General features: G+C 43.4%; 2 protein-coding genes across 4 annotated transcripts; one reads left to right on the forward strand and one right to left on the reverse strand.

The window, feature by feature from the left end:
- Positions 1 to 23,268: 23,268 nt before the first annotated feature.
- Positions 23,269 to 140,504, reverse strand: ZNF475 (zinc finger protein 475). Of its 2 annotated transcripts, XM_060236420.1 has the most exons (4): positions 140,257 to 140,504; positions 43,158 to 44,077; positions 28,139 to 28,319; positions 23,269 to 23,515 (listed from the first exon to the last, which is right to left on the reverse strand). In XM_060236420.1, exons 2-4 carry the CDS (start codon positions 43,812 to 43,814, stop codon positions 23,364 to 23,366), a joined length of 990 nt encoding a protein of 329 aa, XP_060092403.1. In that variant the 5' UTR covers positions 43,815 to 44,077; positions 140,257 to 140,504; the 3' UTR covers positions 23,269 to 23,363. The 2 variants fall into 2 exon arrangements, with proteins under 2 accessions (XP_060092403.1, XP_060092404.1); XM_060236421.1 differs by lacking the exons at positions 43,158 to 44,077; positions 140,257 to 140,504 and adding an exon at positions 86,731 to 86,840.
- A 74,771-nt stretch (positions 140,505 to 215,275) lies between these two features.
- LOX (lysyl oxidase) lies at positions 215,276 to 232,910 on the forward strand. 2 transcript variants are annotated; one of them, XM_060235548.1, is made up of 7 exons: positions 215,276 to 216,020; positions 217,440 to 217,548; positions 223,439 to 223,576; positions 224,994 to 225,150; positions 227,660 to 227,755; positions 227,833 to 227,948; positions 229,947 to 232,910. In XM_060235548.1, exons 1-7 carry the CDS (start codon positions 215,336 to 215,338, stop codon positions 229,951 to 229,953), a joined length of 1,308 nt encoding a protein of 435 aa, XP_060091531.1. In that variant the 5' UTR covers positions 215,276 to 215,335; the 3' UTR covers positions 229,954 to 232,910. The 2 variants fall into 2 exon arrangements, with proteins under 2 accessions (XP_060091531.1, XP_060091532.1); XM_060235549.1 differs by lacking the exon at positions 229,947 to 232,910 and having other exon boundaries at positions 227,833 to 227,952.
- The last annotated feature ends 19,354 nt before the right edge of the window (positions 232,911 to 252,264 follow it).

The following is a 252,264-nucleotide window of genomic DNA, read 5'->3' on the forward strand; positions in this document are numbered from 1 at the left end:
GTAGAAATCTTTCAGGCATTAGATGATAATTAATTTTCAGTTGTCTGAAGCACTTACATGGCTCCCAGAGTTCTGATATAAGCCCCAAACTATCCGTTTTCTAATGATAAAGAAAACAGTAAAACAGTAATTGACTGGTATAAGCTACTGGGGCTGTGATCACACATACTAAATAACGCACTTTCAATCCACTTTCAATGCACTTTCCAACTGGATCTTACCAGTTCACACAGAAAAATCCAGTCGTAAAGTGCATAGAAAGTGGATTGAAAGTGCATTATTTAGTGTGTGTGATAGCAGCCTAGTAGAATCAAATTTACTAAAATGGCACTAGTAGCTGAGGAGGAGAAAGAGGCTATTATTGTATTATGTAGCACTTCTAGGCCTGGTCAGCCAAAGGATGTAGGCCAGTATTGTAAAGAAAAATGAAACAAAATAGAGAATAATAGCTGATAACTCACTAGAAATATCTCCCAGTGTAATAGTCCTTGATTTTCTTGAAAGCTTGCTGCAGCAGGGTCATGGATCCAGTCTTTAGTATTATCTTCACTATTTTCTTTATTCTGTTTATCCCTTCCCCACCAGATGCACCAACAAGGTGTCCCCTATACATGCTGCTCATCCTGGAATCTGCTGACAGCCATTTTTGTGTCCAGGTGGAATCATTTCCAGGAATTCCTGATCTTCTTACCTGGGTCATGGTTAGGGATTGCAGCCCCCAGTTGGGACTTGAGGATCACCCAGAATTACAGTTCATCTCCTGACTACAGAGATCAGTTCCCCTGGAGAAAATGGCTGCTTTGGAGGGTGGACTCTATGACATTGTACACCACTGAGGTCTCTGTACTTTCCAGACTTCATCCCCAAATCTCCAGGAGTTTCAATACCTGGATCTGGCAGTCTTACCCATCCATCTCCTGCAGGTGGCCAGAGGGGATCTGGCAAACCCAGATGGTAGGCATGTCTCAGTGTTGCCCATTACTCACCTCTCCTTCTGCTAGGCTATCAGAAGAGTTCATAGTATTTTGTAACAGAATTATGCCTTGATATACTGGAGTTGTAACCCTTAAAATTCATGAAATGACTTTCATGAAAATTCACCCTAGCAAAACACACAGTTGTAAGATATAAAGCAGCATAACAATTCTTTTGATTAATGACTGCACACAATAAGGCTCCTCCAGTCTTTCCCCATATGAATCCCAAGCCTTCTTTCCAGGCAAAAACAGCATTAAGGCAACTTTTATAGCTTAACAAAACATTTAAAAAACCAACCTAAAACTATCAATAGAAGCCAGTATAGCTTTAAAACCAGTAAAAGTAGATATGGCATCTTTTAAAAGACAATCAGAATAAGCAATTGAAGAAGTAGTCAAGGACAAAACCCGGGGGGGGGGGGCGGGGCGGGGGGGGGCAAAAAGCCTGGTCAAAAAAGGGAAGTCTTAGCTCAGTGCTACAGACAGACAAACCAGTCACTAATGGGGAAATTTAGAACTGAGGAATATATTGAAAGGCCTCTTTCTCTAATAGCCAAAACATATGAGCAACGAGAGGAGAGCTATGGTGTCTAAGGTACTAGGCACCATACTGGAGATGCCCATATGACAAGAATTGTGTTAACAAAACATCCATAGTGGCTCAAGCTGTAAAAAACAACAGAAGGAAATCCCTTGACATAACCCTTAATTTGACCATGAGGAATGTGTTTTTCTTATCGCAAGTGCAGAAACAATCATTAATGGATGTTCACTCATTTATATTCTTTACCTGATGTTTCATCACTCAGTGACTCAAAGCTTAAATGAGTGACCTGCCCTTGCTCCAAAGGAATATCTAAAGCAATACAAAAGCTCTATCTATGGGATGTGATTGGTGATGTCGTTTCCACTTTACTTGCTGTGTAATCATGAAGAAAGAAATATTCATGGTTGGGCTCACCCATGATCACACAGTTCATCAGCTCTGATGAATTTTTTTTTCAATCCATGTTAATCCTACTATTTTATTATTTCCAGTTGAGGCTATTTGGTGTGGAATAAAATATTCCAAAATGCCAGTTGTTTTTTCTATCTCAAGTAGACTACTTTTGAAACTAATCCTGAAAGCATTTTAAAGCTGCTGATTTGCTTATCTAATGTTTAAAAGTCTTATGATCTTCAGTTAAGTTTATAAATCTATTAATAAACATATTCATTTGATATGAATGTGGTTTTCCCTAGAACCAAATAATTCCACTTTCACCACTGCAATTACCCTTCCAATTTGTTCAGTTTCATGTGTATCAAATAATGGAAGAATTCTAGGCTTTCACATCTGGCCTTTGCATTATTTCAGTGATATCAGAATCACCTATATGGAACAGGTTTTTCACATCAGTTAGTGCCATAAATGATGTGTGTGAGAGAGAATGTCAAAGCACTGAGAGTTTTTAACTTTAGAAACTAGAAGTTCCTCTATTGCCACCTGCTGGGCTTTTTAAAAATTATTCATGAATAAGCCCATTTAAGAGGCCTGTTTGATTCCTTTTCAAATATGGAATTCGGGTTGTTGTTGTCTGGAATGTTCCCTGTACAAACAAGCTGCTCTAGAAGCTATTTTCAAGTTAGGCAGGGCTGTGAAAGAAATAGGAGCATCAGCTTTTGGTGTTAATTTATATCTTGCAAATATATGAAGCACATGTCAGCTCACCCAGCTGAGAATTTCTTACCCCAACTTACAATTCATGTGGAAAAATTTTCTCAACTGATCAATCATGCTTCCACACAATTATGAAGGGATTTTATTTGGGTTGCCCATGTGTATAGTATTATTAGCATTGAGCTCCTAGATAGGCCAGAAAGAATGTTGGAAGTCTGTGAATGAAATGTGTGCTGATTTTCTTCTGTATTCAGTGTTTTTCATAGTAAGTATATTTAGGATTCCCACTTCAGGCAGAGTACTATATCAGAAAAAACTCTGAAACAAGATTTATAGAGATACAATATGCATAGATTTCCAGCATTATGGGGTAAACAGAGCTGGTAATAGCTTTTGAGATACTAGTCTTAGAATATGATCAGTTCTCAAAAGTAGTTCTAGTCATATGGTGTATGATAGCAAATGAAAATATTAGTGTATGTGTGTGTATGGGGGGCACTTTAATACCTATAGATATTATACCTCTGCTATTAGGATTGCCAGGGAGCCCTGTGGTGCAGAGTGGTAAACTGCAGTACTGCAGTCCAAGTTCTACTCACAATCTGAGTTCGATCCCAGCGGAAGCTGGGTTCAGGTAGCCAGCTCAAGGTTGACTCAGCCTTCCATTGTTCCAAGGTTGGTAAAATGAGTACCCAGCTCGCTGAGGGTAGAGCGCAGATGAGTGGAAAAGGCAATGGAAAACCACCCCATAAAAACTCTGCCAAGAAAACGTTGTGATGTAATGTCACCCCATTGGTTGGAAAAGACTTGGTGCTTGCACAGGGGACTACTTTTACCTTTTACCTTTATTACCTTTATCAGGATTGCCACTTCGAGGATGTTTCTGCAATTTTTAAAATGGAAAATTTCCATTTCCATAGATGTAAGTGAACAATTTAATTACATTACAGCTTGTCATGTATTTCAACAAAGTATCTTCCTTGGTGTTGCTATAAATATCAACTAAAACATACAATCAACATGAGAGTTACTCCATCTAATTCATAATAATGTCATAAAACATATTTCATATAGGGCTGTGCAGTTACAACTTTGACCAGAGCTATAAGCAGTTGATAAACCAGATCTGAACAGGATTATTTTCAGCATTTGAAAGTGATCAGAAACCTTTTGATCTGTTTATTTTGACACTTCCAGGGAAGTAGGAAGGGCAGGGAGGGGAGGGAGTAATGCTTCCATACTCTGGGAGGTAAATAAGGCTACAAAGATTGAAGGCAATAGAGACATAGGTCAAGCCTTGCCCGGTATATAATAAGCACAAAACTGAGGAGAGAAAACTGAGGCAGAGATGTACATACAACCACAGGTTGAGGACAAATATATACAGAAAACAAGATAATGAGGTAATTGTTCTGTTTGAGAGAGAACTGCTGATTCAAGATCTTTGTCAGACATCTTTATTGTATTTAAAAGACTGATGTGTACAAGTCTGACTCTTTATATGCAGGGTAAGGTGGTGTGGTCTATTGAACAAAATGAATATTATATGGGTGAAGGCTGTTACACCTGCTTCTTCCTCATCGTTACCTTGCTGGGTTGTGTGAACCATACTTATTCCTGGTCAGTAGGGATGTGCAAAAAAAAAAATTCGGTAGTACACAGATTCGGAAATATACGGGGGAGGGGGGAATATGGAATCCCGTATATTTCTGAATTCCATAGTCAGAATAGCCGCATATACGGAAGATGTGCAACTAACTCTGAATATACAGCCCCATTATACCCTATGGGCCATTGAAATCAATGGCAAATAGGGTATATTTGAAGCTGCCTGGAGGGAAGGGGGTTTGAGGGAGAGCCCCCAAATTTGCAAGGGACCTACAGGGGACTCTCCCCTACAAACCCCCAAAGTCCCAAAAAGATTGGGCCAGGGGATCCAATTCCTGGGGCACCCAAAGCTAAACCAAACTTCACACCAGAGAATCTCTATAGGACCCAAATGCACTATATACATCTATCTACTCTATGAACCCTGCCACACAAAACACAATCTGCTCAAGGTCTGCTCTGCAGAACTGGCTGCAGCAAACCCAGATGCCAGCTCTCCAGCCCTGCCCCAAAGAACGCAGGGAGAGCTGGCCAAGCACAACAAGCATGCTGGCTCTGGGTCTCTCACCCAGGTGCCAGCTTCCCTGCCACAGAACACACAATCTACAGATGCCAGCTCTCCAGCCCTGCCCCAAACAACATGGGGAGAGCTGGCCAAGCACAACAAGCCTGCTGGTCCTGGGTCCCTCACCCAGGTGCCAGCTTCCCCCCCCTCAAAACCAGAACCAGGAAAAGGGACAACAGAAGAAGGCCAAGAAACTCAACTGTTAAAAAAGTGGCCTTTTAAACAATGAAAATTAGGCCAAACAGCCCCCCCCCCCCAAGAACCAGAAGAGAAAAGGAACAACAGCAGCACAACAAAGCAGCAACAAATCAAATATAGAATCCTTTTAAAACAGTAAAAAACAACTTTTAACAATACAGGAACTTTACCAACCCCTCCCCCCCCCCAAAAAAAAACCTTTCACCCTAACCCCAAGAAATCCAAGCCACCCAAATCAGGAAAAGTAAAAGGACACGGCACTTTTAAAAGTCCTCTCACTAAAGTAAGATATGGGCAAATTGGCAAAAAACCCTGCACCCCAGGCCCCTCCCCCAGCAGAACCCCCTAACCCTAACCCCAAATAAACTACCTACCACCCAAATTTGGATAAGTAAAGGGACTCTGAGTCGTAAAAAGTCCTTTTACTAACTAAAATAAAAACAAGAACCCAAAGAATGTCTTACCTTAGATGTCTTCTCTACTCCAGGCAAGTCTGGTAATGCTAAGAGAGAGCAGCAGCAGCTGAGGCCAAGGGCCAGCACAGCACAGTCTCTCTCTCACACCAACACACACCAACACAGCAGCAATGGAGGAGTCCAGCCAGGCAGACTCCTTAAAAAGGTTCTCTGGCCCTACAGAGAGCTGTTTCAAAAAATAGCACTGCTCTGTGATTGACCAGACAACAGTGCTTACTTGGATACCCAAGTAAGCAAAAGAACAACAATGTTGCTGACGGCTGGGGGATCAGCTACACAACCGCCCTGCAAAGCATGCATTTGCAATGCATTTTGCAAATGCATGCTTTGGATTGGCTGCTGGGGCTCCTCTTCCCTCTCTCCCCCTCCCTGTTCCCAGGGAGGCTATGGGAGAGGTGGGAAAAGGCTACCAAAGGCGGGAAAGGAGGCAAGCAGCTCCCCTGAGGCTGCAGAAGCCCCTTTCCCGCCTTTTGCATTGAATTCCGTATACTTCCGAATATCTATACGGAAGTATACGGGGAGCCATACTCGGCTCCCACATAATGGGCCCCAATTGGATTCGGCTGTATGCGATTCTGTATACAGTCGAATCAGGGGTGATTCGGCGGTTGATTCGGTTCGGCCGAACCGAATGCACACCCCTACTGGTCAGGCTGTGAGAAAAGTGTTAGCATATTTGCTCCAAAGTGCTTAATAATTTTATTTTAATATTTTTATCATTCTTTCATCCACTAATTTTCCAAGAACAAACATTAGCTTAATTTGTCTGTAATTTTCTGAAACTGTCAATATATCAAATATCAAGCTGATAAATAAAATCTTGTTTAGGACAGAATTATTACAAGCTGGTAGAATTTCAAAGGACAATCCATGGCACATGATGTTTACATGTGAACAAGAGTGTCACTTTCCATTTGAATAAATAAAAGCAATTATATGGTGTTCACATTTCTAGTAGATAAACTTTTGCCATATATTATGCAATTTTCTCTCTGTTAAGGAATCAGGGCACGTAGTGAAAATGGTTTGATCTTCTTTGAAATGTGCCCTGCCTTTTAAGTCAGTTTTTTAAAAGTGTCTGAATTACATATTCTGTCTTCTATAATGCCATTTCTTAGTTTTAACTGTTTTAGTATTTGTGCTTCATAGCAATCGCTATTTGCAGCTGGATCATGATTCCCTTGTACAATTGTCACCAGTAAACAAATTCCGGGCAGCATAAAAACAGGGAAATCTGTATAATTACTTCTGAATTATATTTTGACTTTAAAACTTGGATTTAAATCACTTGATCATGTCTTTCTGCCACTTTAAAATAATTTGTTTTTTAAAAATAAGGATGTGCTTTCTTCTTAGAGCATTCTATAGCATGCTTTCTTATTGGACTAGTTTGTGCTTTTTATACTATTTTGGGGAGCAGGATGCAAAGATACTTGTACAAGCTGAATTGTTTTTAGCACACGTGCTAAGGTTTAGAAAGTTTCTTCTTCCCCAGGCAATTCTTTGTGCTCTTCCCAAATTCGTTTTTTTTTTTTAAAGTCACACATCAATTACAACAATGAAAGTACATCATATTCATTTCAACCGGCTTCCTCAATTCTTATGTTTATACTCTACCTTCCTTCTGCCGTGAAACTCAAGACTGGGTAAATAAGGTTCTTAGGTAGTCTACCATCCAAGCAGTGACCACATGAATACCTTCTTAGCTTCAGCATTTTTGCTGCATCATGCACCTTCCAAGCATATCCTGACTGAAAATAATATAGTTTATTACAGCTCAGCCCTGAGGAGATCTTTCTGGGAGCAAGACCATTAAATAGGCTTCAGTAGAATTCTGAGTAGACTTGCTTAGCATTGCTCTCACAATTGCTGGTTTTTTTTTTATTATTCCAATAAGACATAAGTAAAATTCAGCTTTGAAGAAGTGGTTAGTCCTTTTGTCTTTCATCCCTTAACTGAATAACAGTGCAGTCTAAGTAAAATTACAGCCTTAGTCAATGGGCTTAGAAGAGCATTATTTTGCTTAGGATTGTACTGCAAGACTAGGTAGAGGTGTGTGCAGTGTCCCAACCCTGTAATGCCTATCCAGGAGGGATATGAGAGTGGGCTTTTTTCTCCTATTCCCAGTGTTAAGCAACAGACATTCTCACATATGAGTACCAACAAACAGTACAATTTCCACCATCCACTTGACAGAATAGGTGACCAAAGAGTAACCAGTAGCAACTTTTTAGGTGCGGCACTGTTTGTGGTTTGTTCCATGGAGACAGAAATTGGTTCCAAGTTTCCAAGATGAAGTGTGTGTGGCGGGGGGCGGGGGGAAACAAAGACAAACCAAGAAAATGGTGGCACACTTTCCATATAACTCTTTGGATGTCATCTTGTGTCTTTAATTGACATCAGCAACTAGAATTTTTTTTACACCTTGTCTTCTACCAACTGCAGGTTTGTTTGTTTTTTTAAAAAAGGTTCAGAAGTAACATCCATCAAAATGAGACTCAGATCAATTGCTCACATAAGGATCACAAAACCTGGGATAAACATAAAAGAAAACTATGGGTCAAAATACAGTCAACACCTCTGAAAAGAAAATTATTTTGTGGGTTTTTTTGCTTATCTGTAAAAGAGGTAAAATGTATACCAAGATAAGTGGAAATGGCAATGGTCAGTCCAAACTGAAACTGTGGCTGTTGAAGAGGAAACAGGTTATGATAAAAGAACTTTGGTGTCAGTGTGTTCTCAACTGGCAGTATTAAAAATTACTGCATCATCAGGAAAACTACTATTGAAACAGACACAGAAGTGTTTCTTCTATATCCGTTTTATATTCCTGTCCTGAACTTTGGCATTCTGTTGCTGGAGTGCTTGGGATCATTGTTCCAGTGCTATAACAATTCAACACAGATACAATTTACTGCCACAAAGGGTGTGTTTTGCAACTGGATTTTAACTGTGTAAGAATCAGCACCATAGCTCTCAAGGGGCCAGAGGGGAAGTGGCCTCCTTGCATTTTTTACAGGCCCCCTCACACAGCCTTTTCAGTAATTTTCCTTTTGGTGTGTGTTTTCAATGCAGACTAATGTCAGCCATTTTAACTGGTGTTTTAACTCTGGGTTAGTGAAATTTGAGATTCCCAATTCCAGCTGCAGATCATGTCTCCCTGAAATTAGCATTTGTTGACACCTTCAGAGTCATAAATGCAATCATTTGCCAGATCAATTGCTTGTTTTGTTCTCTGGCCTCTGTTGTGGAGGAGGAAGATAAAGGAGATTGTGAGCAGCTCTGAGACTTTGAGGTTCAGAGTATAGGGCAAGATATCCAATATCTTCTTCTTCTACTGAATCAGACAGGAATTGTTGGCATTAAACAGCATATACAATGTTGAAGATATGCATGTGAACAAGCATATCTTGGTATGTCCAGTGATTGATTTGTCTTGGTTTTGGGAATCTGAGGTTTCAACTGTCAAAGCTTGTCTGTTCAGACAGAATCTGAATGGAAATCTTTGTTATATCCACATAAAAGGATTCCAGGACTATTTAAAAGAAAGAAGTCAGGATGAAAAGTTGCAATGTGCTTTCAATGTACTTGTGAATGAATTCAAATTCAGGAAACTGTTTGGTATAAGGAACTGAAGCATTTCTGAAGAGTGTTAATCCTCATTTAGCAATGAAATGTAATATTTGAGGAAATCTGTTTCAATGTATGTGAAGAAGTGTGTACATACATGTACCCTGGGATGACTTTCGTTTGGCTTGGGGGTTCTGCAGGACCCTGTTTTCATTCTCACATCCCTCTTACCTATTGCATTTATGTGCTAATTTGCTGCCATTCATTGATCTTATAGGCCTATTTCAGCTCAATGCATCTTGGCTCTGCTTGGCCGTTTGTAACGGCTGCCCCCAGGCTCTTTTCTCCTTATAAGTAGGACTTGAGGATATTTTATTTGATTGTTTGTATCTGAGGAAGTGTGTTTGCACACAAAAGTTTCTACTTTGAATAATACTTTGTTGGTCTTAAAGGTGCCAGAGCATAGTGATGTTCTGTTTCTGCCTGTGTGATTGTCCTGGGGGCACTTGGTTTTTGAGCAACAGGCACAAGAACTGCTCTTTGAAAAAGGACCCAACACATGTTCCCTAGAAGGAGAGAATCCCTTGAATGTGGGGGGATATGATATATCAGGGATAGCCAACATAACAGCCACATGCAATAAACATCATATGTTTGAGAGCCACGAGACATGAATGTCAGATATTTGAGAGCCTCAGGGAGGGAGGGAGAGAAGGGAGGGAGGCAAATAGACTGGGGGAGGGAGAGGTGGAAAGAAAGCAACTTTAAATGCATTCTCCAAGCTGCCAGCTTGGTTGGCTTGGGGAAGTGTTTTAAAGAGAGAAATGCCTTCTCCAAGGAGGAGTGAGGGTTTTGAGAGCCACACAATATGTGTGAAAGAGCTATATGTGGCTCCCGAGCCACAGTTTGGCCACCCCTGTGATATATGGTGGTCCAGACCTTACTTGGGAGTTGACTATTACTGTAATAAATTATAACAAATCTGAAATATTATTGTGCAATAAACCACTTTTATTTGTAACAATAATAATAACCCTGAAACATTTTTATGCAGTAAACCACTTGTATTTATTAATTTATTTATTGGTTATTTATAAGTATAAGCATGGTGTGACAGTTCCACACAGTCATATAAAAGCAGGCCCCACTTCGCCCCCTGAGCAAAAGGTTGCTAGCTACGGGGCTGGTAAGAATAGCAAAAAATCCACTTGCAAAATGCATTAATTAGTGTAGTGTGAATGCACCCACAGTGTGAATTAATCCTGCCCCCCACAGGCACAGGGGAGATATGAACATTCCATTCGGAAGCTATGTAGAAGCCTGGAGTCAGGAAGCACATGGTTGCACTTTGTGTCCCGCTTAAACTCTTGTCATATCTAAAGCTGTTTTCAGTTCTAGGAAAGAGAAATAAAATAGCTCCTTAGCTGAGGTTTCATCTATGCCGTCACCATGATCAAAGAGCTTAGCTTGGGTTTATGCAATGTAGAATAACTTCAGAACAGGAACTGACCTGTTGACTTAATAAATTGAACATGCTTCCTCTTTGTGCAACCTAAAGAGGCTACTGAAGTGTCATTGATTGATCTGGAAAGTATTTTCTTCATAGAATATGGATATCAACTGCAATTGGAATAAATTTTCTTCTGAGTCTGGGGTTTTTGACTTTTTTCATTTAATTACTAGTGAGATTGTTTCTTGTTTTCATTACAAGGAAAATTGTGAAACATAATAGCTTGGCTATGAGAAGCCATTGAATCTCATTTAATTTCAGCTTGTACGGAGACCTCCAGCACACTTAATCTGCAAGCAGGGATGCTGGTGACAATCCTTTCAGAATAGTCAAATTTATCATAAAACACTCATATTCAACTTCATGGCATTAAGATGAAAACTCAGAGAAGATCTAGTTTCTTCCAACAGTTCAAGAATTTCACCATATTGTTTAATAACAGCGATAGGATTTCATCACATGTTTCTGAATAACTTCACTGATCACTTAATAAAACACTTTCTGAAAGTATAAACACAAATTTTCTTCTCCCCCTTTCAATCTGTTAAATTGTAGCTAGTTTCTTCATATGTTTAAGGATTCCATTCACTGGATTTGAGCTGTTCCAAAGGCAATAGCACCTTTAAAATACTAAATAGAAATGGTATTTCAGTGCTTCCTTTTCAACAGGTATTTATATTGGCACGTCAGCTTGATCCTAATGGCACTGGCAGAACTGCTGCAAAGACTGTGTGTTTTCAGAATCAATAGATTCAAATTCTGTGTTCCAAACTGAATAAGGTTTCCTGGTCCAGACGTTTGTTAGCAAAGTGTTTGTTTTTGCATATCTCCTACAACTAGAAAAGTATTCTAAAAGTCAGGATTTGGTAAAGCGAATGTTTAAAAAAGGCAAATTGAGCACATTTGTTTCTACGTGTCTAATTTAAATAATGTATTATGCTTTTAAGACAGAATCTGGCAAATAGCCAAAAGGAACAGAAAACATCCTGTCCTCTGGTTGCTGAGGTTTAGCTTCCATAGTTTCTTGTGGATGTCCAACTAGAAATTAACTAGTTAAGATTCGACTAAAACTACAATAATTTGTAAATATAATTAATGCTTCAGTCAGAACTGAATCATTTTCAAGATCCAGGAGCAGCTGGCAAACTCTCAGTTCAACAATTATTCTGGCAACTGTGTGTGTGGTTTCATTTGCCTGGGCAAAGGGAGGCAGGAGGGACGAGAAGAGCAGCAAGTACCTGGCAGGGATGTCTACAGATATATTTGTGTGAAAAACACCATCCAACCAGAACAGTTAATCTGTGTTGCCATCAATTAGATACATCCTGTCATTTCACTTTTCACTAATAACTGAACCTTATAATTGGGTTTCTATATAAGTACAAGTTTTGCATTTATTTGAGCTGTACTGAGGAGCTGTACCCTTCGGAGGCCACTCGACTGCCCACATTAAAGTCATTCCTCTGACTCTGCACATTCCACCATCCTCCCCCCTTCATTGGTGTACAAGCTCCACTATTGCTTAGGTTTTCCATCTTTTAAAATTTTTGGTTTGTTTAACAAGTGGGTTGAGTCTAGCAATAACAGTTTATCACTAATCTTGGATAGCTGTAGAGAAAAAATCATTGGCAAGGAATGCTTTAAAAGTTTGGGTAGAGGTTGTGTGTGTGTGCGCAGTTTAAAGTTTTAAAAGATGTGTGCCCTCAGGAGGAGATGCTAAACATATGGCCAGAGAGGTAGTGATGGGTGCACCATGAAAGTAGGGAGCAAGCAGCCAGGCATGCATTACACTGGTGGTACCCCCTGCCCAGCATGCAAATTACTGTCCAAGCCTGTCCCCCACACCAGCCCCATGGCAGGACTCTGGTGACTTGGTAGCCTCCCACCTTTGGGCCAGGCTTCTGCTTGGTGCTGGTGGCTGAGTGGGGAGCTCTGAGTGGGCAGGCAAATTCCATAGTGAATTAGGAGGAGGTTTGGGGCTGGGATGCAGAGGATGGTTACAGCCCATGCTAAACTCCTGTGGTCAAATGAGATATGAGCTTATTCCAGACAGATGATTTTTTTCCCTCCCTAACTTCCTTATTACAACACTGTTTTCAAGAGCATCCTACACAATGTTGTCCTCTTTTCTCCTGAGTCTGTGTTTCCTCCCACCTTGTTGCAAGCTTCTCTGAACCTGGTTTGGAACAATATTTTGGAAGAGCTCACAGTAAAAGTGTCTTTGCACACCTTTACCAGTCTTTTCCAAAAAGCCCTCTGGTGGCATTGGGATGGGAAAAATGGCAGCATCAGGGAACTGGAGCAATGTAAGAAAATACCCCTAATATTCAGAACATCGTAGTCACCCGCCTGGTTGCCAGGGTGCCTGGAGACTGAACTAACACACATCTGCTAGGAGAATGTGGGTTTGTCTACCAGACTGGAAAGGACTCATGAGTACTACCAGCCACAACACTACAGCAGCACTCCATATTTCTGGAGGAGTGCTAGCCAGGAGAACGGATGGTTTCCAGTTGCTTCATGCGAACACCATCTCTATCGTTGGAACAAAAGAAGGTGCGCCACTAGGAGCTATGTGGTTTTCAGCCTTGACCATAGAATTCACTTTGGGAGGCTAACACCAGCTATCTTCCTGCAGTGCCAGACTCCATTTCAGCAAAGCGGGAGGCTCATGTACTCAACAGATGTCACCCATCCATGAGGCCATCAAGCTTATCTAGGCGTGGATCCTGCAGGACCACTAAGCCTTTGTCCAAACGGAACTTAGGACAAAGACTGGTGCCAAGAAGAAGACTGAAGAAGAGGAAGACCATCTTCAGTGAGCCAAGTTCCTTTGTGTGAACCGGGTGTTACCTTAGGTAGCAATTTGGCCATCTATTGTCATCTTTCTAGATAAGTTTAATAGTCTTAAACACACCTCCACCCACCCAGTGATTTCCCCCATTCTTTTCCCCAACGGTCATCCTGGAGCTTCCCCACCCTGGCTCATTGTTACCTGGAAGTCCAGTCAGGTAACCAGGGCCCAAGCTTGTTCATTGGTCAGTTATGGGCATCCAATTGGGTGCCACCAATTAACTTGCTATTGGCTACTGCAGAAGTCCAGCCCTTATGGTCACTGCAGAGCCTCCCCTTTTTCCACCCCTGTACCTCCCATTCCCTGAGGGCTCAAGGTAGTCCTTATAACCTGTGACCCAGCTCCTCACAGGTGTGCATCTAGCAGTACCCCAGTTCCCCGATTCTTGGCCAGTTGAGGGTCCCATTTACCCCGTCCTCTGTCGTCACCATTGGAGCCTTCCTTGAAGACTACGATCGGTAATTATCACCCTGTTTGTCTATCCATGTGTTGTCTCTCTCTCTCTCTCTATTTTTCTTAGAACTGTATGTACGTTTCATGAGCACATTGCCTTGTATGTATGCCTAAATTTTTCTGGAATAAATTTTAATTGTTTTACTTAATTAGAGTCCTTGGTAAATTTAAGCATTAATTTCTGGACGTGTATCCTGTATACATAGGTAAAAAGATCCTGATCAAGCCAGGTGCCCACCTGACAATTCCCCAACCTCGTTTTGAGGGCATTTTGGCTTACAGCAAGGGAAGTGCAAGGGAAACTCTGCATTCACAACAGCAGTGGAAGGAACCTGGAAGAGTGTCACAGTGTGTAAGCACCAAGTATAGGCAGACATATTCGTTGTCTATATCCCTGCCTCATTTCCATACAAAGAAGTTGTATCTAAGTGGTACAACGAAAGATGTTGGGTCTAAATTCTTCCCTTCTCTCATTTTCTGTAAATTATTTTTGCCACTTGTTTCCACAGCACAGCCTACTCCTGAAATGAGGAGAAATTGACTGATTCCCCACTAGGCTTGTTCCAGTGTTGCTGCTCTTTACCCCCTGATGCTTCCATCCAATTTCTCACAAGCTGCTGCAAGGCTGCAACTTGCCCAGCCTCTTTCCACGTGGCAAGCAAGATCCTCTGAAAACCGGTTCCTGCTTGCCGTGGGAAAGAGGTGAGGCAAGTCGTAGCCCCGCAGCAGCTTGTGTGAAATTGGACGGAAGTGCTGGGGGAAAAGGTCTCCGACACCAGAACAAGCCTAGTGGGGAATCTGTCATTGTTTACACAGCAATAGAAGATAAGAAAGGGCAATAAAGCTCTTCTTAAGTCACATCCTCCATGTCCTGGCCCCAATACTCCTTCTGCTCTGCTAGTGAATCCACTTGTCCACAGTAGCTCTGTAAAGCCCTCCCCCCCGCCACCTGGCCACCAATGCCAAGTGGGAGCCTAGCCCCAGGGTGGGTGCCTGCCAAGCCACCAGAGACTCACTGTAGGGCTAGCAAGGGGGTCAGACTCAGGTGGTTATTTGCATGCTGGGGGGGGGGGCACTGCCAGCATAACACTTGCTTGGCTGCCTGCTCACTCCTTCCCTCCCTCCCTTCCTTCATAGCACACCCACTGCTTCCTTCAGCATCCCCTTCTGAAGGCATTGATCTTTTAAAACTTTTAACTGCACACACATATGCCACCTCTAGCCAAACTTTTAAAGCATTCCCTGCCAATGATATTTTTTCTCCAGTGATTCAAGATTAGCGATAAATTCATATTGCTAGGCTCAGTTCACTTTCACTTGCTATTGGCTTCAAATTGCATGAGAATATACTTTCCTTGGACAAAGAGAGAAAAACACAAAATTGAAGACACAAGCATATGACCATGGCAGAAAGTATTTGAAATGAGGAGTCTGTATATCATCCCTGCCTTGAGTCATTGAGATTTCTTATAAAATAATTTTAATTGGTCCTATTTTAATATTTATTGTATTAGTTTGAGCTAATGTACAATATGTATATTTGATCACTCAGGAAGGCCAAATTGGCCAAAATGTCTTGGTCACATATGCTTTGTGTTTGATACCTATGTACGATTTTGTTCTGTTCTGAGGCTACTGCTGGGCCTATATCTGTTTTTATCTAATTTATAATAAATACAGGTATTTTCATACATCTGATAATATTTATGTTATATATTTTAAATTGATAACATTTGGCCCTTCAATTTGTGATAATTAACTTCTTGGTTTCTTAATTCAACTTGCTGGAATTAAGTTTTTCTTCCCTTCTTTCTGTCCCCACTTTCTTTCCTACACCCCTACAATCTATGGACAATACTTTGTCTTTTCTCTACAACTGTATATTAGAAATGTGTTTTCTTCAGAATGAGAGCTAAGGGTTTTTTTGTGTGAGAGTGTGCATGGGAGCATGTGCAAGGAACAGGATTCCAGACATATGGAATGCAGTAACAGAATCCATAATTCCTTTATATTGTGATGTGTCTGTTGTATAGTCAAGTATGAATTAGTGGCAACAGCATGTTCCAAAATAATGAGACTATATGTTCTCATTTGAAATTGGCAGTCTAGTAATGTGCTCTTTGGCATGTACACTTTCCTGCATTCCCTGAGAGCTACATTTGCATGTGCAAAGGAAGCAGATGCATATTGTCAAGTAGCCTATTATCTTTCAGGCCTGGTGCAAGCATCCAAGAAGCCTAAGCAGCTGTTGAGTCTTGTCCTCTACTTCCTCTGCCTTTAGTACCTCCTACTTTCCCTTGAGAAACTTGCTGGCTAGTCTAGTAGGAAAGAGGATCAACTGCAGCCTAATTCACCCAAAAATCAGATAAGTGGGGTTGTACACTTTTTTGTTTCAAAACCATTAATCCTTTCATTTTTTTGTTATTCCCCATTCATTTTACAATAAAAATCACAATTTATTTGTTATTTTCTACCTTCTTCTCTTCCTACCACTTACTATGAGGTCTAGACTGGAGTTTCTGTTACTGCTATTGATAAGGCTGGGGCTAGTGCTATGCCCAGAAGCGTCCATGTGTGTAGAGGTGCAGACTGACAATTTCCTTCACCAAATCTCTGGCACTGTGTGTGCTCTTTCTGACACATCTGAGGCACCATGTATGGTTCATTCTGATAAATGTAGTTCCCAAAGTGTCTGACATTGTTAAAGTCCAGGATGTATCAGCAGCTGCAGTAGTATTCCTAGCCTTAGAACAGGGGAATCTGGCAGGGAAGCAAGCATATACTCCCTGTATCTTTTCTCTGTTTCAATTACTTTGAAGAATTCTAAGCCCAGAGAGGAACCAGAATAAGAAAGATATGTCAATACTAAGGTTAACAGAGGTTATTAACCGTTTTCTTTAAATCAAATTACTGATAATAAAGCTATTAAGGAAAATGACTTTTTCATTATTCAACTAGTCAGTGTCCAATTGCACAACCCTATAGCTCAGGGGTGTCAAACTAATTTGTTATGAGGGCTGGATCTGACATAAATGAGATCCTGTTGGGCCAGGCCATGACGGATTGGGCAGTGCCATGTTGGGCTGGGCCATGTGTGTACCTATAAACTTTATAAAGAACACAAATACAATTATATATATATAAAAACTTATATATATATTAAAACATATATATATTAATATATATATATATATATATATATATATATATATATATATATATATATATATATATATATTAAAAACTTATAATATATATATTAAAAACTTAAAACATGCTTAAAACGTTAGCACTTGTTGGTTATAAAGGTGCTTTCTTTGTATTTCTCCCATGGGGTCCAGGGAACTGGACAAAGGAAGCTCCGGCTCTTTCTGTCCTTCCCTAGGGGACCATGAGGGGGAGGAGCCTAAGCCATCAGAAGGAAGAGAAGTTTGTCTTAGTAGCTCTGCTGTGTGATTGAGAGAGCCTGGAAAAACAAGCTCTGCCTCCCCCCCCCTTCCTTCCCAAGGGAGAAACCTCAGCTAATGCAGAAAATAGAGGTTTTGTTCTGTAGCTCCTTGTGCAATTGAGCAAGCCTTGCAAAGCAAGCTATGATGCAGAAGGAAGCAAGAAAGAGGGGAAAGGAAGCAGATGACAGCCAGTTGCTCAAGGGTCTGATAGGAGCCCTCCAGGGGCCTGATTTGGCCCCCGGGCTGCATGTTTGACACCCCTGCTATAGCTGGTACATCTGTGTGGATAGTATCTTCTCATATTATAGGAGGCAACATCATTAAGGAAGGAAACATCAGTTTTTGTAAACTACTACTTGTAGTGTATCCAGATAACGATACAACGCAATAACACAATAACATAAAACCAGCCAGCGCGACCCTGCGCGGAGCGACCGGGCTGTCCCTGGGCTGCTCAGCGCAGGGCGCGAACTCCCAGCCAATCACCAGCTGTGGCGGGAAGTTCAACAGGCCAGGATTGGGCTGGCCTGTCTGGAGGGAGGTTCCCGGAGTTGTACATAAGCGGGACCCGGCCCGCGTGTTCTCTCTCTTGTAACGTGCCTCCATTAAAGCAGGTTGCCCTACCAACGTCTCCTGTCCCAGTACGTTACAGTGGCGATGAAGGTGGGATTCTAGCCATGTCGGCTACATCGGAGACAGGGCAACCCACAGGCCACGACCGCCGCCGCCATCAGCATGGCTCACCAAAGCGGTACCACCGGTCACATCGAGACATTCAACCCCGTGAATCCCGAGGCCTGGGAGTCCTACTCGGAACGGGTTGAATGCTACTTGAGGGCCAACCGGATCACAGGGGACAGCATGAAGAGGGACGTTCTCCTGAGCGTCTGCGGGGCGGCCACCTTCGAGATCGCTAAAGGTCTCTCGGCCCCCGCCCGACTCACAGAGAAGTCCTACGAGGAGGTCGTCAGGCTCCTCATGGGCCATTTCTTGCCCCAACCTTTGCGGGTGGCCCGCCAGTTCCTCTTCCACAGGAGGGACCAAGCCACGGGAGAATCGGCCGCCGATTACCTGGCAGCCCTACGCCAGATCGCAGGCAACTGCAACTTCCCCCACCTGGAGGAGACCCTGGCCGACGAAAGGCTCCAGCAGCGGCTCTTCGCGAAGGACGACCTCACCCTCCAGAGCGCCTTCAGCAAAGCCGTGGCGTTCGAGAGAACCGCGAGGACCTTCCCCAAGGCGAGGGCCGACGCGGTCCACCACGAGGAGCTGGACCCCGACCGTCTGGACGAGGGAGAAGCATTCCAGCTGCGCCGCCCGGCAGGGGCAACCAACCGCGCGCCACAACGACCCCGAGCAGCCGAACGATCCCCAGCGGCGGAGAGACCGCCGGCCCCCAAGTGCGCCAGCTGCGGCGACCCCCACGACAGAAGGGACTGCCAGTACCGGACTTGGGACTGCCAGAGCTGCGGAAAGACCGGCCACATTGCAAGGGCTTGCTGAGCCAAGCCCAACCGCCGGAGGCCGTCCACGCACCACGAGTCGGCGGAGTTCCACTCCACAGCCTCCACAACCCTACAGGTACTGAACTTGCCCCTCGCCACCCCCGACAAGATCAAAATGGCGGTCCTCATCGAAGGGAATCCCTGCCAAACGGAGGTGGACTCAGGTTCCTCCATTTCCATTATAGCAGAGGAGACCCTGAGGAAACTGTGCCCCCGCCAGCGGCTTCAATTAAGGCCGGCGGACTTCATACTCCGGGACTTTCAGAAGAACCCGGTGCAAATCGTGGGGTGGGCCCGGGTGCAAGTCGAGCGGGGGTCCTTCTATGGCCCGCTGGACATCCTGGTGGTAAAGCGCCAGCTTACCACCCTGCTAGGACTGGCGTGGTTCAAGCCCTTGGGGATCCGCTTGGAGGGGGTGGGGCAAACCCTAACACCCAGGGGGTTCGGGGAGATATGCCATGAGTTCCCAGACGTGTTCGACGGCTCACTGGGGAGCTACAAAGGGCCGGCCATCTCCCTACCACTAGACCCGACGGTCAGGCCGATCCGGCTCAAGGCGAGGCGGGTCCCGTTCGCCTTCAAACCAAAAATAGAGGCCGAACTAGACCGCCTCACTGCCCAAAGGGTCCTGGAGCCGGTGGATTACGCCACCTGGGAGACGCCCATCGTAACCCCGATTAAGCCGAACGGGGAGGTGCGGATCTGTGCCGACTACAAGTGCACAATAAATAAGGCACTGCAGGACAACCCCTACCCAGTGCCGGTGGTGAGCCACGTCTTGGCTGCCCTAGCGGGGTCTAAGATCTTCGGGAAGCTGGACCTGGCACAGGCCTACCAACAGCTCCTGGTAGATACTAAGACGGTGGAGGCCCAAACTATTGTGACACACAGGGGGGCCTTCTGAGTGCGGAGGCTACAGTTTGGGGTTAGCGTTGCTCCGGGGATTTTCCAAAGTATAATGGACGCTCTCCTTAAAGGGATCCCCGGAGTCCAACCGTTCTTCGATGACGTTTTAATCGCTGCCCCGGACTCCGAAGAATTCGGCAACCGCCTAAGAGAGGTGCTCCACCGATTCCAGGCAGCGGGTCTCAAGGTCAAGAGGGAGAAATGCTTGCTGGGGGTACCACGGGTGGAGTTCCTGGGTTTCGCCGTAGACGCAGCGGGAATCCACCCAACGGAGGAAAAGACCCGAGCCATCGTGCAAGCCCCGGCCCCCACCTGCAAAGCGGAGCTACAAAGCTTCTTGGGGGTGCTTAATTTTTACCATTCATTCCTCCCCCACAAGGCAGCCCTAGCAGAACCCCTACACCGGTTGCTGGACAAAAAAGCCCCTTGGGTTTGGGGCAAACAACAAGCCGCCGCGTTTCAGGCGGTCAAGGACGTCCTGATGTCCAATGCGGTGCTCCACCATTTTGACGAGGGCCTCCCCGTCATCCTGGCTTGCGATGCGTCGCCTTATGGGTTGGGAGCAGTCCTGGGGCACCAACTCCCGGACGGGAGGGAGGTACCGGTAGCGTACTACTCCCGCACACTCACACCGGCCGAGCGCAATTACGCACAGATAGACAAGGAGGCTCTGGCAATCGTGGCGGGGGTCCGCAAGTTCCATGATTATCTGTATGGGCGGAGGTTCACAATAGCTACGGACCATAAGCCACTCTTAGGTCTGTTGGCCCCAGACCGCCAAACCCCCCAAATACTCTCACAGCGCGTGTTGAGGTGGAACCAATTCCTCAACTCATACACATACACACTGGTCCACCGGGCCGGCAAGGCGATGGGCCACACAGACGCGCTCAGCCGTTTGCCTCTACCCGTCACAGAACCTGACCCAGCCCCTGCACACCTGGTCATGTTGGTTGAATCCCTCCTGGAACAGCCCCTCCACGCTGCAGAGATCGCAAAGGCTACAGGGAGGAACAAAACACTGGCAAGGGTTCTCGACTGGGTGGTGAGGGGGTGGCCAGAAGGGAACATGGGGGAAGAGTTTAAGCCCTACAAAATGAGGAGAGAGGAGCTAGCAGCCCACAAAGGGTGCATCTTATGGGGAAGCAGGGTGGTGGTTCCCCCCCCCCCCGCTGCAGAAGCGAGTTCTGGAGTCACTCCACGAGACCCACCCTGGCATAGTCAGGATGAAGGCTCTAGCCAGGAGCTACGTCTGGTGGCCGGGGATGGATGAGGAGATCGAGAACTGGGTGCGGAGGTTCAGCGCATGTCAGGAGTCACGCCCCGAGACACCGAGCGCCCCGGTCACACGGTGGGAAACCACTAGGAAACCCTGGTCCAGGCTCCACTTAGACTTTGCGGGGCCCTTCCAGGGACAGATCTTTCTGATCATGGTGGACGCCTATACCAAATGGCTGGAGGTCATTCCAGTAGCATCCACTTCATCAGCAGCCACAATACGGGCACTGCGCCGGGCCCTTAGCACCCATCGTATTCCGGACACTATAGTCACAGACAACGGGGCGGCTTTCACCTCTGGGGACTTTCAGGCATCCCTGCAGAGGTACCTGATTAGACACAGAAGGTCTGCCCCGTTCCACCCGGCCACCAACGGACAGGCGGAGCGAATGGTCCGAACGACCAAGGAAGCCCTGGGCCGGATAGTGCAGGGTGACTGGGACCACAGACTAGCCGCCTTCCTGTTCGACAACTGGGTAACCCCCAACCCGGTCACGGGGGTGAGCCCGGCAGAACTTCTCATGGGGCGCAAACTCATCACGAGGCTCGACAGGCTACACCCCGACCAAGCCTCGGACATCCGAGGGTCCCCGGAGGTCCGGGAGGCAGCCTGAGGGTTCTTCGTGGGGGACCCCGTGTTCGCACGAAACTATGCCCAGGGACCCATGTGGGTGGCGGGTCAGGTGAGGCAGGTAATTGGGACCCGTCATTACGAGGTATCCACAGAGGGGGGCCAGACTCTTCGGTGGCACATCGACCAGCTGCGCCGCCGCACACTACCGGAAGGGCCGATCGACATGGAGGAGGAAGTACCAGGGGGAGAGCTGGCTAGGGGCCTGCCAGAGGCCACAGCGCCAGCACCGACCCTGCCTGCCAGCGAACTCCCTGGACCAGCAGAGGCCGAGCGACCCACAGAGATCGACCAGCAACCCACAGCAGCCTCGGCCCCCGGAGAGACTCCCGCGGCCAAAGCAGCGCCGACACCACAGGCAGCTCCTAGACGATCCACCCGGGAGCGCCGACCTCCCGCCTACCTAAGAGACTATGTACAGCAACTAGGGGGGGGAGGGGTGTAGTGTATCCAGATAACGATACAACGCAATAACACAATAACATAAAACCAGCCAGCGCGACCCTGCGCGGAGCGACCAGGCTGTCCCCGGGTTGCTCAGCGCAGGGCGCGAACTCCCAGCCAATCACCAGCTGTGGCGGGAAGTTCAACAGGCCAGGATTGGGCTGGCCTGTCTGGAGGGAGGTTCCCGGAGTTGTACATAAGCGGGACCCGGCCCGCGTGTTCTCTCTCTTGTAACGTGCCTCCATTAAAGCATGTTGCCCTACCAACGTCTCCTGTCCCAGTACGTTACACTACTACTACTGCTATTACTACTAAAATAATCTTGCACATAGACAGTTAGATTTCAGGAAACAGGACTTTTGAAAGCCACCAGACAAAGATTCCACCTGGGCCTCCCAATAAGTCCCTGATCCAAACCTTGTTTTGGTTATTGTAAATTTTGTTTTTAATATTTTATGTTGTTTTTATTTGTTGTTAGCCGCCTTGAACCCATCAGGGGAGGGCGGGATATAAATCTGATTAAATAAATAAATAAATTTGTCTAATTTTGTAATTTTATATTTCTACATACATATCTGTACCAATACAGGACACACTTCTTACATCTGATGAAGTAGACTGTAGTTCAGAAAAACTTTACATCATAATAAATCCTTACTAAGTAAATCAGTAAGAAACTGCAATTGTTTACTGGAGTATCTTATTGTAAAATGAGTTCAAATAACAGATTAGGGCTTTTTGTGGAGAGGGAAGTAACCGTAACCTTCAGAACCTGTATACAAGGCTGACAATTGGATGAAGATATTTGTAAAGCCTAAAATATATATTCAAGACACGTCATGTAAGAAGGTTGCTGAAACTTTTATTGCCCTTTCCCCCCAAAAAGGCATTTTAACTAAAAATTAAAAATTAAAAATAAGTGGAAGGGGGAGAAATAATGACTGAATTTTACACATGATTAACTGAATTATAAGCACTTTGTAATGGAGTGTGGTATGTAGAACAGTGGTATTCATTACATAATCTCTAGGCTACAATCTGCCCCATGGGCTGCAGTCTGGTGGTGGGGCTTGGACTCCTATTATAATGAAACACATGATCAGTATCATTGTTGCAAAACACCAGTAGAATAACAATGTTTCACCTATGTAATAATTGCATGATAATTATTAACAGGGCATGTTTATATTATTATGATTGCTCAATGTTGAAACCTATGTTCAATATTTTGTGATGGCAATTTTGTTCTTTAAAGTTTTGGCTAGAAAGCGGGAACTTTTTATTTTGGGATCTTCAGTTTACATGACCGCTGGTGGACGATCAGTCTGTCTGGCAGGAAGGTACGACCACAAATATCACATGGAACTAACTGGCTCTGGGCGCTGTTCCAGGCAGACTCATTTAAAGCATCAAGATCATAGTAACCTTTGGCTGGAAAATTAAAGAGAGAAAATATCGTTTTCATTCTACAGAACCACATTCAACTTTGCATGGAAAATATTTTCAGGAAATACCTGTTGACTGAGCCTTTCAGTTTTAACTAAATCATACAGCTGGGGTTGGGAGTGGGAAAGGCCTACAAAACACAGTTCATTGTCTCTGGGGTCAAACAAAGTTAACTACAAGCTGAAGCATCTTGTATATATGGATAAAACATTTTACCATGTGTTATGTTACACATTCTTTACTAATTGTTAACATATTTGCCTATACTTCAATATCAGCCAATTTCACCACTTGGCTGTTTTACAAATCTGGCTTAATGAACCAGTGTTATCTGACCAAAGTAATGGAAGAAAAAGCACACAATGTTCTCTGCATTGCTATGTCCTCCGCTTTCTCTCCTCCCCTGTTGTTCTTGAGGTAAAGGATCCAATTTAGGCTAATGTTTTTTGTTTTTGTATTTTTGCTGTCAGTGTGACTTAGAGCAGGTTTACTTGAAGACCAGCTGGCCCAATGAGCAAACTTTAAAGTCCACCATCTCACCCTCCGTGCTATGTAGGGTTGCCGATCCCCAGGTGGAGCCAGAGGATGCCGATTTGGAGCCCCTTCAGGGTTATCAGAAAGTGGGGGGGAGGGAAATGTCTGCTGGGCACTCCGCTATACCCTATGGAGACCGATTCCCATAGGGTATAATGGAGAATCAATTTGTGGCTTTTTGGGACTCTGGGGGGAGGGCTCTTTTTTAAAGGTAGTGGCACCAAATTTTCAGCATAGCATCTGGTGCCTCTCCTCAAAACACCTCTCATGTTTCAGAAAGTTTGGACCAGGGGTTCAATTCTATGAGCCACAAAAGAAGGTGCACCTACCCTTCAATATATCCAATGAAGGGAAGGGATTTAAAAGGCATGCGTTCACTTTAAATGTGATGGCCAAAACTCCTTTCAGAGATCAATCATGCTTGTCACACCCTTGCTCCTGGCTCCACCCCCAAAGTCCACAGATATTTCTTGAGTCAGACTTGGCAACCCTACTGCTATGTCCCTGCAATAAAGACTAGAAACTGAGATTGATTGAATGCATTTGAAATAATATGATTTGTATCAAAACCCTTTGCTTTCTATGTGTCTTCAAATGTGTATCAAAGCTCATTTCCCTTCTACATTTAGCTGAGAGTGTTTAACAGCTGTATAAGCTTGTACCAATGGCATCTATACCTTCTAATCCTCTTTGGCAGTGCCTGGCAAGAAAACTGTATAGCTTTATTTGAAACAGGAAGTAGCTTGCCTTTGCCAAAGGGTATGGTATTTTAGGCAATAACTGTAGTGCATTGCCTGGATTTTGTGCACACAGGGCCCAGATATGTCTAAAACTTTTAAAAAGTTCTTAGTTGATTATATAACAGACAAAAAAAATGGATCTTTCCATAAGGCCCCATGTAGTTGTAATATGATTTATATCAGATGCTTCATATGCAAACAGTAAGTCTTAGATCTTTTAAAGTGCCTGTTCCTAATATTCATTTTCACTGGATGAGTTAACAACGGGTGTTTCTTTTTTGACTGAAGCATGTATCCTTTTCATTGGCAGGAAATGAATGTGTATTTTTTGTGCCTTGGAAAATTCTGGGGCAGACAGCACATTGCAGTGCAGCTGTGATAGGACAATAGTCTTCTCTCTGTTGCATGCTGCCTTGGGGAAGGGGTGCTGTGCAGCAGAGACAGCAAGGAAGGAAACAGTCCTGCTAGCCATTTCCTCCTGAAAATATAATTTTAAAGACCTTTATAGTATAGGGCCCTCATACTTACTGAATCAAATCTACTGATATACCCTCATGTACCATCTATGGTCCAAGACAGCTTTCTCCTTGGGGAGCCTTCTCTTAGAATTATCTGTCAAGTAACAGGCTACAAGTTTTCTCTGTGGAAGGCCCATGCTCTAGAATGGCTTACCAGAGTGATTGCAGAGAACACCTTCATTAGCTGCATTCAGAAAGACATGTAAGGCAGTTCTGTTTCAAAGGATGTTTGGAGAATAAACTGTTTGGACTAGGGTTGCTAGGTCTGACTCAAGAAATATCTGGGGACTTTGAGGATGGAGCCTGGAGCAAGGGTGTGACAAGCATGATTGAACTCTGGCCATCACATTTAAAGGGACTATGTTTCTTTTAAGCCTTCCTTCCATTTGGAAATGATGAAGGATAGAGGCACCTTCTTTTGTGGCTCATAGAATTGGATCCACTGATCCAATCTTTTTGAAATGTAGTGGGTGTTTTGAGGAGAGGCACTAGATGCTATGCTGAAAATTTGGTGCCTCTACCTCAAAAAACACCCCCCAGAGCCCCAGATACTCACAAATCTGGGGGCCAGTGGGTTATGCAACATCATAATATATGGTATGTAAAGTGCTGATTAGATTCTGAGCTCAGTGCTGTAACTGATTTTATTATGATTTTAGCTGTTCTTGTTTGCTTTATTACTGCATATTTGATATACTCTGCCCTGAGCGGGTATGGGGAGAAGGGTGGCCACAGCAGCATATGTTGCCAGAGTCTGCCTTTCAAAGCAGCCATGTTCTCTAAGGGAACTGATCTCTCTTTTCTGGCGATCAGATGTCATTTCAGGAAATCTCAAGGCCACGGCTTGAGATTGGCAACCATAGCATGAGAACTCCTGCTCTTATTCCCACTGCCACTCAGTTGGGCTGCAGGAGAAAAATGGGAGGGGGAAGCAGCATTGCTGGCTACATGATATACTAACTTATGGCACAGCATAACTGAAAAGTAATGTCATTGTGTTACCAGCAAGACTCTAGCATTTGCAGCTAGGGCAGTTCTGGCAAGTGACTGGAAAACTTACTCTCTTTAACTGGCTCCTGAAGGTACAGGAGTACAGTATTAGGGATAAATTGTCAGATTGTCTGACCCAAGGTGAAACAGACCCTTATACCTCAACATTTGTGTCCAGTTGGTTTCCATTCCTTGAATTTCTAGCTCATAAACCAGAATTTGCATCAATCCTGGAAGCTATCAACATTATTTACTAACTTTCTTATGTTTTTAAAATCCTATAGGTGAAGTTTTGAATTTGCCAGGTATTTTCTTTTATTTTTCCCAAATATTTTGATCCTATCTCTATGTATTTGTCTTCAATCCCTGGTTATTTCTAATTGTATTTGACTTATCTATGTATGTATATATGTATTCATATTTCTTTCAATTTGGTTTATTTAAAAAAAGACTCTAGCATTTGACCTAAACTTTATGTTTTGCTGAATGTTAGAGTTTCACCAATGCAATACAGTGATGTTACTTCCTGTCACATTGGAAGTGATGTCATTGTGTCACTGGCAATATCCTTATGCTGCTGGCAAGGTCCCCCACCCAATTGATAAGTCTCTCACTGTTTGCCAGTGGCTGGAAACCCTATCAACTATGTGTTATTTTTGTCGTTAAAGGACTGTTGCGTTGCCTTCTGTGCCCTTGCAACTTCTTGGTTTGTTTTGTTTTTAAGGGGCCTTGAGACAAAGAAGATAAGGCAGAACATAAATATTTTAGATAATTTAACAGACTAGCACATTTTGCATGTGCAGGCCAGCTTCTCAACCCTATGGCACTGGAACAAGCTGGCCCAAAGTTTTGCTAGGGTTGCCAACCTCCAGGTGGAACCTGGAGATTTCCCAGAATTACAACTACTCTCTCGACTACAAAGTTCAGTTTCCCTGGAGAACATGGCTGCTTTGAAGGGTAGCCTCTATGATATTATACCCTACTGATCTCCCTTCCCTCCCTAAACTCAGCCTTCCTCAGGCTCTATCCTAGAGGTACCAGATCTCCAGGAATTTCTGCACCTGGAGTTGGCAACTGTAAGTATTGTACAAGCCTCTAATTATGTCTTCATTGCTCTGAGATCCACTCACATGCACATATACTGAGCCTGCTTGCAGGGAGGGTGGAAATCGAGTAATAAAATAAATAAGAAGTGTACATCATGTACTTGCTCTTCTAATTGCAGAACCAGGAAGAAGATAGGAAGCAATTAAGTTCTTAACTTCCAAAGTGGCAAAAATACCAGAACTGCAGGATGAAGAGTAAACTACTGATATGTGCTACAGAGATTTTCCTTGAATTCAGAAGCATATCTTGATCCAGTGTAAACCCGCTCCATAGAGTAGGAATCTGGCAAACCCCTCTTGTTAGTGCAGCATTTGTGCTGGCTCTCCATATGCCATGAAGGTTGAGTTGGTGATCCTGGGCCAACCACTCTGTATCTAATTAACCTACTTTACTGGACAACAAAATGCGGAATGGAGAGCGATGTTGTTAGCTGCTTTAGGCCCCCATTCGGAAGTAAAACCAAGTTTTAAAAAGCTAAATAAATAAATGCTACAGAATTTGTTAGATTCACTTGTCCATTTATTTTATGGTAAGGAGTTTATGAAAGTGACTAATACACGTGTTCATAAATACAAAAACCACATTGAGTTTGTAAGATAAAATAAACTAAATTCCAACACAGTCAAAAACTAAAATGACATCAGCACTTAATGGATATGAAGCTGCCTCATCACCCCTTCACTTCCTACATTAAACATTTTAGATGAGATGGAATTTACCTCCTATGGATCTGATCTCTGGCTTCTTGGGTTCAGGTCTTCGTAAATGTTTTGGCAGTTGGTCATTCTCAATGTGCCATTTTTTCAGACACTGTGGTTCATGGATGCTTATTGATTTAGTTCCATACTCACGCCCACAAATGTAACAAATGACAGTTGGAGGTCGCCTTATTACTGCAGACTGTGGGCAACAAGTAAAATGAAAAGCCAATTAATTTGAGAAAATAACATAAATTTTAGAACAATCTTATTGAAAGGAATACTATTGTCACAGTGAGGGGAGAGGAACCAGACAGGTTCAATATGCTTTATGCCACATTTTAATTCCTAGAAATATATCACGAACCATGGAAATTAAAATAAATTAAAAATTAAAAAAAACATGGAAATTAAAAGAAAATAAAAAATAAAACATACTATGCCATGTGATGCAAATAAACAATATTGTTATAATAAACACTTATCCAAAATGTTAGTGTCCAGTATTATTGTTTCTATATAAATACTTACACAACCTCTATCTAATCAGAAAATTCACATGTCCTGATCCACTATTCCAAAACAAACATTTCTAAAAATAGTGGGAGAAAAATATTCATTAATCCATATATGAACCCAACAGATCAAATTCACTATATATAGTCTGTTTCAAACTTGAGTTCTTTTTAGGGGTTAAGTGGGTGCTCTTTTGTAATGCAAAAGTATTGAAGAAGAAAAAATACGGCCTTCCATGGTGAAAGTTTTGATGAATTCTCCAGCACTGGAATAGTCAAAGTCACGTTTTTCTTTCTCTCCCCAAGAAGGTCAGAGCGCCTGCTCCGGCTGCAACGCCACTGAGGATGTTCTCTGCAGCTGAGAATGAAACGTCTGGAAGGAAAACTTTCTCCAGTAGAACACGGCATTTGAGCCCGAAAGATTCTACAAACCCTAATTATTTGAATCCATCTATTAATCTGCCACCAGGCCTTGGCAAGGTCAGATTTTCCCTGAGAATCATGGGGAATGGCATAGTTGCCATGATTTCAAAGTTTGTGTAGTTACAAAATGACCACTGAATATTCCCAAAAATTCCTAAGGAAAGTGTCCCAATATTGCTGAACAATACACATCAAATCATAACAAGATTATTACATTCATAGAACCCAATAAATGGAAAATCTCCACAATTTTAGTTTTCACAATCAAATAATATATATATATATTATATAATTCCATCAGTGTCAAATGATGAATGACTGAACCATCATCCAAAACACAACAGGGCGCTATCAGGGAAGGGGGTGGGGGGTGGGATGAAGAAACAACAGAAGCATGAGGTGGCATCACCTACGCACAAAAAACATAAATCATGAAAGGAAAGGAACGTCATGGATTGGCAATCACAACGAGAAGGCTACATTAAACCTCACTGCCTGTTTCCCCTAACATTATAACATTTCTACATTATTATGAAAAAAATTAGCTTTGTAATGTGATCAAAACTATGTTAAAAATTAGCAGATTGCTCAGGGGACAACCTGAGGGAGGTGGAGGGTGGGAGGTGGAATGAACACATGATGCTGATGACACAAAAGGACAGTGGTAACAAAATTCAAATTTGGGAAATCCTTAATGGAAAAAGACAGGTTGCTTACCTGTAACTGTAGATCTTCGAGTGGTCATCTGTTCATTCACACTCATGGGATAGAGTGCCTGCGCCGATCCCTGAATCGGTATCTGAAAAGCCCAGGATTTTTCCACGCTCGGCGCCAATGGGCATGCGCAGGCGTCCCAGTACGCACGCTCACCGGCGCCAGCGCGGTGATCCCGCCAGTTCCTTCTTGACCGCTGGAAGCCCCTACTGGAGGGAGACCATCAGCAGTGGGGAAGGAGGGCGGATAGTGTGAATGCACAGATGACCACTCAAAGATTTACAGTTACAGGTAAGCAACCTGTCTATCTTCTTTGTGGTCTCTGTGCTTCACACTCATGGGAGATTAGCAAGCAAGACATACCTGGAGGCGGGAAGATGGTCAACCAGAAGAAACAGCTTGCAACACTGCAGTTCCCAACTGAGTCCTCTGCTGAGCATGCACATCCAGCACGTAGTGCTTCATAAAGGCATGCAGGGAAGACCAGGTGGCAGCCTTGCAAACATCAGTCAGAGACACGCCTTTCAGGAACGCCACTGAGGTCGCCATCACTCTTGTAGAGTGTCCACGAATAGGCCCAGGTAATGGCTTTTTTGCCAACAAATAACAGAGTTTAATAGTCTCAGTGAGCCATTTTGAGAGTCTCTGAGACAAAATCCTGGAACCTAACTTAGGGGCAGCATATGAAACAAAAAGCTGCTTGTCCTTACGAAAACTTAAATAAAACGACAAAGCACGCTTTACATCCAAAGCATGCAACCTACATTCCTCATCCGAGGAAGGCATAGGGTAAAAAGTGGGCAACCAAACTTCTAAGTTGAGGTGGAACTGAGAGACCACCTTAGGAAGAAAAGCAATGTCCGGAGCTGAGGAAACTCCAGCCTCCCAAAAAACAAGGTAGGGATAATCACAACGCATCGCCGTGAGCTCTCCTACACAACGTGCTGATGTGATAGCAACCAAAAATGCAGTTTTCCATGAGAGGAGTTGCAAAGAGCACGTGGCCATCGGCTCAAAAGGGCGACAAGTTAGTTTGTCCAGCACCAATGTTAAGTCCCACAACTGCGGGGGCGATCTTGATGGTGGATGCAGCATAAACAAACCCCTCAAAAACTTCTTAGAATGAGGGTATGCAAAAACAGAATATCCCTCCACTGGATTATGAAATGCAGATATTGCTGCCAAATAAACCTTAATGGAGGAGAAAACAAGGCCAGCATCCACTAGGGATAACAAAAAGTCAAAAATTACTGACAATCCCACCCTGCTAGGTGAAACTGAAGGGTCAGCTAAGGACTGAAGGAACTAATGCCACTTCCTGTCATAGGAAGCGTGGGTGGAAGGTTTCCTACTATTCATGAGGACTTGCTGGACTCTGTTAGAGAACTGCAAGGGTCGATGAGCCACGCTGTCAACTTCAGGTGGGGCACGTTGTGATGGAGTACGTGACCACCCTGGGCTGACAGGAGGTTCGGTTCTGCCGGAAACTGGTAAAAGACCCCCCCCCCCCCCCTCGACAGTTGGAGCAGGATCGAGAACCAGTTCTGGCGAGGCCACCAGGGAGTCACCAGGATGCAGCATGGTCTCTCTCTTGCTATCTTGTTGACCACCTTCGTCAACAACGGCAGAGGTGGAAACAGAAGGAACTGAGCTTCCCAAGGAAGCAGAAGACCGTCTCCCAGTGACTCTGGATCCGCTCCCCCTCTGGAATAGAACAGAGGACACTTCTTGTTCTCGGCCGTGGCAAAGACATCCAGCTGCAGGTACCCCCAAAGCTGGAATACAGGCTTGAGAAAGTGCCACTGCAGTTCCCACTCGTGTGGAGAAGCCGCACCCCTGCTGAGGGAGTCTGCCTGCATATTGAGGACCCCTGGAAGATGCGCAGCCTTCACAAAGATGTCGTATTGTAGACACTCCGACCAGAGATCCATCGCCAATGCACAGAGCCGATGAGAGACTGTCCCTCCCTGCCTGTTGATGTAGCACAGGGCAGTGGTATTATCTGTTAGTAGTGCTACAATCTTCCCTGCCACCAAGGGGCGTAAAGAGCGCAGGGCAAAATGAACCACCAGCAACTCTAGGTAATTTATGTGGCATTGAGTCAGTTTTGGCGGCCAAGGGCCCCCCACACACAGACCTTCCATGTGGGCCCCCCCACCCAATAAAGAAGCATCTGTTGTGATAGTCACAGTGGGAGTTGGGAGATGGAAGGGAGCTCCCTGACAGATGTTGCTCTCTGACTCCCACCATTGTAGCGTCTGAAGAATCACGGATGGGATGACAAACCTCTTTCGAGGTGAGTCTCTTTTTTTTTTTTAATGAACCAAAGTTTATTTCAGTCAACAAACATAATTTCCCAAAAAAAGAAAAAAACATATATCCACTGCGGTTCGAATATGGATAGGTTTAAACAACAAAGAATCAAAACTATAAACAAACCACCTCGATAGTATAACCTATCCCCAATCTTCCATATGGGGCTGAGTGCAGTATCAGACCAGTATCAAACATTTTATCTCCTCAACAAACTATCTTGCACCTAATGTCAGCAATATTACCTTTACCTCTAATATTACCTTTATATTTCATCTTCTCAACAATCTTTCTTATACACAATATCAACAATATTACCTTTACCTCTAATCATTTCTACCTTAGTTCCTTTTTAACCATATATAAAATTTTTCCCATTTTTTTATTGCTTCGGCTTTGGATATCCCTTTTAAGACATTTGAAAGAATATCCATCTCCGCAACTTGCAGTATTTTATCTACCACCTCCTCAAGTTTTGGATACTCTTTTTGTCTCCAATGCTTGGCGTATACTATTCTTGCCGCTGTTAGGACATATATTAAGTATTCATCCTCCTGAGGGACTTCCTTCCTCACTAATGAAAGTAACATCGCTTCAGGTTTGAGCTGCCAATTTATGTTTAGCATCGTCTTCAGCATCTCAAAAATTTTAATCCAAAATTTCTTTGCCAATTTGCATGTCCACCAAAGGTGGAAAAATGAACCAGTCTTTGACCCACATTTCCAACATGTAGGTGGGGTGGAGGTATTAATCTTGTTTAATTGCAGTGGGGTGATGTGCTACCTGTGAAATAACTTAAAGAAGTTTTCTCTAAGATTAATTGGCTTAATCACTTTATAATTCATTTTCCAAAAACGTGACCATGTTTCTAAATCTATATTTTTCGTCAGGTTTTTGGACCATTTCAACATTACTTCCTTAACGACTTCATCCTCTAATTTCATCTGCATTATATAGTTATAAGTTTTTTTAATCACTTTATCCAGCTTGTTTGTTAAAATTTTATCGAAATCAAATTTGGAGCTAGTAAACCCAATCATTTTATCCTTATTGAATTTAGCCATTACCAGAGTCATGGTCCACCAGTCTAAGTTTATACCTTTCGCCTCTAATTCCTCTTTCCCCTTTATTTTATCATTTCCGTCTAGAAGGTCTTGGTATCTGACAATCTTAGAGTAGTCTCTTAACTGTGGCTGAATTGCGGCTTCAATAGGCGATATCCATCTCGGGACCTTACTGTATATATATTTTTTAAGTTTTTGCCAAACATTATGTAACCCTTTACGAATCAAATGATTGACAAAATACTTCTGTGTTTTATCCGCGTACCATAAATTAAAGTGCCAACCATTTTGGAGATCAAAGCCTTCCAAGGTTAGTATTCTTTTATTTTCAAGAGCTATCCAGTCACGCAACCAAACCACGCCACATGCTAAGTGATAGTTTTCCCAGTCTGGCAGACCTAAACCTCCATTTTCCTTGGTATCCGTTAAAATTTTCCATTTAATTCTCGGTTTCTTGTCTAACCAGATAAAGGATCTAATCATCTGTTCTAACTTGACCATAAAGATTTTTCTAGTTGCAAAATTAACCAGTTGAAATAAAAACAGCACCTTTGGTAGAATATACATCTTAATCAATGCTATTCTGCCCATAAAAGACAATTGCAAAGTACGCCATTTCTTTAACTTACATTCAAGTTGTTTTAACAGAGGTTCATAATTAAGTTCATAAATGTTACTACATTTACTACTCAACATTATCCCCAGATATCTTACTTTCGTTTCTCTCTGAAAACCTGTTCTCCTTTCAATCGTCTGGATATCTTGGGTAGAGATATTTTTTGTTAAGATCTTAGACTTTTTGTAGTTAATCTTTAATCCTGCAACTTGCCCGTAATCATTTAACTCTTTCAACACTTCATCGGTTGATTCTAATGGATCTTGTATAATTAAAACCAGATCATCAGCATATGCTAACACTTTATATACTTCATCTTTAATCTTTAAACCTTTTATTTCATTATTATTTCTTAAGGACTCCAATAAAATTTCTAAAGATAACACAAAAAGTAACGGAGAGAGTGGACAGCCTTGTCTGGTGCCTTTTCTTAAGTTAATTTCTTCTGTCAGGTCTCCGTTCACAATTATTTTAGCTCTTTGATCTTTATAAATGGCTTTCACATTTTGGATAAAGTCTACACCAAAATCCATCATCTTTAATTGACAAAACATAAAGTTCCAATCTAAGTTATCAAATGCCTTCTCCGCATCTAAAAAAAATAAAATAAAGCCAATTGTTTCTTTCCAGTAATTTCATAGTATTCTAATACATTTAATATAGTTCTTAGATTGGAGCTCATATGCCGTTTTGGTAGGAACCCTGTTTGATCTATGTGGATTAAATTACTTAATACCTTCTTTAGCCTGTTGGCCAAAATAGCTGAATATATTTTGTAATCCACGTTCAGTAGTGAGATTGGCCTATAGTTCCTAACCTCGTCTAATCCTTGAGTTGTTTTCGGGATAAGTGTTATATTCGCCAGTTTCCAGGAATCCAGTATGGAATGACAAACCTCTTTCGAGGTGAGTCTCTGAGTGGTCGAAACTGGCGAAGAAACCACAGTTGTAGGCCTCTCATCCTCAGTTTCACAAAAAGTAGCACGCTTGTCATTGCTGCCATCAGCCCCAGAATCTGCTGCAGCTGCTGCGCTGTGCTCCACTTTTGCCTCTGTAGAAGTCGCACCAGGCTGATAATGTCCCTTGCCCTCTGCGGAGGCAGGTACGCGCAATGCAGGTTCGTATCCAGCAAGGCCCTTATAAACTGCACTGTCCTTGATGGAGTAAGGTAAGATTTCTCCAAATTGACCTGCAACCCCAAGGTGTCGAGAAGACGTAGAGTGATGGCAATGTGGGTTGACAAACTTTCCTTCGACTCCGCCACAAGGAGCCAGTCGTCGATGTATGGGAAAATGACAACTCCTTGAAGACGGAGATGGGCAGCCACAACGCTCATCATCTTCGTAAACACCCGAGGTGCAGTGGACAGGCCAAATGGAAGAGCCTTGAACTGGAAGTGTTGAGAACCCACTGCAAACTGAAGGAAACGTCTGAACACCGGATGGATGCTGACATGGAAGTAGGCATTCTTGAGGTCCAGGGTCGCCATCCAGTCCCCTTGGTTGATGAGGGCAGGATAGTTTGCAGAGTGGACATTCTGAACTTCTGGTACAGAATAAATTTGTTCAGATTCCAAAGATCCATAATTGGTCTTAAATCCCGTCCCGCTTGGGGACCAGGAAGTACCGAGAGTAAAAACCTCCTGTCTTGGCCTCCATTGGAACTCTCTCTATGGCTTGTTTCTGTAGGAGGTTGTTCACCTCTGCCAGCAGAGGTGGGGAAGAGGGAGTGGTAATTACCATGGATTGGTTTGGAATCTGAACAAACTCTATTTTGTAGCCCTCCTATATGATGGACAGTGCCCACCTGTCTGTAGAGATCAACTCCCAGGCAGGTAGGAAAGGGTGGAGGCGGATAGACATAGAACCAGTGGGGACGATGACGCATGCCACGAGAAAGTCAAAGGCCCTGCTTTTGAGGACGAGTGCCCTTTATTTGCCAATGGCCTGGGAGCCATAACGGTTCCTGTTATTCCCCGAATATGGGGGCCTGCTGTCAGGTTGGGCAGAGCAAGGCCTCTGTTGTTGTTCGAGTGAGAACTTCTGATAGGTCTTTTTGGCCCAGGGTTTGTGCCACTGTTTTGCCTTGGAAGCTCTGGAGGTGGCCTGAATGCCCAAGTTCCTTGAAGTCTTCAGGCTTTTATCTATCTCCTGCAGTGCACTATCTGTGGTGGTGCTGAAGAGGCCGTCTCCCTCAAAGGGCAAGTCCTCCACAAACGCCCTAGTGTCTTGCTGAAGGGCTGTTGACCTTAGCCAGGAATGACGACGGAGGCACACAGCTGACGTGATGGTCTTCGCGGATGCATCCACCATGTGCTTTGCTGCAGCCAATTGTTGCTTGGCCACAGCAAAGCCTTCTTTTTGCAGCTTCCTTGCAGCAGTTTTCTTATCTTCACTCAGGGAAGAGAGGAGGGGGTAAGCCGAGTATTGTTATCTAGCCATGCATGCAGCATAGTTAGATACCTTTACTCCTAGGGCCCCTGCAGAGTAAACCTTTGTTCCCATGTTGTCCAGCTTCTTCCCCTCCTTGTCAGGTGGGGAGGAGTGGACCTTACCCGCCTCGGAGGAGGACGAGACGACTACTGAGTTCGGCTTCGGGTGAGCGAAAAGGAACTCGGCACCCGCCTCTTGGGCCCTATACATGTGGTCCAGCCTCCTAGATGACACCGGCGTTGAAGATGGTGTCTTCCAGGGCTCCTTGACTGCCTGAAGAATTACTTTGGTGACCGGTAGAGCGATTGCCATGGATGTATCCCGCTGCATAATGTCAAAGACATTGTCATCCACAATGGGTTGTGGCTGCATCACAGGAAGAGAGAGAGAGGTTGCCATCCTCTTCACCAGCTCGCCATACGACTTCAGATGGCGAGATGGGAAGATCCTCGGCCGTATGGGACACTGGGAAAGGTTCCAAGGCTCTTTCTGGAATGTCGGTACCGCTCTCAGAGTCTGACGAAGAAGACTCTCTCTGTATTGAATGCTCGGAGAGGATCGGTGTCGATTCCCGGATGGGTGAACAGGTCGATGCCGATGTACGCCGATGAGGCTCTGCTGCCAGCGTGGTATGCCTCTCCGGTGGGATCGATGCCGATGGCCTTCTAGAATGATGAGAGAGCCTCAACATGTAGGATGCCTCCGATTGCTGATCCCACTCCGCAAACTCCTTCGGTGGAAACCACTGATATGGTGGATAAGGGTACGGATAGGTGGGCAGCCACTGACACTGCTCCCGCGGTGGTAATGGTGGGAAACGACGTGGTACCATGGAAGGCTCCAGGTCTCGTCTGCCTCTAGGCTCCATCGGGGTCGACAGTTCCATCGGCGCCGATGCCTCTGTTTTGGAGATCGAACCACTCCCACTACATTGCCTCGACCCCAAAGAGGAGGATCATTGAGTGAGGTCGATCTCATGTTTGGACGTCGAGAGATGGGATTGATGAGTCCTGCCTCTCGATGCCGATGGACTGTGACATGGGGATGCCAGGATCTTCCTTGGCGGAGTAGAAGTCATCGGTGCTGAAGCGTCGCGTGAGGGTGAAGGAGTGTGGGACCTCTTCCGCTTCTCCTTGGACTTCACCTTCTTCGGTACGGATGCTTGGGTCCCTGAGTCATCCCGACGCTTCTTGGCGGGTGTATCCACTGATCCTTCATGGGATCGTTTTGTGGAGGAGCCTCGCTCGACTGGCATCTCAGTCATGACTGGCGCCACATTGGCCTATGTGACCGTTGGGGCCGCAGTGTCTGCCATCATCGATACCAATGGGCCCGATGCCGATTTTTGAGATCAAAGTGCCGACTCAGTCAAAGCAGCCAAGAGCCACGCTGCCCGATTCTTCCTGGGTTGCCTGGAGAAGCGGAGGCAATGCGAGCATGACTCTACGTGATGCGCTTCACCCAAGCAGAGAAGGCACAGGGAATGGCCGTCTGGAGGGGCAATCTTCTTCCCACAAGAGCGGCAGCGTTTGAAAAACCCCCAACGTCTTTCCATAGACGCCAAACACAAAAAAACCCACTCAGAGTCCTCCGAGGGGAAAAAATTGGGGGAGAAAAACGGGGGGAAGGCCCCGAGGGGCAAGTCCAACAACAACAATTTTTTTTAACTAACTACTATCTAATAACTATCTACACTAAGAAAAACAACAAACAGGCTATTTACAACAATATGGTAATCCACCAACTACCTTACCAACCGGGGACACGAAAGGGAAACCTCTCCGCGCAGAGGTCAGAAAGGAACTGGTGGGATCCCCGCGCTGGCACCGGTGAGCATGCGTACTGGAATGCCTGTGCATGCCCATTGGCGCCGAGCGCGGGAAAATCCCAGGCTTTTCAGATACCGATTCGGGGATCAGCGCAGGCACTCTATCCCATGAGTGTGAAGCACAGAGACCACGAAGAAGATCTCTGAGTTCAGATCCAAAGGGCAAAAAATTGCAGAAGGGGAAAAAAATTGCAGGAAAAAATTATTGTGAAGTAACAGGGTACTAAATTTGTATCTACTATGGGGGAAGCCAGAAGTTGTGTGGAAACTTTTACAAACTTTGATTATTTAAGAACACCGATCCAGGGGTATGCACTTTGAAATGGTCAAAGTTTTCCCACTAGTTCTTCCAAACTAATTCTCTTTTCCTCCCTGCTTCAATATAAAACGTGCTACACTAATTCATAGCAATGTTTTAACTTGACATCAGAATCTCACTCCCTGAATTTACGCGTGTTCTTTGATTCTCTCGTCTTTATATAAATCTTGTTCAATTCATATGTTACACTGAACAGACTGAACTTCCCCTTAAAATTAGATTTATGTTGAGGACACATTTTATGGAAACATCATAAAAGCTGTAATTCATGGGAACTGCTGGTCAAAAATGTTACAGTAAAATCCAGTGCTGGAATTAAAATATAGAAGTCAGAGCAGGATGCAAAAAATGCCTCTAATAATCATCCTATTTTAATGGTAATGAGTCCACTGATTCAACTTCCAATGATACAGTACTGCAAGTTATGGGCCTTATTTCTGTCCTTGCATGTGGAGTGATAGGGGAAATAGGAGAGGATAACATGTATTTCATTCTGTAAGCAGATCTACAATAGAAATAACAACACAGCAGATAGCAGCACTGGGTGGTCAAGATACAATGGACAAAATTTCAGAATTGAGCCAATTCCAATTGTGGAAAAGGAGGATATTGAAAAAGTGATAGCACAGACTACATAAACGATAGGAAAGAGGGGGTTTCCTGTAGAAATACAGTGTCCTCTTACTTTACAATGTGGTATTTGATTTTGAGAATACTACTTCACAGATTGCTCATAACATTTCTCATGCCATGATGTATGCCAGAGCAGGATCAAAAAGGGATACCAACACTGACTTACACTGCCGAACTTTTAGACATGCATTCTGTTACCTGAATTGCCTGATTCCCTGTTAGGTGGCGAAATTAGCGTGGAGACTAGTCTGGCAAAGGGATGCAACAGGTGGGACCTATACCTTTGAATACCAAGGTCAGTTCCAGAAGGGTGCTTAAAATAAACCAGACCAAATTAAAAGGAAATTATTTTATTGAAAAATCACTGATAAAAATAAAAACACGCATACCAAAACAATCAAACATGCACACATACAAGACTACAGAGAAGCTTAGAGGCATAAAAGGAGAGGTGATATTTACCATCCAGATGTGCAGAAGTCCATGAAAAGGAATGTGAACGACCAGAGTATCATGACCCAGAATCCAAATTGTAAGTGTGGGGGAGTGACTCTAGGCATCCTAAAGTGACACACAGCACTAGAGCTGGGTGTTTTTTTATAGATTCTAAAAGGTATCCTAAGGGTTGACCAATGATTTGATGGATCTCTCAGCCATAAAACAATAGGTGGGATGGCACCTGTTATGTATGAGAGTAAATGCTGTTATCAATGGTATTCCTGCCTGGCTCACTGGAGCCTGAAGGACTAAGCTTGGGGACTTAGGAACAATGGGCAGTAGGATCCAAATTCAAACTGCCCTGCTCCAATCACAGGCCCCTTGCTGGTTTGAATGACCCAATAATGTGCTAGCGCGGGAACCCAGTGTTGTATATAGTTGGCCCAGCGGGCCCCGTTCGCCAGTCTTATTAGTGTAGCTACCTACCATGCTGTACATAATAAAGAGCTTGTTATCACTTCCACCTCGCCTCTTCAATACCTAAGAACCCACTATATTATAGCACCTTAATGGTGCATCCTGATTTATGAATCTAGAGCTGATGGCCGAAAATGGATGCATCTGTAACTAACATCAAAAGTTAATGATTCCTTGGTAACCCAGAGAATGGTTAGGAAGAGGGCCATCAATGTAAACATTGATGATAAACAGAACATAGAGTCCAATGACACTTTCAAGACCAAAGAAGTTTTATTCAGGGTGTGAGCTTTTGTATGCAGGCACACTTCCTCAGACAAACAGGAAAGAAACTTACCATTCCATACATATAAGACAGAGGTGTTTTGAACAGCAAATTAGCATACAAACATACAATATGATGAAATGTTTTAACAGATGCCTAAGTTTATAAAGTCATTAAATTTAATTCCAGAGGAAAACAATGAGGCAAATAAAGATGTCAGGATTGGTGATAGATGTGCAAATATATCCATCTTAATTATATAGTGTTAAGAACAATAATCTAACTCAGCTGTCATGCTATCACCTGACAGGATTTGTCACAAGGACATAAATATGTTAGAACTGGAGACTGATGTGTCCTTGATTGTGACAGTCTTTCATTAGGTTTCTTAATTGTAAAAGAGCAATAAATTTAAGAGTCTGTTGTCATGCTCCACTGGTCTTCTCTCAAACATGGGTTAAACACCAACTTTTTTCTTAGAGATGTTCTGTTCTAACAGATAGATCTCTAATATGCTGCATAGTATTACAATGCTTGTTTCAAGTGTTTTAATGATTTGTAATTCAGCAACGTTTATAATAACACTTGGAACTAGCACCTTCCCCAGGACTCAACAGGGATATTGTTTTTTTATCTCATTACATATCCTAAACACATTCTCACAAAATAGAACTAGACATCCACTGTATTCTAATATATTTCTTTTGCGTGTGTTTAATGCAGCATGGTACTATGCAACATATTAGAGTAGAGACCTTTCTGACAGAACATCATCAAAGTTGGACCAGCTGGAATGCTAAGAATGTTCCTGTTGCATATAATTACCCCAAGGTGGGAAAAGAGTTGTTGCTATATGAAGACAGCTGCCCTTTTCCTGTATTATGATATCTTCCAGAGTCTGGGCTTCTGCAAGTTAGTCTGACCCTTTGGCCGGCACCTAGAAATGTGCCATGTATAAACCAGAGTGCAAGGCCTTGCAACTTCTGGAGAATATTCCCAGGCTTTGGGGGTACCTTTTGGCAGGTCATCTGAGGCTAGAGAGCAGAGGGTTGGGTTACAATTCCATTAATAAATGGATTATAATACAACAACTTTCATCATAAAAACTCACAACAAAGTAGCTAGTTTGTTCTAGAGTCCAAGACATTTTTATTAAAGGCAAAAAAAGAAAATAATGTGAAGCATTTAAAAAAAAACCCAACACTGGAGTCACCAAGGCAGCAAGTCCCCCTGTCTGCCCACTGAACAGGGAATCCCCATGATTGCCTGCTGAGTGGGCAGACAGGTGGGCTTGCCGTCTTGGTGGAGGGAGTGGCAAGGACACCTCTAGGACCCAGACTTGCGGCTCGCCACGCTCCTGGTCTGCTTCCACCCTCCCCTTCTCTGATTTCACCTCAGAGGCGGAGCAGAGCGGGCGACGCTGCTGCGCTGCTGCCGCCGCACTGCTGCCGCCTCTTCTCCGGTTCACCTTAGCTGCTCCTCCAAGATGGGGCGGCTCGCCACGCTCCTTGGCGCCGTTTCCCCCCTTCACCCAGGGAGGAGCCAGTTTGGTGTAGTGGTTAAGTGCGTGGACTCTTATCTGGGAGAACCGGGTTTGATTCCCCACTCCTCCACTTGCACCTGCTGGAATGGCCTTGGGTCAGCCATAGCTCTGGCAGAGGTTGTCCTTGAAAGGGCAGCTGCTGTGAGAGCCCTCTCAGCCCCACCCACCTCACAGGGTGCCTGTTGTGGGGGGAAAAGATAAAGGAGATTGTAAGCCGCTCTGAGTCTCTGATTCAGAGAGAAGGGCGGGGTATAAATCTGCAATTCTTCTTCTTCTTCACCCCCAAAGTCTCCTGGCTCCACCCCCAAAGTCCCCAGAGATTTCTTGACTTGGACTTGGCAACCCTAATTGCATAGGGGCTCTTAACCTGACAGTTCAGGGCCTCATGTGTCATAAACTAGCATTGTGAAGGGAACAGATACTTTTGTCAAAAAGGGATATCAAGTCCTTGTCACGAACTGTTCAGGAACAAATAACCAGAGTCTTTGGTTCCCTACAGAAAGAATAACTATTTCTTCACTAGAAATAAAAGCATAAAAGAATATCTGAGATACAGTTACTTGAATTCACTTTGCAGGATGGAAGGAGGAAAATCTTGTACAGAAAACATGCAAATAGTGCAAATTTAAAGCAAGCTCTGGACAAGCTCTACAAAAGCAAATTTTTGGACAAGCTCTACAAAAGCATCTAATGCTGTTCAATGCAGTATGCGAAAAGATCCTAATGTCAACTGTAATGAAACAAATCTTGCTGTAAATGGATGGTTTATTGAGTTGAACAGCTCCCCCCTGCCCCCCGGTCCATTTGAGATATATATGGTATTAGAGATATATTTTATCTCCAGAATTTCCTTTAATCCCACTTAAATTGAAATGAAAGATTTTGTTGCAGTCCCTGCAGGAGAAAAAGAATGATGAGCATCTATTCAGCTTCACAATACATCCATTAGCAGAGGGTACAATATCATCACAGTCACATGAGACAGTCATCACTGTCACAAACAGAAATCACATGTTCAGGAAGCCCTTGTGTTTTTCATTAATTCAAATTCTTCCACAAAAGCTGAAAATCCATGCCATCTGTTTATTTATATTTATCATCATGGCCTTAAACTGACACATTATTCCATGGTCAGCATAGCTATGTAAAGTTCAAAATCTCTAACATGTTTTGAAATAGTATTGAGGTTTATTTATTACCACTAATGCAAAACAACTATCCTATGTTTTTTTAAATGTTAGATAGTGTATCATTTTCTAATACACCTCTAATGATACTTTATACACAAGAGCATAAAAATTAGTTTTGAAATCTCACTCATTTTTTTTTTAATCTCTGGAATGAAAACCTAGCTTGACTGAAATCAGCAGTGGACATTTACCATTAACTTCAATGGGAGCACAATGTCATCTTGGAGTTTGCTCACAGAAACAATTGTACCTCTTGTGCATTCTTTTTTACCTTGTCTGGTGCAGCTGAATTAGACCCAGAGGATCTAGAAGATTTAGTGCAACCCAAGTTTGAAGGCCCTGGGATAGTCTTTGGTTTACAGCTCCGTTGGTGAACAAACAGACGATCTGGAAGAAAAGTACGACCACAGTTTTCACAGGGCAGAAAATGGGCTTGATTACTTTGATCAGACAATCCACTTCCAGCCTTGATATTATCAGAACCTCCTGAAAGACTCTGAGGTTTAATAGGCTCTGGTCTTCTTAGATGCTTTGGTAACTTGTCATTTTCAGTATGCCACTTATCCAGGCATTTTGGCTCATGAATAGGAAGAGATCGTGACCCAAACTCTTTGCCACAGATAAAGCACACCCTGAAGCCAGGTCTTCTTGGTGGAATGACAGGCCGATCCCACTGATCCTGAGACATGGCTCCAATGCTTGACCGTTTTGATATTAGGACAGTCCCTGGCCTTTTTTTCACAGAGCTTATTTTAATAGTAGAATTTAAACCTACTATTTCTGGTGAAAGTTCAAGAGGATCTGACACAATGGATGTTGCAGCCTGTTTTGAACATGAGATGGTAGACATATTAGCAGGGGCTTTTTTAACATCTGGCAGATTTTTATGATGTTTGCACAAAGTTTTTTTCATTAGAGCAGTTTCCATAAAGAATGCATTCCATTAACAGACTGTCTGGTTTAATTTAGCAGGGCTTGTTTGGGCCTTGTTGCTGTGATGGTTTTATTGTTGACCTTATTGCTATTGAAATGACTGAAGTATCATGGATAAAGCAATCAGATCCTATAATAGAAGGTAGCTGTGGAAGATATAAGCACATCTGCAGCAATCTAATTGTGTTCACAAAGCCACCACCTTTTTTTTGGTGATAAATTTTCTGTTTTTCTTTTTCTTTTTTTTGAATTTTAATCCTGAAAAAAAGACAGATATATGAAAAAATTACTAAATAGTTGATACATTTCTAAATATTTAAAAATCATTCTTAAAAGAAAATAGAGGGACTGGTGTAAAAGTCTTATCTTAATCATTTTTGCATCTTAATTGTTTTTGCATATCCATTAATATAAGGTCTGTGGCCTAATATGTGAAGGAGTTCCTGCTACAAAAAATGCCCTGGTTACATTCTTCTAAGCTCATTAACTTCAGTGTGCACTATTCACTGCCATCCTTCTAAGCATTTTAAAACTCAGTATTCAGAAGATAACACTGCATGTAACTATATTTTGCAACTGTTTATGTAAAAAAACCCTTGACAATCTAGAAAGTATTCTGCCACAATATGTTGATTATAATTAAGTCAAAAGTTACAAAAAAGTTGCCAAAAGGACAACGAAGAACAAGTCATTACTAGTACTAATAGCCAAACTAGAAGTGATGCTAATGAATAGTGCTTTTTATCATTTTTTTAAAAAAAGATGTTAATAGGTTCAGTTGGGGTTAGGACAGAACTAGTGGGGCTACGTCTTTTTCTCCACATCATTTTCCTCCCACATCAACTTTCAAACCCAAAAAATCTCCACAGAGCTAGTATTTGCCCCATTGTGGAAACATACAGAGATTGATAAGAGTACCCATATATTTGCTCAATAGCAGCTCCACAAGGCCATTTAAATTCAGAGCAATGTTGCAAGGAGAATTGTTACCTTCCCTTGCATCTCGTCCTGATATGAATCAAGAGTCCATCCATTCATGAAATTCCCAGCATCACATTTGGTTTGACCCTGAGTAGAGATTAGCATGAACCAGGAAAAAAAGAGGTTCATCCTGATTTGTGGTTCATGAGGTCACACAAACCTCCTTGTTTATAGAATCGGCTCAGTTTGTGAGGTTCAGAAGAAGATCTGAGATCTTCCCTCCTTCCTTTCTGCTAGCGACAGCTCCCTGAGACCAGCAGAATGGAAATGGAGTTGGTGGAGAACTTGCAAAAGGGAATGTTCCCTTTAAATGGCTTTTGCAAACAGGTGCTTCACAAGACTTCACTCTCAGCACTTGGACATCACTCATGTATGGCACCTGCTTGCAAATGCCATTGAAGGGAACCACTTCTGTATGAACTTACCACTTGGACTTCATTCATTTGTGGTTTGCAAATGCCATTTAAAGGGAACACTTGGAAGTGGGGGGATCACTAAACAGCTTGCATCTATTTCAGCCTAACAGCTGACAAGTGCACCAGCCCCACTGTTAGGTTGAAATGGATGCAAGCCATTTCAGCAATCCCTACTGCTCCCCCTGCTTCCCACCATGAATTTCTGAAACCACGTGCAGGGTTGTGGGAGGGCAGCAGATATGGATGGCCATGTGATACCCAGGAAGGCACCCCTGTACTTATTCCCAAACCATGCACCCCTGGAATGTGATATTGCAATGTAACCCTAGAATATACGACACAGCAATGCCCATTTGAATTGGAATGGTCTTTCTTGCACATAAGGGAGAAAAATCCAGTTCCTTCTTGGCCCAAGCTAGGCTGTGGTGTGATTCTGGTTCACAAGCCGGAACAATAGGACAGCTGGCTGAAAGGTTGAGAAGCGTCTATCTTTCTGCTCCTGGGAATGAAGGGTTCCAGGCCCAGAAAGACTAGTGGGCAGAGCTATAAAAATTCCTTCACTCTTTTGGCAGCCTTTAAAGTCCTGTTATCAAAGCATAAAGAAATAAGAATTACCAAGAAACCTCCAACACAAATAAATGGCTTGTCTGTTACTCTTCAGGGCAAGACAGCAGAAACACAAAGGTTAAAGGCTAAGTGCTCATCTTGTTGTGAATGTGTGGTATAACTGCAAATTGATCTCACAATTTTTGACTCTTAACAAAGTTTCTGTTCTTCTTTAATTAACTGCTAAGGCCATCAAAGTCAACCAGTCTCCTGACTACCTGATGGATGCCCATCCATGTTTGACACTAAGGGAGAAATCTATCACTTTTGGGGAGCTTCAAAGGAACCAGTTTTGGGAAAACAAGGCCATAAAGTCATGTGGCCAGTGTAATTAAAATTCCTCCATGGGGTATGGATCTATGATACAAATGGTCTCTGATTGGATATTATACATATGACACTCTGATTTTCTATTGGTGTGACACCCTGGCCCCTCATTGGGTAGTTTAATTGCTTGATGTGACGTAATTTACCCTAGAAAACACACAACCCCACCTGTCAGGTTTAGGGTCCAGGAGGGTCCAGAGAGCAAAGGGTCGAGAGAGAAAAAGAAGGAAAAAGGGAATCCCTTCATCCTCTCCTTCCTCCACCCCCTTCCTACCCTCAACCCCCCCCCCTCTTCTCAAGAGAAATCTCCCTCCAGAGGCCTTGCATTTCCTCTGACTGAGCCTACCCTGCAAGATATAGGTATTGTATCACCTTCCCCCATCCATGCTTAATCAGCTAAACTCTTGTATTCCTCTTGTATGCTTGAAATTGTTTGATTGAGATGTAACTATTTGAAACCCTATGCCATAATAAAATCTATTATTAACCAAAGGATTTTCAGTGGTCTATCTCCGTAGACAAAGACAGAGATCCTGTACACCTCACCTCTCGTAGGCCTACCATATTGAGCTAAGAAATATTAATATTCCCCAATAAAAGGTTGTTTGAGGTGTAATACATGAACCTCTGGTTCTCAAACGGCAAACCGGCAATGTTAATCAGTAAAACAGTGTGGCACTTTCAGTAACTGTTGTTCATCAAGCTGTCCTTGTACAGCCACACATGGGTATTGCACAAGCGCAGGCCAGCCTTCAGAAAACTTTTCTTCGCCTAGTAACAGAGTGATCCTCCCTGCTGGAGCCAATGAGACTGTTTCCCACCTAAATGGTGACATACTCCAATGGAGGGGCTCCACCCCCCCCCCCCAGTTCTCCAGAGCCACCAAACGGAGAAAGGATATGCAGGACTGGATAAAAAGAAAGAACAATATATGCCTCAATGGCAATATGTTAATAATAGGGAACAATCCTGCAAACATAAAACTTTTATTCACATGGGGCAGGAGGGAAGGATGAGTGTCTGCACAAGGACAACTTGATGAACAGCAGTTACTAAAAGTGCAACTTGATGAACAAAAGTTACTAAAAGTTTTCATCACTGTTTCCTTGTGCAGTCTCACATGGGAGACTACCAAGCATTCAGCAAGCTGGAGGTGGAGTGAGTAAAAATTACAAACTGGCAGACTGTAACACTGCCTTGCCCACCAAAGTCTCCCAGTCACATGGCATCTACTAATAATGTCTAACAAAAGTGTCTGATGAAGACCATGTAGCTGCTTTGCAGACGTCTTGTATGGAAACTCCATAACACAGAGCGGTAGAAGTAGATACTGGTGCTCTCAATTGCAGAGGACACGGTGATGCCGCAGCATCATAGGCTTTGCGAATAGTTATTACTATCCAATGTGAAATCGTCTGTGAAGAGGCAGGAATCCCCTTTTTTGAGCCCAAATAACATAAAAACAGTCAATTAGAACATATCAAGCATTGTGTACAATGTAAATAAAAGAGAATACCTTTCTTGAAATCTAATGTATGGAGTCTGGTTTCTTCCTGTGAAACAGGATTGGAAAAAAATACAGGTAACACTAGCTGCTGTGTTGAATGAAATTTAGAAACCACTTTCGGTAGGAATTTGATGCTAGGTTGCAAAGTAACCCTGCCTGGAAAAATTTGCATAAAGGGAGCGTCAGCTCTCAAAGCTGCCAATTCTCCTACATGTTGTGCTGATGTAATTGCAACAAGAAAAACAGTCTTCAACGTCAACCATAGAAACAGAACCATGGGGCTCAAAAGGAGAACCAGTAATCTGATTTAAAACCACAATCAAGGACCATTGTGGAGTAACAGAAATGGTTGGAGGGTATATAGGGTTGCCAATCCCCAGGTGGGGGCAGGGGATCCCCCGGTTTGGAGTTCCTCCCCCCGCTTCAGGGTTGTCAGAAAGCGGGGGGGGGGGGGAGGGGAGGGAAATGTCTGCTGGGAACTCTATTATTCCCTATGGATATTTATTCCCATAGAAAATCATGGAGAATTGATCTGTGGGTATCTGGGGCTCTGGAGGGGCTGTTATTTGGGGTAGAGGCACCAAATTTTCAGTATAGCATCTAGTGCCTCTCCCCAAAATACCCCCCCCCCAAAGTTTCAAAAAGATTGGACCAGGGGGTCCAATTCTATGAGCCCCAAAAGAAGGTGCCCTATCCTTCATTATTTCCTATGGAAGGAAGGAATTGAAAAGGTGTGCTGTCCCTTTAAATGTGATGGTCAGAACTCCCTTTGGAGTTCAATTATGCTTGTCACAGCCTTGATCTTGGCTCCACCCCTAATGTCTCCTGGCTCCACCCCCAAAGTTTCCTGGCTCCACCCCCAAAGTCCCCAGATATTTCTTGAATTGGACTTGGCAACCCTAAGGGTATAGCTTATTAGACCCTTTAAAAATGTCTTAGAAAGCAGATGCAAAAACAATGAATAACCATCGACAGGCTGGTGATACGAAGAAATGACTGCTAAGTAAACTTTTATTGAGGAATTCACCAAGTTCTTTTTTAAGGATAGGAGAAAATCCAGAAGTATAAACAATGGATATGTTACAGCATCAGTCCCAGAACTATACAACCAGTGAGAAAAAATCCTCCACTTCAATGCATAAGAAGCTCTAGTTGAAGGTTTACAGGAACTACGTAGAACCTGATTCACTGCTCTAGAAATGGTTGGCTGCTCAAAGAAACCAAGCTGTCAGATTCAAATATCTCCAATCTGGGAAAGTTCTAGTGGGAATGTGTAGGAGGGTTGGAGACTGTGGTAAATGTTTGAAAACTTCCCTGGGTCTTTGTATTAGAGTCAGAAAACAAATTTGTCTCCTCCAGCACAGGGCTATCAAGATACAATGACTGTCTTCCACCAATAGTTGTGCTATTACCCTCCTCAACAAGGGGCTTGGAGGAAATACATAATGGAATTTGCATTCCATGGTATCTGAAATGCATCCCCTATCAATTGAGGGTCCCATCCAGCCCTTCTGCAGATCCTGGCCATCTTGGTATTGTCCCTGGTTGTGAATAAGTTGACCATAGGGAAACCCCAATAGTCGCATATTGTGGTCAGCACTACGGTATCCAGAGATCAAAGATACTTGCCATTGGCAAGATAGCTCAATTGATCTGCTATTGTGTTGCGTTCCCCCACAATGTGCATGGCTTGTAAAGCTACATGACTGCAAATGGCCCATTCCCAAATTCTTATCGTGTGAGCACAGAGTGACAGAGAAGCTGTGCCCCCTTGTTTGTTCAACTAGAACATGGCTGGAGTGTTGTCTATCTGAACCAGGACAGAATGACTGCATAGGATATCTGTGAAATAGTTAAGGCCATTTAAAATAGCTTTCAACTCTAAAACATACATAGACATAATAACCTGGTAATTGGCTATTTTCAGGCTTAAAGCAGCTGTGGCATATGATTTCGCATCATCATGTCCAGTTTACAACCCTCTTTATTACATGGTGTTGATTGTGCCCCAGGGTGATATTTTCCCTACATTTCTTCAGCAATGAGGAGATGGGTATTGGATGGGTATAAAGGAAGGAACAATTCTCAGGGTGAACCCTATATTGATTTTCTCCTCTTCTGGAAGTAGCAAGTAAAGAAGATGGTTTCTTCCATAATTTCTGTGACATCTCTATTATCTCATCAATAAGAGGCAGAGCCATGGCTTGAGGTGCACCAGGATATAGTCTCCCTATAATCTTACCATTAGGCTTAGGCTCTAAAGTAATGGCTGGCAAATCAAGGGCTTGGGCAATGCTGGTCATCTGATCCAGAGATAAATGAAGCTCTTCTAAAGGGGAGTCAGGATCCTGATTGCCCACAGTAAGATCAGGTGCAGGATCATCTGGAGCACTTACTACAGAAGCTCTCTCATCCAGTGGTTTCGGCAGGAAACATTCTCCAGCGGGGAGGGCTCCTCTGTTACTAGGCTAAGAAAAGTTTTCTGAAGGCTAGCCTGTGCTTATGCAGTACCCATATGGGACTGCACAAGGAAATTATGATGAAATTAGGTTTGTGACAAGGTTCATGCCCATCCCTAGTCCTGAGAGGAGATATATAAAATGTTGATCTTTTGTGCATGCACAGTTTCATATATGGTGGTATGAATCTGTGACATATATGTTTGTATAAATCACTCTGCACTTCATTAAAACACGCAACCCCAAAATGGACAAGTGTTAAATTTTCCCCTTTCTTTCCTCCATCCCCCATAAGAATGGTTAAATATCTGAGTATGAATAGCTTTTCAAAAACATTTATTTAACCTTGTACTTCCAGAATATTTGTAACTTTGTCTCAGTCCACAGAGTTTGCAAAACAGAATATTTGTGAACAATAGATCATGGAAACATGCAACACAGACATAGGCATAAAATATTGCAAACACCACAACTTTATTTGAAACTGATGCATTACGTAACAAGTTCATATTAACTGTAAACACATGTAGTGTGTAATAGCATAACTAACTTGAATTCTCTTGTCAGTGGAAACCCATCTGACATGCTGCATTGTATTTTTGTTGTGCTAAACAGAACTCCCGAAAGAATATTTTAATTTGCTTGTGGAAATCTTCTGAAGAAACTCAAGGGGATCCTAGAGGGGCCTGCCTACCCAATCACTGCTTCCTTGTATAAATGAGTAACGTGGAGTCCATACAAATGAATTCTATGTGGGACACACAATCTTAGGATGCCAGGGAGGCACTCAGCCCACAGGAAAATGGCAGGGAACAGTGGCCTTGGCTAAGGGACCAGAGCAGGCTACCAGAGGCCCAAAGCAGCAAAGCACAGCAGACCAGGAAGGGTTACCCCCCCCCCCAAAACCCAGCCACAAGCACAACAACCAGACCAGGGAGGCACTCAGCCCACAGGAAAATGGCAGGGAACAATGGCCTTGGCCAAGGGACCAGAGCAGGCTACCCGAGGCCCAAAGCAGCAGAGCACTTCAAACCAGGAAGTGTTACCAGGCCCCCCAACCCAGTCACAAGCACAACAACCAGACCAAAGAGGCACTCAGCCCACAGGAAAATGGCCTGCGCCACCAAGGAACCAAAGCAGACCATAGGCCCAAAACAGGAGAGCAGAGCAAAAATAACTTTTAACGAAGTAGACAATGTAATAAAATTATAAAGTGATTAAAACAAACAATCCTAGCCAGGTCAGGCCAGAGCCGCCCCCAATCCCCCCCCAGCAACCCCCCCCAAACACAAAACCACCCAGACACCTACCCAAAGCAGAACAGAAGGTTTTCTAAAATATAGAAACAAAAACCTACTTATAAAAATTCCCCAATCCCCTTCCCCACAATAAGGAAAAAAATGAAGGACCTCACCCAGTCAGATCCTGAAGTCCAGGTCCAGGATCAGGATCCACACCAGGCCACAGAGAGCAGAGCAGCAGAGCACTGTGCCAAAGCAGCAGTGGCTCAACACCAGCTCACAGTCTCTCTATGACAGCAGGAACAGCAATGGAGTCCAGGGGGCAAGAGATGGTAAATAAATACCCTCTCTCTGCCCATGGCAGAACAGAACAGTTTGGAAATAAACTGTTTTGTTCTCTGATTGGCTTGAGGGGGGAAACATGCAATTCCATTGGAGAATTGCAGTTTCTCCCTTCCCCCTACTTTGCACAACAAAAAAAAGCCCTGCAGGGTCCTGCAAAGCCATGCATTTCCAATTTGCAGAAATGCATGCCTCTGATTGGTCAGAGGTCTCTTCCCCTCTCACCCTTCCCCCTCACCCCTCCCCCTCACTCCAGCCAGAGGTGGGAAAAGGCCAGGGAAAGGCAATCACAGACTGCCGTTTGCCTTTCCCCATTGTTTTCTATGGGAGGAATAGCTTTACCGAATATTTCCGAATGATACCATAATTATTCGGAATTCAAAAGTAGGCTCAGATGTTTATTCAGAATACCTATTTCCGAATATTTACCGAAAAGGCTATATTCGGTAAATATTTGGTAAATCCTTTACTGAACTGATAGCCCTACTAGAAAGGCAAACTTGAGTTGGGGTGGGGTGGGGGATATCTCAAGGCAGAGACCATCTACTTGTCCTCACAACTCAAAAGGTATTAAGTGATTCAGGGAAAGTGCCAGTGTCAGGTAGGACATAGTTTTATAGTGTCTAGCAGAATTTGCAAGTATTGGGACTAGAGCATTGGCTTCAGGTCATGATTTAGCAACTTTCTGGGAATCTGGAATTAAGTTCTGTGACAGCCAACTGAGTTGTCAGACTAACCTTATCTCCTTTTATGAGAAAGTTACTACCTTGATGGATCAGGGGAATGCTGTGGATATACTTTATCTTGATCTTACTGAGACTTTTGATAATATTCTACATTACATTCTTGTTGACAAGTTGGTAAAATGGGTTTTGAATCCTATTAGTGTTATGTGGATTTGTAACTGGTTGACAGATCACACCCAAAGCGTGTTTGTTAATGGTTCCTCATTCTCTTGGAGAGTATTGAGAAATGGAGTACCTCAGGGATCTGTCCTGGGCCCAGTGTTGTTCAACATCCTTATAAACAATTTGGCTAAAGGAACAGAGGAAGCTCACTAAATCTGCAGATGATACTAAACTGGGAAGAGGAGAAAATACAGTTGAAGACACAGTCAAGATACAGGATGATCTTGACAGGCTGGAAAACTGGGCTAAAACAACTAAAATGAATTTCAATGGGGATAAATGTGAAGTTTTGCATTTAGGTAGGAAATTCAAGAGGGAGCCCCATGGTGCAGAGTGGTAAGCTGCAGTACTGCAGTCCAAGCTCTGTTCACAACCTGAGTTTGATCCTGGCAGAAGCTGGGTTCATGTAGTCGGCTCAAGGTTGACTCAGCCTTGCATTGGTAAAATGGTCGGTAAAATGAGTACCCAGCTTGCTGGGGGTAAAGTGTAGATGACTGGGGAAGACAATGGCAAGCCACCCCATAAGAAAGTCTGCCAAGAAAATGTGATGTTACCCCATGGGTCGGTAACGACTTGGTGCTTGCACAGGGGACTACCTTTATCTTTAGGAAAAAGCAAATGCATAATTATAGGATGGAGTAGTCTTGTCTTTGTAGTAGTACTTGTGAAAAGAATCTAGGGGTCTTAGTAGACCATACACTGAACATGAGTCAGCAGTGTGATGCAGGAGCTAAAAAGGCAAATGTGATTTTGGACTGTGACATCACACAAAATAATGGTATCACTTTACTCTGCTCTGGTTAGACCTCATTTGAAGTACTGTGTTCAGTTTTGGACACCACAGTTTAAGAAGGATATTGACAAGCTGGAACATAGCTTGTCTTAAATAGCATGAAAAATATTTTTACAATTTTTTCTCTCTTTTATATTACAGAAATTTCCTTGTGGTCCAGCATTGTTCTATTGTTTTATTCTCTTCTGTATTATGAACCAATGTGTGTACTTACCTTTCTGACCTCTGAAGGTCTAAACGCGTCAGGTCAAGTTGAGTGGGTTCCCATTGAGGTTTTATGATTTTACATAGCATAGAGGCTTATGATGGGTCCTTAAATGGTTTTAGCTTTCAACAATAAATACATGTATGTTGATTTATAATTTTTTTACACTTTGTTTTTAATGTCCAGCCCTTTAATTGCATATTAACCTTTTAGGTTTCTTACTCCAGTTTTTGGGTTAGGTTTCTTTCCCTTCTTTGTTTTTCTTTAAATATTTGGAAGACCTGCCTGACAGAGCAGTTCTTCAGTGAGATGGACTTTCTCAGGAGGTGGTGAGCACTCCTTCTTCTGAGTTTTTAAAGCTGGGGCTAGATAGCCACCTTAAAAAAATTGTACAAATTTAATCCATCACTAACATAATCCTTTTTGGCACCTTTCTTAAAGTTCTCTTGTATCATCTAAGGTAGTTTTGTTAAATGTTGTTGTATTTTTCTGGGAAAATATTGTGTGATTATTACATAGATCTGAAACAGGAATTTGGCAAAAATTATATTGTTCCATTTGCTCTAAGGTAATTATGTGGTCCATAACAGTCTTTTATTCTTCCAAAAATGCAGGAATACTCCCCCCAAATGGCCATGTGATCAAAGATTGGTTGTATTATCTTCTTTACTGTCCCTTCTATGTAGACCCAAGAATTTATCCATAAATTTACAAAGGTCTAGAAAATTGCAGGATCTAAGAAACAGTGTCTGAAAGACTTTTTTATGTTCGGTGTTGGAGAACCTCTTGATGTAATTATTTTGGTACATCAGTGATTTTGTAATTGTTCTTAATTAAGCAGCTGTCCAATTTTTTTAAAAAATATTTTTCATTGTGACCTATGGCTGACACAAATAAATGAACTTAAGTTAAAATACAAAATGTTGTTAAAAGCATTTTTATTTCTAAAACTTTACAAGGCAACCAAGTTTTAGAATCCAATGAATCTATAATTTTTTTCTTTCTGCCTCATGGAGATCACTTGCTCCAGTAACTATTTTTTACATGTCCCAGTTGTTAAGTTGTTATTGAAAAATATCACAGGCTAATGCGGAGAGATGCAAATATCATAACTAAAAGCTCTGATACACTTTACTAATAAATACTATATGAGAAGTTAGAGTGTTTGCAGCATTTTCCTTTCATGTTAGGAAAATATTTTCTTTCTGTTAGTTGAACTTCATTTAAACACATGTAAAAATGAAGTTGCTTTATGCTACAAGCCAAAACCCCCCGAAAACATTGCAATCAAATTTTATTTTTAATTTTTCAGCAAACTGAGGTCCCAAGATTTTTTTACTGACCCACATGTACAGTTTAACTTAATTGTGACAATTTATACTACATCTGTACATATCATTATGGGTAGTAAAAATCTATCTGTTTGGCAGATTATTCTCAAAGATTCCATGAACTGCTTGCTGATTGTATGCTAAAATGTCAAGTGCAAGTAGATCCTGGCATGGTTGCCATTAGCAGTATTGTTAGGTAACAAATAACATATTTGAAGCTGTGGCGGAACCGGCCCGATTCTGCCTTCAGACCCGGTCCCGTCAGCTCCCTATTGAGTCGCCAACTCCTGGAGGGAGCTATTTCTCCTCCTGCCCCTTGGGCGCGCTGCCACCACCTGCTCAGTCCCGGGGTTCAGATTGAGAGGAACAGGACTCCCAATCCCCCTTTCCAGCTATGAGGCCCGGCCTCAAGGTCCTCTGCCACCCTGTACTTGGGTTTCACAGAGACCTCAGCACTTCTTTGGGGCACCCCTGGAGGATTGGCACCTTATCCAACTGCATGCCTTCCCCCTTCCCTGGGGCCCCCTTCTTAAAAACAGCGTGGTCTAAAGCGGTCTGGGGATCTAGGTGGTACAGAGATTGACTGCCAGCATTTAAACAGTAAAAATATATTGATTTAAAAAGAGAAAAAGATAGGAAAATAAAAATAAAACAAAAACAGTTGCGTTTAAAAGGTTAGCACAGCACAGCACACGCACAGCAAACAGCCTGACAAACAAAATGTGTTATAAACGCGTCCTGCTGGCCCTGATCTAAACTTGCCCTGTCTTGTGAATTACTTACTTAGTCTGCCTGCCTGGGGGCCTCCCAGGCAGGAGCCTCCATTGCTCACCACATGCTCGCTCGAGCCCTGGCTTCCAACTGCCCTTCTCTTCCTGCTAACACACATGCCAAGAACAAAAGCACTTCCTGCCTCTCTAGGAGATTTTCCCCCTAGCGTTGTTGGTTTGGCTCTGGAAGGGAGGGGGGGAGTGAGGGGAAGGCTACAAAGCCTGCTGAGGGATTTACTGACCCCTGCCAAATGAAGCACCACCACTGACTAAAATGGCGTTTCTCCACAGAAGCATTCCCACATTAATAGTTGCCCATGCTTCTTTGCCACAGGCAACAGCTTAGTAGTACTAACAATAATTCACATCTGTATAGCACTTTCAAATGTACAAATGTTTCACAGACAATCTTGTTGTAGTCCCTTGTAAAGCAAATGAATATTTTTATCTACATTTGCAGTAGGAAGTGGGGAATAGAGAAAGGTGGCTTATCAAGAGCTACCTAGTAAGCTGATGGCAGAGGTGAAATTCATACCGTAGCCCTTCTGAGCTGTAATATGAACATATGAAGCTGCCTTATACTGAATCAGACCTTTGGTCCATCAAAGTCAGTATTGTCTTCTCAGACTGGCAGCGGCTCTCCAGGGTCTCAAGCTGAGGTTTTTCACACCTATTTGCCTGGACCCTTTTTTGGAGATGCCAGGGATTGAGCCTGGGACCTTCTGCTTCCCAAGTAGATGCTCTACCACTGAGCCACCGTCCCTCCCCAAATCAGGGAGTAATCCTAAACAAGTCTAATTAGAAGTAATTCTCATATTTTTCAATGACATTTACTCAGAGGGAAGTATTCTTGGGACAACAACCTCAATCTCTAATCCACTACCTTACATCAATGACCCCAGGATGCTAGTTATGATAATGATACAAGAAAAAAATACTGGACATAGTTCAGTGTTGTCTTTCAAATACTGCAAATTAATGTGTACTCACAGACTTTTAAAAAGTGGTCCTCTGAAAACTGTCAGCAAATGAAATATTTTCACATTATGGTAAGAGAACAGCCACAAGTCTCTACAGAGTCATGGGGAAGAATGATCAGAAAGGATGCCCATAACCTGCCAGTGACTCTGTTTTACACCTAATTATGTATATATCAAGAATGCTCAAACTGTTACCCCTTAGAGAAATATCAGGCAGAATAACAAACTCTAGGGCAAAGACTTTTGAATGAGTAAAGATATTTTACCAGGAATTAATCAGTCAAGAAGAGAAACCATAAAGAACCCACTAACAATGTAGCCTATTGTTGGACTTCCAAAATCTCTGCTGGATTTATACTTTATTTGGTGGGTTACACCATTTGGTCTATTTCTTATCCACCAGGCTGGGAATGGCCTGCAAGTTCACATCCATAAATTTATACTTGATTTTCAAAACTAAATCAACATCTCTCTATAAAAGGGAAGATAAGTGTGGTTTCCTTTTGAAATGTCAGGATAAAAGTGAGTGGAAGCAAAATAGGGGTCATTGTTCTCCCTTGAGACAATATTTGATCCACAAGCAATCCTAACTAATGGTCTTAATTCATAAACCATACACACGTAATGAATGTAAATCTAGATGTAACGGACTATCTGGATTCAAATTAGACAATTTGAAGGAATACAGAAGCTAATTCAGATGCTGCCAGATGCTGCTGCTTTATGTATGTTAGATCACAATCAGAAGCTGACTAATCCAAATTTTCATTCTTCTCTATGAAGAAGAGACCTGCAGTGAAACAAAGTTCACATTACTTTTTCAAATCCTGTAATATATTTATCATCACTAATATTTACAAGTGGTATTTTCTCTAAGCACTAGACCTAATGGTTGAGTCCAGTCCTCATTTTAAAAAAGATGTCAGTGTGGTGTTTTCCAATCTCTCACTGTGTTATTTTTATGTTTTAATTTGGAGTTTTAAATGTATGTAATGCTGTGATTTAAAATGTAGGCCTGTAGAGTTAAGAAAGAGGGGATCTGGATGGGTGAGTGGCTGCATGGTAGCTTTATCCCAGGGGGTGGAATTGACTATTTTGTTCAGAGAGAGTGTAAGAATTAGGCTGAGCAATGTGTGTGTGCAGAAGAGAGTCTGAGTGAGGTGTTGTGGAGGGCAAACAAATGTTATGAACCTAAGTGGCAAGTAAAGACAATAAGTCTGTGCAGAAGTTATTAGCCTGGATGCCAACCTGGTAAATTGTTCTGTGTGGAAGTTACAAGTCTGGGTGGCAAGCTGTGAAATTAAGCTTTGTGCAAATCATTAGCTTAAGTGGCAAGTGAATTAATACACATTTGTGTTTAGGTCTGCTTAAGGAAATTTAGAAAACTATCAGGAACCATTGCACTTCTGAATCTATTGAAACCATTATGCTTATTAACCATACAAAAAACTGTTATGCTGCTATAAATAAACTGTATTTACCGTATGTTTTAGAAAAACAACTGTTTATTTTAGAACAACGTTCAAGTTCAGTGGCACTAGGGGTGTGTATTCAGTTTACCTGAACAATAACAGACCCTGAAAAAATACTTCACTGGTTTTTTGAGGATTTTTTTAAAGCCCAAAAGAAATTAAGAGTTTCTTTCTAGCTACCAATATAGCTGAGCCAAAATAAAAGCCAATGTTATTCCAGTTTTGTTCAGGTGTGGCTATGATAAGGCATTTAAGGAGATGGATGTCTTTTTAAATACCTTTCACTTGCTCAGTTGTGCCATGGTGGCATAACTTGGTGAGTGAACTCAGAAGGCATTTAAAGAGACACTATCTTTAAAAGCCTTCTGAGTTCACTTGCTGGGTTGCACCATGGCAGTTGCGCAGCTTGGAGAAGGCATTTAAAGAGACCCTATTTAAATGCCTTCTCAAAGCCATGCTTCCACTACCACTACAGCAGTGCAACTAAGAGAGTGGACTCAGAAGGCATTTAAAGAAACAGCAGTCTCTTTAAATGGCTTTTTTCTTCCATTAAAAGTAATGCAGGATGGGGGCATCTTCTTTGATGAGGTCATAGCATTGGACCCCATAGTCCAATCTTTTTTAAAACTTGTGAGCTTTTTTTGAGGAGGGCAACAGCAGCTATGCTGCAAATCTGGTGCCTCTAAAAAAAACAAAACCTTCCCCAGAACCCCATAGGGTATAATTGGGATACTGGTATTGGGATTTGGAAATATTGGAAAACACTGATTTTTTAAAAATTAAATTTTATTGAAATTTAACTTTATAACAACAACAAACACAAACATTTGTCAGCAGCAGTGATACCAATGTAAATGAAAAACATAATAATAACAATAAGATCCAATACTTCCTAGATTACAAAGTTAAATTATTTAAAAGTAATTTAAAAGTTATAAAAGTATATAAACTATCATCAAAATAACATACCTTACATAAAATTAATAACACTGTATAGTCGGGATGGTATACAGGATCGAGTAGCAGGTGTTTGAGAAAAAGATGACTCAAGGAAAGGTAGCCATTTGAGCAATAAGTTCTTAGGAGTATTAGATCTATCTAAAGGGGTTATAGAGTCTAGGATTTTGCCCATCGAATAAAATTCCCATATTGCTGAGTACCAAAATTTAATATATAACGGACCAGAGGTCTTCCAATTCTTAGCTATGACCATTTTGGCAGCCATAAGTAAAGTTGAAATTAACGATTTGCTAAACTGTGAAATTATTAAGTCAGGCCACAGGTCTAATAATATCACTTCAGGAGTAAATGGGATAGTGTAACCAGTGATAGTTTTGATACAACAGTCCAGAATTCTTTAACAAATTTACAGTGCCACCAGCAATGTAAGAAGTCTGCCTCCCTCCCACAACCTTTCCAACAATAAGAAGGAAGTTCTGATGATATATGGTGTAATTTTTTGGGTGTTATATACAACCTCAATAGTATTTTATAACTCAGTTTTTGAATATTTAGGGAGGAAGAGGTGTATGAGTAAGAAGACCAGATATGCCACTGGTAATTGGTAAATTGTGTTTTACAGTCTAAGTGCCATGGGTGCTGATAAGAGGGAGGGTGTGTGCAGTCTACAAGAATTAAGCCTTTGTATAAGAAGGAGACTAAGCCTTTGAATGTAGCAGGTAAACTAGGAATTGTTCAAAAAAGTAGGAGGCCTAGCCAAATTATGAGATTTTGATACCTGATCGATAAGGTGTTTTACCTGTAGATATTCAAACCAGTTAAAGGGGGTGAATTTTGTCTTCTAACTGGCTTTTTCCCAGGAGCTTACCATCTGAGAGAATGTCAGGAAAACTTACTAGGTTGAAAGATTTCCAGATATGAAAGGAGTTTGTAGAAAAACCAGGTTGAAACCATGATTGGGTGAGAAAGTGTGAGATAGGTGAAACCTTAGGTGCAAGGTGACGCTTTAGTTTGTCTCAAATGGATAGGGAGGCTTTTAGAAAAGGATTGTTTAAGGAATTGGATGGTCTCTTACTTGGTTTTCCCCAAAGAATACTTTGAAAAGATCTATTATCTAAATAGTCATGCTCAATCAGTTTCCATTCTGATTTAAAATTTGAATTGCATTGTTTAAGAAGGCCAGATAAAATAGCTGCTTCGTAGTAAAGTTTGAGATCCAGAAGGGCGAGTCCTCCTTGATCTGAAAGATGAATCAAGGTGCTGTAACTAATTCTAGGTGATTTCTTATTCCAGATGTAGGAAATAAAAGAATGCTTCCAGGTTGTAAAGAGATCTGCTGGGATAAGGATTGGAAGGGCTCTACATAAAAATAAAAATTTAGGAAAAATGAAGGATTTTAATATTTGAATTTTTTCTATCCATGGGGTAAAGTTAGAAGATTTGTTTTGCAGGAGTGACATTATGGATTTGTTTAGAAAATGATGTTTGTATTTAAATAGTTCACCAAGATTTACAGGGATGTTCACCCCTAGATAGGTCCAATATTTAACCAGCCACTTATAGTAAAAATGCAAACGAATGTATTCCTGGTGCTGTTTAGAGAGTATGATAGGGTATAAGACACATTTGGATGGATTAACTTTAAGGCCAGAAACTAAAGAGAAATGGTGTAGCTCAGGGGTGGACAATGGTAGCTCTCCAGATGTTTTTTGCCTACAACTCCCATCAGCCCCAGCCAGCATAGCCAATGGCTGGGGTTGATGGGAGTTGTAGGCAGAAAACATCCGGAGAGCTACCGTTGGCCACCCCTGGTGTAGCTGATTTTAAATTGCCTGAAGGTCATGTTCTGGGTGGTAAAAATAACTAGGTCATCTGCAAATAATGAAAGGTTTGTAGAATGATCTTTAAAAGAGATTCCAGGAATAAGGGGATCATGATGTATAGGGAAATACTGATATTTTTCAGGTTCGATATATCTGAACTTGAAAAATACCGTTATTTTTTTGCACACCTATAAGTGGCACCTTTAAGACCAACAAAGTTTTATTCAAAGTATAAGCTTTTGTGAGCACACACATTTCTTCAGATACATTGAAATGGAAGTTACCAGTCCATACATATAGGCAGAGGGTGACCAAATTAGTATACAGCAGGGGTGGCCAACAGTAGCTCTCCAGATGTTTTTTGCCTACAACTCCCATCAGCCCCAGCCAGCATGGCCAATGGCTGGGGTTGATGGGAGCTGTAGGCAAAAAACATCTGGAGAGCTACCATTGGCCATCCCTGGCATACAGAATAATAAAGGGGCTTAAAAGATGCAAGGAACCCCTTTTACCTCAGGGCCATCCTCACATGCTGACTGTTCTGTCATTCTACCATATACAACTAAGCCATCGTGCTCTTTGGGTCAAACGAAGAATTCTAAGGCAGCAGCTTTTGATGGCAGCGAAAATAAGAAAGGCAAGGAGGCAGCATAACACACATCATCGCAGAACATCACAGAGAGGTGCCTTTACACAGGTTATACATAAGGTGCCCCATAGGAAAGAGCAAAAATGTTACAGTCAACAGTCCAGAATTTATGGCTCCTGTGAGGTTTTCAGAGAGGTTTTAATTTTCTTTGCTTCATGGTTGTCTTTAAAATGAAGCTAGTGCACATACCCACAAGGACCCTATTGCCTCCATCAATTTATCAGACTCTTCTCTTAAACACTAGGTCTCTCTTCTCATACTTCTTGGGATTCCCATATGCAGACATCCTACAAAACCCATCTTGTAATGCTGGATGCTGCAAGGAACATTTCTGTGCTGACTAGGGAATTAGATGAGCCATGATACAGTTAAAATCTTTTCAGTTTTTCTTTATTGAGAATGCTACATGGGAAACCCTCTGAAAAAGCATATTTACCTGCTGGAAGTACTATAATAAAACAATCAAATACTTCACACATATTTTAGGAATTTTATTATCTATTAATGTGCAAAGAGATTCCTTAAGATTTTACTATGATAAAATAATCATGAAATTAAAGGGGACTTTTCCTGTACATAAACTGATGAAGTAGTTATTGGGATATTTGGTTAATATAGCAATAGGGTTACAGGACAAGGCTGAATGTTAAGCAGGATTTTTTTCTTATTTGTTTGTGTTTGCTTGAACGATTGCAAGGCTTCACTGCTTGCTGACAAGAACAAATTCAGAGAGTGAATATAAATGGGCAATTTTCGCAGTGGAGGATGGTAAGCCCTGCAGGGCTCAGTACTGGGTCTAATGCTTTTTAACTTGTTCATTAATGATTTGGAGTTGGGAGTAAGCAGTAAAGTGGCTAAGTTTGCAGATTACATTAAATTGTTCAGGGTGGTAAGAACCAGAGAAGATTGATCCATTTTTACTTGCTCATATCAATAGGTATGAACATTTTGGATTAGGCAATCCCTCTTATTTGTCAAAACTATATGTGAGGAAATGATTCAACTCATGGCAAAAAAAAAAAGTTAAGGATGCAATTCTGAGCCTGCTTCGGCGGGGAGGGCAGGATATAAATAAAATTTTTATTATTATTATTATTATTATTATTATTATTATTATTATTATTATTATTATTATTATTATTATTATTATTATTATTATTAATTCTGGCTGATGTGAGAAAGGCTGGATATTTCAGCTTTTCAGTAGATTCTGCTCCTAACATTTCACATACTGATCAGTTGACTGTAATTATCAGATATGTATTACCTGAAGATGGTTTGCCAACTGATAGATTTTTAACTTTCCTTGAGCTAAAAGACCACTCAGGAGAAAGCATGACTGATTTAGTGTTCAACTATTTCACTGCTGAGCTTGAACTTGACTTTAGAAAATGCCGGGAGCAGTCTTATGACAACACTGCCAACATGGCTGGTAAGTACAACGATATGCAGCAAAAAATCATGATTTTTTTTTTTTTTGCAAGATAGACAGGTTGCTTATCTGTAACTGTAGATCTTCGAGTGGTCATCTGTGCATTCACACTCATGGGATAGAGCGCCTGCGCCAATCCCCAAATTGGTATCTAAAAAGCCCAGGATTTTTCCGCGCTCGGCGCCAATGGGCATGCGCAGGCATCCCATTGCGCATGCTCACCAGCGCAAGTGCGAGGATCCCGCCAGTTCCTTCCTGACTGCTGGAAGCCCCTACTGGAGGGAGACCATCAGCAGTGGGGAAGGAGGGCGGGTAGTGTGAATGCACAGATGACCACTCGAAGATCTACAGTTACAGGTAAGAAACCTGTCTATCTTCTTCGTGGTCTCTGTGCTTCACACTCATGGGAGATAAGCAAGCAAGACATACCTGGAAGCGGGAAGACGGTCAACCGGAAGAAACAGCTTGCAACACCACAGTTCCCAACCGAGTCCTCTGCTGAGCATGCACATCCAACGCGTAGTGCTTCATAAAGGCATGCAGAGAAGACCAAGTGGCAGCCTTGCAAACATCAGTCAGGGACACGCCTTTCAGGAACGCCACTGAGGTCGCCATCGCTCTTGTAGAGTGTCCACGAATAGGCCCAGGTAACGGCTTCTTTGCCAACAAATAACACAGTTTAATAGTCTCAATGAGCCATTTTGAAAGCCTCTGAGACGAAATCCTGGTACCTAGCTTAGGGGCAGCGTATGAAACAAAAAGCTGCTTGTCCTTACGAAAACTCTTGGAACGACTTAAAACAATAAAGCACGTTTTACATCCAAAGCATGCAACCTACGTTCCTCATCCGAGGAAGGTGTAGGGTAAAAAGTGGGCAACCAAACTTCTAAGTTGAGGTGGAACTGAGAGACCACCTTGGGGAGAAAAGCAATGTCAGGAGCTAAGGAAACCTGAGCCTCCTGAAACACAAGGTACGGATAATCACGACGCATCGCCGTGAGCTCCCCTGCACAACGTGCTGATGTGATAGCAACCAAAAATGCAGTTTTCCATGAGAGGAGCTGCAAAGAGCACATGGCCATCGGCTTAAAAGGGCGATGAGTTAGTCTATCCAGCACCAAAGTTAAGTCCCACAACTGTGGGGGCAATCTCGATGGTGGATGAAGCCTAAGCAAACCCCTCAAAAACATCTTAGAATGAGGGTGTGCAAAAACGAAATTTTCCTCCACTGGATCATGAAAGGCAGATATTGCTGCCAAATAAACCTTGATGGAGGAGAAAACAAGGCCAGAATCCACTAGAGATAACAAAAAGTCAAAAATTACCAACAATCCCACCCTGTTAGGTAAAATTGAAGGATTAACTAAGAACTGAAGGAACCTCCGCCACTTCCTATCATAGGAAGCACGGGTGGAAGGTTTCCTACTATTCATGAGGACTTCTGGACTCTGTTAGAAAACCCCAAGGGTCGATGAGCCACGCTGTCAGCTTCAGGTGGGGCACGTTGTGATGGAGTACATGACCACCCTGAGATGATAGGAGGTCCGGTTCTGCTGGAAACTGGTAGAAGACCCCCCTCGACAGTTGGAGCAGGATCGAGAACCAGTTCTGGCGAGACCACCAGGGAGTCACCAGGATGCAGCATGGTCTCTCTCTTGCTATCTTGTTGACCACCTTCATCAACAACGGCAGAGGTGGAAACAGAAGGAACCAACCTTCCCAAGAAAGCAGAAGACCGTCTCCCAATGACTCTGGATCCACTCCCCCTCTGGAACAGAACAGAGGACACTTCTTGTTCTCGGCCGTGGCAAAGACATCCAGCTGCGGGTACGCCCAAAGCTGGAATACAGGCTTGAGAAAACGCCACTGAAGTTCCCACTCGTGTGGAGAAGCCGCACCCCTGCTGAGGGAGTCTGCCTGCATGTTGAGGACCCCTGGAAGATGCGCAGCCTTCACAAAGATGTCGTATTGCAGACACTCTGACCAGAGATCCATTGCTAATGCACAGAGCCGACGAGAGACTGTCCCTCCCTGCCTGTTGATGTAGCACAGAGCAGTGGTATTGTCCATTAGTAGTGCGACTATCTTCTCTGCCACCAAGGAGTGGAAAGAGCGCAGGGCAAAATGGACTGCCAGCAGTTCTAGATAAATTATGTGGCAGTGAGTCAATTTCGGAGGCCAAGGGCCCCCCACACACAGACACTCCATGTGGGCCCCCCAACCCCACAAAGAAGCATCTGTTGTGGTAGTCACAGTAGGTGTTGGGGGATGGAAAGGAGCTCCCTGACAGATGTTGTTCTCTGACTCCCACCATTGTAGCGTCTGAAGAGTCACAGATGGAATGACAAACCTCTTTCGAGGTGAGTCTCTTAGTGGTCGAAACTGGCGAAGAAACCAAAGTTGTAGACCTCTCATCCTCAGCTTCGCAAAAAGTAGCACGCTTGTCGTCGCTGCTGCAGCTGCTGCATTGTGCCCCACTTTCGCCTTTGTAGAAGTTGCACAAGGCTGATGATGTCCCTCGCTCTCTGCTGAGGCAGGTATGCGCGATGCAGGTTCGTATCCAGCAAGGCTCCTATGAACTGCACTGTCCTTGACGGAGTAAGGTGTGATTTCTCCAAATTGACCTGCAACCCCAAGGTGTTGAGAAGACATAGAGTGATGGCAATGTGGGTTGACAAACTTTCCTTCGACTCTGCCACGAGGAACCAGTCGTCGATGTATGGGAAAACGACTACTCCTTGAAGGCGGAGATGGGCAGCCACAATGCTCATCATCTTCGTAAACACCCAAGGTGCAGTGGACAGGCCGAACAGAAGAGCCTTGAACTGGAAGTTTTGAGAACCCACTGCAAACCGAAGGAAACGCCTGAACGCCGGATGGATGCTGACATGGAAGTAGGCATCCTTGAGGTCCAAGGTCACCATCCAGTCCCCTTGGTTGATGAGGGGCAGGATTGTTTGCAGAGTGGACATTCTGAACTTCTGGTACAGAATAAATTTGTTCAGATTCCGAAGATCCATAAACCCACTTGGGGACCAGGAAGTAGCAAGAGTAGAAACCTCCCGTCCTGGCCTCCATCGGAACTCTCTCTATGGCTTGTTTCTGTAGGAGGTTGTTCACCCAGCAGAGGTGGGGAAGGGGGAGTGGTGATTACCACGGACTGGTTTGGAATCTGAACAAACTCTATATTTGTAGCCCTCCTCTATGATGGACAGCGCCCACCTGTCTGTAGAGATCAACTCCCAGGCAGGTAGGAAAAAGCTGAGGTGGGTAAACACAGAGCAAGTGGGGACGATGACGCATGCTGCGAGAAAGTCAAAGGCCCTGCTTTTGAGGACGAGTGCCCTTGGGCTTGCTAGTGGTCTGGGAGCCATAACGGTTCCTGTTATTCCCTGAATATGGGGACCTACTGTCGGGTTGGGCAGAGCGAGGCCTCCATTGTTGCTCAGATGAGAACGTCTGGTAAGCCTTTTTGGCCCAAGGTTTGTGCCACTGTTTTGCCTTGGGAGCTCTAGAGGTGGCCTGAATGCCCAAGTTTCTCGAAGTCTTTATGCTTTTATCTATCTCCTGCAGAGCACTATCTGTAGTGGTGCTGAAGAGGCCATCTCCCTCAAAGGGCAAGTCCTCCACAAAAGCTCTAGTGTCCTGTTGAAGAGCTGTTGACCTAAGCCAAGAATGACGACGAAGGCACACGGCTGACGTGATTGTCTTTGCGGACACATCCACCATATGCTTTGCTGCAGCCAATTGTTGCTTGGCCACAGCAAAGCCTTCTTTTTGCAGCTTCCTTGCAGCAGCTTTCTTATCTTCACTCAGGGAAGAGAGGAGAGGGGTAAGCTGTTCCCATACCGAGTATTGGTATCTAGCCATGCATGCAGCATAGTTAGATACCTTTATTCCCAGAGCCCCTGCAGAGTAAACCTTTCTTCCCATGTTGTCCAGTTTCTTCCCCTCCTTGTCAGGTGGAGAAGAATGGACCTTACGCGCCTTGGAGGAGGATGAGACGACCATGGAGTTCGGCTTCGGATGAGTGAAGAGGAACTCGGCACCCGCCTCTTGGACCCTATACATATGATCCAGCCTCCTTGATGACACCGGCATCGATGATGGCTTCTTCCAGGGTTCCTTAACTGCCTGAAGAATCACTTTGGTAACAGGCAGGGCGACCGCAGTAGATGTATCCTGCTGCATAATGTCAAAAACATTATCATCCACAACGGGTTGTGGCTGCGTCACAGGAAGAGAGAGGTTGCCATCCTCTTCACCAGTTCACCATACGACTTCAGATCTTCCGATGGCGAGATGGGAAGATCCTCAGCCGTATGGGACATTGGGAAGGTTCCAAGGCTCTTTCTTGATTGTCGGTACCGCTTTCAGAGTCCGACGAGGAAGGTTCTCTATGTATCGAATGCTCAGAAAGTATCGGTGTCGATTCCTGGATGGGTGAGCAGGTCGATGCCGATGTACGCCGATGAGGCTCTGCCGCTAGCGCAGTACGCCTCTCCGGTGGGATCAATGCCGATGGCTTTCAGGAGTGATGAGAGAGCCTCGATATGTAGGATGCCTCCGATTGCTGATCCCACTCCGCAAACTCCTTCGGTGGAAACCACTGATATGGTGGATAAGGGTATGGATAGGTGGGCGGCCACTGACACTGCTCCCACGGTGGTAACGGTGGGAAATGATGCGCTACCATGGAAGACTCCAGGTCTCTTCTGCTTCTAGGCTCCATCGGGGTCGACAGTTCTATCGGCACTGACCGAATCACTCCCACTACGTCGCCTCGATCCGGAAGAGTAGGATGGTTGAGTGAGGTCGATCTCGTGTTTGGACGTCGAGAGACGGGGTTGAAGAACGCTGCCTCTCAATGCCGACGGGCTGCGACATGGGGATGCCAGGATCTTCCTCGGCAGAGCAGAAGTCATCGGTGCCGAAGTGTCGTGTGAGGGTGAAGGAGTGCAGGATGACCTCTTCCGCTTCTCCTTGGACTTCACCTTCTTTGGTTTGGATGCTCGGGTCCCTGAGTCATCCCGATGCTTCTTGGTGAGCGTATCCACTGATCCTTCATGGGATCGTTTTGTGGAGGAGCCACGCTCGATAGGCATCTCGGTCATGAACGGAGCCACATTGGCCGATGTGACCGTCAGGGCCGCAGTGTCTGCCATCATCAGTACCGACGGGCCCGATGCCATTTTTTGAGGTCAAAGTGCCGACTCAGTCAAAGCAGCCGAAAGCCGTGCTGCCCGATTCTTCCAAGTTTGCTTGGAGAAGCTGAGGGAATGCAAGCACAACTCTACATGATGTGCTTCACCCAAGCAGAGAAGACACAGGGAATGGCTGTCTGGGGGGGGGGGGGGCGCAATCTTCTTCCCACAAAAGCGGCACCTCTTGAAAAAACCCCAACGTCTTTCCATAGATGCCCAACACAAAAAAAACCACTCAGAGTCCTCTGAGGGGAAAAAATTGGGGGGGGGGGGAACGGGGGGAAGGCCCCAAGGGGCAAGTCCAACAACAACAATTTTTTAAAACTATCTAATAACTAACTATCTATCTACACTAAGAAAAACAACAAACAGGCTATATACAACAATAAAGGTAATCCACCAACTACCTTACCGACCGGGGACACGAAAGGGAATCCTCTCCGCGCAGTGGTCAGAAAGGAACTGGCAGGATCCCCGCATTGGCACTGGTGAGCATGTACAATGGGATGCCTGCGCATGCCCATTGGCGCTGAGCGTGGAAAAATCCCGGGCTTTTTAGATACCGATTTGGGGATTGGCGCAGGCGCTCTATCCCATGAGTGTGAAGCACAGAGACCACGAAGGAGATTTATTCCATGCACAGGTCACTCTTTAAATCTGGTGGACTGTTCAGCTGTGGATTGCTGCCTTGATGCAGTGAACTGTTTTGGCATTATCAATGAAATTTATACCTTCTTTTCATCCTCCACAAAGAGATGGGCAGTTCTATAATCATTTTTGTCAACTTAGTCTAAAGTGCCTAAATATTTGTCAGACACTAGGTGGGATGCACAAGCAATAGCCACAGAAGCTGTTTTGGAAAGTTACAGTGCTATCACTGATGCCCTCAGTCATTTATACTCTGACGTTAATGGGAAGGGGGAGACCAGGCTTCAAGCGAATGATCTTTTGCAGAAAATGGAAGAATTGGAATTTGAGTTTATGTTGCATTTTTGGACCAGTGTGCTAGCTCATTTTCACAAGGTCAGCAAAGCCCTTCAGAAATCAGACCTGTTATTGAGTTCTTGTGCAAATTTGTACAGTTCACTTCTGGATTTTTAAAGGAAAATTAGAGAAGATTTTGATGAGCCTGAGAAACAAGCAAAAGCCACCTTGCCAAAACAAGGAGACAAAGAGTAAGGAAACGGCAAAGAAATGACAGAAGTGCACCTGCTGCCTTAGATGCACTTTCTTCAAGAGATAAGTTTAGGATAAAATTCTTTATTCCTATATTAGATGCGCTTGAAGCCAATTTAAAAAGAAGTACTGTGTACAGTGATGCTGCACAATTGTTTTCCATTCTTGCTAATCTGATGGCATCTAAGCAAGAAATTCAGCAAGGTGTTGCACTATTGATGGAAACATATCCAGAAGATATTGACCTGAAACTTACTGATGAACTTTTGCAATTTCACCTGAACGTGTGACAAAGCCATAGGCTTACAGAAGAGCACTCTCTGTCTCATACAGACCTATATCAAATTATATTCAAGGGAAAAAAATCAGATGGCCTTTCCTAATGTGGAAGCAATCTTGTGGCTATTTCTTAGCTTTATGGTTACTAACTGCTTGGGAGAGAGGAGTTTTTCAAGACTCAAAAGAATTAAAAATGAATTAAGGGCTACAATGTCTCAAGAGAGGTTGTCCGCACTGAGCATTCTGTACATTGAAAGTGACAAACTTAGACAAACACATTTTGATGAAGTTTTGAATGATTTTGCTATGAGGAAGGGTAGAAAAAACATTTTTAGTCTTACTGTATTTGATGGTTATAGTTTACTTCTTAATATGTATTTTAAAACTGACTGTTTAATGACAACATAAAGTAGATTCTAAAAGTGCCACACTTTCAGGTAATCATAATCATATTATTTACACTTCTCAGGCAATATAATTTGTAAACTCATTTTTTAAAGAATAACATTACAACTTCATTTTCCTAAAAATTAATGACTATTCCACAAAAGGTTAAGAACATAAGAGAAGCCATATTGGATCAGGCCAATGGACCATCCAGTCCAACACTCTGTGTCACACTGTGGCCAAATACACACACACAAACACACACACACACTGTGGCTAATAGCCACTGATGGACCTCTGCTCCATATTTTTATCTAACCCCCTCTTGAAGCTGGCTATGCTTGTAGCCGCCACCACCTCCTGTGGCAGTGAATTCCACATGTTAATCACCCTTTGGGTGAAGAAGTACTTTCTTCTATCTGTTTTAACTTGACTGCTCAGCAATTTCATTGAACAGCCACAAGTTCTTGTATTGTGATAAAGGGAGAAAAGTACTTCTTTCTCTACTTTCTCCATCCCATGCAAAATCTTGTAAACCTCTATCATGTCACCCCACAGTCGACATTTCTCCAAGCTAAAGAGCCCAAGCGTTTTAACCTTTCTTCATAGGGAAAGTGTTCCAAACCTTTAATCATTCTAGTTGCCCTTTTCTGCACTTTTTCCAATGTTATCCTTTTTGAGGTGCGGTAACCAGAATTGTACACAGTATTCCAAATGAGACCACATCACCGATTTATACAGGGGCATGATGATATTGGCTGATTTGTTTTCAGTTCCCTTCCTAATAATTCCCAGCATGGAGTTGGCCTTTTCTATTGCAATCGCACACTGTCTTGACATTTTCAGTGAGTTATCTACCACGGCCCCAAGAACTATCTCTTGGTCAATCTCTGCCAGTTTACACCCCATCAACTTGTATTTGTAGCTGGGATTCTTGGCTCCAATGTGCATTACTTTGCACTTGGCCACATTGAATCTCATCTGCCACATTGATGCCTACTCACCCAGCCTCAACAGATCCCTTTGGAGTGCCTCACAATCCTCTCTGGTTCTCACTACCCTGAACAATTTAGTGTCATTTGCAAACTTGGCCACTTCACTGCTCACTCCCAACTCTAAATCATTTATGAACAAGTTAAAGAGCATGGGACCCAGTACCGAGCCCTGCAGCACCCCACTGCTTACCGTCCTCCACTGCGAAGACTGCCCATTTATACTCACTCTCTGCTTCCTATTAATTAGCCAGTTTTTGATCCACAAGAGGACCTGTCCTTTTACTCCATGACTCTCAAGCTTTCTAAGGAGCCTTTGATGAGGAACTTTATCAAAAGCTTTCTGGAAGTCAAGGTAAACAACATCTATCGGGTCTCCTTTGTCCACATGTTTGTTCACCCCCTCAAAGAAATGTAACCGGTTAGTGAGGCAAGATCTTCCCTTGCAGAACCCATGCTGAGTCTTCCTCAATAACCCGTGTTCATCAATGTGCCTACTCATTCTGTCCTTGATAATGGTTTCTACCAACTTTCCCGGTATTGAAGTCAGACTGACTGGCCTGTAATTTCCCGGATCTCCTCTGGAACCCTTTTTAAAGATGGGGGTGACATTTGCTACCTTCCAGTCCTCAGGAACGGAGGCAGATTTCAATGAAAGATTACAGATTTTTGTTTGAAGATCCACAAGTTCAACTTTGAGTTCTTTCAGAACTCTCGGATGCATGCCATCCGGACCCGGTGACTTATTAGTTTTTAATTTGTCTATTAGTTGTAGGACCTCCTCTTTTGTCACCTCAATCTGACTCAGGTCTTTCAACACCCCTTCCAATATTAGTGGTTCTGGGGCGGGCAAACACTTCTCATCTTCCACAGTGAAGACGGAGGCAAAAAATGCATTCAGCTTCTCAGCCATTTCCCCATCCTCCTTCAGTAATCCTTTTACCCCATGGTCATCCAAGGGCCCCACTGCCTCCCTGGCTTATTTCCTACTTCTAATATATTTGAAGAAGTTTTTATTGTTGGTCTTCATGGTTTTTGCAATATGCTCCTCATAGTCCCTTTTTGCCTGCCTGATCACAGTCTTGCATTTGATTTGCCACAGCCTGTGTTCCCTTTTACTAATCTCACTTGGACTGGTTTTCCACCGCTTAAAGGAGTCCTTCTTACCTTTTACAGCTTCCATTACTTTGTTTGTTAACCATGCAGGCCTTTTCTTATGCCTGTTTGTGCCTTTCCTAACTTGTGGTATGTATTTTATCTGAGCTTCTAGGATTATAGTTTTAAATAGTCTCCAAGTTTCCCCAAGGGTTTTGACCGTATTTACCTTTCCTTTCAGTTTCCTCCTCACATGCCTCCTCATCTCAGTGTATTTACCCCTTTTAAAGTTAAACATGGTTGTGGTGGTCTTTTTGGGCAACTCCCTATTTATACAAACGGTGAAATCAATAACATTATGGTCACTGCTCCCAAGCGGTGCAATCACTTTTACATCTCTCACCATGAGGCCCAGAAAACGTTGGATGGTGATTGCAGGTTGCATTGGGGTATGTATGACCTGGGCCAGGGACAGGATGGTGTGGGCACGATCCTTGGGAAGCAAAACTAGATGAGGAGATGTGCAGAGATGAGCACCTATGAACTGTAGGTCCTGAGTTGGGGTGAGATGAGATTTGGTAGCATTCACACACAGGCCCAGGGAGGCGAGAAGAGAGAGTGTTGTTTTGAGATTCTTTGCCAGTTGATGTGCTGTGGGAGCGATGAGTAACCAGTCGTCTATGTACGGGAACACTGGAATGTTGCGAAGACGCAGAGCAGCTGTGACTACTGCCATGCACTTTGTAAACACTCTGGGGGCAGTGGACAGTTCGAAAGGGAGGGATCGATACTGGAAGTGATATTCTCCCACGGCAAAGCGAAGATATTTGCGGTGCTGAGGTCTGATGGTCACATGGAAATAAGCGTCCTGAAGATCCAGGGATGCCATCCAGGAATCCTGCGGAATTAGGGGAAGGATGGATTGGACGGAGATCATTCTGAATTTCTGCTTGTTTAGTCTCCTGAGATCTAGAATGGGTCGCTTGCCCCCGTCCCTCTTGGGCACCAGGAAATATCGTGAGTAGAAACCTGTCCCCTGATGGTGAGGAGGAACAGGTTCTATGGCATTTTTTTTAGCAAGTCCAGAATCTCTTGTTTGAGATGAGGGGAGGGTGGAGTAACAGTGAAGTAGTGGTGGTGAGGTGGCAAAACAAACTTGATTACCTAGGCGGATTATGGTGAGCACCCAAGAGTCCGTGGTGATTGAGCTCCAGGTTGGATAGAACGGGAGAAGAAGTGTTTGATAGCAGGGATTCAGCTGTTGAGTGAGATTCATAGGGGAGTCAAAGAGACTGCTTAGGTGGCTGAAAAGACTTCTTTGTTTGCTGAGAGCGTGGTCTCTGCTGGAAGGGTTGCTTTTGTTGGGGCGGGGGGGGGTTTTCCTCTTCCAGTAATCGGATTGCTTAGGAGAGCGTTGACGCCTCTGAAAAGATGGTCTCCAAGGCTTAGGTTGATTGAACTGCTGAGAGGCTGGATGAGAGACTCCAAGGCGCTTCACCCTATTGCGGCCATCATCTACCAAAGTGAGGACTTCATCAGTGGACGCATAAAAGAGGCCGTGACCATCAAAAGGTAGGTCTTTGATTTTTTGTTTAATATCGGGTTGCAGGTTGGTTGACCTCAGCCTGGCGTGTCGACGCCATGCCACCGATGAAGTGAATACTCTAGATGAGCAGGAAACAGCATGTCTGATGGTGTCAATCTGCTGTTTCGAAACTTGTGATAGCTCAGAGACTAAATTAGATGCAGCTCTCTGAAGGAATGAGAGGAGTAACTGGTTGGCGAGATTAAATGTATATGCCGCAAAATAAGCCAAGTAATTGTTAAGCTTGGAATTAGTAGAGGCAAGGTTGTAAATCTTAGGAGCCAAGGTGTCCAACTTCCGGCCCTCATGATCGGGAGGAGTAGGGTGCCTGGATGGTTTGGCTTTAGTCGCTGAGTGCACGATTATGGAGTTTGGAGCAAGATGGGAGGCTAAAAATTTAGAATCAGGAGCATGTACTCTGTACAGGGAGTCAAAGCGCTTCGAAGTAGGTGGAATCAAAGCAGGTTTGTTCCAGGCTTCACGCAGACCTTTCAAGTGCACTGGCAACATAGGTAGGAGAGACCGCACTGGAAAATCTGCCTGAACCAGATCGTGGACTATGTCAGAAACCTTGGGTTAGTCGGAAGGAAGAGTAACATTCAAGGCTTCAGCCATGGTAGTAATCAGGTTAAGGTAGGCCTTTGAACTGTCCGATGGAGAAAGATGGGCTGGCTGCGTGGAATCCGAGGCAGGAGAGCCAGGAGGATCTTCGGAGTCAGACAAGCCTGAGCTGTCCCCGTCGGATTGGGATTCCTCTGTTGCAGGAGAGATCAGAGGCTTGGTAGGTGCAGATGTGGATGCACATTCCTCAGAAGATTTAGTCTTTTCTTGTAAGGCAGTCAAAGTCATGGCTGATGTAGAAGTCGTTGCCGGAGCAGCAGATATGGTGGCGGAAGCAGTGCAGGGTATAAAAGGTTCTCGGTACTGAGGAGGTTCACGGACTCGAAGGCCTTCATGGTCTCAAGAAGAGAGATACTCCGGGTCTCAGGTTTGAGAAGGCTCACGGTACTGAGGAGATTCGAAGTCACGGATTCGAGGTGTTGATACACCACGGCTGTGGGATGCGACCTCAAATTCATGGTGCCGAGAGCCACGGAAACCCTCATCCGAGGGGGAATGGGAGTAGCGATGGTACACCTGGCGATGTCTGGGAGATGGTGATCTGGAGAGTGAGGAATATTCATATCGACCCCTCTGGTAATAGTCCTGGTATTCACGGTACACTGGAGAGCGTGAACAGAAATCATGACATCGAACCGGTGAGCGGGATCGGACATGCTGGGTGGAAACCTGTGTTGACGACTCTCTGTAGAGCGGAGAAACTCTGATGTCTCGAAAAATCCAGCCTGTAGCATAGACTGGGGATGCTCCTGAGAGAAAGTCAGGTCTGAACGGGGGTCGGGTTTGAGGATGTCGAATGACACCACGCTATGGACCGAGGGCGAGCGAGATCTAACCGGTATAACCTCGACTGCAGCTGGGGAGTGAGGATTGAGATGAGGCATATCGGAGATGACGTCAGAGGGCGCCGAAAGCTCTGGTGGAACAAGAGGTTGGATAGGAGCCGAGTGTGTGGAAACCGACGCCATCGATGTTGCTATAGCGGTCAAAGTGGTGGCCCTCGTGGAAGTCGTCAGAGTCGACCTTGTCGGATCGCGGGATTGCTTCGGGGCTGAGGTGGACGAATCGGTATGGTGAGACTTCTTCAAAACCTTGTGGCCGGTGTCGGAGTTCTTGGATGGTCTCTTGTCGGACTTGTTAGAGGTATCAATATAAGTGGATGTGCCATTGATAATCAGTTGTGTGTAGGTTGTATAAAGGGAAAGGCAACTCAGCCTTCTGTTCCTAAACAAAGTCAGAGATGCTCTCAGTGACCACTTGAGCTAATTCACACTGACTTATGTAGGTCTATATAACCAGCATCAACAGGAAATAACACTTATTTGTTATCTTTTATTGATGATGTTTCAAGATCTACTGTGTGTTATTTATTTTATTTTATTTATTCATTCCATTTATATCCCGCTCTCCCCATGAATGGGCCCAGTTAAAATATTGGTGCTATATCAAGATAGAACATGATGTAAAAAAGGCTGAAGGAAGGAAGGAAGGAAAAATTACAAGTACAAACAAGCTGAGCAGAAGCTGACTACATTGCCATGGTTTCTAACATGTTCCACAGGAAACCTCAAGCCATCCAGTCTGACCATGGAGGTGAGTACATGTCCAGATCAGTGCAGGGATTCCTAAGGGAACATGAAATCTAGCACAAACTTACTGTACCCCAAGCACCAGAACAAAATGGGGTTGCTGAGTGCAAGAATCACTCTATAATGGACATGGTCAGATCCATGCTAACTGACTTGGGCCTTCCCTTCAGGCACCGGAGAGAAACTCCACTTACATCAGTTTACTTGCAAAACAGATTGCCAATCAAAGCCACAGAAAAAACTCCTTACGAGTTATAGCATAACAGAAAGCCAAGCATAGAACACATTAGAGCAGGGTTTCTCAAACTCCCCCCCCCCCCCGCCATTGGCCCAGTTATTTCTACACTTCTCCTTTGTGGGCCACTAAAATTTGGGGGTGGAGCCGGGAGACAGAAAAGTACAAACATGCTTAAAAACTCTTGCAATATTTTGTTTAGGAAAGGTAGGAGAATAGTGAGATTTTGCAATGCAATCTTAAAAAAATAAAACATCAAGAAAAAGCACAAGGATCACATGCAGAAAACTAAAAATATTTAATGCTCTCATCCTGGGAAAACATGAAATGGCAGGAAGAAGCTTTTCTTCCCCCCCCCCCACCCCCCCAAAAAAAGTCTACTCAGGTTAGCAATGGCAAGGAAGGAAGGAAGGAAGGAAGGAAGGAAGGAAGGAAGGAAGGAAGGAAGGAAGGAAGGAAGGAAGGAAGGAAGGAAGGAAGGAAGGAAGGAAGGAAGGAAGGAAGGAAGGGACTGACAGAGAGAGAGAAGACGGGAAAAGACTGACTAACAGAAAGAAAGAAAGAAAGAAAGAAAGAAAGAAAGAAAGAAAGAAAGAAAGAAAGAAAGAAAGAAAGAAAGAAAGAAAGAAAGAAAGAGAGAGAGAGAGAGAGAGGGAGGGAGGGAGGGAGGGAGGGAGGGAGGGAGGGAAGGAAGGAAGGAAGGAAGGAAGGAAGGAAGGAAGGAAGGAAGGAAGGAAGGAAGGAAGGAAGGAAGGAAGGAAGGAAGGAAGGAAGGAAGGAAGGAAAAAGACCTATAGAGAGATGGGGGGAGTGGAAAATAAAGCTTCCCTCCACACACAAACATCTGGCGGGCATCCCGATCCTGTACTCATCCCATCCTTGAGGCCGCTCCACCCGCCTCAAAAAGGCACCATGACAAAAGTGATGCCTTTTCACTGGGGTGCCTCCGAGGCAGCTTCCAGCCGCCTGGAAGACTCAGAAGCACCTAAAGAGCACCTGGGGAGCCACGAATGAGATGCATGAGCATTCCAGACACTCCCCTAGTGCCCACGGCCCACCCCTTTCTGCAAGCGCCATCCAGAAGCTCTGGGGCGCTCTATTTCCGGCCAGCTGTATTCGGGGAGGCTTCAAGCCGCCCCAAAGCGGCCGTCTGTTATCAGCCACTGTTATGTATTTCTCTATGGGAGTGGTGTTGTAAATTGGGAAGTCATAAACAAGATATAGTTGCCCAGTAATCTACTGAAGCAGAATTTGTATACACTTGCAAAAAATTAGAGCGATTTATAATGTTACTGGAGGGTTTGTGCATTAAGGAAACTTTGCCAGTTCAGCTGTTCGTCTTGGATCAGCTAGGGCTTAGTAACAGTGAGGACTCCTTAGTGGAGGAGGTGGCCAGTGTGGCCAGCCTACAGCCAACAGCAGAAGAGCAACAGGAGGATCAGATTCAGGTGTTTCCTGATCTGCCGCCAAGAGTGGATGCAGAGCTGCCTCAGCCCTCCAGCTCTAACCCAGTAGCCAAGGCCAGTCATCTCTCCAGGGTCATCAGTGCCCTTGGAACACTGCAGGAAAAGACTCAGGCAGGACTTACACACTAGGTGTAGGAGTTTATGCTTCTCTGCTCAGCGCCAGCTGCTGGCTGACAGAGAAGATGAGTCAATGCAGGAGCCAGCAACATGCAATGCCAGCAGCTACAAACACCCATGAGGATGTAAAGAAATGGACCTTCCAGCATACTGTTTGTATGTAAGTGTTCATCTCTATACTCTGGACTTCAGTTCTGTAAACAGTAACACCCTTGGTCTGTGGTTTTTCGCATCTGTATCCAGGACACTGTTAAGTCTTTAGGTAGCAAACAACTTTGATAATATGCACCTGTCAGTAGTGTTCCTGGAAACTTTCAAGTTGACTATCTGACAGTTGGCCATCCAGCTTTAACAGCTAACTTTAACAGTTCTAGATCTAGATGAGCTAAGATCAATTGTTTAAATAGCTGGGCACAGTGATAGGTTGTTCAGTTAAAGAAATGACAGCCAGCTTTGTATAAAGGAAGCCCAGTTGAGACCATTGCGAAGTACAAGCATCATCAGAGAAAGCCATTTGTGCTGAAGAAAACTCCAGAAGCTCAAAAAGAAGCTTAATGCTCTGCCCAGAGGATGATGCTGGAAGGCTGTGATCTGAGTGCTTTGAAGGGAGGTTTATCTTTAATTCCTCCAGGATTTCCACTAAACTGACTGAAGGCAGTGCAGATGAAATACTGCTTTTTTCTTTCTTTCTTTTTTTGCAATCTTGAGCCAGGAGGTGGCTGGGAACAAGTGTTGGTCAGAGTAGTTTAGAGAGGTTTGTTATTTTGTATGTTCCTTTGTACCTTGTACATTCCTTTTCCCCTACATGTTTTACATTTTATCATTTTCTTTTGAAAATAAACTTTACCTGTAGTTTAATTGGAGTGAGTGCTGGTTCCATATGCAAGCATAGTATTAATAAGAATAATTTTGCTACCAGTTAAAGGAATCCTATCTTGTTAATTGACTTTTTGTTATCTAGAAATCTGGCCAGATATTGAACAGGCACACCCCTAACGTTTTGACAGAGGGGAACTTGTGGGCATGGACGCAACATGTTCCTAAACACTAAAGTTGCTGCTACTGGCCAGACTGCTCTTTGATAACCCTGACTTCTGGACTGTTTTTTAACACCTTGCTTTCCAAATTCTTTTTCTGGCCTTGTTGACCTGGATGCTGTTGCCTGGTAATGCTGACTTCTGGACTGTAATCTGACACCAAGTTTTCTATATCTTCTCTCTTTGATCTTGCTCATTTGGTTTGCTGCAGATGCTGAAGCATGACACGGGAGGCCTGTAACCTGATTCAGAACCCTGTTACAGGATACCCAGAGTTGTATAACCCTCTCCTTTTCAGAAAGGAAAAGTTTGCGAGGAAAAAACACATTGGAATTAGGAATCAGTATGTAAGGGTCCTGCAAGGGATTGTCAGGCAATACTGCTGTCCCACTGAGAAAATGACAGTGGGCATATTTACCAAGCCGCTACCAAGAGAAAAATACCAATCTGAACATTGTGAACCTTAATGGCATATGCATTTGAGAGGGAGTGATGGAATGAACAACTCAGCATGCCTGGAGATTGAGGATTCTACATCAGTCTAAGTGTGTATAGATGTTGTCTCCTTGAATGGGATACCTCTCTTTGTCTTAACCTAGGAGTTACCCTCTGACCCCTCCTCACTCTCTCTCCATATGGCCTTCCATGACAACACATATCTCTGCAGGTGTCTCCTGTAGATACAAAGCCCTCATACTCCCACACACATGATGTTGGACAAGATGGTCAATTGTAGCAGGGAAAGTACTCCTTAGATTAGGTTTAGCACCAAGAAAACAAAGAGGCTAACTTTTCTAAGCACCTTAGTATTAGATGGCCAATCTCTTGCAAGATAAAATCCAGATAGCATAAAAGCAATTTATATGTTGTAGTCCATCAGAATGAAGCATGACATATCCAGGCCCGGCACGTTGGGTTCTGTCACCCGAGGCAGAACCCCAATGCATGGCTCCCCAGTAGATATTTTACATGCACACAAAACGTGCATGCAGAATGATGACATCACCAAGAGGTGACATCATCACACCAGCCCTCAGCACGTCCCCTCCGCAGCGCTGGGCAGGCACTGGAGAGGGGAAGCTCAAGTTATCTTGGCTTTAAGGGGTCAGAGAACTCCCCTGACCCCTTAAAGACAAGAAAAAACACTGGTCACTTTTCCACAGCAGCACTGGCCTCAACGAGCATTGCAGAGGGAAAGCCAAGTCCCATTTTTTCTTGGCTTTAAGGGATTGGAAAACTCTCCTGACCCCTTAAGTGCTGCAGAGGGAAAGCCAAGCCCCATTTTTTCTTGGCGTTAAGGGGTCGGAGAACTCCCCTGACCCCTTAAAGCCAAAAAAACCCCACTCAGCACTTCCCCTCAGTGGTGCTCGTTCGGTGGGGACTGCTGATGGGATGTAAGTCTGAGGCGGGCATGTGCAGGGAAGGGGCGGCTGCCCCCACTCCTGCAGGGAGCTGGCACCCTAGGCAATTGCCTAGTTTTCCTACTCCCATGCGCCAGGCCTGAACATATCTAAGCTCACTAGCATGATCTTAGCATAACCCTCTATGACTTATACTCTTATTATAGCTTCTTGCTTTCTGGCATCAGATTGTCTCAGAGGTTTAATCAAGACTCCTATTCATTGGAAATGCCCATAGGATGTTGATAACTACTCATAGTTCCACCCTCCCATCTGCTTTACACAACTGAACGCAGGTTCCCATGATTAACCAATTACCACATCCTTGATTCTGACCTTGAAAGAAATAAAATGGTTGCTTCAGGGAGATAATGAACACTAGGCTTTCTAAAATTCATGTTAACTTGTAATGGGAGATCAGGGTGCTTGGCCTCACAGATACCTTAAAGGAGCCTCAAGTTCTTACCAAAACACTTTTGATCTTATTTAATCCCCAAAGATTACTGAGACAAGACTGAAATAGTAAGCATTTATTTACAGGAAAATGATCCTGGTATTTTTATGTATACACTTAAATAATACATTGGGTGTAACCAGGCAGACCATACTTTTTTGCTGAGGAGTTGTTTGGAGATGAGCACCCTTCATTTAATAGCACCCCAGGAGTTCACTGACCAGGTAGTTTTGATAGAAAGTAACATAATGGATGCCAGGAACGGGAGGTCTCACAGATATGTCTAGGCAGGGCCCATGGGAAAGTATAAAATCCTGGTCTGATCATGCTGCTACTTCTCCCTTCACCCTAAGGTATGTATAAACTAAGACAATGGACTTGCCTCATCCCAGAGCTAGCACTATATACCTGGACTTTTAATCTTATAAGTCTCCCGTCATCTTCCTCTAACCCACACTTTATCTTACAAAGGCTACTTTTAACACAGACAGGTTTCTCATCCAACCCAAAAGAAGAATAATCAAACAGTATTTTTGTGTTTTGATTAGTACAACTGGACACCCATTAACACTCTAAATCACCAGAAGAAGCTACCTGGACAGCCATTAGCACACCAAATAACCAAATTTTCACCTCAAGCTCTGTTTTGCATCAGGAAATCTTCCCAAACATCTCCAGTACTTTTGTCCATTCCTGGAAATGCTATTCAGCAATTCATAGACACAGAACTTTTTTTCTGGGGGAGCACAACAGAATGAAGTTCTGAAACCTCTTCATGGAAACAAAATTCTCAACAAATATTTAAAAGTTCATGAGGGGCACCTGTGTGATTCTCCTTCATTTCCCTCTTGAAAATTTTGATACCTATTTTTTTCAGGAAAAAAGCCCTTCATAGACACCTCTAGCTAATCTTATCAGAAGCACATTAATATAATAATAATAAATTTTATTTATATCCCGCCCTCCCCGCCTAGGCAGGCTCAGCTTAGCTTACATCAGACTTCAGCACTCATGTAAACTGTCACAAGTTTTCCAGGTCTTTGTCTATCCTGGGGAAACCATTTTGAGGCACAAATGTCAGTTGACCTTAGGACATATTTTTCCTATAAAAATAGCACCCAGAGCTCAGTCTCTGTGTATTTTCCTGGCTCCAACCTGCACACTCAAGATGCTGGATGTCTTGCTCTTCTCCTGGACCCTGCCTCTGCTGGATTGGTAACTATATCTTTCCCTAAAACCTGCCTATATCCTGCTACTTCCTATTTTCCTGTTAGCTTGTTTGTTTGCTTTTCCAGTGAGTATCCACCTCTGCAAGTGTGCATTGTTTCTTTCTCATGGAACCGGCAGAGACTGACCATGAGAAAGATCTTGGGGTCGTGGTAGATAATTCACTGAAAATGTCAAGACAGTGTGCGTTGGCAATAAAAAAGGCCAACGCCATGCTGGGAATTATTAGGAAGGGAATTGAAAACAAATCAGCCAGTATCATAATGCCCCTGTATAAATCGATGGTGCGGTCTCATTTGGAGTACTGTGTGCAGTTCTGGTCGCCACACCTCAAAAAGGATATTATAGCATTGGAGAAAGTCCAGAAAAGGGCAACTAGAATGATTAAAGGGCTGGAACACTTTCCCTATGAAGAAAGGTTGAAACGCTCAGGGCTCTTTAGCTTGGAGAAACGTCGACTGCGGGGTGACATGATAGAGGTTTACAAGATAATGCATGGGATTGAGAAAGTAGAGAAAGAAATACTTTTCTCCCGTTCTCACAATACAAGAACTCGTGGGCATTCCATGAAATTGCTGAGCACACAGGTTAAAACGGATAAAAGGAAGTACTTCTTCACCCAAAGGGTGATTAACATGTGGAATTCACTGCCACAGGAGGTGGTGGCGGCCACAAGCATAGCCACCTTCAAAAGGAGGTTAGATAAAAATATGGAGCAGAGGTCCATCAGTGGCTATTAGCCACAGTGTGTGTGTGTGTGTGTATATATATATATATATACACACACACATATATATATACACACATATATACATACACATATACACACACACACACACACACACACATATATATATATATATATTCTGTGTGACACAGAATGTTGGACTGGATGGGCCATTGGCCTGATCTAACATGGCTTCTCTTATGTTCTTATGTTTTATTAGTGTTTCCTCTTTCAAAAAAACTCCTTCCTTGGTTAAGCAACAAACTGGTTATTTATGAGAGTTCTCTAAGGGAAAAATCCAATAAAACATAGGTGGAGAAGAAGAGGAAGAAGAAAAAAGAAGAGGAGGAGATTGGATTTATATCCCACCCTCAGAGTGACTTACAATCGCCTTCATCTTCCCTGTGAGGTAGGTAGGGCTGAAACAACTCTTTCAAGAACTGCTCTGAGAGAACTATGACTGATCCAAGATCACCCAGCAGCTACATGCTGAGAAGTGGGGAATCAAACCTGGTTCTCTAGATTAGAGTCTATTGCTCTTAACCAGTCCACCAAACTGGCTCTCACTGCACCACCTGGTTACCCCACTCTTGCAAGTTCTCTCTGTCTCCTTGCTAATCCTCCCAACAAAAACAGGAAATGCCCATCGTCACTGAAGGCCGCGTCTGCCTCTGCGCGGATTATAAGTGTACCACACCTACCCTGTGCCAGTAGCGAGCCACATGCTGGCCTCCCTAGCAGGGGCAAATTTTTTGGGGAAATTGGACTTGGCCCAGGCCTATCAACAGCTTCTGGTGAACGCCGCCACAGCCAAGGCGCAAATGATAGTAACGCATAGAGGCGCGTTCAAAGTCAAGTGCCTCCAGTTTGGGGTCAGCGTGGCCCTAGGGATCTTCCAGAACCTAATGGACTCTCTTTTGAAAGGTATCCCTGAGGTCCAGCCATTTTTTGACATGTTAATCGTTGCAGCCACAGAGGATGAGTTTGCCTCCCGCCTCCGTGCAGTACTCCAACGTTTCAACTCAGTGGGCCTAAGGGTGAAGAGGAAGAAATGTATGCTGGGGGTGTCCAAGATCGACTTCCTGGGGTACTCAGCCAATATGAACGGGATCCACCCCTCAAAGGAAAAGGTGGAGGTCATTTGTGATGCCCCCGCCCTCACTAATAAAGCGGAACTACAAGCCTTCTTGGGCCTCCTCCACTTTTACCACACCTTCCTTCTCTACTAGGTGGCAGTAGCGAAACCCCTCCACCATTTGCTGGACAAAAGGGCCCCATAGGTGTGAGGCCACTGGCAGGCAGCTGCATTCCAAGCAGTGAAAGACCTGCTGACGTCGAACAGCCTGCTGGCGCACTTTGACGAGTGGCTGCCCTTGGTCTTAGCCTGTGATGCATCTCCTTACAGAGTGGGGGCGGTCTTAGCACATGTGCTGCCGGACAGCCGAGAGGTTCCGGTGGCCTACTATTCAAGGACATTGCAGAAACCAGAGCACAACTATGCACAAATAGATAAGGAAGGGTTGGATATTGTAGCCGGGGTAAAAAAATTCCATGATTATCTGTACGGTCAGCCCTTCACCATACTCACTGATCATAAGCCCCTCCTGGGATTATTTGTCCCCAACTGCCAAACACCCCAGATGCTGTTGCCCAGGGTCCTAAGGTGGTCCATTTTCCTAGTGGGGTACCAGTATGACTTGCAATACCGTCCGGGAAAGGCTATGGGCCACGTGGATGCTTTGAGTTGATTGCTGCTACCCTCCGGGGACCCGGATCCGGCGCCAGCACACCAGATAATGTTGTTAGAGTACCTCCCACACCACCCAGTTCCCGCAAAGGACACTGCGCTTTTCTCTGCCTGGGACTTCACCCAGCCACCAATGGCTAAGCGGAGAGAATGGTGAGATCCACAAAAGGGTCCCTCCGCTGCATCATCCAGGGGGACTGGGAGGCCTGCCTCTCAGAATTCCCGCTAGCCCAGCATGCCATTCCCTGCACTGTCAACAGCCGCTTACCAGCCAAGCTCCTCATGGGCCGGCGGTTGTCAACGCTCCTAGACTGCATGCCCCAGACATGCAAGGAATGCCCAACATGGTCAGAGCGCCCAGGGGTTTTGATACTGGGGACTTAGTGTACACAAAGAACTTTGGGGGTGGTCCAGCATGGCTTCCAGCCAAAATCTCCCGGGTGCTGGGGTCAGTCATGTACGAGATCACCACCGAGGGGGGGTTCACAATGTGGCGGCGCATAGACCAATGAGGTCATGGGAGGCGCCCGGGGAAGAGGGCGAAGAAGACAGCGGGACGCAGGACCCACCGGAGGTTCCGGCTCAGACTAACCTTGGACTGACGGGGGCGGTGATTCTGACCCCCAACCTTCCACCGGAGCAGGACACATCCGGGAGCTGGGAGCAGCCAACAGAAGCTTCTGCATCCCCAGCTCCTCTGTTCGCTGCGCCCAAAGTGGCTGCTGCACTGCCACCCTCTCCAGCAACCAGGCGGTCAACAAGGGAGTGCCACAAGACTATGTATGTCAGGGCTCGTGAACTAAGAGGGGAGGAATGTAATGTATGCGGACTCAAGTGAGAACTGAAAGTGTGTTCCTGCCGGGCTCATTAGCACCAGATGACCAGAGCTTGGGAACAATCAGCAGCAGGATCCAAAACCCGGCTGCCCAGCTCCAATCACGGGCCCCCTGCTGGTTTGAATGGACCAATCAAATGCTTGTGCGGGAACATGGGAGTGTATATAGTTGGTCCTGTGGGCCCAGTTAGCCAATCTTATGTGTATGCCTCAAGATGGTGTAATCAATAAAGAGCTGATGATTTACTACCACCTCGCCTCTGCCATGCATTGAACCCACTATATTATAAACAGTTAACTGAGAGTTTAATTACATACTCTTTCTTTGCTATAGTTGTGTATGTCCCTCTATATGACCTAATTGTAATAGCCTTTGACTTTTTGCAGTAAACATTTTGCTTGCTTACCTTGCTTACTCTTTCTTGTTCCCTGTCTTCAGACCCTATTAAAGTCTGTGATCTTAGGTAGAAAATATATAGGGCAATAATATGAAAAAGCTCCTTCCAATGAAAGTTTTGTGAAGATGTGAAATAAAATTGTACACATACTCAGAATCTGCAATGCCAAAATCTTGCTAGAACTCCATACATTTTTTGATTAAAAATACAAAAGTCTGGGAAGTGCCTACTGCAAAATAAAAAAAATAACAGTTCACACATTGTAAATAATTATTTGAGCAGCCTCAATAATAATTTCAAGAGATGTCATGCCTGCCAGTATAAAGTGAAATGATTAATATGTGAAACTTAGCTTCTACTGTCTTGTCTTTCTAACAATATTTAATTTCTGTTCATCAGCATATTACAGCTGTAGCAAAGGCAACTGGAGTTCACTTTCTAAGAAGTGTCATTTTTAATTCTTCTGCCAATTATGGGCACTGTGAATACTGTATTGTTTTCTGTGTTTATATATTTTCAGGCCATTGTAATGTGGGTTTATTGTTACTTTCCTATGATTTCAAAGGTCCCTTTCCCATGCTACTATGAGTTCAAGCAATGAAGTTCTATTTTTGCAACAAATTGACAAAAATAAAATTAATTTTTAAAAAAATCAGGAGAGAGCTCTGTTTCCTACCTGACACGAGAAGCCAACAATCTTGTCTTCTGGACATTCTTGCTCAAACACTGCAGAATCATATCAATAAGATGCAAGCAACCAGTGTTTTCCTCTATATCTCTCTCTGTTGTGGTAATGCAACTTAGATATTATTTCTTATTATCATTCGCTAAGAACATTTTCATTTTGGTTTTGATTCTCAAGAAAACAAAACAAACCCTAACAAACAGTTCTCTTCCATTATTTCACAAAGTAGACCCAGCAATTCTGTTAGCTGACAAGGAGTTTCAAAGCAGGATAAATTAACTGAGCATGTTGTACACCACAAAAATACTATTTCATTATTTGTATTATTTAAAAGATAAATTTGGATCTGTATTTCAGCCCTGTCAAAATAATTTTTTTAAAAAAATTAAGCTTACCACCTAATAACAGTAACACTTCTTTCTCCTTTCTATGCTTGCTGTTGCTTGGTCTTACCTTGAAATCTTGATACTTAAACCTCCGCATAATGATTCCTCTGTGTATACTAAGGCATTAGCAGAAGCAAAATATTAGGTGTTAGTATCGTCTTTCTTAGTTAATTTAGTAGGTTGGCATCCTGGTTGTGTTGCTATGGAGATAGACATTGCTTTCTTTTATCTCTGTTATGTTGCTTAGCAACATATCAACAAAAGTGAATTCACAGAACACACATGAAGCTGATTGGCCAAGAACACTGTTTAGAAACACAGTGAGAGAGAGTATTATTTGCAGAGAAATAATCTCTGCACACACTCTTATCTGGGAGAATTGGGTTTGAATCCCCATTTTTCCATATGCACCTGCTAATGTGACGTTAAATCAGTCACAAGTTCTCACACAGCTGTTCCTCTCAAGAGCAGTTTCTGTTAGAGCTCTCTCAGCTCTACCTACCTCGTAGGGTGTCTGTCGTGGGGAGGGGAAGGGAAAGGAAATTGTAAGATCCTCTGAGACTCCTTTGGGTAGTGAAGGGCAGGGTGCAAATCCAATCTCTTTTTCAGTTTGTAGAACCAGGTGTTAGAGATTATCATGGAAATCTAACAAGACCCATCACTGGGGAATCAAAGGGGTTTAACCAGAATCACCCCAGCCCCTTGTTCTTATTGCTTTCAGTCACTAAACTGGATTATTTGCATTTAGAAGGAAAGTAGGAATTATAAGCAGAATTTGTACAATTTGCAATCATATATTATTTAGTAAGCAAGGAAAGAACTAGCTGTAATTCTAGTTGCCCACACTGGTTAAAAGCTTGTGTGGATTTTAGCTTACTACATAGCTACTATGACCCTGGAATATACAACCAGAAAGGTGAGTGTTCTATGGAAATGCAGTTCTTACTGCAGCTACCATACAGTAAGCATAGTATTCGTGTTCTGCATATAAGAAGTACATACTTCTGCATGTAAAGTGCACTAATACTCTCTCTCCCTCCAAAAAAAACTTCCAAGCAGACTATATATGTGAAATCCATTATCGCAAAATGTGATTATCACTAGTTTACATGTTAGGTTTTTTAAACAGATAAATTCACGGACATAGCTAGTATTCATGATAGCAAATTACACCTGTACACCTGTGTGTACAGAAGTAGTATACCAGTTGCTGGGAACAAAAAACGGGGGAAGGCCTGCACCTTCACAACCAGCTTGTGAGATTCCAGTACAAGTGCTAGCATGAGAAAAAACAATGGAGTATATGAACTTTGCTCTACTCCAGAAATACAATCCTTATGTTCTTATGTCAAGTTCTGCACAGTCCTCACCAATAAGCACTCCTTCATTGATGCATAAAGGTAGTTTTTAAAGTTATCAAACAGATACATCATGTATGATACTTCTTGCTGAAGCTGAGGCTTCTGACCTCAATTCCCTTAGATATAGGTTTGGGTCTATCTGTTATACATTCAAATACAAAGCAACAAAATCTACCAATTGCATCCCCCTGCATCCTCCAGTAGCATTCCAAGCCCCCTTGGCATGAGAGAAACGAAACTATACATTCTCTGGGAGTCGGATATCACCAGCTGGTCTTGGTGCCGTGCCATTCCCTTTTCCCAGGGCAGAAATGGTTACTTAGAAAGGTACAGACCAGAGTGGATAAAAATCAATGATTTTTTTTGTTAAAACAATTTTATTTGGTAACAAATGGGAACAAATTATATTTCTTGCATCATTAATAAGTTCTTTTTTCTATCCCATATATTACTTCCCCCCCCCCCCGTTACTTGACCCCCGCCGGTGTTATTTACTTAAAGTACTAATGCTTAAAGGTACCATTAACTAATAAAAACAAAAATTAATATTCTTCTTTTTTCTAAGACTTAATCATTATCAAAAATTGTCCAATGTCCTTTTATTTTCCACTCTTTTTCTACATATCTTCTGAACTTTTTCCACTCCATCTTAAAAACTTCTAAATCATAGTCTCTTAAAATTCTTGTTAATTTGTCCATTTCACTCCATGTCATAACTTTTACAATCCAATCTCATTTCTCTGGTATTTTTTCTTGCTTCCACAACTGTGCATATAATGTCCTAGCAGCTGAAAGCAAGTACCAAATGATAGCTCTATCTTCTTTTGGAAATTTTTCCATTTGTAATCCCAACAGAAAAGTCTCTGCAACTTTCTTAAATTCATATCCCAAGATCCTAGAAATTTCTTGTTGAATAATCTGCCAATACTTTTTTGCTCTTTCACAAGTCCACCACATATGGTAGAAAGAACCTTCATATTTTTTACATTTCCAACATCTGTCTGGCATCTTATTATTCATCTTTGCCAGTTTCTTAGGAGTCATATCCCATCTATACATCATTTTAAAGCAGTTCCAAAATAAATGATTTAAAAAAAAATTAAAAATGGATTTTTAAAATTTAAATTGGTTTTTTTTAAAATAAAATGCTTTTTGAGGAAAATATATTATCACCCAAAGATTATTCCATCATGAAATAAGGATTAGTTTTTAATTCTGAAGCATAAGGCTGTATATTCATGCAATGTTTAAATTTTTTGGTAATAAATTCTATCAATCCATTCACAATGTCATGCTCTTCCAGAGGTTTCTGTAAGATTACTAGGCAGTTTCTCTGTCTACAAGATATTATCACAGAACACAGATGCTTGGTTTTGCAGTTCTCAAAACTGTAATTTGTGTCTGCAGAGATCACATGCTTCATCTACACAGCAAAAATGTCATAAAATAAAGAGAGTTGAGAAAAAGACCTTAATCTCATTGTTCTACAAACCTATGTACACAGGATCAACCCCTTAAGTGCTAAATTTAAAAAAAAAATCAATGAATATAAAAAGATTGCTTGGAGTGGAATAGATCTGCACAAGAAGAAACTTAAGTGTGAGGAGGGAGGGGCAAGCAATAAAAATGTAAGTGAAACTTTTTGAGCAGAATACTCCACAAGACTGGATCTTTTGTGTTTATAATCCAAGGTTTATCACATTATTCTTTCCCTGGAGGAGAAAACCTATAATGGCAGCAGGCCGTAAAAGAGACCCAGTTTGGGAATATTTTAATGAAGTTTCTCTACCTATTGGTAAGGCAGGCATACGTGCAAAATGCAAACACTGCAACAAAGAAATGCAACGCCTGGTGGCCTGAATGAGGCAACATCATGAGAAGTGCTATGATGAAGATGACAATAGAAACATGTTTGAACAGGCGGGATCTTCAGGTTGGTAAACATTTTTTATTTTATCATATTTCTTAAAGAGTGCCTTGAATTGTCATGTTTGAGCAAAATTATATTTCTTATTATTACTGCATGTTACTGTCATTTTGATACAGTTGTGAAGAAAAGCAAATATTTCTTTTTGGGCAGTGCTGCATGGCAATGAATACAATAAGCAGAAATTGTATTAATAATAAAATAACAGCATTGATTGTTTTTGTTTGTTTAGGGGAATTCATCATCAACACTAAGGATTCCGGAAACTATCCACCTTCAAGATCACCATCCTCCTGTTCTACAGTTTCAGAGTTATCTATCCAGGATAGTGTTTCAGTTGCACCATATACATCATCATCAGATACCCGCAGTATATAACCTAAAAGAAAGAAAAAACCCTTCCCTCCTGGAACCACCATAGATAAGTTTTTTGATAAAAACCAGCAGATTAGAAAAAGTTAATTGATGAAAAAATTCCCCCGTTTATGCAATAAGCTCTTCTTTCCATCTGACTGAGAACCCACACTTCATTAATATGGTTCAATCACTGAGACCAGGATACATTCCACCCAGCAGAACAGATGTTGCAGGGAAACTGCTGGATAAAGGGTAGGATAGAGAAATGGAGCAATATGCAACACCTCTGGAGGGTAAAATTGTTAACCTAAGTCTTGATAGGTGGAGTAATAGCCACAATGATCCAGTTGTATGTGCTTGTATAACAACAGAAGAAGGGAAAGTCTTTCTTGCACAAACAATTGATACGTCAGGAAATGCACACACAGCAGAATACTTACAAGAAATGGCAGCAAAAGCTATAATAACATGTGAACAAATGTCTAGTATGCAGACAATGCTGCAAATGTATCCGAGTTGAAAATAAATTTAGAAGAGCAGGAAGGGAATACAAAGCTAATAACATATGGTTGCAGTGCTCATTTGCTGCACCTCCTAAGCCAAAGATTTCAGTGTTCCAGAAATAAAGACTAATGTTGTTGATATTGCTAAATATCAATCATAGCAATCATTTTGCTGCAGCAGCTCTAAAAAGAATGGGTGGAACGAAGCTAACGCTCCCACAAGATGTTAGATGGAACTCTGTGGTGGACTGTTTTGAGCAGTATATCAAGAACTGGCCTATTCTGATAACAATTTGTGAACAAAATTGAGATAAAATAGATGGCACTGTCATGGCCAAAATCCTCAACACTGGGTTTAAGAGAAATGTGAACATAAGCTGAGCATCCTGAAACCCATTTCTGAAGCTTTAAACAAAATACAGAAAAATAGCTGTTTTATTGCTGATGCTGTTGAAATTTGGAAGGAAATGAGTGAGTACTTAAAAACAGAACTACACATTGAGAGAATTAAATTACAAGCATTAAAAAAACCGAATGAGACAAGCACTGTCTCCAGCTCACTTTCTGGCAAATATTGTCAATATCTGGTACAAGGGTCAAAACTTAAGAGCTGAGGAAGAGGAGTTAGCTATGACATGGGTATCCAGCAATCATCCATCTGTAATGCCAACTTTAATAAACTTCAGAGCTAAAGGGGAGAAATAGATGTTTTAAAGAAAGTCACTCCAGTGAACTGGTTGAAGTCACTTAAGCACTTGGATTTAGAGACTATTCAAATAATGATTTCACTTTTAACAGCAGTAGCTTCTTCTGCAGGCATAGAAAGAATATTCTCTTCCTTTGGACTCACTCATTCTAAATTGAGAAATCATTTGGGAGCCAACAAAGCAGGAAAGCTTGTTTTTCTTTTCCAGATTATAAACAAAGAAGATGAAGATGACGAGTGAGTTAAAGAGGACAGTATTTAAGTTTTTCATGTGTAGGCTGGGCTAACAGTTTAAGTTTTTTAAAATATATATATTTTGTTTAACCACATCAGTTAACAAACATGGATGTTTAAGCAAACATATGCTATAATGTTATTGTTTTAGTTGAATAAAATGATTTACATTACTATTATTAAGGTAATGATTATTTTTCTCCTTCCAATAAAGTACAGCAGAAAAGTTGTCCAAATATGAATGATTAATCTATTAAACGAGATAATTCACTTCACAATAATTTCATAATTACCTATCTATGATGTTTTTCTAATAGTATTAAAAACAATATTTTTATATAACTGTAAAACTAATATGAACAGTTGTTATTCTAAAAATGAAATCTTCATCTAATTGTGAATATTAAGGTTATACCAGCAAAAATGAGTCTTTATGTAGAAAACTATGATTTAAATCAAGTGGCTGTACATGCATGCTGATACTCTAGATGTCCATTCTTCTGCTTGATCAAGAGCAGAGCTAGAGCATTCTCCATCAGGAAGGTAGTCCTTCCCAGTGGGCAGATGGAAGTCAAATCAGGAAACAACTCCTCTTGAGGTGACAGAGATTTGCTACTGCTTAGCATGGCTGGCAAAGGGAGTGAGGAGTGCTGGGAGAGAAAGGAGAGGATGGCAAGCTGTGGCTACTCATCTCTGGGAGACAAGCTGTTGCCTCTCTTCAAATTGCCACCTCTTTTTCTGTAATGGGCATGGCTAAGTATGACCCTCCCCCCCTATCAGCCAATTCCTTTTTCACCCTTTTGGTGAAGAAGAGAAGCCAGAAACAACTGATAGAAGACCTCTGTCCCCAGGTGGAACAGAGTTGGTGGAAGAAAAGGAGCGTTCAACTGTCATTCTGTCCATGTAGGGGTTAGATATTCTGATAGGCAGGTTAAAAATAACTATTATCTTGTAGTCTGTTTTCAGGAAGGATCAGACTGGGTGTAGTGTGGTGGCTTCAGCTCTAAGACTTAGTATTCCTGGGTACAGGTAAACTAAGGGGCAGTTTAAGGTCTCTGCAGTAAAAGCCTTCAAAATCTAAAACTGGGATGGAAAACCCGAAAGAATATTTTGTTTTCTGTCATATGGTAAACTGGCAGTCTTTGCCCAGTTCTTTCTCTTTAATTACTTATCTTATAATTATACTGTTTCTTCAAATTAAGTCTACTGCACAGCTTCAATTCTATACCATTTATTGATGAATACCAAAACCTTTCTTCTCCCCCACAGGAAAATATAATCTTGTTTTTGTCTACCTCTAGATTCTTCCTTGGTATATATAAGCAGACAAGGTCAGAACAGATTAAATGCCAGGTCAGGGAACAAGCCAAGGGAATCTCTAGCCATGACAGAAGTGGGTGTAAACAGCATTCATTATTTACCTACAGAACACTCGCTCTCGGGCCTTTTCGGCCGCAGCCCCACATCTCTGGAACCAACTCCCAGAGGAGGTGCGGGCCCTGCGGAACCTTGATCAGTTCCGCAGGGCCTGCAAGACCACCCTTTTTAAATTAGCTTATGAATAACTGAATTATACCGACAACGAAGAAAATCCGCCATCAGCATCAACTAGAAGAGCGTCAAGGATAGCGTTATAATATGTTTTAGTTAATTGTTTTAATCAGGTTTTTAAGGTTAATTAATGTTTAATTTAATGTTTCTAATGTAACTGTTTTATTGTTGGTGCACCATTGGTCACCGTATTGTTAGCCGCCCTGAGCCTGCTTCGGCAGGGGAGGGCGGGGTACAAATAAAATTTATTATTATTATTATTATTACCCGATAGATGGCTAACATCATCTTGAAGAAATCTCTGGCCTCTCTGTGTTATTTAAGTTTGCTTGTTGACAGGGCAGTTGTGCAGGGGTTAGTCCTCTAACATTCACAAACTAACATGCTAGCTGTGACAATCTTCTGCAGAAGTCCCACCTCTCTTCCAGGGTTCTAAACCAATCCTTGTGATTATAGCTTCAGGCAAATCCAAATGATTGCCAGTCAATAAGAACTCATAGAACACCACTGGATGGGAGTGGGTGAGCAACTCCCAGTTTTAAAAGCAAGAGAAGAAACTGCTTTCCTCAGGAAGGAGCTTTGATGCTCTGGTTAAGGGTGTCAAATTAGCTGGGATTATTTGGGTTTTTAGGTAGGGTGGGTAAGCGTAAGAAAGAAAGAAAGATTATTTTTAGGCAATAAATAAGTATAATGCCAAAACCCAAAAACATTACATCTACCTGAGCAATTTCTAAGAAGCAGGGACTGTAAAGTAAAAATGGGAAACCTATGTTTGAGTAACCAGGTCAATCAGACCTCCCGACCTGCTTGGACCTGGATAGGCCAGGCAAGCCTAATCTCATCAGATCTCAGAAATTTAGCAAGGCCAATCCTGGCAAGTTCTTGGATGGGAGACCTCCTTGGAATACCAGGACCAGGAGGCAAGACAGGCTGTATCAAGCTACTTCTCTGAATGTCCTCCATGCCCCAGTAGGCGTTGCCAGAAGTTGCCATGACTTCCAGGCATGCACATACACACACAAAATAAAAAATAGCAGAAACCAAAAAACCCTCCCAACCTGAGATAAACTTCCTGAGGAAAGACAGCAAGCATCAATCCTCAGTGTTTATTTACTGCATTTATTCCCAGTTATAAAATATCCAGTCGTTGGTGAAGGATTGCACTGGCTGGTTTGCAATAGAGAGTCACTTTATCCTTATAAACTGCAATATTCCAAACCTAGTATGAAGAAATTCATTTTTGTTTGTGGGTTTAAACTGAGCAAAACCTTCACCTGGAGTTTTAAAAAGTTTTTTCACTTTCCTGCCGGAGAATAGGTGGGAGGGGGGCGGAGTCAATTAAATTGCTTTCCAGCTTCACCTCAGCTACCCTTTTACAAATGCTAATAGGTCTAGCAAGAGATAATAGAATGGTCAATCTCCCCCTCTCTCCAGCTAGACAGGTGGAATCTAAAAATGAACAAATATGAAGGGCTTCAGGTGCCAGAAAGGCTTCAGTCAAAAGTTCCTGGAAACTTCAGGAAAAGTTTGACTTGGCTTGACCTGGTCAGTGGGAGGAGAAAGAGATGATAAAACTCCTTGGAGTGAGGAAGAAGGTCTTCTTTATGCTGATTCCATCAAGGCAGACAAAACTCTTCCCTGAGGTCTGTAGGAGGCAGCCACTGCATGTGCTGGCTTTAGGCTTGCCAGTCCCCAGGTCCCAGCATGCATTCCCCTGCTTTCACAGGCTTCTTCCCACCCCCAGCCAGCTGGTGGGCAGGGGGAAGCCCCACTCCAATAGCCCCCATGTGCCTTCAAACCTTGAAGGCTTAAGAAGACCCTGGGAACAGCTTTTTTCCTTGAAAGGTGCTCTGTGCCTTTAAATCTTAGACCAGGCTGCAGGCGGGGTAAGCCTGCAGAACAACGTGCCTGGTGGAAAGGAAGGGAAGGAATCCAGAAACTGCATTGGTTTTATAATTGTCTCAGAGGCCGTTGCACAGGAAAGGGTAAACTAGAACCTTTAGTTTCCTTGTGTTATTCTTTAGAACTTGGAACTTCAGCAACTCATGAGTAAATTTCCGTAGTGAGACCACACAAGTGTGGGATTGCAAACTATTTATTTTGGCTGCTCTCTCTTTCTGTGTGTGTGTGTTTGTGTGTGTGTGTGAGAGAGAGAATACAGAGAAGGTACAGCTGGTTGGGGTAAGGAAATGAACACTGTATTCTGGGGAACTGCACTGCTGATTTTTTTACTTATTTATTTTAGGGAATGTGAAAGTCTCCTGGCTCCACTCCCAAAGTCCCCAGATATTTTCTGAGACAGACTTAGGAACCCTACCAGAACTCCCTTTGGAGTTCAATTATGCTTGTCACAACCTTCCTATTGGCTCCACCCCCAAAGTCCCCAGGTATTTCTTGAATTGGAGTTGGCAACCCTAGCTGGCTTGCACTGAGCAGAACCCTTTAGAACTTTTAACATTTTAAATTGTCATCTGCTAGGACATGTACAGAGAGGGACAGAGTAATTGCATTTTACCTTTTTTATTTGGATTCCTTGCTTAGTCTGGTGCTATGCTGAGAGTATGTGTGTAGACATTTTCTTCCTTAGTAAATGCGTTATAAATTTTAATGCTGGCAGTGATTCTCTATACCACCTTAGACCTCCATCATTCAGGGCATGCAACTTTAAAAAGGAATGACAGGATAAGGACAGGCAGTTATTTGGCAAGCAGCTATTCCTTCAGTGGTGCACAAGGCAGTAAGCTGGTGGAACTTGTCCACTGCTTTGTCCTGTAGTAACCAGATATTGGATAGCAGGAGACAGAGGTGAGATGAGGACGTTAGGGATTCTGGTCCTCTCAGTGGTCAATTCTTACAAGGCCAGGTGATACAAGTGGTTGAACAGAGAGAGAATAGCCCATTAGGTTTTGGGAAAACCAGATGGGTGATATGTAGGCTTCCCAATCCCCAGGTCCCAGTGGGGATCCCCCAGTTTTACAGGTTTCCCCCCGCCCCCAGCCAGCTGGATGGCAGAGGGAGCCCAGCCCCAACAGCCACCATGCAGCTCTAGATCTGCGGCAGGTTTAGAAACCTGCAAACAGGTCCATTTCAAAACATGTGTGTGTACCTTTAAAGTTGAGCAGGAAGTACTTCATGGGAAGGGTCAGCAACACAGTCCCTTGGTTTGTTTTGCTTTCATTTCAGAGCAACTAAGTGTGTGTGTGTGTGAGAGAGAGAGAGAGAGAGAAAGAGAGAGCAGGGTAGTCCCTGTTCTTTTCAGATGTCATTGTGAAGGAACCAGACCCAGTAAGTGTGTGTATGTGTGTGTGAGAGAGGGTTGCTAATCCCCAGGTTTGGAGGCCCTCCCCGCTGCTTTAGGGGCATCAGAAAGCAGCGGGGGGGGGGGGAGGGAAATGTCTACTGGGCAATTATTCCCTATGGAGAATGATTCCTATTGGGAATAACGGGGAATTGATCCGTGGGTATTGGGGGCTCTGGGGGGGCTATTTTTTGAGGTAGAGGCACCAAATTTTCAGCATAGCATCTAGTGCCTCTCCCCCAAAATACCCCCCAAGTTTCAAAACGATTGGACCAGGGGGTCGAATTCTATGAGCCCCAAAAGAAGGTACTCCTATCCATTATTTCCTATGGAAGGAAGGCATTTAAAAAAGTGTGCTGTCCCTTTAAATGTGATGGCCAGAACTTCCTTGGAATTCAATTATGCTTATCATACCCTTGCTCCTGGTTCTGCCCCCAGTGTCTCCTGGCTCCACCCCCAAAGTCCCCAGATATTTCTTGAATTGGACTTGGCAACCCTAGTGATATGTGCCAGGTGGAGACCTTGGGTAACCTGTCAAGCCCAGCCACTTTAGAAGGGTGGAATAGGACTTGCAGGCAGGAGCAGAACTGTCTGCCACATCTAACATTACTCTTTTGAATATCTGTGTTTTTTTCCTGTGAAATAAAATATGTTGTATTGTCCTTCACCTGTGTCTTATCTGTCCACTCAAGTATATAGAAAAGGGGAATGGAATTTACTTTAGAAATGTATAGAATATATTTATAACAGCATCTGAATAAGAGACCTGTGGGGACACACAGTTCACATGCTATCAGCATTTCACCATAAATTTGTGTGACACATTGTCATTATTGTGGGTGGCTGGAAAATTAAAACATGAAGTGATACTTGTGTGAGTGAGGGTAATTTTAGTAAGTTTCCAGGCAACTACAGAGGACCCTGAGGTGTTTTAGTACAACATAATCCTAAACATAATAGAGCCCTGAGCCTAAATTACTCTTGCCGCAGATTCATTCTACTCAGCCTTCTCCTGTAACTGCCACAATAGCATACAGTGACATTATAGTAAGTAAGAGTTTTCCTGCCAAAAAGCAGGAAATCACACACATACATATAATTACAACAAACAAATAACAAGATCTGCTCAAGCCACACCAAATGAACATCACATCCTCCTACTCTTCTTGTGGGGCCTGAGGTAGGCAGGAGTGAGCTGGGCACTGTTATTGCCACCATGTCCGTGATTCACATCAGCACCTTTTGTTCCATGGCTGCTCCTTCCCCACTGGCTCCAGCAGCAAATGTTGGCAGTCCAGGCATCTCCAGCTCCACCCTGTACCACCCTCTCAGCCAGGCTACTGGGTGGTGGTAGCACTGACAGAGAAAGCTGGCACTTTAGCAAGGTCAAGAGGAGAAAGGGGCAGCAGGATGGCAGGTGGGTGGCAGCTTTTCTTCAGGGTCCAGGAGAAATGCACATGGGAAAGAAGAGGCTCCTCTCATCTTTTTGGCACCCCTATAAATCTCACACCTTAGGCAATCACATTAGGTTGTTTAGTGGCTGGGCAGCCCTGCATGGGAGGAAGGCATAAATCCTTATCTCCTACATGCTATGCTTCCACTCTGAAGTGAACCCCCATGTAGCTAGGAATCTAGGTTTTATGCAGAAACTCCCAAGCATGTTTGCTTAGACCAGGAAACAGCGTGCTGGGTAATTACATTGGGAAGCACTAAGGCATTGTTCCCTATGTAGAATGCCTTAAGCTCCCATACTTATTTGCCATGTTTTCTTGCTTTCCATAAAACGTTTTTCCTTCTTATTTAGGATTACACCACTTCAGCTATTATTTAAAGCAGAATCTCCATGACCAATGGAGCTGATATCTGTTCATGATGCAGAAAACCTTTACTCATCATGGCTTTATCCAGGATCAGCAACACTGAATGCCTGAACCAAGATGGCAGCCATCATTGAATGTTGAAGAAAAAAGTTGAGAGGTTAATGGCAATGAAAAGGGAGTGGAAGAGAGAGCCAACTGAAGAGACTCAGAAGCCCACACTTCACTCACTGAAGCAGATGGCAAATTTATCTACCCACAGTTTGCTTTCCTAGTAAAGCTATATTAATATAATCTCTTGAACACTAACAGATTACAGTGCATCACACTTTATGCAGCTGCATATTTATCTAAACACATATTCTGAATCAATTGCCTCATGCTGTTCTCTTACTGTGGCAATGAGCTGGTAACAATACATTATCTAACAGTGATGATGACTTTTTTTTGTCTGCTTTTAAAACCCTTTGGATTTGATTTCCTCTCTTTCTGTTAAATTAGTTTCAATTTGCTAATAGCTTTGGCAACAATTATGTTTTGTTTTCTGCTGCTCAGCAACATTGGCTAACTATTGTAAATATGCTACAGTAGAACAGCTGTTTCAATGAGGCAGGTAAAGAAAGCAAGCAGAAAATTGAGTTTTAACAAATCTGCCTCTTCTGTTAGTTAAAAATGGAACTCGTGAAGCTGTTCCATGGGGCCTTAGAAATAATGCTGTCAAAACATCCCATGGATGCCTATCAACTCTCTAAGGAGCAAATATATTAAGGGTATGGTGTCTAATCATACACCACTTTTATTTTCCATCCCTTCCTATTTTCCTGAGGCAACTTCAAAGGCATCATCCAATGTTCCCTCTAAACTGTGGAGTCTTGTGGGCAAAAATTCTACTTTGTGAGTTACTGGCATTAAAGTTGTAAGCTACTGCATAAAGTAGTTTGCTCTGGGGCTATTTTTCCTGAGCTAAGACAAAAATGAGTGAGAGGAAGGCTAAAAAACTGTGAGCTAGCTCTCACTAACTCAGCTTAGAGGGAACACTAGTACCATCTCCCCAATAGGCTTTTTAAAGGAGAATGAAAGATATTTCTGGATAATAGAATGGACTCCAGCAACTAGAGTTCAGTTGCTGCCTCTCATCTATGATACTCACTTTCTCTATGCTTGTGGTACAACATCTGCCATTCCGGACTTTTTCCTTCAAACGCTATCTTGGATGTCTCTGCTCCTCATTGCTTACACAGATGTGTCAAAAAACAGATACAGTATGAAGGTTTCTAGGCATCACAGACTTGGAGCTTACCAAGGACAGGATATTGAGTAAACCTTTCCAGCAGATAGGAGAGATCACATTGCTACCAAAACACATTTCAAATGATCATAAGCCACTTTTGACTTTGAAGTTTGAAGGGTTTCTGTGGTGCAGACTACAGCTGCAGCTGAACCAACAATAACATTTCCACATGTTGAAATATTATTCTCTGTGACTGAGTCTGGACATTATCATCCTATCAAATTATTAACTACATTTTGTCATCATTGGTGTGAATTTTATACTAATTTCAGTACAGAATCTTCTGATTCAAATATGTCTAACCAGGGGGGTCAAACTTGTGGTCCAGGGTCAAATCAGGCTTCCAGAGGGCTCCTATCAGGCCCCCGAGCAATTGGCTATATGCTTCCTCTTCCATCTCTCTAGCTTTTTTTGTAGCAGGACCTCCTTTGCATATTAGGCCACACACCCCTGATGTAGCCAATCCTCCTGGAGCTTACAGTAGGCCCTGTACAGACGATTGGCTATATCAGGGTTATGTGGCCTAGTATGCAAAGGAGTTCCTGCTACTAAAAAAGCCCTGTGTTCTGCATAACAACAGCTTGCTTTGCAAGGCTTGCTCAATCGTACAGGAGCTGCTACAGAGCAAAGCCTCTATTTTCTCCATTGGCTGAGGCTCCTCCCTTGGGAAAGAAGGGAGGGAAGCAGAGCTTGCTTTGCCAAGCTTTTGCAATCGCACAGCAGAGCTATTGAGCCAAGCCTCTCTTCCTTCTATTGGCTGAGGCTCCTCCCCCTCCTGGTCCTCTCGGGAAGGAAAGAACCAGAGCTGCCTTTGCCCATGGAATCTCATGGGAGAAATACAAAGAAAGCACCTTTAAGACTGAGTGCTAATGTTTTAAGTATGCTTTATTTTAAGTTTAAGAAAACTTTAATTGTGTTTGTCTGTATCCTTTATAAAGTTTCTATCTCTGCTACCTAATCTTAAATAGGTACACACACATGGCCCAGCCTGACAAGGACTCGTTTATGTCAGATTCGGCCCTCATAACAAATGAGTTAGACACCCCTGGTTTAAACTGTTCAAAAAGAAGGCACAGAAAGATTAATCACAAGAATCACAGCTTAGCTATGGGGGGGAGATATGCACAGTCACTAGCACATCCTATGTATGTAAAAACTGTTTTGTCTTGGCAAATCCAAACTCCCTCATTGGTTGGGACTGAGGTGCATCAACCTTTGACCTGTCAAACCATTGATCAACTGCTCTTGCATTGCACTGGCTGACTCTGCTCTTCCCTACCCACTGTTGGCCCCAGGACAGACGAAGATTGGCCTTCTGTGGAAACTGCTAGGCAGTGGCTGCTGCTAGGCAACCAAATTTTGTCCTCTCAGTAACAGGCAGTGTGGAAGGCCCTTTCAGGACCTATTTTGTCCTTTGAAGGAGAATTCATTGGTTGACTCTGCTCCTCTCTCCCGCCCAAGTGGCTGTTGCTAGCCAGCCAAGCTGCTTCTGTTAGTCAAAGGCAACCAACCTTGTTTCTTGCAGGCTCTCCCTGCTTTCCCATTGTCTAAGCCAACTGTCGCTCTGTTTTGCAGAGGAGAGAAAGAAAGCCTTCCCTCGACTAGCTGAGGGACGGAGGACGAGAGAAACAGCCATAGAAAAAAGCCATCTCACTATTGACTGAAGGAGGAAGAAGGGGGAAAGGCTTTCTCTCCTTTGGCTGAGGACTGCGTTGATTGGCTGAGGACTCCTCCCTATCCTCCTCTGGAAGGGAAACAGAGACAAGGGGGGAAATGGCATCCTTTACCAGTAGGCTCGATGCACAGAGAGAGAGAGAGAGAGAGAGAGAGAGAGGGAGAGGGAGAGGGAGAGGGAGAAAGAGGGAGGGAAAGTGAGAGACAAAGACAGATTTAAGTCCTGTGGTTATCAGAGTGTGTTGATCTGAAAGGTATGGCTAAAGGCCTCTTAGGGAGAACTCATTGGGGCCAGTCTGAACTAGGGCTGTCAGTTCCACGTGAGAAATTCCTTGATATTCTGTGGTAGAGTTTGAGGAGGGCATAGGAGTTAGGGCTTCAGAGTGGGGTCTACCAGAACCAAGTTCTTGCTGTGGAAGCTGACTGGGAAATTTCAGACCAGTCACAGACTGTCAGCCTAACCTGCCTCATTAGGGTTGCCAAGTCTCTCCGTTGCTGCAGCAGGGGACTTGTACTTCACTGTGCTTCATGTGCACGGCGTGATGACCATCCCCCATCATGCTAGGGATGCTCTAGGATGCACAATAAACTCTGTGGTACCTTAGAGTCATACCATGATCCCTAGAACATCATACTGGAAACACTCTAGGATTTGCAGTAAAACTCTAAGACACCAAAGAGTTTTTAGCACGAGTCCTAGAGTGTCCCCGGTACAATGTCCCCAGCATGATCAGGGGGTCAGGGATGGTGCGTACCAACAGGACTCTTTAGGGGTGGGGATCCCCTGACGGCCTGCTCCCTGCTGGCGGGTTGGGGCCCTCCAGGGCAGGTGGAAGCTTGGCAGCCCTATGCTTCATAGGGTTGTTGTGGAGATCAAAGGGGGGGGAGAGGAGAATGATGTAAGCTACTTTGGTTCCCCCCTGCCCACTGTAGAAAAAACTGTCCTTTCCCTAGGTGGAGGCTACAGGGAGGGGGAAGATGATGGAAAGCTGAAGTCAGAGGGACAGATAAAGGAAATGAGATAGAGTTGCCAACTCCAGGTTAGAAAATTCCTGGAGATTTAAGGGGTGGAGCCCAGAGAGGGGTTTTTTGAGGAGGGGTGTGGCCTTACACTGCAGCCGCCAAACCAGTCATTACCTCCTTGGGAATCACTGTTGCCAATCTCCAGGTGAGGGCTGGAGATAAAACTCAGAATTACAACTGCTCTCCAGATGGCAGAGATCACTTCCCCTTGAGGTGTGTGTGTGTGTGGGGGGGGAGTGAATTCATGGTTCCCTCAATGAACTGTAGCTCCCCAGTGCCGGCAGCACTCATGCAGCCCCAGACCATGACATTGCTACAGAGGTTGAAGAAGAAGAAGATATTGGATTTATATCCCGCCCTCCACTCCGAAGAGTCTCAGAGCGGCTCACAATCTCCTTTACCCTCCCCCACAACAGACACCCTGTGAGGTGGGTGGGGCTGGAGAGGGCTCTCACAGCAGCTGCCCTTTCAAGGACAACCTCTGCCAGAGCTATGGCTGACCCAAGGCCATTCCAGCAGGTGCAAGTGGAGGAGTGGGGAATCAAACCCGGTTCTCCCAGATAAGAGTCCGCACACTTAACCACTACACCAAACTGGCTCTGGTGGGGGGTCAGCCTGTCAGTGCTCAGACCATATGCTGCATGCTGCATCCAATTGGTCTGCAGGGCTGTCGTCCCAGAAGGAAGCCTTTTCTAAAGATGATGCACAAGAAAGCCTGAAAACAGTTTGCTGCAGACAAGCAGACTAAGGACATGGATTTCTGGAACCATGTCCTGTGGTCCGATGAGAACCAAGATAAACTTATTTGGTTCAGATGGTGTCAAGCATGTGTGGCGGCAACCAGGTGAGGAGTACAAAGACAAGTGTGTCTTGCCTACAGTCAAGCATGGTGGTGGGAATGTCATGGTCTGGGGCTGCATGAGTGCTGCTGGCACTGGGGAGCTGCAGTTTATTGAGGGAACCATGAATGCCAACATGTACTGTGACATACTGAAGCAGAGCGTGATCCCCTCCCTTTGGAGACTGGGCTGCAGGGCAGTATACCAACATGATAACGACCACAAACACACCTCCAAAACGACCACTGCCTTGTTAAAGAAGCTAAGGGTAAAGGTGATGCACTGGCCAAGCATGTCTTCAGACCTAAACCCTATTGAGCATCTGTGGGGCATCCTGAAATGGAAGGTGGAGTTGCGCAAGGTTTCTAACATCCACCAGCTATGTGACATTGTCATGGAGGTGTGGAAGAGGACTCCAGTTACAACCAGTGAACTCTATGACCAAGAGGGTTAAGGCAGTGCTGGAAAATAATGGTGGCCACCCAAAATATTGACACTTTGGGCCCGTTTGGACATTATTACTTAGGGGTGTACACACTTTTGTTGCCAGCAGTTTAGACATTAATGGCTGTGTGTTGCATAATTTTGAGGGGACAGCACATTTACACTGTTATACAAGCTGTAGACTCACTACTTTGCATTGCAGCCAAGTGTCATTTCTTCAGTGTTGTCACATGAAAAGATATGCTTAAATATTCACAAAATGTGAGGGAGCATACTCACTTCTGTGACATACTGTATAACTAAATATAAATAAAATAGAATGGCACATTCACATGGACATTAAATTTGAGATCAGATTATATATTACAATAGATTATAACAACCTGCTGCTAAGTATCAATTTATGTTTCCAATTGGTAACTAATTTGCTTGAGGAGCAATTAAGTGATTAGTATGGTTCAACCCAACCAAACTGTTCCTTCTTTGCCCCAGTATACTTTTCTTTCATTTTATTTATGATCCTTGTTGTTTCTGGTAAGGAAAAGAAAAACTGACATCCATAGATAGATGAAATTAATGACAGAACTGTTGCCAGAAACAGCCATTTGAGATGTGATAGCATCTTCATGACCACCACAAGGTCACCTCAATTTAAAAATCATTTAACAATGCTGCAAGGATCAGGCCCACAGTGTGACATTCACGTTCACCTCTCCTTGTGCCTCTTCAAGTAGCAAAACAGCTGTGAAGTGGAGGAGCTGTTTTGACACTTGTTAAGGTTCAAGGGATAGAGACAAGTGTGCTTCATCAGAACGGCAGGACCTCAGAGCATTTTAAAATGACTTTAAAGTGATGGCAGTGTCCTTGTGGCAGCCACGAGGATGCCATTGTAGCTAGTTTGGCCCTCAGACAGCAAAAGAAAGAGGGTTTCTTCATCTTGCCTGTTAGCCTCTATCATTCTTTTGTCATCTCTTCCTTTTTTCTCTCCTGTTTACAAAGGTTCCTTCTTGAATAGATAGGTGTGAGGAACCCCGTCAAAGGCTTTACTCGGGAGGTGACCACTTCACATTTTCTCCTCGGTCACCTTCCCTCAGTCCCTCAGTAACACTCTCAGAAATCCTGTCAGAACTATTAATAATTGGCACCAGACGGTTTTAAAGTTAAAAACAACAAAATATTTATTAGGTAACAAAAAGCGAGGGGGATGAAATAATATTGATTATAACTATTCATTATTAAAAAGGTAAATCAGTTGGCAGTTGGTTGGAAGAATAATTCAATTACAGAGAGTAGAGATTTTTCAGGCTGAGGTAAAAATATAACAAGACTTTGGCAGAATATCTTTAAAATAAACAATAAACCAGGCAGGTTTTAGAGTCCCACTAGATTCTACTTCCCACAGGCTGTCTGTGCCTTCTGGGCACTCAGGATGCTGTTTCTTTAGATATTTTACCCTAAGGCAGTGCCAAATCATATAAATAACAAACTTCAATCACTCTTCCACACAAACATAGAGAACTCCTGACTGGTGTCAGTATTCTCCCTCACAGACCCTTTCACACCAGCTATCTTTCAGGACTCGCACCCCTCAATTCCAATGCGTCTCAGCCCCACAGCTAGTTCTCTGGTCTGAGTCTTGGGTAACCCTGCTGACCAACAGAATCCAGTTCACCCCTCAGTGCGTTTTTGTGTGATTTAGCTTGTACCTGGAGATTGCTGTTGCACTGGTGAAATCTCCCTCAGAGAGTTTCAAACCGTCTGAAAACTCCCTCTTCCAGACCGAGTCCACTCAGCTCTGTCTCCCACAAGGAGCTCAGCCAGTCTCAGCCCCTTGTCCAGTTGATTTTACAACTGCCCGGCCTAAGCCCACTGTCTCAGACTGGTATTCTGAACAATTCTCTTGAAGACCCCTTGGCTAAGACTAAAGATCCTGAGGTGGTTTTCTGCTGAGCAAACCTCCAAAGGATACTTTTCCGTTGCTTGGGCAATGTTCCAGCCAATCACTGCAAGCCTGTTTCTCAGCTACTCAGGCTAAGGGCCTAAGTCCATCACAACAGGATTAAAAGGAATTTAGCCTGGCCATGAGAATGCAGGAAACCTCATCAAAAGACTATGTTTAGTCAGTGAACAACCAGTTGCTCACTCTGAATTGCTGCCACAACCCATTCAAACTTTTTTAGAGCCTTTGTCTAATATCTCAAAACTCAGAACTTAAAATCCAGAACTTCCAATTTCTCATATTCTTTGGTCATGGTGTGTAAATTCATCTCACTATTAAGAAAGATAATGGGTAAATTTGCATACCATGACCCTTAGTAGAGCTTCCAAAACTTGTTAAACATGCTTGAACAGAAATGATAGTAAACTAACTTCACTTTAACAGGTTTTGTACCTACCCATCACCCAAGGAGTCAGTGCACTCTAGCTGTAGAACAGCCAATTTGGTTGAATTTAGGGGGAAAAGCTGACCCAAGGATATAGACAGGTTGCTTACCTGTAACTGTAGATCTTCAAGTGGTCATCTGTGCATTCACACTCCTGGGATAGTGCGCCTGCGCTGATCCCTGCATTGGTATCTGAAAAGCCCGGGATTTTTCTGCACTCGGCGCCAATGGACATGCGCAGGCGTCCCAGTACGCATGCTCACCGGCGCCAGCACGGGGATCCCGCCAGTTCCTTCCTGACCGCTGGAAGCCCCTACTGGAGGGAGACCGTCAGCAGTGGGGAAGGAGGGCGGGTAGTGTGAATGCACAGATGACCACTCGAAGATCTACAGTTACAGGTAAGCAACCTGTCTATCTTCTTTGTGGTCTCTGTGCTTCACACTCCTGGGAAACTAGCAAGCAAGGCATACCTGGAGGCGGGAAGACGGTCAACCAGTCCCCAACCGAGTCCTCTGCTGAGCACGCACGTCCAGTGCGTAATGGTTCATGAAGGCATGCGGAGAAGACCAGGTGGCAGCCTTGCAGACATCCAAAAGGGACACGCCTTTGAGGAACGCCACTGACGTGGCCATCGTTCTCGTAGAGTGTCCATGAACAGGCCCAGGCAACGGCTTCTTTGCAAGCAAATAACAGAGTTTAATCGTCTCAGTGAGCCATTTTGAGAGCCTCTGAGACGAAATCCTGGAACCTGTCTTAGGAGCAGCATAAGAAACAAACAGCTGCTTGTCCTTGCGAAAATCTTTCGAACGTTTCAAATAAAACAACAAAGCACGCTTAACGTCCAGAGCATGCAACCTGCGTTCCTCGTCCGAGGAAGGGCTAGGGTAAAAAGTGGGTAACCAAACTTCTAAATTGAGATGGAACTGCGAGACCACCTTCGGGAGAAAAGTAATGTCCAGAGCCAGGGAAACCCCAGCTTCCCGAAAAACAAGGTAGGGATAATCACAATGCATCGCCATGAGCTCCCCAACACGACGTGCTGATGTGATGGCAACCAAAAATGCAGTCTTCCAGGACAGGAGCTGCAAAGAGCACGTGGCCATTGGCTCGAATGGACGACGGGTTAGTTTGTCCAGAACTAGAGTCAAGTCCCACAACTGGGGGGGGGGCGACCTTGATGGTGGGTGCAGTCTGAATAACCCCTTAAAAATCTTTTGGACTGGGGGTGCGCAAAAACAGAGTACCCCTCCACCGGGTCATGGAAGGCAGATATTGCCGCCAAATAAACTTTGATGGAGGAGAAAACCAGGCCCCCATCCACTAGGGACAGCAGAAAATCAAAAATTGCTGACAATCCCACCCTGTGAGGCGAGACCGAGGAGTCATCCAAAAACTTATTAAATTTCCCCCACTTCCTGTCATAGGAAGCGCGGGTGGACGGTTTCCTACTATTCAAGAGGACTCGCTGGACCCTGTCAGAGAACCCTACTGGTTGATGAACCACGCTGTCAACTTCAGATGAGGCACGTTGTGATGGAATACGTGCCCGCCCTAAGCCGACAGCAGGTCCGGTTCTGCCGGGAACTGGTAGAAGACCCCCCTCAACAGCTGGAGCAGGATCGAGAACCAGTTCTGGCAAGGCCACCAGGGAGTCACCAGGATGCAGCGTGGTCTCTCCTGTGCTAGTTTGTTGACCACCCTTGTCAGCAATGGCAGAGGTGGAAACATGTAGAGGAACCAGCCCTCCTAAGGAAACAGGAGCCCGTCTCCCCGAGAGGCTGGATCCGCTTCCCCTCTGGAACAGAACATGGGGCATTTCTTGTTCTCGGCCATGGCGAAGACATCCAGCTGCAGGTACCCCCAAAGCTGGAACAAAGGCTCTAGGAAACGCCATTGCAGTTCCCACTCATGTGGGGAAGCCCCACCCCTGCTGAGGGAGTCCACCTGCATGTTGAGGACCCCCGGAAGATGTGTCGCCTTCACAAAAATATCGTACTGGAGACACTCCAACCAGCGATCCATCGCCAATGCACAGAGCCGACGAGACACTGTCCCCCCCTGCCTGTTGATGTAGCACAGGGCAGTGGTATTGTCCATAAGCAATGCTAGTTTTTCCCACCACCAAAGGGCGAAAAGATCGAAGGACAAAGTGAACCGCCAGCAGTTCTAGGTAGTTTATGTGACAACGAGTCAGTCTCGGCGGCCACTGACCCCCCACACATAGGTCTTCCATGTGGGCCCCCCACCCCCACAGGGAAGCATCTGTGGTGATAGTCACAGTAGGAGTCGGGAGATGGAAGGGAGCTCCCTGGCAGATGTTGTTCTCCGACTCCCACCACTGTAGCGATTGAAGAGCCCGGGATGGGATGGTGAACCTCTTTCGAGGTGAGTCTCTGAGAGGACGAAACTGGCGCAGAAACCATAGCTGAAGTCCTCTCATTCGCAGTCTCGCAAAGCGTAGCACGCCTGTCATCGCCATCAACCCCATCATCCGCTGAAGCTGCTGAGCCGTGCCCCACTTCCGCCTCTGAAGCAACTGAACCAAGCTGACAATGTCCTTTGCCCTCTGTGAGGGCAGATAAGCATGGTGCTGGTTCGTGTCCAGCAAAGCCCCAATGAACTGCACTGTCCTGGACGGAGTAAGATGGGACTTCTCCAGGTTGACCTGCAGCCTCAGGGTGTCGAGAAGACGCAGAGTGATGGCAATGTGTGTTGACAAGCTTTCCCTCGACTTTGCCACAAGGAGCCAGTCGTCGATGTATGGAAACACGACCACTCCCTGAAGGCGGAGATGGGCGGCCACCACGCTCATCATCTTCGTAAACACCCGAGGTGCAGTGGACAGGCCGAACGGAAGGGCTTTGAACTGGAAGTGCTGGGAACCCACTGCAAACCTGAGGAAATGCCTGAACGCCGGATGGATGCTGACATGGAAGTAGGCATCCGTGAGGTCCAGGGTCGCCATCCAATCCCCTTGGTTGATGAGGGGCAGGATTGTTTGCAGCGTTGACATTCTGAACTTGTGGTACAGAATGAACTTGTTCAGATTCCGAAGATCCATAATTGGTCTTAAACCCCTGTCCCGTTTGGGAACCAGGAAGTAACGAGAGTAAAAACCTCCTGTCCTGGCCTCCGTCAGAACTTTCTCTATGGCTTGTTTCTGTAGCAGGTTGTTCACCTCTGCCAGCAGAGGTGGGGAGGGGGGGTGGTAATCACCACGGATTGGTTCGGAATCTGCGCAAACTCTATTCTGTAGCCCTCCTCTATGATGGACAGAGCCCACCTGTCTGTAGAGATCAACTCCCAGGCAGGCAGGAAAGGGCGGAGGCGGATAGATGTTGTACCAGTGGGGGTGATGACGCGTGCTACAGGAAAGTCAAAGGCCCTGTTTTTGAGGGCGAGCACCCATGGACTTGCCCGAGGCCTGGAAACCGTAGCAGCTCCTATTGTTGCCGGAATAGGAAGGTCTGTCAGGCAGCGTAGAGCGGGGACGCCATTGCTGCTCAGGTGAAAACTTTTGGTAGGGCTTCTTGGCCCAGGGTTTGTGCCACTGTTTAGACCTGGGAGCCTTAGACGTGGCCTGCACGCCCAAGTTTCTGGAGGTCTTCACGCTCTTATTGAACTCCTGCAGTGCAGTGTCCATGGTGGTACTGAAGAGGCCATCTCCTTCAAAAGGCAAGTCCTCTATGAAGGTCTTGGTGTCCTGATGCAAGGCAGTCGACTTCAGCCACGAGTGGCGCCGGATATATACAGCAGTAGTGATGGCCTTAGCCGACACTTCCACCATGTGCTTTGCTGCAGCCAGTTGTTGCTTGGCTACAGCAAGGCCTTCCTTTTGTAATTTCTTGGCAGCAGCCTTCTTATCCTCGCTCAGGGAGGAGAGGAGAGGGGAGAGCTGTTCCCACACGGAGTATTGGTATCTAGCCATGCAAGCTGCATAATTAGATACCTTTACTCCGAGGGCCCCTGCTGAATAGACCTTCTGACCCATGCCGTCGATCTTCATCCCCTATTTATCCGGTGGGGAGGAGTGGACCTTGTGTGACTTAGAGGAGGAGGAGACGACTACTGAGTTCAGCTTCAGGTGGGTGAAGAAGAACTCAGCCCCCGCCTCCTGGACCCTATACATGTGTTCCAGCCTCCTGGAAGAAACTGGTGTTGATGGTCTCTTCCAGGGCTCCTTCACCGCCTGTAGGATCACTTTGGTGACCGGCAAAGTGATCGCTGTGGACGTGTCTCTTTGCATAATGTCAAAGACATTATCATCCACAACTGGTTGAGGCTGAGTCACAGGCAGGTTGAGGGTGGCAGCTATTCTCCTCACTAGGTCTCTGTAGGACTTTAGATCCTCCGATGGTGAAATTGGAAGATCCTCGGCCGTCTGGGAACCTGGCGAGGGCTCCACGTCCTGGGTGTTGCTATCTGAGGCCGATGAGGCCGACTCTCGATGAACGGAGTGTTCCAACGGGATCGGCAGCGATTCCCTCGGCGGCGACCGGATCGGCATCGATGGTCGTCGAGGAGGTTCGATCGGCACCATGCGCCTCTCCGGAGGGATCGATACCAACGCCGACGGCTTTCAGGAGTGATGCGAGACCCGGGACATGCAGGACACCTCCGAGTGCTGCTCCCACTCTGGAAACTCCCTCAGGTACCACTGGTACAGTGGATTGTACGAGTAGGGGGGTTGCCACCTGCGCTGCTCCCACGGTGGTATTGGAAAACGGCGAGGTGCACACGGGGGTTCCGGCTCCCGTCTGTCTCTGGGTCCCATCGGTGTAGCCGGGTCCATCGGCGCCGATGCCTCCATCTCCGACATCAACCCACTAGCACTGCGATGTTGCGACCCGGATGACGAAGATCGCTGGGTCAGGTCAATCTCCTGCTCCTGCTCCGACGTCGAGAGACAAGGCTGAGACGCTGGGCTACGGCATGGGGAAGCCAGGATCTTTCTCGGCGGTGCGGAGGTCACCGACGTCGAAGCATCTAATGAAGGCGATGGAGTGCGGGGTCGCTTCCGCTTCTCCTTCAATTTTGCCTTCTTAGAGGTGGATGCTTGAGTCCCCGAGTCATCCCGATGCTTCTTAGCGGGCGTATCCACTGATCCCTCATGGGATCGCTTCGTGGAGGAGCCTCGCTCTACCGGCAGCTCGATCACAATTGGGGTCACATCGGCCGATGCGAGCTCCGGGGCCGGGGTGTCCGCCATCTTCGAAGCCAACAGGCCCGATGTTGATTTCTGCGGGCGAAGTGCCGACTCGGTCAATGCTGCCGAAAGCAGCGCCGCTCGGTTCTTCCTCGTTTGCTTGGAGAAATGGAGGCAGTGTGGGCAGGCCTCCACACGATGCGCTTCACCCAAGCAGAGAAGACACAAGGAATGGCCGTATGGGGGGGGCAATTTTTTCCCCGCAGGCAGGGCACTGCTTGAAAAACCCCCAGCGACTGTCCATAGACAGCAGTCGCCAAAAAACCCGCTCAGAGTCCTCTGAGGGGAAAAAACTGGGGGAAACAAACGGGGGGAGAACCCCGAAGGGTAATCCAACAAACACACACAGAAAAACTTTATATATATATATAACTAACTAACTATCTTATCTAACTAACTACACTAAGGAAAACAATAAACAGGCTATATACAACGAGAAAGGCAAAGGCCAAAAAATCTCACCGACCGGAGACACGAAAGGTAAAACTCTCAGCGCAGCGGTCAGAAAGGAACTGGCGGGATCCCCGCGCTGGCGCCGGTGAGCATGCGTACTGGGACGCCAGCGCATGCCCATTGGCACCGAGCGCAGAAAAATCCAGGGCTTTTCAGATACCGATGCGGGGATCGGCACAAGCGCACTATCCCAGGAGTGTGAAGCACAGAGACCACGAAGAAGATCCAGTGACTTTTATGACAGAATAAAGGTTTGAATCTGGGTCTCTCCAGTCCCATTCTAACACGCTAAGCATTACACCACCCTGCCAAAAGAAATAAATGTAAATACCATGGGAAATGCAACCACTGCACTCTAATTATGCAGCCTGAAGACTTCTTGAAAATGATTTGTCTGTCTTATACTTTATCCAGAAAGAATAAAAGATGGACTGAGATCATTACTGTCACCCTCCTTTTAAAAACATTTTAAACACACACACACACACAATATGAAAAATGTGCTTTCCAGAAAGTCGTACAGCCTAAGCATTATCTTCTGTTGGGGTTAAGGGAGATGACATGAGCCAGCAGGACAGCATGTCTTTTTTACAATATTTTTTGTGAGAGGGTTTGCCAAGACATGTAGGAGAGATTGGTACAAATGGCAATAATAACAAGAAAAGAAAGGATTCAAAACAATCTTTTATTTGACTTTGCAGGGGACTCTATTATTGGTCTTGGCTCCTAGCTTTATTTCCTTGTAGACTGATCAACATCTGGTATCTGCACTACTAATTTTTTCTTTGCTCTCTCCAAGATTTCAGTTGCTTGTCTATTTGTTCTTCCCTGCTTGTATCCCACTAACTGTCAATCAAGGTGAATAATATTAATGACAAACTCCAAGATAAGTTTCCTTCTAAATGTGTTTGTGTAATTTCTTTAGATGTCAGTGCATCCATTCTATCTGCAGAACAATAACAGTTGCACAATGTTTTGTAGAACTTTAACTCGCCCTAATAAAAAGTATTAAACGCATTCATATGTTTTTAGAACTTGTATAGGCCAGTATGACCGATTATAACATTTTGAGAAGAGATTTTGTTGTTCAGTTGCACAGTCGAGTCTGAAGAGATACATGTACCAATATATGTTTTCAATAATTACATATCTTTCTATTTAAAAGCAAGGTTGAAAGAATCTATACCACTCCCCAACAATATTCTGTCACATATAAATGGAGCCAAGAAATGGAATTCATACTGGAGCTCAGCAATATAGGAGCAGAAGTTATTCTTAATGGCTACCATGGACAAGGAACAAATTTAGTCCACTCCAGTGGTATGCCTGGGAGCATTTCTCCTCCCACCCTAATATAGCTATCTTCCAAATTGCAGTGTGTGTGTTTTATTTGGGGGAAAACCAGAAGCACAAACAAATCATCACCACCATTACCGACAGTGGTCTCCACCAATAGAATCCTAACATGTGCATCTCAGCAAGGACCCTTGCAGCCAGATTCTGTACCAATTGATGTTTCTGGGTCATATTCAAGGACCAGACACATAGAACACACTGTAGTTCTATGTTAGTAAAGTATGTGTGACTGTGCCTCCCACGTCAGCTTTCCCCAGGAGTGGTTGCTGTTGGTGAACTAGTGTTAGTTGATAGAAGTTACAACAGGCAGCTTCAGGCAGTTATTCCACCCGCCCCCCCCCCCGCTCCCGTGACAATGTGGAATCCACTTATTTCTGCATCTACTTTTTTTGGGGGGGGGGGAGGGGTTAAAAAAATTATTAATACTATAGTTGCCAAATACAATATGAAAGGTGTATAGCAACGAGTAATGTTAAACAAAACAGAAATGTTAAAGGTTACAAATGTAATAGTAGGCTGTCACTTGCATCACAGAAATATCTAAAAGAGCATAAAGCTGTTACATGGAACATTTCAATAAACAAATTACTTCCAAGAAAAATAATAAAGCACATTGCCTAAAACACTTCAGAAACTCAAATAAGTAAAACAACATGGACCAAGAACAAAGAGATATTTAAATAAGTTGTTGCATAAAATAAAAAGAGTATTTAATAGAAACAGTCAGTGAGAGGTTAGTAACGAGAGATAGACATCCTGTGGAATAGCATAAGCATGAAGAGAGGGATCAAAATTCCATTTTAGAAAAGGTTCCTATTTACGTTGGAAAGAAGAAGCAGACTTGGACAAATTGTGGGATTGGATATTAACCAACTGGGAAGAAGAAGAAGATATTGGATTTATATCCTGCCCTCCACTCCAAATTTCAAAGTCTCAGAGTAGCTCACAATCTCCTTTATCTCCCTCCTCCACAACAGACACCCTGTGAGATGGGTGGGGCTGAGAGGGCTCTCACAGCAGCTACCCTTTCAAGGACAACCTTTGCTTTGGCTGACCCAAGGCCATTCCAGCAGGTGCAAGTGGAGGAGTGGGGAATCAAACTCGGTTCTCCCAGATAAGAGTCTGCACACTTAACCACTACACCAGACTGGCCCAAATTTGAATAGATGGAGGGTTTGATTTTTTCCAAGTTAAAGCTATGGCATACTTGGCAGCAGTGAATAATAAAGAGATAAATTCCCTTTGAGGTTTGAAAATTTGGAAATCACCCTAAATACTTAGAAGGATAACTTTAGGTTCAAAGGGGATTAAAAGGCCAATCAGCAGTGTGACCTTTGACAAAATTAGAGACCAAAATGGCCTAAACACGGCCACCAGCAATGAAAGTACATGCCTCGACTGCCACACCCTTTCCAACAAAGGGGGGGGGGCTTGAGGAAAGATGCGACAAGCGCACCAATGTTAAGTGCCACCTGGTTCCCATTTTATGTTCCTGTAATTTAATATTCATTGATCTCGATTTAAGGGAAGGAGATTGCCAGATACTAAGCCAGTCTGTGTCATCAAAACTAAATGATAATTCTGACTACAAGAGGAAGTAGTAGAATAGTCCTGATTAAGAAGCAAAATGTACACTTTTGAGACCAAGCCCTTGATCTGAGTATCATCAGAACACAAGAACATTCCAAATCTGTCAGCTTTACTCTTAGCGGTGGCTTAAAAGAATGATGGGACAAGAAGCTTTGAACTTGTAAATATTCCAACCATGGTAAGGCAGAGGTAGAGATATTATCAAGTGAGACCTTAAGTTTTAAACAAGCCTGAAATAAGATACAATAAAATCTAGTAAGACTGGATCTGTGCCAGAGAATAAGAGAGTGGTAAAAAAGGTGGGTATTTTGTGAACGTTAATAAGGAAGTAGGAGGAGCAATCCAAACTGAGCATCAATTCCATACCTTAAGCAAAGCTTTTAAAAAGGGATTACAAGATGTCATGACACATCTACGGTGGCTGTTCCAAAGAGATTCCCTAAAACTATATGGTAACAGACTCAGGTTTTCAATTAGCTTCCATTCTGCGAAACAAGAAGATTGATAGAACTTGATCACACTAGTTAAAACAACAGCTTCATAATATCTCTGAACATCAGGGACTGCCAAACCTCCAGTTTGAGTGGGTAAACATCTAGGAGAAAAATGTATACGAGGTTTTTTGTTCTGCCATATAAAGTTATTAATATTTTGCCATTTTCTCAAAAGAGAAAGGGGAAGATCAATAGGCAGGGCATGGAAGTAAAACATCATTTTGGGCAAAAGAATCATTTTAACTAATAAGACCCTTTCCAGAAGTGACAGGTGCTCAGTCGATCAATGCACAAAAATATCAGAAATGGTTTTTGAAAGCTCTTTGTGGTTGAATTTTGAGAGGTCTGACATTGAAAGTGGAACAGAGATGCCTAAATATTTCCAGGTAGTAGTCACCCAGCTATAATGATACTGACTTTTAATAAATGAAGAAACATCAGGGTCTAGACTTATAGGATATAAAATAGATTTATTCAGATTAATTTGGAGGCCTGCTACGATACTAATGTTCTCAAGGTGTGAATGAATTCTGGGGAGAGAAGCTTTTGGATTTGAAATAAATAGAACCATATCATCTGCAAATAAACTAATTTTTATGCTAAACTGACCCATGGAAATACCAATAAGACTATCTTTTCTGATTAGGACTGAAAGTGGCTCACTTGCAATTGTGAAGACCAAAGGCAAGAGGGGGCAGCCTTGGTGTGTTCACCAAGAAACAGACATAAAAGACGAGTTCAGAGCATTAACTCAAAGACATGCACAAGGAGATGAATAGAGAGCTTGCATAACAGAACAAAATTTAGGACCAAAACTCATTATTTATAATAGATTGCATATATGTAGGCTCTACTGTGTTGAACACTTTTTCTATATCTAAAGCCAATGCACAAACATTGGGAATTTTATGTTGATGACTATTTGAAATAGTGCTGATAAGTTTTCAGATATTATCTGTCATGTCACGAGATGGAATGAATCCAGTCCGCTCAATGGAAATATAATCTCCTATAATCTTAAACCTTTGGGTGAAAATGTTAGTGAATAGTTTGTAATCATGATTCATTAAAGAAATCGAGCAATAAGATTTTGGGTCAGACGGATCCCTATCTGGTTTAGGTATGACAATGACTTTAGCCAAAGACCATGATTTTGGAAGTTGACCAGAATCCAAAGCATAATTAAAAGTGTCATATAAGTAAGGGGATAAAGAAGTGTGCAAGCATTTATAAAAATCAGAAGAGAACCCATCTACCCCAAGGGATTTATTTGATTTCATATTTTTAATAACTGATATTAATTCCTGCTTTTCTATGGTTTGTTCTAAAAAACTACACTGAGAATCAGAAAGTCATTTGAGAGTGGGAATTGACTGAAGAAAGGCATCAATGGAATCAGTGGAGGGGTAAGTTGATTGGTAAAGATTAGAATAAAAAATCTTAAAAATATTTACAATCTGTTTAGAGGACGTATGGAAAGTTCCAGAAGTGTCCTTAATACCTTTCACCGCAAAATTCATTGCACATTTTTAAACTTTGCATACCACCAAGATTGTTTCAAATAAAGAAGATTGTTTGATTTCGTGAATTTCAAGGGCTTCCAGTTTCCTTCTTTCAATTAAAAGTAATGTATATACCTTGTTTGAACATGTTTCTTTATGTTGTGCTTCTAATTTTTTGATGTTACCTATCAGTTCAGATTGCATTTTGTCACGCCTCTTACGATATGCAGAAGCTATGGAGATGCAATGGCCTCGAAGTACTCCTTTGTAAGTATCCCAAACTACAGGGATACTGACCTCATTAGAAATGTTAGTGATAAAAAATTCACTAGTAAGTTTTTCTAATTGCTTAACAATATTTTCACCTTGTAACAGCAGGTTGTCAAATCTCCAGGTGAAGCTTTTGTCCTTGGGAACATTCTCTTTAAGAGTACAAAAAGTAAAGAGTAAGAGTAAAGAAAACATTCTCTTTAAGAGTACAGCAGCATGGTCAGACCTACACTTCGGGTCAATATCAGCATCTATTAAATTATTACAAAGAGATTGCGAAATAAAAACATAATTCTTGTATGTGTTTTAAATTGAAATTAAAGTAAGTAAAATCACTCCCCTGGGGATGAAGATGATGCCAAGCATCTATTAGATCAAATTTTTGAACTAATCTTCTAAGGCCAGTATAATTAGGACAAGAGGAGTGGGATGTATGCCAATTAGGACAAGAGGATTTCCTATCAGCATTGGGATCCATTAAGTAATTTAGATCTGCACCTAATATAATCGATCCAGAGTAAAAATTATGTAATTTAGTTAACAAATCATTACCAAAACTAAGTTGTTCCATATTTGGAGCATATGCTGAAGCTAAAGTAACCACTGTGCCTACCAACAGCACTTTTGTCTTCTCTGGATTACGTATTTATCCTCATTCAGTCCTTCACTGTCTTCAGACACCAGCTCAGCACTTCTACTGCTGTCCTGGAAAAAAAGACTTAAAGCTGATGGTACTGTGCACCAGATCTCCAGATGATCTCTCCGAATGACTGTATGTAGACATTAACACACAAGCTATTCTTGTGGTTCCATGTATTCCAACAGCCAAGGGGCCAGACAGAAGTCCATCAGGACAACCTTCTTGAACTTCCCACAAGAAAGGAGCAGCACAAGTAAGCACATAAACAAGACAGTCAGTAATTCTCCCAGGTCCATCCCAGCTCAGCAACTCAGAATGATACCATTTGTCACTGGCAATGAAGATTGTGGAAAGGTCCAGGAAGACCAACAGGGCATGCACCACCTGTTAATCAACTGTATAGATCATCTAACAAGGCAACAAAGATTGTTTCCTTGCCATGACCAGGTCTGAATCCAGGTTGAAATTGATCTAGACAATCAGTGTCTTCTAAGAACAGTTGGAGTAAATTTGCCTCCACATTCTCCAATACTTTCCTTAAATATAGCAGATTGGAAAGTGGTCTATAATAGTTCAAGTCTGTAGAGAACGTATAAAAGGGGTCTAACCCTAGCTTCTTTCAGGAAGAGAAGTGTCACAAACTTGCCCTGGGTCTATTTGCTCTCACACTATTGTTGAGTAATTGCCTGAAACTAATCATACCACATGCCAACTACTGGGGTGGGGAGATGAAGGGAAATTGGGAAAGATAGGTGGGATATGGCAGGATGCTTTTGGGAGCAGGAGAAAGGGTAATTATAATATAGTGGGTTCCATGCAGTGAGGAGACATGGTTGCCATGATCATAGCTCTCTTTATTCATTACACCATAGTAACTGTTGAACTCTAAGACTGCTTTACTGGGCCAATGGGGCCAACTATATACAGTTCAAGATTCCTGTGCTAGGATGCCATTGGATCATTTAAACCAGCAGGGAGCCCATGATTGGAGCAGGGCAGCAGGGATTTGGTTCCTACTGCCCATTGTTCCCGAGTCCCCGAGTCTGACCTAAAGGCTCCAGTGAGCCAGGCAGGAACACAGGTAGAAGTATCATTAGTCCACATACAAAACATTCCTCCCCCCCCTAGTCTGCAAGCCCTAGCATACGTAGTCCCAGAAGTAGGCAGGCTTGCGGTGCTCCCGTATGGACCGCCTGGGTGCCGGAGTGGGCGGAGGAGCAGTCACAGATTCAGCATGGGTTCTGTAAGGAAAGATCTTGCCTCACTAATCTATTATAGTTCTTTGAGGGGGTGAACAAACGTGGACAAAGGGGACCCAATAGATGTTGTTTACCTTGACTTCCAGAAAGCTTTTGATAAAGTTCCTCATCAAAGGCTCCTTAGTAAGCTTGAGAGTCATGGAGTAAAAGGACAACAACTGGCTAATTAATAGGAAACAGAGTATAAATGGGCAATCTTCACAGTGGAAGATGGTAAGCAGTGAGGTGACTTCTCATTTATGAAAGTCCGGCAGTATTACTGGGGAGGGGTATAGGTGAGGTCCCCCCCTTTGGGCACAGTTGTTTGAGGGTTTGGGTCAAGATCACCAAGAAGTTGGGTCTGAGTCTATCTCTCTCGCATGGAGCACCCTTGATGACCACCGTGGTCTTTAATTTGTCCAGGAGGGCATGGACAACTGGCATACCTGGGTTGATGATGCATGAAGGGAGTGCAGTTCCTCGACTCTGGCATCCACGTGGCATTGGCCATTTTGTCACTGTATCGTGCCTCCCAACGTGGAGTAGGTCGCTTTGGACCGGCAGACCCGTGCCAAGTGGCCCGTCTTCCCACACTGATGGCAGATGGCGTCCCTGAACTCACACAATCACTGCTCGTGGTCTTTTCTGCAGATGCTGCAGGACCGGGGGGACGAAGGTTCTGGCGCTCGTGTAGTTGAGTGTCTCAGTGCCACATGGTGCAGCTTGAGTGCATCATTGCCATCTGAGTCCTTGGACGTCGAGGTGAGGAGCTGGTGGGTGCGGGCCTTGGAACAGTGGCCCTGCTCCTTCGCAACCTTTTCAGCTGCAGTGTCTAGAAGAGCTTCTTCCAATCGCGCTGCGAACTTGGCCTTGACTCCGAGTTCACACAAGGAAGCGAGGTAGATGGCTGTGGACTCGTTCGGCTGCTGATTCCTGTTGAGGAATTGGAGCCATCTGGTCATGTGGGTTGGCTGGGGAACAAAGAGGCTGGTAAGCGTCTTGATGATCTGGTTGTAGGTGGAAGTCTCAACCGTTGCTGGTGTGACCAGGCTCTCGGCTAGCCTCAGGGTGGCGAAGCCGCAGGAGCTCAGCAGCAGGGCCTTCTTAATCTCTTGGTCCTCATCTCCATCGTTAAGCTTTTGGGCCACAAGGTAATACTTTAGCCTCTTTGCTCATGTCTTCCAGAGTTTGGGGTGAGCCAGGTCGAACTCGGGCAGCGGACCTGGAGCAGTAGTCATGTCGATTGGCAGTGGTGATGTGATGCCCGGAGCTGGAAGCAGAGGACAGCGATTTGCAGTGCCAAATGCCGAGGCTTGCTCACCAGGATCCCACCTTCGTCGCCACTATGATATAGTTGGTTCAATGCAATGAGGAGACATGGTTGCTGTGCTCATAGCTCTCTCTATTCAGTACATCATAGTAACGGTTGAACTCTAAGACTGTTTTACTGGGCCAACTATATACAGTTCAAGGTTCCCATGCTAGGATGCCATTGGATCATTTAAACCAGCAAGGGGCCCATGATTGGAGCAGGGATTTGGATCCTACTGCCCATTGTTTCCAAATCTCCAAACTCCAACCTAAAGGCTCCAATGAGCCAGGCAGGAACACAGGTAAAAGCATCATTAGTCCACATACACAACAGTAATGTACTTGGATATGAGTTTGAAGATTGCTACTACTCTGAACTCTGCACATTGCTCAAAAATTGAGTGCACAGAACTGTTTGTATTTTACCCTGCCTAAGAGACTTCAGCCATGTATTTACTAAATGAAGGAATCTTTTATGCCATAATTAAGTAAATTTCAGTACAGAGTTACCCTTATGAGTAAGACAGAAACAAGACTCCTGTAAATGAATGTCCAGGAAAACTTTAAAAACGTTCCCCTATGGGCTTTAACTGTGTTACCTTCCTTATTGTCAAATTTGTGACCATTAGTTTGTCTTATGCACATGGTATGTGTATTTGCAGAGCTTAAAGTGACTATTCTAAAAGTGAATTTCAAAAACAGGACAGAGCAGGAGATTGCTAAGATACCACTATAACCACTGACCAACTCCCTATTCCTAGGTTAGGCCCTGTCCAGGGGTATTGTTAGGGGACTGCCCAGGGGAAGTATTTGTGAGTTTCCTGCATTGTACAAGGGGTTGGATGAGATGACCCTGGAGTTCCCTTCCAACTTTATGATTCTATGTAAAAGCATGTTTCTCTTCAGGTCACCACCCCAAGTTATACAAACCCATGTAACCAGTGCCTTGGGTAAGGCTGCCTCTAAACAAGTACAAAGGGCAGAGCTTTCTAAATATTTTATCTTCCCACCACCATCACCACATGTATGGCTTCTTAGTATTTATGGGCAACATAAGCATTTAGATAGGATTTGAATTACAGGCTGCTTTCTTAAAGCAGGAAAAAACTTCATTATGTAAGCCACCCTGGGTTCCCACTGGGGAGAAGGAAAAGAGTATAAACAATACAAACAAACAGAAGGAGACTGAGATGCAGGAGGGCTCGCTTTCCTTCCAGTCTACATCCCATCCCAAGGATGGCAGGCATGGGGGCCAAGTGGAAGTACTCGCCTCTGTCCTTGGTGCTGTGCAATGCCAGGTCCATAAATAATAATACCTCAGTCCTGCAAGACTTCCTGCTTAGGCAGGATATGGACCTGGCTTGCGTGACAGAGACCTGAGTGTGAGAGGGGGAGACAGTAGCTCTCTCCCAAGTTGCTCTACCTGGGTTCAGTCCTTCACCAAGCACGAACTAGCCGGTGGAGTGGCCTTTTTCATTCAGGAGGTTTACTCCTTCAGGGCGCTCCCATCGTCAGAGATCACTGGCATAGAATGTGTTGGCTTGATGTAGGACGTTGGGGAGAGTTTGGCAATACAGCTGGTGTACCATCTGCCTAGTGCACTGGTCAGTGCCTTACTGTCCCTGATGGATGCTGTAGCAGGCTGGGCCTTGGAGTACCCTTGACTTATAGTCTTGGGTGACTTCAATGTCCATGCTGAACACATGGCCTCTAGTTGGGTGGAGGACCGAGTGTCCTCCATGACTGCACTGGGACTCTCCCAATATATAACAACCCCCATGCACCAAGCAGGACACATGCTAGATTTCATCTTTGTGGCAGGAGTTGTAGTGGACCAGATTGCTGCAGATGTGGTGCCATGGCTGGACCACTATGCCCTGAGGGCCAGTGTGAATATTCTACTCCTACCCTGTTTAGGCAGCGAGCAGGTTTTAACTCACCCACAAAGTCAGATGGACCCTATGCAGTTTCAAATGGCCTTGCAGGATCCCAGGCGACTCATTGGATGAGCTTGCAGAGGCTTGGAATAGCTGACTCTCCACAGCTATTGACGAGATTGCTCCTCGGTGTCCTCTTCATTTCCTTTCACAATTGGCTCCATAGTATACCTCAGAGTTGCAATCGATGAAACAATGACTAAGACAACTAGAGACAGTGGCGACGTACTTGTGACGAGAACATCCTATAGGTCATTTATGTGGACCTATGAGATGGCAGTCCAGGCCACAAAGAAGGCTTACTGCGACCTGGATTGCATCTACGATGTCATGCCCAGCACAATTATTTAGTATAATTCGGTCATTAACAACCTTGACACGAGGTAAACCAAACACTAGGGAATTGGAAATAAGCTGTGAGGCTTTTGCGAGTTTTTTCGCAGATAAGGTGTCGTCGCTCCACCACAATCTCCCTGCCACATTTGATGCAGTGAGTGAACTCGAGGCACCAAGCACATCTTCTGGTCCTTTTCTGGATTCCTTCATTCCACTCAGCCTGGAGGAAGTCGACAGGACCCTTGTTAGTGTGCGTCCTACCACTTGTGGGCTGGATCCATGCTGGTGAAAGCCAGTCAGGCGACGCTACGTGAACCATTGCAGGTTATTATCAACAGATCCCTTTGTGAAGGGATCTTTCCCATGCCCCTTAAAGAGGCTGTGGTCCACTCCCTCTTAAAAAAGCCATCTACTTACCTAGCCAAATTGGCAAACTATTGGCCGGTGTCAAACCCACCATTTTTGATTAAGGTCATAGAGCGGGTTGTAGCGGCTCAGTTACAGGGGTTCCTGGATGACACTTCGACGCTGGATGTGTTTCAGTCTGGCTTTTGCCCGGGCCTCGGGACGGAGACGGTCCTGGTTGCCCTCATAGATGACCTCCTGTGGCATCTGGATTGAAGCGGCTCAGCAGTGCTTTGTTATTAGATCTGTCAACCGCTTTTGATATGGTTGACCATCAGCTACTGACTAGCCACCTCGCCAACGTGGGGATTCAGGGGTTCGCCCTACAATGGCTGGCCTCTTTCCTCCAAGGTCGGAGACAAAGTGTGGTGATAGGAGAGTAATCATCCCAGAGACACCCACTTATATGTGGTGTGCCACAAGGGGCGGTTTTATCCCTCATGTTATTTAACATCTATATGTGCCTCCTTGTCCAGATTGTCAGGAGGTATGGGCTTGGCTGCCATCAATATGCAGATGATACCCAGCTCTATCTGTTGATGGGTGGCTGTACTGGCTCTGCCCTGGATAACTTAGACCTGGCATTACAAGCCGTGACATTCTGGCTCAGGCTGTCGACTGAAGCTGAATCTGACAAAGACGGAGGTTCTCTATCTGAGTCATGGTGGTCCAGGAAGGGAGTTTTCCTTGCCGGCCTTTGACAGGGTACCGTTGATACCAGCCCCAAAGGTCAGGAGCTTGTGAGTGCTTCTGGAGCCCCCTCTGACTATGGAGGCCCAGGTGGCAGCCACTGCCAAGTCTGTTTTTTTTCATCTGCGGTAGGTATGGCAACTGGCCCTTTCCTGGAGCAGCACGACTTCAGCAATGGTGATCCATGCTATGGTCACCTCGAGGATAGACTGCTGTAATGCCCTCTACATGTGGTTACCTTTGACTCTGACTCGGAAACTGCAGCTAGTGCAGAACGCTGCAGCACAGTTGTTAATGGGGCTCCCTCGATGGGAGCACATTCAACCAGTGCTGAAAGAGCTGCACTGGCCGCCTATTGTGTACCGAATCCGCTTCAAAGTGTTGGTATTGACCTTTAAAGCCCTATATGGCCAAGGACCTTGTAGCGTATTGCGGTAGCAACCATTTCGTTATAACGCAACAACGTAGAAGCGTTAGTCCGCGCGAGCTGCGGAGGCGACGGGGGATACCCTGGCGACTCCGCGCAGGGCGCTGAGCATCCGCCAATCACCATCTGTGGTGGGAAAATGGCTGGCCAGCATTGGACTGGCCAGTAGGAGGAATAGTTCCGGCGCTGTAGATATGCGGGGCCCGGCCCGCGTGTTCTCTCTCTCCATCTTGTAATGTACCCTGAATAAAGCATGTTGCCCTACGCCCGTTTCTCCGCGTGGTACATTATAGTGGCGACGAGGATGGGATTCTAGCCCTTCAGACAACCGGGCTACCGAGGAGACTCAAGGGCAACCGAGCGCTACCTCGCTACATCGCTACGTCGCTACGACCACCGCCGCTACCGCCACCATGGCCAGCTCAACCGGGAACACTGGTCACATCGAAGCATTCAACCCCGCCAATCCCGAAGGATGGGAGTCCTATTCGGAAAGGGTTGATTGCTACCTGAGGGCGAATCGCATAACCGAGGACAGCATGAAGAGGGACGTTCTCCTGAGCGTCTGCGGGGCCGCCACCTTCGAGATCGCAAAGGGTCTCTCGGCCCCCGCCCACCTCACGGAGAAGACCTACGTAGAGGTAGTCCGCCTCCTCACGGGACATTTCCTGCCCCAGCCGTCGAGGGTGGCCCGTCGGTTCCTCTTCCACAAGAGGGACCAGGTCCAGGGAGAGTTGGCCGCGGACTACCTGGCCGCCCTGCGACAGATCGCCGGGAACTGCAACTTCCCGAACCTGGAAGAGAACCTGGCCGATCGGTTTGCCTGGGGCCTCCGCGACGAGAGGCTCCAGCAAAAGCTCTTCGCGAAGGAAGAGCTCACCCTCCAGGGTGCCTTCAGCAAAGCTGTGGCGTTCGAGAGGACCACCCGGACCTTTCCCAGGGCAAAGACCGAGGCCACCCACCACGAGGAGCTGGACCCCGACCACCAGGACGAGGGAAAAGCGTTCCAGATGCGCCGCACCACAGGACCAACCAGCCGAGCTCCACAGCGCCCCCGAACGAGCGAACGAACTAACCAACGCACTAACGAACGAACGAAATGCGCCAGCTGCGGCGACCCCCACGACAGACGGGACTGCCAGTACAGGACCTGGGACTGCAGAAGCTGCGGGAAGACCGGCCACATAGCGCGGGCTTGCTGAGCCAAGTCCAACCGCCAGAGGCCAACCACGCACCACGAGGCTGCTGAGTCCCACTCCACGGCCTCCACCACACTCCAGGTACTGAACTTGCCCTTTACCACCCCCAACAAGATCAAGATGGCGGTCCTCCTAGAAGGAGCCCCGTGCCTCATGGAGGTGGACTCAGGCTCCTCCATCTCCATAATCGCGGAGGAGACCCTGAGGAAGCTGTGCCCCCGTCAGAGGGTACCGCTGCGGCCGGCCGATTTTATTTTACGGGACTTTCAGAAAAACCCGGTACAAATTGCGGGGTGGGCCAGGGTACAAGTAGAGCGGGGGTCTTTCAGGGGCCCGCTGGACATCCTGGTGGTCAAGCAACCGCTTACCATCCTGTTGGGCCTCGCATGGTTCGGCCCCTTGGGAAGTTCTCCGATGTATTTGACGGGTCGCTGGGTAGCAATAAGGGCCCGGCCATCTCCCTACCGCTCGACCCAACGGTCAGGCCGACCCGGCTCAAGGCGAGGAGGGTCCCCTTCGCCCAAAATTGAGGCAGAACTGGATCGCCTCACGGCTCAAGGGGTCCTGGAGCCAGTCGATTATGCCATGTGGGAGACCCCCATAGTGACTCCGGTCAAACCGAATGGGGAAGTGTGGATATGTGCAGACTACGTGCACAATAAATAAGGCACTCCAGGATAACCCCTACCCAGTGCCCGTAGTCAGCCACGTTTTGGCAGCCCTGGCGGGGTCAAAGGTTTTCAGGAAGCTGGACTTGGCACAAGCCTACCAACAGCTCCCGGTGGACGCCAAAACAGCAGAGGCCCAGACTATAGTGACCCACAGGGGAGCCTTCAGGGTGCGGAAGAAGAAGAAGAAGATATTGGATTTATATCCCGCCCTCCACTCCGAAGAGTCTCAGAGCGGCTCACAATCTCCTTTACCTTCCTCCCCCACAACAAACACCCTGTGAGGTGGGTGGGGTTGGAGAGGGCTCTCCCAGCAGCTGCCCTTTCAAGGACAACTTCTGCCAGAGCTATGGCTGACCCAAGGCCATTCCAGCAGGTGCAAGTGGAGGAGTGGGGAATCAAACCCGGTTCTCCCAGATAAGAGTCCACACACTTAACCACTACACCAAACTGGCTCTCCACACCAAACTGGCTCTCCACACCAAACTGGCTACAGTTTGGAGGCTACAGTTTGGGGTCAGTGTGGCTCCGGGGATTTTCCAGAGTATAATGGATGCTCTCCTCAAAGGGATCCCCGGAGTCCAGCCCTTTTTCGACAACATTTTAATCGCCGCCCCGGACCCCGCAGAGTTCAGCAACCGCCTCCGGGAGGTGCTCCGTCGTTTTCAAGCTGTTGGACTAAAAGTGAAGAGGGAGAAATGCTTGCTGGGAGTGCCGCGGGTGGAGTTCCTAGGCTTCGCAGTGGACGCGGAGGGCATCCACCCGACTGAGGAAAAAACCCGGGCCATCGTGCAAGCCCCGGCTCCCACGTGTAAAGCAGAGCTACAGAGCTTCTTGGGGGTGCTCAATTTTTATCACACATTCATACCCCACAAAGCGGCCATCGCTGAACCCCTACACCGCCTACTGGACAAAAAAGCTCCTTGGGTGTGGGGCAAGCGACAAGCCGCCGCCTTCCAGGCAGTGAAGGACGTTTTGGTCTCCAATGCAGTGCTGCATCACTTCGATGAGCGCCTACCGGTGGTCCTGGCCTGCGACGCATCGCTTTACGGGGTGGGGTGGGCGCAGTCCTGGGGCACCAACTACCGGACGGCCAGGAGGTACCGGTCGCTTACAACTCCCGCACCCTCACATCGGCGGAGCGTAATTACGCTCAAATAGACAAGGAGGCTCTGGCCATCGTAGCGGAGGTTCACAAATTTAACGATTATCTGTATGGGCGACGGTTCACAATCGCCACGGACCACAAACCACTCTTGGGTCTGCTGGCCCCGGACCGCCAAACCCCCCAAATCCTGTCCCAAAGGGTGTTGAGGTGGAATCAATTCCTCAACTCCTACACGTACACCTTGTTACACAGAGCGGGCAAAGCGATGGGCCACGCGGACGCGCTCAGCCGCTTGCCGCTCCCGGACACGGGCCCCGATCCTGCCCCAGCACACCATGTCATGTCGATCGAGTCACTCCCGGACCAGCCACTCCACGCCGCAGATGTAGCCAAAGCCACCGGGAAAGACAAGACTCTGGCAAGGGTTCTCGACTGGGTGGTGAGGGGGTGGCCGGAAGGGAACATGGGGGAAGAGTTCAAGCCCTATAAAATGAGAAGGGAGGAACTAGCAGCCCACAAGGGGTGCCTGCTATGGGGGAGCCGGGTGGTAGTCCCCCCTCCTCTACGGAAGTGGGTCCTGGAATCACTCCACGAAACACACCCCGGCATAGTTAGGATGAAGGCCCTGGCTAGGAGCTATGTTTCGTGGCCTGGAATGGACGGGGAGATAGAGAACTGGGTCCGGAGATGCAGCGCATGTCAGGAGTCGCGGCCGGACCCACCCAGCGCCCCGGCCACACGGTGGGAAACCACAAGGAAACCTTGGTCCAGGCTCCACATAGACTTCGCGGGGCCATTCCAGGGGCAGATCTTCATAATTATAGTAGACGCATACACAAAATGGCTAGAGGTCATTCCTGTGGGGTCCACCTCTTCCGCAGCCGCTATCCGAGCCCTGCGCAGGGTCCTGTGCACCCACGGCATCCCAGACACTATAGTCTCGGATAACGGGGCAGCCTTCACCTCGGGGGACTGCCAGGCGTTCCTCCAGAGGTACCTCATAAGACACATAAGGTCTGCCCCCTTCCACCCGGCCACCAACGGCCAGGCGGAGCGGATGGTCCGTACGACCAAAGAGGCCCTGGGCCGAATCGTGCAGGGTGATTGGGACCACAGATTAGCCGCGTTCCTCTTCGACAACAGGGTCATTCCAAACCCAGTCACCGGGGTTAGCCCGGCAGAGCTCCTCATGGGGTGCAAGCTCACAACAAGGTTGGACCGGCTGCACCCCGACCGAGTCTCTGACGTGCGAGGGTCCCCAGAGGTCAGAGACGTGGCTAGGGGGTTCTTCGCTGGGGATCCAGTATTCGCCCGCAACTACGCCACGGGGCCTGAGTGGCTAGCGGGGCGGGTACTACGGGTCGTGGGATCCCGCCACTACGAGGTGTCCACCGAGGGGGGCCAGATCCTACGCCGGCACATCGACCAGATGCGCCGCCGGACCCTACCGGAGAGACCCACGGAAGCGGCAGAAGAAGCAGGGACCCGGGAGCCACCCATGACCGCTGCACCAGCCGCGGGGTCCCCCCCGCCGGCAGAGGAGAATCAACCCCCGGAACCAGCCCTGCAGCCCACTGACACTCCAACCCCCGGAGGAACCCCGGACGCTGAAGTCACCCAGCCACCGCAAGCAACCCCACGGCGTTCAGCACGGGAACGCCGGCCTCCCGCCTATCTCCAAGATTATGTGCAGCAACTAAGGGGGGAGGAGTGTAGCGTATTGCGGTAGCAACCATTTCGTTATAACGCAACAACGTAGAAGTGTTAGTCCGCGCGAGCTGCGGAGGCGACGGGGGACACCCCGGCGACTCCACGCAGGGCGCTGAGCATCCGCCAATCACCATCTGTGGCGGGAAAATGGCTGGCCAGCATTGGACTGGCCAGTAGGAGGAATAGTTCCGGCGCTGTAGATATGCGGGGCCCGGCCCGCGTGTTCTCTCTCTCCATCTTGTAATGTACCCTGAATAAAGCATGTTGCCCTACGCCCGTTTCTCCACGTGGTACATTATAGACCTGTCTATCTAAGGGACCGTCTGTCCCCATATATACCCCAGAGAACTCTGCATTCAGGAGGTCAACATCTGTTATCCATCCCCAGACCAAGGGAGGCCAGATTATGCTCTGCACGGGTGAGGGCCTTCTCTGTGGCAGCCCCTAATCTATGGAATGCACTTCCAGAGGGCACGAGAGCCCTGCGGGATCTCTCCCAATTCCGCAGGGCCTGTAAAACCAACCTTTTCCAGCAGGTCTACAGCAACTAATGCGTGAGGAGCTGCCACTAGTATGTCACTAAATACTATCATCCATCTATAAGACACCTAATAGAGCAATACAGAGAATTAAGAACTATAATGAAGCTGGACCACCTATGTAAGAAATTTTATAGCACCATTTAAAAGTTTTTAAATTATAAATTGTTATATGTTTTGATTTTATAACCATACGGTATTGTTATTGTGGTATTGTGACTGTGAGCCACCCAGAGTCTGTAGGGAGTGGGCAGCATACAAATTTAAGTTGAATAAATAAATAAATAAATAAAACAAGCTGAGAATTAACCCAATGTAGGCTCCCTTGAAATAGGAAGCCAGCCTTCTTTTCTTAGTGGAAGCTAATTCACTTTCTATACATGGCCACACATTCCCATACAAAACAGGGATATATGCGTCAAAATGGAATATGTATGTGAAAGGAGGCAAAATCCATATTCTTGTCATATGAAGCATTCAATGTAAGCCTACTAGTTCCTTGATGGATTAAGGGAAATTAAGTTCAGCTAGAAAAATGCTGCAATTAATTAAACCAGCACACTCTCTCTGTGTGTTCATGAGTGTCTGTATGTGCAGTTAGCGTCTCTCACCCATTCTGATTTAAAATAGACCCCCCCCAATCTCTCACTCACATCAGATCCCAGCTGTAAAAAGATCAGAAGGAAAAAACTCATATTCACACCTGCTGCCTTTTTTGCAATGGTAAAATAAAAGTTTTAACCTCTCTGTATGCGATTTAAAAAAAAATCTGCAAAGCTGTCCTGATCTGAATAGCCCAGGAAAAATTGATCTCATTAGTTAAGAACATAAGAGAAGCCATGTTGGATCAGGCCAATGGCCCATATAGTCCAATACTCTGTCACACAGTGGCCAAAAAACCCAGGTGCCATCAGGAGGTCCACTAGTGAGGCCAGGACACTAGAAGTCCTCCCACTGTGCCCCCCATCACCAAGAATACAGAGCATCACTGCCCCAGACAGAGGGTTCCACCTATACCCTGTGGCTACTAGCCATTGATGGACCTCTGCTCCATATGTTTACCAATCCCCTCTTGAAGCCATCTATGTTTGTAGTCGCCACCACCTCCTGTGGCAGTGAATTCCATGTGTTAATCACTCTTTGGGTGAAGAAGTTTAATTGCTCAGCAATTTAATTGAGTACCCACGAGTCCTTGTATTGTGAGAAATGGAGAAGAGTACTTCTTTCTCTACCTTTTCTATCTCATGCATAATCTTGTAAGCTAAGCAGGACTGGTCTCTGGCAAGTACTTGGATGGGAGACCAGGACGAGGTAGAAGCAGGTAATAAAAAGCCATCTCTCTGAGTTTCCAAGCCCAACTAGGGGGGTCGCCAGAAGTCAGTCATAACTCCAAGTATTCATGTGTGCACACGAACAAATCCCCCACTCCATCTGCAAAGCCAATCAAATCTCAAAAACCCAATAAGAAGCCTTGGTGGGAAAAGCCCCATCTGACCCCAAATACTTTCTAAAAGCTCTTGACAGGCACCAGGAAAGGTTTTAGCGGGTGCCAAGTCACCCATGGACACCATGTTGGGAACCCCTGTTCTAGAGCAATGATTTTTTTCTATAGTGCTCAGGGGCACTATGGTGCTCACTAATATCTATCCTGGTCCCATTTATTTCTTTGACAAAACATCTCTTCTCAAAGTAAAGAGCCAGTCGTTGCTGTCTTCCACCTTACTGGAGCAGAATGTTCTTCAGAAGAACCCAGAAGGCATCATGTTTCTGTTTACAGGGAGTGCCTCTTCAAAAATGGTTGTTACCATCATAAGAGGATATTTGGCTTGTAAAAGGAAATACTTCTTTACAGAACAATTGTTTAAAATGTGGAATTAGCTGTCAGATAATATTACAATGAGCACAAGTATATATTGCTTTACAAGGGGATTAGAAAGATTCATGGAGGATAGTTCTATCAATGATGACTAGCCACGGTGACTAAAGGAAACCACCACAGTAAACCCGTGGCACAGAGTGGTAAAGCTGCAGTACTGCAGTCAAACTCTACTCACGACCTGAGCACAATCCCAGCGGAAGCTGGGTTCAGGTAGCCAGCTTGAGGTTGATTCAGCCTTCCATCCTTCCGAGTTCAGTAAAATGAGTATCTAGCTTGCTGGGGGGAAAGTGTAGATGACTGGGGAAGGCAATGGTAAACCACCTCATAAAAAGCCTGGTGCAAAAATGTTGTGATGCGATGTCACCCCAGAGTCGGGAATGACTGGTGCTTGTACAGTGGACTCTCTTTACCTTTTAAACCTCTGAATACCAGTTCCAGGAAGAAACATCAAGAGAAGGCTTATGTCTCTATGCCTTGTTGTTGGTCCTTCAGAGTAATTGGTTGGCCATTATGTAAGACAGGAAGCTGGACTGGTCTGATCAAGCAGGGTTCTTCTTATGTTCTTAAACTCTATCCCACTACCCAATGGCAGCTGTTTTTTGATGAGCCTCCTGCAGCAGCTATGTTATGATTACTCCCTGTTATTAATATTCCAAAAGTGCCCACAGGCTCCACAGGAGTGGGGCCCCTACTCTGTTCAATCAATGGGCACAAGACAGCACTCCAACATTTAATCAAAACCAGCCCTTTTTCTACAAGAGAGATAGTTCTCTTAAAAGCTTGGGAGCAGGAGGAGAAAATTCCATTATTCTGACATTCTTATGAGAAAAGTTAGTCACCTACTGTATCTAAAAATGGATCTTTGAATTAATACTAGAGAGTATTTATCGCAGAAGATTTTCTGACATGTGTGAATTAACAAATATGAAAGTTTAGAAAACTATGGTTTCCAAATTGCTTACAAATAATGCTTCAAATAGAAAACACTGCAGGTACAATATGCTCTGCATGATTTAAGTGGAAGAAGAATCACTGTGTTCCATGTAGATTACATGTACATTGCCACATAAAAGTAACCAGCATGAACAATTAAGCTAGCTTATTATTAAAAAACCAAACCAAACCTGGCTCTGTTCAAGAATTTGCTATGAGTTATTTGGTTTCTGAAAATTCAAGCTGCTTCTCATCACATTAAACTAAGCTCCATATGTTGGGCATTTTATTTCCCTACTGAGATATAATGAAATTTCTATTGATTTTTTTAATGGGTGATGCTGTAGTAAGGACTAAAAGATAAATAGTGCTATTATTTTTAAAGGGCATTTCATGTTGACATGCTTAAAAAGTTAGATCTGTTTTGCTTTAAAAATCCTTCCATGGAGGTTTCAAAATCAAATAAGGATTGACCTTGGTATTTGTTTACTTTGCTCCATCTCTAAATAACTTTCATCACAGAAGATCACAGAACTCCTAGATCCATGAAATGTAGTGCCATTCCTATTGTTGTCAGTATAGCCAGGATCTCACTGTAATAGAAATCAGATGAGAAAGACCTTTTTATTAATAATGTATTAAGTATGAGTAGGTCAACAAAATTTGTTAAGGCTGTGCCAGCTCCAGCACATCTTTTCTATTTCAGTGGGCTTTGTCCCATCTACTATTCCCTGCAGTCCTCTTATCTTAGGCCTCTGGTTCTTTTTTGAGTTCCTTCCCAGGTGGAGTGAAGAGTGGGGACAAAAGGGCAATTAATCAGTACTTCTATCTAGCTGCTCTGCAGCTTTTAGTTTTTAATCATTTTAATCAAATTATGTGTAAACATTTAAACAGGTTTCTCATCAGTGGTTCTTATGGCATATATCTGATATTATTCAAGAGTGGAATCTCACACTATCAAGTGGAACTGATTGGACTTTTTTGGGTGTACAATTACATTTGTATCCCACTGTTTAAGATGATGATATTGGATTTATATCCCGCCCTCCACTCCGAAGAGTCTCAGAGTGGCTCACAATCTCCTCTACCTTCCTCCCCCACAACAGACACCCTGTGAGGTGGGTGGGGCTGGAGAGGGCTCTCACAGCAGCTGCCCTTTCAAGGACAACCTCTGCCAGAGCTATGGCTGACCCAAGGCCATGCTAGCAGGTGCAAGTGGAGGAGTGAGGAATCAAACCCGGTTCTTCCAGATAAGAGTCCGCACACTTAACCACTACGCCAAACTGGCTCTCATTTCCCATTGTTTGAATGTTTGAGAAATGGCATTGTGCACTTTACATACTTAATTCTGAAATTGATATGGTATATGAATTCTTGTCAATTTATTTAATAATACCCAAATAAAATTCTTTTATAATGACAATAATTTATTAGTGATTTGTTTGACATTGCTGGGAATGGGAACATACACAGTATATATTTATTACTATTGCTCTGGGCATAGAGCAGGGGTCACTGGGGGAATAGGAAGGGGCAGTTAGCTGTGAATTTCCTGCATTAAGCAGGGGGCTGGACTAGATGACCCTTTATATATCTTCAAGCTCTATGATTATGGTTCTGAGAGCTTTGGACAATGGCATCACTTCCCTGCTGAACTCCCTCCTTTCCCCAAACTCTGTCCTCCCCAGGTACCACCACCAAATCTACCAGAATTTCCCAAGCTGAAGATAGCGACACTACTTGCAATGGTTAAAACTTTATAGGATAAGATACCATTGGAGCTCCAGAGAAAGCAAAGCAAAACAAACAAACAAACAAAACCTTTAACTGCAGATTCCTGTTTGCAACATCACCAGTCAAGAATCTGGTAAGTATATCACTGAAAATGGACCATTGGTACTCGCTGTGAGGTGTCCTTCTCCTCAGAGGACAGGAGGATATCTGAATGGATTGTCTCCATGATCCTACAGGGAGGCAGGAAAACTTTTTTCTTCTTCCTTTAGGTGCCTTCAGAACAATCTGCCCCTTCAGTCCAGGGACTATGAAAGCAGTGAGAACACTCGCTATTGATATCTAACTGTAATAACTAGAAAAAAACACTTCAACAGTAAAAAACACTGTAATCACTATGGACCAGTAGTACAAAAGAGACTAAAGGCAGGTTCATCAGAAAGAAGAAAAGTGTGAGAAAAACAATACAGCACAGTAAAGAGAGATGATGATACACGGAGAGGCGAGATGTTCTCCTGTCCTCTGAGGAGTAGGACCATTCACAGTGAGTACCAATGGTCTGTTCTCCTTCAGAGGTGGAGCATATCTGAATGGGATGTCCTAGAGCAGTGTCCCTGTGTTGGGTGGGATTCACTTGGATTTATAATATGTTGAAGCACTTTTCTTCCAAAGGCTCCATCTGCTGATGCAATAGAATGGATCTTGTAATGTTGGATGAAGGTGAAAACCGAAGACCAGGTGGCTGCTCTACAGATCTCTTCCAATGAGGCATGATTGATAAGTTCCACATTCACTGAGGCGCTGCAGAGTGAATATGCTGTAATGCTTGGAGGAACTGGCAGGTTGGATGCCCTACAGAGGCAAGAAATAAACTGAAGGGGTGGGTTGTTCTGAAGGTGCCTAAAGGAAGGAGAAAAAAGTTTTCCTGCCTCCCTGAAGGATCATGTGAACAACCCATTCAGATGTCTTTCACCTCTGAGGAAGAACAGGCCTTAGACTTGAGTCAGCAGCCCAACATTTCATTTAGTGCCACGGGAATGGCATGCAATACAAACAGCTGTGAGAAGAGAAATGAGACTGGTTATTGGCAGGGCTGGCGCATGAGAGTAGGCCAAGTAGGTGGCCGCCTAGGGGCGTCACTTGGCTTAGGGGCACATGAGGCACCTCCTCTCCTTACCCGCTAAATTCCTGACCTCACCAAGGCTTGGAAAGCATTGGCAAGGTCAGGAAGACAACAAGAGCACTCAGAGACGGGCTCTGAGAAGCGCATGCTTGCTGCCACACACCCCGACTTTGCTGAGGCTAAGTCTTAGCAAAGTCGGGGGCATGGCAGTGTGTGGGCTCTGAGCACACCCACTGACATGGGGCAGGCTGAACTGTGCGTTCTTTCGGCGAAGTCAGGGGGGCAAAGGTGGGCCAAGCTGTGTGTTCTTGAAAGAACATGTGGCTTGGCCTGTGTCGTGCCCAGCCCTCTCCAACTTCAGAGGGAGCCAGGAAAAGGTTTTTCCAGCTCCCTTTGAAGTGGGAGAGGGCTGAGCACAGGGGTAGGTTGATGACGTCACTTCTGGTGATGGCAATGGGCCGTGTGAGCTTTGTGCGTGCGGCTGAAATTTCTTGGGGGGGGGGGAGGGCAGGTTTCGGCCTGGGGTGCTAGAACCCCTAGCACCAGGTCTGGTTATTGGCTAATGATTTCATAAAAGACTGGAAGTTTTCTTCTCAAGGTGCCTTAAAGTATATTTGCCCCTGTCTAGGAAATAGCATTGGGAATTTCTCTTCAAGCAAAAAGTTGTTGAATAATCAGAAATGACATTTCCCCTATCTTTCATCTTTCCAACCCTACACCAAAGGAAAAATGGACAAAAAATCTGACATCAGGAACCACAGGATTGAGAAACCTGTAGGAGAACACTTCAGGACATTCAGTGGGTGATCTCAAAGTAGCTGTTTTATTGCAAAGGAACTTCAAGAAAAGACTTCAAAGGGAAATTGCTGAACTGCAAGTTATTACAACTCTCAAGATGATGGAACCCCCAGGACTTAACAGGAATATTGGTTTCTTATCTCACTACATATGCTAACCTCATCCAGCGCTTAAATCTGTCTTCTCACTAATCCCTCAGTAGGGCCATTTTATTTTATCTATTTGTAATGATAGATTAGAATAGTAGATTATAATTTAATGAATAATAGAAATTGGTATTTCTCTGGTCTGGGGATGGGGAGATAAATCTGCACAGCCAATTGCCCCACTTCAAAGAAGAAGATGCTGTAAAATCACCTCCATGCTTGAGAGGAGTTGGATGGCAGGGTATCAATTAAGTACTCTCAGCATTCTACAATTAAGGATATGCCAATGTCCAATTTTAACATATTTATTTCCTTCACTGTTTTGCCCAAGAATTGAGCCCAAACAAATGGTTACTATATTAAGAAAGCGTATTATTCCTGTTTGATCGCTGAATCCTTTAAACAGCTTCATTATGCTACCTATATGTAGCTATATGTATAGACTGGTAATTTCCAATTTGTCTTGACTTCAATTTGTCTTTCCTGACAATTACCTCCCCCACTTTCTATATTTAATGGTTGAGGAAATTCCGTTTCACTGTAGCTGAATAAGTGTGCTTGCACACGAAAGCTTATACCTTGAATAAAATTGGTCTGAGGTGTCTTCTACAGCAATGATCTATTGTGATAACAACAGACGAACTCTGAACTTCAGGAAAACAAAGATCTTAGTCTTCGCTACATCTTGGAAACAGCTTGCATGGACAATTCAGGGAAAAACCATCAAGCAGGTTAAATATTTCAAATATCTGGGAATTAATTTTTGATATAATGGGAACTGGGCTACACATCGTAATCCTGCCAACAGCACAGCAAGGAATAGTACTGCTGCCATCGCCCACTTTTTTTTTAATTTAAGAGACAATAGGTATGTTCCCATAGCTTTAAAAGTTTTTAATGCTAAATCTAGCCCACAATTCCTGTATGGAGCCCCTATATGGAAAAGTGTAATTAATCCTTCTGTTGAGGAGCTACAATCTTTTTTTCTACAGAAAATCCTTTGTCTCCCAAATTGTGTTCCATATGCTGCAATTTGTCTTGAAACTGGCCAGATGTTGTTAGAAACACAGGCCTGGCTTTTGACAATTAAATTTTGGCTTCGCCTCTTGTTTAATTCTGATTTGAATTATTTTATTTTTCTAATGTTGACAGATTATCATGAATCTAATTTGAAATTAGTCCATTAAAATTAGATCTATTGGCATTCCTCTGGACTCATTGTACCTATCATCTGCCTTAAAAGTATTTAAGATAATTAAATGCAGGCTTTTAGATATTCAACTTTACTACCTGATTGAGACAGCTATGAAAACTTGCTTTCCAACTCACCTGGGATTGTCTCCAACCCCCTGGCCAGTTAGCTACCTATTTTTACTCTCTAACTCACCCTCAGCAAAGAAGGGCATTCATGCTGGCCAGATTTAATGTACTGCCATTGGCCATCTTCTCTGGAAGACATAAAAAATTCCTTATGAAGTTAGATGATGCTCCTGTAGTTTGGGAGCTACTGAATCTGTTTCTCATGTTTTGTTAACTTGTTCACTTTGCATTAAGTTCCAAGGAAAATTTGTTGAATTCCCTTCTTTGTACATAATGTCGTTTTCCTGACAGAGTTAAGGTCCAGCAGCTACTTTCTGGTTATAACCCTTTTATAACCTCTAATGTCGCCTGTTTCCTTCAGTTTGCAATTCGAACCAGAGAAGCTACTAATTGATGTATTTTGTTTATGCCTTACTTTGTTCTTTCACTGCATTTTTAAACTTTTAGATCTTAACATCTTTGATATGCCAATAAAGGTTGTCTGCCTGAATAAAATTGTGTTGGTCTTAAAGGTGCCACCAGACACAATTTTGTTCTATCATTATTAGTACAGTAAACTTCAGCATTAGGTACAAATTCAACAAATTAGGTGTTTGAAAAAAATAAACCAAGGATTAAAGGACTATAACATGAAAAGTAAAACGTTGATGAATCCTACAGATTTGTCACTGGAGAAGCAATCTTTTGGAACTGCTTAAAGGTTTATGCCTGGATGACCAAGATTATCCTGATCTTGTCACATCTCAGAAGCTAAGTATTTGGATGGAAGACTACCAAGAAAGTTCAGGCTTACAGAACAGAGGCAGGCAATGACAAATGACCTCTGAATGTCCCTTTCCTTGAAAATTCTATAGGGTCATCATTAATTTGCTATGACTTAAGGGCACTTTCCACTACCACTGGATTTTGAGTATAGAAGTCTAGTTGTTTTAGAGACATTGTGTCACCTAATGAAACCTAATGGCATGACCATATGGATCAAATTTCATAATTTAAGAATGCTGATTGTCAATACTAGACATGAACAATGCTCCTCTATGCTGTGGAGTCTTGTGAGCAAAAATTCTACTTAATGACCTACTGTCATAAAAGTTGTGAGCTACTGCCTAAATTAGTTTGGTCTGGGGCCATTTTTCCTGAGCTAAGACAAAAATATGTAAGCCAGAGACTAAAAAACTGTGAGCTAGTGCACACTAACTCAGTTTAGAGGGAACACTGAACATGAGACTGTTTCAGCCTATTTTGGTTCCCTGCAATTCAAAGAAGAAACCAAGAAAGTACTTCAAACAGGTTTGCTATTCCACTCTTCTTTCTGATGGTGTACGTTAGCTCTGACCTGGGTGGCCCAAGCTAGCCCTATCTACACCGGGCCTTGACGTGGCCCCTGAGACGAGACCATCAACCTCAAAGGCTAAGATGACAGTGTCTGTGAAGAAGACAGGGGTGGAGGAGGTTCCCATGAAGCCCAAGGCAACTAAGCCAACAGAACGCAAGCCAAAGCAGCCAAATGAGTTGCCGGCTACCTTCTGCCCATATCACAAGAGATCTCACCCTCTGAACAAATGCAGAGTTCAGAGAAAAACCATTGGAGGAGTGGAAGGCTGTGATCAAGGAGTACAAGTTGTGCTTCAAATGTTGTAAGTCTACAGAACACATAGCTAGAGACTGTGAAGCAAGAACTGAGTGCCAGGTTTCCTGTTCAGTCCATGCATAGTGGTAAAAAGAGATGTGAATCCCTCCTGGTTTCCATGCTGGCTAACTAATCAGAATACTAAACAAAGAGGGGAAGAGAGGCAATAAACTAATCCTTTCCTTGGCTTGAGAGGATCGAAAACAGTATACAATAGCCAATTAGGGGTGCTAATTAAGCCCACCTGTTGTAAGGTATTCACAAACTACAAATCCCACAATCCCCTGGCAATTTAAAAGTACAGCATTACTTTCTTCTTGCTGAGTTAACCCTCTTCTCCTTTGTGGGGGCAGAACATTACTTTTTGCAAACCCATTTGGAGATAACACTTGAACACAATAATAATTTTAAAAAATAATGGAAAGTACAGATTATTTCTGGTTAAACAACCATGCTTACCATCATTTAAGAAGACAGCCCTAGTCTGATGTATATTGACCAGTGTATTGCTCCAAATAACCAATCAAATGCTGTACTGGTTGGTTTAGAATATCACCTCTGTCAAATAATTTATGTTGGTCTCATGGGTAATTTTTCTCCCTTCCTGCTACTGATACAATAAAAGGAAGTTTTATCCTGATTAATTCATTCCTTAAAATTATATCAGCCTTAGTATTCACTTCAAATGAACGGCTTGAATGCTCTTGTCCAGTTGAGTAAACAATCCTTGGGAATATATTTCATTCAGCTTGATTTAAAGGCCAAGATAGTATATATTTCATATAAGTCCTTTATCACTAAAATGAAGTATTGATTTATGTTCAGAGCAATATGAATATGCTGCCTCTTCCACCTTCTCTGAAGTCAAGGCATTTCTGCTCAAGGGAATTTCCAACCTGAAGGCAGTAAATGGAGTGCAGCATAACAATGTCATTTACAATTAAGAATGTGGATATCACTTCTTCGAGCTGTCGCAGTAAAAACAACTGTAGTACTGAACTATTAAAGGTCAATTCCTTAATCATTCTATGGCATCATATACAGGCTTAGAAAGAAACATAGTGACAACTGTCATGTTAAAGGGATAATATAAAGAGCAAAAGTATATCTGTCAAGGTTTTGCTCACCCCAAACCTGGGATGAGAAGACCCTGGGTAGAAAGGCAAAGCAAAACAAGTTACAAAATGCTAGAGAAAGACTAATTCTCACTCCAACCTGAATGGTATCTGCCACCAGTCTTTTCTATTTCCCAATGACACAAGAGTGAAAAGACAAGCCTCTTGGCCTCTCAAGGAATTAACAAGAAAGCCCTGCAAGGTACGATTACACCCTGAGTTCCCAAACTAAAATATTACACAGCAGGTGGTCAAGAGTCCAAGACCCAGATTTAGGCTTTTGAGATTACAGGAGACAAACTCCATACAAGGTAAAAAATATAATTGATTTATTAAAGTGCAAAAATATTAAAAATATAGAAGACTGTGAAGGAGACAAAACAATAAATTCTAGACTTTTTTAGCTTAACTAATACAGTTCAATAGTTACCAGTTGTACTCCAAAAGGTTGTCAGGTTCAGCATCAGAGCTCTGGTTCTCAGAGACAAAGCTCTGGTTCTCAGTGACTTCAAGATGTATGTTGACCTAAGCTGGGCAGCCGTTGATGTGATTCTTGCCAAATGGCTACCAGGCTAGAACAATACAAAAAGCAAGCTAACTTACAGAAACGATTCTGATGGGCTCCAATAGCCAATCAGAATCTGAGAGGTGTTGTAACTCTCTTCTTATTACTGAGACACATGACTTGCAAGGGGGAAGAAGAAATGAAACATTTTCTCCATTCCCAAGTACAAGGCCATCTCTCAGATATTTGGTATTTGCCAATTAAGAGACTCAGAGAAGACTGGTACACCTCCCTCAGCCAGATGCAACCAATTTAGCTTGAAGGTCACAGCACTGTTGTTTCAGTTATCTCTCCGAGAATGTCTAGGCCTAATGCTTGAACCCGAGATTTTTACACAAGCAAAGCTCTGAAGAGAACCATATTCTTTACAATACCCTCCCTCCCTCTCTCACAAACACAGACCTTAGGCAATATAATGAAAGTGTCTTTCAAACGCTGGTTTTGGATACTGGTTTCTAGAAAAGAGAGTAAACCATAGTTTGTATTTTAGATGCGACAACATGCTACAGTTGTGAAAATGCAAGTTTCTCACTGGACTGCAAGGCACAAGGGAAGGAAGGAAGGAAGGAAGGAAGGAAGGAAGGAAGGAAGGAAGGAAGGAAGGAAGGAAGGAAGGAAGGAAGGAAGGAAGGAAGGAAGGAAGGAAGGAAGGAAGGAAGGAAGGAATCCTTTCCCTTCTTCTCCCCATGACAGACACCTTGTGATGTATGTGAGGCTGAGAGAGTGCTCCAAGAACTGCTCTTGAGAGAACAGCTCTGAGAGAGTTGTGACTAACCCAAGATCACCCAGCAGCTGCATGTGGAGGAGTGGGGAATCAAACCCAGTTCTCTCATATTAGAGTCCATGCACTACATGAAACTGGCTCTCTGACCACTGCACGAAACTGGCTCATTATACCAAACTGGAAGAAAATGACTGAAAGGAAGTGCATGAGCCTGAACCCCCCTCTCAAGTCATTCATGTAAAAACAAACCATAAATCATTGTAAAACAGAGTTGCAGTTACCTGTAACTTTTGTTCATTGATGTCTTCTGTGAAGACACACATGGGGACGGTGCTTACACAGGCTGGTAATGGACATTGACTCTCTAGCTTAAATATTTCTAGAACTGGGGCTGTCGATCTGACCTAAACTGAGCATGTGCGGGATTTCCTGCCTAAGAGAGGTTCTTGGGCGGATCATGGAAAGGAACATGTTCCCAAAGCATGAACCAGCCAGCCTGATTTGGCATAAAGTTTGGTTCGTATTTCAGTCTGTACCCATCCCTAAATGTGTCATCCAAAGACCACGTTGTAGAATTGCAGACGCCCCTCAAAGGCACATGTCAGTGTAGCGCTGTAGAGCTGTAGAGGAACCCTGGGCCTACCTAGAGGGTTTCTTAAGTCTGATGGGGCATGGAACACCTGTAGACTTATAGGAGGTGCAAATTACTAATACCACTTATCTAGATAATGTCTGAGAGGAAGATGCCTTGACCTTCTTAAGGCTCCAGGAGCAAATGAACAGTCTTTTGTCTTTGTGGAAAGACCTTGTTCTGTCCACATAATAAAGTAATGCTCTTCTTATATCTAAGATGTGTGTAGCATTTAGGGTGGCCAGACCGTCCCGGTCTCCAGGGACATTCCCGGTTCTGGCCACCCAATCCCGGCTCCCGGGCTGCCTATACTGGGACCATTAAAGGTCCCGGTTTAGGCAGCCCCGGAGCCGGTGGGCCGCGGGCGCCGGCGGGGAAGGCGGGGAGTGAGGGAGGGAGCGTCCCTGCGCCTGCGCAGGGCCCCTGCGCACGCGCAGGGACGCTCCCTCCCTCCCTCCCCGCCTTCCCCGCCCGCGCGCGGGGCCCGGCGGCAGTGGTGGAGGCCTCTCCGTGGCCTCCGCTGGTCGCTGGAAGCCCTCCAGAGACTATGGAGGGCCTCCAGCGACCAGCGGAGGCCGCGGAGAGGCCGCGGGGCACCCGGCGCTGGTCCCGGAAGGCCTTCCAGAGGCTCTGGAAGGCCTTCCGGGACCAGCGCCGGCCAGCGAAGGCTTCCCCGCGGCCTCCGCTGGTCCCTGGAGGCCCTCCAGAGTCTCTGGAGGGCCTCCAGGGACCAGCGGAGGCCGCGGGGAGGCCGCGGGGCACCCGGCGCTGGTCCCGGAAGGCCTTCCAGAGCCTCTGGAAGGCCTTCCGGGACCAGCGCTGGCCAGCGAAGGCTTCCCCGCGGCCTCCGCTGGTCCCTGGAGGCCCTCCAGAGTCTCTGGAGGGCCTCCAGGGACCAGCGGAGGCCACGGGGCACCCGGCGCTGGTCCCGGAAGGCCTTCCAGAGCCTCTGGAAGGCCTTCCGGGACCAGCGCCGGCCAGCAAAGGCCTCCCCGCGGCCTCCGCTGGTCCCTGGAGGGCCTCCAGGGACCAGCGGAGGCCGCGGGGAAGCCGCGGAGCAGCCGGCGCTGGTCCCTGGAGGCCTCCAGAGGCCAGCGCCGGCAGCTCCCTCCCTCCCTCGCTGCGAGGCCGCCGCCGCAGGACTCCCCGCCGCCGCCGCTGGATGCCGCCCTGGAATCAGGTAAGGGAGCCGAAAGCGCGGGGGGGGGGGGCGGCCTTCCTTTCTTCCCTCCCTCCTCCCTTCCTTCCTTCCCTCCTCCCTTCCTTTCTTCCTTCCTTCCCTCCCTTCCTTCCCTCACTCCCTTCCCTTCCTTCCTTCCCTCCCTCCTCCCTTCCTTTCTTCCTTCCTTCCCTCCCTCCCCCTTCCTTCCTTCCTTCCCTCCCTCCCCCTCCCTCCCTTCCTTCCTTCCTTCCTTCCTCCCTTCCCTTCCCTTCCCTCCTTATGTTCTTATGTGACACAGAGTGTTGGACTGGAGGGGCCACTGGCCTGATGCAACAGGGCTTCTCTTATATTTTTATGTGACACAGAGTGTTGGACTGGAGGGGCCACTGGCCTGATCCAACAGGGCTTCTCTTATGTTCTTATGTGACACAGAGTGTTGGACTGGAGGGGCCACTGGCCTGATCTAACAGGGCTTCTCTTATGTTCTTATGTGACCAGAGTGGTGGAGTGGATGAGCCATTGGTCTGATGCAACAGGGCTTCTCTTATATTTTTATGTGGCACAGAGCGTTGGACTGGAGGGGCCACTGGCCTGATCCAACAGGGCTTCTCTTATGTTCTTATGTGACACAGAGTGTTGGACTGGAGGGGCCACTGGCCTGATCTAACAGGGCTTCTCTTATGTTCTTATGTGACCAGAGTGGTGGAGTGGATGAGCCATTGGTCTGATGCAACAGGGCTTCTCTTATATTTTTATGTGGCACAGAGTGTTGGACTGGAGGGGCCATTGGTCTGATGCAACAGGGCTTCTCTTATATTTTTATGTGGCACAGAGTGTTGGACTGGAGGGGCCACTGGCCTGATGCAACAGGGCTTCTCTTATGTTCTTATGTGACGCAGAGTGTTGGACTGGATGGGCCACTGGCCTGATCCAACAGGGCTTCTCTTATGTTCTTATGTGACAATACTGACTTTGGTGGACCCAAGCACTGATTCAGTGTAAGGGAGCTTTGTGTTTGTGACTGGAGTAGATAATACTGACTTTGGTGGACCCAAGCACTGATTCAGTGTAAGGGAGCTTTGTGTTTGTGTCTTCTGGTGCAATTTTGTTCTCAGATCCTGTATTTACTGCATCAGTATATGGGATAAGGCACTTTCTCAACTGTGCTGCATAATGCAGCCTATTTATTTTGTCCTGTTGGCTCTGTCTGCGCCACCTTCATCACTTTCGGGGTGTGGATCCCCCAGTGGGGTGGTCTCGTGACTCCCTCCGCCGGCTGTTTCTGATAGCCCTGCGCCCCCTCTTTCATTTGATATGTGTCCCGTGCGGGTGCCACCCTCCCGCCGGGAGATGCCGCAAAAGGAGCCCCCTTGAGGCATGGCGGCAGGGCTCGGGGGAAGCGAGCTAGACTGCTGTTCTTTTGAGGGGTTATAGAGTGTTTCGAGCCCGTCCCTGTGGCATCGGTCCCATCGTTGTGGGGCCCAGGGGGCCGGCGCAGCGGCACGCTGAAGCAGCCTGTCGGTCACTTCCGGGTTCCTGTCCTGCATCTCGACCTGTGTTATTAGTGACAGGCTGCTTCGGCGTGCCGCTGCGCCGGCCCCCTGGGCCCCACAACGATGGGACCGATGCCACAGGGACGGGCTCGAAACACTCTATAACCCCTCAAAAGAACAGCAGTATAGCTCGCTTCCCCCGAGCCCTGCCGCCATAAGCCTCAAGGGGGCTCATTTTGCGGCATCTCCCGGCGGGAGGGTGGCACCCGCACGGGACACATATCAAATGAAAGAGGGGGCGCAGGGCTATCAGAAACAGCCGGCGGAGGGAGTCGGGAGAGCACCCCACTGGGGGATCCACACCCCGAAAGTGATGAAGGTGGCGCAGATAGAGCCAACAGAGCAAACAGGACAAAATAAATAGGCTGCATTATGCAGCACAGTTGAGAAAGTGCCTTATCCCATATACTGATGAAGTATATACAGGATTTCAGAACAAAATTGTTTCCGGCGGTGATATTTGGGGGATTTTTGGGGATGTCACAGGAAGTGCTGTGAAGTCACTTCCTGTTTCCGGCAGTGGCATTTGGGGGAAATGATGTCATTTGGGGGAAATGATGTCACAGGAAGTGATGTCACTTCCCATTTCCGGCAGGTGACGCGGGGAAATGATGTCACAGGAAGTGATGTCACTTCCTGTTTCCTGTGGTGGCATGCCGTCACCGGAAGTGACGTCACTTCCTGTTTCCGGCGGCGCGCGCGTAACAACTGTTGTCATGTGTAACAACTTTGGGAACTATAATTGTCTGGGCCAGAAAGAGGCAATAAATATGGCTTATGTTCTGTCTGTTTCCATTTTTCCTAACGCTCTGCCCACTAAAGGGAAGGGCAAAAGGTATAGCTGTTTGTCTTACTCAGAGGTGTCTGCTGCAGGACTACTTCTTCCAATTGATAGAAAGGCAAAAATAGGACAACTACACACACCCCAGGGTATTAATAATGTGCGTGTTTCAATACCTCTCTGTCTGGTCCCCTTCTTAGTTAGAACTACAACAATACAATATATTTATAGCCAACACAATCCCACTTTCATAACAATCCAATCTACATTATGGGTGTAAACATAGATGATAAAGTGAGTATGAGTTGCTTTACAAAAATACTCATTTTATCATCAATGTTTATGCCCATAACGTTATTCTAACTAAACACTGATTATACACATAGTTCTATCATGATTGGGAAAAAAGCTTTATAAAAAAGGACTGTAGTCAACACTAGCATTCAACCCATGAGGTATAAGTGTATTAAATTTCTGTATGCACCTTTAAGATGTGAATGTTATCAGGCATTATTTTTACTTCTAATATGGTTATGATGTGAACTGTTTAAAAAGTACAGCATGGGTTATGATAAAGGCATGAAGGTACTGTTAGTGAGAATAACATGGGCATAAACATTAATGATAAAATGAGTGTGTGTTGCTTTAAGAAAATGGTGCCTATTTAGCATCTATTAAATTTATGGCAGTGGGTGTTTCCATAAACAATTATAATGTGAGCAAGTGGGTGGGTGGGAAGACAGCAAGGGTGGGGGGCATTTGTCCAGAGCCTCATTCTTGAGCTTGCTGTATTTCCCCTTACAATGGGCTTTATTCCTAGTATGTATGTATTTTGTGTGTGTGTATACAATTTTTAGAATTTTAATGTAACAATTTTTACACAGCATTTTTAAATCTTTCTCCAAAGAGGAAATTCTAGATGTAAATACTTAGCATTGGCTTATCTCTTTTTACTAAAATAGATATAATACTATCAATAAATGACTATAATCTTTTATATTCTCCCAACTCTTCAATTATTTCAGGGAGGGTAAGTGTATCTTTAATTATCTACCTTTACCGATAATATGAGTAATATAGCCTCCATTTCTACTGAAATTCTTTAATAATAATAATAATAACAATAATAATAATAATAAATTTATTTTTGTATCCCGCCCTCCCCCGCCAAAGGCAGGCTCAGGGCAGCTAACACGACACGGTATATACCATGATAATAAATACAATATTACAACAAACAATTAAGCGATTAAAACAAGTAAAATTACATTCATAAGTTAAAATTAAATAAACAGTTAAATCATTGTAAATTATACATTTCAGTGCTACAGTTCAACTAAGAAGGCTAGATGTCATTAATTGGCCTTTTGTTTACTTGATTTGTTAAACTTTGCCATTACAGCATATTCAGCTGATCTGTCACTCTAAACTTCTTTAATTGAGGAATCTTATGACTTCTATTTGGATGCTTGCTAATTAAGCATATATCTAAATAAATGCTAATTAAGCATATATCTAAATAAATAAATAAATCTAAATAAATGTTCTTTCAACATTGTCCGGAGTCATTCCCGATAACATCATCTCTAGGTTCACTGGAAATTTAGTTCTTAGGGTTTTCTAGATCTCTGCATATATTTCAATCTAATATTCTCTCTCTCTCTCTCTCTCCAAGTCCACCACATATGATAAAAAGTGCCTTCTGTTCCTTTGCATTTTCAACAGGTTCCTTTATAATCCTTACCCATCTTTTAAATGTCTGTTGCAGCAAGGTATCAGCAGAAAAACATCTTATTCCAGTTTCTTTTAAGGTCTGACACACTGCGAATTTCATCTTTCATACATAAATTTTTTTAGTGTTGGAAGGATATCTCTTTACCAACATTCTGCATCCATTTTATCATACACATTTTGACTTGTTTAGTCTGTTATTTGTTGGATTTTTATATATATGATGTTTCTATATGACTGTCTATTGAAGGGCCTGTAATTTCTCTGAGTAAAAGAGATATAGGGCCGATGGATGAATTTATCTGGGAAAATACATTTGATACTAATTAGCGGCCAGATGTGCGTGGAGTCCGTATCTTGGTATGTGGCTGCATAATTGTACAAAAATGCTGTAAACAAGTCGATGGTTCCAGGACATCTTCCCAGGACAGCTGGATCTGGGGAAAAACAAGTTTATTAATCTCGTTGCAGAAGAGGACTTCGACAATTATCCTTGTATGGAGCTTCAATATGTTTAGCATGAAGAAAATATTAAGTGGCCTGACTCTTATAGAATAATGTTATGGATTCGTCTATACCTGTTGGAGAGAGATGAGCTTGATAAGGAAGCTGAAGTGATCTCCTATAGAGGGCTTTCTATGACAATTATTCCAATATCGTAGTGAAATAAAGAAAGGAGGAGGGGGTGAGAAAGATTGTCAAATGGGAAAGCCTGTCAGAAACTCAGGCTGGACACAGAGAGGAGATGTTTATTAAATGGATTTGTTAGATTTCTCTAATAGGCTAAAGAGCTATAGTGAATCTAATGATTAGAAAATCATATAGGGCAAGTATACAGTGACCATATAGAATGCATACACACACATACATAGCCATATATATACACATATACATACACACACACACACACACACATATATTTCAACTATCGTTAATATTCCTGGTCTCATGTGTGATTTTATTATGATACATTATGATATTATGCTTTATTATGATATATATATGTATTAAGGTATTGATTAGAATGGGTGAGATAGGGTTCCCAGGCTTTCATGGGAAAGTTTTGTCCCAGATGGGGGTTCTCAGGCTTTTGTGAGAAAGCCTTCGTCCCAGATGGGGGTTCCCAGGCTTTCGTGGGAGGTTGTTGGTCCCAGATGGGGATTTTTGCCCTTTAGGGTTCAGTGGCCTATCTGGTACTAATTAGCAGAAGTATTGGCAACAGCGGGTGGTTTTCTTATGTAACGGGGTTTTTTTTGGGCTTTCCAGCCAAAAGATGATGGAATGTGACTTTCTGGATTCTGATTGGATAGAAGGAAAGAGGTGCTTTCTGGATTCTGATTGGATAGACGGAAAGGGGTGCTTTCTGAATTCTGATTGGATAAACGGAAAGCGGCTTTTTGAATTCTGATTGGACAGAAAGGGAAAAGGTGGATACTATAGAAAAGGTAAAATTGGGCTTACCGAGGAGGGCACGGTTAGTCAGTCAGTTAGCTAGTTAACAGTGAGTTTAGGAGAAGCCTCCTGAGAAGCAAGACCCCTCCATACTTCTGCATAGGCAACCACCTGAAACCATAGGAGAGGTGTGAAAGAAATGCTTTTTGCTATCTTTACAATGGCTTTGCTTTAACTAAATGTAATAGGCTAAGGGACCTGAGCATAGGAAAGACTATAACCATGTAGCTAAGAAGCTATTTAACCATGGGTCATGTAACCATACACACCCATGAGTCCATGTAGTCATGTAATCCTGTCAGAATGCTGCAGTACCTAAGATTTAAATATATTTCCAATATATATTTCAGAACCTGAAGTCTGGTGTCTTTGTCCCTGAGGGGTGTTCTTCCCAGAGTATCTGAATAAAGATCCCCTTTTATTATATAGGGGCAGAACCCTGTATACTTTATCTGTTAACATACTGAAGCAGTAGTTTATAAATTCATCCTAATAAGTGATCTTTATGTTGTGTGATTATCTTTTCAAATGTGGTCAAGTTTCTTATTCCGTCTCTTTCTATATAAAAACCTTTCTTGAGTCAAGAAATTAACTGAAGATAAAATTGCCATTGTATCTTCTTTCCTCCTTCTTGAATCGTTTGCCAGGATTTGATTTCATCTTGCAAGTTAATTGTATCTTTTTAAGTTATAAAATCATTGTTTTTTCTTTTATATTTACTGTAATATGCATTTACTGGTGACATTATAGGCAATATCATGGGGTTAATTCTTTTTACTTGTGAACCCACAGGCGTGAAATAAGCTATCTCTGATCATATGGTTAGTTTTTTAATCCAAAGAAAGCAATCAAAGAATGATGGCCTGCTTGTCGATGTAAAACATTGAAGAATTATCTGTTTGAACCAGAAACATTTTTCTCTTTCAAGATATCTGCAAAAGATGTTAGTGCAATTTTTACAGCACATTACTCCAATATATTAATATGATTTTTTGTGGGATAGATGCCATTTCCCTAGAGCCTTAAAACCTCTGAAGCAGGGCTGAAATAAAAAGATATTAAATAAGGTAAATTGAAATCCATTGATAAGGCACAAGGGCAAGGAAACAAAAGGTCAAAGAGATTTTGAAAGTGCTTGCTAGGTGCCTCTGTGAAATAATTCTTCTAGATTGTGAAAGTAAGGAAAAAAGGAAGTTAATCCTTCCCCCCCTGATTTGGCCGCAACTGCCGAAAAGAAACTGGCTGGAATAAGCATTGATCAATGTACCTTGGAAAATGTCTTGGGAGCAGATCAAAGGTGCAAATGTGTTTTTTATGAAGGATATTGCTGCAAGAGTGTTAGCGACATCAATGCCATGTATGGAAAGACCCTCCCTGTCTCCTCCTTGTTCCTTTAGTAATATGACGCTTGTAATGATGTATGGGATATGGGGTGGTCCTTTCCTGTAACTGGGCGAGTGTTTACTGGAAATGATTGTCTGTGACTATAAAACTGTAAACATTCCTGAAATCAGGGCTCCCAGATTCATTTAGACATGAGTCTGGTCTGGGATCTGTGTACACATTAAATAAACAGCTGTTTATCCTTGATTTCGCCTATGGCCTCGTTTCTGCCTGACCACAAGCAGCTAAGGTTGCTGCTACGTTTTTCTGGTGCATTGGCTGGTCGAAAGGGGGGATTTGGGCCCCACCCTTTTGCCCCCAGACCAGCCTGGGGCCATGGTTGAGCCAGCCTCGGGTCCGGGAAGGAGCTCCCAGGTGATTTCAGCTGCCTGGCCTCTGCCTGGCCTGGCTGGACAGGTCGCCAAACGGACTACAGAAAGGCATTCAGGAACCAGCCCTAGTAAGAAGACCTGCGCAGGTGAGTATGAAAATGGGGTTTAGTAGATAGAACCTCTCCATAAGAGACTGCTTGGCCTCAGCCCATCTCGGAGGGAAGGAGGGCTTGACCACCCCCTCGGCTGCACACTTGTAAAGCTTGCTGAAGAAAGGGGAAGTAGTTCTCCCTGCCAGCGCCCTTGAAGCTGTACTAGCCTAGTACTGGAACTGGGAAGGGGCTTGTGGTGAGATTGTGTGTGAATGAGATGTGACATTTGCTGAAGGCAGCAGCTGTTACAAAGCAACGTGTGTTTTCTTGTGTCGAGACTGCTCTCTCACCCACTCTCTTTTCCCTTTTGTGTCTAAGAATGTCTCATCTGTCTGGTTAACCATGGGAGGATCACAATCTAGGGGCCGCCCTTAGACTGCATGGTTGCAATTCTGACATAGGTTTTAGTGAAGACTATGGTATAGATAGGGCTCCTGAAGTGTTTGTAACATTTTGTGAACTAGAGGGTTTTAAACAGAGGCTAGATGGCCATATGACAGCGATGGAGATCCTATGAATTTGGGGGGAGGTATTTGTGTGTTCCTGCATTGTGCAGAGGGTTCGATTGGATGGACCTGGAGGTTCCTTCCAGCTCTATGATTCTAGAATGATCTACATTTGGTGTTGTTCAGTCATCTGAGGCTTCATGTGACAAAGGTCATGAGTTACCCTGACCACCCAGACTAGTCCTTGTATATTGTTTCTTAGTATAGTTTGGTTTTAAACCACCTACGTGGTTGCAAGATACACTACTCTTGGACAGGCATCTCAGTCTCAGGCCAAGGCAATCTACGCCAAAACACCCCCAGGAACCAGATATTAGGACATAGGGCAGTGTCTCTGTTGCCCCTTGCAGGGAGCTGGTCCTTCAAGCCCAACGCAAAGCTCCCAGCCTTTCCCTTTTGCCACTTAGACTTCACCCTCGCCCCCTTCATCAGTTAAGACCAAAGATCTATGGGCTCCCCCAGAGAGAAGGTCTCCAGAAGCAAGCCCCCTGCCTCTAGCCAGCTTGCCACCTCAGAAGAAGTCCCCGTCAGCCATGTGATGCCCCTCCGGCAGATCCAGGCTTCCCAATTCCTGGGCCATGATGGAACAGAAGGAGGAAGGGAATAACATGCCATGACAGGCTACATTTCATTTCCCTGGAACTGATCTCAAGTGGGATGCCAACAGGGAGGCTCCCATCTGCCTATTAAGCCAATATCGGCAGGCACTACCAACAGGCATGAAGGAGGCGGCCATGAAACCCATTAATATGTGTGAGGTAGCAGAAGTCCTCCAGAAACCAGATGCCTTTTTGGAGTGCCTATGTGAAGCCCACCGAATCTATTTGCCCACCAACCACAAAGTCGCAGGTGCTCAGCAGATGTTGAGTGGTGCTTTTGTGGCTTAGTCAGCTCCAGATATCAGGTGAAGGCGGCAGGAGGCTGAGTTGAGCCTGAAGATTAGAGAGGTGCTGTTCAGCCAGTCAGATGGAAGACTATGGGCATCAAGCCAAACAGCTGGCCCAAGAAGTGGAAGGCCTATGGAGGAAGCTGTGGGCTGAAGTGCTTCCCTCAATAGCATTTTCCTGCCTCAGTTGCTGCAGGAGATGAGAGAGAATACCCTGGCAGAGGTGCAGCTCCAGATGGAGAAGCAGAGGGTCATCAACCTGGAGGTCCTGATGTATGAGGTGTCCGAGCTCCTGAGCATCTACAAAAAGGCCAAGCAGCTGGCAGAGGGAAAGCTGCCCAGCAGCAACCAGAAGACCAAGCAGATCCTCAAAGGGAAACTGGCTGCCATCAATAAAGTCTTGTGTCTGAAGGCTGAAGCCAAAATTGCACCAGAGAGAGATGACCAAGGAAACAGTAGAGGCTCAGAAGAAGCAGCTGGCCCAGTGCCAGGACATAGTGTGCACCTACAGGAGCCTCCCCGAGCAAAAGAAAGCCCAAGTTGCCAAGCCCTTGTGTGAAGTTACAAAGGAGGAGTGAGCGAACACCCTTTAAAGTGAGACACTAAGTAACATCAGACCTTAAAAAAGTTAAAAGGCTATTGTTAAAAGCTCCGGCCCTAGGGCTACCTGATGTCAGCAAGGCTGTCACCCTCCTCATTCCTGAAAGATATGGGACTGCAGTTGGAGTTCTGTACCAGATGGATTGCGCCAGGTAGAACATGCTGTGGTCATCCTGCGAAGGCAGAGCCAATTGCCCTGACCAGAACACTTGAATTAGCAGCTGAAGCCAGAGCATCTGCACCAATTCAACATATGTTTTGACACTCTATGCCTATGATGCCCTATCTAATAAGAAGGAATTAATTCACACAACAGAAGAGGTTACTGAATATAGATAGCCCCACAATACTGAGACCTCCACAATGCGCTCCCCAGCCTAGGAAATATGCTTCAGTGGTCAAGGTAAGTTGTGGGACCCAATAACCAAAATTCACCCCAGCAAATAGGTTACACTCGTTGGACCAGCACAAATGACTCCCTTAGGATAGATAAACAAAATTTTTGTGAATGTCTGATAGGATTATGCCTCCTAATCAACTATAATTCCAGCTTACACATACAGTGCTGAGCAAAGGGAAACATTGCAGTGGTAGAGGCTAGTAAACCAAGAAAACGTTGAATTGATTTGACTGATTGAACTCTTTTCTTCTGGAAAGCTGAAACCATATCCTTTATATTCTTTACTCTGTCAGGGTAGGAAGGCCATACCTAACATGAAGTCTAGGCAAGTTCCAATAAATTGGACTGTCTGGGAAGGTTTCAAGTGAGATTTCTCTACCATTAGGCCTATTAGGGGAAAACTGTACATCCCTCTGTGCCAAGGTGTTGCACTACCACAGCCACACACTTTGTGTAGATCCTAGGAACTGTAGCCAACCCAAATGGTAAGGCTGTGAATTGATAAAACTGAGTTCCTTGACAAAAAATGTAAGAATTTTGTGTGAATGGTAAATAGAGATGTGAAAATATGCATCCTTTAAGTCTAGAACTGCAAACCACATCCCCAACTGAGAGTAATTCCTAACTATGACAAAGGACCATTCTAAATTTTGAAACAGATAAGTGCTTATTTAATGATCTATGATCTAAAATTGGCCTAAAGCCACCACCTTTTTTGTCAACAACAAAGAAACAAGAATGAAGGTCCATTGAACATCTTATACACCTTTGTTATTTAGAAACTCAGACAATTGTGTCCTCAAGCTCGGGGTATCTCAAGCTGATGAACCAGTGCTTAGTAATGAATGAAATTCTTAATACATTCTTAATACATTGAATTTAAGACTTTTGGTCAAAGAAGCTAATCAAGGAAATGGAATGGATGAATGAATGAATGGAATCCCAAAAAATAACCTTGTGTAATAATGGGCAGAACCCAAACATCTGGACAGAATGCCAAAAATCAGTAAACGGTGCTAAATGACCTCTAACATTCAATTCACTGTGAAATCAGGACAGAGAGTCATATTTTAGAGTTTTGATGTTGTTGGCCTTGGTCTTTTTGCTGGTGCATTGGAGGTGAATGTGGAGCACCTCTGTGCCTCCCATAGGAAGATGTTTGAAATTGATGAGGGGGATACAAGAAGGCTTGCTGTGATAGTTGACATTGACCCTTGTAAAATGGAGTGGTAAAACCCTGTTGTCTTATGAGAAACATTGCCCTTGAGAAGGACCAGATGAATAAATACTCAGTGAGTGCACAATTTGTTTACTTTTCTTGATTATTGAGAGGAACTCATCGCCTATGTGAACACTGTAGAGCACTCAAACAGGAGATCTTCAACCCTGGCCCTAGTGTCCAAGGAAAAAGTCATGTTCCTAAGCCGGAATGATGACATAACACCACAACCAAAGCTGCAGAATGTTTTCCCGCATTGATCTGCTGCTTGGAAAGTTTCATTGCTTCCACTTGGACCACTTTGGCTAAAGTCTTTGTAACCTCAAGAACCTAGTCTAAATATTTTGTTAGGCTCTTCCTTAGGAATAATTGATATCCCCCATTATGATTTCATAGTTTGAAATGTGGAAATTCAGGGCAGAAGATGAATAAAATTTTCTGCCTATAAAATCTAATTGTCTGCTTTCCCCATCTGTAGGGGAAGCATGTTGGCCTGGATAATGATGAGTCTGCATTCCTTCTGTTATGATAGAGGATGCTGTTGGATGACTTACCAGATATTCATCCATATCTACTTTTACTTGGTATAGATTTTCAATCTTCCTTGGGATTGCCTGTGTAAATGCTAAATTCTTCCATATCAGAACCATCAGTTTGTCTAGTCTTTCTAAAATAGGGATTGCAATTGAAGTCAGTGATTCCACATACAAGTGATTTAAGATTTAATCCTTTGGTCTTGAATCTGACATGGCAACATTGATTTCCAATGCTCTCACCATATGTATCATTTGCTTGCTATATGGTCTTAAACCTTTACTAGGAGAAATTGGGTTTGGGTTCCTAACCACATCATCTGGAGAGGGATCTGATGCACTTTCCAGACTACCATGGGAGACAATCAACAACTCCTCAGATTCTTTGAATGGAGGGTGGTAAGGAGATTGGAACTGGTAATCTGACTGTTGCTCTTGCTCATAGACTGGAAAATGTTCTTGATATTCTTTGAAACAAGATGGATCCTGCTCCCAGCAGTTCACATATCAAGGGGGCATGTAATATGATTGATGGGGTGGCTGCCTATATACTGAAACTGATGGTTCTGTAGGCCTGATCTGAAATATCACTAGGGTGGTTGATGTCAGATTCAGAGATGAATTTGTGTCCCAATGTTAGATGAGGAGAAGGGGTCCTCAGAACTAGGGGGTTTCTGCCATGGCCTTTGGTGGTTCCAAAAGAGCAATAGACTCCTTAGTAGCTGACCAGTGTTTGTCCTCCAATTTTGACTTCTTGTGCTTCTTAACGGGAGGCTCAAAATGAGATCTGCTCTTAGTAGATGGGCTCAGAGAAGGAGATTGACTGCACACCCACTCCTGCCTGGAGATAACCAAGGTGGCTTATTTGGGTAGAACAGTAGGAACCAGTGTCAGAACCACTGGAACCGAGTGGACCAATGGAAGGTTCAAAATCATTCTAATAGGCAGGACTGGTGGTGGAACTGAGGCCAATGCACTTGGGCTAGCAGCTCGTTCTTGAGAAAGTGATGAGCACAGTGCTTTCTCCCACAGAGCAGTCTTTAGGTGGGAGGCTTTTGGAGTAAATTTCTGACAAACCTGGCAGGCAGATACATTATGCCTTTTACCAAGACAGGTTAGGCAATAACGTTCATCAGTATGCATCATCTTTAGACCACAGCAGAAGCACTTTTAAAATAATGTTTTCAATGCCATACGGAGGTTCTAGGCACTGTAATTCCCAATAAATTCTTTGAGAGTATTCACAATTGCAGAACAGCTCTTGATGATAATCAAGGGTTGGTCAGGCAATGGGTGTAACGACTATTTCTGATTGCAAGATCGTAGAGAGCTGCTAATTCACACTTGGCAAAGAAGGAACTGAGGAAATGGGGGCAGTCCATCTCAGAAGCATGTGATGCTTTTGGTGGGAAATCTTGCATATGCTCAGTTTAGTTTGGGTGGCCCCCCAGTTTTAGGAAAAATGTCTTTGGCCAGCCTGTGCAAGTGCAGTTTCAATGTGGGGCTGCACAAGAGCCCCCTTGATTCCAGATAAATGGTCCAGTGGTTATATAAAGTTACACTGTATACAGTTACCCTGTTAATAGTATCATTTTAAACAGAGCTACATCCAATGCTCCCTCTAAACTGTGGAGTCTTGTGAGCAAAAAAATTATTCTGTGAACTACTAGCATTAAAGTTATGAGCAAGTGATTTGGCTGTTGCATAAATTAGTTTGCTTTGGTGCCATCCTTCCTGAGTTAAGACAAAAAAATGCGAGCTAGCTCACACTAGCTTAGCTCAGAGGGAACACTGGCTACATCATTCTAAGCCTACTGATGGCCTGGAAAAGTTATAACTCTGGTTAGGATTCCTCTGTATATCTGTATAACTGGCACATGAATAGAACATTAGGTCTGAAGAAAAACAGCAGACTTTGTTATTTGTATCATGCATGTGTGTTGCAGAAGGTATTGCTTTAGAAGAGGTATTTAGTACAACAGAAAAGGTGGAATGCTAACTACAGTTTTTTTAAAGAATAGTTGCATTAAAAATAATTGATCATGTTTATAATAATCTGTTGTCTGATTAACTGGGAGTACTTTTCGATTGCTCAAAAAATCTTCAACTTAATTAAAACAATGAACTGATTAAACATTGCAGTTCTTGTGGAGTTCCACAACACTTCTGCTTGCCTCCAAAGAAGCATATGAGATGAAGGAGGTGGCATTGACAGGGTAGTTGAGCAGAGAGGACATTCACAGAGATGAAGTAAAAGGATATATTTCAGAAACAACTAAGAAAATAAATTAAATCATGTGTTAGAATGGAAAAAGGTTTTATTTATTATTTTAGTATTTAGGATGGATGAAGACATGTAGTAAATACTTCCAATCAGTTTTTAGATTATTAAATCAGTTTTCTATTGGTCGTGCTCAAGGTAATTTGCAACATCAATAAATATTCATACAAAACACAATACAATATAATAATTTTAAGTATGGAAAACATCCATTCTAAAAATATATCACCTTCACAGGTTAACCTACCTCACAAGGTTGTCGTGAGGATAAAATGGAAGACAAGAGGTTATGTAAGCTCCTTTGTGTGCCCATTGGGGAGAAAGGGTGTGTGTATGTGTATGCATGCATACATACATACACACACACACACACACACACACACATATATATATACATATACATACACAGAGAGAGGCGGGGAGAAAGGTGTGTGTGTGTATACACACATACTAACTCTCACACTTAACTATGCAAACAGCCATAAAACTTCCATTGCAAAAAATAAATTGATATACAAAATAAAACCACAAACGGAAAAAAGAAATCAGCCCCTGGATAGTGCTGTGTAAGGCAGATTTTTTTTATTATGTGCACACCATAGAAATTCTTCCATCTGGTTATGGTTACATTTAAGATAAATATTTACAGGATGGCATTCTGAAGTCAAATCTATATTGTAAAGCTAAGTCGTTGAACCACTGGGAATTATTCCACCTATAATTGCCCCTAAGTATTTAATAGGATACCCTTTACCAGAAGATGAAGAATAAAGTGCAGTGTACTGTGAGAGTAAGGAAACATCAAATTCTGCTTCTGGAAGCTGACAGAATCTAAGCAGGATATATGTAACTGGAAACAAAGATATAATGTTGTTATGGGAACAGCTACATTTTTTTATGTGCAACCAGCTGAAAAATTGGGATATCACATTTAACTACGATTTTTGAAGCATGCAATGGTTTTTGTAAAATGTGGTTAAGACAAGAGACTTGATGGGTTTGGTTAGACCATTAGATCAAAGAGTTTTCATTCTGAAAATGGGAAGGGGGGGGGGGGGGGGGAAACCTTGCACGCTATCAAATACACTTTCCTGTCAGGTGATTTCATCTTATAATGTCCAGCTTTCAAAGCTCAGCAAATTGTTGTAAATAAAAAACCATAAACAAACCCCCCACCCTATATCCATGGAGTGTATGGATAATAGAATATGGATTCCTTTAATGTAAGGATAGGCATGAACCGATCCACAAATCATGATTCATGCATCAATCAGGTCAATTCGTGGTTTGTTTCAAACTGGTTGGTTTGCTCACACCATGCCTGAATGGGAAAATGAACCAACTTTTTCCCTTGGTGGTTTGTTTGGTTTGTGGTTGTAGGTCATTTTCCCAGACAGACTGTCACTGATTCAGTCAGTTTTTAGGCAATGCTGGGGGTGGATTTCTGGGAGCCCTAGAAACATCCATAGCCGTTGTCCATAGCTTGCTTGGCAGCTCTGGGAGCCAATTATGGAGCTCCCACCTGTCTCTATGGCAGCAGACACTCCCTGACTCCTCTGCTTTTAGTTTGTTGCATGAAGAGAGAAGAGTTAGTTGTTGTGAGAGCTGAAGCTGAGCTTTACTGGGGGCACCTGCTTTGGGGGGCTATAATTCAGACATTCCAAATCCAGTCTACACCAAAATTGACGGTCGGGTGGCGGAGAGCCTGCTGACAATTTCTGGTAAATTTTATGCCTTCTGAACCAAATGAACCAATGAACCACAAACCAGTTTGGACAACCATAAGAATCATGAAATGAAACAAAGCACCTGTTTAGACAATCAGATGAACCACAAACCAACATGAACCACCATTTTCCTGTTCTGTACCCATTACTATTTTAGGCTCTCCTGAACCTCTGCAATTAATAACTTTAAATTAGTACTATATGACATGCAGCTGATCATTTTAGATTATTACTATCTGATATCTGTTCACTATATGTGAGATTGAATGAGTGTGCAACAAGTATATCCAAAGGAGCCCCATGGCCAAATATGGGGAAATTAAGAGCATAGCCCTCTTATGATGTCATTGGCACATCACAGCAATGAACAAAAGCTATCCTTTGCCTTTGGCATAATGAATAAATGAACCTTTATAGGTCTGTAGAACATGGCAGCACCACAAAATACTTTTCTCTGAGTTTAGACAGAGCAGCAAAATAAACATTAGTGTGCCAACATTAGGCTCAGACTGGACACAGCAGCTCAACGGCTTTCAGCAATAAAAAGGACAGAACAGTTCAACTGTTTTTGACAAATGAGATTCCCAAGTGAATAGCTACACTACAGGAGCAATTGGTGATGACTGATGGCTTGCTATAAACAGCTTCAAAAGGACTGAATTGTACAGTTAGTGACTACATCCATCTGCGCATGCATCACTGGCCAAAAATAAAATCTACCACACCCAATAGTTGGAAAAGTTGGTAGAAAGCATTATCAAGGACAGAATGAGTTGGCACATTGATGAACACGGTTTATTGAGGAAGACTCAGCATGGGTTCTGTAAGGGAAGATCTTGCCTCACTAATCTGTTACATTTCTTTGAGGGGGTGAACAAACATGTGGACAAAGGAGACCCAATAGATGTTGCTTACCTTGACTTCCAGAAAGCTTTTGATAAAGTTCCTCATCAAAGGCTCCTTAGAAAACTTGAGAGTCATGGAGTAAAAGGACAGGTCCTCTTGTGGATCAAAAACTGGCTGAGTAATAGGAAGCAGGGAGTGAGTATAAATGGGCAGTGTTCGCAGTGGAGGATGGTAAGCAGTGGGTACTGGGTCCCATGCTCTTTAACTTGTTCATAAGTGATTTAGAATTGGGAATGAGCAGTGAAGTGGCCAAGTTTGCGGATGACACTAAATTGTTCAGGGTTGTGAGAACCAGAGAGGATTGTGAGGAACCGCAAAGGGATCTGTTGAGGCTGGGTGAGTGGACGTCAACGTGGCAGATGTGGTTCAATGTGCCAAGTGCAAAGTAATGCACATTGAGGCAAAGAATCCAAGCTACAAATACAAGTTGATGGGGTGTGAACTGGCAGAGACTGACCGAGAGAGAGATCTTGGGGTCGAGGTAGATAACTCACTGAAAATGTCAAGACAGTGTGCATTTGCAATAAAAAAGGCCAATGCCATGCTGGGAATTATTAGGAAGGGAATTGAAAACAAATCAGCCAGTATCATAATGCCCCTGTATAAATCGATGGTGCGGTCTCATTTGGAGTACTGTGTGCAGTTCTGATCGCCGCACCTCAAAAAGGATATTATAGCATTGGAGAAAGTCCAGAAAAGGGCAACTAAAATGATTAAAGGGCTGGAACACTTTCCTTATGAAGAAAGGTTGAAACGCTTGGGACTCTTTAGCTTGGAGAAACGTTGGCTGCGGGGTGATATGATAGAGATTTACAAGATAATGCATGGGATGGAGAAAGTAGAGAAAGAAGTACTTTTCTCCCTTTCTCACAATTCAAGAACTCATGGGCATTCCATGAAATTGCTGAGCAGACAGGTTAAAACGGATAAAAGGAAGTACCGTATTTTTCGGACCATAAGACGCACTCCCCCCCCCAAAAAAAAGTGGGGGGGAAAGTGCGTGCGTCTTATGATCCGAATACTAAAAGATGAGAAGGGAGGGGCCTGCAGCCCCCGAGAGACAAGCGGCGAGATCGCTCCCTCCGCCCCCATCGCCAACCCAGCACTTCGCAGGGAGCGATCTCGCCGCTTCTCTCCCAGCCAGGCAGGCAAGCGCGCGGAAAGCATGCCTGGCTGGGAGAGAAGCGGCAGGATCGCTCCCTTCAAAGTGCTGGGTTGGGGGTGGGGGTGAAGGGAGCGATCTCCCTTCAAAGTGCTGGGTTGTGGGTGGGGGTGGAGGGAGCGATCTCCCTTCAAAGTGCTGGGTTGGGGGTGGGGGTGGAGGGAGCAATCTCCCTTCAAAGTGCTGTGGTGGGGGTAGAGGGAGCGATCTCTCTTCAAAGTGCTGGGGTGGGGGTGGAGGGAGCGATCTCGCCGCTTCTCTCCCAGCCAGGCAGGCAAGCGCGCAGAAAGCATGCCTGGCTGGGAGAGAAGCGGCAGGATCGCTCCCTTCAAAGTGCTGGGGTGGGGGTGAAGGGAGCGATCTCCCTTCAAAGTGCTGGGTTGGGGGTGGGGGTGGAGGGAGCGATCTCCCTTCAAAGTGCTGGGGTGGGGGTGGAGGGAGCGATCTCCCTTCAAAGTGCTGGGTTGGGGGTGGGGGTGGAGGGAGCGATCTCCCTTCAAAGTGCTGGGGTGGGGGTGGAGGGAGCGATCTCCCTTCAAAGTGCTGGGGTGGGGGTGGAGGGAGCGATCGCCCTTCAAAGTGCTGGGGTGGGGGTGGGGGTGAAGGGAGCGATCTCGCCGCTTCTCTCCCAGCCAGGCAGGCAAGTGCGCGGAAAGCATGCCTGGCTGGGAGAGAAGCGGCAGGATCGCTCCCTTCAAAGTGCTGGGGTGGGAGTGGGGGTGGAGGGAGCGATCTCCCTTCAAAGTGCTGGGGTGGGGGTGGAGGGAGCGATCTCCCTTCAAAGTGCTGGGTTGGGGGTGGGGGGAGCAATCTCCCTTCAAAGTGCTGGGTTGAGGGTGGGGGTGGAGGGAGCGATCTCCCTTCAAAGTACTGGGTTGGGGGTGGGGGTGAAGGGAGCGATCTCCCTTCAAAGTGCTGGGTTGGGGGTGGAGGGAGCGATCTCCCTTCAAAGTGCTGGGTTGGGGGTGGGAGTGGAGGGAGCAATCTCGCTGCTTCTCTCCCAGCCAGGCAGGCAAGCGCGCGGAAAGCATGCCTGGCTGGGAGAGAAGCGGTCAGATCGCTCCCTTCAAAGTGCTGGGGTGGGGGTGGGGGTAAAGGGAGCGATCTCTCTTCAAAGTGCTGGGGTGGGGGTGGGGGTGGAGGGAGCGATCTCGTCGCTTCTCTCCCAGCCAGGCAGGCAAGTGCGCGGAAAGCCTGCCTGGCTGAGAAGCGGCGAGATCGCTCCCTCCACCCCCACCCCAGCACTTTGAAGGGAGATCGCTCCCTCCACCCCCACCCCAGCACTTTGAAGGGAGTTCGCTCCCTCCACCCCCACCCCCAACCCAGCACCTTGAAGGGAGATGGCTCCCTCCACCCCCACCCCCAACCCAGCACTTTGAAGGGAGATCGCTCCCTCCACCCCCACCCCAGCACTTTGAAGGGAGCGATCCTGCCGTTTCTCTCCCAGCCAGGCATGCTTTCCGCGCGCTTGCCTGCCTGGCTGGGAGAGAAGCGGCGAGATCGCTCCCTTCACCCCCACCCCCAACCCAGCACTTTGAAGGGAGATCGCTCCCTCCACCCCCACCCCAGCACTTTGAAGGGAGATCGCTCCCTCCACCCCCACCCCAGCACTTTGAAGGGAGCGATCCTGCCGTTTCTCTCCCAGCCAGGCATGCTTTCCGCGCGCTTGCCTGCCTGGCTGGGAGAGAAGCGGCGAGATCGCTCCCTTCACCCCCACCCCAACCCAGCACTTTGAAGGGAGATCGCTCCCTTCACCCCCACCCCCAACCTAGCACTTTGAAGGGAGATCGCTCCCTCCACCCCCACCCCCACCCCAGCACTTTGAAGGGAGCGATCCTGCCGCTTCTCTCCCAGCCAGGCATGCTTTCCCCCGCGCTTGCCTGCCTGGCTGGGAGACAAGCAGCGAGATCGCTCCCTCCGAGGAAGGGAGGAGGAAGCCCCGCTACAAGCTATAGCCAGGCAGAGAGGAATCACCCCCCCCTCCGCAAAGGCAGCACTTCGCCAAGCGCTGCGTTTGCGGGGGGGGGGGGGTGGGCGGCCTTCCTCTGTCCCTGTCTGTGTGGCTTTAGCTTGTGCTGATAGCAAGGGCTGGGTTCGGAGGCAGCCAAGCCTTGGATCCCAGCCCTTGCTATCAGCAGAAGCTGAAGCCAGGCAAAGAGGAAGCCACCCCCCTCCGCAAACGCAGCGCTTGGCAAAGCGCTGGGTTTGCGGAGGGGGGGGCCTTCCTCTGTGCCTCTCTGCCAGGCTTCAGCTGCTGCTTCTAGCAGGGGCTGGGATCGGAGGCAGGATTGAGAGGGGGAAGGTGCCCAGATCTGGGTGCACAGCTTCAAAAAAATTTTTCCTGTTTTCCTCCTCTACAAACTAGGTGCGTCTTATCGTCCGGTGCGTCTAATAGTCCGAAAAATACAGTACTTCTTTACCCAAAGGGTGATTAACATGTGGAATTCACTGCCACAGGAGGTGGTGGCGGCCACAAGCATAGCCACCTTCAAGAGGGGTTTAGATAAAAATATGGAACAGAGATCCATCAGTGGCTGTTAGCCACAGTGTGTGTGTGTGTGTATATATAATTATATATATATATATATATATTTGGCCACTGTGTGACACAGAGTGTTGGACTGGATGGGCCATTGGCCTGATCTCACATGGCTTTTCTTATGTTCTTATAGGAAAAATTTGGTAAACACAATTTTATTGATAACATATGGTAACCATATCCATTAATACCTTCTTTTTATCTATCCCATATGCTATTTTCTAGTCCCCCTCCCCCCATTACTTGACTCCCGCCGAAGTTATATACTTAAAATACTAACATTTAAAGGTACTCTTAAACCATAAGAACCTATATTCATATTCTACTTTTTTCTAGTATTATCATTATCAAAAAATTGTCCAATATCCTTTTATATTCCATTCTTCTTCTACATAACATCTAAACTTTTTCCACTCCTTTTCATACACTTCCAAATCATAGTCTCTTAAGATTCTTGTTAAGTTTGTCCATCTCACTCCATGTTATAACTTTTACAATCCAATCCCATTTTTCTGGTATTTTTTCTTGCTTCCATAACTGTGCATACAATGTCCTAGTTGCTGAAAGCAAGTACCATATTAAAATTCTATATTCTTTTGGAAATTTTTCCATTTGTAATCCCAATAAAAAAGTCTCTGCAACTTTCTTGAATTCATATCCCAAGATCTTTGTAATTTCTTGTTGAATCATCTGCCAAGGCTTTTTCACTATTTCACAAGTCCACCACATATGGTAAGAAGAGCCTTCATGTCTTCTACATTTCCAACATCTGTCTGGCATCTTTTTATTGATCTTTGCCAATTTTTAGGAGTCATATACCACCTATACATCATCTTAAAACAATTTTCTTTTATACTCTGACATGTTGATAATTTCATAGAGTTCTTCCAAAGATACTCCCATGTATCCATCTGTATTTCTTTATTTACATTGATTGCCCACTTAATCATTTGAGATTTTACTACCTCATCTTCCGTAGACCATTTTAACAGTAACTTATATATTTTTGAAATTAATTTTTCATTATCTCCAAGCAGAACTTTTTTCATTTCTGTTTGCTCACGTCTTATTCCTTCAGTTTTGATATCATTCTCCACCAGGCTTTTTATTTGTTGCATTTGAAATCAATCATATTTTTTATTCAACTCCTCAGCAGTTTTCAATTCTATTTTGCCACTTTGTATTTTTAGTAATTGATTGTATGACAACCCTCTCTCTTCACTGGTTTCAGCTGTTATTTTTATTACTTCTGCTGGCACTATCCATAAAGGCTTTCTTTCATCACCATATTTCTTGTACTTCATCCATGTATTTAACCAATTATTTCTGCTATAATGGTGAGAAAAAAACCCATCCATCTTTTTCTTTCCATAGTACATATAAGCATGCCAGCCAAATTTATTTCCATGAGCTTCCAACATTAAAAGTTTTTTATTCAACAGTGTCATCCAGTCTTTTATCCAAACTAAGCAAACTGCATCATGATATAGTCTTAAATCTGGTAGCTGGAATCCTCCTCTCTCTTTAGCATCTGTTAAAATTTTCATTTTAATCCTTGGTTTCTTCCTCGCCCATACAAATTCTGAAATCTTCCTTTGCCATTTATTAAACTGTTTGCCATCTTTCACAATCGGAATGGTTTGAAACAAATATATTATTCTTGGCAGAATATCATCTTAATTGCAGCTATTCTGCCCAGCAATGACAGATTTAAGTTTATTCCATTTCACCATATCTTCATCCATCTTATGGCATAGCTTTTCATAGTTATTTTTGAACAAATCAATATTCCTCATTGTTATGTCCAATCCCAAATACTTTACTTTAGAAGTAACTTCACATCCTGTCAGTCTCTGCAATTCCTTTTGCTTATTTACTTGCATGTTTTTACATAAAAATTTCAATTTTTCTTTATTAACATAAAGTCCCGCCAACTCTCCATATTCTTGTATCTTGGCTAACAGCAAAGGTATTACTTGAATAGGATTTTCAGCTATAAACATTATATCTTCAGCAAACGCTCTATATTTATAAGTAAATCCTCTAATTTGGAGCCCTTCTATTTTTTTTGTCGTCTAATATTTGCATCAGCAAAATTTTAAGAGTCAGCAAGAATTTCAAGAGTTATATCCCACCCTCCCCTGCTCCGGTGGCGAGGGCGGGATATAAATAAAACTTATTATAATTATTATTATTATTAACAACAATGGTGAAAGCGGACAACCTTGTCTTGTACTTTTACTGATCATCCGATCCTCTGTGAGGTCTGCATTTATACAGAACTTTGCTCGCTGTTCCATATATATTGCTTTTATCATTCTTATGAAGTGTTCTCCAAGTTCTATCTTTTCCATTACTGCAAACAAAGTCCCAGTTCAAATTATCAAAAGCTTTCTCTGCATCCGCAAAAAATAATGCGACTTCTTTTTCTGGATGTTTTTCATAATATTCTACAATATTTACAACTGTTCTTATATTGTCTCTTATTTGCCTTTTAGGGAGAAATCCTGCTTGATCTTCCTTTATGAAATTAATCAAATATTGTTTAAGTCGTTCTGCCAAGATTCTTGTGTATATCTTATAATCATTATTTAATAATGAAATTGGCCTGTAGTTCTGTACGTTTGTAACATCTCTATCTTCCTTGGGGATCAACGAAATTACAGCTTCTTTCCAAGTGTTTGGTATTTTTCCTTTTATCATATTCATCAATTTTTGCAGTTTTGGTACTAATTCTTCTTTAAAGGTTTTGAAAAATGTATATCCATCTGGCCCAGGAACCTTTCCCATTTTCATTGCATTAATTGCTGCTTCAATTTCAATTTTTTCAATTGGATCATTCAAAATTTTCTTCATATATTCAGTTAAGGGTGCTATTTTAATATTTTGTAAATACGCTTCAATCTTTTCTTTTTTTATCTTCACACCCTTAAATAAATTAGCATAATACTTTAAAAATGGTCTTTTTATTCCTTCTTGATCTACTATTTCTCTTCCATCAGCCACAATTTTATTAATAATTTTACTTTCTTTTTCTTCAATTGCCAGGTTAAATACTTCAAAAGATTTCTGTTGCAGTTTTTTCAAATTCCATTCTACCTCTTTATTCAACAAATGTCTCATTTGGGTTTGTAATATAGTAATTTCCCTTATAATTTTCTTTTTACCTGGTCTTTTTCTCAGTTCCCATTCTTTTTTCTTTATCTCATTTTGAATGTCCAATCTCTGTTTTTCTTTCGCTCTGTTATCCTTAGTGTTTAATGTAATCAATATTCCTCTCATTACAGCTTTGTAAGCGTCCCATATCATCTGGAACTCTATATCATCTTTGTCATTTATTTGGAAAAAAGCTTTAGTTGCATTTTCTAAAAATGTTACAATTTCTTTATCTTGTAGCAAATCTTCATTTATTCTTCATCTTCTTGTTTTTCTTTGCAATTTTGTAGCCCATAATATTGGATTATGATCCGCACTTATCTTTGGAAGAATCTCTATTTTTTAAGTTATGAGGCCCAAATCCTTAGTACCTCATAACATGTGAATTCTGGAAGAAGTATTATGTCTTGCTGAAAAAAAAGTATAGTCTCTTACTTCAGGGTTAAATTTTCTCCAAATATCTTCCGAATTTTCTTGTTCAACCAGTTTAAAAAACCATTTTGGCAATTTTCCTTATTATTACTTTTTTTGCCAGATCTATTTTATTCTGTATTGTTCCATTAAAATCTCCCATCATCAAGATCTGGTCATAAGCCACTTCATCCAACTGTCTGATAATGTCGTTAAAAAAAGCATCTTTTGCACCATTTGGTGCATACAGTCCTAATAACAACATTTTTTCCCATTAATCATTATCTCTACTGCTATATATCTTCCATTTTTATCTTTAAATACCAATTTTCGCTCTAATCGCTAATTAATATAAAAAACCACAGCCCTTTTCTTTTGTTCAGCCAATGAAAAAAATTCCAATCCTAATTGTTTATTCCATAAAAATTTGTAATCCTTTTGTTGTATATGAACTTCCTGTAAACAAATTATGTTACAATTTTGTTTTTTAATCCAATGAAATGTTGCTTTTCTTTTTTGTGGTGAATTTAGTCCATTTACATTCCAAGATAATAATTTGTAATCCATCATGGTGCAAAGTCTTTATTTTGTTTGTAAAAACTAGACAACTCATGTGCGTTTGTGATTGTAATCCTCCTTCCATGTAGCTCAAAACTCAAGCCTTCATGTATTATCCATCTATATCTTATTTCATTAGCATGCAATTTCTCTGTCAGTTTCTTGTATGTTTTCCTATCATTTATCGCTTGTCTTGGCAACTCTTTCATTATTCTGACTCTGCTCCCTCCTACTATCAGAGTCTTTTGGAAATTTTTATTCAAAATTTTCCCTGCCATGTCTTTTGACATAAATTTTATAACTATATCTCTTGGAAAATTTTTGTTCTTGGCATATGATGAGTTAACTCTGTACATGTTATCATACATATTTCTAGTCCCTTCAGGATCTTCCTCCAAAAAGTTAGCAATTATTTTCACCATATATTCCTTTAAGTCAGTTCCCTCCCCTTCAGATACTCCTCTCAGACGAACTTGAGTTTCCATCATTCTGCAGTCATGTATTGTCACCTTCTCTTGCAGCTTTAGCAAGGTGGAATCATGTACTTTAACTTTCTCCTCTACATCCTGGACTTTTCTGGTGATCACCACCACATCATTTGTAAAATCTTCCACTTCCTTTTTAAGATTTGCAATATCTTTTTAAAGTTCTTTTTTATAGGCTGTTAACATCTTGTCAACTCCTTTCATTATTCTAGCTTCCATCGCTTCTAGTTGGTCTTGCATTTTTTCCAAAGAGAGAGCTCTTGCACGTGTTGTTTTTGACTCTGACATCAAAGAAAGCCTACGGAAATTTTAACGCCTCAAAATCAAAATCCAAACAGCAGCTTCAATAACTTAGAACTTGCCCTTTTAAATAAGCCTAATTTCAACCTTCCTTGGCTTAGATATTAATTTTTAAAAGTTTTATTTTTTTCAAAATGGCGATCGCAATTTCTCTACAGTAAAAAATCCTAGAGTAGGCCTTCTTGTTCGTCTCTCATCTTATTACTTCCTGCTTTGGTAGGCAGCAAATCCCGTTCTCAATGGTATCCAAATCTCAGTCTTTATTAGTCTCACTTCCCTTGTTACTTCCTGCTTTGCTAGGCACCAAGTCTTGTCCTCAATGTTATCCAAGTCTCACGATCTTTGACGTACTTCCTGTGTTGATTGTAGAGAATGCAGAGCTGTGATGCTGATGCTTCCGTCGATGATCACAGGTATTTCAAACAAATACTTCTTTCCTAATTTTTAGCATTGTCCTTATTTTAACAAAGTCCAAAGTTCAATCTTTCTTTTCTTTGTCTTCCCCTCTTTCTAGATCACTCCTTCCCACCTTCCAAAATTATTTAGTTTGCCTTAAAAAAGTCCCAGAGTGAAAGATTGTAATCAGTTACCTCTCCACTGATATCCAGCTTAGCTTCGGTCTCTTCAAATATCAGATGTTCATCAGTCCCAAAAGAGCTTAGGACCTTGTCAAGCTTATGCCAATTGAATGGCTCTATAAGCCTCTGTAGATGATGAAAAATGCCACTCTTCTCCGGCAGTCCCTCAAAGCCTCTAAAAAGCCCCCAACGGAGCTCCCTATCAGCCAAGGTTAACCTCCTCCGAGTTTCTGTGCGTATCCTGGACAAATCTCTGAGAAATGTAGGCAGAAGGCCAAAGAAAGCCTTTTCCTACCATGAACAGAGGCTTAAGACTGTCCTCATTCAGAGGACCTGTCAGCTCAGCATGATTCCCAACCGGAAGCCCCAATAGGAATAGTTTGGACATCCTTTGAACGTAAAAACTATGACAGCATGTCAAAGCACGAGGTATATACATAATCTGGCAGATGGTCAAGCAAAAAGTCTTTAAACTGTTCTGTGTGCTTGACTGTAGTCATACAATAATTGAATCAGAGTTGGAAGGGATCCCAAGGGTCATCTAGTCCAACACCCTGCGCAATGCAAGAAATTCACAAATACTTCCTCCTAAATTCACAGGATCATCATTGTTGTCAGATGGCCATCCAGCCTCTGTTTAAAACCTCCAAGGAAAGATAATTCATCACCTCCCAAGCAGTCGCAGTGCTAAGGTGCCGACCCAAAGCTGACACCCCAGGCAAAGCACCACCGCTGCCTTGATTCCAGCACCAGAGAGGATGAGTGCAGTGGCAGCAAGGCTCCTGATCTGAGTGTGCACATCACTGTTGTCTACCACTGCTCTGCCTCTTGTGCCTGTGATGCAAGGCAGAGTGATGGCGCACTGAGGCTGGGAGCCTCGCTGCTGCTGCTTCTGAGCGGACAATTTTCATCCGCTTAGAAGTCAGGGAGGGTGAGAGGGCCAAATCCCTCTCCCTAGCTTGGTGCTCCAGGCTGCTGCCTAATGGACACGCTGGGCCTGCTCCCGAGGAAGCCTGTTTCATTGAGGAACTGCTCTGTCAGGAAATTCTTCCTAATGTTGAGCTGGAAATTCTTCTGATTTAATTTCAGCCCGTTGGTTCTGGTCCAACCGTTTGGGGCAACAGAAAACAATTCCACACCATCCTCTATATGACAGCCCTTCAACTACTTGAAAATGGTGACCTCTCAGTCACCTCCTATCCAGGCTAAACATGCCCAGCTCCTTCAACCTTTCTTCATAAGAGATAAGGTTAGTCTGACATGACTTGTTCTTAAGAAATCCATGCTGGCTCATGCAGATTGTGAAGTCAAGCTATAGTCAGAAGGTTTATAGGGTTTCAACTGGAATCCTGTTGACTCCTTGCTCCATCTGATCTCTAATGCCTGTTGTGCCACCATCCAGCCATCTACAGAAGTGGTGGCCCAACACAGCTGAAATCAAATCATTAGTGCTCCCCATCTACAAGTTGCCACAGTGGTGAAGGCAAGTAACATTCCCAGGTCCTTGACCCCTGCTGAGATCACCAGCACCTTACAATAATTCCTCTCTCACCCTGCCTTAATTAACATCTATGCAAGTTTTTCTGATAAGGTGCGGGATGCTTTGAAGAAACATTCAGTTTTCACTAAAAACTCAGAGCTCTGAGGCTATGAATTCCTTCAGAACAATAAAGTCTCCAAAGCTTCACTGATGTCCATTACCAGTTGCTTACTTCACGTATGGCCAATGATACAAAATGTCCTGATTTCAAAAGGAACAAGTACAATAGGTTATGACTATAATAAACCATTAAGCATAATGCCTTTCTATTATATCTTTGTCTATTGAATTTTGTATCTCTGTATCTATTGAATTTATACATTTGACCTCATAGAATTATTACTAAGGATGAGAACTATTATCATTCCTGATAATATTAATAGCATGATAATAATAAATCAGTCTCCTGAAAGCTTAATTAAACATGCTCTCTTTTGCCTAGCTTCATCTGAACATGGCACAATAGAATCATAGACTTGGCAGGGACTCCCAGGGTCATCTAATCCAACCCCCTGCACAATGCAGGAAACTCAAATACTTTCCTCTAAATTCATAGGATTGTCATTGCTGTCAGATGGCCATCTAGCCTCTATTTAAAAACCTCCAAGGAAGGAGAGCCCACCACCTCCCGAGGAAGCCTGTTCCACCGAGGAACCACTCTAACAGTCAGGAAGTTCTTCCTAATGTTGAGCCGGAAACTCTTTTAATTTCAACCCACTGGTTCTGGTCCTTCTGGGACCTTCTGGGGCCACAGAAAACAATTACACACCATCCTCTATATGACAGCCCTTCAAGTACTTGAAGATGGTGATCATATCACTTCTCAGCCGCCTCCTCTCCAGGCTAAACATGCCCAGCTCCTTCAACTTTTCTTCATAGGACTTGGTCTCCAAAACCCTCACCATCTTCATTGCCCTCCTCTGAACCATTCCAGCTTATCTATATCTTTCTTAAAATGTGGTGCCAAAACTGAACACAATACTCCAGGTGAGGTCCTACCAGAGCAAAGTGATACCATCACATCACGTGATCTGGACACTATACTTCTGTTGATACAGCCCAAAATTGCATTTGGCATTTTAGCCACCACATCACTGTTGACTCATGAAGGTTTCTAATGAAATCTCATATAGAATACTTCTCAAGGCATTTTTTCTGCTACAGTTTGAACTAGGGTTGCCGGATCCAACTCAGGAAATATCTGGGGACTTTGGGTGTGGAGCTGGGAGACTTTGGGGGTGGAGCAGGGAAACTTTCCCATTCCCTAAAAATAAATAAATTAAAATACAGCAGTATAGTTCCCCTGAATGCATTCATTTTCTTCTCTTTTTTGCATCCAAATGGTTTTACAGCAGCTGCACTTCCATGAAAATGAAAATCAACTCACACAAACACACACGAAGCAGCCAAAATAAACAGTTTGCATGCCCACACTTTTGTGATCTTCTTTAAGTAATGGTATAGATAGCTTTACTCACCAAAGTTTCTGAATGTAACAATCTGCTGTATTTCAACCATCTTGCAGAGAGAGAGAGAGAGCTCTAGGGGATGGAGTTTTCCTCTATTCCATAGGTTCTCTTTACTATCCCTTTTACTACACAGCTACTGAAAGGAATGCAAGACAAACAGAGGGACTGGGCTCTCTTGCTTCCTGTCTCTCTCACACATGTGGTTCTTCCTGCTTGCCCCTCCTCAGCTTCAGACTAGCTGAGATTTAAAGGCACAACATCCCTTTCAAAACAGAAGCAGATGTAATCTTCTAAACCTGCCTGAGATCTAAAGGAACATTGTAGCTGTTGGGGTGGAGCTTCTCTCTGCCAGCCAGTTGTCTGGCAGTAAGGAGGAGACTGCAAAACAGAGGGCGTGCCCTGCCCAGACCTGGCTACTGGCAAGCCTAGTATGAACTTAATGTTTTGAGTGATGCATATCTTTAAAATTATTTTTCAGTTTCCATAGCATCCTCCTCTCCTCTTCATTTAGTAAGCAGTGGTTGCCATGATGTCTTTATGCTGAAAACTTAAAAATATTAGGAAATGTCTGCATGGCAGTATTTAAAATCTTAGCTTACCCGCTATGCTCTTCAATCTCTATTTAAATAATATGGTTCCATATATTAAAAAGCTAGTGTGTCATGCGCCTACACTGGTAGGATATGAAACCCCAATATTACTCTATGCAGATGACACAGTGCTGCTATCTAGATCCAAAAAAGGCCTACAAAAGATAGTAAATGCTTTTATTGATTACTGTACACAAGAGGGGTTATCAGTTAATGATGGTCTTCTCAACCAAGCCTCGCCCTAACCTGAAATCATGGACTGTCAAGGGAGGACAGATAGAACAAGTGCCTCTGTTTAAATATCTGGGTGTAATCTTCAGTTATAACCTCCATTGGAAACATCATATTAGGTCAGTAACTGAAACTGCCAAAACAAACTCTAGCACTCTCCTCAGGTTTTATGAATTTTTTTCCATTTATAATTTTTATTGAGTTTTCTTCAACAGTAATGCAACAGTCAATTGTTAGACCAAACATTACAAATCTTTCAGAGTTATAAGCTAATTACATTATTAATGAAAGAGACTAGGTGTCAATACTTGTTCTTTTCGTATTCACAGTAAAGTAAATTAGCTTATCTTGAGTTCTGTATTTTAAAGGAATAAAAAAACAATTAGGTAACCAAATATATACAACTTTAAAATAAATAAGTGATTGATACATCGTATTGCTAGGAATAATCTCTTGTTGAGTTAAAAACATAATTACTGGAAACCAAGGAATTATTATCTTTTTCTCATAAGCTAATGGAGAACTAGATTATTTATAACCAAAGGCAATTTTACTATAAATAAAATGTTCCCAGATTTTATTGTACCAACTTTGGAGTGTAGGTATATGAGTTTCTTTCCATTTTTTGGCAGAGTGTTTCTGCGATGGAAAATAACAAAACCACCATTTCTTTCTTGTATCTATCTATATTATTTGTGTCCCAGTGATTCAGTAGTTAGCTTTTAATACTGCAGTTGGATTTAAATAGAGTGCTTGTATTGTCCATTGAAAGTTATCTCAAAAGCCCATCAGGTCTATTATTGTGTGTAAGTATTGTATGTTAACGCTGTCAAACGCTTTTTGTACATCAAGTGATAACAATACTGCTTCTAATTTAGTGTCTTCACAGTAATTTATTAAACTAAGTGTTTTTCTTATATTGTCTGCTATGTTGTGGTTTGGTAGGAATCATGATTGTTCTTGTTTAATATATGAAGGAAGAATCTTTTTAAATCTTTCAGCTATTATTTTTGCAAAGATTTTGGCATCAGCGTTTAGTAAGGCCATGGGTTGATAGTGTGAGGGTGTGGTGTGATCTGCATTAGGCTTTGGAATCAATATAAGTTCTATTTATTTATTTATTTGTATATTTATATTTATTTATATTAGGATTTATACCCCGCCCTTCTCACCTAAGTGTCTCAGGGCGGCTTACAGCATAATAATTCAAACACTTCAGTTTAAAACATTTAAAAATACAATTAAAATACAATTAAACCATAAATTAATAAAAACAAGATAGAATAAAACCGGCGGTCTATAGATGCGTTTTGTTCCATCCAAGATATTTTCATTGTCAGTTAATGTTATAGGCCTGCCGGAAGAGGGCTGTCGTACAGGCCCTGCGGAATTGCCCTAGATCCCGCAGGGCCTGCACCTCTTCTGAGTGTAACAAGGTGTTTGGAACCCTCCCAGTTTCAAAGATATTATTACATAAATTTATAAATGGTTTACTAATTTCAAAACTTTGAAAAATTGTATAGAGAAGCCATCACTTCCCATTGCTTTATTGTTTTTAAGTTGTCCTATGATTTTCTGTACTTCTATTTCAGTTATTTCTTGATCTATGAGTGTTCTGTGGGCTTCTAAAATAGGTTGAATTAATTTTTTGTTTTGTTGAAAGTTTCTTATGTTTGCCCTTTCTATATGCTTGGAAGAGTATAAATCTGTGTAATATTTTTCTAGCACCTGTATTACTTGTTTTGAATTTGTAAATTCAGTGCCATTTTTATCTTTTATCTTGTGAATTTGTTGAGCATGTCTTTGCTCCTTTACCCTCCATGTTAATATTTTTAAAGGGTTTTTTTTGGGGGGGGGGGGTTATCCAATATTGTTGCTTAGTATATATTAAATCTTTTTGATTTTTTTTTATATATAAGGGATTCTAGCAAATGCCTTTCTGCAGTTAACATTTTAAATGTATTTTTGGAGCCTGTATTTTTATGTAATGTCTCCAACCTTTTGATATTTTGTTTCAAAGTATTTATTTCTTTTTCTATTGCCGTAGACATTGAAATTAGTTGACCTCTAATTATGGCTTTCATCATGTCCCAGGTTGTTTAATGAGAAGTATCACCAACTTTGTTTTCTTCTAAGAATGCTGTTAAGTTTTTTTCTGTTAAGTTTGTTCTGTCAGGTGTTGTTGAAATAAAATAATTTATTTAACACCCATTTTTTGTTTTGTTGTTTTTGAACATGAAAGAAGATAGTGGTGGAAACAGGAGAGCGATCTGACCAGAGTTTTATTTCAATGTCTGAGTTTTTTAGTTTGTCTAATAAAGAGAATGAAAGTAGAACATAATCTATACGTGTGTATGAGTTAAATCTTTCTGAGAAGAATGTATAATTATACTCTTGTGGATGCATTATCTTCCATGAATGACAGAACCCATGCTTATCTAGAATTTGTTGTAATTTTGTAAGAGCCTTTTTTGATTTGCTCTTTTTCTTGTAGTTTGATCTGTCCCAGTGACAGTCTAGAATATGGTTAAGGTCCCCTCCCAGGATGACCTCACCTTCTCGGAATTTGCTTAATGCTTCTAAAGTGTTTGATAGAAATTGTAACTGACCTTCATTTGAGGCATAAATTGACCCCAAAGTAACTGGTTTGTTTTTGAGCTTTCCTAAAGATGTATTGACCTTGTACATCTTTAAGTTCCTCTATTAGTTCAAATCATAGTTGTTTTGATATATGTACTGCTGCCCCTCTGGCAATAGACGAACCTGAGGAGGCAAATTGTTTGTCATACCAGAGTGTGTTTAGTGTGGGTCTAAGTGGGTCTTTTATATGTGTTTCCTGCAGGAAAATAATGTTAGGTTTTGATTTTTTTATATGCTGTATAATTCTTTTGGCCTCGACCTTGTTGTTAAGGCCTCTGACATCCCAGGAACAAATATTAAGCATAGAGACAATAAGTATTCAATAACCATTACTACAGTTTCAATAAGATCAGAGTTATCAAAATTAACAACTTTCCTCTTTTCAATCTTTAAAAATAACAAGAGACACACCATGCAGTAACTTCTAACTGAACTAGAACACTAAAATTCTATATAGAAGTACACTTACTCTATTTCAGATTATAAACCCTTACTATTACTTATTTTACTAGTCTAATTTACCTATTTTACTAAACTTCTTTCTACTCTTAGCCTAAGTTTTAACTATTCTAATAAACCCTATAAGAAATATATTTAAAACTCTCTAACCAATAAGCTTTTCTAAACTAAACAACAACTATTTACACTACTATCTACCTGACATCTCCTAGTTAATAAATTGTGAAGCTAATCTACCCTATCTATTGTTATACTAAACTCCTATAATAAAAAATAAATCCTAACTAGTAACAACAAAAAATAATTGTACTGCTTGGATTCTGCTTTCTCCTAAACAGACTTAAAAATTAAATGAGTTTACAGTTTACCAATCTACCTATGAAATTGAGAGCACTGACATTAATACCTGCTCCCTCCCTCGCCTTACCACCCCCACCCCTCCCGCACCGTGAACAGTTTAAGTTTACCCTTTTTATGAAAAATGTACAATGTAAAAATAAACCAAGATATTTATGTTTAGAAAAGACCATTAAAGAAATTTGGTCATTCTTCAGATACTTGGTACTTGCCACCAGAAACTTAAATCTCAGTACTAGAGTCAGAGCGGATGTGATCCTGGGTATTTGTTGACTTTGTCTGGAGAAAGAGTGAAAGACAGCTTCCTTTTGTTTGATTTGTTAGAAGGTTCTGGTTGGTGTTGAGGTTTTAATTTCACTTCTTTATAAAGTTCAGCTCCAGTGTCTTCATCAGATGCTTGCAGTAATTTGCCATGGAATTTTACAGTCAATTTACCATTAGTTGCCCATCTGTACCAAATATTTGCCTCTTGTAGTCTTGTTGTCACTGATTTGAGGCATTTTCTGATCTGCAGAGCTTCAGTGGGAACATCAGGGAGCACCAAGATTTTACAATCATTATGTAGTAAACGTCAAGTTTCTCTAGCTTTTTGTAGCAATTTTTTGTCAGGTAAATCGTTGAAATTAATTAAAATGTCTCTTGGGTATTTCCTGTCTTTTATTGTAGGTGAACCCAGTCTATAAGTTTTTGTAAGAGAAAGCAATGCAGGGTTTTCTATATTAAGTTCTACAGCCAGCCAGTTTTTAACATAGGTAATTAGATCGGTATTACTTGTATTTTCCTCCTCCAAGCCTCTTAGTTTAACATTTTCTTGATGCACTGAAGCCTCTAAGGTAATAACTCTGTCATTTAGTTGTGAAATAGTCTCTTGAATATGCAAATTTTCTTCATGAATTTTTTTGACTCAAGTTATATGCAGACTCTGCTGATTGTGATGCTTTGCTTACTGCCTCTGTGAGGTCTTGTATTTGGAGAGATAGGCTGCAAAACAGCTGAAATTTGCTCAGTAATGAGGGTCATAAAGTGTTCTTCCATCTCTTTGAAAGAGGTTTGTAGTGACTCTTGAAGCGACTCCTGAAGGCTCTGAAGTGCTGGTGGGTCTGCCAATAAATCTTCTTGTGAAGTATTCTTCCCGGTAGCCACGTAGAGCCGGTGAAGTTGTGCAATGGATTTTTGTCCTTGTTTTTTTGTCCGAGGAATGAGCTTGTTGCAGGTTTTTTCTTTCCTGATTAACTACTTCTGGTTTTTTGAAGACATGCTTTGATTTTTCAGGCATTATAGGGCGCATTTTGTGGTGCGGGAAGGCTGGGAGAGGTCTGGGTCAGGAGGAGAACGCTGTTCACGCGTCCGCCATAGTTTGCGACCATGCCCCCCCTCTGTAATTTTTGATTTTAACTTGATTTTTAAACTGTTGCGGAATTTTGTTTTTGTAAAGTTTCAGTTTTATTCAATATCCTGTTTATTATGCTGAGCTTAAGACCACTGGTCAAAGAAGCTAACAAATAAAGGAAAGGAAAATCTTAGCTTACTAGGAAGATATTAGTGAATAAAAATGGAAACTTACAAGGATGTGGAGGGCACCTCATTTCTCCCTCCCACATTATTTCTTCTTTCCCTTCACTGGCAGCCCTCACATCTCCCTCTTTCCTGCTTCCTTCTCACCCAATGACCAACCTACCTTTATCTGCTCTCTCTTCAGACCTCCCCCCCCATCTTCTACCTAGAAAAACTATGGCTCAGTTTTTTGATACCTGAGATAGATCAGGCTGAAAGTATGTGACTGACCCTGCATCACTTAGTGAGTTTCCATGACTGATGGATGATTTGAACTTTGGTCTCCCAGTCCTTTGCATGAAGCTGTGACCACTACACTACACTGGTTCCCATATGATGGCTGATATTGAACAGAAGTAAACAGACAGGCTTAAGTAAGTCATACAAGCCAGGTAGCCTTATAGTTACAGGTAGGCCTGGCCCAATAAGTCCCCCCTCAAAGGCCAAAACACCACAGGAAAAAGCCCTGATCCTCATCCTACCTTTTATTGACAAAAACCAAGCCTAGAATCCTGTGATTGCCCTCCCTCAGACAATCTCCCCCCTCTTCTTTTTCCTCACATTGGGAGTTGCAGTGCTGTTGCTGCTGAACTCCTCGAAGCAGTGGTGGTGGTAGCAAGGTCCCCAGGAGCCACTATAGTTGTGACAGGGCCCTTTAGGAGCCTCTGCACTGGCCAGGGGGTGCTTAGGAGCTGCAGTATCAAAGACTGGGCTCCAGGAGCTGCCATTGACAACTACAGAGCCCCTGAGAGCTACCATGCTGGCCATATGGCCTCCAGGAGCTGCTGTGGCAAGACCCTCCTTGGAGCAGTGGCAGCAGCTTGGCTGACAGAAGCCACAGCAGCTGTGACAGGTCCCCTGGGAGCAACTGCACTGGCTGCAGGAACCCCAAGAGTCACTATAATTCACTGCTCACTCCCAACTCCAAATCATTTATGAACAAGTTAAAGAGCATGGGACCCAGTACCGAGCCCTGTGGCACACAGCTGCTTACCATCCTCCACTGCGAAGACTGCCCATTTATACTCATTCTCTGCTTCCTATTAATCAGCCAGTTTTTGATCCACAAGAGGACCTGTCCTTTTACTCCATGACTCTCAAGCCTTCTAAGGAGCCTTTGATGAGGAACTTTATCAAAAGCTTCCTGGAAGTCAATGTAAACAACATCTATTGGGTCTCCTTTGTCCACATGTTTGTTCACCCCCTCAAAAAAATGTAACAGGTTAGTGAGGCAAGATCTTCCCTTACAGAACCCATGCTGAGTCTTCCTCAATAACCCATGTTCATCAATGTGCCTACTCATTCTGTCATTGATAATGCTTTCTACCAACTTTCCCGGTATTGAAGTCAGACTGACCGGCCTGTAATTTCCTGGATCTCCTCTGGAACCCTTTTTAAAGATGGGGGTGACATTTGCTACCTTCCAGTCCTCAGGAACGGAGAAAGATTTCAATGAAAGATTACAGATTTTTGTCAGAAGTTCCACAAGTTCAACTTTGAGTTCTTTCAGAACTCTTGGATGTATGCCATCCGGACCTGGTGACTTATTAGTTTTTAATTCGTCTATCAGTTTTAGGACCTCCTCTCTTGTCACGTCAATCTGACTCAGGTCTTTCAACACCCCTTCCAAAATTAGTGGTTCTGGAGCGGGCAAACACTTCTCTTCCACAGTGAAGACGAAGGCAAAAAAATGCATTCAGCTTCTCAGCCATTTCCCTATCCTCCTTCAGTAATCCTTTTACCCCTTGGTCATCCAAGGTCCCCACTGCCTCCCTGGCTGGTTTCCTGCTTCTAATGTATTTGAAGAAATTTTTATTGTTGGTCTTTATGTTTTTTGCAATATGCTCCTCATAGTCCCTTTCTGCCTGCCTGATCACAGTTTTGCATTTGATTTGCCACAGCCTGTGTTCCCTTTTATTAATCTCACTTGGACTGGTTTTCCACCGCTTAAAGGAGTCCTTCTTACCTTTTACAGCTTCCATTACTTTGTTTGTTAACCATGCAGGCCTTTTCTTATACCTGTTTGTGCCTTTCCTAACTTGTGGTATATATTTTATCTGAGCTTCTAGGTAGGGGTGTGCATTCGGCTTGGCCGAACCGCATAGACCATCGAATCACCCCTGATTCGAAAGTACACGGCACCGTATACTTCCGATTCCATTTTCAGGTCAGTAAACGGGAGCCGTATATGGCTCCCTGTGTACTTCCATATAGATATTCGGAAGTGTACGGAAGTCAATGGAAAAGGCAGGAAAGGAGCTTCTGCAGCCTCAGGGGAGCTGCTTGCTTCCTTTCCCACCTTTGGAAGCCTTTTCCCACCTCTCCCATAGCCTCCCTGGAATCAGGGAGGGAGGGGTAGGGGGAGAGGAGCCCCAGCAGTCAATCCAAAGCATGTGTTTGCAAAATGCATTGTAAATGCATGCTTTGCAGGGTTTTTGTGTAGCTGATGGCTGGGCTAATCCCTCAGCCATCAGCAGCATTGTTGTTCTTTTGTTTACTTGGATATCCAAGTAAACAGTGTTATCTGGCCAATCACAGAGCAGTGCTATTTTTTTGAAACTGCTCTATGTAGGGTCAGAGTCTGCCTGGCTGGACTCCATTCCATTGCTGTTGTTTGGTGTGTTGGTGTTAGAGAGAGAGATTGTGCTGCGCTGGCCCTTGGCCTCAGCTGCTGCTGCTCTCTCTCAGCCTTTCCTGACCTGCTAGGAGAAGAGAAGATGTCTATGGTAAGGCAGTCTTGGGGTTCTTGTTTTTATTTTAGTTAGTAAAAGGACTTTTTAAGACTCAGAGTCACTTTACTTATCCAGATTTGGGTGGGTGAGTACTGGGTAGCTTATTTAGGGTTAGGGGGTTCTGCTGGGGGTGGGGGCATGGGGTGGGGTGGGGGGTTTGCTAATTTGCCCATATCTTACTTTTGTGAGAGAACTTTTAAAAGTGCAGTGTCCTTTTACTTTTCTTGATTTGGGTGGCTTGGATTTATTGGGGTTAGGGTGAAGGGTTTTTTTGGGGGGAGGGGTTGGTAAAGTTCCTGTATTGTTAAAAGTTAAGTTTTTTACTGTTTTAAAAGGATTCGTGTTTGATTTGTTGCTGCTGTGTTGTGCTGCTGCTGTTCCTTTTCTCTTCTGGTTCTGTTTCTTGGGGGGGGGGGCTGTTTGGCCTAATTTTCATTGTTTAAAAGGCCGCTTTTTTAACAGTTGAGTTGCTTGGTCTTCTCCTGTTGTCCCTTTTCCTGGTTCTGGTTTTTTTGGGGGGGAAGCTGGCAGCTGGGTGAAAGACCCAGAACCAGCAGGCTTGTTGTGCTTGGCCAGCTCTCCCCGTGTTGTTTGGGGCAGGGCTGGAGAGCTGGCATCTGGGTTTGCTGCAGCCAGGTCTGCCGAGCAGACCTTAAGCAGATTGTGTTTTGTGTGGCAGTGACGTTGGCAACTGGGTTTATATTGGTTCCAGGCCTGCAGGGTTCATAGAGTAGATAGAGGAATGTAGTGCATTTGGGTCCTATAGAGATTCTCTGGTGTGAAGTTAGGTTTGGCTTTGGGTGCCCCAGGAATTGGACTCCCTGTGTCACGAGCTGAGGCCAGGCCAGGCCAGGCGAAGTCCAGGGGCAGTCCAAGGTCTGTAACCGGTGAGCAAGAGTGTCCAAGGTGCCAAAGCCAAATCGTTGTCCAGGTATCGTAGGTCAGAGGTTCAGAAGCCGTAGTCAGGGGGTCCAGAAGTCAAGCCAAGGTCAGGAGGTCCAAAGTCAGAAGCCGAAGTGGATGCTAGGACGTCAGGTAGATGACTAGTTGCTTCCACAAAGCCTCCTCCCAAAGCCTACAGCTATATAGCCCTCTGCTGGCTGTTGCCCATTTGGGCTAATTGCTGGCTCAGAGAGGCAGCCAGGATCCTGTTGCAACTCAAGCATCCTTGCTCTTAGAAGGGCCAGAATCCTCTCAAAACTCAGGGCTCAGGGAGCGTCTTGCTTGTGAGCGTGCCGCCCTCCTCCGATCCCTGAGGTCCTGACGGAGGCGGTCACGCACACGCGCCACCCGAGAGGGCGAGGCAGGGGGGCTGGGATCTTCTCCAGCAGGAGGCAGGGGCACTGGTGCAGGTGGCAGGGGCACAGTTTCTGCTGCAGGCTCAACTTCCTCTACAGGGTCCCCAGCACCCATGACACCCTGGTCCAATTTTTTTTTTGCCTTGTGGGGTTTGTGTGAAATAGTGCCCTAAAACTGCACAGTAGTTTGGGGGGCTCTCCTCAAAACCTCCTGCTCCCAGAGCCACTTTTCCCACAACAATTACACTGAGGAAGTGGATCTAATTGGTTTTTTCTCACCATTGGGAGCAGTGTTCCTTTTGGGGTGCCCACAGATGGCTGCAGTCTTTTTGGGCCAGGGGGGTTGCATGCGAGCGAGTCCTCTGAAGCTGTCCTTCAGTTTTTGGGGATCTCCCTCCAACCCCCTGCCCCCCAGTAGCCTCTAATTATGCCCTATGTTGCCATTGATTTCAATGGCCCATAGGATATAATGGTGGGATAGGGGCACCCTCTTTGGCTGCCCCTGGAATGGGATCCCCTGGCCCAATCTTTTTGGGACTTGGGGGCTTTGTAGGGGAGAGTCCCCTACAAATTTGGTGGCTCTCCCTCAAACCCCCTCTCCTCCAGACGGCTTCCAATATACCCTATTTTGCCATTGATTTCAATGGCCATAGGGTATAATGGGGCTGTATATCCGGAAATAGCTGCGCATCTACCGTATATGCAGTTATTCCGAGTACGGTAGTAGGAAATACACGGTATTCCGTATTTTTTTGGTCTCGTGTATTTCCGAATCCGTGTAATTCCGTATTTTTTTTTTTTGCACACCCCTACTTCTAGGATTGTACTTTTAAATACCCTCCAAGCTTCCCCAAGGGTTTTGACCATATTTACCTTTCCTTTCAGTTTCCTCTTCATGCGCCTCCTCATCTCAGAGAATTTACCCCTTTTAAAGTTAAAAGTGGTTGTGCTGGTCTTTTGGGGCAACTCCCTATTTATACAAATGGTGAAATCAATAACATTATGGTCACTGTTCCCAAGCGGTGTGATCACTTTTACATCTCTCACCCTGTCTTGGGTGTTACTTAGGACCAAATCCAGGATCACCCCACCCCTGGTAGGTTCTGAGACCATCTGCTCCATAGCACAGTCATTGAGAGCATCAAGAAACTCAATCTCTTTCTCTTGACCAGAACACATATTGACCCAATCAATCTGCGGGTAGTTAAAATCACCTATTACGACATAATTTTTATGTTTAGCCGCTATCTTTAATCATTCCATCATATTATAGTCGTCCTCTATCTTTTGATTTGGTGGGCGATAACAAACTCCCATAGTTAAATTTCCTTTTGGGCCCTCTATTTCAACCCAAAGCATTTCTAGAAGGGAATCTAATTCTCTGACCTCAGTCTTACTGGAACATATATTCTCTCTAACATACAGAGCCACCCCAACTCCAACCCTTCTTCCCTATCCTTCTGATATAACGTATATCTAGGAATCACCGTGTCCCACTGATTCTCCTCATTCCACCAAGTTCCTGAAATTCCCACAATGTCTATGTTTTCTCCCAACACTAAACATTCCAACTCACCAATTTTACTTCGAACACTTCTAGCATTTGCATACAAACATCAATAATTTTGCAGGCAAGCTAGGCCCGCCACCTTCCTCCTGCCACCTTGAGACTTTGGCAGACAGTCCATACCATTTGTCACCATCACAGTGGACAACTCTGATCCATTACCTGGTAGAAAAGTAACAGGTAACCCTTCATCTCTTTGAGATGAGTCCTCCCGAACCAGAGACATTTCATCTCCTGTCGGCTTTCCCCCAAGATTTAGTTTAAAAACTGCTCTGCCACCTTTTTGATTTTAAGTGCCAGCTGCCTGGTTCCATCTGGGGACAAGTGGAGACCATGTATTTTGTACAGCTCCCGCTTGTTCCAGAAAGCATCCCAGTGCCTAACAAACATAAACCCTTCTTCCCTACACCATCGTCTCATCCACTGAGACTTCTAATTTGTGCCTGTCTCTCCAGCCCTGCACGTGGAACAGGTAGCACTTCTGAGGCTACCTTGGAGGTTCTGGCCTTAAGTCTCCCGCCTAGCAGCCTAAATTTTTCCTCCAGGACCTCACGACTGCATTTCCCCACATGGTTGGTGCCAACATGCACCACGACCACTGGCTCCTCCCCAGCACTGTCTATCAGCCTATCTACTACACGCGTAATGTCCACTACCTTCGCACCAGGCAGGCAAGTCACCATACGGTCAGTACGCGGTTTTGCCACCCAGCTGTCTACTTGCCTAAGGATCGAATCACCAACTACCAAGACCCCCCCTCTCTCCTTGCCCAGGGATGGTTCCTTGGCACGAAAGGATTCCCGCTCACCAACTGAAGAAGAGGTCCCTTCTGAGGGCGCATTCCCCTTATCCTCAGCATGGTCCCCTGTTCCCTCTCGACCCTCACGCTGCCTGGCAGCAACGTTCAGAGCGGGGCTCGTCTAATACGCTCCCGAGAGTCTTCCCTGAGTGCCTAACTGACAGTCTCTGCTTCTCCAGGGCAGTCACCTCGGCCTCAAGGGTACAAACTTGTTCCCTGAGGACCAGGAGCTCCTTGTATCGAGCACACACCCAAGACTTCTGTCCTATGGGCAGATAGTCATACATGTGACACTCAGTGCAAAACACTGGAAAGCCCCCACCCCCTGCTGGCATTCTACCTTCATGATAGCTTTTTAAAAAAAATATACAGTCCTCTTTAAATCCTGTTTGTTTAACTGGCTCCCCTTCTGGAGGGTCAACTTAGCTTATTGGGAGAACAAGGAAATTAGCGATCTGGGTTCCTGGTCCTTACAGAGCCCCCAGGCTAAGAGCCACAGGCCAAGAGCCCTTTGGCTCTTGCCCTTCGGCTCACGCCAAAGGCTTGCGCTTTTGGCAAGGCGCAGCTTAAAATGCAAAGAGGGTGGGGAGCACAGAAAGGGATCTGTTGAGGCTGGGTGAGTGGGCATCAACATGGCAGATGCGGTTCAATGTGGCCAAGTGCAAAGTAATGCACATTGGGGCCAAGAATCCCAGCTACAAATACAAGTTGATGGGGTGGGAACTGGCAGAGACTGACCAAGAGAGAGATCTTGGGGTCGTGATAGATAACTCACTGAAAATGTCAAGACAGTGTGCGATTGCAATAAAAAAGGCCAACGCCATGCTGGGAATTATTAGGAAGGGAATTGAAAACAAATCAGCCAGCATCCTAATGCCCCTGTATAAATCGATGGTCCGGTCTCATTTGGAATTCTGTGTGCAATTCTGGTCACCGCACCTCAAAAAGGATATTATAGGATTGGAAAAAGTGCAGAAAAGGGCAACTAGAATGATTAAAGGTTTGGAACACTTTCCCTATGAAGAAAGGTTAAAACGCTTGGGGCTCTTTAGCTTGGAGAAACGTCGACTGCGGGGTGACATGATAGAGGTTTACAAGATTATGCATGGGATGGAGAAGGTAGGGAAAGAATTACTTTTCTCCCTTTCTTACAATACAAGAACTTGCGGGCATTCAATGAAGTTGCTGAGAAGTTGAGTTAGAATGGATAAAAGGAAGTACTTTTTCACCCAAAGAGTGATTAACATGTGGAATTCACTGCCACAGGAGGTGGTGGCAGCTACAAGCATAGCCAGCTTCAAGAGGGGGTTAGATAAAAATATGGAGGAGAGGTCCATCAGTGGCTATTAGCCATAGTGTGTATATGTGTGTGTGTGTATAATTTTGGTCACTGTGTGTCAGAGTGTTGGACTGGATGGGCCATTGGCCTGATCCAACATGGCTTCTCTTATGTTCCTAAATGGATTGCACATGAGAGAAGAGCAATCAGTTATTAAAAATGGTGTGATATAAATAATCAGTGGGAGTATCAATTAACCATTATGTTTGGTACATAGTGGACCTATTTAGTTATAAAGCTCTGTGATTTAAGTGGGCAGCACAGTATGTTTTTTTCCACTGGGCTCCATAGATATTTGCTGTCTCAGAAAATAGTATCTGCTTTCCTACTCAAAATCACAGGAACCACAGGAACTGAGAAAAACAACAGCACTGAAAACTGACCAACCTGAAAGCAAAATGCTCCCTTTCAGGCATTCCATAACTTAGTATAAGAGGAGCAGAAGGATCTGAGGAGCAACAACCCACACTATTTGTTGCATTAAAATAACAGCAACGATTTTTTTAAGGGAAAAAAACAGGGGAAAAGGAACCATATTATGGTGTGAAGGAGAGGCTGGAAGGGGCTTGTTGTGTCTTATTGCATTTTATGGCCATTTTATAATATTTTGACCCCCTGTGGATCAAACTTATGGTTGCCAGTCATGAGGAATCCCTTGCCCCTGGGTCCTGCCCCCTACCATCTATCACCTAGCTAGAAGGGGGATTTATTGGCAGAGGGAGAAGGCCTAGGCTGGCACTGCAGCAAGCCACATTGCTGGCAACATGGTGGTGTCACTTCTGGACAGCAGTTACTTCGTAAGTGGATCCTAAAAAATACAGACAGCTTAGAAGTTGATCCCACTTCAAAGAGTTAGAGAACTACTAGCCTCCATAATAAGAACCCATGCATATTTGTAAAATTTCAGCATTTTGAGAGTTTTTTGCATGTTTAAGATGCTATAAATGACAGCAAAGCTAGGCTGGGGAGGGAGGTGGATACTTTTATTGCTTCATGCTTTAAGAGGATGATGATGAAGGTGTAAAAAATGATCCTCTCTTAAAAAAAATGCACCATAAGGATTGTTTGGAATCAACTTTACAACAAACTTGTTTTGCTGCTTCTCATATACAATTCCATAAATTAACTATGAGAGTTCAAAGTAACTTGTTAAAAAAAGAAGAATGTAGCATCTTAAAAACTACGATGTCTGCAGTAGACAAGAATCCACTTCATCACATGTATGAAATCTTTTCCTTAGTTGGCAAATATGCATACAGGAATGTACAGGGAAAATATTGCAAACAGTGTGGGCAAAAAGTAACAAAATGCAATAAGTTCAGTCTGTGACATTTCTATGTAAAATTAAAATGTCCTAGAAAAAGTACAATTTCCATTCATAACAGTTGTAGATCAAAACAAAATATTGGTAAAATAACTTATTAGTACAAGAAGAATCCTTATACACATAATAAAACTGTAGAGTGCCACAAGCTTCTTTTTTGTTTGGTTCTAGCAGATACTTCTCTGGAATGTTTTAAACAGCATAATTCACTTACTTTGAGGGTTATAACATGAGCTAGACTGCATATGCATAGGACAAGCTACATCTAGCTTCTTTAAGTGGAGTGGCTTGAGTATTTTTTTAAATGTCTCTTCTTACAGAATCCTCCCCCCCCCCTTGGTTTGTCTTGAACATTGCTCCTCCCAGTTTTATATATAAGCATTACCATCTCAAACCAGGAGATGGCAGTGGACACCAATTAATTAGATGGTGATGGCTAACAAAAGTATGCTACTGCTCATGGTATCCTTTTAGTTTTTAGGGGGTTTTTTTAAATGGTGTTTTGTGCTCCTGTGGATTGCCTCTGGACTTGGTGGAGTAGTTGTTCTAAATTGTACTTCTGGACATGAACATCATGACAGTGCTCATTTTATTTTTAAAAGTATACAGTAAAGATGATTTTCAAGGTGAAAAGAGAACATCAAAATCAATCCCAGGGCTGCTGTTAGAAACTTCAGTTACAGTTATACTACAACCATTCCTACCAGTGGGTGGTGCGGTCACACATCTGAGTGTTTGGGTCAGTTCTGTACTGGTTCTAGCTGTTGTTCTGCTCTGCTTCAAAGTTGGCTGTTTAAATGCAGGAACTATTTTTAAGACCTGTGCTGGAAGCTGTGTTGGAGATCACTTGGAAACATTTTATTAAAGTTTGTTCCTTAACAAATGTGTGTTACAATAGCTGGTGGCAGCAGCTTCAAGATGCCAAAAGCTTTACTGCCCAATAAGAGATTCACTGGTCACTCAGTGGGCCTGGAATCATAGAGGACCTGGCTGACTTTGAGCTGGTCTCTGTGAATTAGTGATCAGAAGGCAGCACAGGACCTGACAGAGTTTTCAGGCATCAAGGTGTATATAAAAATGTTTTACAGGCAGCTCTGAAAGTACTTAAAATGCTGGTATGAGGGTGGCCTTGCCCTTCTGAAATACAGCAAAAGGAATGGCAAGCAAGGGAAGATGGGCACCTTTGCACACTTACTTATGTGTTCTGAAGCTATTTGATAAAGCTTTCTTGATCCTCCCAGTAACGGTTTAAATTAAGTTGATCCTGCCCAACCAAATGTGGAGCTGGTAATAAAGAGAGGCAGAGCATCAGGCAGCATTTGAACCACAGAGGGCAGTCCTGCTTAATCATGCAGTCCTTAAATTCCCAGGTCTATCTCACCCAGTCATTGTAACCTGTAATGCTTCAAAGGCTGCTGTGGGATTTTCACTAGAACAAATATATATGAACTAGGAGGACAGAGACCAGTAGATTTGGGTGGCTGAAAGTTGAATCAGAGATAAACAGCAACAGAAATGGAATGTTTAGCTACAGTGGAGGCTCTCAGAGCTTATCAATTGTATGTACTGGGCATGAAAGTTACAGTTTATACATACCACAGTGCTTTGCAGTAGCTATTTACAAAGCGGAATCCAGGTCTTCTTTGGAGATGGGTTCACAAACTAGCTGAACATATATTCACAAGTCATCACAAACCTGGAAAACAGAATGTGGTTGCAGTTGCTTTAAGCCACATTGGAGCAAGTGAAAACAGATGTAGCCTTATCCTGGGAATAAATTGTTCAAGACCTGTGCAAGGACCCTGAACCAAGTACTTTACCATGGCCTAATATGCAAAAGAATTCCTGCTACAAAAAACCCCTGGTCTGACGGGAGCCCAACCTCATCAGAGAAGCTAAGCAGGGTTGACCCTGGTTAGTATTTGGATGGGAGACCTCCAAGGAAGTCCAGGGTTGCTCTGCAGAATGGGTGGAATCTTATATTGCCTGTCAATAAAAAAAAAAGCAGCAACAAGACAAGAGAGAATCTCATTAGAGGACATGCCACAACCTAACTATGGGAATCCATTCAGGTTCACCTGAAAGACCCATTACTAGAAGCATCAACTGGAACTCAGTGTTTACTTGTAGAGTGTGATACTGTTTCAAAGTAGATGAAGGCACAACCACATAACAATAAAAGAAAACAAGGTTGTACTTACCTGTAACTGTTGTTCATCGATGTCTTCTGTGCATAGACACATTGGGACTGCTGTGAGGCAGGCCTGCCCTGACAATTTATTACATAGCTTAGAAATTTTCCCAAAGGGGCAGTCCACCATTAAACAGACTGCATCTGTTCCACTCTCCCATTTAACAGCCCTTCAACCAATGGCGGATCGTCCCCATTTCCTCAGTTCCACTTCTGTCGCTGTAAGCTCTACTGTTTCTATAATAATGAGAACTCACAGTGGGTAAGGCGGGAAGGAATGTGTGTACACACGGAAGACATCAATGAACAAGTTACAGGTAATCATAACCCTGTTTTCATTGTCCGTCTTGCTGTGCATCCCCACACTGGGACTCATTCTAGAGCTTCTTACCCTGGCAGTGGGGTGAGTCTCTCCTGAAAAAATCGAATGTAAAATTGCTTTTCCCACAGTAGTATCCATTGCTGCAGATCCAACACATAATGATGAACAAAAGTCTCAGACGAGGACCACGTTGCCACTTCGCAGAGTTCAACTAATGAGACTCCTCTTCTAGCAGCCACTGATGAATCCACAGCTCTGGTGGAATGTGCTCTCAACCCAACCGGGCATGGAATACCTGTCAGCCTGTAACAATGGTTAATAGCTGCTAAGACCCATTGGGAGAGAGTTTGGGACGATGCTGGGCCACCCTTACATGGACCCCATTAATAAAGAAATAAACTCTTTGATTTATGAAACCCTCTTGTTCTGTTAATATAACAGAACCTGTTTAACATCTAAATTGTGTAACCTTCTCTCTGCCTCAGAAGTTGGGTTTGGGAAAAACACAGGCAAAGACAAATCTTGTGCCAAATGAAAATTGCTAACTACCTTAGGCAGGAACTCTTGAGAAGGATGCATAACCACCTTCCCCTCAAAAAACTGTAGGTAAGGTGGATCCATCTGCAAAGTGGCTATCTCACTCACCCTCCGAATGGAGGTGATTGCTATTAGAAATAAAGCTTTCCATGATAAATAAGACAAGGCACATGAATTCAAAGGTTCAAATAGTGAGTTCATTAGGTATGCCAACATTAGTAACAACCATTGCTGAACAATATATGGCTTAGACAGAAACTTGTGTAACAAACCCTTTAAAAAGCACTTTGTTAACTTATTAGCAAACAGAGAAGTACCCTCCACCTCCACATGGTATGCAGAAATAGCAGCCAAATAGCCCTAATGGAGGATACCGCCAAGCCACTCTGGGCTAAATACAATAGGTATTTTAGCACTTCTGACACAAGGAAGGAAAGTAGACACAAAGATAGTTCCCCACACCACTTTTCAAAACAGTCCCATTTCCTACATAAGACCTACAAGTAGACAGCTTACGTGCCTCTTTCAGAACTCGCAATACCTTCTTAGAAAAACTGGCATTCATAGATCCAACAACCATGCCGTTAGATGTAAGCTCTGAACATTGTGGTAATACTGAAAGCCGTGAACTAACGAATTGGGAGCTTGAGGGAGGGATACAAAGCACCCCTGGGAGAGCTTGAGTAATTCCGGGAACCAAATTTGCCTCGGCCAGAATGGGGAAATAAGAATAACCCTGAAATAGTCTGTCTTTATCTTCCCCAGGACCCTTGGAATTAGGGGGGAAGGATAAAATGCATAGAATAGTCCTTCCGTCCACTGGAACTGAAAGGCATCTCCTATCGATCTCTGATTGTGTTCCACCCACAAATATCTGAGCCTTCACGAAGCACATTGTTGCAAAAAGATCCACAGTCGGAACACCCCATTTTGCAAAAATTAGGGTGATATATTTGTTCTGATGGGACCATTCATAATTGACCACAAATCTGTGACTCAAGGTGTCTGCCTCCTAGTTCAGAGACCCTGTTATGTGAATCACCCAACGGGAGGATTGGAGAAGGACAGCTATATCCCAAAACTCCTGTGCCTCCTTGCACCGTCTCAACGAACCTGTCCCCCTTTGTCTGTTTAGATAAAACATAGCAGCAGAATTGTTTGTCTGCACCAGCACCTGTTTCTTTCGTATCATATCTGTAAAGACTGGTAGGGCCAATTTTATTGGTCTCAGTTCCAGAGACTGGTAGGGCCAATTTTATTGGTCTCAGTTCCAAAAAAATTAATATGGTAACTTGCATGTGATTACGGCCATTTATCTTGCACCTGCACACCAGCACAATGTGCCCCCAGCCAACCCTTGATGCATCTGTAGTTAATACCACCTAGGGAACCCATGGTCCAAACTGCACTCCCTTGAATAGATTATCATTACAAACCCACCATTCCAATGATCTTACCAGTGCTCTTGGGATATTAAGGCAGTGATTTGGTATGCATATAGTAAAACATGTATGCGTATATTAAAATGTCACACAAACCAGTTTTGTAAATCTCTCATGTGCAACCTGGCCAGGGGTACCATGGCAGGTGTGGATGCCATTAATCCAAGGGCACGCTGTATCATATGAACTGATTGAAAACGTTCCCATTGAAACAATCTTATGAATGCCTTCAAAACTAAGGCTCTATCTCTGGGCAAGTACGCTTTGTTTTTATGTGAATCCAAGCACGCTCCAATAAATTAGGCCTGTTGAGATGAAATCAAATGAGACTTCTCATAGTTTATTAGAAGACCCAAGTTATTGCATGTGGAAACCACTAACTGAACTTGCTGCGGCAATCTTTCTTGTGATTCAATTACCAACAGCAATCATCTAAATATGGGACAATGTTGCAACCCCTGGTCCTGAAGTAAGCCATGACGGCAGCCATACATTTTGTAAAAACCTGTGGTGCTGCCACCAGGCCAAAGGGTAAAACAGAGTATTGGAATACTCTTTCTCCTTGATGAAATCACAAAAAGTGCCTATGAGCACGGTGAATTGCAATATGAAAACAGGGATCCTTAAGGTCTAGAACCCTAAACCAGACATCTCTGAAAAGGAGTTCTAAAACTGATGACCATCCAAAACAAAGTGACCATCCAAAACCTTTTAACACAGAGATGATTGTTTAATGAACGTAAATCCAGAATGGGTCTACGACCCCCATCCTTCTTATCAATTACAAAAAACCTTGAAAAAAAACCCTTTAGCTGCAAGTCCCTCCTGTACGTCTTGAACTGCTCCTTTAGCTATCAGGTCACCCAACTGTATTGCCAGCTCTGGAAACTGGTTATCAAATGCCTTGTAGCCCTGTGAAAGGGTTGGGTAGTAGCAGAACTCTAACTTGTAACCTAAAAATACAACCAATAAAACCCAGAAATCAGAACAAATACTTTCTCAGGCCCCAACAAAGTTAAACAAATGATCAAGAAAACAATGCTCCTGCCCCTTTTGAGCCTCAGTTAGTCAGCTGTTGTTGCTGCTGCGGCTCCTTATGTTTGTATAAACCTCTTGACTGAGGAGCATTATGCTTCCTTGGAAAGGAAAACAATTACTGATTGTACTGATGACCAGGATACTGGTAGGATTGCTGGCCAAACGGATGAGCAAGCCAGTAGAATGGAGAAGAAAACTGCTGCTGCCTAGGCATGATATACTTGCTGTGTCCCACCTGTGTAGACACTCAGGGACCTTGCTGCCTGCTTGCTCTTCTTAATGTCAGACAAAAACTCATCTGTATTCTGAGCAAAGAGGGACGAGCTATGGAATGGCAGATCTTCCACCCAAGCTCATGTCTTCAAGGGAAGAGTAGTACTATGCAACCAAGAATGTCGTCTCAGTAGAACTCCTGAAGCCATCGATCTTGCCACTTGTCTCTGCAGAGTGTTTGCGCTGATCTGCTGTTTCGACAGGCAGATAGCCTAAGTGAGAATAACCTTAGCCAGCGACCTGGCTTCATCAGGGAGTATCTCAATATATTTTTGTATGCCTTCCCATAAAAACAACTGGTAGCCCCCCATGATGGTTTCATAATTGGCTACTCTAAAATTCAACGCTGCTGAGGCATAAATCTTTCTCCCAATGAAATCCAGACAATGACCTTCCCTATCTGTTGGGGAAGTATGCTGACCAGGTCTGAGATTCGTCTGCATGCCCTCAATAATAATAACAATAATAATATATTTCATTTATATCCCGCCCTCCCCACCAAAGCAGGCTCAGGGCGGCTCACAACATATAAATTACAGTTTACAATATAAAATATCAGTACAATTTAATACATAGTTCATTAAATAAAACCATCATAATTAAAACCATCATTTACAATTAAAATTAACATTTGCAGTGCTACATATCAGATATTTTCCTCAGTGAATTTGGTGGCTGGATATAGTAGATTATGTCTACAGCAGGTCTATATTTAAGCGAAGGCCATTTTAAAAAGAGTAGTCTTGCAGGCCCTGCGGAATTGATCAAGACTCCGCAGGGCCCGCACTTCATCCAGTAGTTGATTCCACCAGTGTAGATGCCATCTCATAGGACCTCATAAACGTTCTATAAGATGTTATTGTCGCTTCATTACGAGTATGCCACCACTGCCCTTGCTTCAGCTGTCGTAGCTCCGGGGTGTACCACGGAGCCAGCTTAACAAGGGCGCAGAGGACGTCGGGGTGCGATCTCATTGATGGCCCTGGATAATCGGCCATGCCAAACCTCAACCAGGTCATCAAGGGAATCGCCAGGGGTCCAGGGATCCCGCAAAGCCACTTGGAACCGCTCAGGGTCCATCAGACTACGCGGGCAAGCCAAACTAGGCTCTCTGCCCATACAGGGTTGGGATGTAGCATTCACACAAGCCTTGAGGGCAAAATGGTCAAACCATGGCACCACCTCAGCAGTAATACCGTCCACCAGAACCCCGGCTGCAAAGACCAAATCTAACATGTGCCCCACTTGGTGAGTGGGAGTTGTAACAAATTGGTAGAGTCCCAGTGTCACCATGGAAGACACTAGGTCCATTGCCTGACTGGAGGCCACGTCATCGGCATGGAAATTGAAATCACCCAGGATCATGAGCCTTGGGTATTCCAACGCCCAGCCTGTCACGGCTTCCATCAGGGATGGTAAGGCGCTTTTGAAACCAATCATATTTATAACTCAGTTCTTCTGCAGTTTTCAGTTCTATTTTCCCACTTTGTATTTTTAGTAACTGGTTATATGATAGCTGTTTTTCTTTAACTGTTTTAGCCGTTAACTTTATCACTTCAGCTGGCACTATCCATAAAGGTCTCCTCTCATCACCATATTTCTTATACTTTATCCACACATTTAGTAGACTACTTCTTATATAATGGTGAGAGAAAAGACCATCCATCTTCTTTTTTCCGTAATACAAGTATGCATGCCAGCCGAATTTTTTTCCATGGCCTTCCAACACTAAAAGTTTTTTATTTAACAGCGTTATCCATTCTTTCATCCATACTAAACAAATTGCTTCATGATACAGTTTCAAATCTGGTAATTGGAATCCACCTCTCTCTCTTGCATCTGTCAAAACTTTCATTTTAATTCTTGGTTTCTTCCCGGCCCACACAAATTCCGAAATTTTCCTTCGCCATTTATCAAACTGTTTAGCATCTTTCACAATAGGGATGGTTTGAAACAAATACATAATCCTTGGTAAAATATTCATTTTTATTGCAGCTATTCTGCCCAACAATGACAAGTTAAGCTTGTTCCACTTTAGCATATCTTCTATTTTACGCCATAGTTTTTCATAATTGTTCCTGAACAAATCAATATTTTTCATTGTTATCTCTACCCCTAGGTATTTAACCTTAGAGGCAACTTCACAACCCGTTAGTCTTTGTAATTCTTGTTGTCTATTTATCTGCATATTCTTGCACAAAATTTTTGATTTTTCTTTATTTATATAAAGTCCCGCCAACTCCCCAAACTCTTGTATTCTCGTTAATAACAAAGGTGTAGCTTGTATGGGATTTTCATTTATAAACATTATATCATCAGCAAATGCTCTATACTTATATGTATAGCCTTTTATTTGTAATCCTTCTAGATCTTTTTCTTCTTGAATCTGCATCAGTAAAATTTCAAGAGTCATTATGAACAGCAATGGCGAAAGCGGGCAGCCTTGTCTAGTACCTTTGCTGATTTTCATTTCATCTGTAAGATCTGCATTAACGCACAACCTTGCCCTTTGTTCAGAATATATTGCCTTTATCATTCTTATAAAACTTTCTCCAAGCTCCATTTTTTCCATCACTGCAAACATAAAGTCCCAGTTTAAATTGTCAAATGCTTTCTCTGCATCCCCCCAGAATAATGCTACTTCTTTTTCTGGGTGTCTTTTAATATTCTACAATATTTACAACAGTTCTAATATTATCTCTTATTTGTCTTTTAGGAAGAAAACTAGCTTGATCTTCCTTTATAAAATTTATCAGATATTGCTTAAGTCGTTCTGCCAGAATTCTTGTAAATATTTTATAATCATTGTTCAAAAGCGAAATTGGTCTATAATTTTTCACATTTGTGACGTCTCTTTCTTCTTTGGGTATCAAAGAAATAACAGCTTCTTTCCATGTATTTGGTACATTCCCTTTAGTTCTTATTACCTTCATCAGCTTCTGTAATTTTGGTATTAATTCATCCTTAAAAATTTTAAAGTATTTAGCTGTGTAACCATCTGGCCCGGGAGCTTTATCATTTTTCATCGCGTTGATTGCTGCTTCAATTTCTACTTTTTCAATTGGGTCATTCAAAACTTTTCTCATATTTTCAGTTAAGGGCTCAATTTTTATTTTTTGTAGATATTCGTCTATCTTTTCTCTCTTTACTTCAGCACCTTTAAACAACTTGGCATAGTACTTAAAAAATTCTCTTTTTATTCCCTCTTGAGTAACTACTTCTCTTTCATCTGTCACAATTCTACTAATTATTTTGTTTTCCCTCTTTTTCTTCAGTTGCCACGCCAAATATTTCCCCGTCTTATTTGCTCCTTCAAACGATTTCTGCTGAAGCCTTTTCAAATTCCATTCCACTTCTTTGCTTAACAAATGTCTTAATTGAGTTTGTAATATTGAAATTTCCCTTAGAGTTTTCTTTTTCCCTGGTCTTTTCCTCAACTCTCCTTCTTTTTTCTTTATTTCATTTTGAATGTCCAATAGTTGTTTTTCTTTTTCCCTTTTATCTTTATTGTTCAAAGTAATCAACAACCCTCTCATTACTGCTTTATAAGCATCCCAGACTGTCTGGAAGTCAATATCTTCTTTGTCATTTACTTGGAAAAATTCTTTAGTTTCTTTTCCTAGAAAAGTCACTGTTTCTTTGCTCTGTAGCAAATCGTCATTCAATCTCCATCTTCTCAGTCTTTTGGACAATTTTGTAATCCACATTATTGGGTTATGGTCAGCTCCAATTTTAGGTAGGATCTCTATCTTCCTTGTTATAAGGCCTAAATCTCTGGTTCCCCACAGCATGTCAATTATTGATGGAGAATGATATTAAAGCCGAAGGAATAAGGAAAGAACAAACAGAAATGGAAAAAGTTCTGCTTGGAGACAATGAGAAATTAATCTCAAAAGTATACAAATTACTTTTACAATGGTCTACAGAAGATGAAGTAGTGAAATCTCAAATGATAAAATGGGCAATTAATGTAAATAAAGAAATAAAGATGGAATCTTGGGAGTATTTGTGGAAGAGCTCTATGAAACTCGCAACATGTCATAGTATTAAAGAAAACTGTTTTAAGATGATGTATAGATGGTATATGACTCCAAAAAAATTAGCAAAGATGAACAATAAGATGCCAGATAGGTGTTGGAAATGTAAAAAGCATGAAGGTTCTTTCTACCATATGTGGTGGACTTGTGAAAGGGCTAAAATGTTTTGGCAGATGATTCAGCAAGAGATCTCTAAGATTCTGGGATATGAATTCAACAAAGAGGCAGAGACTTTTCTGCTGGGATTACAAATGGAAAAATTTCCAAAAGAAGATAGAACTTTAATATGGTACTTGCTCTCAGCTGCTAGGACATTGTATGCGCAGTTATGGAAGCAAGAAAAAATACCAGAAAAATGGGACTGGATTACAAAAGTTATGTCATGGAGTGAAATGGACAAATTAACAAGAAAACTAAGAGACTATGACTTAGAACTTTTTAATGCGGAGTGGAAGAAATTCAGAAGATACGTAGAGAAAGAGTGGAAAATAAAAGGACATTGGACAATTTTTGATGATTAAGATTTTTATAGTTAAGGGTACCTTAATATTTGTTTTTTTAAAAAATAACACTGGCGGGGGTCAAGTAACGGAGGGAGGGGTGGGAGGAAAGTAAGATATGGGGTAGAATGATTTTTTAAATTTTATTTTAAGCTCTTTATAAGTTGTAGATATAATTCTGCTACCATATGTTACTAATAAATTTGTTTATACAAAAGGGATGGTAAGGCGCTGGCCGGTACATTATGCAGATGGTACACCAGCCAGATCGCCAACCTCTCCCCCACATCCCACACCAGACTGGCACATTCTATACCATTGATTGTTGGGGCCGGGAGAGCCCAAAAGGAATAATCCTCCTGTATGAATAGCGCCAACCCTCCCCCCGCCCGCTAGTCCGTGATTGGTGAAAGACTGAGTATCCTGGGGGGGTCATCTGGGAGAGAGCTACTGTCTCCCCATCTTGCACCCAGATCTTGGTCACGCAAGCCAGGTCCATGTCCTGCTTAAGCAGGAACTCCCTAAGGGTTGAGGTCTTATTATTTATGGACCTGGTGTTACATAACACCAATGACAGAGGTGGGCTATTCCTCTTGGCCCCACTACCTGTCACCGTCGGGATGGGACGCAGGCTGGAAGGGGGCTGAGAACTGTTTTGTCTCGGCCTCCTTCCCTTATAATTCTGTCTGCTCCCACCGTCGTACCTTCCCCTCCCCAGGAGTACTGGAATCCCCAGGTCAGGCATCCACACCTGCATCTGGTGTGGCCTTCGCTAGCGCAGAGACAACCTCCCTCACCCCCCTATTAGATGTCAAAAACTTCCACCCCTCACCCTTCACTCACTATCCCCAATTTGGCTGGCTCACTACTAATTTGATCAGTAATTAATTTAATTTAAAAATCCCACCCCTAAAAACTCCCCTCTAATTGATTAGCTAAAAATATTAATTTCATCAATAGCACATTAATAGATAAAAAACCCCAATCTCTATCTACCCATCAATTAATTTGCTAATATATATATATAAATTTCTTCAATGCTAAACAATTAAATAATATTCCAATTAAATAACTAATACAATTATTCCAGTCGATTTAGTGGCCAACAACATAAAACAATATTCATCTTGGTGAAGAATGGAGGTTAAAAGTTATAGTTAGGAGTGCTAAATATTAGAGTGCCAGATGTTAGTGCAAATTGGTTTTTTAAAATGCAGCTGCTCATAAGTGTTCTTAAAGTGTGGTCTCTGACACAGTTTATTAAAGTGCAGCAGTGTTGTCTAAGGGCCCGATGGACCCCAAACAGCTCAGGCGACCCGGGAGGGGGGAATAAGACCTCCCCTGTATCCTCCTTCACCGTCCGGGTTAAGCCCTTTCGACTCCTGGCCAGAGAGTTGCCACAAGTTCTACCGCCGTCTCGGATCACAGTTCAACCCCCTACAGTCCAGTGCACCAGGCCTCCACATGCCACTCAAGCCCCGTACAGGGCTTCGAGGTCGTGGGGCTCCTGGCCGTCGATTCAGCTGGACATCTGCGCCCCGGCAACACCTGCAGGGATGGAAGCTGGAGGGTGCCCACAGGGATGGAATGCCCCGGGAAAGAGAAAAAATCCACCACTCCAACCTGCGCTGCCTGTGGAAGACTCCGCCCACAACAGTCGCCAACCACACTGCGCTGCGTTTTCGCTGCAGCCCGGCAGCCCTCGGCAGCCTCCTTCAGCCGACCGGTCGCCACCGGTGTCCTCGGCGCTCTGCACTCAGCTCTATGACCCAGCCTCACCTCGCACTCCAGCCCGTGGTCGCGCCCAACCTCCACGCCAGTGCCAGGCCCGGCCAGTAGTAGCACTCTTGGTCTGATTGTCTCGAGGGTGAAGAGCTATTGCGGTCTTAATTGTAAGTCAAACTTCGCCCTTCTCCAGCCACTTCTTAGCGATTTTGTTGTTTACCGTTTTGTTGTTTTATTAGCAGCATGGTGTTGTGAGAACTACTAAATTTACAAGAGCCCTAGCACCCGAGCTCTTGTCTCGTCGCCATCTTGTTTCGTAATCACAGATGATGCCACTAGGTGCTGGACCAGGTCCTCTGCATTATCAGGCTTAATTTAATACAAATTCTCCAGCTTTCTTGGAGTAGCTTGCATTGAAGCTGGGGTCTTCCATATCTGCTGTGCCAGATCATTTAGCCCTTCCAGTATAGGGAATCCAATATTAGTAGGTGACTCTGCAGACAAACATGCTAATATCCTATCTTTAGGCTTTGAGTCAGACACTGCCACATTGATTTCTAATGCACATGCCATGCACACAATCTGTTCACTATACATCTTAAAGTCCTCACTAGAAGGTGAGGGGAGTAGATCTTGGAACCTCCCATCTGGTGATCGATCAGGCAACGCCTCCGATCTCGACACTGTAGACTCAACATCAAAGTCTTGAACCCATAGTCTTAGTCTTGGGCAGCCGCCCTGTCTTAACTGGCTCTCATCCTCTGAAATTATAAATGGTTCCATGCTGCCTTCAGAACTGACAAGATATGGGACCCCCGTTCCTGCATAGTCTTTAAAATATTGGAATTGAGATCTTTTTGAGGCCACCAGGGGCTCTGACAGAACCAGTATAAAAGACCCAATGCCAGGATTGTGATCTGATAGGGGTTCAGGATCCGAAAAGTGAGAAGAGCTCTGAGGAACCATTTTCTCTTGAACTTTAGTGACCAAAGAAGCAAACTCGCCAGCTTTATGCCTGTTCTTGGTCTTAACCTTCGTTTGCTTTAATGGCGGAAGTTCAGATTGTGATCTGGTCACAGCAGCCAATGGTGAACCCTCATGCTTGCTCTGGTGCCCTGACGCTACTGAAGCCATATGTTTCAGAGGCTTTGCCTGAGTTAACATTGGTACTGCTGGGACAGATCTGAGGTTGAACTTGAGGACACATTATTCTCCAACACCCCAGATGGCTCTCCAACCTGAAATGGCATATTCTTGTCTGGGAGCACAGACAATACGCCCTCTCCCATAGGGCAGCCGTCAGTCGCGCAGCCCTGTCCGCCCGTGCTTTGGGCGTAAAAGCCTGGCAGATCTTGCAAGCTGGGATGTTATGTTTCTCTCCTAAGCAGATAAGACAAAACTCATGCTCATCTGCTGTAGGCATTTTAAGACCACATCTGACACACTTTCTAAACAAAGGTTTTGAAGCCATTTCTAAGATAACACAGGAAATAAGCTAAAGTGAACCAACTCCAATGGCAGCGAAAAATGAACTGATGGGATGGGGGCGGTCTACCGTTGGTTGAAGAGCCATTAAATGGGACAGTGGAATAGACATGCGGGAAAAATTCTATGTTATGTAATCAATTGCCTGCCTCCTGGCAGTCCCAATGTGGGGATGCACAGCAAGACGGACGATGAACTATGACTGTGATAAGAAGCATGCTGTGTTAAAGTTTGGCCCACCAAACTGTATTTGCAGTGACCAAGGGAAAGACTTTGAATTGTAGTCACTTCAGGAACTGTGTCAGCACCTCCAGATAACCAGGGGTGGAATTCTAGCAGGAGCTTCTTTGCATATTAGGCCACACACCCCTGATGTAGCCAATCCCCCAAGAGCTTACATGGCTCCTTTTTGTAAGCTTTTGGAGGATTGGCTACTTCAGGGCTGTGGCCTAATATAAAAAGGAGCTCCTGCTAGAATTCCACCCCTGCAGATAACCAAGGAAAAGACAAGTTTTGCCCACCCTGCTAGTAATGGAGGGGTGAACAGGATAAAAAGGTTCCATGTTTTGTTTGCTTATAGTACCAGCAGACATTCAAGAATCCAGTACTCACTTCACGAAACTATTTGTGGACTTAGAAGAGTCACCAGTATCAAGGTGGTGCCTGGAGAAATCCTGGACTTATAATTGATCTCTGGACTACATAGATCAGTTCCCCTGGAGAAAATGGCTGCTATGGAGGGTGGACTTTATAGCATTGTTTCCTCTTCAGCTCCCTCTCCTCCCAAATCCAACCGTCCTCAGGATCTACCCCCAAATCTCCAGGAATTTCCCAACCTGGAGTTGGCAACCATAGCAGGAGACTATTTGGAAAACTTTTATTAAAGTTTGTTACTTAATACATCCTTTTAAGCAGATGTGAAGAAAGTGTTCAACTGGACAGTGCCCCAGACTAAATTCCACAGAAGTATTTTATTAGCTAAAATGTTCGGTGCATTTTTAGGATCCTCTTTCCCCAAGCATAAAAACATTTATTTCTTCTTTGTCCTCTTTTGATTTCACCCCACTCATGCAGACATTTTAAAGATGTTATTTAAAGCTTTGAGGCATTTGCAACAGTTACCATTTGGGTAAAACCTGAACAATTGTCTATTAACAAAAAGAGGCCCATATCTGCAAATATTTTCCTTAGAAAATGAAGCAGGGCCCTGTGCTGCCTCTAGGCTCACTGCAGACATAAACAACAATAAATAGTCTTACTGGACCAAGGCTTATAATTTTCTTTGTTTTTCTTCGCAAGGAAACTCGCCTTAGACAGGCAATGTAACTTATAATTTCAAAGGGTGAACAGTTCCCTCCCCCCATTCTTTTAAAAATAAGGACGATGGTTTTGGTCAGTGCCAAAATAGCTTCATAAAAACTGTTGAATGAGGGGTTTTTTTATGAATACACAGGCAGAGAATGTTATGTTCCTCTTTCAGGAAGTTTTTAATAGTTAGCATAAGAATTTGGTTTTTTTTCCCCTCCTGTATTGGTCAAAGTACCATCAGTTGGATTCTGTTTTTGGCCTTTAATTTATTCAAAATTACAAATATTTTAATTTTCTCTTCAGTTACCCTGCATGGACACTGAAAGCCCTGACCTGGATTGAACATCTTGTTAGATCTTGGAAGCTAAGCAAATATATATATAAAAGAGGATATAACGGACCTGTCACTCCCCCAATGTGTGGCAGGTTTTCCCGCCAAAAATTCTTTGGTTTCCTATTGTGACAGAGAAGCCCATGGTAGTGTGTAAATAATGGAGGTTTTTGAAAGAATTTCTGTCCCACAGAATATGATTTAGCTTTTAGCCCAGCGCAAGGAACTTGCTATGGAAAAGCTGGTGTACTCTTTTCATTTCCCTTTTGAAATGGCACTGGAGATGGATTAATAGTAAAATCAAAGAACAAGTTTATTCAACAGGAAGGGATAGAATAGGAAAGTCAGGAACTGGGATTACTGAGGTAAAAGTTGTTAATAATACAGAATTCACCTCTTTGAGCAGGCAAAATGATGTTATTAAAGTTTATTTTCTGGTATTCTTAGTTATGTACAAGGTGTTTTACTTAGTATTTTAATTACAGCCAGGGACTCTCCCCTTCTAGGGGACATGTGCTGCTGCCCGGTTCAAAGCATGGTTCTCATGTCAGTGGCTCCAAAGTGTCGTGCCCCCAGAACAGACACAAGCCTCTATTTGGCATACCTTCAAGAGGCCTGTATTTCAAAAATGATGTGAATAAGGAACTAGTTTGAACTTTTGCCCTCTGCACCCCCAAAATAACATCTGGACCACCATGCCAACATTCAAGGGACTCTCCCCTTCTAGGGGACATGTGCTTTTCCCCGGTTCAAAGCACGGTTCTTGTGCCAGCAGCTGATAGGAGCCCTCCAGGGACCTGATTCAGCCCCTGGGCCACATCTTTGACACCCCTGTGGTAGGCATTTCATAAGATCTTCAATAAAAGTCTTTAAAATATTTCTTGAGATTTCATGTTGATTAGTAAGCAGAAAAGCATTCTGATTTTAAGAGTCTCTTTGCCTTCATCACTCCACTCGAAAATATTTTTTTATTTCGCTGTGTTTTAAAACAAAGATTCCACCTTGTCCTGTATTAACTCTGTCAACAGACCAATTTCCTGCTTTAAGGAAGATATGGCAACCACAATATCTTTTTTTTCAAACTCTTCATTTGGTTGAATCGCCATCTTCTCTACAGTTAAACTCAGTCTGGTAATCAAAGTTAAAAAACCATCTCCAAGTCCCAGATAATCTATCTTTCTGAAACTCCTCCGGCTGTGTGCTTTCCTCCTACAGTCCGCTTGTAATCAATTCCATCCCAATCAGATATCAGAAGCATTTCTCTTAAAAATATACATGACTTTTATTCAGACCGTATTAAGATAAAATAATACTCTTATTGTAGCTTTAGTTGTAAGCCAAATCCATTCAAATATCCCTGTTCAAATCAATTTAAATTCTTAAGAGTTGATAAGTTTGTTCTTTGTCTTTTTGAAGCCTCACTCGGGAAAAGAGAAGGGAGGGGAATAATCTCCTCTTCCCCCTTTTTTTGAACAGTCCTGATTGGCGTTATACGAGAAGATCCATTAGTTGGTGGTAATAAAAAGAAAGACTTACTTGCACTGTAGCATCTCGATGTTTAAGGTAGAAATATGATATAGTCTACTAGAAGCTTGTTAGAAAAAGAAAGCAGTCGGGTATTCATCTCTTGCTGCCATCATGGCGACCGTGACGGAGGAGCATTGGGGCAGACAGAAGAGACAGGGACTGGCTGCCGCCGTTGCCCTGGCTCCTGTAAAAGCCCTTTGCTATCAGAAGACCCCTCCAGAGTCTTCCTTGGGGTGCCACAGCTGTGGCACCCCTCCTACTGCCCAGTTCAGGGGGGGCTGCCGCGAGCGAGCTCCACGGACCCCACCGAGCTCGAGATGCCAAAAACCTGCAACAAGAGCCTATCATCACAAAGATTCTAAGACTGTGTGAAAAGCTAAAAACTCTCGCTGTGATAATATTAAGTTACCTCAGAGTTCTTATTAATTTACCTCAGACATTTTACCTCTGACTTCTCTTGACCTTTTCCCCTCTACATTGAATAAAATATTTTATTTTTGAATGCTAAAGCAGGGGTGTCAAACATGGGGCCTGGGGCTGAATCAGGCTGAACCTGGGGCTGAATCCTTGGAGGGCTCCTATCAGGCCCCCCGAGCAACTGGCTGTCATCTGCTTCCTTCTCCCTCTCTTGCTTCCTTCTGCATAACAGCTTGCTTTGCAAGGCTTGCTCAATCGCACAGGAGCTGAAGAGAAAAGCCTCTGTTTTCTTCATTGGCTTCATTGGTGAGGAAAGGGGGAGGGAGAGCTTGCTTTGCAAGGCTCTCTCAATTGCACAGCAGAGCTACTGAGCCAAGCCTCTGTTCCTTCTATCGGCTGAGGCTACTCCCAATCCTGGCCCCCTGGGGAAGGAAGGAAAAACCTTCCTTTGTCCAGTTCCCTGGATCCCATGGGAGAGATACAAAGAAAGCACCTTTAAGACCAATGAGTGCTAATGTTTTAAGCATGTTTTATTTTAAGGTTTGTTTTTTTGTTTTTGTTTTTAAAACCCTTTAATTGTGTTTGTCTGTGTCCTTTATAAAGTTTATATCTCTTCTACATAATCTTAAATAGGCACACACATGGCCCCAGCCCGACATGGCCCGGCCCAATAAGGTCTCATTTATGTCAGATAACAAATGAGTTCAACACCCCTGGTATAAAGCCTAGAGGGTGATCTTGTCTCTTCCCTCATGACATGGTGGGACAGTCATAGATCTTCAGGCAAGAAGAAAATAAAGGGGTTGCTTAGTCAGAAAGGAAGCAAAAAATGGAGAGAAAATCCTGCATCTGAGGGAGGAAAGAGGGCAAAGTCATCATAGAGAAGTCATTATAGCTGACAAAAGCAGTTAAACATCCATTTTGATGTATTTGCAGAACTCTGTCCTTTCCCCCAACAAATTGTTGAAACATTCAAATTCCTGATCTATACTTGTTTTCTCTGAAGTTTAAATGCTGTGATACAGCTTGGTGAAAATTCATTGAAACACAACATTTTAAAAATATTTAACTGAGAGCAGTTCCCCTCATGAAAATCAGGCATATGCCCTATTTTGTCCTGATACAAACCAAAACCTAAATACAATATAATAAAATAAATAACTCTCTTTTGTGTAGCCTGGCTTCATTAAGGATACACAAACAACTTATTTATACCACCGCCGAACTATATCAGATCCATTATTGGACTTTCCTGTGTGTTTCAATTACTAGTCTTGGTAGGCTTCCCAACCCCCCTGCCCTGCCGGGGGACCCTCAAATTAGCAGCCTCCTCCGCCGCTCTCAAAAATATGGAAGCAGCGGTGGGGGCGTGAAACGGCACCATGTCTCTTTCCCTGCCTGCCTCCCTCACAGGCTTCAGGCTTCTCCCTTCCTCCGGGTCACAAAGACCCGCCCACCATTGGCCTGCTATTCACTCCAGTCCGGCCTCCCTTCGCGAGGTGCATGCTGGGACTCGTAGTCCTTGCAGCCTCTCCGGCTGCCAGTGGCGTCTCCTTGAGGAGTCTGGCCGGCGGGGGGGGGGGGAGCACCGCCCCCAGAGGACCATGTGTGTTTCTACCTCCGGAGGCTTCAGTAGCTGATTGAAAGGCTTCCTCTTGGGATGGTGTATCTGTGTTACTTTGAAGAAGTTGGCAGCAACTCGTGAGTAGAGAGGCCAATCCCCCTTCAGAGTCACCAGAAATGGGGGGGGGGGGGAGTCTGCTGAGCACTTCATTATTCCCTATGTGGAGATCGATTCTCATAGGGTACAATGGGGAATTGATCTGGAGGTTTCGGGGACTCTTGGGGCATTGTTTTTTGAGCTAGAGGCACCAAATTTTCAGTATAGTATCTAGTTACTCCCCCCAAAGTATCCCTCAAGTTTCAAAACAATTGGACCATGGGGTCCAATTCTATGAGCCCCAAAAGAAGATGCCCCTATCCTTCATTATTTCCTATGGAAGGAAGACATTTAAAAAGGTGTTCGGTCCCTTTAAATGTGATGACCAGAACTCCCTTGGAGTTCAATTATGCTTGTCACACCCTTGTTCCTGGCTCTGCCCTGATGTCTCCTGGCTCCACCCCCAAAGTCCCCAGATATTTCTTGAATTGGACTTGGCAACCCTAAGTCTTGGGCCCTTTTTGCATCTGTTTTTACTCCATAGTTTCCCAGCACTCGAGCTGTTATGCCTTTGATTTGGATCATTTGCTTTCATTCTGCATCTTTTGAATTTCCTTGGTACTTTGTAACTGGAACATCATTCTCTGCAGATTCTCTTTCTGTATTTCCACCCCATGGGGGGGGGGGTGAAATCTGCACCTGGCTAGTCTAGTTAGAGATGGAAAAGTTCCTGCTGCAAAGAAAGCCATGACCACAAGGAAGAAGAAAGAGAAGCTGGAGGGAAACCCCCCCCCCCCCATTTTAAAAACATATCAATAAAACTATTCATGAGGGAAGGGAGAGCTGAAAAGGATCCTGGTTGAATGTTGGTGGTGTTTTCCCCTGACAAGGCATGAGAACAGAGAATAGGACAGTGTACCTGTAAGAGAAACTGAAAGCAGGAATTCACTCAGATGCCCTAAGAAAACACACACAGTAAACTTTTTTTTTTTTTTTGCAACTGTACATGCCTGCCACAGGGCTTGAACTGACAGCCCTTGTATAATAAATACAATGCTTAACTCACTGAGAGCTAGCTTGCTGCTCTATCTATGATGACGACAAATGCTTCAGCTTCCTCTCTCCATGATTCTGCAAAAAGAAAGGGAAGGGAGGGGAAAAATCCAGGCCCCTACATGCAAGACTGATACATTTGGGAGCAGGGAATCCCTAGTCTTTTATATTTACTGATTCCTTCTTATGCTCTCTCTGGCTTTTTAAAAAGTTTGCCTGTCCAGGAGGACACATTTTCTTTTTCTTTGGAGAAGGAGGGAAAGAAAACAGAATGGGGAGTGGGTGTCAACCTAAAGAGAGAGAGGACATTAGCCAGAAGGGCAATGGGTGGGTCTCAAAGATCCACCAGAGACATTCTACTTTTAAAAAGAGATCCAGATCAAGCATGGAGCTGGCAAAAGGTCTGCACCAAAAGGAGTTTTGGAAACCATGGGGAGAAAGGATGCTGAAACTGAGGTGAGTGCTCAGTCCACCAAAACAGATGTAGAAACAGGAAGAATCTCTGGGACAAAAGAGAACTGAAAGTGGGAGGTGATGCAAAAGGTTAATATGAAAGGCGCTCAGAAATTGCAGCAGAAGGCAGGTGTAGAAAGGGCCACAGCTACCACAGCTGCTACTTAGCATCCTCAGATCTCTCAGCATTTCAACTAATTTGGTTCAGAACATGGCTTCAAAACAAAAAGACCATCCTGTTACTGTTAGGTGGATCTGTAACTGGTTGACAGATCGCACCCAAAGAGTGCTTGTGAATGGTTCCTCATCCTCTTGGAGAGGAGTGACAAATGGAGTGCCTCAAGCATCTGTCCTGGGACCTGTTTTGTTCAACATCTTTATCAATGATTTGGATGAAGAAATACAGGGAATGCTTATTAAATTTGCAGATGATATTAAATTGGGAGGGGTTGCAAATGCAGTAGAAAACAGAAACAGGATACAGGATGGAAAACTGGGCTAACACCAATAAAATGAATTTTAACAGGGATAAATGTAAAGTTCTGCATTTAGGTAGGAAAAATCCAATGCATGGTTATAGGATGGGGGAGACTTGTCTTAGTGGTAGTATGTGTGAAAAGGATCTCGGGGTCTTAGTGGATCATAGGCTGAACATAAGTCAACAGTGTGATGCGATGGCTAAAAAGGCAAATGCAATTTTAGGCTGTATCAACAGTAGTGTCCAGATCACGTGAAGTGATGGTATCACTTTACTCTGCTCTGGTAAGACCTCACCTGGAGTACTGTGTTCAGTTTTGGGCACCACATTAAAGAAGGACATAGACAAGCTGGAACGGGTCCAGAGGAGGGCGACGAAGATGGTGAGGGGTCTGGAGACCAAGTCCTATGAAGAAAGATCGAAAGAGCTGGGCATGTTTAGCCTGAAGAGGAGGTGGCTGAGAGGTGATATGATCACCATCTTCAAATACTTGAAAGGCTGTCATATAGAGGATGGTGTGGAATTGTTTTCTGTGGCCCCGGAAGGTAGGACCAAAACCAATGGGTTGAAATTAAATCAAAAGAGTTTCCGGCTCAACATTAGGGAGAACTTCCTGACCATTAGAGCGGTTCCTCAGTGAAACAGGCTTCCTCGGGAGATGGTGGGCTCTCCTTCCTTGGAGGTTTTTAAACAGTCTAGATGGCCATCTGACAGCAATGAAGATCCTGTGAATTTAGGGGGAGGGATTTGTGAGTTTCCTCATTGTGCAGGGGGTTGGACTAGATGACCCTGGAGGTCCCTTCCAACTCTATGATTCTAAGACCAACAGTGGATATGATAATAATGCACAAGCAATGTGAAAAATGCACTGCAGAGCAATGGAATCTTTCTGCCTTGCTTGTCCTGATCTCACTACTGCATTAGATGTGGTCAGGAAAATGAGACTTGGCAACAGTTTTGCAAGATTTGTTGCCCCAAAACTTTCTAGTTGCATCCAAACTTTAAATGATGATTTAATGGATTCACATCTGACAACTCAGAATGGTGTTAAACTAAGCTACATCCAATGTCAACTTTTTTGGCATTTTTTCCTCAGTGTTTGTGACCTGGGGAGATCTGTTTTTGCAATCAGTATGACTGCAAGTTGTGCTATCTTAAGATCAAAATTTAACCCATCTATGTTAAGCTGCTTCTGCTCATAGATGGTTCTGCAGTAAACAAAGCTTATGAACTATCTTTCACAAGTGGCTTTCCATGTTCTTCATAAGCATTACAAAGGACAAAATGTCACATAACCCACAGAATCGTTATTTTGAGATGGCTAATGAATTCTTCTATTTCAGATCCAGAGTGTCTGTCATTTGTCACTTAAGCAGTGCCTGAAGTCTGCTATTAGGAAAATAGCCACCACTTTTGGAAGAATTCAAAGTATGTCTACAATAATGTCAAACCATACCACAAGACATAAACTATTATCTACCAGGGCTTTGCTTTTATTTCCATTCTGTGTTGTATGGTAGTGAGATGCGGGTCTGTTCCAGCAAACAAGAATATCATTTATAAGTATATAGCATGCAGGCAAAATGAGAATAGTGATGGAGATGCCTTTGTCCAAGAAAGACAGTGAAATTTTGAGTGTGTATGTGAGACAAAGAGCAAGAAAGTGAGGGACTGATGTACTGGCTAATAGAACATGGACCCAAGAGGGATACATTCTAAGGAGGAAGCCATCACTAAGAGAAAAATGGGCTGCCCAAAGCTCAGATTTGCAATCATGACTATATGCAATCATGACTTGACAGTCTTTGACATTAATGGGAAGAGTGGGAAACTCTGGCAAATGATAGGAGCATTTGAAGCTGCAAATTCTGGATCGGCATGCAAATTCATGATGAGAAATCAAATAAACAGCACCAGAAAAAAGTGTGAGCATGAAAGCAGACCATCAGTTAATATCTCTCCACTGAAAATTGTAGCTGTGAGTGACACATCCAGGTAGCTGTGACATATCCAGATGGACCTTATGATGCCTTTTTTAGGCATCAGAAGAAATGAGTTTCAAATTAACTTATATTATTCAAAGAGATGCTGCAAGCAAGTCAGTCTTCTTACAAAAACAGATAACTGAGGCAGATAAATGATCAGAAAACCAATTCCATGTGCAAATCCACATCTTTCAGTAAAGAAGAGCACGGGGAATGAAAAGGCAATTAAAAACAAAACAAAACAAAACTAGAAATCTTCACCAGACTGCTAAAATCCTTGACAAGGTTTCATCTTTCCTGGTACTTAAATGTAAGTTTGGAACAAAACACTGTACTCAGCAGACCAGATTAAACTTCATATTGAATATGAACATACTAGAGAAAAAGACTTTTACCTTCAGTGGCTTTATAATATAATGATTGATATAATCGCATGTAGTTACCATATCTCAAATAAGAGATTTATGAAATCGAGTCCCTATGGTGCTTTGGAAAATGGAAAACATATTGCAATTGCAAACTCCAAAGCAGCATTTGCAGAAGCTTAAGGAAGGCATCTGGGCTTCACTTTCCAGATGGGAACCATACAGCACACAAATATTTTAGGAACACACAAATATTTTAGGATAAAAATTATACCATTCTCAAAGATGCCCATTATTCTTAATGTGCTGAGATAATAACCACTGTCCCTGAAGAATCAAATGCTATCCCCAGTTAATCAGTATTAACCTTTGTAGGAAAATGTATATGCATAAGAAGAGACCGATGCCTGTGAATCAGTATTTCCCTCAACATTAGTGAACTCTGAAAATAACTAGGGACTTCGGGGGTGGAGCCAGGAGACTTTCCCATTCCCTAAAATAAATAAAAATACAGCAGTGCAATTCCCCTGAATAGTCTTCATTTCCTTGTCCGCAACAGCAGTTGTAATTCCAGTAAATGAAAGTGAACCCACACTAACAAAGCAGCCAAAATAAACCATTTGTTTGCAAGCACACACTTTTGTAATCTCACTGGGGCTCTATGCACAGAAGCTGCTGTATTTCCAACCAATTTAACACAGGCAAATGAAAAGACAGAAAGATGGAGTTTTCCTCTATCCCATAAACAGGTTACTATAAAAGACGTCTGAAATGAATCCCAAAAACAAGCATAGAGACCAGTGTTCACTCTAAACTTGAGTTAGTGTAAGCTAGCTCACAGATTTTTAGCCTCCAGCTGACACATTTTTATCTTAGCTCAGGAAAAGTGACACAAGAGCACAATTATTTATGCAGTAGCTCACAACTTTGATACCAGTAGCTCACAAAGTAGAATTTTTGCTCAAAAGACTTTGCAGTTTAGAGGGAACATTGACAGAGACTATGCTCTCTCTCTCTCTCTCTCTCTCTCACACACACACATTTACTGGCCCTGGTTCCTATACAAAGCAAAAGTAAATAAGGACAGAGCTTCACTCTTGCTCTTAAGTGGAACTCTGTGGCTGGCCCCTCCTGATGCAGCTTTCACTTCCTGCTTAAATTTAAAGGCATGCCCACACACATTTTTTTGTTTTTTTAAAAAAGGCGTTTGCAGGCTTCTAAACTTGCAGAGATGGTGGCTGTGGGGGCAGGGCTCCCCATAACAACCAGCTGCCTGGTAGCAGGGTAGAGCCTGGGAAACTGGGGTTCCCCCGCTGGGACCGGGAGGTTGGGAAGTCCATGGTCTGCACACAATAAAGATCATAGGCATGTACCTTACCTTAGGGCCAAACAACACATTAGATCTTCCACACAATTTCCATGGGGACTTGCAGCCATCTGATGCTGATGACACCCAAGCCCATATCTCTAGGCAATTGGGGCAAGGGAGAGCATGTAGATGTTAAAGAACATCAGGGAGAGCACCGCCCCTTAAGGCACACCTCATACAAGCGGGCGTCTCCGGGACAACTGCTCCCCTATCACCACCCTCTGTCCCTGACCCCAGAGGCAAAAGGAGAGGCACTGCAAGGCAGACCCCTGAATCCCCATGTCAGTCAGATAGTGGGTCAGTAGCTGATGGTCAACTGTGTCAAACACAGCCAACAAAAAAAAATACTTGCTTCTGGGCTCCATTGTTCAACCCCACGTGAGAATTTTGCTGAACTCTAAGATTTGACAAACTTTCTAATATTTCCCCCCACAATAAATGGGGAAATAACCAAAACATATAAAGCAGATGGATGGAAATCATCATGCCACAGTGGCCACATAGAATAAAGTAATTTTAAAAGTATGATGGGATCAAGGTGACAATTATAATTCAAGAAGCATGTTAAAGTAGATACTGAGCGATATAATTTAGTACACCTTCTGGTGATGTCGGGGTGTGTGGCATATGGAAAGAGTTATGCAAATGAGTTGTGCTAATGAGCTCTGGCACCTCTTCTTCTACAAAATGATCCCCTGCTCTCACTCCTTCTCCCCCTCTTTTTTCTACTTCTATTCTATTCTTTCTCTCATTCTTTCTCTGTATCTCTTTCTGTCTTTTTATTTCATTCTGACTACGATCACACACACTAAATAATGCACTTTCATTTAGGGTTGCCAAGTCCAATTCAAGAAATATCTGGGAACTTTGGAGGTGGAGCCAGGAGCAAGGGTGTGACAAGCATAACTGAACACCAAAGGGGGATCCTCTGCCCCAACTGGGATTGGCAATCCTACTTTCAATTCACTTCCAATGCACTTTCCAACTGGATTTTACTGTGTGAACTGGCAAAATCCAGATGGAAAGTGCTTTGAAACCGCATTATTGCAGCCTCTGTCTACCTTCCTTCCTTCCATTTCCTTCCCTCCATTACACTTGGCTGAAACCTTTTTGTGTGTGTGTATTTAAAAGCATTTGCCTACATTGCATATCGCTGTCACTTCTCTTGCTTTGCATTTTTTTAAGTCTTCTACATTTCTTTGAATAGGCAACAAAAACACTTTAATCCTGGAGTTGCCCTGCAGTTCTCAAGAGTACTTTTGAACAGTTTTCCTGAACATGCAGATATAAGTTTGTAATTATAGAACTTTCCCTCCAAGTTTTAAAACTCCTCCTCAAAGCCCCATCCATTGTTCACTTGTGAGAGCACTGATTCAGGAAGTCTCTAGGTGCGCTGCTCAGAGGTGCATCAACATGTGCTCTCCTCCAAGCAGGGCTTCCCGCACAAGGAAAGCCCAGCTCGGAGGAGAATGTATCCCGCCCAGCAGCTCTTGCCTTCAAGATGAAGGCTGCCAAGAGGGGCATCGACGCAGCTTTTCCGAGGGAGGCCGAACTTGAAGAAAGCATCCTGCCCGGCTGCTCTTGCCTTCAAGGTGAAAGCAGCTAGGTGGGGCATCAGCATGGCTTCTCCGAGCACAACTCGGAGGAGAACGCTTCCGCAGCGTACTCTCAGAGGTGCTCTGCGCCTCTGACAGTGCACTGCACAGGCCCAGCCAGAGCCTGCCCACTCCTCCTTCCACACCGCTGCACCTGCTCTCCCCGTGGGAAGGGGTGCGGCAGCAGGGCAGGTGCAGGTGGGGGGCACAGGACAGGTGCCAGCCGAGGGCACCTGAGGCCCTAGCATCAGGCCTGCCAGGGTCTTGGGCAGGCGAAAGAGGTGGTGGCAAAGGAAGGCAGCCTCCAAATGACAGAGAGCAGCCCTGCCACCGCCTTCAGATGCCTGGGCCCCAGGCAGGTGAAAGAGGCAGTGAGCTGCAGCAATATGCGCACCACCGCACAGGGGGTAGGAAATCTTGCCCGGGGCTTCCTTCTGTTCAAATATAGAAGTAAAACTCCTCAAAAGGTGAAGAGCATCTTTTTAAATGTAGACGTATTTTGAATGATTCGAGTTTGTAGCAGGTGGATTCAGTGCTCCGTAGATCTGGAGCAAAGCTGAATGGAGAGAAGCCCTTTCTCTCACTCTTTTCTCCCCATCTTTTCCCTACCATTCTCTCTTTCTTTCATTCTGTTTGTCTATTTTCCTTCCTTCCTGCCACCTACACATTCATCACCCCCTCCCAAATATTTTTTCTAGGGCCCATTGTATTTCTTCCTACAATGAGCTTTACTTCTAGTTAAGACAATAAAAAGGCAAAAGAACATAAAATGACTATTTTTTCATCATTCCAATGACTGCTGAAGGAATGAAGTGATTCTAATTTGCATTTGAGATTGTGGATGCAAAAGTATAACATGCTACCTACAATTAATGCAAAAGCAGGCAAGAAATTGTGTTATTGTATATGTGGCACAGTCTTCTATCCTGAAGCAGGACAAATCACTCCAGGTCAGAATTGATTTAGAGGTAAGTGATTCCCATTTGCTCCACATGAGGACTGCTAGATGACCAGTCACAGTTCTCTCAGAACTCTCTCAGCCTCCCTATTATGAAGGAAGGCAGGGAATGTGATTGTAAGCCACTCTGAGACTTCTTAAGGTAGGGGAAGGAAAGGAAAGGTCCCCTGAGCAAGCACCAGTCATTTCTGACTCTGGGGTGACGCTGCTTTCACGTTTTCACGGCAGACTTTTTATGGGGTGGTTTGCCATTTCCTCTCCCAGTCATCTACACGTCCCCCCTAGCAAACTGGGTACTCATTTTACTGACCTCGGAAGGATGGAAGGCTGAGTCAACCTCGAACCGGCTACCTGAAAACCCAGCTTCTGCCGGGGATCGAGCTCAGGCCGTGAGCAGAGCTTAGGACTGCAGTACTGCAGCTTTAACACTCTGCACCACAGGGCTCTTCCAAGGTAGGGGAAAGCAGGGGTATAAAAAACTACTTCTGAGATAAGACTAAATTTTACCAGGCTGAATACTCTTGTAAACAAATGTGCTGCAAGTTGTAATAAAGTGGCCTAGAGCTGCAATCCTAAATATAGGCCTGATGTCAAAGTCTATTAAAATTGAAGGCCCTGTCTTCCAAATAAATGTGTTCATAGTGAATGAAAAGACTCTGCTCTTCTCCTCATCATTCTTTTGAAATGATTCATTAGCAAATATATTTCAACCTATGACACTTTAAAAATGCAAGGACTGTCTGATTTTTAAAATGCCCTCTCAGGAGAGAAAGAGGTTAATGATTCATTTTAATGGATGGCTGGTAACACTATGATTAGGGAAAAGTGAGTGATGTTCTCAGGTCTTTGTCCTTCCACTCCCTTTACTTTACATGATGGACAATCTATCCCATAGGAAAATCATTTTAAAGTGAACCTCTTCTGCAGGAAACACGTTTGTCACGAAGTTGTGTGACTCATACAGAGAAAAACAAAACTTGGTATGCATGAGTTTATTTGAGGAGGATTTGGGCCATAATGAAAGGGGCATCAAGGCAAGCACTGAGCTGTTGCTTCATCCTGCCACAACCAGCTTTTTCTGCCAGAGATCAAACTGTGGGAGAGAAGTCTATAGTGAAAATATTTCCCAGAAAACATGTTTCCTCTCTCCCTTATTCTGCTTTCTTCTCTCTGTAGTTGTGCTGATGATCTAATAGCATTTTTGTGTGTGCATATTTTGGCATTGCCCCACCACCTGGCAGCCTGAGTAGTCTGAGGGAAGTGAAATGCCTGCATGTTAACCCTAGACTCTAAGATGCTTACAGATTTTTGGACCTTCTGCCCAGCGGAGTGTGTATGTAGCTGGCTTGTCTTGTTTGTTTGTCTGGAAGCTCATGATCAGGTAGAAGTAGTTGTCAGGGGGAGGATGGAAAGGGAAGGGGGCAGATCTGAGGCGACGGTCGGGCTCGCACGTTTCAAATCGCATTACGTGAACAAATAGCAAAGGAGCCGCCTGCCAAAATGGGCTTGTGTAACTTTGCAAATGTGCCAGAAAGTTTAAAAATCCCTCATCTCCTCCCCCTCCCTCTCTGCTGCCTGGCGCTTCACTCCAGACACCAGCAAAAGCAAGAGGGAGAGAGCGATTGCTGACTGCTGCGCCTCCTTTGTAAACTTCACAAAGTACAATACTGGGAGGAAGAAGAGGAGGGGGAGGGTACCCACTATCTTTTTATGCGATAGTTGCAAGAAAATTAGCTTGCTTGTGTGTTTGAGGGGGGGGGGGACTGAAGCGCTGCTGACTTCTCCGCCCACCTAGCCCAAAGGGAACCTACCCACTTGCTTGAGCTACAGATACAAGCCGAGGTTGCGATGCATCTCCTCTCCTCGCCGCCGGTTCTTCTGGGGCTCGCCCAGCTGCAAGCATGCCTCTACTGGAGCTGCCTGTTGTGGCTGCCGGCCGGCGGGCAGCCGCAGAGAAACCCACCACCACCCCCTCCCGCCGTGTGGAGGCAAAGGATTCAGTGGGAGAACAACGGGCAGGTGTACAGCCTCCTCAGCCTGGGCTCCCAGTACCAACCGCCGTGGCGCAGGCACAGCCAGGGGACCGCGCAAGGCGGCCACGTGTTGCTCCTCAGGGGCAACAGCACGGCTCCGCGCAGAGCGGCGCAAGCGGCTTCCGCCGGCGAAGGCGCCACCACCAGCACGACCAGGAGGCCGGAGGCGCGGCACTGGTTTCAAGCTGGCTACCAGCATTCAGCGGGCAATAATGGCGGCGGAAGGGGCCACAGGACTCAACACGACGGAAGCTCTCAAAGGGAGCCCCAGGTGCGTCGTCTTGAGAGCTCCCCCTCCAGGGCGGGCAATGGGAGCAGCCCACCCCCGCTAAGCAACCTTCGGCCTCCGCGCCGGGAAGATGGCATGGTGGGCGACGACCCTTACAATCCCTACAAGTACACGGACGACAACCCCTATTACAACTACTATGACACCTATGAACGGCCCCGACAGAACGGCCGCTACCGACCGGGCTACGGCACCGGCTATTTTCAGTACGGTAAGAGCTGACAAAAGTTGCTCGTTTGCGCGGATAAAATCGTCAAACCCCTGCATGCAAATTCCGGTTTCAGCCGCTTAAGTTGCATGCGTTAGATCGAGAACAATCTCCCTGAACCCACGGGGGGGGGGGGCCTGTAGACGCGTGGCACTTCCCGCCCTTCTTTTCCGACACCGCTCTTTAATAGGAGCCAATTGGTACCCCACTAGTTCCTCAGTCACTAGTTAACATCTGATACCACGTCCCCTCCGCCTAGTTTGCAGCGGGGACAGTATGTTGGTAGTTGTATGCTTTGTTAAATTTCAACTAGTCTCATTTCCGTAGAAAAGAAATCAGTAAAAAAAGAAAGTGCTTTAAAATCATTTTTCATAATCAACAATTTAATACATCATGGTGATGAGGAGAAAGGTGTTTTCAACGCAGCGTTTTTCTACACAGTAATCTCTGTGATCGTTATCCCCCCCCCCCCCCCCCCTTATGTAGAGGTGGTGGTGCTCAGGCTGTGAGAAGTTAGAGATTTTGAACCAATAATTAAGGACAGCTGCAGTTAGCACAGCGGCGAAGAAAAGGCTCTCTCTATATGTTTAAAGATCCTTTATTTCACTGCCTCTGGTGGATTCTGGATGCAAGTGATTTGGAGAAAGGGGAACTATGGTCTCCCCCTCTCGCAGTACCAAAGAAACTAATGATTCAAGAACTTTTTTGTATTTGGTGTACTGGGTAAGTGTGCAGACTCTTATCTGGGAGAACTGGGTTTGATTCCCCACTCCTCTACTTGCACCTGCTGGAATGGCCTTTGGGTCAGCCACAGCGCTGACAGAGTTGTTCTTGAAAGAACAGTTTCTGGGAAAGCTCTCACAGCCCCACCCACCTCACAGGGTGTCTGTTGTGGGGAAGGAAGATAAAAGAGATTGTGAGCTGCTCTGAGATTCGAAGTGGAGGGCGGGCTATAAATCCAATATCTTCTTTGTTCTTCTAATTAGGTTGACTGATGTTCCTAATTTCAAAGTCAATCTTTTATTCTAAAGGACTTTTAGAATTAATCCAAAATATCACAGTTTGCCTAATGGCAATAGAGTTTTTTGCAGCAACAGAGTTCCAGTTCCATAAAAAGAGCAAAGATTCTCTGTATCTAATAGATTCCTGCTATTTTGACCTGGCAAACTGAAGATCTCTTCAGCTGGTCTCCTTATGGGAGAATGCCCTTAAGATTTATGACAGAGGGTTAGCAACTAGGATGCTATGCAGTCATCTGCTGATCTTCTTTTGAACTTGAGAAAAGAGACTGGTGGCTGAATTTTCTAGTACTGAGTGGGAGGTTTAGAGAGCTGAACTTGAGCCATCATGACTCTTTTCAGGGGGAAATGTAGTGTGCTGGGCTTGATGTTGCTGTTCTGTGATTGGTTTGATGAACTGCAGGTCTTCCTGACTTAGTACCGGATCCTTATTACATCCAAGCATCTACTTATGTCCAGAGGACATCCATGTACAACCTAAGGTGTGCTGCTGAAGAGAATTGTCTAGCAAGGTAAGAGGCTGCTGCCTCTCCATTGACACCAGCATCAGATTTCTTATTGAATCTAATGGGAAGGTCTGGTCTAGTGCCTGAGAATAAGGAAGTCAGTAGTGTGTGCAGGCGAGGCACTATTAGACACAGCACAGATAAAGGTGGGCTTGCAAAGGGTTCCAAATGTTGCTGAGACAGGGGAGTAACTTCAACTGCTTAAAGCAGTGAAGAATTACATCTTTTCCTGCCCTCACAAACCACATTGTTTATATTATCTGCTGCTATGAGCTAAACAGCCAAATGACACAGTTACCATGTGCTTATTGGTTGGAAATGTTTTGCCTATACAAGGCCTGTTTTTCATTAATCCAACATTTGTAAATTCTTTTTAAAAACAAGTCTTCTGTGTTCTGAATGCAGTCTTACTTGGAACTGTAAAATGTTTGTTTTTTTAAAAAAAACCCACTTGCTATTTTTATTTGATTCTGGTAATTTTCAGTTCACTGTTTTCCCATCATTGGTGTTTAGCTTCTGGATTGATTGGGAGTCAGTCTACCAGTGACACTCAGTGCTATTAATTAAGTAGATAAACTGAAGTCCTGTGCGCTCTGACTTTGTGCCAAAGCTCTGAATTCTGTGGACTAATTTAGGCGCACACATCCATTACATCAAGGTAGGAGGTGGCTAATACGCAAGGCTTAAATCGGTTTAAACTAAAATCTGTCATAAATGCAAATAGAGCACCTAAACAATTTTCATTGATCTATTTTATATGTTGTTCTTGGTATTTGCAGCATTCCTACATCATAAAAGTGAAAGTAATCCAAAGATAGTTTGCAGCATATTTTGTGACAGTGTCCTCAGTTGGTGTGTGATGTGCCACCAAGTTGCTCTGAGTTATGGCAGCCTTATGAATTAACATCCTCCAAAACAGGGGTTTTTTGGTAGAAAAAGCCCAGCAGAAACTCATTTGTGTATTAGGCCACACCCCCTGACATCACCATTGTTTTGCAGAAGCTCATTTGCATATTAGGCCACCCCCCCCCTGACACCAAACCAGCCGGAACTGCATTCTTGCTCAAAAAAAAGCCCTGCTCCAAAATATCCTATCATTAACAACCTTTCTCAAGTCTTTGAAACTGAAGGCCATGGCTTTCTTTATTGAGTCAATCTATCGCATTTGGGGTCTTCCTCTTTTTCTGCTGCCTTCAACTTTCTCTAGCATTATTGTCCATTCTAGTTAGTCTTATCTTTTCATAATGTGACCAAAGTACAATAGCCTCAGTTTAGTCATTTTAACTCCAAGGGAGAATTCAAGCTTGGTTTCTAGGAGGTAAAAAATTAAGCAAGTCTTGATGATGCTTTTTGTGTTCCATTTGATCTATTTTAATTATTGTATTGGAAATCTGTAGCCAGTTTAATAGATTTACATTCTTGAATAAGGATCTTCTCAGTTTGCTTGGAGCTGAACTCAAAATGGCTTTTTGTCCAGTTAAGTTATGCAAAGCTGGCTTTAAAAATGAATTTCATAGCAGTGCCAGCCTAGATTTGGTTATGATATGTATTTTAATAACTCTAGCAAATATATTAGGACAGCAAATTAAAAAATATTCTTAGAGGACTTGGATGTAATGGACAAGGATATTCTACAGTTAAAATGTAAAGAACATGGGATGTTAGCAGTATGTATTAAGATAAACTTGAAATCATAAAATAAGAAATGGAATTATTAACCATTGAAACCCTGGGAGTGAGTAAACTAAAGTGGACTGGGTTAGGACATTTTCAGTCAGAAAACTACAAAGTGTTTTACTCTGAAAATGACAAACACGGAAGAAATAGAGTTGCTCTAATAGTGAGGCAAGACATAGCATAAGCAATTAGGGGCTATAATGCAAAGCCTGACCAAAAAAATAGCCTTTGACTTGATGTAGAGCTTATCAAAATAACCATCATTCAAGTTTACACCCCAAGTACAAATGGTGATGAGGAAAAAAATTGAAAGATGTTATGCAATTGTCCAGGATGAAATTGATCACACACTTAAACAAGATATGCTGATAATCATAGGTGTCTGGAACACAAGGCAGAATCAAAGATTGTTGGAAGATTTGGGCTAGGAGCATGAAATGAAGCAGGGGAGCAACTCATAGAATTATATGAAGGCAATAATTTTTTTTCCTTGCAAACACATTTCAGGCAACTGAATTGATGACTGTATATGTGAACATCACTAGATGGCCAATATAAAAATCAAATAGAGTACATAATTGGAATGAGAAGATGGAGAAGCTCCATTCCATGGGTGTCAAACATGCGGCCAAGGAGCCGAATCAGGCTCCCAGAGGGCTCCTATCTGGCCCCCGAGCAACTGGTTCTTGTCTGCTTCCTTCTGCATCTCAGCTTGCTTTGCAAGGCTTGCTCAATCACACAAGAGCTACAGAGCAAAACCTCTATTTTCTCCATTGGTTGAGGCTCCTTCCCCTGGGGAGGAAGGGAAAGAGCCAGAGCTTCCTTTGCCCAATTTCCTGGATCCCATGGGAGAAATATAAAGAAAGCATCTTTAAGACCAACAAGTGCTAATGTTTTAAGTATGTTTTATTTTAAGGTGGTTTTTTAAAAAAACCTTTAATCATGTTTGTGTCCTTTAAAAAGTTTACATCTCTATTACCTAATCTTAAATAGCTACACACATGGCCCAGCCCAACAAGGTCTCATTTATGTCAGATCCGGCCCTCATAAGAAATGAGTCTGACACCCCTGCTCTATTCTGTTTGCTAAAACAAGACCAGTAGCTGATTGTGATACGAACTATTGATTATTAATATCAAAAATTAGAATAAATCTGAACAAAAGCACCAGAACATTCATTGTGCCAAAATACAATCTAAACATAATTCCTGAAGAATGTAAAGACTATATAAAGAACAAATTTGCATTACAAAGTTTAAGTGAGCATGTACCAGAACAACTGTGGGTTGAAGCCAGAGATATTTTCAAGAAAGAATGCACAAAGACTATCTTTGTAGCTGAAAGAAATGAAAAATGATTGATGAAAAAAATCAGTAAGGCTAGAAGAGAAGCAGAAGTGAAGTAACAGAAATAGAATTGGAAAACTAAATGCAGCGTTCCAGCAACTTGCACATAGAAATAAAGAGAAGAATTATAATAACCAGTTTAAAGAAATAGAAGAGGAGAGCACAAAGGAAGAATAAGATATCTTTTTCACAAGATCCAAGAAATCAAAGGGAAATTTAAAGCTGTTAGGCATGCTGAAAGATCTGCACAGAAATAAATTAATTGAACAGGATAAATTAAAGAAAATATGTGAACAATACGTTGAAGAACTGGAGAGATGAGATGAAAGGATTTCAGAAATCTTCCAAGAAGAATCTTGTGAAGGGAAGTGAAAAGCTGCACTAAAAACAATTGGGAGAAACAAATCACCTGGAGTAGATGGGATCTCAATAGAGCAGTTTCTAGCCCCAGAGTCCATCAAATTTTAACAAGAATATGCCAACAATTATGGAACATAAAACAAAGGCGCCCAAAATGGAAATGTTCAATCTACATTCCAGTTCTGAAAAAAAGAGATGTTAAAGAGGGTTGCAACTAATTGGATCCTCACATTGATTTATCATGTGAGCTGAAATAGTGCTCAAAATCTTATAATGAATACTGATACCAGTTATGTTTGGTTTAAAAGAAATGGGTATACCGCAACATCTGGTTGTTTTGATATGTGACCTATATGCTGGACAAGAGGCTACTGTTAGGACAGAATATGGAGAAACATAATGGTTTCCAGTTGGCAAATGTGTTAGAAAAGGTGTATTTGATCTCCCTGTCTCTTCAATCTATGCAGAACACATACAAATTAGATTTAGATAAAGGTGGATTGGATTTACCTAGAAAACTGGATTAGATTTAGATAAAAGTGGAGTGAAAATTGGGGGAAGAAACAATTTGAGATATGCAGATACCATGTTACTGACAGAAAACAGTGAAGATCTGAAATGGCTACAAATGAAAGTTAAAACAGAAAATGTCAAAGCAGTATTACAGCTGAACATCAAGAAGACAAAAGTAATGGCTACTGAGAAATTACACAAGTTTAAGGCTGACAATGAAAAAATTTAAATTGTTCAAGATCTTTTATTCCCTGGCTCCATCATTAACCAAAACGGAAAATTTGAAGGGCAGCCGTGAAGGAGCTAAAAAAGATTCTTAAGGATGTGTCACTGACAACCAAGATCAAGATAATTCATAGCATAGTAAAGGTGGGACAATGAAGAAGGCTGATGGGAATAAAATTGATTCCTTTGAAATGTGGTGTTGGAGAGTTTCATGGATACCATGGACTGCCAAAATGACAAATGTTCATTCCCGTGGACTGCCAAAAAGACAAATTAGTTGATTCCAGATCAAATCAAGTGTGAACTCTCCCTAGAAGCTGAAATGACTAAACTGAGACTTTCATACTTTGGTCACACATTATGAGGTGACAAAACTCACTGGAAAAGGCAATAATACAAGGAAAAGTTGAAGGTGGCTGAAAAAGAGAGGAAGACCCAACTTGAAATGAATTGACGCAATCAAGGAAGCCATGAACCTCAGTTTGCAAGACATGAGCCAGGCAGTTAACAATCGTATGTTTTGGAGATCATTAATTCATAGGGTTGCCATAATACGGAAGCAATTTGCCAGCACTTAACACAGGCACACACAGAAATGTCACAGTGCTTTATAAGATTCTCCACTGATATTTTTAAAACAGGAGAGAAGTGAGGAATGAACATTAAATGCTGTTGAAATTAGTAGGATTGGAAGGAAATAGGGGTGTCAGCAGCAGACAAGCATAATTGGTGTGAAATTTCAATCAGGTAGGCATATTGGAAAAGAAGAAATTTAGGCCTTGCTACATTTCATGGCATTTCTAACCAAGGAAAGTTTTCAGGTGCTAAATATCTGCTCAATAAATAAAATACAGGCCTGGTGGGAAGTGTTTTCTTCTAATTTTAAGTAGTAAAGCCAAAGCCTACTTTTTATGTATTCAGCAGTGTAATTATGAACATTAGCACATATCTGAAATTAATTATGCTGTTTGGTTAAATATTTTCACTAAATGCAGGCATCGGACACAGCTCAAACAAGGCTGAAATCCTACAGGCCATTTGTTTTGGATACAACAGATGCCTTTGCATAAGTAAAAAGCACTTCTAGTTGTAAATGGCTGCCTGTGTCCCTGATCAGCTCCTTCCAGCAGCAGTGCAGTTCTCTCTGGAACATCTTAGTTAGGGTCCTTTGACCCTGAGTTTGGGGTGGTGCAAGAGGTGGCAGCTGGAAGGAGAAGATGGGAAAGTCCCAGTCTGTAAGCAGAACTACTCATAGTAGCTAGGATAGCAAGCCAACAGGAAAACATTACTTGATGTCAGTCTTGTTTTTAAATAACTTGAAACCCACTCAGGAAAGCATATAAGTGTTTCACTGAAAGTTAAGTAACTTCAGCTGTTGGTATTTTGGATAAGCAGTTCACAAGAAATATTGCTGAGCCATCAAAGACCTTTATCATAAGAACATAAGAGAAGCCATGTTGGATCAGGCCAATGGCCCATCCAGTTCAACACACTGTGTTACAGTGGCCAATATGTGTGCGTGTGTGTGTGTATATATATATATATGTATGTGTGTACGTGTGTGTGTATGTATGTACGTGTGTGTGTATATATATACACACACACACACACATATATATATATATATATATATATATATACACACATATACATACATACTGTGGCTAATAGCCACTGATGGACCGCTGCTCCATATTTTTATCCAAAGGTTGCAAAAAGTCAAAGATTGCAATTTCAAATCTATTTAATGCATGTGTGTTTTTATATCTTTGCAGTTCAGCTTATAGATCAGATGTCAGAGACTATGATAACAGAGTGCTTCTCAGATTCCCTCAGAGAGTGAAAAATCAAGGCACATCAGATTTCTTACCAAGCCGACCACGATACTCTTGGGAGTGGCACAGCTGTCATCAGTGAGTGGAGTGTTCAGTACGGTACTTTAAAATTATGTTCTCTTGTTATTTATTGTGATGTGGTTTTTCTCTTTTGTATGTGGAAAGAAGCTACAAAGCTTGGAACCCTTTCCATGAAACATGAGTTTATGATCTTCCTAAGAAAATAAGTTTCTAGAAGCCATTTCAGATACAACATCAATGAGATTTAAAATAATTTTGGCACAACTGGGCATAAAATATAATTATTCAATAATTACTGAGGAATTTAATGATATCAGTTTTTGGAGAATAATGTTGATACCAATCTTGAAAGTGGCCCAAACCTCTTGTACTGAATGGAAGTTGCTTGCAGATTTTCCATGTCAAGACATCTGAAGAGAATACAAAGATGCAACTTAAACTAGTGATGTTTTTATGATACAACCACTACCACACAACAGAAATAAGCTTTCAGTCCTCATGTGCTTTGACCACCCACTTAGAAAAAAAATATATCCTTTTCTGCTTTAGATCACAAGGGGAAAAATTTGTGCTAAAGAACTGGTTGATTCCATCATGTATTATATGCCATAAATAACAACAGTAGAATGTTAGAGAGAGAAGATAGTGAGCAGATTGGCTAAAGTTATAGTGGACTAACTTGCCATTAAAAACTGTGCAGCAATAGAACACATGGCATTTAGAATATTACCTAGCAATAAATATGAACATATGAAGCTCCCTTGCACTGGCTCAAACCCTTGGTCCATCAAGGTCAGTGTTTTTTACTCTGACTGGCAACAGCTCTCCTGGGCTTCAGGCAGATGTCTTTCACATCACCTACTGCCTGATCCTACAACTGGAGATACTGGGATTGAACCTGGGACCTCCTGCATGCCAAGCAGATGCTCTACCACTGAGCCACTACTTGATATAAGAAGCAATTAGAAAAAAAAAATAGAACATTACTATAAGGTAACAAAATGGGACTTAAAGAAGATGTTCAAATAAATTAGCACAGTAACTAGACATATTGATTTTAAAAACCCTTCAGAGATAGCATACTGTGAATTCCAAAAACATTCTATGTAAGCATTTTCTGTGAGATGAATAGTGCCCAGGGGTAATAACTAGAGGTTGTACTGCTCATACATATAGGCACTTTGGTACTTCCTACTCTTAATATAACTTGTGCATTGCTTTCTCTCTGGAAAAAAAGCTGGTGCATATATTTAATTTGTTTAAAGTTTTATTTTTATATAGTGTCTGAATGTAGAAAATGTAATATGTAGATAATGTAAAAATTGGAGCACAAAATATTAACACATTAAGTTTTAAGCAGTTAATAATGATGTACTTTCCAGGTAATTGTGGTACAGCAAGCAATTATGGTTGTTGGTTTTAACATGGGTTTGGGGGAGCTGATCTGTCTACTAATTTGCCTGTGGTTTGACAGGCATTACCACAGTATGGATGAGTTCAGCCATTATGACTTGCTTGAAGCAAGCTCGCATAGAAGAGTAGCTGAAGGACACAAAGCAAGTTTTTGTCTTGAAGATACTTCTTGTGATTATGGATACTATAGACGATACGCATGTACAGCACATACACAGGTAAGACCCACTTATTCAAAATAATGGCTCCTCTTTAGTGCCAGAATACAAGCCAATCACTTTTAACTGACTGTAGTAGTTTAGCACAGTGTAAGAATTATACATGGCTGTCTTTATCACTTTTGCTTGCATCTTTAGATAAATAGTGTTTTAGAGGAGGGTAGTCAGGGATGCAGTAACTGGAAGCTAATTCTTGGGACTTTGTTGAAATTCGTGCACCTATCTGGGGTTTTGGCAGATAGTATAAATATTTTTATGGTTCTCCAATTGGGAATATTGTAGTCTGTATAAAACATCTATTGGAGAACTGCAACTGTAGTAGCTGAGCAATTATTTTCCAATCACTGCTTCTGCAAGCATATGAATTGCAAGAACATGGGATTATGCTAGTTCTACTACAGGGAAAAGAAGCTAAATTTGTTCTGTGGAATGTATGCAGTTTTGGCATACTTCTAATGAAATTCCTTGATGAGTTGAAAGCATTATGTATTAATATTCTTTACAAGTCTAGTTCATCAGAATTATTCATAGCATGTACAACATGCACTATACACCACCTTGATTAAGTATTTAATCTAGTTTGGAGTTTCTACTCTATTATGATTGGACATAGATATTGACATGCCCTCAACCCTTGTACCCTGAGTTAAAGTTTTGAAGAGGATTTGTTATGCTTTCACTCAGTTGTTTTGCAAGACTGGTAAAAGTGACAAGCCAACTGCAACAGTCATTGGTTATCTGTGAACTGAATAAGTTACCTAGGATCACAGGAATCACAAAAGAAATATTATCTGTACAAGGTCATTGACAGCTACCAAATGACAGCCCTAGTATATATGGCCCACATCTTCTACAAACAGCTTACCCATCAGGCATTATAAAGTGTCTAATTCTATCCGAATTCCATTACAATTCCTATGGTTACATACATTGCTATGAAACCTTTGCTTGTATGAAATATTTTTCTTACCAACCAAAAACTGCATCTATTTTCCAGACAAAAAAGTATGCAGCTGCCAGTTCTTAATATATCCATGGCCTTTCTCTTCATAGCAAGTACTCAACTCTTGCCAAGTGACACACAATCTGTGGCCAAACATTGTACTTTTCATAGGACAGTCAGACTTCACTTGAAATGATTTCAGAGAGGAGAAAGAATTATGGACCTCATTTATTACATGGAATTTAAAGGGCTGAGTGTGCATGGCTTAAATGGAGCTGTTATTCAGGACAATGGTTTCATAAAGTTAGTATAGAACCTTTTAACCTATGAAAAATACCTTTATTACATGGCCAGGGAAATGATGATCGGCGCTTTGGAGTCAGGATGCAATTTTCTCTGGGTCAGTTTGGCCAGGGATCCTGGAGGGTCCCCCCCAACAATCTTCTGGGCATGGAGCAGGGGTAACTGGGTGGGGGGGGGGGTGAGGTATTTCCTGCATTGTGCAGGGGTTGGCTAGATGACCCTGGATATCCCTACCAACTCTGTGATTCTGTGTAACAGAATGAGCCAGATGTAACCTCTCTGTTTCTAAATCACTCCAGTTTAGCCAGCAGGAATGGTTGTCTTGTTTTGACACATGGAAGTAATGAATGGGAAAAGGAAGAATAGATCATTGGATTGTTCACAACGCAAAACATTTATATAATAATAATGGCATTCATATTGAAGGAAAAGATCATTTATTCTAAAAAAAATGAACAGTGGAAATAGGTTTCATTCTAAAAACCCTCCCACTTCTGCCTACAATAAAATCTTCATTATCTACCACATAGGGATGGGGGGGGGTGTCCTCAGTTAATCTGATGTGTCCAACACTCATGCTTCCTGCTTTGCCCTTCCTGGAGAAATCAGTGACCAAACCCCACCCCAACTGGAGTGTCATGGTGACAACCCCTGCATCTGGTGAGATCCTTCCCTGAGCCATGGAGTCCTCTTACACAACAAACAGAAAAGCGAGCTGACTGCCTGGGAATTTGCTGGTAGAGCCAGCTTCTGCCAATTTGAAAGTTTGAAAGAGAAGGAGGCAACACCTAAGGATGACATTAGCTGGCAGTGCAGTATAAGAGAAGCCCAGCGAAGGCCAGTGGTTGGCTGGAGAGGTGGGGGTGCTTCTGTGTGCCTAAAGTTGCAACATTATGGTGGCTGAGGGGGAGGTGCTTGCCTTGTGGGCCATGTTGGTTAACTGAGTATTTTGGATGATCAACTGCTAGTTAACAAAGCTTTTACTGTTATTTGTTAGGGGGGGAAGATCAGCTTTGATATTGGAAAGACAAGGATTGATTTACTATTCTGCTCATCACCATGAGCAAAATACATAGGAAATTTAATTAGCCTTACAAAAGTGCAGCATGATGTTTATGTAAAGATTGTCTTCGTTGTTCTGTAAAACCATATTTTAAGAAACAACTAACTTTATAAATCAATTTGTTACATTTGTTACTTCAGATATGATAGTGGATGTTGAGTTTAAAAAAATAGTAGTCTTTTATATCTGTCCAATTCTAGGGATTGAGTCCTGGCTGTTATGACACCTACAATGCTGACATAGACTGCCAATGGATTGATATTACAGATGTAAAGCCTGGAAATTACATATTGAAGGTATCCAGTTTTATTAAACCATATTTTGTACAATGATATATAAAAATTTGAAGTACAAAGTGTACTTTTTTTTCCAGGTTAGTGTAAACCCTAGCTATTTGGTACCAGAATCGGACTATTCCAACAATATAGTACGTTGTGATATCCGTTATACTGGCCACCATGCTTATGCCTCTGGCTGCACAATTTCACCGTAAGTTTTTGCTCTTTTCCTTCAAATATTTTGCAGTAAATCATGGCATTTTGGAAGTAGAGTGTGCTGTTAGGCTTAGGGAATGCAATACTGTTTCCTTGATACCTTTGCTGTTTCACTTAGCTTCAGAGTTGCTGGGCTTTCAGATCAGAATCACTTCTAATTAAATGAAGTCTTTTTTGACTTTTTATCAAATCAATACAATTGTATAGCCTGGAATGAACCTAAAATAATGTGAGCGTTCATTTTCTTTCCCAATAGAAGACAGCACGGATTCTTTCTGAAATAGTTTTGGTTTTGAAATCTTGTTTTGAGGCCTGAAAAAGGGATTTGTACATTCCTACTGCTGCCTAGATTCAGTGAGGTTCAGCTCTTATTCCTGGCTCTAATCTTTCTTATAGTTTGCATTTACAAACTCACTGCAAACTATTACTCACAAAGCCATCAAGAGACTATCTTCAAGGGAGGATTGAAAGGTCCCCAGAGCTGTGCATTGTTTCCTGCCATGACCGTTTGATTAGAGAAAGAGCCAGTTGGAGTAAAGGAGGCACTGCCACACTTCTCAACTGTCAAAATGAGCAACACATCCTTCCTTACTGATCTCAGAAGATTCAGGCCAGCAGGCATAGGATGGGTGCCATTGTTTCCCTCTGCCTGACCCTGGCAGCAGCTGCCTCCATTGCTGCCCCAGCAGTGATGCTGCAGCTTCCCCTCAGCCAGGCTGGCCTCCTCACCCCTACAAGTTGGGGTGGAGTTGTGCAGTTGTCCAACAGTGGTGGCTTGTGTTTGGGTGTCCTCTTTGCTGGGCAGGAGGCTCAGAATTTGGTGTCTGCCTGACAAGACACTTTCTGGTGGCCATAATGGCCAATTCACCTGATTATCTTTTTTACTTTTACACAAGACATCGTAGGACTTCTGTATGTAATATCAATCCAGCCTGTCTTCCACTATGGCCTCAGTTGCACACAGAAACAGAAATGCAAATCAGGGTATATATCAATGAATTGTCTAGCAATCATATATACTGTACCTGTGTTTGTGTGCTGCTTTTTAATTTTTGTTTGTATGTGAATGTGTACATGACAGGACTTCAGACTGGATAAACTGAAAAGTTAAACTGGTGTTGTAAACGAAGAAGTTTTCCACAACATTCCTGTTATATGTACAGCAACTGATACATGTACAATCAGAATAATAGTTTTACAAACTAATTCATAATGTATTTCATGAAAACAAGCTCACAGAACAATTTTCTTCTTGCTCTTGTCCCAAAGTTATTTGAATAGTTACTTTTTAAATGTTTGTGGAATCAGATGAGATGAAAAGGAGTGATTTTGTCATCATCTTCCTCTGCACTGCAGAGCACCAAGTGGCATGGCTGCTTATTATTTCACATGGGTCCCATGACCCCGGGAATAAACTTTATTGTGATTGAAATTTGTAAATGTCTGCTGAGAGAAGAAAGCTGGGTAGATTGGGCATCCTTGCACAGACCTAGCAAGGTCCTTATGCTAGTTCATAACCTGAATGGAAATTACAATGGAATGTTATTTATTGTGGTGGAATCAACTTTAGTAGTTCTGGGGTTGTATTTTAATAGGTTGAGCCATGCCTTCAGTTCACAGTTGCTTTAATCACAATAAATCCTGCCGTTCTGCTCTTTTTATGCAGCTGCCTGGAGTAATTTCTAAACCTTGAGTGAAAGCCAAGGCAAGATGATGCAAAGGGCTTGAATCTCTTGCTAATGGATATTCAAAGCTATTCTCCCCAACCACAGCAGTATCTGTTTGGTAGGCAGTAGCAACAAGCCCGGTAGTCTTTTGTCTCAGCATATGGCTGAAATGGTTGTTGGGGGTGGAGGTTACTCAGTTAACATTTTTAGCAGAAGAAACATATTTTGCTAACCATACAGTTGAAATTTTAGGACATCATTTACTTATTAGAACTTTCGGACCAATATCTGCTGAACTTACTAAATGCTTATTTTTTCTTTACTAGATACTAAGATGAAAGAAAATGTATACACCATTGCTGGAGATGAAGTTATTTCATAAACTGAAATAGGATGTAAAAACTTTTGAAAACTGAAGAAAAATGACCAGATATATGCAAAGAATTTTAATGCAACTTTAATGCATTAAGACCTGCTTGAAAATGAATTTTTGCTTTGTTCATGCATTTGTTCATGCAAAGTGTGAACTGGTGCTTTATACATGTTTTCAAATTCTATAAGAAAGTTGTTCACAGAAATACCTTCTTTAGACTACTGGAAATCTGTGAATGAACTTACAAAACAATTTATAGGGTGCTCAGGTAGGCTGGGATACCATAAGCATGTTTGTGCATGCTCAGGCAAATCATATAATTTGATTTAAAAGACACCTCTCCTCCACAACAATGCCATATCACAAAATTTTGTTTGATATTGCCCCTCCAACAAGTGCTACATCACGAAATCATTTGATATTGCCCTCCGTTTTACCAAGGAACAGGAGAGCTGGGGATCTTATTGACTGAAGCTTCTTGGGAATTGTGGAACTAGTTTCATAGTTCTTTGGATCAGATATAATACTGAAAAAGCAGAAGGAAAGCTTCCATCTTTGCAAAACTAGCTTTATGCATTTTCCACCAAAGCCAGAAAGGCATTGTTCACTTTTCAAGAACTCTTAATATTTAATGGAGCAATGCCAATGCACTAGTAAGTTACACCTTTGCATATGAAACATGTTTACATTTTAAATGTATTAGCAAGTGAACCATATTTGTAAGCCAAAAGCATACTGAGATTTTGACATGAACCACTTGCTTCTGAAAGATAGTTTAGAACACTAAGCAGTCATTTCCCAATTCAGGTAGTTGTATTTGCACATTTTTTTTCTTCCTTGGTTTCTGTTGACAGGAAGCTCTTGAAATAGGTGTCCTGAAACTACTTCACAGGAATAGGTAACCTACACCAGTGTTTCCCAACCTGTGGGTTTTCAGCTCAAGGAAGTTGTGAAGCCTATGAAGTGGGCCCTGGGTTTTTGCCATTTTAGTCATTTGTGCATGCTCTTGTTTAAAAAGCAGGTCACCATACCAAAAAAATTGGGAACCAATGACATAATTTAAAATGATGTATAAAAGTCAACAGTAAGACATTCAGGTGGCATTTTAAAAAAGCCTTTGAAAATACAGATTTAGTGGAGGAAGAAGTGGGATAATGTAGATTTCCCATGAACCTGGAAAATACTGTACATTGAATTAAGATTTCAGAAAAAGTGAAGCTTTAGAAGTGTTTCATGAAACAGTATCCATTGAGTAGGCGATCTATAACTGCCATGAATTCATTGGTGATTCAAGAGCCAGTCTTGAAATATTTAGAACTGAAATTTACAACTCTCAAATAACCCAGTGGCTGCTATTGGTAGGTGATTTATTCTCACGGTGGAAAAAAAAAATAACAGTGAGGATTTTTATTTAAAACTGTGAAATAACTCTTTAGAGGGAGCCTACCCCTACAAGGCTTAGGTTGTAAAGAAATGGGCCCTGAATGCACTCATTATTGACTATGCTTGGGTAGCTGCCTGACTTTTAATTTGGGCTGTATTTTGACTACATTCCATATTGTGCAATAGATAATAAATGGTGCACTTAGTTTGGCGGTTACAAGTGGTTTATAACAATGCAAATTTTTGGCTTGAATACTCTGTGTCTTAAGAGAGCAATCCTAACCATGTCAGTTCTGAATTCTACTATAGTTTATTCAATAAGGCTTACTCCCAGCAAAGTGTCCTTAGGATTGTGCTGTCTATATGCTTGATGCTATCTAATTCATTTAGAGAATTCAAATAAAATTTTTCTTTATGAAAGGCACCACAATATGCTCTTAAAACTTTCAGAACAGTCTAACATTTCTTCCTTTCCGTTAACCAATGACAGGGCCCTCCACCTGTCTCTTTAATGGCTATGGACACCAGTCCTGACCACCATATTTTCTTTTAATAGAGTGCATTCACATATACTGAGTGGCCTTTCATATGTGAACTACAAGTAACCACATACTATCTGGCTTGTTTAGTTGCAGGCCACTTTAAAAAATGTGGCTGATATCAGGTAGCCAGTGACTACTGAGAGCACAGGAATAATGATGACCTTAAACTTTTAATCAACTGCTACACAGGATCACCATGCAAATTTCTCATTCTAGGATATTTCCAATACAAAAATAGTATTTTCATTTGTCAAAGGCAGGGTTTATGCTGATACTTGCAATGTGAACAGGAATCATATGTTACAGTTGGACTTTGGCATTAGCTAAGGTTAGTCTAACAGTAATTAATGCTGATTAATTGTAATTTGGAGATTCTATTATGGATCTTGGGGCATATGAGAAATTACCAGTGACATATCAAACATTGTTGAGGTGACAGGCATTTTCTTAACTATTCTTGGATGCTCCTTAATTTTTAGTACAGAAAGCATTATTACTTCAAGCATTTCATGAACCATGATAATTTGTAAGGAATTTCTATTAAATAACAGGTACATGAACATTTTTCAGTCAGGTTTTTTGTACATTCTTTTGGACAGAAGAAACCTGAAGAATACTCAATTCATTGGAAGTGATCTATCCTGTGCCTTGCAAGATAACAAATATATTGTTTTCACATTCCAGATATCTGAAGGTGCTTACATACTTTAACTTGAACTGAAATAAAATAACTTGCTGTCAGGAAAACTATAAACAACAAATGGTAGAAGTTCAATGAAATGCCACTTAATATTATTGAAGGAATTTTCAATATTTACTTAAGTTTTTTTTAAAAATCTAACTCTAAAACTTATGCATCTTTCTCTGAAAAATTATTTATAATTATTCATACACTAGCTTTGTATTCATTGCATTTCCATATTCTTGTGCTACATTCTTGTATCATGGTTGAAAATTTGTGAAGATGACCTTAATAAAATGTTTCAAATGCTCATTGCGTCTCTTCAAGCTACAACCAAACACAGTATTTAGCCCAGTTTCCCCAATGGTTAAGTAGAATCTTTTATTACTTAGAAATAACTTTTGATTGGCAGATACAACGGAATAGTCAATCAAAAGGCAAATATGCAATTTGATATGTAATTTACTGATAATCCTAGCATCAGGAGTACAATGGATTAAACTCAACAGCATGGAGATGGGAGGATGTCCAAAAATAGGTTGGTGATTTCTAACTGCCTTCTATAGTAGAAAGGCCAGAAATCTCAAACTTCATGTTGCATATACACTATGTGAAAATAGGAGAGAAAACCACTAAACAGCCAATAGTGACACCTAGCCAAGACAGTTAAAGACGTTTTACAACAGTGCTTGAAGATACTAGTCATCTTTCGTTAATCTTGCATGTGTAACTGAACAAGAATACCTCTGTGGATGGATGAAAAAATTATGCTTACAGGTAATCGGAACTATACAAAGGAGGTTGAACTGTGGTTTCCACTACATTTTCCTGGGGTGGTGGACCCATTAATTATCGGTCTCTGAAGACTTACAGATTCAATCCCTAAGGCTATTTTTCAGATAGCCTTAGGGATTTGACTAACTAGTCCAGTTATTCTACTGAAGCCCTAATCTATTTCTGGAATAAATATTTCACAAATTACTTCCATCCTTTCCTTGCCTATAAGGCCCAGGGATCGGCAAAATTTAACAATGAACTATGAATGCAGCCAATGGAAGAGGCAGAAAGGGTGATTTCACCCCATCCGCCACATCAGTCTCTTGACCACTGTGGGTATTAGAAGAAGAGTTAGTTTTTACACCCTGCTTTTCTTTACCCTAAGGACTCTCAAAGTGACTTACAATTGCCTTCTCTTCCTCTCCCCACAACAGTCACCATGTGAGATAAGTGGGACAGAGTTCTGAGACTGTCCCAAGGCCACCCAGCAGGTTTCATGTGGAGGAGCGGGGAATCAAACCCCTGATCATTGTCATCTGTGCAGTCACACACGTGGGTACTGCACCTGCGTGTGATCTTGAAAGCTTCTAGAGCTAATTCCCAGCCTTTTGGGCGGGCTTTTTCCTCTATTCTGTGGAGCAGGCATTGACTGTGCATGCCTGAAACTGAAGAGGAAGCAACCACTCATTCAGTTCCTTCCAGCCACCAGTAGTGAATCTCATCAACTGAAGGTAGGTGACAGATATGCCAGCAGCGGGGAAGGCTGGGTGGGCAGGTGTGACTGCACAGATGACCATTTGAAGATCATCAGTTACTTCATGCATGTCTCGGTGCAATCCCACACATGGGTGACTAATGAGCTGCTACCAAGGTAGGATGGTGGGTGTTGGCAACTACTGGAGACCCATACACACCAGATAACAGCTACTTAAATTAACATACTTAGAGGCTCACCAGAGAATGCCATAGAGCAATGGCTTTACTGGAAGATGGAATGGAGGACAGCTTGGCTGAATGTCCTGTGTGCTCTGATGTCCAAAGCATAGCAAGATTCAAATGTAGAAGGAGTCAACCAAGCGGTAGTTATACATGTAGATAGGGACACCAGGCAAAAACACTGCAGAGGTGGAGATGGCCCTTGTGAAATGAGCCTGAGGGTGCACTGATAAGGATCGATCAGCCAATTGCTAAAATAACAATGGTAGAGGAAATCCATTTAGATGGGCATTGAGATGAAATCTTGTGACCCTTAGGTTGGAATAATATGAACAAATGTGAGTTCACACGGAAGGGTCGCATCCTGTCTAAATAAAAGTCAAAGCCCCTCCAGAGGTCTAAAGTGTGTACAGCTCATTGAGCATCAGCAGGGTCCTGAGGGAGGACAGGTTGAGCATCAGCAGGAGGGAGGACAGGTTGCTTGCCCGTAACTTATGACTGAGTGATCACCTGTGCAGCCACACACTGGGTACTGTGCCTGCATAAACAAGCAATGCAGTTGGTTATAAGTGAAGAGATGATGTAACTTTCAGCAAGAAGGAAGGGTCAGGGTGTAGAATCACTTCGTCCTTATGAAACACAGGAAATGGTGCATTGATGCAGAAAGCAAATGAGCTTGTTCGCTCTCCTGGCAGATGTAATAGCAATAAGGCAGTACATCTTTCATCAAAGTAAATGGAGAGATGAAATTGCCATGGGCTCAGATGGCCTACCCATGAGCTTAGCAAGCACTAGAGAAAGACTCCAGTCACAAACGATCAGTTTTCTCAGCAGATGGAATTTTCGGAGACCTTTGACAAAAGTTTTCGTGATCCTGTGGAGAAAAAAGAGGGTATTCATCTATCATCATGGTAAACCGAGAGCAGCCAAATGCTCCTTGATAGAGAAGCCAAAGCTGTATTGATGAAGAATGACCAAGTAAGAGAGCATCTGATAAGGGAGCTGATTGAGGTTGGATGTTAAAAGCAGAAGCATAGATGACGAAACATTTCTTCTTCAGTTTGTAAGAGCAATGCATGGAAAACTTTTGCACATTTAGGATTGTGTTGGCTACCTCAGGTGCAAAGGTCAGGATGTGGTTAAACTAAAGAAGGATGGGTCATGGTGGAGAACTATGCTGCCCTGTTGGGACAACAAATCCAGATCTGGAAGAAATCTTTATACTGTCTTCTGGACAAACAAAGCAGTAGCAGAAAAAACAGGTTGCTTACCTGTAATTGATGATCTTCGAGTGGTCACCTGTGCAGTCACACACTGGGTCTTGCGCCTGCGCCAGACTCTCGCTGGTAGCTTCAAAAGCTATAGACATATGCCTCTTCTGGGTGGGGCTTTGCCTCAACCCTGCAGAGCAGGCATCTACTGAGCATGCCCAGAGCTGAGGCAAGACCCCCCACCACTCAGTTCCTTCCGCCCACCGCCAGGAAGTCTCAATACTATCAAGTAAGTTAGCAGGAGATGCTAGCAGCGGGGAAGGCTGGATGGGAGTGTGTGACTGCACAGATGACCACTCGAAGATCATCAGCTACAGGTAAGCAACCTGTTTATCTTCTTTGTGGTCTCTGTGCAGCTCACACACTGCGTGATGAATGAGCTAAATGGTCGGTGTTAGCATCTACCATAATTGATATGGTCGATACCTATTGGTCATTTCTAACTGAACTCATTTATTGAATTACTCAAAACAAGCAAATACTCAGCCTTGTAATACACATTCACCAATGTATTAACACAAAGCAAACAACAATATCAATATCATCATGCACCTAACTTTGCATGAGGCAAAAAACTACTTGCTTGTGTGTTCTATAAACATGTTATGTTACTTATTTATAATTTCAGATGCACAAACTACAACATATTAACATTTTCAGTGGAAAACAGATTGAAGGACAGTTTGTCCAAAGTTTGCATCTTTCCTAGCTCTTAGATCTAAGTCATAGTGCTGTGTAAAGGTGGATTGAGACGACCATGTGACTGCAGCACAAATGTCCTGCATTGAGACCCCTGCCATGAAGGCTGATGATGAATGAGCCTTAGGTTTACATGGTAAAGGTTCATTAGCCAGCTGGTAGCACAGTACAATGGCCGAGGACATCCATTTAGAGAGATGCTGTCTTGAGATAGCAAAACTCTTCCTAGGGTTGGAGTAACAAATAAACAATTGTCTATCTTTTCTGAATGCTGCAGTCCTAGACAAATAGAACGCAAGGGCACGACGAACATCTAACATGTGTGGAGCCCTCTGTCCTTCATCTTTTGGTGTTGGAAAAAATGAAGGCAATGTTATGGTCTGATAAAGGTGAAAAGGGGAAACCACTTTTGGGAGAAATGCAGGGTCTGGTCGAAGTACTACACGGTCATGGTGAAAAACTGTGCATGGTGGATCAGACCTTAAAGAGCAGAGTTCACTGGCCCTCCTGGCTGATGTAAGTGCCACAAGAAATGCTACTTTCAATGATACTAAGTGCATTGAAGCTGTTGCCAGTGGCTCAAAAGGCTTCCCTATTAGCTTAGCAAGCACCAGCGATAAACTCTAAGCCAGTGTAAATGGTCGTTGTGGTGGCCGGAGGTGTAGAACGCCCCTTAAGAAGGTCTTAACAGTGGTGTGAGAGAAAACTGGCTAACCATTAACCCTGTTGTGGTATGCTGAGATGGCCGCCATGTGGACTTTAATCATAGACAATATAAGTCCTGACTTATGTAGGCTAGTGAGGTAGATGAGGACTGAAGAAAGCGTGGCTGAATTTGGATCAAATCCCTGCACATTTGCATACTGAACAAATCTAGTCCACTTCTTGTGATATGATTGATGGGTTGAGGGTTTCCTAGCATTTAGTAAGATCTCTGATACATCGGATGGAAGGGTGGTTGAATCTTCCAGGCTGTGAGCTTGAAAAATCCTGGATTGTAGTGTAGGAGGCGACCGTCTTGTGACAGTATATCTACCTTGGCTGGGATCTGTATATACTGATTTCTGGATAACCAAAGAAGTGGGAACCAAGGCTGTCTTGGCCACCATGGTGCAATCAATATGGTGGCTGTTTGATCGGAGAGAATCTTTTGTAGTACCCGTGGAATCAGAGGGAAAGGTGGGAACATGTAATACATTTGTCCTTTCCATTGATGGAGAAATGCATCTCCCAAGGAGCCCTGATCCAGTTTACCCCGTGAGTAGAACACCGGGCACTTGGTATTGCTTGCATTTGCAAACACATCTATTGTTGGGTATCCGAACACTTGGAACACTTTCTTGAGGTCTGTCTCGTTTAGTGACCACTCGTGTTGTGTGATCGGAGTTCGACTTAAGGCATCCACTTGAATATTCATGGCGCCTGGAATATGTATGGCTGTTGGATGAATATTGTGACAGAAACACCAGTCTCAGAGCCGTGTGGTCAACTGACATAAGGTTGGTACCCCCTTGTTTGAAGATGTAGTACATTGTTGTCGTGTTGCCTGTGGCGATCTGCACAGATTTGTTCTGAATTGTTGGGAGAAAAGAACGGGGAGCATTCCATGCTGCTAAGAGTTCAAGGACATTTATGTGTAGTTGTTTCTGCATTTCTGTCCACTGTCCTTGGACTGACAGATATCTCCAGTGGGCTCCCCACCCCCACTGGGATGCATCTGTCTACACAGTCACTTCTGCTGTCCTTTGGCGGAATGGCATCCCTGGCATAAGGTTGGTGAGCGAAGCCCACCATTGAAGTGCTGATTGTACTGTTCGTGGTATGCTTACCCTGAGATGTGGAGGTACTGTGACAAGATAGTATTTTTTTAGAAACCATAATTGCAGCGGTCTCATACGTAGCTTTGCAAGAGGCACAACTGCTGTCATAGCCAACATGAGTCCCAGTAGTCTTGTATGTTTTTTGCTGTTTGCACGTGCTGTGTTATGCATTCTGTTGCTGCCCTTCTTAATACTGAAGCTCTGAATGCTTTGGTTGTTGTTGAATCGAGGAGTGCTCCTATAAACTGGATCTTTTGTGCTGGTGTTAAAGCAGATTTCTTTGCATTCACACACAGTCCTAGAGTTTGTAGGAGGTTGAGAGTGTATGCAATGTCCATTCGTAGACTGTCTGGCGAGGCGGCCACTAACAGCCAATCGCCGATGTACGGAAAAACCACCACCCCTTTGACTCATAGTGCTGCTGCGGCGCTGTTGAGATTCCAAATGGTAGTGCCCTGAACTGATAGTGAGACTGACTGATTGCAAATCACAGGTACCGATGATGTTTTGGCCTTATAGTTATATGGAAATAAGCGTTTTTCAGTTTTATTGATGCCATCCAGGCACCCGAGGGAATCAGTGGAAGGATAGAGTGCAATGTCACCATTCTGAATTTCTGTTTTTTTATATGTTTGTTCAGGCCTCGGAGATCCAGAATGGGACGTTTTCCCCCATCTGTTTTTGGCACTAGGAAATACCATGAATAATAGATCTGGTGTTGCTGTGTTTGCGGTACTGTTTCGATGGCCCCCTTTAACACAAGGTCCTGTATTTCTGACCAAAGCGGTTGCGATGGGGGAGTGTACACAAAGTGAGGTATTTGAGGTAGGGAGGTGAACTCTATTGCATAGCCGGATCAAATAATGGTGAGGACCCATTGGTCTGTAGTGATGTCTTCCTATTTGGTGATAAAGGGAAGAAGGAGGGTCCCTACATGTGGAGTGGTAGTGGCAATGGTGTTGATGACTGTATTGTGGCTGTCTGCTTAGTCAAAAAGAGTATTTGGCTTGTTGTGGTATTTTTTTCAATGATGTCTGTTTATTTTTAGCCTGGTATTGTTGTTTTGCCGGCATGTAATGTTTCCAGGTTTCATTGTAGGCTGGTGATCGTGCCTGATGAGAGAATGTTGGTCTCCATTGTTGCTGCCTTGGCTGCTGAAAAGTTTGAGAACTCAATCCTAAATTCTTAGCCTGTTTGCAACTCTCATCTACTGTTTTCAAGGCCCCATCGGTGGTGGTACAGAAGAATTCATTACCGTCAAAAGGAAGGTCTTCTATATGTTGCTTAACATCTGGTTGTAGATTTGTATATCTAAGACATGCATGCTTCCGCAGGGCAATGGCTGTTGCCATAGTATGGGAGAAACAAGTAATAGCGTGTCTTACAGTTGTAATTTGTTGTTTTGTCACCCTGCATGACTGTTGAAGAAGAAAGGAAGCCTGGTTGCGTGTCTCATCTGGGAGATGAAATAGCAATGCTCCTAGTTTACTATTAATATTAAAGCTGTATGCAGCTAAGTATGCCATGTATGTCTGCATTTTTGCTGCTATTGATATGAAAGAATAAATCCTCTTTGCCATAGTGTCAATTTTTCACCCTTTTCTGTCTGGAGGCGCAGAGTATTTTGCCTGTTTGGCCTTTGAAGATGAATGCACTACCACTGAATTTGGTTCAGGCTGGGTTTGAAGACATTTTTCCTCCTTGCATTGAACCCTATACATGGCTTCATAACATTTTGGTATTGCTGGTGTAGATGCTGGCTTATTCCAAGCTTCCTGAATGGTTGCCATATGTACTGGCAATTGGGGCAAGCATACAGCAGCAGGCAATTGATCTTGTAAAATGTCATGCACAATGTCTGACACTGATGGGGTATCAGCTGCGACCTTGATACCCAGAGCTCCTGCCATACATTGCGTCAAATCTATGAAAATCTTGGCATTTTTGGCAGGGGGAAGAGGCTGCTGTTTATCAGTGGGACTCCCAGTCTCATCTTCTCTTTCAGAGTGTTCATCTTCTCTGTCAGCATCTGAGTCATTAGGAGAGTTTGAGTGTAATGACTCTATCTCCGGGTCTGTGCTACTTAGTTGTGATTTCGTCATATCAGTAGTTAATGGATTCTTCGTCCCCTTCTTTCCAGCACCACTAGGGTTGATCCAGCATCCTCTGTGCAGTTGTGTGCTTGACTAGCGACCCTCCTCTGCAATTGTGAGGGCAGTTCACGGTAAATGGATTGATGATGTCTATGTGGGGAGCTGGATCGGGACAGTAAATACCTCTGGTACCGACGTCTATATGGGGACCGAGATCGAGGAGATTGAGCATGGTTAGACTGCCAGTAGTCACGGTTGCGTCTGTCATGTCTAAGCCCTGGTGAATAGCAATAGCAATATCTCCGTCTATGATTCCTCTGATATGCACAAGAGCAACCAGAATCACATGACCCTGATGGGGATCTGTCCTTCCTTCAGCCTTGAGACTTTGACCTTGGTTGTGATGACACAAGTGCCTGAGTCATGAGCTCTGGAGATGCATGGTTCTCCTCTGCCAAGATCCTAAGTGGTGGATTGGAGTGCGCAGATGGTGAAGAAAATATACCCGTTTGGTCCTGTGTCTCCATCTCATTTGAAAGGGACAGCAGGTTCATTTGCTGTGTATCTGAGGCAGGCTGTGCTTCCACATAACGTACTGACTGAGATTGTGTGGAAAGTCCTGTCGGTACTATTGGCTCAACTCTAGGTGTCACTGTTGGCTGCTGATCATGCTCAGAAGCATCAGACCATTTAGAGTCGTTGTTTAGCTTCAGGGTCATCGGTTTCAAAGCGCCCAGTCTCGAGTCCGATGACCTCTTCCCCTTGTCATGTTTTGACTTTTTTGAAGAGGGGAACATCCTCTTATATAGAGTTGAATCTCCCCGCTCTTTGTTAGGGGGAGGCGGCGTGTTATGGCTAGAAGAAGCCTGCGACATAGTTCGTGTGAGGGATTTTTCTAGCAGGAACGTCCTGAGCTGGGCTGCCCTGTTCTTTTTGGCTTGCCGTGTAAACTTTAGACAATGCTGACAGGAATCAGTGCGATGGCTTTCACCCAGGCAGAAAAGACAATGACTGTGACCATCACAGGGAGGGATTTTTGCGCTACAATCTAAGCAACGTTTAAAGAAAGAAAGACCTTCCATATGCTGTTCCCTCAGGAGAGGGGAGGGGGTTGATGAGGATTGACAAATTTCAGATTAACAGATCTGTCTCTCCCTCGTTCCCCCTTTCTTAAATAATAGTGAATGAGTGACTTCTTGTTTTGTTTTGTTTTCTTTGAAGAGGCTGCCATGGAGACGCGAGGAAAAAACATCCAGTTGTGAAGGCGGTAAGGAAAGAACTGAGTGGTGGGGAGGCTTGCCTCAGCTCTGGGCATGCTCAGTAGATGCCTGCTCTGCAGGGTTGAGCCAAAGCCCCGCCCAGAAGAGGCATATGTCTATAGCTTTTGAAGCTACCAGCAACAGCAAGCCTTTATTGGTATAAAACAGATTTAGCAGTAAAATAGCAATATAAATAATATAAAATCCTAGATAATAGAGTACGTAGGGAACTAATATACATAAAATAAGTAAAATATATATGAGTCAAGTTTAGCCAAATTAAATAATTAAAACAAATAAAATGTGGTCATTCCAGAACCATTCTCTGTCGTATTTCCATGGCCTGTTGAAGAAATCTAGCAACCGTTAAAGTTACCTCAGAACAAGTGCCATTTAAAAGTTTGTGGACTTTGCCTAAATCAGCACAGCCCAACATATCTGCTAAAATATCTTTCAGGTATATACAACGAATATCATCATAAAGGAGACAGTTCAATAAAACTTGGGAAATAGTTTCAATACACTTGGGATTACAAAGAAAATGTCTATTTGAAGCTACCGGCGAGAGTCTGGCGCAGGCGCAAGACCCAGTGTGTGAGCTGCACAGAGACCATGAAGAAGATCCATGGTTGTCTAGGCTGCCATGGAGTCACCAGGTTGCAATCTGTTTTGTCATATAACAACTTCTCCAGGACGTGTGAAATCAAGAAATATGGGGGGGACAATTATGTAGAAATGGGTTCCCATCCACTGATGGAGGACCCCCATCTGCAAGGACCCCCCCCCCCAAATTGGACTACCACTGGAGTAGAAACACATTTGGCTTTGTCTGGAGAAGCAAAGGCATCCACTGTGGTTTGACCAAAGTCAGCAAAGATTGGTTCCAGGTGAGATACATTGATAGACCACTTGTGCTCTACAGAGTTGATCCAACTCAGGCTGTTGAGTATTCTGTAGACCCGGAATGTGAATTGCAGTCAAAAAATATTCCATGCAGCAGACACCAGTCCCATAGTGCTATAGCCAGTTGGCAGAGCTTGGTCGAAGCCATTCCTTCACTGCTTGTTTATATAACATATGTTCGTCACATTGTTGGTTTCCAATGGTGGAAAAAACAGCCCAGCAAAGAAGATATTCTCCAAGAGAATCTCTGTAGTAGAAAGTGAGGGGGCGGGGGGGGTTTGCAAGGCCAGCAACAGAACCAATGTATTGTACCTTGCAGAACCAATGCCACTGTGGCATTGCCAAGAAACCTACAGGTCTAAGGTCAAACCTAAGAATCTCTGAAGTACAAAGTACATGTTTTTGGGTCATGCTTGTCTATGAAGTACATTTCTGCAAGGACAGAAGCAATACATTGTACTAGTGACCAGCAGCAGCATCCTGTGCTATTGTGGCAAAGGCCAACCCCACACGTCTGATGTCAACCACAGTCACAGAATCACAGTCCAAGCGATGGGGAGGTGGATTTGCAAGAACAACAGAAGCAGCGTAGAATATTCAAATGGGCTGGTGTCAGGCTACACCCCTGGTTTGTGAGAACTCGCACTCCAGGCTAGTTGTGTAATTTTGAGCCCTGCCCACCATACCAGGGATCCTCAGATTGGGGATTACTGACAATTCTCAATGTAAAGAAGTATTTTCTTTTAAGAACATAAAAGAAGCCATGTTAGATCAGGCCAATGGCCCATCCAGTTAACCCCCCTCTTGAAGGTGGCTATGCTTGTGGCCGCCACCACCTCCTGTGGCAGTGAATTCCAAATGTTAATCACCCTTTGGGTGAAGAAGTACTTCCTTTTATCCGTTTTAACCTGTCTGCTCAGCAATTTCATCGAACGTCCATGAGTTCTTGTATTGTGAGAAAGGGAGAAAAATTCTTCTTTCTCTACTTTCTCCATCCCATGCATTATCTTGTAAACCTCTATCATGTCACCCCGCAGTCAATGTTTCTCCAAGCTAAAGAGCCCCAAGCGTTTCAACCTTTCTTCATAAGGAAAGTGTTCCAGCCCTTTAATTATTCTAGTTGCCCTTTTCTGAACTTTCTCCAATGCTATAATATCCTTTTTGAGGTGCGGCGACCAGAACTGCACACAGTACTCCAAATGAGACCACACCATCGATTTATACAGGGGCATTATGATACTGGCTGATTTGTTTTCAATTCCCTTCCGAATAATTCCCAGCATGGCGTTGGCCTTTTTTATTGCAAACGCACACTGTCTTGACATTTTCAGTGAGTTATCTACCACGACCCCAAGATCTTTCTCTTGGTCAGTCTCTGCCAGTTCACACCCCATTAACTTGTATTTGTAGCTGGGATTCTTGGCCCCAATGCGCATTACTTTGCACTTGGCCACATTGAACCGCATCTGCCACGTTGACACCCACTCACCCAGCCTCAACAGATCCCTTTGGAGTTCCTCACAATCTTCTCTGATTCTCACCATCCTGAACAATTTAGTGTCATCCGCAAATCTGGCCACTTCACTGCTCACTCCCAACTCTAAATCATTTATGAACAAGTTAAAGAGCATGGGACCCAGTACCGAGCCCTGCGGCACCCCACTGCTTACCATCCTCCACTGTGAAGACTGCCCATTTATACTCACTCTCTGCTTCCTATTACTCCTATTACTTTTTTTTCCCCACAAAAAAGTATTTTATTTACAACAACAAAAGACAAAAAACAAATAAACAATCAAACAACAACAACAACAACAACAACAAAAAGAAAAGCATTATTGATAAACCTATATACATTTATCTAATGGAGCGAAATTACTGAGACTAATACAAGTAATGTTATTCTATCCATTCAAATCCCAATTGTTTGGCCCATTCATACATTGGATACCAAGTTTTCTTACACTCTTCCAAATTACCATCTTTCAACCTATAAGCTAACGTATCCATTTCTGCAGCATCAAGAAGGTTAAACATAAACTCCCTTTTAGTCGGTATCTGAGATGTTTTCCAATATTTGGCAAATAGAATCCTCACTACTGTAATAATGTGGAGTAATAACTTTTTCGTTGTTTTAGGTAGTGGAACTTTACATATATTTAATAAATATAATTCTGGTACATGGGGAATGCTTACTTTTAATATCTTTTTGCACCAAAGCGATACTTGTACCAAGTATTTTTTGGCAAGGTCGCATTTCCACTACATATGAAATAAAGAACCTTTTACTTTGCCACATTTCCAACATTTATCAGATGTATTTGGAAAGGCTCTAGAAAGCTTTTCCGGGGTGAAATACCATCGATGGGCCATTTTGTATAAATTTTCTTTAAACTGGGAGGATCTTGTCAATTTCAAATTCTCTTTCCATATTTTCTCCCATTCACTTAATTCAATAGCATAACCAAAGTCTTGCATCCATTTAACCCAATTTTCTTTCACACTTTCATCTTGCATTTTCAAGTCCAACAGCCAATTATAAATTTTTGAAATAAGTTTCCGATCTGTTTCCAATATAATATGGTCAAATTCATTTAACTTTTTGGAAAATCCTATTCCCTTATCCATTTTGTATCTTGATCTAACTTGCACTTTAAGCCACCAATCCATGTTGGTATTTTCCTCGATATTCAATTCGTGTTTGGCATCAAGTAGGGACTCATAAGTATAATTGTCTCCCCAGTGAAAAAGATTTGGGTGCATCGAAGCTTCAACTGGAGAGAGCCATTTAGGAGTATACCTGTACACCTGTTTTTTTATTTCAGACCACGTCTTGAACAATGATTTTCTTATTTCATGTCTGAGGAAGATACTTCCTTTTGTTGGGTCCTCGTACCATATATATATGAGTGCCACCCTTTAGCCAAATCAGCACCTTTCAGTATTAAAAGTCTTTTATTTTCTAATAACAACCAATCCTTGGCCCAGGTCAGGACACATGCTTTATGATAGATTTGCCATTCTGGCAGGGCAAACCCACCCCTCTCTTTATTATCTTGTAAGACTTTCAGCTTGATCCTGGGTTTTTTATTTTGCCCGACAAAACTTGCCACTATTTTATTAAGTTGCTTGAAGAAGATTTTTGGAAGTATAATTGGTATCATTTGGAACAAAAACAATACTCTCGGGAGTACATTCATTTTGACTGTTGCAATTCTACCCAACAGAGAGATTTGCAGGTCACCCCACCGTTCTAAATCTGCTTTGATCTCTTTTAGTATTTTTTCATAATTATCTCTTACCAATGTTTTCAATTCTGTTGTTAAATTTATACCTAAATATTTTACTTTTTTTTCATAATGAAATCCTGATTTAACTTCCAGTTCAGATATTTGTTCTTTCGTCATATTTTTGGATAGAAACTTTGTTTTTTGATAATTAACCTTGAACCCTGCTACTTCACCATATTGTTTTAGGCAGATCATCAACTTTCCAATTGAGCAATTTGGGTCTTCCAAAGTAATTAATATATCATCGGCGAAGGCCTGCGTTTTATAAATTTCTCTCTTGATCTTCACACCTTTAATCTCCAAGTCTTCTCTGATCATTTGCAGTAACGGTTCCAATGCTAATACAAAGAGGATAGGAGACAACGGGCATCCTTGCCTAGTACCTTGCTCAATTTTTATTGGATCTGTCAGGGAGCCGTTAACATTGATTCTCGCTTTTTGGCTTGAGTAAATTGACCTAACCAATTTTACAAAATTTTCTCCACAACCAATTGATGTCAAGGTTTTAAGGATGAAGCTCCAGTTAACATTATCGAAGGCTTTCTCCGCATCTAATGTAATTGCCGCAAGTTGCTTATCCGGATGTTCCTTATAGTATAGCATGGGACCCAGTACCGAGCCCTGCGGCACCCCACTGCTTACCATCCTCCACTGTGAAGACTGCCCATTTATACTCACTCTCTGCTTCCTATTACTCCTATTACTTTTGTCCATCCTGAACCTACCAATCATCACTTTCATTGGATGCCCCCGAGTTCTAGTATTTTGGGAGAGAGAAAGAAAATTTCCATTTGTCAATTCTCTCTCATTCCATGCATAATTTCATAAACCGCTATCATGTCCCCCCCTTAGTTTTCTCCTTTCTAAGCTGAAAAGCCCCAGATTCTACAGCCCAACCTCATAAGAAAGGTACTCCAATTAGCTAATCAACTTGGTTGCCCTCCTCTGCACTTTTTCTAGCTCAGCAATGTCCTTTTTGAGATATGAGGACCAGAAATGTACACAGTATTCCAAATGAGGCTGTACTATAGATCTCTACAGGAGCACTACATCAGCTGTTTTATTCTCAGTACCTTTCCCAATAATACCTAACTCAGAGTTTGCCTTTTCACTGCTGCAGCACACTGGGTTGACACTTTCATTGACTTACTATGATCCAAAATCTTTTTCTCTCTGACTCAGCAAATTCAGATCCCATTACAGGGTTGCTACTTTCTGGAAATTCAGGGAAAGGGAAATGGAAATTGGTCAGGGAAAGTCAGGGAAATTTGTTTGAAGTCAGAGAAATTGTGATTAAAATATATTCAAGCAGTGGATTTTTGACCTGCTGCCACAAGAGCATGATTTGTTCTTATGGCAACTGGAATATAGAGAAGTAGCAGAACACAAGTAAAACTTAATGATGCCCTTTCCCAGCTCTACCTTTTTCTCAGCTCCACTCTCAGCAACCAGCCTAATGTGGTTGTTGAGCTCTCTCCCTGAATGATTTCCAAGGTCTGCCTGTAGCATTTGCAAAGCAAGGCTAGTTTAAACATTTAGCAGTATACAAACTTTAAACATCTGTTTTCATCCCTACCTGCTAGTACTGCATTTAACTTACGTAAGATAAGCATGTTTTGGGGTCATGCTTATTTATGGAATGGATGTTTTGTCTCCTGCTAAACCCAGCACAGCGTTGCAAATGAGTTTTGGCACTGTTGGATTTCAGACAACTGGCCTTTTCTACTCTGCGCCATGCAAAGTAAATTTTGCAAATGTGATTGCTTGTTCCTGCTGGAGTTTACAGAGTACCAGCTTTCTCACCCTCTTTACTGACTTCCCCCATGCATACAGGTTGCAAATGAGGGTTGTCTGCTTCTCTAGATTGCAGAAACTCCACCTCCTTCCTTGTTCCTGATCTCATTACACTTTCTGGAACCAGAAAGTGAAAGTGAAACTTTCCCAGCTTTGGAAAGTTCCTACTTGTTAGCATTCAGTGTTTACTTGAATTGAAGTTTGTATCTTGGTGTAATTTTTGGTGCAATTGCAAAACAAATGTTGCTGCAGTTGATGTTGAAAAAAGCTGGTATTAAATCTCTAACTTTGACAAATATTTTTGCAGTTGTTGTAGAGTGGAACATTTCATTAAGCCTTCATTAATGCAACACTACCTATTCATTTTTAATTTGTGGTTATATTTGGGTGGTCAGGGAAATTGACAAATGTTGGTCAGGGAAAGTCAGGGAAATGAAAAATAAAATTTTAGGGCAACCCTGCATTAGTCTATAATATCTGAAGCTGGGATTTTTTTGTCCCAACATGCATCACTTTTCCCTTACCAATGAACTTCATTTGCTACAATGTCATCCACTCACCCAGTCTGTGCAGTCTGTAGAGGTCCTCTTGGAGCTCTTCATAGTCAGCCTTGGTTTTCACCATCTTGAATAATTTGATGTCATCTGCAACCTTGGCTACTACACTACTCGCCCCCAGTTCCAGATTACTGATGAATAATTTAAACAGTACCAGTACCAATACTGACCCGTGTGGGACCCTACTGCTTGCTTCCCTTCACTGTGAGCATAGTCCACTGATTCCTACTCTTTGTTTCCTGTCATTTAACTTGTTTTTAATCCGTAAGAGAATTTGTCCTCTAAGAGAACCCATCCTCTTATTCCATGACTGCTAAGTTTACTCAGCAGTCTTTGGTGAGGTACCTTGTCAAAAGCCTTTTGAAAGTCCATGGATATAATGTCTACTGGGTCACCAATGTCTATATGTTTGTTCACTTTGATGCCTACTTGCCTGGACCCTTTTTAATTGGAGATGCAGGGGATTGAACCTGGGACCTTCTGCTTACCAAGCAGATGCTCTACCACTTTCTCAAAGAACTCCAAAAGATTGGTAAGGCAGGACTACCTTTTCAAAAGCCATGCTGATTTTCCCTCAGCAAGCTTTGTTCCTCTATGTGCCTAACAATTCTATCTTTAATAACAGTTTCTACTAATTTGCCTAGGATAGACATTAGGCTGACTGGCCTGTAACCTTCTAGTTCCCTTCTGAATCCTTTAAAAAAAATGGTGTCACAGTTGCTACTCTCCAACAGTGTTCCATCTAAGCTGTGAAGTGTTATGAGCAAAAATTCAACTTCATGAGCCAAAGGAGCTTCTAGCATTAAGGCTGTGAGCAAGCCTATATTTATTGCATAAATTATTTTTTTAGATTATCATAACCTTGTAAAAAGCTCAATGATTTTTTAAAACTATATTTTAAGAATGATTTAAACATTATAAGTGAAAACAAAATAAAGTCAAATTTCATTTGTAATACCAGGAGAATTTCCAGATCCGCCTTGAGGTTAGCAAACATAGGTAGCACTTATCTCTCTGGTGTGTTGGTCTTCTATTCGCATGGAGGGATGTTTTTAACGCAAAGGGACATTTGAAGGAAGCAGGAGAGAATTTAATTACCCTGTGCTCAGCCAAAAATGCATATTTATTTGATTTACATAAACCTAGCACATGCATGTTCAGAATAGTCTTTGTCTTTCATCCATCCAAAATCTGATACATGTCCATTTAAGAATTGTCTTGCCATTTTTCACATATGACCCATCAACATTGGGAAGAATGGCTATAAAGTGTTTATTTAGCCTTCCCCGCCATTTCTGGAAATAACCAAAGCCATTAGGATTCACACTAAGAAACCGATAGATATCCACCTCTCCCTAAAAGTGACCAGAGGGACCTGATGGAGACAGTTGAAATCAGCAGTTAGTTCAACTGAGAATGAGGCTGGTTTAGTGAAGCTCAGGCCTCAGATTCAGCAGGAACTCACAGGAGGGTTCTTCCTCTTCCTTTCCACCTACCTTGTCCATTGAATAGTAGGTGGATTAGGAGAGCAGGCAGCCAGCCACCAGGGGCTTTACCACACCCCCAGCAGCCCTCATTAACCCCTGGAGAAGCACACAGCACTCTTTCTCCACTCATGTGATTCTGGGTGGTGGGTGGTTTCCTGGCCTTTTGACTGGGTGAGGGGGCCCAGAAGAGACCCAGGCAAGCAAGGCCTGGTTGGGCTGGCTGGCTCTCTAGCCATCTCATGCAGGTCTCACTCTCCCAGAGCTCTCCTTTCTTGCATCAAGTTGCTTTTGGCTGGGGGTGGCGGCATATGCTAATGAGTTATGCTAATAAGCTCCACTGCCTATTTTTCTACAAAATAACCCTTGGTGAAGCTTATACCTTGAATAAAACTTGGTTGGTCTTAAAGGTGCCATGATAGGACTCCGATTTTGCTCTTTCTTGACTTTTTCCTCACCTTCCCTTCCTCCCCAAAAGAGGAGAAGGGGGACGAGACCTCAGCCAATGGAGGGAAGGCAGGCTTGGCTTTTTATTTCTCCAGCATAATTGAGGAAAGCAGTAGCCCTGGAACGTGTGACGTGCCAAACTTTCAACTTGAGAACTGTACACAACCCAGACTTTGGTTCTTAGTTGCCAATGTTCCAGCAACTAGTGCACTGCTGAGGGGTTTTTATTTTTTTCAAATCAGCACTAGGATATTCTTATATTAATATACTGCTGTAGCAGTATGTATAATAAACAAGTCTCCCACTCCTTTCGTTGTGACGAAATAAGGGGAAAGACACATTTCTGCAACAAAAGAGGTTAGAGAATTATTTTTTTAAAAAAAAACAAACACAAATGCTGGGGATTCAGGGAATGTTACACCTATTGCTAGGGTTGCCAACTGCCAGGTGGGGTCTGGAGATCTCCTGGAAATTATGTCCAGATGACAGTAGGCTTGCCAATCCCTAGGTCCCAGCCGGGGTTCTTCCGCTTTCCCAGGCTCCTTCCCGCCCCCAGTCAGCTGGCTGGCGGGGGGAAGCCCCACCCCCAGAGAACCATGTGCCTTTGGAAGCTTCAGTCTCCGACTGAAAGGCTTCCTCTTGGGATGGTGTGTCTGTGTTACTTTGAAGAAGCTGGCAGCAACTCGTGAGTAGAGACGCCAATCTGTCACTTCAGAGTCGCCAGAAACGGGGTGTGGGGGGGAGAGAAACGTCTGCTGAGCACTTCATTATTCCCTATGTGGAGATCGATTCTCATAGGGTATAATGAGGAATTGATCTGGAGATTTCGGGGGCTCTGGGGGAACTGTGTTTTGATGTAGAGGCACCAAATTTTCAGTATAGTATCTAGTGCCTCTCCCCAAAGTACCCCCCATGTTTCAAAGCAATTGGACCAGGGGGTCCAATTCTATGAGCCCCTAAAGAAGGTGCCCCTATCCTTCATTATTTCCTATGGAAGGAAGGCATTTAAAAAAGGTGTGCTGTCCCTTTAAATGTGATGGCCAGAACTCCCTTGGAGTTCAATTATGCTTGTCACACCCTTGTTCCTGGCTCCGCCCCCAATGTCACCTGGCTCCACCCCCAAAGTCCCCAGATATTTCTTGAATTGGACTTGGCAACCCTAGATGACAGTGATAAGTTCTCCTGGAAAAAATGGCAGCTTTAAAGGCAGAAAGCTGGCATTTTAAACCACTGTGGTTTGTCCCCAGGTTCCACCTCCCAAATCTCCAGGAATTTCAAAATCTGGAGTCGATAACTGTGCCTATTACAAGAAGGTTGCAATGATATTCTAGTACTTTTCAATTTTTTCAATTGCAAAAGGCCCAGAAGAGGGAGGGGCACTGATTGGGGACTGGGAAACCTGCGGTGTGGGAGGCTCCCTGCCATGGGGCCACCGCAGCCCAAGGGCAGCTGCCCCTGTGTATGGCCAGAGGAACTGCTGGAGGAGTCTGGAGTGTCCTGGAAGAAGAGCAGAGGTGCTCTTGGCCTGCCAAGGCCGTGCATTCCTTAGTCTTCCCTTCAGGGTGGTGGAAACATTTGGGCACTTTTCTGGCCAGTTCTTGACAGCAGCTCTGGTCAAGTCAGAGCTTGGGGGCAGTGAGGCTCAGCCCAGCAGTGCTGGCATGTGGAGGGCCTCTGCTGCACCACCTCGGCACACACACCACCCTCTTCCTCAGTGGCCTCTCATGCTGTTCTGTGACTGGATGAAGGGCAGGAGACTTGCCCAGCGATCAAAGGCCAACCTAGGCCTGCACAGCCCAGCCAGAGAACTTGGTCTGAGGCCCTGTGGTGGTTGTGAGTTTTGCACCAGCCTTCCTCCCCCACATGGGGCTGCCAGAGGAGGCAAGGCAGTCTACAGATGAAATTTCCCATAAGGCTGCAGCACCAGCCCAGCTGTCCAAGGAAGAAGGGTCAGCCAGGCAGGCTGCCAGATGGAAGCATGCTGTGCTGGTGCCTTCCAGGCCTTTGTGCCCCCCTCAGTGGACTTGAAGGCCAGATGAGGCAGGGGGTGCATAAGACCTTCCCATGTGAAATTCAGTCATGCCTGAGAAGGGGAGGAATTAAGCACTCCTCAGAGGGAGAGTCTCCCTGGCCCAGCCCTCCAGCCTCTCCCTCCTGCTGCAGCTCCTTCAGCCCAGCCTACCTCCCTGGATGGTGCGCCAGATATGGTGATATCACTGCAAGCTCCAGCAGCTTCCAACCCATTCTGGTGGGTGGGATGGAGGCGCTGGGTAGTCCCTAATGCTGGCTTGGCCTTTTCCAGGGTCCATGCAGACCTGACACCTGGCAGCATCC

Source organism: Heteronotia binoei, chromosome 4 (genome assembly GCF_032191835.1).
Source record: "Heteronotia binoei isolate CCM8104 ecotype False Entrance Well chromosome 4, APGP_CSIRO_Hbin_v1, whole genome shotgun sequence".
NCBI lineage: Eukaryota > Metazoa > Chordata > Lepidosauria > Squamata > Gekkonidae > Heteronotia > Heteronotia binoei.

Coding starts and splice junctions, on each gene's coding strand:
- ZNF475 (XM_060236420.1), bottom strand. CDS start 43,814: ATGGAAACTGCTCTAATGAAAAAAACTTTGTGCAAACATCATAAAAAT. Junction 28,320..43,157: donor ATTCAGCTGCACCAGACAAG/GTAAAAAAGAAT, acceptor TGTTGCCCACAG/TCTGCAGTAATAAGGCGACC. Junction 23,516..28,138: donor AGAGATCAGATCCATAGGAG/GTAAATTCCATC, acceptor TTAATTTTCCAG/CCAAAGGTTACTATGATCTT.
- LOX (XM_060235548.1), top strand. CDS start 215,336: ATGCATCTCCTCTCCTCGCCGCCGGTTCTTCTGGGGCTCGCCCAGCTG. Junction 216,021..217,439: donor CACCGGCTATTTTCAGTACG/GTAAGAGCTGAC, acceptor GATGAACTGCAG/GTCTTCCTGACTTAGTACCG. Junction 227,756..227,832: donor CTGGAAATTACATATTGAAG/GTATCCAGTTTT, acceptor TTTTTTTTCCAG/GTTAGTGTAAACCCTAGCTA.